At 38.7% G+C, this 243,103-nt stretch overlaps 1 protein-coding gene across 1 annotated transcript; it reads left to right on the plus strand.

Annotated features, from left to right (window-relative positions):
- Nucleotides 1-20,358: 20,358 nt before the first annotated feature.
- On the plus strand, nt 20,359-207,035 carry LOC120093668 (uncharacterized). Its single transcript, XM_087559361.1, has 3 exons — nt 20,359-20,425; nt 121,305-121,537; nt 206,287-207,035. The coding sequence occupies exons 1-3, from the start codon at nt 20,359-20,361 to the stop codon at nt 206,530-206,532; spliced, it is 546 nt and encodes a 181-aa protein (XP_087415487.1). The 3' UTR covers nt 206,533-207,035.
- The last annotated feature ends 36,068 nt before the right edge of the window (nt 207,036-243,103 follow it).

Raw genomic sequence — 243,103 nt, forward strand, 5'->3', positions numbered from 1 at the left:
TCATGCTAACATAGTAGTATTATTCATAAAATAAGATGATAACATGATGCTTTTTGTATTTTGTATTCCCCGGAGCACTGTTCAATGGAATTCTATCTTCATAAGAATTTAAAGAATGTTATCTGAGACAGCATTTTATGATTAAATAAGCATAGAGAATATCAACCAAACAAAGCCAAGTTGTATCATGGAGTACATTGCAGAATATTTGCTTTGCCAGCAGTAAAAGTTTTACTGAAAGATTATTGTATGCAAATTTACTTGTTACTCAACTATTGAACTTTTAAATGAAAACTACCATGATTGCCTGATGATGTTATTGTGTTGTTGATCATAAGTTATTTTACTAATACTAAGATGTAACACTGTGGCATTAAAGAGTTGTGAAAGAATTAAAATATAAGCAGAACATGCACTGTGCCTTAAATTCAACTTTAGACCTCAAGGCCTGTTGGTAAGAGTGGCCAATGATGTTGATTCTCAATTTCCTTATCTTCCTAACAAGGAAATGATATTTATGTTGTGTATTATTATTAGGCTATTTAGAAACAAGTAAAAAAATGTGTAGGAACTAATAGCACCAGTTCCTAGGGCTAAGTAGATTCTGGACATATGGCAAATCTCTCTACTTCCCTGGTACTGTGTACTTTTCCATTTTAGAGGAGAGTCACTTTTCATAGGCTAACTTTAAATGGGATTCAGGATTTGTGAGCATTCTGCTTCTCAGTGTCATGTGGTGAAAGGATACAGAAAAAGGTCTCCTTTAATACCAAATATATCATTGATTAGAAAGTCAAAAGGAAAAAAATACACTATAGTGTGATACTTACAACCTGAATTCTTCCATACTTACAAATCCTATCTAAACCTTCATTTTTTTTGAAGTAATAATAAGAATAAAGCTGTGGATCTCAGACTTGGGCCTGTGTTGCAGAGGAATGGAATACCAGATCAACATGTGATGAAATCTTCCTCGTCCTCTCCCTACCATAGAATGTTGCAGAGCTAGCTGATATTTAAGGGCAGCAGTACAGTAATAATTTATCTCTGTTTCTATATATAACTACTTACAACTAGATCTTGTACTTAAGAAGATAGGCAATTATGGAATACCAACAGGACATTACTTCTTTTCTGATTAAGCCAACATAAAATTAGGAACCATTCAATTGAAGGAAAAAGGACAGATTAACAAACGATAGGCCTACTGTAATTGAGTTTTTTCTCCTGTTATTTTGTTGAATTTCTGCTTCACAAATAAGAGTTAAAAATGTGTATCTAAAGAATTAGTTGGGCTGGAGAGATGACTCAACCATTAAAGGCTAGGCTCACAACCAAAAATATAAGTTAGTTTCTTTGCTTCATTCAGACTCTTTACCCTACCCATTCATTACTCAAGTTTTTTTCTCTGTCTTAAGTTGGATATGAAGTGAAAAATCCAATTTAGTTTTCTGTTTTAGGAGAAGAGCCGCCCTGTTATGTTCTTGGACGCAAGATGAGAGGTGGTCTCTGAATTGATTACCTGGGCACTGGGTCGGTGTACTTCAAAGAGAGGATGAGGATCACATGAGTTCGCACAGATCCAGACATGTCAAGCATGGGTGGACTTTCTCTCATTTTCTGTCAACAGCTTTGATGATTTGCCAAGTGTGCTGTCTGTAGCTGTTCACTACTTTGATGACATCAGACCCATCCTAACGACTTGGCATCCCCGCAGCTCTGCATTCCTCTGGACTCTCAGGTTAATCTTGAGGATCACCTGAAAAATTCTTTTTGTCTGTTTTGGGGGCTTTACAAAGAATTATTGACTAAATATTTCTCTTTTAGATGAGGACATTCACTGTATTTCAATCCTTTTTTTTATAAAGTCCTAGATCTCTAAGCTAAGGACTTATGCCAACAATGGAATTTTTTTTTACAGAGATTTTATGAGGACCCTCTGTATTTCAGTGGCTATAGATGTAAGAGGAATTGGCTCTCGGCTGGGATTATTGGAGAGTTTCAGCTTTTTAACTCACACTCTGCCACTAAGCTTCCTCATTTTGGACAGATCTCTTCTGACTTCTCATCTTCAGATACTACACTAGACAAGAATTAGAAAACGAAGTTGTAAAGCATTTCCAGGAACCCCAGCTGTTCAATTTTTTTTTCCAGTGAGGAGACAGGTTTTATGGTGTGAGCTCTTCTTGAGATGTAAAGATGTTTATTGAGAGTTTGTGACATTAGCATTCAGCCCCCATTCTGGCAGACACAGCTCCATGTTTCTTTCATTCTCCCTTGGGGTGAATGTGGCTGTGTGTACCCAATCTGTATGGTTTTTGCTTCTCACAATTCTTCTGACTTAGGGCCTGGTAGAAGGGTGGGTCACAACTGTAATGAGGCTATGCAAAAACAAAATAAAACAAACAGTGAGATGTGATTGAATTTGTTTATTTGTATTGAAAATTTTAAATGAAGCATAGAGTTTCTGCTGGGATGATTTAACCTAATGGTTAATTAGGCAAAAGCAGTGATCCAACCATGAGTACCCAAAAGGCATGGAAAATAGAAGGCTATAAAGGAAGGATCCTTAAAATAAAAGTTAGGTCCCTGTATCGAACTTAAGCTGGAGCCACGTCGCTCTGCTTTCAAAGATCCACCACTAGCAACCCATGTTCACTAGACTCCTTGTCTAGACTTTCTGTCATTTCACTAAGTTTATTAGAAATTCCAAATAGGAATTTAACTGTGAGGCTGCTCAAATAAATTATTTCATGCATAGGAAGGTAGAAAAATTGGTTTGTTAAATGTATTATGACCTGACTTCACAGTTCAATAAATCAGTAAAGATTTTTTTTATCTTTTTCTTAACCCAGTTTGACCTCTGACACAATCAATAAGTCCTCAGATCAACAACAAATTTTATACCCAGGCCTTCTGGCTCTTTTTAAAGAGAAATGATGGTACAGAGAGTCAGAGCATTGCATAGGACAGAGCAACCTTTGCACTCTTGGATTTTTCTGCAGGACATGTCAATTGATGTTAAAGGTTACGTATCAGATGAGGAATTACTGATTTTCTTAGGTATAATGTTTCTTTGTTGAATAATGACACTTCCCTTTCTTCACTTCTTCCTTCCTATTTTCCTTTCTTTCTTTACCCACTCTTCTCCCATATTTATTTTCTTCATTCTACACTTTCTTTTGAGACAGACACAAAAAGACAGAATAGTCCATATTACAATCCTAATTCACTTTCAAATAATTTAACAAAATCCATAAAACAAGACAAAACAAATGCAACAAAGTGCTGGCATCTACTGTTTAACTGAATAATGAATAATTGAACGTTCATTACAAAATTCTCTGTTTTCTTATATGTTTGAAGAACTTTGCAGTATAATTTTTATTATAATTACTGGGTTAATTCTATGTCATCCTCACTTCAGTGTAGGCATCATAAGAGCAAAGAACATGTCTGTCTGCCTTGCTTCCTGCTGCCTCCCCAGTGGCTATAGTCTGGTACCTGCTCAATAAATACATAATTAAAGGTTAGAAGGATAGGCTTTGCCAGTTGCAAAGGAGGGGGGCCAAGAGCACACAGAGATGTGGATGTTGCCAGTTCTTCTTGTTTTGCTGGCTTGGTCATTCCACTCACTTCCCAAATCTGTGCTATGCCTCTGTATTACTTTTTACCTGCATGCAGTCTCCTCTCCCTAGGGCTCATTGTACAGAACTCAGTCTCCATCAGAGCTGGTCATATGTGTTAGAGAATTGATGGCCTCTGAGAGCAGTTTTGATCGATGCTGAGAAAATGCTATAGGATGAATATTTTGTATTTTGCAAGGCTGATGGAATTCTGAGGCATGTTCCACATCAGTTCCCAGAGGTTCCAAGTGAACCTGAGGCACAGTATACACAGCAGCAAACTGATGATGAACATTTGCCTTTACAAGGGCGACTTCACTTACTCTACACATGTACCCCCACACCAAAATTTCCTGGATTACTTCTGAAGTCAATGTAGTACCCTGAAATCCTTGTCTGAAACTAAGCTTTCCTTGGCAACTTACAACAGTTTGGTGAAGAAACTTGGGTCTGGATAAAAATCATTAAAAGTTGATTTGAAGATGATATTACACAGAGAACTTTATGTGTCCACCACAAAGAATTTGCTACATTATTGCTCTGGAGTGCTTAAGAAACTGGTATTTTCCCTGCTTGGGCATATTTTATGGTCTATGACTACAAGTTTATTCTGTCGCCTTCATTGGACATTGGCAGGACTGTGTACTCCTCACCAAGCTTTGCCTTTCTTATGATACAGTTATTCAGCATTTAATTTCTAACCCCCTTTCACTTTCCTCCCTGGGGGGAATATATACTGATGTTTAAAACACCAGCCAAAAAGTATTTTTCCTCTCTGCACAGTGGCTTTGCAATACAGTAAAGACATATGCTCTTCCTTGGGAGCCAAGCCTACATTCCATCCTGGCTTCTTCAAATACACTTCGATGAAAATAGGCATTCCTTTCTCCTGTAATCTTCATGTATTCTTATTTATTAGATATGCTATATGAACTCCATTCATGGAGAAGTCATGTCTGTGAAATCTCCAAATCGCAGCCAACCTAAAATTGTCCTCCTGAAACAAAACAAAAAATAATGTTGACTTAGCTCCCCATTTAGCTACAGGATATGATAATCCGCAAGGCTGGACTATCTGAGAACCAAGAAATAGACATTTTCAGAATTAGTAGGAAGGAGCACAGAGCCTCAAACTTAATCCCTGACTTAATTTAACTACGTGGTTTTAGATCCATGTCCTGTGTTTTCTTATTGCTTCCAACAAACCACAGCTCACACAATCCACAGTAACAAAGCTCTTACTTCAAGCAAACGAGAAACATTCCAAAACAAAGCACGTTAGATGGCCATAATGAATGAATAAGCCTGCGTCCCATTTCATGCTTCCAGAGGCTCTTTATGAGTCACTAGAATAAGTCTATTCACCTGGGTATGAACATTCATTCACCATTCCCTTAGCTTTATAAATCCCCCCAAATCCTTGTGGCTGCACATTTCAATGGTTCCTAACTGATCTCCCTGTATGACATCTCCTCCACTGCTCAGTGACTTTAGTCTCACAATGTTGGCATGTGCTCATTTAAATACAGGTTTCCTGATTTTGTCTTGTGTGTGAACCTCTGGTTTTGTCTGGTGGTTTCTTGGGTGAATTCTACTGTACTTTTGTTGGAATAAACCCAGTTTTACTTCTCCATTCTATATCTGATTTTCCCAGCTCATCTTTTCAGTCCTTGGGTATTTCCTCCAATTTCCTGTCATAAGGAAAGCCTTTTCTCGAGCTGTCTCTGTTAAAGTGATTATATATTTGTACTTCAAAAACCATTCAGATTTTAATTACCAAGCAACCACGAGTAGCCATTACATGTTATATGTTATCATGTGATTTCTCCAGGGTAAAACTTACAATCTCCTAGAATGTGTTTTTCTCATGTGGTAGTCAGTACTTAGAAAGAAATGCCTGATTTATTTATTTAAATGTCACAGATTAGACCTTACTAATTGTGCCCAGCTCATATTGAGGCTACAATAAATATCCAGATATAGTAATGGGGAAAATTGGGCTTTGGCTCTTACAAATATAAAAGGAGAGAGAAAAAATAGAAAAACTTAGAAGCATCGTGGATCTCTCTTCTGAGAACCAGTAGCTACAGAAAAGCAAACCTCCCTTCTTCTAATGTGGTACCAGGTTCCAAAGCTCATTTCTCATGAATAAAATATGTCAGGTGTGATGAGATGTCACTTCCATGGCTGGTCATCCAAATTTAAAGGTTGCTCCTAGGAAATCCTATGTGGGGACTGTCTTTTGTTCATTGCTGATTAGCTGCTATATTGTGGTATAGTTTTGAAGAGCCTCACCTCCATAACAAGGCACAAAGGGAAGCTTCCAAAGAACATTTGCAAGTAACTAAATAAGGCTTCAACCCAATAGCTGGTGAGAAGATCAATCCAGCTAACACCTATTTTGTGTGACTTACACAGAAAATCCTTCCCAGCTGAGCCTTGAGATAACCACGGAGTTGTTGAGCCTCTAAGTCAGCAAAGTCACTTAATCTGTGCTCAGAACCTTGGCTCAGTGCATGGAGATAACACACACTGTTGTTTGATGCTACTGTAGTTTAGAATAACAGCAAACCCAACAATTCGATACTAGAAACATGTACTTTTGTTGACTGTTATTCTCACAGCCAAGGGACCAAGTGACATTCTTCCTTACTGTCGATGTTCAGCAGATCTCTGGATATTTCATCTCCGTCCTTTCTATTTCTGGTCTTTGAGGTCAGATTTGTGATTTCCACAAAGTATCACTTGGACTTCTCAGTGTTAGAGCCTAATTTTGTGAAATTGGAAATTTGATAGATTAGAACTTAAAATATATTTTAGGGGAAAATACATCAACCAGCATCTTATATGTTAAATCTTCTTTTCCAAAATAAAAATCAAGGTATTGCTAAGGGCTTCATACCCTGAAAATGTTGAAACTGGATGTTGTGTCTACTATGAAAGCCAAGCTCTTTTCTCCTAGTAGTGACATAGGGGTATCCAATTTTTTTTTTCAGTTTTAAATTTCCCTTATTTTTAATTTTATTTTACTTTAGATATTTTACATATTTACATTTCAAATATCCCCTTTCCTCCCTCTCCCATACCCCTTACCCTTGTCCCTGCTTCCATAAAGATGCTCCCACTCCCACCCATTCACTCCCACTTCAATGCTCTGACATTCTCCTACACTGGGGAAATGACCCTTCACAGGACCAAGGGCTTTTCCTCCTATTGATGCTGAACAATGCCATCCTCTGCTCTATATGTGGCTGGAGTCATGAGTCCCTCCATGTTTACTCATTGGTTGGTGGTTTAGTGGTATATCTTAGAAAATTCTTTTAGCATTCCCCTCATTGAACATGTTTCTTAATAACATAAATGAAATTTAAAATACAGGAACAAAGAGGAGTATCCACCCTTTTTAACCTTGTGATATAACATACAACTACAGACATTATTTGGTGGGAGCCTCACAACCCCCCCCCCACACACACACCATATCACATATCCCACAAGAGAGTATGGGTGAGAGCTATCTTAGCAGATAAGGTGTATTCTGTTCAACAATGCAAGCCTGGTAGCCAGAATTTAATGATCCCACATAAAGGTGAAAAGAGATTCTTGACTTTACACCATCATCCTATGACCTCCCTATCAGTGCTATGGCACGCTCATGCCCTCTACCACACACACACACACACACACACACACACACACACACACACACACACACACACACATACACTAATAATAACTAATAATAATAGAAGTCCCAGCATTAGGCTGTACTACATTCATAGCTATCCTGGCCTAATGCTGCCCACAGCCTGCAGTTTGGGCATGCCTGCAAGTTCTTGGCCACAGCTGCCCATTACAGTGATGTGAAGAATATCAAATAAACATCCAGAGATTCTAATTTAATCCTTTTAGCATAGTAGCCTGGACTGAGATTTTTCAAAGCTAACATAATTCTGATGTCTGGCTAAAGCTGAGACCTAAAAACCCACTATAGACTCCTAAACTGTCTTGTACCTGAACCCTAAGTTGAAACTAAGGACCAATTTCACAAAAACTCTATTGAGCATAGATTATAAGGAGGATTTTAGAAGGGGACACAGTGAAGGAAGAGACAGGAAATTGTGACCTTGATTTGCATACCTACAGAACAGAGGAGATTTTATTACAGGCCAGGAAGACAGTCAGCAGTTTGTCCACATTTCTTGTAGCTATGCGTTTTCCTCATACTTTGCTTGTCATTAAGTGACAGCCATTTTCCTCCAATAATAGTATTTTAAAACTAGAAAAGACTATAAAATTCAGTCACCATACACACAAAAATACTTTCTCCTGAAGAGGAGAAATAGTTTACTAAAGGACACCTCATAAATTAGCAGCAATGCTATGCTGCTCTCTGTAGTTTAGGTATGTAGCCTAGTCCCCTAAGTTATTTTTGTACCAACAACAGTAGAATAACTTTTTTTTGTCTGAATTCCAGGTAGATAGATATGATAGGTATTTTCCAGAAGTATATAACCGAAGAATTTCCTGCTCTTTCAAGACTGAGTTCTGCCTTCTCCTGTCTAGTGCCAGGTTTCAGGAATGTTATATTGCTGTCTCGCATACTGGAAATACTTACATTACAGAGGCTGAAGTCACAGCCATCTCCTTCATTGGATTTCAGTCTCCACTTAAGTATCTCCCCAGCACTCGCTTTTTCCTTTGGTGTGTTTTTTGTACCTTTACTAATCAATAAAAACCTGCTTAACAGTGATCTGTTTCTCTTCTCCTCACCACGCTAGGTTGCTAACAGCATAAAGAAAGGATCTTTGTCTATGTAGGTAACCCTGTGCCCACTGGCTCTAAGTAAGCCCTCAATAAACTTCAGCTAGTTAAATGCAGAATGAAACACTAGATCTTCAACGATGTACCACCCTGAGAATACATGAATTGAATATAGGAAGAAGCAAACTCAAGTGTAGATGATCAGATGATCAGTTAGGAGGGACAAAGAATGTGGTATTTAGACATCACTGGGAAGTTGGATTAATGACTTCAAAAAATCTCTTCCAAACAGAGATTCAACAATTCCAGACTTGTTTTTTTCCTAAACAGAAGACTCAAGTTGGAATTGTTATTGATTCTTTAAATGAATGTTTAATTCATTCAATATTTTCACTCACTCAATAGATGTTTAGTGAGAGTCCACTTTCTGCACGTTGGATACAGTTGTTGCATGCACAGTGCGAGCCTGAAGTGCTGACTCTTGTGAAATTTTTGATTCTTTCTCCACTTTTGATGGCTTGTCCTCTAAGCACCTCACTATTTTCCAGTGTTTGTTTATCACTTGAAAAGTCAATTTGGGCTCAATTGGTGGCTACTGGGAAACATAAAAGTATTTATGGCATAATTTAATATGTGGCTGAGATTTTCATAGGTATTCAATTTAATATATAAATCAAGTTACAGTAGATTACCATCATAGCAATAACTGTATATCTCAATTTAGAAATTTGAGGTGCCTTTTCTAGCTCTTTTTCTCAGCTGCCTTTTATGATGTATAGTGTGCAATTTTTGCCTTTTTATCAAACTAATTCAAATATTATTTAGATATTATTGTAAGCTAATCTCTTAATTTTCTTGTATTATTTACTGTTTGTACTTTCCTTTTTCTCTTTTTACAACACTTTTATTAGTCCTTTGAGAATTTCCTATAACAGGCTTTGATCGTCTTCACTCTTTTTTTTTTTTATTATTAACTTGAGTATTTCTTATATACATTTCGAGTGTTATTCCCTTTCCCAGTTTCCGGGCAAACATCCCCCTCCCCCCTCCCCTTTCTTATCGGTGTTCCCCTCCCCACCCTCCCCCCATTGTCCCCCTCCCCCCAACAGTCTAGTTCACTGGGGGTTCAGTCTTAGCAGGACCCAGGGCTTCCCCTTCCACTGGTGCTCTTACTAGAATATTCATTGCTACCTATGAGGTCAGAGTCCAGGGTCAGTTCATGTATAGTCTTTAGGTAGTGGCTTAGTCCCTGGAAGCTCTGGTTGCTTGGCATTGTTGTACATATGGGGTCTCGAGCCCCTTCAAGCTCTTCCAGTTCTTTCTCTGATTCCTTCAACGGGGGTCCTATTCTCAGTTCAGTGGTTTGCTGCTGGTATTCGCCTCTGTATTTGCTGTATTCTGGCTGTGTCTCTCAGGAGCGATCTACATCCGGCTCCTGTCGGTCTGCACTTCTTTGCTTCATCCATCTTGTCTAATTGGATGGCTGTATATGCATGGGCCACATGTGGGGCAGACTCTGAATGGGTGTTCCTTCAGTCTCTGTTTTAATCTTTGCCTCTCTCTTCCCTGCCAAGGGTATTCTTGTTCCCCTTTTAAAGAAGGAGTGAACCATTCACATTTTGATCATCTGTCTTGAGTTTCATTTGTTCTAGGCATTTAGGGTAATTCAAGCATTTGGGCTAATAGCCACTTATCAGTGAGTGCATACCATGTATGTCTTTCTGTGTTTGGGTTAGCTCACTCAGGATGATATTTTCCAGTTCCAGCCATTTGCCTACGAATTTCATAAAGTCGTTGTTTTTGATAGCTGAGTAATATTCCATTGTGTAGATGTACCACATTTTCTGTATCCATTCCTCTGTTGAAGGGCATCTGGGTTCTTTCCAGCTTCTGGCTATTATAAATAAGGCTGCAATGAACATAGTGGAGCACGTGTCTTTTTTATATGTTGGGGCATCTTTTGGGTATATGCCCAAGAGAGGTATAGCTGGATCCTCAGGCAGTTCAATGTCCAATTTTCTGAGGATCCTCCAGACTGATTTCCAGAATGGTTGTACCAGTTTGCAATCCCACCAACAATGGAGGAGTGTTCCTCTTTCTCCACATCCTCGACAGCATCTGTTGTCCCCTGAGTTTTTGATCTTAGCCATTCTCACTGGTGTGAGGTGAAATCTCAGGGTTGTTTTGATTTGCATTTCCCTTATGACTAAAGATGTTGAACATTTCTTTAGGTGTTTCTCAGCCATTCGGCATTCCTCAGCTGTGAATTCTTTGTTTAGCTCTGAACCCCATTTTTTAATAGGGTTATTTGTTTCCCTGTGGTCTAACTTCTTGAGTTCTTTGTATATTTTGGATATAAGGCCTCTATCTGTTGTAGGATTGGTAAAGATCTTTTCCCAATCTGTTGGTTGCCGTTTTGTCCTAACCACAGTGTCCTTTGCCTTACAGAAGCTTTGGAGTTTTATGAGATCCCATTTCTCAATTCTTGATCTTAGAGCGTAAGCCATTGGTGTTTTGTTCAGGAAATTTTTTCTAGTGCCCATGTGTTCCAGATGCTTCCCTAGTTTTTCTTCTATTACTTTGAGTGTGTCTGCTTTGATGTGGAGGTCCTTGATCCACTTGGACTTAAGCTTTGTACAGGGTGATAAGCATGGATTGATCTGCATTCTTCTACATGTTGCCCTCCAGTTGAACCAGCACCATTTGCTGAAAATGCTATCTTTTTTCCATTGGATGGTTTTGGCTCCTTTGTCAAAAATCAAGTGACCATAGGTGTGTGGGTTCATTTCTGGGTCTTCAATTCTATTCCATTGGTCTATCTGTCTGTCTCTGTACCAATACCATGCAGTTTTTATCACTATTGCTCTGTAATACTGCTTGAGTTCAGGGATAGTGATTCCCCCTGACGTCCTTTCATTGTTGAGGATAGCTTTAGCTATCCTGGGTTTTTTGTTATTCCAGATGAATTTGCAAATTGTTCTGTCTAACTCTTTGAAGAATTGGATTGGTATTTTGATGGGGATTGCATTGAATCTGTAGATTGCTTTTGGTAAAATGGCCATTTTTACTATATTAATCCTGCCAATCCATGAGCATGGGAGATCTTTCCATCTTCTGAGGTCTTCTTCAATTTCCTTCTTCAGTGTCTTGAAGTTCTTATTGTACAGATCTTTTACTTGCTTTGTTAAAGTCACTCCGAGGTACTTTAAATTATTTGGGTCCATTATGAAGGGTGTCGTTTCCCTAATTTCTTTCTCGGCTTGTTTCTCTTTTGTGTAGAGGAAGGCAACTGATTTATTTGAGTTAATTTTATACCCAGCCACTTTGCTGAAGTTGTTTATCAGCTTTAGTAGTTCTCTGGTGGAACTTTTGGGATCACTTAAATATACTATCATATCATCTGCAAATAGTGATATTTTGACTTCTTCTTTTCCGATCTGTATCCCCTTGACATCCTTTTGTTGTCTGATTGCTCTGGCTAGAACTTCAAGAACTATATTGAATAAGTAGGGAGAGAGTGGGCAGCCTTGTCTAGTCCCTGATTTTAGTGGGATTGCTTCAAGTTTCTCTCCATTTAGTTTAATGTTAGCAACTGGTTTGCTGTATATGGCTTTTACCATGTTCAGGTATGGGCCTTGAATTCCTATTCTTTCCAGGACTTTTATCATGAAGGGGTGTTGAATTTTGTCAAATGCTTTCTCAGCATCTAATGAAATGATCATGTGGTTTTGTTCTTTCAGTTTGTTTATATAATGGATCACGTTGATGGTTTTCCATATATTAAACCATCCCTTCATGCCTGGGATGAAGCCTACTTGATCATGGTGGATGATTGTTTTGATGTGCTCTTGGATTCGGTTTGCCAGAATTTTGTTGAGTATTTTTGCGTCGATATTCATAAGGGAAATTGGTCTGAAGTTCTCTTTCTTTGTTGTGTCTTTGTGTGGTTTAGGTATAAGAGTAATTGTGGCTTCGTAGAAGGTATTCGGTAGTGATCCATCTGTTTCAATTTTGTGGAATAGTTTGGATAATATTGGTATGAGGTCTTCTATGAAGGTTTGATAGAATTCTGCACTAAACCCATCTGGACCTGGGCTCTTTTTGGTTGGGAGACCTTTAATGACTGCTTCTATTTCCTTAGGAGTTATGGGGTTGTTTAACTGGTTTATCTGTTCCTGATTTAACTTCGGTACCTGGTACCTGTCTAGGAAATTGTCCATTTCCTGAAGATTTTCAAGTTTTGTTGAATATAGGTTTTTGTAGTAAGATCTGATGATTTTTTGAATTTCCTCTGAATCTGTAGTTATGTCTCCCTTTTCATTTCTGATTTTGTTAATTTGGATGCACTCTCTGTGTCCTCTCGTTAGTCTGGCTAAGGGTTTATCTATCTTGTTGATTTTCTCAAAGAACCAACTTTTGGTTCTGTTAATTCTTTCTATGGTCCTTTTTGTTTCTACTTGGTTGATTTCAGCTCTGAGTTTGATTATTTCCTGCCTTCTACTCCTCCTGGGTGTATTTGCTTCTTTTTGTTCTAGAGCTTTTAGGTGTGCTGTCAAGCTGCTGACATATGCTCTTTCCTGTTTCTTTCTGCAGGCACTCAGCGCTATGAGTTTTCCTCTTAGCACAGCTTTCATTGTGTCCCATAAGTTTGGGTATGTTGTACCTTCCTTTTCATTAAATTCTAAAAAGTTTTTAATTTCTTTCTTTATTTCTTCCTTGACCAGGTTATCATTGAGTAGAGCATTGTTCAATTTCCAAGTATATGTGGACATTCTTCCTTGATTGTTATTGAAGACCAGTTTTAGGCCGTGGTGGTCCGATAGCACGCATGGGATTATTTCTATCTTTCTGTACCTGTTGAGGCCCGTTTTTTGACCAATTATATGGTCAATTTTGGAGAAAGTACCATGAGGAGCTGAGAAGAAGGTATATCCTTTTGCTTTAGGATAGAATGTTCTATAAATATCCGTTAAGTCCATTTGGCTCATGACTTCTCTTAGTCTGTCTACATCTCTGTTTAATTTCTGTTTGCATGATCTGTCCATTGATGAGAGTGGGGTGTTGAAATCTCCCACTATTATTGTGTGAGGTGCAATGTGTGTTTTGAGCTTTAGTAAGGTTTCTTTTACATATGTAGGTGCCCTTGTATTTGGGGCATAGATATTTAGGATTGAGAGTTCATCTTGGTGGATTTTTCCTTTGATGAATATGAAGTGTCCTTCCTTATCTTTTTTGATGACTTTTAGTTGGAAATTGATTTTATTTGATATTAGAATGGCTACTCCAGCATGCTTCTTCTGACCATTTGCTTGGAAAGTTGTTTTCCAGCCTTTCACTCTGAGGTAGTGTCTGTCTTTGTCTCTGAGGTGTGTTTCCTGTAGGCAGCAGAATGCAGGGTCCTCATTGCGTATCCAGTTTGTTAATCTATTTCTTTTTATTGGGGAGTTGAGGCCATTGATATTGAGAGATATTAAGGAATAGTGGTTATTGCTTCCCGTTATATTCATATTTGGATGTGAGGTTATGTTTGTGTGCTTTCATTCTCTTTGTTTTGTTGCCAAGACGATCAGTTTTTTGCTTCTTCTAGGGTATAGCTTGCCTCCTTATGTTGGGCTTTACCATTTATTATCCTTTGTAGTGCTGGATTTGTAGAAAGATATTGTGTAAATTTGGTTTTGTCATGGAATATCTTGGTTTCTCCATCTATGTTAATTGAGAGTTTTGCAGGATACAGTAACCTGGGCTGGCATTTGTGTTCTCTTAGGGTCTGTGTGACCTCTGTCCAGGATCTTCTGGCCTTCATAGTTTCTGGCGAGAAGTCTGGTGTGATTCTGATAGGTCTGCCTTTATATGTTACTTGACCTTTTTCCCTTACTGCTTTTAATATTCTTTCTTTATTTTGTGCATTTGGTGTTTTGAGTATTATGTGACGGGAGGTGTTTCTTTTCTGGTCCAATCTATTTGGAGTTCTGTAGGCATCTTGTATGCCTATGGGTATCTCTTTTTTTAGGTTAGGGAAGTTTTCTTCTATGATTTTGTTGAAGATATTTACTGGTCCTTTGAGCTGGGAGTCTTCACTCTCTTCTATACCTATTATCCTTATGTTTGATCTTCTCATTGAGTCCTGGATTTCCTGTATGTTTTGGACCAGTAGCTTTTTCCGCTTTACATTATCTTTGACAGTTGAGTCAATGATTTCTATGGAATCTTCTGCTCCTGAGATTCTCTCTTCCATCTCTTGAATTCTGTTGGTGAGGCTTGTATCTACAGCTCCTTGTCTCTTCTTTTGGTTTTCTATATCCAGGGTTGTTTCCATGTGTTCTTTCTTGATTGCTTCTATTTCCATTTTTAATTCCTTCAACTGTTTGATTGTGTTTTCCTGGAATTCTTTCAGGGATTTTTGCGATTCCTCTCTGTAGGCTTCTATTTGTTTATTAATGTTTTCCTGTGTTTCCCTAAGTGTATTCATGTCTTTCTTGAAGTCCTCCAGCATCATGATCAAATATGATTTTGAAACTAGATCTTGCTTTTCTGGTGTGTTTGGATATTCCATGTTTGTTTTGGTGGGAGAATTGGGCTCCGATGATGGCATGTAGTCTTGGTTTCTGTTGCTTGGGTTCCTGCGCTTGCCTCTCGCCATCAGATTATCTCTAGTGTTACTTTGTTCTGTTATTTCTGACAGTGGCTAGACTGTCCTATAAGCCTGTGTGTCAGGAGTGCTGTAGACCTGTTTTCCTCTCTTTCAGTCAGTTATGGGGACAGAGTGTTCTGCTTTCGGGCGTGTAGTTTTTCCTCTCTACAGGTCTTCAGCTGTTCCTGTGGGCCTGTGTCTTGAGTTCACCAGGCAGCTTTCTTGCAGCAGAAAATTTGGTCTTACCTGTGGTCCCGAGGCTCAAGTTTGCTCGCGGGGTGCTGCCCAAGGGCTCTCTGCGGCGGCAGCAAACAGGAAGACCTGTGCCGCCCCTTCCGGGAGCTTCAGTGCACCAGGGTTCCAGATGGCCTTTGGTGTTTTCCTCTGGCGTCCGAGATGTATGTACAGAGAGCAGTCTCTTCTGGTTTCCCAGGCTTGTCTGCCTCTCTGAAGGTTCAGCTCTCCCTCCCACGGGATTTGGGTGCAGAGAACTGTTTATCTGGTCTGTTTCCCTCAGGTTCCGGCCGCTCCTGGGCCCTCCCCCACGGGAGCCCAGAGGCCTTATACAGTTTCCTCTTGGGCCAGGGATGTGGGCAGGGGTGGGCAGTGTTGGTGGTCTCTTCTTCTCTGCAGCCTCAGGAGTGCCCACCTGATCAGGCGGTAAGGTCTCTTTCCCACAGGGTCTGGGAGCAGAGAGCTGCTGCGGGCCTGGGATCCGCGGGCGTGGGACCTCCGGCAAACACAGGAAGTGCCCGGTCCTAGATGAACTCTGCCTCTGTGTGTCCTGATCTCACCAGGCAGCTCTCTTGCAGCAGACAAGTTGGTCTTACCTGTGGTCCCGAGGCTCAAGTTTGCTCGCAGGATGCTGCCCAAGGGTCGTCTTCAGTCTTTATCCCCCAACTCTCTGCAGATCTTGCATGTTTCTGTACTTACCCAAACTTAGGTCCAAAAATTTTTTTACCCATTTGTGTTGCCCATGTGTTCTTAGATGTACGACCTTCTTCTGGATCATGATCCATGCACCAGGGTCTGCACTCTTAGAAAAGACTGATTCCCCTTCTTCTAGCTGCAAACAATTGTCAGTAGCTCCTCTGTTAGGGGTGGGAATTTGTGCCCAACTTCCTGTTTCATGCTGAGATTTAGTTTGGCTTGGGTTTGCACAGGTCCTGGGCATGCTGTCACAGGCACTGTGAGTCCATATGTGCAGCTGTCTTGTTGTGTCCAGAAGATACTCTTTCCTCAGAGTCACTCACTTCTCCTAACATTTATACTCTTTCCACACCCTCCTCTGCAGTGATCCCTAAGCTGACTATAAGATCGATGACCTATTTAGGGGTGGTGTCCCAGTCTCTTATTCTCTACAAGGTGGCCAGTTATGGATTTCTATGTTAATCACTATCTCCTGCTCAAAAAGGCTTCTCAGGTGAAGGCTGAGAGATACACTAATGTATACAACATCACAGTTAGGGAGGCATTACTATGTACTTAGTAAAACCATAGTAGTACGTTCACTTCTAGAGCCGTGGGTTTCATCCTGTGGGTAATGACCCCTTAGAGAGTTCAAGCACCCTTTCAGCAGGGTTGTACACCATATAACTGGCATACTGAATATTTACATTATGATTCATAACAGCAAAATTACAGTTATGAAGTAGCAATCAAGATAATTTTATAACTGGGCTCACTGCAACCTGAGGAAACTGTATTAAAGGATCTCACCATCAGAATGGTAGAAAACCAAACCCCTAGAGCCTATGTCCTGTCTAGTCACAGGTTCTTTGTCTCACAATGGTATGAAGTATAGATGTTATCTTCTAGAGGATAGATAACAGTAAGTGGTTATTATTCACATGATGTTTGCATCACTATTGCACAAATAGGCATGTGGTGACAGGCTAGTCATTATTATAGCTCCTAAGGTACACATAAGTAAGACCAATGCTTATTTTTCTTCCCTGGTAACATGCATAGCACCTTCTAGCACTGTGAAAGCTAGCCACTGGGAATGAAGCTTCCAGGTGAGCCTCAGCTTGATTCCTCTGTATTCTAGGACTTTAGTATGTAGTGCCTTCAGAAATAGGGTATTGTCAAATTCTAGAGGATAACCAAAGGTGTTGGTATTAGTTTGTAATGTGTGGGGGTATATAGGACTATCAAATAACTATCAAATAACTCCAAAAGTGGTAACATTTTCCTCTCACTGAGCTTATATTTAAAATGAAAAGCATAAATAGCATTAAAAATTAGTCACATAGAAACCTACTACTATAGAAGCTTCTTAATACACACACACACACACACACACACACAAAGCAAAAGAGAGAAAAAGAAAGTGAAAGACAGAGACAGAGACACAGAAGCGCAGAGAGAGAGAGAGAGAGAGAGAGAGAGAGAGAGAGAGAGAGAGAGAGATAATGTGCGTTAAAATGAAATTACCCTATAACAGGGCAATGATGTCCCCCTTGGGCACCACACACAAATATAATTGTAACTGTCTTTCAAATGATAATTTGTAATGTAAAACATGGATCAATTCAACATCGGGTTACATAAAGTTTATTTTCAACATAATATAATTTTTTCAACATAATAATTTGAGGATTTTACATAATACACCTAGATCACACTCACTTCCCAGTCTCCCTGGTTCTCCTTCAGTCCTCCATTCATGTCCTCCCCTTGCCAAAATTAAGACAATAAGAAGGAGGAGTAAGTGGAGGAAGACAAGGAAGAAGAAAAAAGGAAGAGAAGAGAGAGGGAAAGAAAGAAACCAAACCAAACAAAACCAAAACTCAAGTCCAACTTTCATTGCTTATATACTTACTGAAGCATGGTCAAACTCCCAGGAGCAACCCCACAAGAAGCCATCAAGTGCGGAAAGTTGCACTTCAGCATCCTTCTCACAATTTTTAAAAGTTGGATTCTTGCCTTGGCTGTTACTTTGAAGGGGGTGGGGGTGTAAAGCAGGGTAGACGTCACAGAAGCCTTCTATGTCCTTTCTCAATTGTGAATCTGCAGTTATCCAGTCCACTGCAAAAGTAGCTCCCTTACCTTTTGTAGTCAGCAGGAACATAGAGCATAGACTTCTAAATGGTTTCTGGAGACAGTATGGGCCATGGACGTCTACTTAGCTTCCAGTGTCAGCATATGCCATGAACCTCAGCACAGTCTTCATGGCAATATAGACCACAGACAACAATAGAGCCCTCAGCTGCAGCATGGATGAGGGACAACCTCATGGCCTTCAGTGGCAGCATAGGCCATAGTCATCAAATTGGCCTCCAGGACAATATGGGCCAAGGACATTACCCTGTTCTCTGGTGGCAGCATGACCCACAGATCACAACATGGCTGCAGATGGGAGCACAGACCACTAACACTGGCCTGGTCTTTGGTGGTTGTATGGTCCACAGATATCAACAAGGCCCTTGGCTGCAGCAGGACCACAGAACCCAAAGTGGCTCTCAACAACAGCTCTACTACAGACATGGGAATGTAGGCCACTCACACCACATGGCTTCTGGTGGCAATGTGGCCCATGGCTTCAGGAGGCATCACAGACAATGGACATCTGCATAGCCTTCAGTAGTAACATGGGCCACAGACAATGACATGATCTCAAGTTACAGTAGGAACACAGACGTCAACATAATTTTTATAGATTATTTGGTGTTTTCCTCTATCAAATGCTATATCATCTGAAAATGGGATTATTAGAACTAATCCTTTTAAACCATTATTTACTCTTTACTGACTTGAACCTCTTCTATCGTACTTTATATTCAGAAAGTACTTAGTCTTTTCCCCCTGGACTAAATCCACACCTTTCTAGGCAGGTTTTCTACCACTGAGCTAAATATAAGTCCTTGATTCAACCATTAACTAATACCTGTGATGGCAACTGTGTGATCTTTAACTGGTTAGATCTAATCTTGGTTGTTGAGTATTTATCATGACAGGATGTTGTTACTGTAAATTGATATTTATATGTCTATGAAGATAGTCATTTATTTTTAATCTTTATTAATATGATATATTTTATTGCATAATATACTGCAACAAATCTATAGTTTTAAGATCAATCTTATTTTTGTTATGATAAATAATAATTCATATAGCATTAATTTGCCATGAAAATGCTATGGATTTTTGCATCTACTTTTATAAGAAATATAGTTTTATTGCTTTTTTTCCATATGATATTTTGTCAGGTTTGATATGTGCATACTTCTATCCTGCTAGACTTAGTTCTATAATGATTTTTCTTTATTGAAGACTAAGTGAAGAGTTGGTATTAGGTCAATTGAGATTGACCACGTAAGGGACTGAAAGAAATAAGAATGACTAATTGAGTCTGAGAATTGTGAGAGACACCATCAGTGCATGAGGGCATACAGCCCTGCTGATGATACATTTTTTCTGACAGTAATTAACAAGGGTGTACAGCAGCTATAGAAATGCTCACTTCTTTCACCTCCATTCTTATAAACCCCCTTTCATTTCCGTCAGACAATCTGCTGACTTGATATTCTTTGCCTAGCTCCCATAGGGACTGAGCTTGCTACCTCCAAAAAAGAACACTAGAGAAAAGAAAGGACATTTTATGCTGAGAAAGGAGCAGGAAGAAAAGAATAAGAAATAAGCTGTGAATTTGTGATGGACAACAATAAGGATTAGTTTGTCTGAGAAGTAGCTCTTCGTAGGGAGGTAAAGGAACATAGGTCTGGAGAGAATAATGCTATGGCTCATGGGATGATTTATAACTATAATGAATATCAGTGGTTTTGGAACCCTCATTTTTGACAGTTTGCAGAACTGCAAAGCATCTTTCTCAATTCCCATAGGTTCATGAAACAAAGAGTATGGTTACTACTCTATAAGGGCAGAGATTAAAGCTAATGGTCCCAGAGTCTACCCATAGTTGATAGAAAAACTAGACCTAGACTACCATATCTCATTTCTGATGAAGGGACAAACCAGTTGTCAAAAACAGCACATGGCTGGACCTTCATGTGACTCATCCCATGCTCTACTCATAGTTCATTGAGTAATGATCACACTTGAATGAAAGAATGATTGGGTTCTTCCAACCATACTTGGCAGATAGCACTTGTTCCCATGGGGCTCACAGTACAGAGAACCCATGGGAGGTACAAAGGCTTAAAGGAGTTTAGTTCACTTTCATCTTTCAGATGTGTGAGTCCATAATGCACGATTGTTGAGATGTTACTGTTTCAGAAGATTCCAGGATTGGGTTCATCTCAGAGCCTCTTAAAATAAGGTAACATATTTGATGCTATGATAGATAGTTTGGATGGTGAATAAGGATTGAGGGCTATGGACTGGCAGCTGACAACTGAAAACCTTATTTTATTTTCAGGTCACCCCTCAGCAGCTGGACAAGGTATGTGTAATCATTTTGTGTTTAGAAAGGTAAGTTTGTCTTTACCTTTAGAATCTCTTGGGAGGTCTTTCTGACATCTTATATCAAAATATAAGTTCCTTGTATTGGAATTTATCAATATTCTGGATAGTTAGCTATAAGGTGATATTATAAAAATTATAGAATTTTTAATTGAACAATATATTTTATTCACATAGTAATTAGAGAACATCTTTAAGTTTTGCTTGATTTGGCACAAGAAATATGCGATAAGGAAGGCATGGGCCTGAATCATACTCTTCAGAGTATGCCTTCATACCAAGAACTATAAGTGATTATGCTCACTTATTGGGCCAGGGTTATCTGATATGGCTGCCAGGAATTAAATCAGACCATTTGAAGGTACCACAGCAAGACTAAGACTGTGATCATTTTATTAAGAGCAATCAAACCTTTTATTCCTTAATCAGAAACATAATATAGGGGTAATTTCCAGGATCAATATGGTTGTAGTTGCCAGAGTATAATGATATTTGAAAACTTAACAGGGTACACAAGAGAAACATCCTATACCAATTGTCCCAACAAGCTTCTATGCTGCCTTGACTTCCAAGGGAACCTACAGGGAAGCAAAAAGCACTCTGAATGCTTTGCTGCTTGAGTATATTGGTCTCTCAAGAATTGAAAAGCCTCTAATCTGAAAATTCTATGATAGATCCCTCTCAAGGCAGCTAGGCCAGGCCCAAGAGTAATAGGTTCTTCTAATGAGATCACTGAGCATCAGAGGACTTCTCCATGAAAAATCCCTACTGCATAACTCCTAGGAACCCTCTGAGTTTGCAAATAATTTATGTGAATGTCACAATTTCTCTGAGAAACTTCCAGTCCAGTGATTGATTGTATTGCCATTGTTATTCCTCATTCCAATGGAAAAGAACCAGGTCACTTACATTTATGCATACTTTTATAGTGATCTCAAAAGGTTCCAACCAAATTAAATATTTGCTCTAATAATATTTTGTATTTTCATAACATTTTGTAATTTAAAAAAACAACATGAATCAATTTGTTTGACTTTTCTTACAGTAACTGTTAAGGAGGTCAGACAGCTGGTGGCAAGTTAAGGAAATCATTCTCATTTTACACATGAGAAAATGGCCCACAAAGAATTTCAATAATTTGTTTAAATAATGTGACTAATTAATGGTAGTGATGGTAGGGACCAGAATGTAGGTCTGTTAATATATGGGCCAGAAGATTATAGACAAGTCATGTCTAGTCTATAAATCATGGCACTAGACATAGGATCCATTTTTGAAATAAGATATATCCCTCTCCCTAGGAGTGTCAATCTACAACACCTATTAGGACATATTTCGAACAGTTTGTGTGAGGGTCAGAATTGAAGTGAGAATGTGAATTGAGGAGCCTAAACCAGAGGCCTAACAAGTCTAAATGAGAGGACTTAGGAAAGGCTCAAGAAGTAAATGAGACATGGTTTTACTCTTTAAAAATTGGTCTTTGAAGAACAAAAGACACGTTTTCACGGTAGAACAGCATGGACAAAGATTGGAAATTGGGGGAAACATCTTCATAGAGAAACCCTGAATCATGTGACGCTTTTGATTATTTTGTTTTGGGGATGATGGGAATAAACACAGTACTTCCTACATACTAGTTTACTACACTGTCACTAAGCTTAATTCCCTGATCTGGAACGTGTGTGATAAAGGTGAGTATGGCAATTGAATGGAGTTAGAAAGACAGCTGAGGTCAAATGGTTATAATTCTGGTCCTGGACTAGCTCAGTTCTTCCAGTGCTTGCCTAGCATCTCAAGTCCTTAGTTTCATCTTTAGCATGCCATAAAACACACCATGGGGGTGCATGCCTGTAATCCTAGCCTTGTAAGCACAGACTGGAGGACCAGTAGCTCTAATTCCTAGTCAGCTCCACAGTTCAAGGCCAGCTTGGGCTACATAAGATCCCATCTCTAAAAAGAGTTATGATTTGATCTTATTTGAAGAGGCTCTACTTTTATGGCTATGGAATATTTCAGAGGATTATTAAATAAGAGGTTCAGAATGCAGTTTGGAGGAATTTGCGTAGAATACAAAAATTTCAAATGCCCATTGTGAAGTAAAAACAAGCAGATGAGTAGAAAATCTAATGGGGAAAAAGCATTTTTTCTTGAGGAAAGCAAGCTACCTGATATTAAGATACCTTGGTATCTTAATGTTATGAACACCAGTGTAGAAGATGAACATATTTTCCCTTGGGGTGAGCTAAATATGTTATAGCTATTGGTGTTAATTATAAATAAAGTTGGATTATCACAGTCTGGGTAATGAGCAGAGCCCCTACACCAATTGTAGTATTAAATATTCACAACAGTTTTGTAAGGTATGTGTATTTGTTACAGGTGAGGAAACTGAGTCACAAGGCTGATCAGTTTATTGTTAATGATCTGAGAGCTGATGCATGACTGGATGAGAATTGCAAAAAAAAATCAGTCAGGTTTGTCAAGAATCAAAGATAAGACTGATTAAATGTAAGAGAAATAACAGAACCTATGAAACCCCATTTCTCTAAGACTGCGCAAGGCTAGGAGTTGCTTTGTGTCCTATACATCAAGACTAGTGACATTAAAGACACTTCAAACACACTGGTATCAAAGACTCCAGAATCCTTCCTGGAAAGTAGAAGGAAGCATAGCTTCTACCAAAGAGCAAACACTACTTTTTGTTACTTCAAAGAAATATACATTCGGATAAATGATGGGATTCTAGGCTCCCTCAGTGAGAACCCTGACCCTAGGATTTATAGCTACTAAATAGTCAAGCTATTGATTTGTTCACCAGCTTTTTGGATGTACTAATTTGGCATGGCTCGCCATAGCATATATGACTCAGGTGATTTGGCCTTTAATGAGCTTGGATCTTGTTGCCAAAATCTCAAGTATATGATTCCAAAGAAAAAGAGACTTGGTTAACGTGAAATGTTTAGGTGCAGTGACTGAGTGAATGGCAGTGTTCCCAGTTATCTTTGAATCTAGCCAGGAAGTACAGTTCAGACATCAGTGAAGGGTCAAACTTCTGCCTTTATAGGTATCTGGTTCAATGCTTCTAAACAATGTGGAGAAACCTTTGAGCAAAATTTGGAATGGAAAATCTTTGCAGCCATGGAAAAGTAACAGAAACTCATGATGCAGATTTGTCTCATGAGAGACACCATCATCTTCCCCAGTTGTTTGTTCAGCTTCAGCATTTTAACAGAAAATGAGAACTTTTAGGAACAATGGCATTCTTACTTCTTCCCGCTATTTTTTGGAGGGAGCAGTGTTCTTATCCTAAGTGATCTTTCCAACTGTGTTTCTTATTATTTTTCTCTAACCATCGCATACTGTTATAATCATTCTATCGTGTCGTCCATGTTCCATTTGTACCTATGTTTGTCTCTGCTCATTGAGTTGCCTTCACATTGCCTAGAGTAATATATCCTCATGAATAACAGGAAATGATATGAAGGTTTAAATGTTTGGATGAAGTGTTGGTAATTCTATGAAAACTCCAATCATCTTTCAATTAGAAGTCTATGTTCCTTCAAATATTTCAGTTCCTTTTCTTTACTTCTTATTATTTCTTGATGATTCATCTTGGAGCTTTTATGTCCATAAGCTGTCTATACCTCTGAGCTGTCCAAGGGTACTCAGGAGGATGCTATATAAGTATCTAAGGCAATTCTTGTTTGTGCCCTGTGAAGCAGAACAGTCACACACGTAGACATCTCGTCTCTAGAGGTTCTTTCTCATTTCAGTCTCCTCTAATCAGGGGTATTCTAAGTGTCTTTTTCAGTCTGAGAATGGGGAAAAATATATGTTTTTATGGTCCCTGATTTGCAAAGTCTAATCTTTTTAGTTGGAGTATACAAGTAAAAAAATAAATTTCTGAGTGCTGAAATGCTATGAAACATGGGCAAAGCCACTGGGACAGGATAGAACAGAGCACGTCCTTTGAGAGGATAGACAATGATACTTCAATGACTACATGAGTGAGAAGGGATGGAGGGAAGCTTCCTGGGTTCTGGAGGCTTCAAAGAAGGTGTGATAGAGTGAGTCTGGAGTTAGTATGAAGGCACTTTCATGGAGGTACCTGTTTACTCACTGAGTAAGAAGCAAAAGAAAGAATATTGGACTTTGACTTGAATACATGTGGTAAAGCAGAGCATACCAGAGATGGCATTATCAGCGTTCTTGAGATGACATGTTAGAGGTATCCTGACTAAGCCAAGGGGAACAGGGCTTTGTGCTCAAGTGTTAAGCAATCATTTGATAGGGGCTGACTTAAGAATAGGTGTATATTCAAAGATATAACTTCCTTTTATTAAGATTGCAGTCTTTCTGTGAGCCAGTGGTACTCATAGAAGCTGAAATAAAAAGTGGCTGAGTGTTTGGAAAGGTCATTAATGGCTGCATTTCTGTTTATGTGCCTTTGTCCATGTGAGTGAAGTAGAAAACAATGGCACAGCCACAGATAGAACTGTGGGCTTCTTAATGGCATCTCAATGTCCTCCAAGGAGATTAGTTTCTATCAATCATTACAGTGGGGATGAAGATGATCCCATAAGCAGTGGTTCTAGTCAGTAATGAAATGGTCCCCTATTGGTAGGCAATGCTTATAGGAACAATGCCAGACAGCCCATCAATATGTGCCACCATAAAATGACATCTACATGGTATATTACTCAGTAAATGACTGTTGAATGAATAAATGACCAACTGTAAGCCATTTTAAATTGCTTAGCAAGTTGACTACTCTGTTATATTTATGTCTTCTCACTACCTTTAAAAGCTCTTTTTGTTTTATTCCTCATTCAGTCTTAGATTCCACTCAGAATGTCAATCTTCTTGGTCTCATGCTTCGTGTATTTTGTATTTTTCATTCATCTTAGATTTGAGGGCACATTTTCTGTGCACTGAATCCTCTTTGGCATCAGACAGAACTTTACTTCTTTGTTTGTTTTGCACCTGAGGGAAGGTTTATGAATTTTTGCTTGATCATTAGCACATTTTTATTTTGTCCTAGATTGGAAGTGGCTCACTGATAGCATTACACACTCACCACCCAGATGGAGATAGGTCCTTGAGAAAGCTCAATCAGAAGACAGGGTACCTGGTTAGTTAAATCTTTTACCAACTGCCAGGATCTTACTCAAGCCCTTTGTGCTGGAATCTAAGTCTTAGGTGGTCTAGGGTTGACCTTTATAAAATTAAATACAGAATGGGAAAGCCATTGATACAAAGAGATACAAGCTCACAAAAAGTTCAAAACAGAGTGTCGTGAGTCAGAAGTTTCTCATAGCAGTAAGGGATGGATTAGAAATTAATTAACCTTTCTAACCCTTAGTTTCCTCACCTTCTAATTAGTGAGAACAGTATCTATATCACATATTATTAATATCAAAGGAAATGCTGTTATGAAATACTTAACTCATAATACCTAGCATGTAGTCACTCTTCAGTAAGGAAGCATTTGATGTTAAACATGAGCTATTATTATTACAACTCAAGGGTGGAGAATAGTAGGTATATTAAACAAAATACTTGTCTCTTAAAAGCAACCAAAATTATAATAAGAAATAGTAGTCAAATATGATGACTAAAAGTGAGATTCACATTGGCAGAACAGATATTAAATATATTTTCATAAGACTAGAGAATGGGATATACAGCAAGAGTACTGACTTCCAGGAAAAATATTTTCCACAGTATTTTGGCAAACAATCCAACTTACCAGTTATCTTTGAATCTATTCAGGAAGTACAGTCTTCAGACACAGCCCTCCCAGTTCTTATTTTAAAGAACTGTATTTGAACTGAGAATATGGGACAAACAGATTGCGATTAGCTTTATTTTTCTTCACCATTCTCATGGTCACCCATATAACCCTCAGCTTCCTTCACATTTCAATTGTGACTAGTTTTGATGGATAAACCCATCAGAGTTGATGAGTAAAAGCTTAACAATAGGTCCTTTTTGCCTTGTTTCTTTTCCTGTGACAATAAATGTGAGAGGCAATGCTTCCTCTGCCTGTTTCCATGTCCCTTCATCCCCTTCTCAACCTCATGTCATCTTCATACATAATTTACTTAATGGCACCTACTGAGTTTCATGAATTTTACCTTATGCACATGGATATAGATCAGAGTTTCAATCTCTAGCCAAGGCTATCCTTAAACTTACTTTTGCATCTCTCTTCAGGGTGCTGAGATACAAGCACATGCCACCATGATCAGACAGTATTTGTTTTAGTCACTTCACACTTTAAAATACTTTAATTATTATCATCATCATGACTGCTATTGTGTGCCATTAGTCCTTTAATTTCACCTTTGTGGGAACTCTGGGGACTGAATTCAGGTTGTAAAGTTTATACGCAAAATGTTTTTACTTGCTGAGACCTACCAATCTATATTCTTATATACGGTAGTGTAAAATAATCAATGTGCAATGCATGAAGTTCTTTTTTAAAAAGTCAACTCAGTAAAAAGGAAAGTAAAATGGGGAAATTGTAATTTAAGCTTCACTAAATCAAAGACCTTATTAAAAGAGATGAAGTTGCCTATCTGAAATGTACAATTATTTATTTTGTGTTGTGGTAGACACACTTGTGGAGGTTAGAGGAAAACTTGCTAGAGTAGGATATCTTCTTCTACATTGGAAAATTTAATCAGATACATATAATGGCAGAAATTTGACCCCCATCACTGGGAGGGTAATGTCTGAAGATTGTACTTCCTAAATAGATTCAAAGATAACTGGGAACACTGTCATTGATTCAATGTAGGCTCACTAGGTACAATTTACATTGGCAGAATTGATGTCAAGAACTTTTACCCACTGAGCCATCTCACCAGCTTAGCATGAGGTAACTAACAATAAATGGCAATTTTAAACTTTGGTTAAACAAAATGAGTGAAGTTATTTATGAACATTTACGATGAGTCTGAAGAAAGAGGATATGTATATTTCAACTAGTGACAAAATTAATCTAGGCCAGAAATTTCTATATTACCAGGAACAACTGCAATAGAGACCCACAGTTCCATTTCCAGACTGCAAGCTTGTATACATGTTAATTGTATTAAACAGTGCTACAAGCAAATATCTAAGAGCTTCAGTTCAAAAAATAAAACACTTCCATTTGGAAAGGCATATAAAAGTGATTTACAGGCCTCAAAGCCTCAACTTCCTAAAATGAATAGTGTAAATACCTGTCTTACAGGGCTATTGTGAGGCTCAATCAACAGCGATGTATGGAAAGTACCATGCATAATTGGTGCAGAGGAAGCACTAATAAAAGTTTGTTATGAACATAATTAAACACTTCAAAGCAGCACACAGCTCTCAGTAGTGCTTGACTATTTACCAGTCTGGCTGGTGAGGTTGAGTGCCTGAGATGCTGTACGTTACAGCTGTATTGATGTGGTCTTTTGTACTAAACTCCTTTCTAGTTGAAGATTGCTTGATAACATGTTTTCTTGGAACTTACCTTCCATAAAAAAGGCTTTCCCATAAAGCTAAGGACCTTACTGTAGTTCAGAAAACTGGGTGTTACCCCTGCCGCGTTCTCTCAACTCCATAGGCACATCACTCAGAAGACGCAAGTTAAGTACCTGGGCCTCCTAAGGAAAAGTGGGACGCCACTTTCTGCCATTTCTGCTCTTCTATCTCACTATGAACACAAGCTTCAACTACAGTAGGGTTTGTTTTGCTTGCTTTTATTAACAATGGATTCATTTTCTAAAGAATTACTGTCCTGTGTAAAGCGAAGACATTTTATGTGTTGTTCACAATGATTGGCAATTATTGACAAATAATTGACAGTCCTGAATGTCACACAAAGAAGACTTGAAAGCAAGAAATACTTCCTGGTATTAAGAGAGACAAAGGATACTGATAAAGGGCAACTTGCCAAGACAGTGTAATAGTTTAAAATTTCCCTCTTTCTAAATCCAAAGCAGTGAATCCCCCACATCAAAGTCTGAAAAATTAAAAACAAACAAAACAAACAAACAAACAACAAAACAGTCCATGGTCATATGCAGATGGTGCAATAACCCTGTTTGAGTGGCTGAAGTTATAATGTCAACTTGCTAGGGAAGATGCACCAACTGATGCAATAATGGTAAGCCTAATTTTTCTGGGGTGGGGCAACCAGGAGCTCTCATGTTAATATCTGAAGCTTACTCCAGATGAGAACATCTATGTCTGGTACAGAAAACATGGTGAAGAGTCACAGCTATTTCCCCTGCTATAGTCCTGAACTCCAAAATGGGAATCTATTGTAGTTGGCTAAATGATCTGGCAGTCGGACTTCCTTCTAAACCTTTATGACTTTGTCTATATATTTGTGCTGCTCTCTACCTGCTAAAGAACCTATTGAAGTGGACAGTAGTTAAGACAGAGACCTAGGACAGCTCAAAGTTCTGAGAACAAGTGATTGTGAATATTCAGGCATATGAAGGATGATCTGTATCAAGTACCCAATCCCCAAGGCTCAGTTAACATCATGTGAATATTCTTTGTGCCAAAGAATAGAAAGGAGTGTTATAAACTTTTGTCTTATCAACATAACTTGACTATTGTAACATGTACTTATATTAGCTTTCATAATCTACACAATAGCTGTGCAGTCAAAAAATTCAAGCACAGAAACAGATTGAGGAACAATTGGTGTTTGATGGCTAGCTGCTGGGTACAGAAAGTGACTTCTCTGGGGGATGATATAGACACTGGGAGGTTATCCATGCTTCAGTGGATAAGAAGGACTAACTGGACTTTGTCAGCTGAAAAGATAAATAACCAGAACTTGCAGATAGGAAGATGTATTGGTTCTGGGAAAGGTGAAAGGGGAGAAATGTATCGATAGGCTCAGGATAAACTGAATGTGTGTATGAACTTTCTAAAGAAAGGAATTGTAAAAAATAAGTTGTACCAGTAAATTAAGTTTAATAAGTAGTTCTGGAATAAATGAGTATTTATATATCACTCCTAATTAAAAAATGAACTCCATAACAAAAGCAGTCATCTAATCTGAATACGTATAAAAAGTTATACACATACATACATGCACACATACATACACACACATGCACATATACATGCACACAAACAACAACAACAATAATAAATTGATACTTTTTAAATGGCACCAAGCCAGTCTCGGTGGCACATACCTATAATTTCAGTTCTGGGGAAGCAGAGACAAGAGTATTCCTGGGTCTTCTTATTAAGCTAATCCAGCCAAATTCATATGTTCTTGGTTCCAAAAATAAGGTGAACAATGGTTAAGGGGGATGCCTGATGTGGAAATCCAGTCTCCACAGATGAGCACACACTCATATATTTGTGACCATACATATGAACACCCATTAAGAACTCCTACTATAAAAGCTTACACTCAACAAAACTGTAAGATTTGGATGAAATGGACATTTTTCTAGACAGATACCAGTTACTGAAGTTAAATTAGGATGAGATAAATCATCTAAACCGTCCCATAACCCACAAAGAAATAGAAGTCATGAAAAGTCTCCTGACAAACAAAAACAAAAACAAAAACAAAAACAAAAAAACCCAAAACAACTCAGGATCAGATGGATTTAGTGCAGAATTCTATCAGACCTTCAAAAAGGACCTAATAGCAATATTCATCAAACTATCCACAAAATAGAAACAGAAGGTATCCTACCCAATTCATTGTATGAAGCAACAATTATGATTATACCTAAACCACACAAAGATGCTACCAAGAAAGAGAACTTCAGACCAATTTCCCTCAAGAATATTAATAACAGAATACTCAATAAAATTCTCACAAACTGAATCTAAAAACACATCAAAACAGTCATCCATCATGTTCAAGTAGGCTTCATCCCCAGGATGTAGGGATGGTTCAATATAGGAAAATCCATTCACTATATAAATGCTGAGAAAAAAATTGACAAAAGTCAACACCCCTTCAGGATAAAAGTTTTGAAAAGAAAATGAATTCAGGGGCCCATTCTTAAACATAGTAAAAGCGATATACAGCAAACTAGTAGCCAACATCAAACTAAATGGAGAGAAGATTGAAGGATTTCCACTAAAATCAGGAACTAGACAAGGCTGCCCACTCTCTCCCTACCTATTCAATATAGTACTCAAAGTCCTAGCCAGAGCAATTAGACCACAAAAGGAGGTCAAAGGGATACCAATTAGAAAGAAAAAGGCCAATATATCACTATTTTCAGCTGAAATGATAGTATACTTAAGTGAGCCCAAAATTTTCACCATAGAACTCCTAAACCTGATAAACAAACTCAGCAAAGTGGGCAGATATAACATTATCTCAAACAAATCAGTAGTCTTCTTCTAGGCAAAAGATAAACAGGCTGACAAATAAGTGAGGAAAATGACACCCTTCACAATAGTCACATATAATATAAAATACCTTGGTGGGACTCTAACCAAGCAAGTGAACTATCTGTATGACAAGAACTTCAAATTTCTGATGAAATAATTAGATCTTAGAAGATGGAAAGATCTCCAATGCTCATAGATTGATAGGATTAATGTAATAAAAATGGCCATCTTGTCAAAAGCAATCTACAGATTCAATGCAATACCCATCAAAATTCCAACTCAATTCTTCACAGTCTTAGTAAGAGCAATTTGTAAATTCTTTTGTAATCACAAAAAAACTGTAATGGCAAAAACTATTCTCAACAATAAAAGAACTGGGGGAATCACTGTCCCTGACCTCCAGCTGTATTACAGAGCAATAAAACTGTACAGTATTGGTACAGAGATAGGCAGGTAGATCAGTGGAATAGAATTGAAGACCCAGAAATGAACCCACATAACTATTTGAAGATAAAGTGAGGAAGAGCCTTAAACACATGGACACAGTGGAAAATTTCCTGAACAGAACAACAATGGCTTATGCTCTAACATCAACAATAGACTAATGACACCTCATTAAATTGCAATTCTTGTGTGAGACAAAGGACACGTCATTAGAACAAAATGGCAACCGATTGGGAAAAGATCTTTACCAATCCTATACTGATAGAGGTTCAATATATACAAAAACTCAAGAAGTTAAGCTCCAGAGCATCAAACAACCCTATTACAAAATAGGGTACAGAGCTAAACAAAGAATTCTCAATTGAGGAATACTGAATGGCCGAGAAGCACCTAAAGAAATGATCATCATCCTTAGTCATCAGAGAATTGCAAATCAAAACAACCCTGAGATTCCACCTCACATCAGTCAGAATGGCTAAAATCAAAAACTCACGTGACAGCAGATGCTGGTGAGGATATGGAGAAAGAGGAACTCTTTCCATTGTTTATGGAATTGCAAGCTTGTACAACCACTCTGGAAATCAATCTGGAGGTTCTTCAAAAAACTAGACATAGTACTACCTGAGGACCCAGATATACCACTCCTGGGTATATACCCAAATGATGCTCCAACATACAACAAGGACAGATGGTCTACTATGTTCATAACAGCCTTATTTATAATAGCCAGAAGCTGGAAAGAACCCACATGTCCTTCAACAGAGAAATGGATACAGAAAATGTGGTACATTTACTCAGCTATTAACAACAATGAGTTCATGAAATTCTCAGGCAAAATGGATGGAACTAGAAAAATATCATCCTAAGTGTTGTAACCTAGTCATAAAAGAACATGCATGATATGTACTCACTGATGAATGGATATTAGAGAAAAAGCTCAGAATACCAAGATACAATTTACAGATCACATGAAGCTCAAGAAGAAGGCAAACCAAAATGTGGATGCTTCAGTCCTTCTTAGGAGGAGGAAAAAAATACTCTCAGGAGGAAATACTGATACAAAGTGTAGAACAGAGACTGAAAGAAAGGCCATCCAGAGACTAAAACACCTAGGATTCCATCCCACAAAGTCACCAAATCCAGACACTACTGCTGATGCCAAGAAGTGCATGTTGACAGGAGCCCAAGAGGCTCTGCCAGAGCCTGACAAATACAGAAGTAGATGCTTGCAACCAACCGTTGGATTGAGAATGGGGTCCCCAATGGAGGAGTTAGAGAAAAGCCTGAAGGAGCTGAAAGGGTTTGAAACCCCATAGGAAGAACAACAATAACAACCAACCAGACACCCCAGAGCTCCCAGGGACTAAACTATCAACCAAAGAGTACACATGGAGAGACCCATGGCTCCAGCTGCACACATAACAGATGATTGCCAAGTTGGGCATCAATGGGAGGAGAAGGCCTTGGTCTTGTGATAGCTTGATGCCCCAGTGTAGGGGAATGTCAGGGCGGGGAGAAGGGAGGGAATGGGTAAGTATGTGGGAGACTACCCTCATAGAAGCATGGGGAGGAGGGATTGGATGGGGGTTTCCAGAGGGGAAACTAGTAAAGGGGATAACATTTGAAATGTAAATAAAGAAAATATCCATTTTTTTAAAAAAGGAAGAAAGAAATCAGAATGGAAACTTTGTCCTGAAAATTCTTCCCTACAGTGTTATCTATAAACAGCATTAACTTTGTGTGAACTCTGAGAAGACTCTAGGCTTCCCCAATAAATGACTTCATGTCTGGACTCAGGCCAAAACATGTGTTAGTTGTGATGTCTTCTGGAAAGATGGAGTCCTGACACAATGACCCTTTATCTAAAGCCATCCAAATCCTTTTCCTGTCTTTCTCCTTCCTTAGTTATCTCTGCTCCAGATAACCAGGTGATGGCTGCTTAGAATAGAAAGACCAGACAGGGTCAACATCACTGTGCTTAGGGGCACATATCTTAAACATGTTAAAGGGAAGTTGGAGTTCTGTCATCCTATTTTCTTCTAGTGTCCCTTTGTTTTCTTCCGTTTAAGGATGTCGTTTTTAAATGTCTGCAATGTTTTTATTGATTTAAGGAAGAGAATAGCATTTCTTACGCCTGCAGACCAGGTCCTTAGATAACGAACTTTTACTATTTGTATAGGTCCGGGGTTTGTGACAGATATTGCTTTTAAAAGTCTCCAACTTTTTTTTCCTCCTACAGTTTATTCATATAGATCTTCTTAGGTGATTCTCTATACAACCTAAGGTCATTTCTTACTTATCAGTGCCATCATGGTCTTTATCTTGGTGAAGGCCCTTTATTAGAAACATGGATGAAGGGACATTCAGTAGATCACCATATCACATAGTTATTGTATAAAGATGAGACTCAAGTCAGGACTTCTGATTCTGGATTCCCTGGCCATGACCATTCCACCATGGTTCATCTCTAATCTGATAGCTGCTCTTTGTATGTGTTTGTATGTGTGTTATGTGTGTGTGCGTGTGCGTGTGTGTGCGTGTGTGTGTGTGTGTGTGTGTATAGTGCATGTGTATATAAGTGTGTATGTGTGATGTGTTTGTGGTATATATGTGTGTGGTGTTTATATGTGGTATGTATCTGTGCGGCACCTACATGTGTGTGGTCTGTTCTTGTGTGTGTGTGTGTGTGTGTGTGTGTGTGTGTGTGTGTGTGTATGTGGTGTTATATGCACACGTGTTCACACATAGAAGATAGCGGTCCATGGTGTGTCCTCTTTATCTTATTGTCATTCTTACTGAGACAGAGTCTCTTCATAAACCTGGAGCTGGCAGTTTGGGCTACACAGGATGCTAAGCAAGCAACCAGGATCTTCCTTTCTTTGCTCCATTCCCCAAGCATGGAATTACAGATACATTGAGACCAGGACAAAGTTACTAGGGATCTGAACTCAGTTTCACATCCTTGTATAGCAAGTATATTACTCATGGAGTTATCTCACCAGCTACTCTTAAGCAAATTCTTGAAGAATTAAATCATCAGAGTATACATCACGAGCTATAGGCTGTTCTTCTATCAGTCTTTTTAGAACGGTCATAGTCAACTTGTGTGTAGCAAAGTTACTTACTTCATCTCTGTTCTCTGGAGTTTAAAGGATAGCTTTTGGACAACATCAGCACATTTGCAGTCAGCATCAAGAACACAAATCAATTCCTGAAGTCCTATGGAAAGGGGATAGTTTCTGTGAAACTATTGCTGTAATATATGGAGCACATATCAAAGTCTTTATTAATAGAGATACTCTTAGGGTAACCTTTTGATATTACAATCATTATAAAATCATATAGTAATTTATAGTATCATATAGTCCATCCAGAACCATGGTATATATAATAGAGATCAAAGTCTCCAAACTGCAATTCCTCATTTTACAGTAGTTTATAGAGTAAAAGCCAATGAACAGAGAGATGAGGTCAAACCACTTCTGAGTTTATGTGGAGTCTTACAGTGCTGAGTTCTAGCAGCTAGTATGGCTCTCTTGCCATTGGGCTATACTAAGGTGCTGAAAAACACCTTTTATGGTCAGTTAACTTACACAGATTCTGCCATTTTCATTTAGCACCTACCTGTCAAAAAAGACAAAAGAAAAAAGAGAATAGATAATGTTAGAACATAAATACAGCATTTTGCCTTCACTCTGCAAGCATCTTCCAGAGTGAGAAAAGCTTGAAGAGGTAAGTTTGCTCTTGTCTTAGTTGTTCTCAAATCCTATAACTCAGTAAGTTTCTGTTCATGATCATTCTAGCCTAGTTCTACATTACTGCTTTGAAAAAGAAACGAACATCTCCCTGAAAACTGAAAAATATGCCTTTATTGAATATTGCAGAATTGATGCTTATGGGTATAAAATAAATATACAAACAACAATTTTCTTTGTTGACATGTATTTTAGAATGTGCCTCTTCCATTGATTCCTCATAAATTCCATATTTTATGAACAGTACTGTGTACTAATTTTCTAATTGCACTCCCTGCCCTTACTTCCCTATATATTCCCTACAATGTATACTTTACATGTATGCCATTTGTCTTCTTACTACAATATTGAAGGCAGAAAAATTTTTGTCACCAAGTATAAATACCTCAATCACTATTTGTGCTTCACGTGCTTCGTGTGAGTGCATACACACACATACACACACACAAACGTTTTTTCTAATAGGATTAATGCAAAGCTGCTATGACATATTCCAAGCAGCTAGGAAGGAATATTATTATGCTAATGACTATACCCTCTTCCTCAGGACACCAAAGTCTCCCTATGTATAGAGGTATATACATGTATATATCCTGATCTGAACGCATGTGCCTGTCTTTATGTCCTGATTATATAGCTTGACTTCTATATGGAGTGTCAAAAGAAAATACAAATTCCCACCCATGCTAACAAAAAATAAATAAAATGTCTCATCCATTAGCTGACTTCAGCTATTCTTTCACAAATTCTTCAACTCACTTTGCCTCAATCCATGTTTCTCTGTTGCTTAACTCTAGCTATTTTCTCCATGAGAAGAATATATTCCCTGTCTTTGAGAGTTTGGGAATTCTTTCTATTCTTCCAGATATTTTACAAATCTCTCATATCTTCCAAACTCAAAAGAAATCACCCATTGTCAATGATAGTCATATATTGCCTAGCTTTTCTCTATTCATATATCTAATATGAATCTATTTTTAATTTTCTTCCTGGTTAACCTGTGTTAGGGTTGTATATGTCTAATGGCAATATTCTGTCTGAGGAAGACTCTGGCTGCTTTGCCTTTCTTTACCTATGGCCATGCTAAGTCATGGAGGATTCTAAATGTCAACTGCCTATTGCAGTCTACTGTATAATCAGGCACTCCCATAGACTAAAGTGTTACCTCATAATGATTGCTTTTTTTTTTTAAAACCAACTTTAATAGTGAGGAGATGAATGTGTTGGAAGGAATAGAGGGAGGAGAGGTGGACATGAGGGTGGATATGATCATATTTAACTATTTATATGCATTCAATTCTCAATAAAAAGATATAAAGGATAAAACTAAAAAATTGGAAAAATAGAAAAGTAAAAGGAGAAGATATCCTAATAAAACACATTTTATGATAATGACCTATTTCTCATCTAAAACTCCACTATTCACTTAATAAAGAAAAGTACCTTCTTCCGTTTGTGTTATATTTATTCATAGACTGCATTGCTGGGGGTTGTATGAATGCTAACTATGTGCAGACAGCATATCGCACAGCCACACACATGAAGTGTGCCGCTCAAACAAAAAAGGGAAGGAAATGACAAATTCTGCCTCTTCTGAGGGCCAAATCAGACGAAATAGTCCTTTATTATAGTAAGTGAGAATTCAGCTCAAAGTAAACAGAGCCGACAGATAATAAATTGTTTAAGCATCAAATAAATAAAACCCACAAGAAATAAACTCTCTTTATTATGTCTAGAAAACTTTAGAATTTATCTATCTATCTATCCAGTGTGACTGCTTACATTATGAAGATATAGAGCCAGTTCTTATATGTCAGAATACGGTTACAATAACATAACTCTACCTAAAAGTCAAAGTTTTTGGTCTGCAGCATCAAAAAGACAAGGGAATTAACTTTCCAGAGAAAAAGTAAAATGATTCATACTGTAGGTTCCATTTCCTCTCATTATATCAAGCATTGACGAAGTTATATCTATGGGTGGAGACGAAAGTGGATGAGAAGAAAAGAAAAAGATGTAACTTGGTTACAAAGAGAGGAAGGCGGAGTATCTCTTGATTGGCATGGAATGTAGAAGACAGGCCAAGATTTCCTTCAATCTCACCCCGAACTTATGTGCCCTGATGTGTAGGGAAGCTCCCCAACTTCTCAAAGCCTCCATTTTCTTCATCTGTAGTTTCAGAATAATGCCAAATGATATAAGGGTGTTACAAATATTTTATGGCAGAGTATATTAAATTGCATAGACGGGCTAAATGGAAGTTGGTATTAAGGATGTGACCTTAAATCTCTCTTATCTCTACCAGTAAATAGGGGCTGAAGGAAGGCTTAGTGGCTAAGACTTCCTGCTGTTCTTTCAGAATACTAGCATTTGGTTCCCAGCACCCATGTTTGGCAGCTCACAAGTACCAGTAACCTCTTCTGGCTTTGTCAGACACCTGTACACACAAACACTCATACATACAGATAGATGAAAATAAAAAATCTATTCAATAAATAAATGTACCAGTAATACAATAGATGTAGCAGCCAACAGAAGCATATTTGTTCCCCCAAGAAAGTCTGGACACAGTGTTGACCCTACAGCTGGCCCTATTCACTGTTCACTTCATGGTGGGTTTTGACAAATAGAAAACATGAATGCATTTAACTTTTTAACGTCATCTGCTAATTTTTTAAACTTTTTTAAAGATTTATTTATTTATTTATTATGTATGCATTGTTCTGTCTGCATGTACCCCTTCAGGCCAGAAGAGGGCACCAGATCTCATTATAGATAGTTATGAACCACCATGTGGTTGCTGGGAATTGAACTCAGGACCTCTGGGAGAGCAGACAATGCTCTTAATCTCTGAGCCATCTTGCCTGACCCATCTTCTAATTTTATTATGGAAATCTCCCCTTATTTCATTGAACTGTTTTCCCTTGATTTTTAAATTATGATGTGAAAAACTTTTAAGGGCTGAAATGTTGAATTCTTGATTCCTAAGTATGGAAAAGAAGGGGAGATTATTACAATGATCAATGATTAATTATAACTTTATGTTCCAACCCTAAGCTAAGAAAAAATTGTTGGCTATGTTCTGAAAATAGAAATGGATGTGTGCATAGCTATAATAGGCTCTAAAAGTTTTCTCTTTTCTTTTCTTTTCTTTTCTTTTCTCTTCTTTTCTTTTCTTTTCTTTCTTTTTTTTTTTGTGGCCAGGAATTGAACCCTGGTCCTCATACTCATACATGCTAAGTAAGCACTGTCCCATTGAGTTGTGTTCCCAGCCTTACCAATATCCTTTTTATCAAATGAATGAATGACTGTCTATGAGCAAGGTACTTGGACTTTCTGAAGTCTTTAGAAAACTCCTAAATATGCAGTAGATAGTTGATACTTTCTATTGCACAGTATTTTCTGTTAAAAACAACAAAGTAATTTAATCCATTTTAAATATTCTTAAGAGTGTAGAGAAGGTGAGATTATATAAAATTTCATGAAATGATCCTGGGAGAACTTTTAAAACACACACACACACACACACACACACACACACACACACACACACACACACACACACACACGGCAGCTCCGAAGCTACTTGATTCACTGTGTTGATATTAAGATGTCTTTTACTGTCGGCTGTGTCCAAATTACTGCTCCTGTTCTTGTCTGGGTTTTGATTGCTTGTCCTATTAAACCAGAGTACTGGGCATAAGAAAGAATGGGTGTTTCCTGTGTTACCAGAAACTTGCCCTCCAAAGGAGCTGGCTGTTCAGGATTGGAGCTGCTCAGAATCTTCTTCTCTTGCATGTAAATTTCACTAAAATAGACAGAGTTTGGAAATCACTAGATTCTTCTTAAGGCACTATATTGTCAATCATGAGCATGAATCCATCTCATTTGCTGTGTAATAGTCCACCTGCTTCCAATCACTGGTCTAAAAGAAGCAGGACTAAATCCCTGTGAGATTGTGAGGGAGCTTGAGTTTTGTATCATTCTCACTGTGCCTGGTAAGTGTCACTAGTCTTTGATATGCCCTAACTTGTAAAAGCAATGGAATTATTTTTGCCTCAGGAATAGAGAGATGGATTAGTGCGTCAAAGCATCTGCTACTCTTTCAGAGGTCCTGGTTTTGAATCCTAGCACCTACATGGTGGATCACTGATATCTATCACTTCATTTCTTGGGGATTTGGTGCATTCTTCTGGATTCTATGGGTACCAAGTATGGTATGGTACCCAAATAAACAGGCAAGGGAAACACTCATGCACATAAGATTAAATAAAATAAAAGAAATCTAAAATCTCTGTATCTATTTTTTCATGACCTTTCTCTCTTTCTCTTGCTGTTTCTATGTGCCTCGAATTTCCATTTTCTTTCTCCACTCACAGAATTTAAGGAAGATGCACTTTAAAGGTGATTAATTATGGATGCAAAGACACTATTTATACATGAGGCCATATTCACAGGCATCATGAATTAAGAATTTGATATTTCTTTTTGGCAGACACAACTGAACTCATACAGCAATCTTCAGGACAGTTGAAGAGTAGTTACTGAGAGAGGCTCATTCCCACTCATTCAGGCTGGCATAGTTTATGGTCATGGGGATGCTACCCATTGTAGGTTTTACATAATTTGGACTTCTTTATCCGAATTTCACTAATGCTAACTAGCAACTGTCTACCTTAATAAGTGAGATAAGAATTTCATCTTAGGCAGCTAATAGAGAAGTAAAGTTATTAAGATAAATTCTCTTATGTTTGGTTAAAGTCTGATGTTATAAACTTTTGTCAATCATTTACAGCAGATGATTGCATGTTTCAACTAAAAATAGCTGATAAAACATTTCTGGATATGCGTATGATAATGTTTTCAGAATACCAAACCAAACTAACCAAACAAACAAACAAAAAACCCCACCACTTAAAGAACTTTTCTTTCTTCATCTATATAAATTTCTTTCAATATACCTCTTCCTCTTTCTCTCCCTCTGTCTTCTTAATTTGAGGCAATTATGTTGTGGATTGCTGCCTTTTTTTCTTCTCCCTCAAAAAAAGTGCCTGTACTCAGGTGACGTGAGGTGAAATCTTAGTCAGATAAGAGTAGTGCCTGTGATTGGACAGTGGAAGGGACAGTGGAGCTGAAAGTTTTAGAAAGAGACAGAGACAGAGAGACGGAGACAGCGAGGGGAGAGATGAGATGGAACCTGAAGGAGAGGATGATGGGGAAGAACCACATGGTCTTAGGAGCCATAAGTAACTGGGGATTTCATAGAGAGATGACTGAGTAATGTAGGGTACATTTGTCCAATCTAGGTGTGCAGCTTGTATCTATAGCAATTGAGTTTTGAGTTCTTTGTGTGGGCATTTTGGGGGGTTGAAGATTTATTGTTATAAATCTGGATGCTAAATTACAAGTCTCTGGAGTTTTCATTTTATGTGCTAGGGGATTATAGCCAGTGGGGCAGATGGCTTAGGAAGTACAAGCAGGTTCAGCAGCAGCTAACCCCGGGAACCTGGGAAGACCACCACTTGCAGCTCCTCATGTGGGTGGGGAGACCACCGTTGCTGGCACATAGCCAGACAGAGCTTGGGTTGTTTTTTATAATTATACACTATACATTTATCTGTATGTCCTTTCTTTCCTAGGACAATAAAAGCTTGAAGTTATCAGACGTACAGATATTGGGATTTCCATCAATCCTGTCCATCTATGTTCTTAGGCCTTTGACCTTGGCCCAAACTAGCTTTTCTGGTTCTTCCATTTGTAGATGGAATATCCTGAAATTTGTCAGCTTTCATCCTGGTATGAGCTAATTACTAGACTAGATCTCATTATATTTCTGCATATTTCCATATCATTTGTATTTCTCTAAAGAACTCTCATTATTATTTAAATTTCTTAAGTTTTCATTTTCTTGTAAGTATGATCAGAAGGAAAAGACTTCATATGAGAGATTATCTAAGGAAACATGTAAGAAAATCCAAAACTCCAAAGGTCTATATGGTTGCAGGGGTTTCCATCTAAGGTTCTTTTTATCATATCCAATTCCAATTTTCAGTCTTTTGTTGACTTGTCCAGATGTAAAAGGGCGTTTTTCTATTACAATCTGCGCCTGTGCTAGAACTCAGACACCTACTTCAGAGTTGGTAAGACTCTTTGACTCCCAGAGTCCTCCATTTACTATGGCTCCAGGGTGTTTACTTCTTTAGAAGCCTGCCACATGGCCAATCACAAAAATGACAATTCACCTAAGAGTCTCACACCTTGTCAATCACTGAATACCCACCCATCCTAGAGCCTGACATCTTGCCAGTTACATTCATCCTAGAGGAATGGGTGTGCTTCCTTCATCTGATGCCCAGTGAGCCCCCATCTACTTATCATGTTAATCTCTACCTGCTCCTCACCCTGCTTGTCTCTCAACTTGGTAGTGACAGCAAAGAACAGATGAACTGCCAGGGGATGAAAATGGCCAATAACTTATTTCCATGCTTCAGAGCACTGCCTACTTCTGTGCCTTTATCTCTACACACACACACACACACACACACACACACACACACACACACACACACACAATTCTATTCAAAATGTTTTCAAGGTTGAGTGTGAGATGGTATTTATATCAAAACAACACCAAAATGTCCCAGAGTAAATGTGTTTCCTAGCTTCTGAGTGATATCACACAGTCTTTTATTAAGGGTAGATGTAACATGCTTTGGGTTCCTATGGGCCTGGACTTAAACTGGACTTATTATCACTTAGAAATTCCATGGTTTGGGATAAATTAAAAATGTATCCAGAAGTGGTTCTCTTAGAACCATTCATTATAAAGTGTGAATTTAATTCTCTGAGGTTTCTTGTAGCTACTCAACTGTAGTTCCAGAATAATTGTTTGCTGAAGGAATTATCAAGTTGGAACTGAGTGAAGGATGTTACCTGGCATGGTGTGTGGCAGAGAGTATATATTCTATGAATAATGCTTCTTACTATCATCTATGTTACCTTTACGAGTCACTCTGTTGCCAAAAGTGGTAAGGGATAGAAAAATACAAGATTCAGACACAAGGAAATTCGATGTCTATTAAGGAATAGTCTGTCCTTCCAAGACAGCACCTTGCTGCTCTATGTTGCCTCTCAACACCATGTCCTCATAAAGCAGGAAGTAGAGGGCAAAAAGAATCAGATCTCATTCCAATTAACCCTTTCATAGGACTCTAAAGCAATTACCGTCTGCACTGTGGATTATGTGCTTACAGACACTTTTGTGGGAGTACAAATAGTCAAGCTAAAGCAGTATGTTTTTATGCCTGTATCCTCCAGGTCTCTTCATTGAGCTTCCTTGTCCTCTGGTTACAATTTTTTTACAGAGTGGTAAAGAGCCTAGGCCCCCAAAGCCGGGTCATCATCGGAAACTTAATCCTGGTAAAGCCAGAAGCATGGCCTTGGGTAGTCATTTCTTTCTCTCCACCTCCAATTCCTTATATGCATAATGAGGGCAATTGTATGTACTTCATCTAGTTCAGAGGACGGACGGAATGAGCTTATGCTTAAAACAATGCCTAATGGCAACTGAGTGAGTGCCGGACAGAATCTCTGCTTGTTAATTATTATGAGAGTCTGTCTACTGTGGCCCTTTGGAAGTCCAGACACATGAATGATTGCTCCAGAGGCATTCTCCCTGGCTGACACGTTAATTATTGCATTTACTCCGTCAAAATCTTGTGTTGTGGAGTTGGCATGAGATTAAATCTTTTTCGTTAATATAATGTTGTAAATCTTGTAGCACCTGAGCTCTCCTCCCATCTGCCTCTTCTCAGTTTACAGGTGAGAATAACAAGGAGTTGGAATGTCCCAACAGACTTGCGGATAGCTGAGACTTTACTCCAGATGCCTTCACGTTCTGCGTGGCACTGATTTTCACTCACTCATCAAACAGACATTTAGAAAGATAGTAGAAAGAGTGAGGATTGCAAAAAAAAAAAGAAAAAAAAAGTGTGTTCAAAATGTAAAACACTACTGATTTGACAGGGTTGGGTGCTGAAGGATAAAAATCTACTAGCATTCTACTAGGCTGTTACCTGATCAAGTTAGAGAGAGGGAGGGAGGAGAGAGGTAGGGAGAAAGAGAAGAGAGAGAGAGAGTGCCTGATGATCTGAGATAACCATCTGCTTTCATTCTTTGTCTAGTCTGGGCACAAACAGAAATGGGGCCATTGTTAAAAGGAAAATTAAAAGCTCATTGAAATGTGTCATGTTTATCTTTGCATCCTGGGCCCTGTATGGACTTTGCTGCCCTTTGTCACATCTGTTTATTGTAAATTGCTCCCCATGTTGGAGACTCAGTTTCCTCATATGTTAGAAAAAATGATTGGAATGAGTTAGGTTCTAATTCTTCTTCCCATCCCCACATTCCGGAAAGTTAGCTGAAAAAAAAAATGCTAAATTGGTAGTCTGCACAAGTGTTTCCTTTATTATGTCCATAGCCTGAAGACTCTGTGTTGCCAAAATTCTTTTCATACAATGCATCTCTCTGAGTGGCACATGGGTAACTGTTAAACATGACTGTAATGTGAGAATGTGCATTAAATTAGTGTAAAAACTGTATGCTTCACAATTTCCAGATGTCAGAATCTAGTAATGTTGTCATTTTTCTTTTTCTCTGTTCAGAGGTTCACACAAATGGAAGGCAAATGGCTACAGGAAGCCACCTTCTAAAAATGCATTCCTTTGCAATAGCTTCTACCAGCTTCTTCCTGAAGATTTAAATCTGCTGTGAGGGTTCATTGGATTGCCGTTTAGACTGTCAGAGCACAGTGACAACCCCCCCCCCTTCTGCATTGCCTAAAATATTGGCTCTTATATGACTTTGAAAACACAGACAGCCTGGTGGTAGGTATTATGTCCAAATTAACTCTATTAAACTCCGAACTGTTCAAGTTTCAAGTAATCAGTTCCAGTTGGTACACATTCAATTCCAGTCATAGGCATCTGAAGAACAAACTGACTTGGTAGCAATTGTTGCTGAAGAAGTTTAGTTCCCAATCATCATATAATGTGCCTAAGTACTAACGCTGAATATTGATCAGACATTCTTTTGTCTACTTCATATCAAATAAGATACCTAAGGGCTGTTTTATTATTGGAACAGAGGAGTAATTCAGACCATTTAAATAAGAGATTAAATATCCTTTGTTTTTATACACAAGGACATTACCAAACCATGATAGGAAAACTATAAATTACTTCACTTTTAAAATAATTGTTGCTTTACTTAATCTTTTGATTAAAGTGATAACAATTGCTTTTGTCACATTTATTTGGAAGTAACTGTGCTGTCTTTGAAATTTACTCATGGGTCTGGAATGGGGAGCACAAGAGAAAGCCATAATTCATATTGTGCTTGACCCATGCAGAAAATTATCTGGCAACCTATGGAGGTGCACAATTGGAGAGCCTTGCCCAAATCTGCTTGTGAGCATAAATGAACAGAGATGAGAATACACACAGAATGTATGTGTACATAGACATGTTATATATTCAGTCCTTATGACAGCAAAGTAATTGTAGCAGAGATAGTGAAACTGAGGCTCAAAGAGTTTAAACCATGTGCTGCATGAAGAAGGATATGCTCTTTCTGTAACCAGTCATACATGTTCGAATTTTAACCTTATAAGTTCCTTTCTCCCATTGACAGTGTGGCAAATGGCAGTCCAAGTAGAGATGTAGAGACCCAGTTTCTTCTATTGTCCTTAGGTACCAATGTCTTCTGCTGCCTCAGAGATCCAAAAATAGGTCTTTGTCTAAGGAAGACACTGATAGAGAAAAATAAGAGGCTGAAAAGTCATTTGAAGAATGCTGGGCATGACCAGACTAGAAATTACTTATAGCACTTCTTGCCCACATTCCATTGACCAAATTCAGTCACTTTTATGGACTCATCCATAGTGAAATGAATCTGGTAAAGAGTCTCTATAGGCACAGGAGGAAGAGGAAATGTGTCTATTGAACACAGGCCATTGTCTTTTTCCCTTGACAGCAGAGGTTCTAAGAAGAACAAGGTCAATCCTCTGTAGATTCAAATCCTGTGCTTTCTTTGACTGCTTTAGACAGAGTTGGAAAATCACCCTCAGAGTGACCCAGACCAACAGATGCACAAAGCCATACTTGAAGTTAAAAGAAGACATGGTAGTGCAATTTCAACGATCTTGAAATATCTGTTCTGCTTATATAGAAAGCTTTAAATATTCTGCTGAAATCTCATGATCTTGTTCATGTTTATCTCAGACATGACCTAAGAATGCCTGGAGATATTTGATCTGCCTGTATTTATGACACAATGAACAATCTTGTAAATGCTTTCCCTGACCAATTTCCCCCGTCTACAGTCTGCTTTTTGAGACTTTTAGCTATTTCCTTTGTGTCAACTACAAACACCATGAAGCTGATTTCCTCGTGTGTGTATAGTTGAATCATTTCCTACATCCTTTTCTCTGAGATGTAGGGCTGATAGCTCAGCAGCTACTGTGCATTGTCTCAGTGTCCATATGTTCTTATCATCAAGGTAAACAACACTGCAACTTATCTTTATTCTCACTGAACATGTATGTCCTTACATTTTAATTTTTATTTTATGATATCTATGCATATATATCCTCATGTTGTGCAGTATGGTATATTAGCATATATATGTATATATATATATTGACTAATATCTATCACTACATCACTTCACATATACTGAGAATATTGAAAATTTACTTTATTCACAAATTTTAATACTTAATGTTATTAAATCAAACTACATTGTTATACAACAAATCCCCTGCATATATTTATTACATACAAACCAACTTTTACAAACTTTGGCCATCTCAAACTTTACTATCCCTCCCTCAGCCCCTGGCCACCACATTCTGTTCTCTGGTTCATACTTGAATACTGAGATCGAGGAAATTGAACCATAATTTCCAATGCCAAAGACACATCCCTAGCCACCACACCTTCTCCACCATGATGGACTATATTTCATTAAACCTTTTGCCTATATATTTTGTTTCTATCAGCTATCCCATAAGAATGATAAGAAAAGAAGTATAGAAAACTAGCACAGAGAAGTAGCCATGATAAACTTGACTAGAGACATTCTAGGTAGGCTTCTGGAATTGGTTTGTGGGAGGAATATTCAAGAGGCTGCCACTGAGGTCAAGAGGAGACCTAGAATGTTGTAACTTAAGCTCAAGTGACAAAGAACCTGGCCATGTCATGAAATTTTGAAGATACAGGATGTGCCAATACCATTTAACTTAGCTTTATGTATCTTTGTTATAAGTTGGGGACAGGCAACCTAGAAGTTGTGTGGAAATGGTGCATTTTAAAGGAAAAGTCACAGGTATGTGTGAAGTAGGTAGCAGGGCTGACAAAACAGCAGTGCCTATTGAAGACTTTAGAGACCTTAAAGAGTATCCAGTTGACTGGGGCAACAGAAAGGTACCTTGTAAGCAATTCTCCACACAATGAAGCTATAGGTTCCAAAAAGTAAACATATTTAAATAATATTCATTAAAAAATACAGCCACAGAATATTAAAGAATATAGAACCCCTAGGTCACTTTACTGAAGCAAAATCATCTGGAAAACATCGTTTCAAGTCAGGAACTGAGACAGAAACCACTACAGCTTTGAGGAGGGAGTCAATCTGCTTTCAAGGTTGCAGTAGGACCCTGTCCTCTTTATGGTCCTGCATTTGAAATCATGGAGGATGTTAGAATGAGAGTGTTAATGAAAATAAACGGTAACACTCCAGAATACAAAGATCTCAGATCAGGCAACACGGAGCAGAGAGTGACCTTCAGACAGACTCCAATGCTAATATGTTGTGATGCCTACATTGGAATGCTGTCCCCAGGATATTGATGATGCTAAGACTGTGGACCATCTACTGTTGTGAGACACTGTTCTTGGAGAGAAGTGAAGAAATCTTTACTCTTCCAAGAAAGGGCCACAGTAAGGATAGCATATTGGTGAACTATTGTTTCTATAGTCTATTTATGTATAAGACTCTTGCTGAGGAATTTCTTACAGGTACAGAAATGTCTCAAGGGTAGATACATCACCGAAGACCACACCAGCAAGTTGACAGTTAATGACATCTGTACATATGGAGCACATTACACAACTTCAAGAATGTTCAACATGTTGTGCAGTGTCAGGCAGTTCATAGCTTCTTGTCTAGGTAGCTCAGCTGATCTACGCTTGTTTGAGGTGGCTTGACTGATTTCTGCTTCTTTTTGGAAGCTCTGTTAGGATTATTTTTCCAGTAAGCTTGGCTGGTCCATACCTCCTTTAGGCAGTTCAGCTTCTCTGAAAAAAGTATCTCTTAGCATCCCTTACAGCTTACTTATGCTCAGAGGGGGAGGAGCCTAGTGTATCTGATTAGTTTAGGAACTTCCTGAGGCCCTTGAGTTGTTTACTTCCTAAGCTTTATGAGACTCCAGACAGGATGGAATTTCTCACCTCCCCTAAAACATCATTTTGTTCCAACTACTTTCTGACATCCTGTGTCTTAACAAACCTTTCTCTTTAACAGAAATTTTTAATCAGAGAGGAAGTTGCTACACAGTATTTGCCAAAGAAAGGTACAGACACTGAGTAGGGCCAGCATGTGCTTAGGCAATGGGACAACTCCAACCCAGTGAAGTAGGGAAGATGCTCTTATCCCCTGGATGGTGAACATGTTTTCCCTGTTGGATTTGTTATTGCTTTAGCCCAGCCTCCCCTGGTTATGCTGCAGTTCCTTCCTACTGGAATCAAAATGTTTACTGGGCACTGATATATATTGGCATATCAAATCACAATTCATTTTATAGTGGCTCACAGTTAAAAGATTGTGTTTTAAGAAATTTTTGGGCTTTCAACATTTGAACAGTTGACACTATCAAGAGAAGGTGAAGGTTTGAAATTGGATAGGATGCAATTAGCATTTTGAGGTGCCCATTAGTATATATGAGCCTAGAGAAGAATATTTTGACTCTAATGTGAAATATCTCCCCAGGAAACAAAAGTTGCCAGGAAGAAATTGAATCTTCAACTGAACCTTCTACAGAACTAATAAACTATTTAGAATTGAAACCATTATGGAGAGATAAAATGATGCAGGCCCTGAGCCTAATTATAATATCTTAGACACCTGAAATATCCATTTTTCCCAACTCTCTGTCTACACTAATATCCTATAATCTAAAAGGTTAATTAAAAACTTTTGAGATGGCTAACTTAAGGAAACCGCAGGTTCTAAAACCAAAAGGCTAAGAGAATCTGACATGTGTAACTAAGATTTTCTGCCTTACTATAGTCTTCCTACTCAAAATTGGTTGGAACCCTTGTTCCACATTCCTGGAAAACTCTTCCTTTGATGTTGCCAGCCATCCAAATCCCAGTCTAAATTCTCAGCTCTGACCATATATGGGCACAATCCTAGCTTATAGCTGATATGTCATCACCCCTCACCTAAGGTCTATAAATTCCTTGCTTTAGCCTGGGGATGCAACTTCCTTGGTCCCACTGATTAGGACCGGTGAACCCACCTGGGAGTAGCGCCTAATAAACCTGCATTTACCTGATTTTAATTTTAATTTGATCTGGCCTATATTTGCATCACCAAGAGAAAAACACTATTAACAATTTCCACCACTTTATTGCAAAGTGTCTTGGTTTATGACTTTTTGTTCAATTATGATAAAATTTCACCTAACTCTTAAGTGGAGAAATAGAATATGGGCTAACCTAAGTCTTTGTGCCTGGGCTATGATCACTCAAATTTTGCTCCAACATGAACTGTCTCTTAGCTGCTTTGACATGTGAGTTGTATAGATTCATGCCTTTGAACTTTTGGTCTCCAGTTAGTACTGCTGTTTTGAGAGGCTGTGAAATCTTTTACAGTACAACCTAGCTTGAAGAAGTAGGTTGCTTGGAGACAGGCTTTCCAAGTAACAGCCTTGCTCTGATTTTGTCCCAAGTTCTCTGCTTCCCAATCCATGGATATGCAGCAGGCTCCTTCACAAGTTCTGGATGCTATAGATGGAGTTCCAGCTACCAAGCATCTTCCATCACCATGAGCTGAAACTTCTTTAATTGTGAGCCAAAACAATGCATTCTTTACACATATTACTTCTGACTGGAAATAATGTCACAGAACAATAAGGAAAATAATTAATGTACTACTTTGCCTATGTATATTTCCCCCCAATCTCTTTGCCCAAAAGTAAACAATTCCAGTAACAATGAGAGCCGAGAATACAGCTCAGTTGATAGAGGGCTTGTCTAGCATGAATAGTGCCCTAGGTTAAATCCTCAGCACTACAGAATGCTAAGCATGGTAGCACATCTCCATTATCCCAGCTCTTGGAGGGTAGAAACCTGAGGATCAGAAGATCAATGCCATCATAAGTAATAGGTAAGCTTGTAGCCAGCCTGAGAAACTTAAAGTCTTGTGTCAGAAAATAAAAACAACAACTTTAACAAAAGTATACACATAAGAAATCTTTATTTAAATAAAAGGCATGAGTGTTTTATGTCTAATTGATATGTATATCCCTTGACAAGCTCCTTAAGGACCTTATTCTTTAAGAAAAGAACGAATGTTGCCTTGACAACTTTCAACTTTCAACTTTTCAAGTCTGTGCTTGTTTCCTGTTAATTTGAAATTCCTTTCATTTTAGTTTTAATTAAAACTTCCTTCATAATTACAAATGCTAAACATTATTTCATATTCCCATTGACCATTTACTTTCATCTGTTAAGAAGTCTCCATTGAAATGTTGCCTGTTTTCATCAAGCAAATTTGTTTCTCTGCTATTGAATTGTTCTTTGTATAGCTTACCTATTAACTCCTCCTTTGCATGTTTTGCAATATCTCTTTCATTATTTAGTTGACTTTTATTATATTAATTGTTTCTTCTGGTTCATGTAAGCTTTCGAGTTAATGTAACCCTATTTGTTTATCTTTGGTTTTGTTGTCAGCATTTTTATAGTTATATGCAAAAAACTCTTTGCATAAACTATTAGCGGGAAACTATTCCTAATGTTTTCTCTATTACTTGTATGGTTTCAGGTCCTATATATATATATATATATATATATATATATATATATATATATATGTGTGTGTGTGTGTGTGTGTGTGTGTGTGTGTGTGTGTGTATGTGTGTGTATGTATGTGCATGTACATATATATTCTCATTCTATTAAAATGGAATAACAGCTTTATTGACATTTATATGTTAAACTATCCAACTATTCAAGACTTGATGATTTTGTGTTTGAATTCTACCATGTACTTAAAGACATAAAGTCAATTATTCCCAGATTCTTTCAAAAATAGAGGAGGGGTGCTATTTCCAAAATTGTTGCTACTGCTTTGTTATAGAAACCATGGAAAAGCATTGCAGGAAAAGGAAACCATGGGCTAGAATCCCTGAAATAATTGTCAACATCCTCCATAGATACAGAAAAGCACATGGGAAAGATCATTCACCATGGTCAAGAGAAGGTGTATTTGATAAGACAAGCCTTTATGCTGATTTACCTTCCTAATTTACTTCAGGCTTTTATGGAGCCTGAAGCATTACCAACTAATAGAAAGTAATTTAGAATTATATATGTATATAAATCTACACCAAAATAAATATTTAGAATGAGGACATCAATAAAAATAAATTAATTAAAATTTTAAACCCCTGGCAAATATCACAGCCACATTTTTCTTACTCTTTTTGTATGAAGAAAAATAAGAAATAACAGTATCTATATCATTGAATTGTCAGAATTTGAATTTTTTTGGTATTTTATTAGTGTTTCAGAAAAATGTGATATAAAAGTCCATAGCTTTCTGCTGGGCATGGGTCATTTCTAATAATGTTCTTTTTTTAAATTTTTATTTTTGATTTTTTCCATTGAAATGTCTCATCTCAAATGCTCTTTGAGTGCCAATGGCTGTTCACACCAGGAGAGTCCTTCACCGCTTGGTGATAAGAGAGGTTTTTCAAATCTAAGGTATCCTGAAGCTTAGACTTCATCAGCTTAGTACAAATCTCCCCTTATTGAACTGTGCTCACCATCCTTTTTTTTCCTAAAGTAATCAATTCTAAGAACTTTGAATACCTTCTGCATAGTGGACCCTGATCTCTATTACACTAGCTTTTAAGGGCCTTACATGTGAACCCCTATATGTTATTCTAAACATTCCACTTAAAGCCTTTGCCCATTTTTTTTATCATAGGTAGCAATGAATAGCCTAGTAAGAGCACCAGTGGAAGGGGAAGCCCTTGGTCCTGTCAAGACTGAACCCCAGTGAATGTGATTGTTGAGGGGAGGGTGGTAATGGGGGGAGGATGGGGAGGGGAAGCCCATATAGAAGGGGAGAGAGAGGGGTTGGGGGATGTTGGCCTGGAAACTGGGAAGGGGAATAACAATCGAAATGTAAATAAGAAATACCCAAATTAATAAAGATGAAAAAAGAAAAAAAGAAAAAAATTTATGTCTTCTTTTTTAGACAATTCACTTTCCAAAGAAAATATTTTACCTATACAAAACCTCCTTCCTTCCTTCCTTCCTTCCTTCCTCCCTTCCTTCCTTCCTTCCTTCCTCTTTTATTTTAATTTTGAGATAGAATATTTTTTACATGGCGCCAGCTGCCCTGTAACACACTCGGTGGAACAGTTTGGCCAGGAATCCACAAAGACCTGCCCGTTCCTACCTCCTGAGTGTTGTGAGGATTGTGTTTCACTATACATGGCTTTAGCTTATTTCAAGGCTCATTTCTATTGCTTTAAATAATGTGTGTGTCTGTGTGTGTCTATGTGTGTATGTGTGTGTGTGTTGATATTTGCACATGAATAGAGAGTTGTCAGCTATGCTTGGAACTAGAATTAAGGTGGTTGTGAGCTATGTAGGACATGCTGAGAACTAAACTAAGGTCCCGTGAAAGAACACTACGCACTTTTCACCACTGAACTGTTTCTCCAGCCTTGGTTTAAAAAAAAAACAGTTACTTATAATTAATTATCTAGGCATAGAGTCCCATAAAATATTCCACCTTTGACATTAAGATACTCAAAGATGTCACCATTGTTCTGTTTTTCATGCAGACATATTTAGGAGAGACACTTTCACAGTGGACTTTTTGGTATTATGGCTTCCTAATCTCTTTCTCCCTCCTTTGCTGCAATGTTCCCTGAGCCACAGATCCAGTAGCCTTGTTAGGGCCATATTCACTGGGCTTGTGCACCCCAGTCTGTTGATTTCTCTGCTGTATCCAGTGTGGTTTTCTGTGGTGCTTTCCATTTGCTTTAAAAAGGAGGTTTTTGAAGGAAGCTGAGTAGCTACATATGTCTGTGGGTATAAGGACAAGATTTAGGGGAGAGAGAAAATTACCTTCTTCTAGGAAAGAGGTCCCTGATTGGTTGTCCAAAGCACAGTAGTTAAGTCCTGAAATTATGCATATATATATATATATATATATATGTGTGTGTGTGTGTGTGTGTGTGTGTGTGTGTGTGTGTAATAAAAATGCAATCATCTATTTGTTTGTGTACATGTAGGTGTATATGTCCATGATGTATGTGTATGGTCATGTGCATTTTTCTATGTATGTGTGTATATGTGTATATGTATGAATACTTAAATGCATAGACATTTATGAATATGTAACAATTAATAATAATAATAATAATAATAAAGGCTATTGGCTTGTGAATAGAGGAAACATGGGAGGTGTTCAAGGGATAGTAGCTGCGAGAGAAGAAAATGGAGAGGTGATGTAATTCTATTACAAACAAAATTCAATTACAAACACAGTTTTAAAATAAAAAATTACATTTATTGTACATATGTGAGTATATGTTTATGTGTGAATGTGTTTGTGTGTACATGCTCACAACTGCATTAAAACATGTGTATGCATGAAGTCATTGCACTTGTGTAACTCAGAGGAAACTTGTGGAAGTTGGTTCTTTCCTTCTATTATATAAGATGCAAGGATGGGATCAAGTTGTCAGACTTGGAGGCAAAAACTTTTACCATCTGAGCTGTCTTCCTGGTCTTCTTACCTAATTTTTAAAGGTACTCATGATGTGGCCACAAGTCATCTTTCCAAGATATAGACTTGACATAAACAAAGTTTGCTAGTTTGTCATTTATTCCAACTTGAGTGCAAAGTTTGTAATTATATCAGAGGAAAAACATTCTCAGCAACTCACAGGCATCCTGACCTTACAGAAGGGAGAAGGAACCATACCTAGGAATTAGAGAACTAACTAGACACCTCATATTTTCCATTCATTTGATTCCATTCATGGTCCAGGCTCTGTCTCCACTCATTATAGCACCATCCCCAGGAAGTGTTTGGCCTGCTTTCAACTTTGCTGTATCTACTTTTCTTTGAATAGTGTCTGGATATAGAAATTTTCTGAAAATCCTAAATTCTTGGCTAATTTTGCCTCTAAGTTCTTGAACAAATAAGTCTCTTTCTTGACCTTGAGTTATGTCATTTGGAAAAACAGCAATTATCATAGAAACTCTTCTGAACCAAGGTCAGGAAGTTAGTAATGTAAGCCCTTCTCTTTGATACCTGGCATGAAATAATTACTCATTATCATGTGATATTTTATTTAATTAGAACCTCACACAAAGTTTCAAAAGAGTAGCAAAGTAAGGTAGTAGAAAAAATCATAGTGCATTGAATCAAAAAAGGCTGAGACGTGTCATATAACTCTGGAATAATGTGCTTTGATTTTCAGAACCTGGATAGATCTGCTGGGTGAGTATATCAATATAACAAACTTATAATGAAAAATGACTGGGAAGGTGAGGGAGTGGAAACTGTGGTTGGGATGTATTATATGAGAGATGAATCTATTTTCAATTAAAAAGCAAGCAAGAAAGAAAAGAAGTATCACATGGTACTTCTTAACATATATGATATTAACATTTATATATATGACTTTAGACATGAAAAATCAAAACAGAGCTTTATTTATACAAAGCCAATTTGAAGAAAAAGAATGAGTAGGGGTATTAAAAGTAAACTTGTGCTCCAAGTACCCTTTTAAGCATATGTGTTGGAATTGGGAAACTTTCCAGCTGCTGTAGAGTGTGTGCATTGCTCCTTATACAAGTTAGAAAGGTTGTTAAAGACATGGGCGAAACGTGCATGAGAGCACGACACATAGCCATATTTATTGTAAACTCCACAGTGATTTTATGGCCAAGAAGTAGTGAGTTGCATTTCCAATTTTGGAGTTAAAAAGAAGTCTGAAGATAATCGTTTGAGTTAATTTCACTAGACAAGGATCATATTAGAAATTTGTTTTATTTCTAGCCAACTTTGTTCACATCTAATTGTTTTGAAGGAGTGGGTGCAGAGTCTGCTTTCCTCTCTGGGAAAGGCACACGGCTGTGCCAAGAAGGTGAGTAAAGCTAGATTCACTAGAAGGAGGTCCAAGCGCCTTTGAAATGCAGCCAATGTTAGATTCAAGCTGGAGTAAGAATTTCTCAAAACTGCAATGCACAATAAAATTCAAAAATAGAAACTCTCATTGTGATGCCGAGGTGGGGAAGAGAACACGATTAGCATGTAAACAACTCTCAAAGAAGGATGAAGTGCTGAAGAAATTCTAGCAAGTGCTATATTGATTCCAATTTTATTATCAGTGTTAGTTTGCTTCAGCAGGAGTAAGTGAAGAGTCAGGACTGGACCCCTAGAAGGCGTATTATGCAAAATTTTCTTTTAGTGGAATAAACAACTATGTTATGACAGACAGAATTACAGAGCCAACAGTTAGAACATGGCATCCTTGCTCTCTTGTAGTGACAGGCTGAAAGAGACACCATTTACCAAGAGATAGCATTGCATAGGGGCTATTGGCACAGACCCTGGAGAATGACACTCTGGAACAAAATGTGACATTACCATGTCAGAGACATGCCATCCTGACCAGATATTGAGCTACTGAACCTCCACTTTGCCATGTAAAAAGACAAGCTAGTTATTCAAATATCTGACATAGCTACTGAGAAGGTCAGGGGAATATGTGATTGAAGGCATTTTGAGTACCAAGTCACTGTATTGTTACTATTTTGAATATTTTACCTGAGTCTTGACTTTGCTATTCACAACAGTTTTTAATATGCTTTTGGCATAGAAGAGACAATTAAATCTGACAACTGGCTTGTAGCATAGTTCATTGGCCAGGACCTTGCAAGGAAGTTCTTGAGTAAGCCCTTTGCCATTTTAGGGAAGTCATGGGAAATCTTTTTTTTTCTTTAAGATTTATTTATTATATACAAGTACACTGTAGCTGTCTTCAGACATACCAGACGAGAGCATGAGATCTCATAACAGATAGTTGTGAGCCCCTATGTGGTTGCTGGGATTTAAACTCAGCACCTCTCAAAGAGTAGTTAGTGCTCTTAACTGCTGAGCCATCTCTCTAGGCCCTGGGAAATCTTAAAAGCCAAAAGGGTCCACTAAAATCAGATTTGTTTTCCGGATATCATCCTCATTGAACAGCTGTGCCTTCATTCCTCTTCTCTTAGGCAACATAGGAGTTACTCGCCCTCAGACTTCCATTCCTTGTGCCCTTTCACCAATCCAAAATCACTACCATAAGTGTCTTGGCTCCTTGTCATATATGTCCTGCATCCTTAGACTAAGGGAGTAGCAGAAAATTTACATGGAGTTAACAAACACTTGCTTGGACAGACGGGTATTTAATGCTTTTATATGAACATACCATATTTTGCAAGGATCCAAGTAGAAGAGACAAGCCTTTTATAGTTTTTGTTCCTATACTACTTGGATATAAAATCATTATTTTTTTTTATTATTAACTTGAGTATTTCTTATTTACATTTCAAGTGTTATTCCCTTTCCCGGTTTCCGGGCCAACATCCCCCAATCCCTCCCCTTCCCCTTCTTTATGGGTGTTCCCCTCCCTACCCTCCCCCCATTGCTGCCCTCCCCCCAACAATCACGTCCACTGGGGTTCAGTCTTAGCAGGACCCCAGGCTTCCCCTTACACTGGTGATCTTACTAGGATATTCAAGGCTACCTATGAGGTCAGAGTCCAGGGTCAGTCCATGTATAGTCTTTAGGTAGTGGCTTAGTCCCTGGAAGCTCTGGTTGCTTGGCATTGTTGTTCATAAGGGATCTTGAGCTCCTTCAAGCTCTTCCAGTTCTTTCTCTGATTCCTTCAACGGGGGTCCTGCTCTCAGTTCAGTGGTTTGCTGCTGGCATTCGCCTCTGTATTTGCTGTATTCTGGCTGTGTCTCTCGGGAGAGATCTAAATCTGGCTCCTGTCTGCCTGCACTTCTTTGCTTTATCCATCTTGTCTAATTGGGTGGCTGTATATGTATGGGCCACATGTGGGGCAGGCTCTGAATGGGTGTTCCTTCTGTGTCTGTTTTAATCTTTGCCTCTCTATTCCCTGCCAAGGGTATTCTTGTTCCCCTTTTAAAGAAGGAGTGAAGCATTCAGATTTTGATCATCCGTCTTGAGTTTCATGTGGTTCTATGCATCTAGGGTAATTCAAGCATTTGGGCTAATAGCCACTTATAAATGAGTGCATACCATGTGTGTTTTTCTGTGATTGGGTTACCTCACTCAGGATGATATTTTCCAGTTCCATCCATTTGCCTATGAATTTCCTAAAGTCATTGTTTTTGATAGGTGAGTAATATTCTATTGTGTAGATGTACCACATTTTCTGTATCCATTCCTCTGTTGAAGGGCATCTGGGTTCTTTCCAGCTTCTGGCTATAATAAATAAGGCTGCTATGAACATAGTGGAGCATGTGTCTTTTTTATATGTTGGGGCATCTTTTGGGTATATGCCCAAGAGAGATATAGCTGGATCCTCAGGCAGTTCAATGTCCAATTTTCTGAGGAACCTCCAGACTGATTTCCAGAATGGTTGTACCAGTCTGCAATCCCACCAACAATGGAGGAGTGTTCCTCTTTCTCCACATCCTCGCCAGCATTTGCTGTCACCTGAGTTTTTGATCTTAGCCATTCTCACTGGTGTGAGGTGAAATCTCAGGGTTGTTTTGATTTGCATTTCCCTTATGACTAAAAATCATTATTATTAAGAGTTCCATGTAACACATGGAGGTGCTCAGCCCTGTCTACACTTCAATTCTGAAGACACGAGTTGAGGTATTTTCTATGTCCTCTGAGTGACAAGTCAGTAAGAGACTGCTGCATTTTGATTTTTAAATTTACCATGATTATGATTTCTTTTCTTCTCTGCAACTTTTCTTTTGTGCTCTCATTACCTCTATAGGTCAAAGTTGAGGTACCTGTCTAGACAGAGAAACTGTAGAATAATGAGCCTAGAGCTAGAGGAAGGCCTGATGTTAATTGGGTATTAAGCTTTATAGGTCTTGGGATCTTTCATTCCTATGACAATGATCATATGAATATTGAGTGCTATTTTATTTCCTTCACAGCCAAGGTTATAAAAGGGAAGAAGAATGGTATACATGTCCTCCATCATATCAGCATGCACACAAGGTCTATGAGTGCACATAATCCAAAAGGTTCCACCTTGGTGCTTTTGCCAATTTAATTCATTGTACCAGGGGTTTACTGAGCACCTCAGTACTCACCAGTATTTCTGATATTGGAGATAAATAAATGAATAAGCAGATATGATCTTTGTCAGTGTAAGTAGGCAATAGAGACGTGTGCTATAGAACACACCATAGGCAAAATTGAGATTCTTCTTTAAAGGAAGATTCAGTTCCATTCACTTGCCTAAGAATTTCATGAAATCATGGTTTTTAATAGCTGAGTAGTAATCTGTTGTGTAATTGTGCCACATTTTCTGTATCCATTCCTCTGTTGAAAGACAATTGAATTCTTTCCAGGTTCTGTCTATTATAAGTAACACTCTCCTATGACCATAGTGGAACATATGTCCTTGTTATATGTTGGAGCACCTTTTAGATAATACTTCCAGGAGTGGTATATCTGGGTCCTCAGGTAGTACTATATTCAATTTTCTAAGGAACCACCGGACTGATTTCCAGAGTGGTTGTACCAGCTTGTAATCCCACGAACAATGGAGAAGTTTTCCTATTTCTTCACATCCTTGCCAGTATCTGCTGTCACCTGAGTTTTTGATCTTAGTATGAGGTGATACCTCAGGGCTATTTTGATTTGCATTTCTTTAATGACTAAGGATGTTGAACATTTCTTTAGGTGCTTCTTTGCCATTTGATATTCCTCAGTTGTTTAGCCCTGTACCCCATTTTGCAAATAGGGTTATTTGAAGTCATGAAAAAAATGACCGAGATACAATGTATGTATATAGGTGTAAAATTTTCAAAAATTTTTCATAAAAGTCATAGATAATGAATCTTATTTTTCTGTTAAGGACTTTGAAGCATTTGAGGTATTGGCTTCTAACTTTGCCCAGATAAGATCCCTTGTTATTAGAACTGATGTCTAGTTTTGCTTTTTTTCCCCTCTGAAGAACAAAGAATTGAGGGAGAACCACCAATATTTGCCTTTGATATTGAGTGATAGCAAACACTTGGTCTCCAATAATTTTTTCTACATCCATTGTCCCACATTTCACCTGTAGGATGGATGTAATCCAGCCTTTCTGGTGATCCTGAAACTGCTGTACAAACAATGCTATAGTGTTTCTCTAAGTCCAGCCCAGAAGGGTAGTTGCAAGCAGCTGTTTCTTTACAGTTCCTTACACAAACTGAAAGTGGTTTGGAAGTATTGTATTTTGAGTTAACCATGTTTCTATTGAATCTAGTAATATAATTTGAGTTTGAATTTTGATATCTTTTCAATTTAATTTTTCCTGGTAATCCATTTTATTACCCTTTATAAAAGGCATCAAAATATGATAGACTGGATAGTAATTTTAAAAACCTGATACTTCAACTTAGAAAGCAAGAGAAGGACCCTGTTGTCAGATCGTCATAAATTGTTATTTATTGTATATAATTTCTCTATCTTATTTCTCAAATCATTTCTTTTCCCTCCGAAAATATGGTTGTGTGACCCTTGATGCTAAATTGAATAATATCTTTGACAGGACAGATTGCAATTTCCACAAAAATAAGTGAATCCCATAAATATAGTGCGCCAAGTGCTGGCACTAGGCTGGGAATCCTAGGCAGTACCACCTCTGAGAAGGAAGTGGAAGAAATGCTACAGTCAGCAAGAAGATAAGGTATTGGCATCATTAACAGTCATGGAAATCAGAAGATGGTAAGTCTCATATGATGTAAGTCTCATATCCATGATGAGGCACAGATAAATTTATAAAGAACTTTGGAAATAAAGACCCTTCAGAAGAGTAAAGAAAGGTCAATGGGATGAATCTCCTCAGAAGCAGTAGTCAGAAGAAGGGGATATGTATATACCGACATGTATGCAACAAAATTGTTGAAATATAGGCCACATACTGTAATGGAAGCAAGAATGGGTATATGAGGGGTGCAAAGGGAAGAAAGGAAGTGAAGAAGAAAAATGAAGAAGATACAGGAAGTGGGAAGGTATCTCATGTTCAGGGATTGGTAGAATCAATACCGTGCAAATGACCACATTACTAAGTGTCTAACCAACTTAAAACAGTCCCTATCAAAATTCCACTGCAGTGTTTCCATTGGCATTTTTCATTAACCAGAAAAACAATCTTAAAAATTCATATGGAAACATAAAAGACCACATGAAGTCAAAACACTTGTGGGGGAAAAAAGCAGTGCCAGAAATATCAGAGTATACAACTTCACAAGATTGTAGAGCCATAGTGAAACCAACCAACCTATCAGCTATGACAACAACAGAAACACATGCTATGCATATGAAAACAAAAGTCATATACCAGTAGAGAAAAAAATAGAAGAGTAGGAAATACAGCCACACTACTATAATCATCTGATTCTTTACAAGGGCACACATTAGAGAAAAGAGATCCTCTTTAACATATTCTGGGAGAAAAGGATATCCACATATAGAAGAATAAAATTAAATTCTTGTACAAAACAACAATGGAAAAAGATTAAAGAGCTTTTATATTTTAAACTTATGGTTTTCAGAATTTCATATATGGATACTATATTTACACTATTTTTTACCCCACTGCATTCATGAAATAGATCTTAAGTTAAAGACCTTGTCATAAGACTTTAGCCTTTACATTTGTAAGAGGGAAGGACTTCAAGATGTAGGAATAAGGAACAGCTTTTGGAAGAGTATACTAATAGACCAAAAAAATAATAGCAACAGTTGACCATCACATTGAACCCAAAGGTGTGGGAAACACTGATAACAACAATAAGTAGATAGAAACCATATAGAAAGTCTATAAAATGTGAGCACATCTCTGCTATCTTGGAGAAGAATTCTTAAAGAAAAGACTACCAACTCAAGAGTGGAAAGGGAGCAAGATGTAGGAAGTGGAAATCAAAACTGACATTTCACCTCATCTGGGCTAAGAAAACAAATAACAGAAAAGGATGGCGAGGACTGGGGCAAGTAAACAATACTGGCGTCACTACAGAAGTCAGCAGAGAGAATGCTCAGGAACAACTCAAAAAAGTGCTACAGAATAATATGAAAATGGAGCAGAAGAGAGGCCAGAGAAATAACTTGAAAGCATGGCAAGAGATAAATGAAAACAAAGGGCATTGACGTCACACATATGAAAATGTCATCATGGGATACATCTCTTCATATGCTGGCTTAAGAAACTAAGACTGGAGAACACATGCAAATAGAGATGCCATGTTACCTACCAGTATCTGAATGAAAAAATCAGTATAAAGATCCCCACACCACTGTTTGCAACGGTACTGTTCACAACAGTCAGGTTGTTACCGCAGGGACCCATCAAATGAGTGGATAAAGAAATATGCTGAACATATTGCTTGCAACATAGTATCAGTCAGCCTTAGAAAGGAATGAAGTCATGTTTGCAAGAAACTAGAATGGAGTAACAGCATATTAAGTCAAATAAAACAGTGTCACAAAGTAATATCGCACATCTTTCCTTATTTATATAATCTATAGAATAGTTGAAAGCAGTGGGAAAATAGTAAGGAAAAGGAAAGAGGTCATGATGAAGGAGACCATGTATAAGTGAGGAAGATAAATGAGACAGGAGAGATGGAAATGCATTAGATGGATAGGTGTGTGGAAATGCCTTAATGAAACTCAGTTTTATAAAATTAACATGCATCAGTGAAAAATCATTATACATTAAAAAGTATTTTTTAACAGAGTATATAATTATTTTTTCACTGTATGCTAATTTTGATATAGTACTGTAATCTCCAGAGTGAAACTGGTCCTGTGTATACAGTATCATACTGTATTGAAGTCATTGACCAAAGTAGCATGGCAGTTAGGTACTAGAAGCACTTTCCTTTCCCAGCCTTGTTGTAGGTTTCCTCTATAATACCATGCTACTTCCTTGACAACTTCTCTTGGAGGAGCAGATAGGAATTATAACAACCCAGTGCAGCCAGTGGCTACAGTTAGAACAGAAATTTGAGGCATGGATGCATAGGTTCAAGAAGTAACCTACTTCCTGCAAATGGATGTTTAAGCCCACAGTCCTTTGGATCTAGTCAGATGCAGGTAGGGCTTGTTCCATATTAACATAGTGCTGCATCTGATTGATCAACTTCCGATATGCCATATTGCTACTTACAATTAAAATGGTCTTCTGTAAAAGCAAGATGGCTGTCAGATCTGACTTGCATCCAAAAATATAAGATTGGGTCAGGTTGCTCTTTCCAGGCTCCATTTCCGAGCAGGAACAAAGCAGGAAGACACTGGGCCTGATAATATCCTTAGCATATGCTTTCCATACCACGGATCCCTGATGACCTTTAAGGCAGCCCTCACTCCCGTTTCTTGTCTCTTGCTGAACCACGTTGCCTTTAGGGATGTGTGCTGATTGAGCTCCACAGCTGCTTAACTGGGTCGAATGGTTTATGAGGTCATTTAATGTTCAAAGTCCTCTTATGAACCTCACATTGAACCCTGGAGGCTGAAACATTGAGAAGGTCCATTTGTATCCACTTCCTCTTATTCTCCTCACTATTGTTAGAAATACCATCTATATTACCCAGGGAAGCCATTCCTGCATTGTGTAGGATATCCTGTTATGTGCCTAACTGCTGTCCTAATAATTTAGCGTTAGTCAGAAATAGAAAGGAAGGAAAAGCATACCTATTAGGCACTTACTTATCATCAGACCTTCAATACATTAACTCATTTGGTCTTCACAATGGTAGCACAAGGTAGAAATGTTAATTTTCATTTTACTTGTAAGTAAATTAAAGTATAATTCATTGGTAATATCTGTCCAAGGTTATACAGCTACAAAATAGCTGGTCCAGGAATATAATCCAGTTTTTTGTTTATTTGTTTGTTTGTTTTTCTTTTCTTTTTTTCTTTTTTTTAATATTTTTCAATCTTTATTAAATTGGGTATTTCTTATTTACATTTCAAATGTTATTCCCTTTCCCGGTTTCCAGGCCAACATCCCCCTAACTCCTCCCCTTCCCCTTCTATCTGATGTTCCCCTCCCCATCCTCCCCCCATTACCGCCCTCCCCCCAACAATCCCGTTCACTGGGGGTTCAGTCTTGGCAGGACCAAGGGCTTCCCCTTCCACTGGTGCCCTTACTAGGCTATTCATATAATCCAGTTTTTAATCTGGTCGTTTTGTTCCAATATACTGTACCCTGATAATAACTCTTTTGCAGTATAAAGAAGTTGGCGTTTCACTTCATCTGATACTCATTTGTAAACATGTCAATAAGAACTTACTTGTTTGTAAACTAGGTTAGGATCTGATGATAGAGCAATGAAATCAGTTCCTTCAAGGACTTATAAAATGATATTCATATACTCAGACATCGGAATAGACAATTGTACTTTACTCAATAGCGATAGGACTGGAGAAACTTAAGGTAATAGAATGAAGAGAATGCTCACAACTCATGACTAGGAAGTGCTTCAGAAAGAACTGGTACCTTAACAGAGATCAGCTGGAAGGCTCCAAACATTGCAGAATTTTGAGGAGGTGGAACAAGGATCTACCCAGTAGGAAAGTCAAGAAAAGTACATTGCAGAGAGAGAAGATGGCATTCACAAAGAGGGGCTGTGTAAGAAGCTTCCCTGTTTATACTTGATTTCTCTTTTACTGGGCAGAAGAAGGATTCAAGAAGAATTCATAGTACACATACTAGTAGTTACAATTCCTGTCAAGAAAAGGCTCTAAATTGACTTGTTAAAAAAGAAAAGAAAGAAGCTTGAAGAAAATAAGATTTAAGAACTATGAGATTTTACGGTAAAATATCTTTTTGCTCCTACTGTTAAGTTCAAAAGACTAGCTCAAAGCCTGGTTCTTAATAGGCATTCAAATATTTATTGAGAAAATGAAAATAAAATAAAAAGATGTTTTAACCTTGATAAGGGTTGGTTTTCTTATCTGAAAAATTGCCAGAATATTATACAGTGAAGTACATATCTAAACTCAGTCTAAATTTGAATCCTGATCTAACATGTAGTATCTGTTTCCCTTTGCATGAAATATATTAAATTTAAACTTAACCCTAGACACTTATTTGGGAAGTGTAGATGTCATAAGACAGGCAAATATTGGAAAGATTTAATAGAGGATTAGGTTATATGAAATGTATAGTAAATATTAGCTAAAAGTATAATTGTTAAAGGATAGCTTTTTAAATGGCAAGAGAAAAATATTTTCATCCATGCATAAACGTGACTATGTCTTAGACTCTAACAATAAGTGATGCCAATTTACCAATGATTAGGCTGGTAAGAACTTACTACCAGCTCAGAAAAAAATCCCCAAACAAACACATACACATTTAAGAAATAAATACTCAAGTGATGGAAAATTAGTCTCTTCTACAGTGAGCAAAGAAACTTTTCACTGAATGGAACAGGTGAAGTTTCTATGTCTATAGTCAAAAATCACTTACCATCACTAACTGTAATTCACAGAGCTATGAAATAGGTTTTCTAAAGGAAGACATCAATAACTAGGAATAAAGTACTTTACATATGGTGTAGCTTTTCAGTGATGTGTTTTTCCTTCAAAATGTTTTTTAGTGCGCAAGTTGTAGAAGATAATATGATGATATATTTTTAGAACAGGATTTAAATTTATTAATGCTATTCATTGTTAAAGGAGGCAGGATCTGGAGAAATGGCTCACCTCATTTAAAGACACTGCTCTTCTAGAAATCCTGAGTTCAGTTTCCAGCACACTTGGGACACAGCTCTCATTCACCTATAACTCCAGATCCAGAGGATACATTTCTTCTAGAATTTATAAGTACCTCCATATATTTAGCAGACATTCACACAGAGACACAGAATATATATATATATGGATTTTTGAAGTTGATTGTCTTATATTGTATATTCTTTTTTGCTTATAGGAATATTATATACAGAGTATTAAAAACAATTCAGAAAGGTAGAAAAAGAATAGATTTATTAATGATGCATCATCCTAATGTTCTATTACTAACCTACTACATGCTTACGAACACATTACAGACAGTCTTTCCCATTATCTGACTTTTTCTTTATTGTTCATCATGATCATATTTTCATACTAAGAAATATTACTGCTTTTTGACAATATTTTAGGTGCCCAGGGTATTTTACAGACAATTCCTCTATGATGTATTAATCAGTGATACATTTTTGTTCTATGCTAGATCATTCTTATTTGCTTATTTTACTGAAAATATAATTCTAGGCACACAAATGAGAATTTGCATTTAACTAGATATAACGCATGTGAGTGAGAAGAACAATCATTTGCTGATAATTCCTCTTCATTTCGTTAATGGATGAAGATCTTCCCATGGTAAGAGAACAACATAAGCTCCTGAGATTTGGGTTCATGTAATGTTTGCAAACCTGAAATGCTCTTGATGTCCTGAATGAAAGTTGAGTGGTCTCTAAATGCCTGATGTTCATTAGCCCATCTTCAGACTGACCTCACCTCTGAAAGTCTAAGAGAAAGGTTATGTATGTATCAAAATAAAAACAAGCACCCACTTTTAACAGACATTGTCTCCAATAGTCTGCTCCTCTCTCCACAATGCATCTGTTTCTCGAAAAATCTTTTTCTTATACCTGAAAAGGTATCAGAGAAGTGGCACAAGACCATATTCATCTCTCTCTGTCTTCAATGTGCTGCACACATATGAGAAAATATGTACCACTGAGTGACAATAGCAAGCTAACTTCACCAAACTCAGTTTCTCAGTTGAAGAAACTTCCACTCGTTTATCTGGAAATCCATTGTTCAAATATGTCACACTGTGAATGCAGGTTGGAGAGAGCAACTTAAATTCTTCTATATTCGTGTCCACTCTGTTTTCAACTATCATTCAGCAATGACTGTTGATGGCTTAAACTATCACAGTGTTTTTTAATCCCTGCCTGCACATACATTTATGTATGTGTGTATGCAGATTCACTTGTGTTGTGCCAGGACAGGAATGTGTGCCATAAGGTGTGTGTGGAGTTTAGAGGACAATTTCTGGTGTCAGTCCTTGCCTTTCACATTATTTGAGACAGGGTCTTTTTTCTTGACATATATCACAGGATAACCTGGAAGTTTCCAGAGATTATCCTGTATTTGCCTCTGTCTCATGGAAGGGATTCTGGGATTACAAACACCCCTGCTATAACTAATTTCACATGGGTCTTGATGATGTGAAACCAAGTACTCACACTACACACAAAGTATTTTACTACTGAAACACCTCGCCATCTCTACCACATCTTTGAACTCCTTTCCTTACTCTTCCACTTTCTTCTTTCTTGTTGTTCAGATGTTCTGTGCTACTTTTCACTACCAAAGCTTCTGCTCTCAGTCCATAATTCAATGCGGAAAGAAATGCTTTTTGGAAACTCAAGCCTGAGCAGGTAGTTTCCTTGTTCCATGATTTTATAAGTAACCATTTTATGCCTAGTATTCAGTCCCCCATGTTATCAAATTTAAACCATGATCAACTTGACTGCAACTTAAAACAAGGATTTCTGAGACTCACTCTCTTTAATTCAGTCCAGGAGAGGACCTAGTAATCTGCATTTCTGACAAGAAGTTCCAAGGTCAGACTATCCTGGGAGAAAAACAAAGTTGTTTTCTCCTTATATCAACATATACTATTTCAAGTAGATTTTCAAGAATTTTTATGTCATTGTGGTGGTGGAAGGATGGAAAAAGGAAATGATTTGTGTTTGGGTACAAAGGATTTAGAGTGAATTTAGTTTTACTCCAGATCCAATGTGGTTGGAGGAAACATTTAAAACCTTGCATTTTCCCTCTGGTTTCAATATCTTACCAAAGGATTATATGATCCTTAGTTTTCAAAGTTGTCTTCAGCAACAGTTATTGTTTATGTAATTTAGTACAGGCCTGATGGGGTCAAGACTGGTACATCTAAGAAACTTGTCTAGGCTTCAATTCCCAACTCTGTTTGACCTCCTCTTTCCTAGATGGTAGGACCAACCAAAATATTGCACTCATTTCACACCCCAGATAAATCTTTCCCTTTATAGCAAACATTTTCCCCAGTACCCTTTAGATCCTTTGTCCATTCTCTGTCCATCCCCATTTTCTAGTTTATTTCTCTGATTTCCCATCCTTCCTCTTGATGAGAGAAAAATGTTTTTCCTACCAATTATTACAGCAGACAATGCTTAATTTGCTCTCTTGACTTCAACAGAGACATAGCTGTTTCTAGAGGCAACCAAAGCATACAGGACAGGATAAAGTTACTGTGTTACAACATTGAATCTTGTACCACAGGAGAAACTAGACTCCATTGAGAAAATAAATCTGTGCCTGTGGTTAGTTTGGAATGCTGGAGAAAAGAGGTTATGGTCTGCATCAATAGATATATGCTATGTATAAGAATAAATACATTCATGTCCCTAATATACTTCAAAATCTCAGACTAAAGATGTTTTTAATGGGCTCTCCCTGAATTAATATGCTATTTTTCATGCAAAGGATGCTGAGTCAGACTTTCCTCACTAGTGGGAGGTTAACCTTTATTGTCTAAGCCACTAAAGTCCTGCTTTATACCATTCATTCAGCCAAGATACATGAAAGCAATACTCAAGATTATTTTAGAATCCTCTTGTCTAAAATACACAGACAGCTGTCAATTTTTAAATTAATTAATGCTTAAAATTTTCTCTTCGGAGTAGGGAAAAGATAATCAAGTCAATACGTGACCCAAGAATATTCCAGGCGGGTGATGATGCATGGCCTCAAAGTGAAAGATATTATGGTTTTTGAAATGTCAGCTGGAGACAGAAAGAAACTGTGAGAATAAAGTCAAAGCCCATTCAAAGTGCCTTCAATTCAATAAAACTAATCTGGTTGATTGATGTGTAGTCATTGCTCCCTCACACTGCTAAATTCTTCTTTATTAAATGAGAACTTCTTTTTAATTTTGTATTTTAATTATTATTGGTGTGTGTGTGTGTGTGTGCGTGTGTGTGTGTGTGTGTGTGTGTGTGTGTGTGTGTGTGTGTACCTAATATGTAACCCCACTTCATTTCTTCCTTTCAGTTCAAACCATAAAATTTTTAAAAAAGCCAGGAGATATCCTGGTCTATTTTACAAGGTATTTATGAGTCTGAATTACATAAACTATTTTGATATTGTTATATATAATATAGGATATTCATAATCTGCAATAATCAGCTGACCCTTGAATTTGAGATCATGAAATAATTAGTCCCGAATAGGATGTACACTAGAGTGGACACACAGTTTCTAAGAAGAAATGACAACGTACACTTCTCAGACGTCAGTGATGTGTGGATAGAGAACATGACTCTAAATAAAGTCCTTAGGATTTACATTTTAAAAACGTCCTTTAACAGTACAAACAAAATGAACTATCATTAAGTCAAAAATTATGGCAAAATTCTGCTTTGCCAACCTCTAAATAATTCTGGCTGTCATCACTCTAGAAGACCAAACATCAATGATGGAAAATTGCAGCATCCTTTGTCCTCATCCTCTGTGCTGTGCCTTATCTACAGTCTACTTCAATGTGGACATCTCAGACCCATCACCATGGTTCTATTTTCAGAGAAGACAAAGTGTTCTTTGACCTCCAATAGACATGGAATTGAATGATCCTTGATTCCTTTACAAGACTCTATGCCAGATCCAGAAAACAGAACAAGAAGAAATGTCTTTTCCTGCCCAGAAACATGTTTGTGTCTGAAAATCATGTAACAGAAAACAGTAGAAGTTCTATATAGTAATGCTGGCTGGATGTAATTTGATAAACTGAGGCATTCCTCTGACTTTTCCCTATTTGTGTTCTTTTAAGTTTTCTTGGCAAATGCAAATTCTCCAAGTTGTCTTTCCATGAGAAAGTGTGTGGTGAGCACAGGAGGGAATTTTATTATCTTGGTTTAGTTTCTATTTATATTAAAGTAAATGACGAGTTTGTTATATTTGAAATTTAGAAAGTTTAGGGGCGAGAGATAATTAGCTAAATCTTTCAGTCTCTCTCTTTCCTTAAATAAGTCAAATTTTCTCATCTTAAAAGCAATTTTAATTGTCAAAACATTGGCTTTCTTCATGGTCTTTTGGATTCCAACAACCATCATGACTTGGCAAGCTAGTTTCTACCTGTACAGCAAGAAGTTATATTTAGGTTTGTGGGAACTTTCTTTTCCAGTCTCAGACATAGTCAACTGTTGTTGCCCAGTTCCAACACTCACACTTCTAAATAGAGATTCTAAAATTCTCTTGGGCCTGGTAGAGGATTTCATAAAGACTCTCACCAAATCCAGGCTACCTGACTCGAGTGGGCCCTCAGTGCTTGAAGACATACTACTGTTGTTTGGCCAAAATAAGCAAATGCACTCTTTATCATTCTATTGTTTGTCTGTCTGTCTAACTAGTGCCTCCCACAGAGCTTGCTTTGTGACATTCACAAACACTCATCTAAGGAAAGATTAAAGCAAGGGAAATAATAAAGGACGATGAGGACAGAAAGGCAGAAGTGGGAACAGTGGAAGGAAGATGAGGATTCCAATATGAGAGGCTAAGGCACCTTTTACTAAGAAGTGATACTTCAGTATGTGTCTTTAAAATCTTTAATATCTAATATAGTCCCAGCCTTAAATGATATTAAAATATTTTTATAAAACTTAAGGTCATCTTTCCTATAGATGTATTTAATCTAGAGCTACTTTTAACAGGCAAATAATACCTGTTAGATGTTTGATTGAATAGAAAGATGAATGGGAGAGAACACTGTGTTAAAGGATTTTATATATTGCTAATTAAGGCATGGGAATTGTAGGGCTCATCTGGATAGAGCTTAGCTAAGGGTTTTGTTAAAGTCTCTTGTATGTCTAGTGGGTTTCCATGAAGGGGATTGCTAACAAACACTTTTTAGGAGCTGAATTCTTACAATTCTTGTTAGCTGATTTGATACTAGTCATTGACAGCCAAATACATGGAAAGTAGGAGTTTGCTTATTGATCCAAAATTGTGAATAGACAATAAAGCCCAGAGTAAGGTATAATTAGTTCCTACTCATCTACACAAGGTCACAAGTAAGTACAGAAATCTCATACTCTAGTTTTCTTTCCTTTGATATGATAAAAAAATACCTTGAAAATAAACAGCTTAGAGGAGAAAGGAATTTATTGGCCTTGAATGCCAGGTTCCAATCAGTTACTGAGGTGAAGTCAGGGGAGGAACTTGAAGCTATCATAACCATATCACCTACATAGAGAAGAATAGCAAGAAACAAATGCATACATGCCAGCGTATTATTGATCTTAGCTTGTTCTCTCTTCTCTTGTACTGTTCATCAATGCATGCATAGGGAATGATGTCACCCAAAGTGGGCTGGGTGTTTCTTGAATACCCACTGATGATATAAATAGCTCATAGCTAAAAGAAAAGCTAATAGGGTTTGGAGTGACAAAATCAAAGTATGAAGACCTGATCTCTACTACTTACATAAAAAAGCTGAGCAGACCCACTTGAGACTGTAAACCCAAGTGCTGGGGGTGAGGGGTGATATGTTAAGTAGGAAAGGATCCCTGAGGTATGTTGGATATCCACCCTTGTAGAAAACAGCAAGATTCAGGTTCATTGAGAGACTGAAGGCACAGTGTGATAGAACAGGACACCCAACATCTTCTGTACACATGCATATGTGAGTTCAGACACATGCATATATAGTCATGTAACATAAAAATAAACATATGTACTATGCCTACTGAGATATAGATAGATAGATAAACCATAGATAGTTGATGGTAGATGGATAGATGACAGATAGTTAAATAGATAGATAGATAGATAGATAGATAGATAGATAGATAGGAAGGAAGGAAGGAAGGAGGAGGAAGGAAAGAGGGAGGAAGAGGATACTGAGCAGAAGCTAAGGAGGAGCTTGAATATCTACCTGTGGTAATGAGATAGTCAGAGGACCACATCATCAGGAACTAGAAGACCTGCATAACTTTTATATCACCCATTGGGTAGCTGTGGAAACAAAGGCTTGGATATTTTCTCTCAAAACCCCACTCTCATTCCCAAAATAGCCAGTCTTAGATCTTACCTAAGTAAGGCTTGCTGTTTTCCAAGAAGCAGGGACACTAGAGGAGAAAGGACATGATTATCCTTTCCCTACCCACACACAAGGGAGTGTCACACACTAAGGGATGGAGGAAAGAAATGATTTTGGAATTTAAATGGACTAAATCACTACAAATGAAAGCAGAAACTATCACCAAGAAAGCTGTGTGTGCGTGCGTGCGCGCGTGCGCGTGCACACCCACATGCATGCATGCATATGCACTCTTGCATTTCTCATTATTTATAATCAAAAGCATCTGTGGAATGAGCAGCTTTAGAGAACAGAGTATCTATTCCTGTTCTTTGGTTAACTAAATATGTAGAATAAAGCTGTAGGAATATTGCCTACATTAGTGACTTCTGTAGCACTATACATGTCCTCTTGGCTCCTATCTTATGCCAGAGTCTAGGTTTTCAGTCACCCTGCTTAGACTTCAGTTGAAGGGACAGCGGCTGCTTCACATAGCTTGCTTGTCCAGTACATGTCCTTTACCAGGTTTAATGTTACCCTAGAGTAGTCCAGTTGCCCCCAATACCATCTCTTCTCAGTCTCATCTTGCCATGAATGTAGCCCTCCAACCCATGCATTCTTCATTTGACCCCTTCATACTCTTGGGCTATGTTTAATAACATATTGCTAGTGGTCTGTCACAAATAGAGCTCTCTAGAGTTATTTGTGGAGGTGTTGTAAAATTAGGAATTCTCACAATCACAGTAATTTTAACATTTGGCAGACATTTTATAGAGGGATGTTGAAAGCTTTCCACAATTTGAATGGTGTTAACTTTCTTGTGTCAACTTTTCAGAGTGTGATATTTTAAATCAAAAGGTAGCAGGCTTTTTTTTTCTTAAATAGTCAAACAGTAAGTGTTTATATTTAGAGGGAGTATGGCTTTAGTCACAACCCTTGGCCTATGACACAGTGTGACCCACCCACTATGAGTGACAACATTCTCTGCCTGGGATGCTAAACTGTATGAAAGGGAGAGAGTGGACTGAGCCCCAGCTTTAACCACTCTGTTGCTTCCTGTCTGGATGCAATATGATTGTCTGAACCAAGCTCCTGCTGCCTGTGCTGTTCTTCCATGGTCGATTGCATGTTCAAGAGTCAACTAAAATAAACCCTGCTCTCCTGAAGTTGCCTAAGTCTGAAAGGAGCTTTTAGCAGCAAGGGAATAAATGAATAAACAATTCTACCCTTATTAACGCTGAGGCTCTTTGCTGTTATTTGTTATTGGAAAAAATAGCAAGAAGCACACTTATATGCTTTTCTCTATATGTTAACTTATTGCCGGGAACTAGTGTTAAACATAAAGCACTGTATAGGGTTTTAATGAACATTTAACACTCTTGGTAAACATTACCGGGTGGACCCATTGCAATCCATATAATCAGTAATGAATAATAAAGTTTATTTTGATGAATCATTAGAATCACCAGGACCTACACTTAAAAAATAAAAAGAAGTATTGTTATCTGGGAATAAATAAATAAATAAATAAATAAATAAATAAGTAAATAAATACTGCTCTATCTTTTAAACCCATTGCCAAAGCATAGATGATGCACAATTATACTTCTAGCTTATGCTTTGCTGGTCTCTGCACTAAAGGATTTGCTGATTGAAATAAACATTTCTTAGGACTTTTATCACTATTTTTAAAAGCTATGCTTTTAGGAAAGAAACTTTGCAACACAAAAGAATTTAGTGTCCTCAGATACTCACTATTAAAGTAAATCAATGTTTCCTTTTAATTTTTAATAAGTTGCTTTATATGCTATAAACTTACTGTTTAAACAATTGCATATAATTTTATGCCCGGCTTTTATCTTCTAACATAAGATTTTAATATGTTATTTAAAACGATTGTCATTGCTTTTAACAGCTATATACTGTTTCATTGGCAATTGCTCCAAGAGTAGATATAGAAGTCACTAGTCTATCTCTGTTAATTTCTGAGGTTATTTTCTGTTATTTGTTATTGGGAAAATAGCAAACAAACATTTTTTCTATACACTAGTGTTAAAAATTAAATATTTTATTACCTTGCTTTCATGAGTGCATTTAAATTCCTTGGGTTGGATTTTTCTTGGGTAGCCTCCTGTTCTTGTAGAAACCGAGGGAATAGGGGCTGTCCCTGAATCTTTTTCCTTCTTGTAGGAGACTTTTCTTCCTACCGGAGTGCCTGGTTCAGCCTTGATGTGATGTTTGGTCTTATTGTAGCTTGTTATGCTGGGTTTGGTTGACGTTCTTGGGAGACCTGCTGTTTTCTGAGGGGAGGTGTAAGTGGGATGGTGGTGTGTAGGGAGTTTGGGGTTCGACAGCACAGGACACTTGTGTGGGGAAGAGGCTGAGGGAGTGAGGGGAAATGCCTTATGGAAACTGTGGTCAGGAAGTACTACATGAGAGAATAATAAAAAAAGACAAAAAGTGAAGTAATTTAGGATTTTAGAATATTTAGTACTCTTAGCATACATTGGGGGGTGACTTACCAAAGGACCCACTGAACCTATACCATCAGTAATGAATAATCAGGGTATGCTAATAAGTCATTGGAATCACCATGATTAACCTTTAAAAGATAAAAAATATTGTTAGTCGTGTGTGTAAGTACTCACTTGCAATGTTAGACCCCCATGGGTCATAGGCAGGAGGATGACGAGTTCAAGGCCTGTTTGTGCAACATACAAAGACCCTGCCTTTAGCAAATTGTTCTGTGTTGAAATAGGAGCATGGAGCTATTGTTTTAATTTATGTTCTCTGTGGACACTTTTTCATGTTTATTATCCATTTATTAATATTTTCTCTGTGATTATATATTCATGATAACATCACTTTGATATGATTAATTGTATGTGTAAACACAATGTGGGAGATTGCCTTAATAAATTGTTACTAAATTTCTAAAAGTCAAAGCTATAGATTTAAAGATGCGTATATACATATATTTGTATATATATAAAGATTTACATATATATGTATAAATATACATATATAAAATATGTATATATATGCATCTTAATTTATTTAATCCTCTTCATGGCATTAAAGAATTTCTTGCTTAGCCTATTAATACAGGCTGATTTACCACATATACTGAGTAGCATGAAAAATTCAGAGAATGTATTGTGTTTTTATTTGCCCTGGGCATGTCTATTTCCTCTGTGTGAACACTACCCTGTGCCTATTGGATGCTTAGATGCTAGGAGTTGGGTATAATATTTTCCATGTATTATCTTAGTTAGATCTCAGAAAATCACACAATATAGGTTTTATTTTCTTTATAAAGAAGGGATCTGGTCTACTTATGTCCTAGTTAATATGTTTTGATAGAGGTATAGGTAGGTACCTGGGTATAACTGCCTCGACCCCATCAGTAAGTATGGTGGCCTCCCTTCCTTCTCTCATTGGTCCCATGATTAGATCCTTTGTTTATAACTTTTCTTATTGGTCACTTATACAGGTATTGTATTGTTTAGGAATTGTGGTAGGATCAGGCAGGCTCTGTGGAACCCTGACTGGGATTCTTGATGTTGAACTTTGAAAAAGACAAAGAAAAAGAAAATAAAAACATAGGCAATAAATCTTTCTGTTCATTTGAATCAAATAAAGTAAAACAAACAAACGTCCATACTCCCACACACAGAAAAACCAATCAAACAAATAAAACAAAGGGTGCTTTGATTGCTCTGCCCTCTGCTTTTTGTCACATGTATAACACATGTACATGCACAGGTGCACACACAGACATATACACAGAGGGTGGGAGGAGAGAGAGAGAGAGAGAGAGAGAGAGAGAGAGAGAGAGAGAGAGAGAGAGAGAGAGAGAGAGAATGTTTTCTGTGGTAGGTGAGACAAAGTTTCAAAGGGCAATCCCCTTCATGCAGGATTGGATTTTTAGTGTTCAGAGAATACTGTCACTAAAGGAGTTAAAGGCATACCTTATAACACTGCCTCCTACCAATGAACAAAATTATTCTTTTCATAGAACTTACACAAGCAATGTAGTAAACACTTGCACAACGGAATAAGATCCTCAGACCATGCAATTTTAATACAGCTAGTGTTCCAGTTTATATGTATGAGGGATGTATCTATTTTCTTATTGTGCAAATGATCCCAAACAAATGCTATTGCTAATCCTAACCTTCTTATCCCTCTCCCTCTTTCCTTCCCTTTGGCACAGGTCAGGAACAAATATTTGAATATCTTTTGTGTCTCAATTCTCTAGACTATTATTGGTTTGTACTTAGGAAATATAGTTTTGGAAAAGATACCTGTGTGAAAATGAGTCCACCTGTAAGTTCAAATGTAACATGACCTGCTTTAACCTACTCTCTTTTGAGTCTGGGCAGCTTTGAACTGACAGCTCTCTTATATCTTAAATGGGCTGCTGCTGGAGCTGAATGGCTTCATTTCCACAAGTGGTCTTGATAGATCCTGTACTTAATGCCCATCAAGGTCTAAGTTCTTACAGTTCAACCATCCTGTCTACATTTGCAGATAGAACATGGCCAGCTGCACTCTTTGTTTCCCCATGATATGATATCTAAATGTATGTACAGGGTCATCTTTAATATTACTAAAGAGGTGTCAAGATGCATCCCATATCTTAAAAACTTAGACACTAGGCATCATCACTCTTATCTCCTAGTGATAGCTGTCCCTTTGTACTTCCCATGCCTGCATTCTTTTTGGGACTCTGCCATATCTCCCACCATGTTAAATTTAATAGCAACCAACATTTCTGGTTATTTAAATGGAAAATTAAGTAAGTGTCTTTGCAAAATTTTTACAATTAGAAAAGTACTAGGCATCTTAATCTTGCTTGACACAGCTTCAACTCATGTAAATAATTCTCAAGATTGAAAATCTGCTAGGTTGTGTCTTAACCCCATCCAGAAAGAATGGTGACTTCCGAGATGTCTGCTTCAGTCAGTTTTGGGGTCCCATATCTGTCACTCTAGGCTAATTCTCCCTCAGGATTTTTGCAAATTCTATATTGAGGGATTTTTTCCCCTTTGGAAGTGCTATTCACAGGAAACCTACAGTATATCATCTTCTGATTGCATACAAGGGTCTCACCTTAGGGCAGTAAGAGTAGAAGATTCAAGTGCAGAGAGGTCACTAAAAGGCCTTTCTGGGTTTCCCTCCAACTTAGAATGAGAAGCAAAGTTCATAGATTCTAGAATGATGGCGAACATACAAACCAGTTGAGTTTGAAGCAGCTTCTAAATCACCATTTGACTTTGTTTCTCAGTTCCAAATCATTTATGTTCTTTCCACACAGGCACATGTTTTTTTCTGATGGCAGAAGACTATAGACATTTAAGTAAATTTAGAACTAAACATTTTCTTAGTCTATTTAAGCTTTCTGTCATCATTAGTGTTTAGAACTAGCATTGTTTGGGAATATGTGAGCAGTGCCAATTCTTAGTACCCCTTCTAGACTATCAAATTAGAAATTCAAGGAAGAGCCAGATATCTGTTAGTTATTTTTGTATTGCTGTGATAAATTCAGAGTCAATGCAATTTATAAAAGGAAAGAGTCAATAGGCTTATGACTATGGGTATAGAGGAATATAATTCCATTATGGTGGGGAAGCATAGCAGCAGATAGGCCTTGTAGTGCAGGACAGGAAGCTGAATGTCCACATCTTGTCCTAGTAGAAGGATGAGAATATAAACACTCAAAAGCCAGTGACAGGCTTTCTTTAGCACAGCAGTACTCCTGAGCATCCCAAACAATGCCACCAACTCGGTACCAAGTGTTCAAACATCCAAGTGTGTGAAGGACATTCTTATTTAAACCACCTCATTTTCCAAAGCTTTCCAGGTGAGCCTGTTGAATATTCAAATTAAAGTCCCACTAATCTTCACTTACTTCATTTGACTGACTCTCCTTCCAGGATGGGAAATTTAGCCCTGTAGCTTAATACCCTGTTGTCAAAGTCCAACATAAAAACTTTAGCAAATGCTCCATCTCAACTTAGTGGCCTAGGCTATGATTCTTATATGGAAGGATGCTGATTCAACTAACTTGTTTATCCAATAAATGTGTTTGAAGATTCTGAGTTAAGTTAACATTGTTGAGAAACCTAAGCCCTTCTACTTGGCCATTTTCATCAAGTCCCCATCTAAATCTTCTTTTGGTTCCTAAAGAACTCTACAAAGACATGGCATATTTGTAACTCCTGTTTTGGAGGTCATGGGATTCATGAGAAAATTCATTGTTGCATATTTTCATTGCTTATTGCCCTACTCTAAAGAACTACAAATAAATCTTCCACACTAATAAAATTAGGAATGATGAAGTTTTAGTGCCTACATCTGTGCTGCAAGGTATAAATTATGTTTAAAGTTATTAATCAGGAACATAAGAAGAGGATTGATTATTAAAGTAAGGGTGGATGGTTGCTCATCTTTTATGGCTTGGATTAAAAAATGCACCACCCATCTGTACCCTAGGTTTGAGTGTTTTTCTTCTGTTAGTGGTGATTGGCTGTGAATGAGCTACCCTTCATCAGCTGATGTTTCTGTTGATAATTTTATAGTTGAATGGGAAACATTAATAATTGGGATGTAGTTTGAAGAAAGAAGTGATTGTCACTGGGTGTTTGCTTTTGAAGAGCATATTATTTTTCCTGGTCCCTTATAGAATATTTTTTCTCTTTGGGCCTGTATAATATGCACAGGAACATGATATTTGATATATAATAAGCTGGTAACGTACTAATTGAGTGGATGAATCAGGTAGCACATTTCACAATAGTAATATAAGTATATAAGGGCATGACATTTTGAATCTCTCAAAAGATTATATTCATAGTTTAATTCAGATGGGATGAAAGACCCAGCATCTTCAAACTCAATTCAGTGCATTTCTGCTTCATTTCACAATGTATTCTGAAGTAACATTTTGTTAAGATTTTTCAATCAGAAGAAGAAAAATTATGAAGGATAGAGCAATCTATTTTTACGAGGACTATTCAAAACTAGCAATTATTCAGAATAAATTTATACTGAAAAAGTCAAGTTTGAGTTGTTGGCTAAATTAAGTCTTTTGATCACTAAATACAAAAGCTGTGATGATTGGCAGAAGACATGTGGGTATATTGTGTATTAGTTGATAGCAGTGGGAAAAACCTTCTGAGGTATTATAATCTCTGGCAAGTTGCTGAGGATTGATGGCAAATTCTTATCTCCTTTTTCAGCTAGCAGTCAATAAACATCATTTTGATGTTCTTTTTGTGCAGAGCCCTAGACTTGGTTCTTCTTAAAAATATGTGAGTTTCGGCCTTCAATAAATTAGATTTGTCACTAAATCTAACCTAATGAAGATCTGTGAGAGAGATGAACATAACCTCATGGGTCAGCTAATGTGACAATAGAGTGATAGTTAGATCGCATCTCCAGATAGAAGAAAAGGACAGAGTCTGTCATTGTCTTTGGACTTTCATACTTACACTTTGCCATCCAGATGCTCACATTTACACACACAAATGCATGTATGTGAACACATGTGTAGAACTGCACACATACCAATAATAAAGCAATAAGAATATTATGTCTTAAGGGTATCATTGAAAATCTTTTAGTTTTCTTTTTTGTACAACACTTTTATAAATGTTTCTTTTCAAATTGTTGAGGTTCCCTTTCGTTGTTCATAAAACTCATGTTTCCCACATGATTACTCTCCATTTATTGAGGCAATCACAAAAATGTTCCATCTTTACCTGTTGATAATATAAACAATATAAATTATTAACATTAAACCAACCATGATTACCTTAAGGAGAAAAACAAGTTGATCATGGTGGAGTCTTATTTTTTCCACATTACCAGATTAAATATACTGATATATTTGTTTAATATCACCCATGTTAATAAGTGATGTGGTTTGTAAATTATTGTTATTTTTAATTTTATCAATTACCTTTATCAAGAATATTCTAGAAGCTATGGAAATCATGCAGTGTGTAAGAGTACTTGCTGTGCATGTCAAAGGACCTGAGTTGAATACACAGAACTCAGGTAAAAAGAAACAGCAGTGGCATGCATCTGTAATCGTGGTGATACTCAAGCTATATGAGAGGAAGATGAGAATCCTGAGACCATCGTGGATCACTGAGCCTAATTTACACCTTGGCAACTGAACCTTTTCTCAAACAAGTGGACTAAGAGGATCAACACTGTGCTCTGACCTACATAACTACCACTTGGCAGGCATATGCCCACATTTACACATATAAATGCACGCATGTGAACAAATGTGCAAGCACATGCAAATGAACTTAAAAATTAAGAAGACTATATTGGCCTCATAATTTCACTGATACTGTAAAATTTCTGTTTTCTGGAATAGTTTAGTGCTAATTATCTGTTTCTTTCATATCTATTGAAACTCATTTAGGTAGCAGCTTAAATCAATTGTTTCTTAGTAATATGATTTTTTTAATTTTATTTTTTGGATATTTTATGTATTTATTTTTCAAATGTTATCCACTTTTTCCCCTTTCCCATACCCCCTCTTCCCTCCCCCTGTTTCAATGAAGATGCTCCCACTCCCACCCACCCATTCCCATCTCCAGGGATGGTATAGCTGGGGCCTCAAGCAGTTCTATGTCCAATTTTCTGAGGAACCTCCAGACTGATTTCCAGAGTGGTTGTACCAGCTTGCAATCCTACCAACAATGGAGGAATGATCCTATTTCTCTACGTCCTCACCAGCATCTGTCCTCACCTGAGTTTTTGATCTTAGCTATTCTGACTGGTGTGAGGTGGAATCTCAGGGTTGTTTAGATCCCTGATGACTAAGGATGCTGATTTCTTTAGGTGCTTCTCAGCCATTTGATATTCCTCAGCTGAGAATTCTTTGTTTAGCTCTGTACCCCACTTTTTAATATGATTATTTAATTCTCTGGAGTCTAACCTCTTGAGTTCTTTGTATATATTGGATATTAGCCTCTATTGGATGGAGGATTATTAAAGATCTTTTCCCAATCTGTTTTTTGCCATTTTGTCCTATTAACAATGTCCTTTGCCTTATAGAAGCTTTTCAATTTTATGAGGTTCCGTTTTTCGATTCTTGATCTTAAAGCATAAGCCATTGGTGTTCTGTTCGGGAAATTTTCCACTGTGCCTATGTTTTCAAGGATCTTCCATATTTTCTTTTCTATTAGTTTCAGTGTATCTGGTTTTATGTGGAGATCTTTGGTCCATGTGGATGTGAGCAATGAAGAAGAAGTTAATAATTGGTCAATTTGCATCCTTCTACGTTCTGACCTCCAATTGAACCAACACCATTTGTTGAACATGCTGTCTTTTTTTCCACTGCATAGTTTCAGCTTCGTTGTCAAAGATCAAGTGTCCATAGGTGTGTAGGCTCTTTTCTGGGTCTTCAATTCTATTCCATTGATCTACCTACCTGTCTCTGTACCAATAGCATACAGTTTTTTACACTATTGTTCTGTAATAGTGCTTGAGGTCAGGGATGGTGATTCCCCCAGAAGTTCTTTTATTGTTAAGGATAGTTTTTGCTCTCCTGGGTTTTTTGCTTTTCCAAATGAATTTGCAATTTTTTTCTAATTCTATGAAGATTTGAGTTAGAATTTTGATGGGGATTACATTGAATCTGCAAATTGCTTTCGGCAAGATGGCCATTTCTACTGTATTAATCCTGCCAATCCATAATCATGGGCAATCTTTCCATCTCCTGAAATATTTTTCAATTTATTTCTTCAGAGACTTGAAGTTCCTGACATATAGATCTTTCACTTGCTTGGTTAGAGTCATAACAAGGTCTTTCGTTATTATTTGTGTTCATTGTGAAGGGTCTCAAGGTCCATACCTAAACACAGTAAAAGCAATATACAGCAAACCAGTAGCCAATATCAAACTAAATGGAGAGAAACTTGAAGCAATTCCACTAAAATCAGGGACTAACTAAACAAGGCAGCCCACTCTCTCCCTACTTATTCAATATAGTACTTGAAGTCCTAGCCAAAGCAATTAGACAACAAAAAAAGAGGTCAAAGGGATACAAATTGGAAAGTAAGAAGTCAACATATCACTATTTGCAGATGGCATGATAATATATTTAAGTGACCTCAAAAATCACACCAGAGAACTCTCACAGCTGATAACTTCAGCAAAGTGCCTGAGTATAAAATTAACTCAAAACAAATCAGTAGCCTTCCTCTACTCAAAGGATAAATAGCTGAGAAAGAAAGTAGGGAAATGACATCCTTCACAATAGTAATTTGATTTTAAACTAAACATTTTTATTTCTTTAATGCTCATAGAAATTGTGAGTTATTTTGTCTCTTACTTACTAAATTTTAATAAAATTTACACAATTTTCAATTTAATATTTTTAAATAATTCCCTTCATTTTTGAGAATGCATTTTTGGTTCCTTTTCTTCATTTTATCTAAACACACCCTTCCTCTATCTCAAACTCACAGTCTCTTCTGACAACTAAGGAATAAAAAGAGCAAGAGGCACAGTCGACTCCACGGAAGCCCACATTAACTGGCATTGAATAGCACATTATCAGCCCTGAGAACACTCACACCAGAAACATCATTCAGGATGAGGCAGGTTACATATGTATTTTTATATTTTGTTTTCTATTTGTGTTTTTAAAAGGTTTTTCTATTCAGTGTTGCAAAGTTTCTTTTAATACACTTCATACAATTTAAATTCTTTAATAACCATGCTAAAGTTCATCCTTTCACTTTTAAATAAATTGTGGTAGACATGTAATGCTTTTTATTATGGTTTTCTGTTTTTTTATAAATCAACTTTTTTCTTTGTTGAGTCTTGAGACTGTATAACTGTTTCCTAATGTATCAGACATGTTTCATAGAGAGAAGCGTAGGTTTGTGTACCTGTGGAAAGGGTGGGAATGCTAAGGAGAACAGACGCCAGCTTTAAGAGAGCTCTGGAGCTATATAATCACATTGAATTCGTCATGAATTAGGTCTGCATTGATGATTTTATAGACTGTGCTTTGGTTAGTCATTTGATAGAGTTGCCCCAACAAGGAACTTGATGTTGGGCAAAGCATCCTCTCCCCTACCCTGTATTATATATGATACTGTGAAATGGTGCTGATTATAGCCTGAGGGTTGAGAACATTTACAGAAATTAGAGTGAAGGTCTTCTTTTTCTTCTCATATAAATAATTGTGTGATTCATTCTCATTTTTACTTTATTCATACATAGTAATAGAAAAATTTATCTATGTTGGACTATTTTCTGTTAAATAGAATTTGTGATTGTTCCTTGGCTCATAGCTGAAGTGATAACTCTGAAAACATAATTTCCTTGGATTTCTTCAGAGAGGAAAGTGCTCCCTATTGAGTCCAGAATAAGCTCTAAAATGCTGAAGGCATCTTCAATGCTCTTCTTGATGCAGCATTAGCTTAATTCTGCATCACTACTCCCATACTGTTTTGCTATTTTCGCTCCAAATTTTCTTTTAGTTTCTCTTCTATCCCAGCATGCTTTTACTTATCTCCCTTTTGTTAATCTTCCCATCTTTTATGTTGAGAGGTGCCTAGGATATATTTTTACTTTTAAAAATGTTCCACTGAGTATCCATAAATAGATTGGGTATTTATTTCATGTTTTTAAGGTGTTTTGTCTTTGAAAACGGAATTTAAATTCTATATTCAATAGATAGTATCTTTTACTTGCCCATGATTATGAAGGTAAAATTATGTTCCATTATCTGTTGCATTTCTAAAAGTGTCTTGTATATGTATTCAAGTTGCTCTTATCAAACAATTATGATAAATACTAACACCTTGCAAATAGAATTTATTGATTGCTAATTTGTACAGAGGTTAGTTTAGTAGGTAGAACAAATGCCATTTATATTTTCATCCTGAGTACTGAAGACTATGTTAAGTTATGGCAAGGAAGTTAATGACTAAGAAATTTAAAGTTGTTGATAATTAAGTCTGCTTACTAATCAGCTATCTCCAAGATGATTATAGCATACGCAATTTTGATGAATTAAAAAATTGTGGTATTGACAACCACATGGGTAGAAAGACTCAGCATTGTTGTTCTTTCCCAACATGATGTGTAGACTTCATTCAGCTCTAATTAAGATCACATCACCAGGGGTTGGGGATTTAGCTCAGCGGTTGAGCGCTCAAGCGCAAGGCTCTGGGTTCGGTCCCCAGCTCCAAAAAAAAAAAAAAAAAAAAAAGAAAAAAAAAAAGAAAAAAGAAAAAAAGAAAAAGAAAAAAAAGAAAAAGAAAAAGAAAAAAAACAAAATCACATCACCAGTCCCACCCTCACACACTCATTCCTTTCTCCTCTCCTACTCCACTCCTCCCCCTCCCTCTCATCCTCTGTCTCTGTCTCTCCCTCTCCCTCCCTTTTTGCTTAAAGAAGGTTGCCTCCATCACAGGTACCAACCCACCCTGGCACATCATGTCACAACAGAACTAAGTGCTTCCTCTCCGAAGAACAGACAAGACCGCCCAACTAGAGAAAAGAGATCCAAAGGCAAGTAACAAGGTCACAGACAGCCTCCCCCACACTCACTTGTATCGATAGGGGTCCCAAATGAAGACCAAACTGCATCTGCTACATATGTGTGGAGGGCCTAGGTCCAGCCCATGCATGTACTTTGATTGGTAGTTCAGTCTCAGTGATCTCCCTGGGCCCAGGTTAGATTATTCTGTAGGTCTTCTTGGCCTATACTGCCACCATACTAAGGCCCATGGCTGTGCTGACACAGAAGATCATGTGGATAGCTGTGGTATATGCTGTCACCAGAAACCATGTAGAAGTCTATGATTCATGTTACTGTTGAATGTTAAGGGCAAGAAAATGACTTTTGCCATGGTATTGATGATGACAGACTCACAATTGAGAAAGAGGAACATAGAAGGCTTCTGTAATAACCCCTAATCTATGCCACTGCCCCGCCCCACCCCTCCAAGTAACAACAGCCTAGACAGAGCCAGTGAAGAGAACTCTAGAAATAGTGATAGAAATGCTGAGGTGTAGCTCTGCACATTTGATGGCTTCTGACTGGTGTGTGGGTGGGGAAGAAGTCAGTTTTCTTTAAGGGGCTGGGCACTTGGAATTTGACTATGCTCCAGTGAATATATGGACAACACAGGTTGGATTTTTTTTTCTTTTTTTTTCCCTAGGTGGAGATGAGAAGGGTGTAGGGGCAGGGTACTCCTTGGAGGACTGGGAAGTGAATGTGATTTAGGTTCATGATGTAATTTCTCAAATAATCAGTAAAAATGTTAAGTTAAAAAAATCACACTACTAGCTTCTTTTTGGATGAACAGATTCTAAAGTTTATATGGAGGAAAACAAAACACAAAACACAAAACACAAAACAAGAGCCAGCTTTGTATTAATTTTTTTCTAGTTAGAGGAAAATCGCCCAACTTTAAGACATATTATAAAGACAACGTAATAAAGGCAATGTCACAGTGGTCAGAGACTAGAGAAATAAATAAAAAGAATGAAAAGTACACACATAGATCCACATAAGTATTGTCAAGTCATCTCTCACCAAGCACTGAAACCAGTACGAAATATCAACACCAATTGTTCAGCAAATGGAATTAGAATGACTTGATATCGCAAGCGTAAGTAAAACCAAAGAAAATCAGAATTGAGCCATATTGTAGAATTGGCATAAAATAAAATGTTATGCTTCTATGTAGAATAGAAAACTGTTCCAGACTGATTCAGTTAAAAATAAAATGAATACTAAGAAGAAAGGAAAAAACAAAAAAAAAGAAAAAAGAAAGAAAATTTTACTAAAGAGAAAAGTATTGAAGAAGAGAGGATAAGGCAGTGCAGGATAGGAAAAGGGAAGGAAGGCAAGGTAGTGTAAAAGAAAGAAAAGAGTGCAGAAGGGCAGAAGGAAGGGAACACAGGGTAAGGTAGAGAAAAAAGGTGGGATTAATTTAATGAGATAAAAGTTTACCTCTAAGTTTTTTCACAATGGAAGAAAAATACTCACAAATGAACTGACCACCGGAGAAATAAGCATAGAAATACTACCTCACAAGAGTATGACAAAACAGCTGCGCCTCGAGCATCCTTCAAAGCCAATGTGACTTTACTGGAGTAAGAGTGCTAGAACACAGTTGCTTGCGTCAGTCAGAAAGGACTGCCATTGTGCCTGTCAGTCCAAGCCAGTCCATCCCTCCTGGCACATTTATGGAGATGAACAGCAGTTGAGAAGCAGTGCTACACAGTAGATGTAGACTTTGACACTGCACACATATGGCTCTGCATCGTAACCCTGCTGCTTTGTAACATCAGTACCTTGCATAAATTCCTTAACCTGCCTCTGCAGTGGTTATGAAATAAACTGAGCTGACAGCAGGATTAGAGAAAACATAGACATAGCACCTGGCACGTAGTAGGTAGTGACTTGCGCTAAGTCCTATCATGGATCAATCTTTGAGTCATTGACTATTGTTTATTTTACTTCCCACATATTAGGGGAGGGTTCCTTGGATACCGTCTGTGTACTGCCTGTTACACAATGGTACCCTAGAGCTCAGAACAGGCTAATACCCTTCCTAACATGCCCTTTATGTGCAGAGATTAAATCCAGCTGTAGAAGATCTACAAGATGGTGAGGGGAGTGGAGGAGCAGCCTTTGGATATCTGCTGTATTCCAGAAACTGTGACTCATTTCCCTGCCAACATGCATGTATATGTAAAATGCAAAGAGAAGCAGCTACTTGCTTTTAGCTTATTCTCCATGACTCTCACCTGCTACCATAGCAGGAACTTGATTAAAAAAAAAAAAGCAAAGGCTGAATGACCTAATTCAGACCTGATGCTTCACGTGGGAAACATGTACAGACATCTATCTTATACACACACGCAGAGCCCTACAGCAATCAACTGAGATTTTGAAACAGGTCCTCATGGAAATGAATCTAGGGCCCAACATCATCACATTACATAACTTGAGGTTAAAGAAACAAAGCCCTATGAATGGGTGTGCCTGCATATGCAAGCCAGAAAGACACATAGAACATACCCCAAGCCCTGCCCTACCCTTACTAAGCAGAAACGTGAAGCCAGAAGTAATCTGTTTTTCATGAGTGATTGAATATTCTCTGAAGGTGGTCATATCAGAGAAGGAAAGAGAAGCTTAACATCTGTGAGCTCACTTCAGTGTGTTAGAGAACAGGCTGAGTGGATGTGCTGATGTTATGCCTTTCTTTGGCATAGTTTGCATGGTTTGGAACTGAGCATGATAAAGTAGCAATTCTCAAATCATGGATGAAGAAATTGAAGTTCAGAAAAGTGAAATCAAACTGCTGGTGAGAGGCAGGCGCTCACCACTGAGATCCGTGGGGTGGGGTGGAAGTTCACATTCCAGCTCAGATCTTTCTGATTCTGGGAGAGGGGTAAAAAACATAGCAAGGCTTCTCTTCTTGTTACTTGGCCCCATCCCAGGGACCTAGGGTGAAATTAGGGTCAGGTTACCATCTATTTTCCCTTGAAAGCAGTTCAGAGCCCACTTGGACCAAATTCCCTTCTCTTGTGTTTTAGGGGTAGAAATGATATGTACCATTCTTTGTAGCCAACAAAAAGGATGAGACAGTGCGTTGGACACAAATAGAAAAGTAGGAGAACATGGCAGTCTTGTTTTCAGCTTTCCATGTTTCTCAGTATGAAGGGAAAATAGACTCAGGGGTAAAATGACTGGTTTTAAGCCACTTGATTTCATGTAAACAATTAAAAAAACACATTTTAAAAATAGAAAGTTCTTAGCTGTCTATCCAGACACTATATTTTTCTTGTTAACTATCTTATGATCTGTATACATGCACATGAGTATGTATGTGTGTGTGTGTGTGTGTGTGTGTGTGCGCGTGTGCATTTATGTGTAAGAGTGCAAGTCATATGCATGTGGAGACAGGAATTCAACGTCAGAGATTTTCTTAATAACTCTCCACCTCACTTTTTATAGCTGGGTTTCTCATGAACCAGAACTCACTTATTAATTAGACTGGCTACACAAACCCTAGGGACTCTTCTGTTTCTGCCTCACTGCTGCTAGTATCACAAGAACATGCTACTTTTTTTTTGCATCTGGTGACATACAAACTCCATTTCTCATGGTTGTAGAGAAAGTGCTTTACCAATTGAAATATCTCCCTGTTCCCATTCTTTTAATGTTGACAAAGCAATGGCTGTAAATTGATAATTCAGTTAGTTCCTCTTAACCTCCAATTTGTTATTGGCCAATGAGGTCTGCCTGGATAGCCTACATTTAAAAGTAATTATTTTCCTCTTGAATGCATACATCCATTTATTTATTATCAAACAAAAATGATCATATGACCTACATTATGGTCATTGCAGTTGCTATAGAGAAACAAAGACTCATACTCGTTCTTATAAAACTAGTTTAGCAATGAGAGTAGCAAGACCTGAGCAAAGGCATGGATACAGATATAGAAGATTTCCAGGTAGGACTCAGAGAAAGGGATGCATCAGAAGCAAAGGACCAGTCATTCTATAAGCTGGAAACTGCACTAGAGTCAAGGACAAGGAGGTACCATTGTTGAAGACAAAGCTGGAGAGATCCAGGATAAAACAGTGCCTCAAGCAGGAGCCTACCAAATATCAAGGCTGAGAGACAGATAAGAACTCTAAGTTTTAGGACAAAAGCAAGTAATAAAAAATATATTTACTATGGACCTTGAAGAGGAGAGACAAGGAGATGAAGTTTTGAGATGGAAAATATTGAACAGTCAATAAGTGTGTTGTAAGAAACAGTAAAGACTTCACAGGACCACTGTTGTTTTCAGTGAATGGCATAAACTGCTCTTATGGCTCGGAATCTAGGAATATATATGTACAACATTGTTTTACCAATGATTGATCTGATCTTCGAAAATGGTTAGAAACTTTATGTGTTAAGACTTACTATATTGTATTCTGATAAAGCCATATTAAATCAACCTTTGGAAGCTTATGCAACTTTTCATGATTCTGAAGGGGCTGTGACTCATATCTTTTGATCAATCAGAAAACGTTGAATCATCTTTTAATATCTGGCTATGAACTTAGCTTAAGTACTTTCACAACTCAGAGCTTTCTTCCTGACAGTTCATTTACCAGCTTAAATCCTTTTGTATTTTTACCGACACTACAATTCAGTTTCTCCCTTTTCTGACTGCTGCCTCGTCTAAAGACATGCTTATAGCACATCAACACACCATGTAAGAAACTTGGCCACTTTAAATTGAATTTTCTGTGGAGGCCACATGGAGGGACAGTGAAAAATATCAAGAAATTCAAGATATCCTAAGCCTTCTGAGTTTTATCAGGCCAGTCACTCAACTATAAATTATTTTCATATGAGCATATCTTCAATTGCCGTCTGAGCAACCTCCTAAGAAACCCCAAGTCTGTGTAGCTCATCTTCACTGCTACCAAAATTTCGACCCTAAAAACTATATAGGTGACAGGTGATAGATACAAAAATTAATTCAAGACTTTGAGTGTGAGACTCACAGAAATCAGTGGCACAGAAGAGGAATGGTGTTTTGGGTAGGAAAGAAAACTGATACAGAGAAGTGCTTCTTGTAATGTCTTCCTTTCTATATCTTTGGCTTGGCTGCTTTTCCTTCATGCATGTGTCTACACTTGCTTATACCTGCAGGTTAAATTTAAATCCCAAGACATTAATGAATCTTTCTCAGGTCAGTCTACTATACTCTGTCTCTTTTGAAGTCAAAACCTGGAATCTGTAGACTCATGAACCTGCCTGATAAACAGAACACTTGAGGGGTTTCAACACCTCAGGCCAAGTCAAAATTTCTGAGTCAGAGTCTGTGAGGGTGGGCACTAAGTGCCTTTATTAGCCTCCTGTCAATTATTGGGCTGGTTTGGATCTGTTTTTGGAAACAGTTTGCCTGGATTGTGAATCTGAACCTGAGATTACTCATAGCATTGTAATACTCTCGTTGCAATGAATCTTTGAAAAGTAGAACCCTGCCCTTTTGTTCGTTCACCTAATGAAGATTTATTGGCCACTGGTTTTTCACAAGGCATTGTACTAGGTGCAGGCCATGCATGAGCAAGCATGAAGCTCTATCTCACAAAGATCTCTGGTACTGGCTGTAGGGCAGAAGACTGGGCAGTGACTCAGAAGACAGGTAGATATGGGAAGACACAGTATGATCAGCTGGTGCTAAAAGAGCCCTGAAGCTGCTATGCACACCAACAACCGAGCAAACAGGTAGCACACAGATGAAAAGGCTGTCTGTCATCTCTCTTTACCCTCTTCTGTTCAGAGTCTACTCCTCTTCAAGGCTTTTCTGTGTCTTCCACATAAGCTACTATTCACATAATGCCATCTTCATAGTTTACTCTTTCCTCAACTAAACATTCCTCAACCACCAAGTTAGGCCATTGGATCAGCTCCTTTATGCAATAGAGTATCTCTGGGTTTCCCATATCCTCATCTACCCTTTATTCTTACCATGCTGTAGAATTTACATTTCTATATCAAAAAAGGAAAAGAAAAGAAAGGAAAAGAAAAGAAAGGAAAAGAAAACCTTCTATGGCTTCTGTATCCTTGCCTATTTGGTGAATTAGTTGATTCTTGGAGACACCACGTTTGCCATAATCCTATAAATGCAAGATCTTCATTTATCTTTAATCTGCCTCTTCCAGATTTCATGCCATAGTCCATACTGTACCTTATCAGTTGCTGTTGGCCATGGTGTATTACTTGACCTTGCCTCATTCTCATTCATTCTAAGAACCTTCATCTACATTTTCATCAAATGTCTGGATAATCTCCCTCAAAACATGTTTATAAAGCTTGTATTTCCTTACATGTCTTAAGGAATTGCAATTACTAGAGCCAAACATGGTGGCATATGCTGTCAATCACAGCTCTACCGAAGCAAAGGCAGAGGCAGGTGGATCTATGAGTTTAAGTCCAGTATGGAATATAGTGCAAGTTTCAGGAGAACAAGGGCTACACAGAGAAGTCCTGTTTCAAGAAAAAAATAACCAAAAGATGTTATTATTATTATTATTATTATTATTATTATTATTATTATTTTATAGCTTTGAATCTTGAGACATGTTTCTTATTCTGTAGCCCAAACTGCTGTCCCTCAATTCACAATCAACTTTTTTGTTTTTGCCTCAGCCAACTGTAAGGCTAATTTTCATTTTCTATTTTTAAATCTCCATACAGTAGCTACATGCTAGGTATAAAATGAAAAGTCTCCAAATAGATGTACCCAAGCACAATTATAACATGACATATACTAGCACAAGAGAGAAACCGATTCTACTCAGCTTATAGAAGCCAATATTTTCTCTCTAAACTATTCCTGTACACAACTGGGAACTCAGAATACCAATACTTGGAGTGACCAGCTTTCTTTTAAATGCTTATAAATCTGTTTCCCAAGTCAAACAAAGAAACAAACAAAAAGATGTGTGTGAGGTGTAAGTTTACAGAACGGATACATTAAATATTTTTAAACAAAGTTTCTAACTTTGAAATTTCCAAATTTACCAACTATATGTGATGGTGGTCACAATTCTTAAATTACTTTTGGTCTCCATACACATATGCAAACCCTTCCCGTCAGAGTCAATAGGACGGTGGAAATGAAGGTAGGGACCTACAGAAGGAGGAAGAGGCCAAGAAAGTCTAGGAAGGAAGCACTTTCCAGCTAAAGGCACAGAAAATGATATGTCTCTTCCAGAATTGAGACTCCGTGCAGGTTTTGACAATAGTTCAAAGCGGCCGTGCTACTTTCGTTCCTAGATGCGTCAGCAGAGGAAGGTTTCAGTGTTCTCATCGAAACCAGAAATACTTCAGATTTATATATGATCCACACCCTTGGAATCCAGGCATTACCTTGTTCTGCTTCAGGCGCTGCAAACCTTAGCATCCCCCTTTCACAAAGGAAGAATTTCCTGTCAAACAAATGGAGCCAAGCACACCTGGACCAGGGCCAAGGTATTATGAGATCTCATGTGTGGCTCAGGCAAGGTTTAGGGAAGCAACAGTTTCTGCCTCTGAGGTTCTTTCTCTTCTGCCCTCCGCATTCCTTGCCATCAGCTGTGCCAGCTGCAGACACAGAGGAGCATTTGCAAGATATTCAGCCAAATGCTCTGCCTTTGCCTAATTCCTAACACTCGGGGACAGGCTTGACTCAGGTTGTCAAGTACCCTAGGAGTCCAGAAGATGATGGAAGATTTCCTTTTAATGCTGAGTTGATGAGTTCTTGAAGCATTTCACTATTGTTAACTAATTAAACTACATATAAACCACCACCTGCTGTGGCTAATGACCAAGTAGAAGCTAAGCTCACCAGCAGGGATTTCAATTCATTTAGTAAGGCTCAGCTTCCAAATATTATTAAAGCTGAAGTTCACTTTCATTGAGGCAAAATGGAGACAATGGTAAAGAAGAATTCAACTTTACTTTTGTATGGAAGCAATTCCTAAAGAGGGTAAGTGACTCTTTGAGGTGTCTTAACAGGTCTGCTTCCTGTGGCCAAAGGCACAGGGGCTTAAGGTATTCTGATACATGCTTTCTAAGTCTACTTTCAAAATGAAGAGTTCATTTACCAGGTTTCCTCGAGTCTTAAAAAAAAAGAGCATATGACCAAATTCTACCCCTGAAAGGCTTCTAAATTTTGCTCACTACAGTGAGAAGTTATATAAGTTTAAAATTGTACAGTTAAAATTATACTTAAAATGTAGCTCTTTCTTTAGTGTAATTCTTGTATTGCTTGCAGTGGAACAAGAAGAAAACCATGGTAAACCTCTAACTTTAGAGTAGATTTTCGTCTTACGTTTTGCTTGTTGCAGTGGAAACCTAAAGTCTGGTTGTTTAAGAACATGATAAGCTAGATTCTCAACTGACGTTGTGCTTATAAATCATCTATGTCTAGCAATTGCCAGCCGGCCTCTGCCATACAAAACGCCCCATGAGAACAGAGCAGGAGAGGTGAGCATATCTATCTCTCATGGATTGGTGGAAGTTCACATTGGCCAAGAGATGGCACAAGAAAGCTTCCCATTCAAAATACATTTGGATAATGAATAAATGTCAGAGGGTAGTCGTTTTATCAAAATACAAGCAGTGACAAGCCAAGGAAACAAGAAGATGAAAGGATTAGGCAGCAAAAATATTCTCTCACCAAGACACCGGACCGAAAAAATAAGTAGAAGTTGCAGTCAGAAGCAAGTCATACACTTGAACCTTTTCCCATGGGAATAAAAGCAACAGAGCAAGGTGACATTCAGCAGCATAAAAAAAAAAAAAAAAACATTTATTGCACAGTGTCATGTGAACCGTGCACGGGTTCCGGTGGAAAGGCCAGAGCTGGCAGTCAAATTCAGGTTCCCATTTTCATGGCATCCGTTCATGTTTACCTCTTAAAGAAGTGAGACGGCTCTAATGCCAAACCAGGAAGCCATCTCAGAACACTCTCAGGGTGCTAGCTCAGGCGGAAGGACAGGGCTGAACCCCTAGTTCTAGCCTTATGTAGCACACATGTATGGGATAACAAAAGACCTTCATCTCTTGTGTATTGGGTTTCTCAGTTGCAACACCGGGCATGTGAACCTCACTAAGTTTCTAAGGTCGTGACAAGAACCATGGGTAATAACAGACTGGTGTGCTTAACTCATACCCTGCCTAAAGTAGTTAAGTCTATCTTTTCTTGATACCCAGTTGTTACCTAGATTAAGAAAGAAAATTGAACCATAGCATTAGCCTGTATTAAATACGTACAACATGTCCAAATGTCCATGAAAATCAAATAAATCCTCATATCTTCCTCACAACCATCCAGGAAACTGATTAAAACTTAACTTCAGTGTGAATAAATTTTGCTATTTCTCACATGGAGGAGTATCAGAATCGGTTTTGTCTACTTAATAAAGAAGAAGTGGGGGCAGGAGAGTTGGCTTGACAAGTGAGAGCACTCCCTCTTCTTGCTGAGGAGCTGTTTGGCTCCCAGCATCCTATCAGGCTGGTTGAAACTCCTTGTAACTAATGGATCTGACACTCTCTCTGTAAATACAGCATACAAGTCATACATGGAAACTCACTCAGTGACATGCACATGCATGTAAATAGAAGCAAATAAATAGTTTAAAAGAAATCACAGTGGGTTATATTTTACTGAAATCATATTGGAGAATTTAGATTTAAATGAAATATTTTGTTATAATCCATTAAAATCCCATTTGCATTCATAGTACTTGGAAAACAATGGCCACTGCTCTGATGCTCCTATTCAAGGCCTGAAAGAATATTCAACTTAAATCACAATTGTCGAGAAGAAAGACTCCAGGGATTGAAACCGAAAGTTTAATGGCTCTGAACCCTTAAAGAAATCCCTTCACCATTTTGACTCTAGCTTCCTCCTTTCAGAAATAAGAAAGGAAACATAATGCTTAACAAACATGACGAGATTCCAGCCGCTTCCACTCCCTGGTAGCCACCGTCCTCTTTTAGGGCCAGTTTACCTTTCTGGCTCAAATCATTTTGTGTCACGTTCTGCATGGTCAGCCATACTTTCAAAGTGGTAAAAGTTAAAAGGAAGAGCAGTATTCATTATGCATGGTTATATTTTCTTCATCCAGTATTGATGGCTACTTTGGTTGATTTCATATCGTGGCTACTGTGACTAATGCTGCCATGGACAGAGAGCATCAAAGCCTTACATTATAAACATAAATATATATGGATTTTATTTGTCAATGAAACCTAAATGAGGCTGCGGAATGTTTTCAAATACCTGTGTTCATAATTCCACCCTTGTCTGCCCTACAATTATGTCTGGAAATGTGATCTGCTCACAGGCTACCACCTTCCTCATAACAAATCCCTAGACCTTCTGGGTCAAAATTCCCAGAAGTGAGCTCGGGACTCTGCTTTAAAAATATTATTTCAGGTGATAGTATATTTCAAGACAAAACTTGAGGGAAAAAACAAATAATATAATATACAAAAATAAATTTGAGAACCACATTACAGTTATACAAATATAAAATATACTCTTTCGCTCTGCTGCTTTCCCCACCCTTATTTTTGCTTGCCTCTCCACCTCATGTCCAGCTCTGCTCTTTCTACCTTCTATACGTGAACGATTCTCTTAGTCATCTTATCTTCCTCACAAAACTGAAAACACCTTCCTTATGCAGAGGTTATATCTGTAGAAGTCTTCAGGCTTCTGTAAAGAAGTTCAAATGACACTTACTGGACAGAAGTATGAACGAGCCAATTGCAGAGTGTTTAATGTGTCAGTTGTTTTATTCATTTTACAGACCAAGTCTTAATTCATCTACATAATATTTTTCTCCCAATGGGTCTTAAGTACTTTTGCAAGGGCAAGGTTATGGACTTTTGCTTTCTGAAGGAGGAAGAGGCAGAAAATCCATCCTCTCCCAGAAACCTCTATAAATACTGAAATTGAGCAGGAAGGACTTTTGTGCTTCTATACACATGTGAAAGAGGGTGAGTGAGAATAAGGCCTCAACCCTGACCCTCAACCCCTGTCTCTGACTCCCTGATCCTGTGCTGACCCCAGGAATTTGGATTTAGGAGAAATGTGAGATGAAATCTTGCAAGTTTCATAGTTAAGTCAAGGACAGGTAGCCAACCTCTACTGGCTTGTGGTTTGACGTAAATTGGAGGCCATTTATACAATGCCTGCAGCATAGGACGTACTTGGTAAATATCAAATCTCGTTCATCATCTTCTTTTGGACTGATTCTTGCAAGCATTATTAGCAACATGTACCTGGCTGTCCTTACCAGAAATATCTAGATTGAGGAGAAAAGAAGAGGCCTGCTCTTTGATCTACACTCAGTTGACATATGGGCTCATAGGTGTGTCCAAGATGAAATTGAGGATTGGATTAGGTGGAGTCTTTTCAGTAAGTATTCCTCAGACAACCTGAATCAGAATTCTGGTTGTTGTTAAAAATGCAGATACCATAGGAAGATCAGCAGCCTCCACTAAGCTGGACAGCTCCCCCCTCCCCCCAAGAGATCTATCAGCCACTGAGACACCAAACGGGCAGCATACACTGGCTGACATGAGGCCCCTATACATATGTAACAGAAGACTGTCTTGTCTGCCTCAGTGAGCGAAGAGGCACCTAACCCTCTAGAGACCCCGGGGAGTGTGGAGGTCTGGTGGGTGGGGTGGGAGGGTTGGAGATATCCTCTTGGAGACAAGGGAGGAGGAATGGGATGAGGAACAGTTGTAGGGCAGACTGGGAAGAAGGTCATGTTAAAAATGATTAAAGAATAATAAGTAAAAATAGATAAATGAATGAATGAATGAATAAATGAAGGAATCAATGAATCAATCAATAAAATGAGATTACTGATTCTTACCTCTCAAACTACTCAGATGCCCCTAGCGATGGGACCTAGGAGAACCTGTTTCTAGTACACATTTCAAATAGACTCTATATTCTCTTGTCTGAAAATTGTATTTGTAAGATGTCCACTATATATGAAAAAGAGTAAGAAAAGCCTTTAAAAATGTGGAAGCCTCCAGACCCATGACTCTGGATGCATATGTAGCTGCAGAAGAAGGGTACCAATGGGAGAATCCCTTGGTCCTGTCAAGGCTGGAGTCCCCCAGTGCTGGGGAATGTCAGAGGGGATGTGAAGGGGGATGGTTGGGGAGGGGGAACACTCTCATAGAAAAGGGGAGGGTGATGGGATAGGGGGTTTATAGCCAGGAAACTGGGAAAGGGAATAACATTTGAAGTGTAAAAAAAAATCCAATAAAAAATAAAGATATTATAACCAACCAAAAAAATGTGGAAGCCTAAGCTAATTTCTGAAAAATTAAAAATTAAATAAGAATATCAAAGGTAGGTGGTAAGCAGATGAGGGTTAGGATGAATGGGAGACAAGAAGAGAATATCTACCAATAATACATATTTTCTCTTTAATATATCCATTACATTTAAATTTAGTGAGTATTAAGGAAAGAAAGAAAGCTAAAGTAATAAACTACAAAGATTTATAATTAAGTTTCTTTTTTAAACCAATAGCATATGACATGAAGTTTCTTTAAGACTTTAAATGATTAACCTGTCTCTCTCTCTCTCTCTCTCTCTCTCTCTCTCTCTCTCTCTCTCTCTCTCTCTTTCCTACTGTCTCTCCCTCCCTCCATGCCCCAGCCTCTTTTTTTTCTATGCTGAGTTCTTGGAAACTGAAACCCGAATGTACTAGATGGTACATTTCTTTTTTAAGGGGCCATGTAATACGTCACTGTTTTCATATGAACAATGGACATTGTTATGCCAATGAGCCACAACTAGGCATTAAACAGTCTGCATTTTTAATTACTATACTAATATTTTGTCAACTGTCAAATGCTTGGAAATAATTTAATATCTTCCCATCTCAGTGAACCACATTTATTGATATTCATGAGCTGAGCTTCTCCAACACTGTCTAGACTGAATGTCAATAGGGCCTGTCGAGGGAGATGCTTTTCTCAGAGGAAGGATACTAATAATGGAATTGAGAAATTATTTTTAATTTGGTTTAATAAAGGATTAGATAGGACACGACCACTGTGGCCTCTCTGTGGTGTGATGCATAAAGAAATGAAACCCGATTCAACCATACTGAATACCAAAACCAAGACAGGATTGCCTTAAAATGTTTCATTTTTAGCTGACATTATTTTCATAATTCTACTGGTATAGATCTGGTCTTTTATGTTATTCTAGACAGTTACTGTCTGTGTTCTAAGAAAAAGGAGCAGAGCATCCTTAGAAATAGCCTTCCCATTTCTGGAAACCTGAATTGTACAAAAGTTTACAAAATGAATTTTAAAGAATGTCATTAAATTTTTTCTATTAAAATATTTTTTGTACTAAGGAAGACAGAAAAAGAGAAAAAGATTCTTAAGTATAATTACAGAACTGTTGGTTGCAACTGACATGTGAGTGTCACTTATTGTACCTTTATGCAAATCTTGCTGTGCTGATAATTATCATGGTTCATAGGGGTTGGGAAGAAGTTTTTAACTGCTTTTCTCCCTTCGCACCTTACATGGCACTTTCTGTAACTATGGAAGCTACACTGCAGGAAAGAGGCTGTCAGATCAGAACCTGCTCAGCTCATCTGAATCCTTTGTCCTATGTATGCAGTGTCTGTAACAATAGGGACCCACCTTCAACCCTTGATAGGCAAACAAGGGCTGGAGTGATGATCTAATATTGTGCTGGGAGTCACTTGAACTTCCCAAACCAACCGTTCAGAAGGAAGGTTTCTCAGGCCTCATATGGGGTTTGTATTAGTCTATGCATCTTAAGGTTCTTACCAGCCCAATTTCCTGGCTCAATTCCAACATATATATTTTATATTACATATTACAAGTACATATTACATATACATATATTGTGCATAATGAGTTCATGTAAATCTAAAATAATATGACTGATTGAGGCTTTATTGAAAAACCCATCTGAAAAAAAAAATAAAAAAAAAAAGAAAAAAGAAAAACCCATCTGTTTGGTTTTGTTTTATTTTTGCCTCTCATCCTTCCTCCTTCTGTGTTGACTTTAAAGACCACTCCACTGAGGGAAATCCCACCTGATACTAGAAATCTAGCCAACTCCTATAATAATAAAGTCATGGACTTCAGAAAATAATTTACTACTGACCCTTGGTTAGATCAACATAATTCTTAATTATATGTTAAATTTTACCATTGTACCCACAAGTAAGTATAGCTACCACCCTTCATCAAAGAAGCTTGTTGTTATAAGTGAAGACTATCAGAGAGAAAGCAGACCACAAATGCAGATAACGCAGAGATCAACAGCCCTAAGCCCAGTCCCAGAGGATACAACTGCAGCACTGGTCCTGAATCTATGGCTCAGGGAACATGTCAGAAAGGGAACAGGAAGATTATGAGAGTCAGGGTACCAGGAAGTCCACTGTGGATCAGTCTCTACTACAAACAGCTTTATAGGCAGGACTGGTGTGATTGCAAGATTAATGGACATTTAAAAGGGACAGGAATGGACTTTATGAGGTCCCACCTATCGATAATGAACTGCAAACAACTAAAGACTACAGTGAGAAGGAAAATTAGCCTCTCACAGGGATAAGCTATTGTTGGTTAAACAATGCAGAGTAGTGACACCTGAAACCATATACATAGGAACACCAAAAATGGACCCAGCAAGTTGGGTATTTGTGCGCGTATGCATACATACATACATACATACATACATACATACATATGCACACGATAATTTCAATAAAAAGAGGCTATCAACTTAAGAGGTAGCAGATGGGAGGAGTTTGAGGGAAGGCAGCTTGAAGAGCTTGGAGAGAAGAAATGGAAGGGGGAAATAATGTCATTTTATTTCAATAAAAAATTTAATTTAAAAAACGTAAAGCAACAACAATAGCCATTAAAAAGGCTTTGGCAATGTTTCTCAAAAATAAATTCAAGAGAAAGAAAGGCAGAAACAGTTAATACATTAATTAATAAACCCATATTTTTAGTGTGTTTAAGTACACTTCCTGTCTAAAAGTCTGGTTGTGGAAGCAGACTTATGGGTTATGGGTTAGAGGCCAGCTTGGTCTCTATAACATAGCCCTGTCACAGGCAAACAATTAGAATGCTTACCTAGTAGACGGCAGGTATTGGACTCAATTCTCAGCTGCACAGGAATAAAAGGAAAAATGCAGGCTTGGGCTAAGGATTTGGCAAACCTACCAGCCTCACCTCAGTTTGACACTGATAATCCAATCGCAATCTGAAGCATGCTTACGTCTCAGCCCTATTTTTATTGTCTGATTGGTTAGGCTTCTGACACACTTCTTAAGAGACAACCTTTTTTTCATTACTATTCCATTCAAGACCCCTCATTTGATGAGTTAACCTGTTCCTTTTTACCCCCAATCGCCCCTTCAGTTCCCGAAAAGGGGCATCTCGCCCTGTGTGTCCTTTGGTTGTGCTATTAAGAACCACAGGTCACTTCTGACAGAGAGAGAGAGAGAGAGAGAGAGAGAGAGAGAGAGAGAGAGAGAGAGAGAGAGAGAGAGAGAGAGAGAGAGACTTTTTCCTTCTGCACTCACATCTGTGTTTAAGAGCCACTGATGTTTCTCTTGGTATCTTGGACACATGGTTTATGTCTAGGAACTGAATTTCACAGGTGAAAACCTAATGCCTAGGAAATTTAAGTTAACTCCGGAGCAAAGCACTGTATAGATGCTGAGTTGCAAGCTGATCCCCAGGGTACATTGTTCCAAAGTTAGTATATCTGACTGTGATACTGTATTGCTTCCCTTTCAGAACATAACATACATTTGTTTTTACAATGGCCATATGATATTTGGGGAGGTTAAGGTCACTCTGTGGTTTTTCTTTGTTTTGTTTGCTTATTTAATGGGTCAGGTTAGAGTAGGAAGGTTTGCCTTCAATTTTTATTAAATGTGTTAATTTATTCTTCTTTCATGTATTACAATAAAACCACAGTTTTTCTTCCTTTCCTCTCAGTTCTCCCAACCACCACTTCTCCTCCATTTCCCTTCAGAAATGAGCAGACCTCTCAGGGACATCAATGGAACATGGCATAACAAGTTATAATAAGATTAGCTACAAACCCTCATATCAAGGCTAGATAAGGCAACCCAGTAGGAGGAAAAGGGTCCCAAGAACAGGCGAGAGAGTCAGTGACACCCACCCCACACCGATTCCTCCTATTAGGAGTCCCATAAGAATATCAAAGTACACAACCATAACATTTCAGAGGACCTAGGTCAGACCCATACAGTCTCCTTGGTTGTCAGTTCAGTCTCTGTGAGACCTTTGAGCCATAGTTGAATCTGTAGCCTGTGCTCTTGTGGTGTCCTTGATTTCTCTGGTTCCTGCAATTCTTCATTCCTCCTCCTCTTCCATGGGATTCCCAAAGCTCTGTGTAATGTTTGGCTGTGGGTATCTGTATCTGCTCCTATTAGGTGCTGGATGAAGACTCTCTGGTGATGATTATTTTAGGCAGCCCTGGCATGGACCTTAAGTTGGACCAGTCATTGTTTGGCCATCCCTATAAGTTCTGCACCTCATTTATCCCAGCACATTTGGTAGACAGGACAAACTGTAGGTTGAAGGTGTTGTGAGTGGGCTGGTATTCCAATCCCTCCACTGGCAGCCTTGCCTGGTCACAGAAGATGGCCAGTTCAGGTTCCATAACCCCCATTATCAACAGTCTTCAATAAGGTCACCCTTGTAGATTGCAGGGTGTTTTCATTGCACTCCATTTCTCTCTTACCCATGAAATTCCCCTCATGTATTCCAGTCATTTCTCCCAGTACTCTCTCCCTGCATCACTTAATCCTTCCTGTCCACAACCCCACCTGCTACCAGTTCACCCGTAAAGTCTATTTTATTTCCCCTTCCCAGGGAGATTCGTGTTCCCTCAAACTCTTTGGGCCTTTCTTGTTACTTAGGCTCTTTGGTCTGTGAATTATAGCCTGATTACAGTGTACTTTACAGCTGATATCCACATGTAGGTGAATACATACTATGCATGTCTTTCTGGATTTCAGTATCTACATTTGGGATGATTTTTCCCCCTAGTTTCATCCATTTGCCTGTAGCTTTTTCAATAGCTGAGTAATACTCCATTGTATAAATGTATCACATTTTCTTTATTCATTCTTCAGCTATGGGACATCTGTGTTGTTTCCGGTTTTTGGTTATTATAAATAAAGCTGCTGTGAATATAGTTGAGCAAGTATCTTTGTGGTATCATGGAGCATCCTTTGGTGTCTTAGGTCTTGAGGTAGACCAATTTCTAGTTTTCTGAGTAACTACCACATTGATTTCCAAAATGGCTGTATAAGTTTGTGTGGGAATTTCTTCTTTAATAAATAAAAGATCAGGAGTCTTAGGGAAAGCCTTTTTGTGTTGTATCAGTTCCAGTCTCTCTATGGGCAGTGACCTGGATTTTAGTCCTATCTGAACTTTGGGTAACCAGAAAGGCTGTGTGGGCATCTCTCTCCCTTACAGTGAATTTCTGCCGAAGTCTCCTGCTGGAAGGAGGACAGCACTGTTGCGTTCCCTTTCCACTGCTAGCATGATGCAATAGATCTGGTGACAGGAGGCTTTCCTTTCTCCAGTTGTCCTTGGACATAGCCATGCCTCCTGGGGTTATATAAAACTTCTTGTATTCCTTGGCAGGCAGCCCTGGGAACTTGAATGCATGATTCTTGGGTTAAACATTCAGGCTGAGGAAAATGAAGAGCTGATTCTTCTGAAAAACTCTGAGTTTTCAGGTCTCTACACTTAGAACAGTCTTCTGGAGCAAGCCTTTTAGACCTCCATTAAATTAAAGCTACAGAAAATGTTTGTGTATGGTCTTTAAAAAATTTATTTAATCTCTTTTGCATCAAGAAGCCATTCTGGACAAGGAATATTTTGACATCAAACAAAGTAGGGAGGAGGAAAAGGTACTGAAGTTTTAGACGTATCAAGTGGCGTTTTCATATTCTAACATAAACACAAGGCATTGTCTTAGTTGTAAAAAGTGAAACAAACTTTTGATTAAAGTGAAGTACAAGTGTTACGCTCACTTCTCCCGGTGTGACCTTGGCAATTCACTTAACCTCAACTTCTTTCTTCAAGCCCGAGCTGAGGACAATGGTAATCATTTCAAAATAACCTTATGAAGCAATATGAGAAAAATTCATACGAAGTTCTTTGTTCACTGTGAGCTAATCATTGAATGGTGGGTCACCACCAGAAAGAGGAAATTGGCCCATATTTTATTACCTCAGCTATTTTAAAGATCTTTCTAGTTGAAGTAAAATTATACTTGTTTCTTTTTTTTCCCCCTTTGCCCTTTCAATTCATTTGGAAGAGAGCAACTTAGCTGGGCCTTGAAGTATTTGGAAGGTCATCCTGTGCATGAATTTGTTTTGGCATTTATTTCTGCCTTCTTTATTTTATTTTATGCACTGCCAAGGGGGGATTTTGATTGGCACAGGTGCCAAGTGAAACCATGCGCTTACTCCAAGGGACATGTATGCCTCAGCTCTATGAGAATCACCTTCTGTCTGTCTGATGAAGTCTGACTTTCTTCCCCACTGCTGTGTCTTTGGGAAATTTGTGCTGTTTCCCTGACCCTGTCAGTTTCACTCCTTATCTGTCTCACTCACCAACACCACAAGGCTCTATCAGCTCAGCCCCAGAAACATGATGCCAATGTCACAGAATCCATTTAGACAGGGTAACATCCGGGCTAAGATTTACAAGGGGCTATGATTAAATTTATTTCAAACCCTAAATGGAGAAAAAGGTTACTCTGCCTGTCTGGCACTTGAGTTCATTATTCTTTCTCTTTGCTCGTAATGGGAGATTTGTTCACTATCCCTTGAAAGATCCCAATCACCTGAGCTCACCTGTGCCCATTAGCCATACCTTTGATCAGTAGCTCCAAAATGAATCATATAAAAATTTCTACTGCATTGAGCTGAGTTTCTTTCAAGCAGCCCGAGGATAAAATTCATTATTCAGTATGTTCTGTACCCTCCAATGCCTGAAGAAATTTGGGATATGCCGTGGCTCTGATTCAGGGGAGATTTGGAGAAGAAGCATATGTGGCATTTTGCACGGAAGAGCCCCGGGGAAGAAAATGTATAACAAACAGCAAGGAAAGTCAAAATGCAGAGTCTGAACTCTCACTCCTGAAGGCCTGCCTCCTGCATGCATGATACCTTAGCAGCAAACCTCACGCCTGCAGAGCTTACTGCCGACGTCCCATTGTCCACGCTCCCAAGGTTATGCTGATTTTTGTTCATGGAGTTCAGAGATCATGGGTCTAGAGACAGCTCCTCTAATGACCGTATGAGATGTCTTTGCTAAAATGTATGCAGTTTAAATTAAGTGAAAAACAAAGACCCATATGATGGACGTTGTACATATAGGCCTTGCTCATCTTGCTTTGTTAGCAGCTGTATTCGGGTGTGACTCATGTAGTATGTGGCCTCCCTCTTCCAAGCGTATTGACCTGTGGAGTTTCCTGGGTCCCCAGAGCTGAGCAGCCATCCACACAATAAACTGTACAACACTTTCATAGCAAAGAAAGAAACTCTAACTTCTAGCAGTCCTGCTAATTCCCCTCTCATGTCTTCCTACATCACTTTCTCTCTTCACCTATTGGGCTTGGTTGTTTGCAGACTTTTTAAAAATCTAAATACTTGCCTAGCTCTCCCCACTCCACCTGGAATTATTGCCAACTAATGGGAACCATGAGTGCCATTTCCAAAATATTTATTCCTTCCTTCTAAAAAAGAGACCCAAAAAGTTAAAGTCTTCAGGCCCCTTGGAGTAGGTGAGAGGTGAGGACATACAGACCTATCCTGTGCTATATGTATAGTTGTGTCTGACAGCAACCTAGAAACTAGATATCAATGCAAGAAATAAGCAAGAAGCTCTCATAAACCCACATGGGGAAAGCAGAGTTTACAAGAAGGAAAATTTTACTATTACTTGGGGATTTCTTCTTATTGATGGAGAATTAATCCTAACTTGATTTTCAGAGAGTAGCTTGCTTTGAACTTTGGCAAGAAATTATTCTTGCCATCATTAAATGAAAAGTATAATTAAAGGCTATGTAAAAGAGCTCAGTCTACTTTATTACTCAGTCAAGGAAACATGGATTGACCTTGTTTCAGAGAGGTAGCCATACAATGTTTATGAATGCATTTCTAGTGTCATCCAAAACAGGATAATAACTTCCTATAAGTTTCCATTAAGGTTTGTGAGAGACACTTACAGGGGTGAAAACATGAACTTCTTGCATCTTAGTAAATCTGATGTGCTAAAATGCGAAATTAGAATCTCTTACTTGAAGACAGAGGGCAACTGTATCAGACACTTAGTGTCACATTTTCAGAAATGACTTCAACAGCTAAAGTCATCTGTTTCTGCAAGAAGCTGGCAGTGTAGTTAAGGAAGGAGATGTACTATGGGGCATACGATACAATAGGGGTAGAGGAGGGCAGAACATGAATTGCATGTGGGTATGGCTTCATGATTATATTTAATTCAAGTCTCAAATGACAAGTAGATACCAGGCAGATTAGAAAAAAAAAGAGACAAAATTTTGAATAAAGGCTGAAGATCCACTCCATGTTGGAGGGTTGACTAGCTATAGAAGTTGAATGCTATAGAATGGGCAGGAAGTAGGTAAAAGCTGGGAGCGTACCAGTTAGTCAAATTAAATGGCAATGCTTATATTTAGCAATGTTTGTATTTAGCAATGTTATATAGGAAAGTTGGCTGGGATTCATAATTTTCAAGAACATAATCAAACAAACGTTTGAGAGTGAGATGTGGATTAAACCTCTGAGGATAGGGGGCACATTTAGTATATGCTGTAATTTTCTCTGTGGGAAACAATGGGGACTAGAGCAGTGGGGCCAGTAGGGATACAGATAAGGATGTGGCTTTAAGAGCTAAGTCTGATAGAATCTAGCAGATTTAATGCATGTTAAATGGGAAACACATAAAAAGACAGTGGTTAAAATTTCTAATTTCAGCAAATAAATGGACAACGTTGACATAATTAAAAATGTGAGCACAGGTCTGGGGAAAAGAGAAATCAAATCAAAACTGAAATATCTTGGGATAAGTATAATTCAGTGTACATTGTTTGCATAATTAATAGATATTTTAGTAAAGGTTGCTATTGCTCTGACAAAATACTATGAACAAAAAGCAAGTTGGGGTAGAAAGGGTTGTTTCTGCTTGCACTTACACATAGCTGTTCATCACCAAAGGAAGTCATGACAGGAACTCAAGCAGAGCAGGAACCTGGCGGTAGGGGCTGGTGCAGAAGCCATAGAGGATGCTGCTTACTGGATTGCTTCACATGGCTTGCTCGACCTGCTTTCTTGTGGAATCCAGGAAAACCGGCCTAGGGATGCAATCACCCCAATGGGTCGAGCCCTCTTCTATTGATCACTAATTGAAAAACATACCTTACAGCTGGGTCTCATGGAGGCAATTTCACAGCTGAGTCTCCTTCCTCTGCGATGACTCTAGCTTATGTTAAGTTGATACATAAAGCCAACCTAAAAGAATGCAGTAAAATAGCCCAAAGTTAAAAGTCACAGGAATAAAGTGAATCTTTGCAATCAGAACTTTCCAGTGGCATACACCTACTTGTTCCTTCTTAAACCATCATTCCATTCACAATCCTCCTCATTTTATAGTTTAGCCTTTCGTGGAAAGTATCTTGTAAAAATTACTTCAAAGTTCGCTGATTTATATAGCATTTCATGGCAGAAAACTTTCTTTTTATTATTATTATTATTAACTTGAGTATTTCTTATATACATTTCGAATGTTATTCCCTTTCCCGGTTTCCGGGCAAACATCCCCCTAATCCCTCCCCCTCCCCTTCTTTATGGGTGTTCCCCCTCGCTATCCTCCCCCCATTGCCACCCTCCCCCCAACAATCTAGTTCACTGGGGGTTCAGTCTTAGCAGGACCCAGGGCTTCCCCTTCCACTGGTGCTCTTACTAGGATATTCATTGCTACCTATGAGGTCAGAGTCCAGGGTCAGTCCATTATAGTCTTTAGGTAGTGGCTTAGTCCCTGGAAGCTCTGGTTGCTTGGTATTGTTGTACATATGGGGTCTTGAGCCCCTTCAAGCTCTTCCAGTTCTTTCTCTGATTCCTTCAACGGGGGTCCTATTCTCAGTTCAGTGGTTTGCTGCTGGCATTCGCCTCTGTATTTGCTGTATTCTGGCTGTGTCTCTCAGGAGTGATCTACATCCGGCTCCTGTCGGCCTGCACTTCTTTGCTTCATCTATCTTGTCTAATTGAATGGCTGTATATATGTGGGCCACATGTGGGGCAGGCTCTGAATGGGTGTTCCTTCTGTCTCTGTTTTAATCTTTGCCTCTCTATTCCCTGCCTCGGGTATTCTTATTCCTCTTTTAAAGAAGAAGTGAAGCATTCACATTTTGATCATCCATCTTGAGTTTCATTTGTTCTAGGCCTTTAGGGTAATTCAAGCATTTGGGCTAATAGCCACTTATCAGTGAGTGCATACCATGTGTGTTTTTCTGTGATTGGGTTACCTCACTTAGGATGATATTTTCCAGTTTCAACCATTTGCCTACGAATTTCATAAAGTCATTGTTTTTGATAGCTGAGTAATATTCCATTGTATAGATGTACCACATTTTCTGTATCCATTCCTCTGTTGAAGGGCATCTGGGTTCTTTCCAGCTTCTGGCTATTATAAATAAGGCTGTGATGAACATAGTGGAGCACATGTCTTTTTTATATGTTGGGGCATCTTTTGGGTATATGCCCAAGAGAGGTATAGCTGGATCCTCAGGCAGTTCAATGTCCAATTTTCTGAGGAACCTCCAGATTGATTTCCAGAATGGTTGTAGCAGTCTGCAATCCCACCAACAATGGAGGAATGTTCCTCTTTCTCCGCATCCTCGCCAGCATCTGCTGTCATCTGAGTTTTTGATCTTAGCCATTCTCACTGGTGTGAGGTGAAATCTCAGGGTTGTTTTGATTTGCATTTCCATTATGACTAAAGATGTTGAAGATTTCTTTAGGTGTTTCTCAGCCATTTGGCATTCCTCAGCTGTGAATTCTTTGTTTAGCTCTGAACCCCATTTTTTAATAGGGTTATTTGTCTCCCTGCGGTGTAACTTCTTGAGTTCTTTGTATATTTTGGATATAAGGCCTCTATCTGTTGTAGGATTGGTAAAGATCTTTTCCAAATCTGTTGGTTGCCGTTTTGTCCTAACCACAGTGTCCTTGGCCTTACAGAAGCTTTGCAGTTTTATGAGATCCCATTTGTCGATTCTTGATCTTAGAGCATAAGCCATTGGTGTTTTGTTCAGGAAATTTTTTTCAGTGCCCATGTGTTCCAGATGCTTCCCTAGTTTTTCTTCTATTAGTTTGAGTGTGTCTGGTTTGATGTGGAGGTCCTTGATCCACTTGGACTTAAGCTTTGTACAGGGATCGATCTGCATTCTTCTACATGTTGACCTCCAGTTGAACCAGCACCATTTGCTGAAAATGCTATCTTTTTTCCATTGGATGGTTTTGGCTCCTTTGTCAAAAATCAAGTGACCATAGGTGTGTGGATTCATTTCTGGGTTTTCAATTCTATTCCATTGGTCTATCTGTCTGTCTCTGTACCAATACCATGCAGTTTTTATCACTATTGCTCTGTAATACTGCTTGAGTTCAGGGATAGTGATTCCCCCTGAAGTCCTTTTATTGTTGAGGATAGTTTTAGCTATCCTGGGTTTTTTGTTATTCCAGATGAATTTGCAAATTGTTCTGTCTAACTCTTTGAAGAATTGGATTGGTATTTTGATGGGGATTGCATTGAATCTGTAGATCGCTTTTGGTAAAATGGCCATTTTTACTATATTAATCCTGCCAATCCATGAGCATGGGAGATCTTTCGATCTTCTGAGGTCTTCTTTAATTTCTTTCTTCAGTGTCTTGAAGTTCTTATTGTACAAATCTTTCACTTGCTTGGTTAAAGTCACACCGAGGTACTTTATATTATTTGGGTCTATTATGAAGGGTGTCGTTTCCCTAATTTCTTTCTCGGCTTGTTTCTCTTTTGTGTAGAGGAAGGCTACTGATTTATTTGAGTTAATTTTATACCCAGCCACTTTGCTGAAGTTGTTTATCAGCTTTAGTAGTTCTCTGGTGGAACTTTTGGGATCACTTAAATATACTATCATGTCATCTGCAAATAGTGATATTTTGACCTCTTCTTTTCCGATCTGTATCCCTTTGATCTCCTTTTGTTGTCTGATTGCTCTGGCTAGAACTTCAAGAACTATATTGAATAAGTAGGGAGAGAGTGGGCAGCCTTGTCTAGTCCCTGATTTTAGTGGGATTGCTTCAAGTTTCTCTCCATTTAGTTTAACGTTAGCAACTGGTTTGCTGTATATGGCTTTTACTATGTTTAAGTATGGGCCTTGAATTCCAATTCTTTCTAGGACTTTTATCATGAAGGGGTGCTGAATTTTGTCAAATGCTTTCTCAGCAGCCAAGGAAATGATCATGTGGTTTTGTTCTTTCAGTTTGTTTATATAATGGATCACACTGATGGTTTTCCTTATATTAAACCATCCCTGCATGCCTGGGATGAAGCCTATTTGATCATGGTGGATGATTGTTTTGATGTGCTCTTGGATTCGGTTTGCCAGAATTCTATTGAGTATTTTTGCGTCGATATTCATAAGGGAAATTGGTCTGAAGTTCTCTTTCTTTGTTGGGTCTTTGTGTGGTTTAGGTATAAGAGTAATTGTGGCTTCGTAGAAGGTATTCGGTAGTGCTCCATCTGTTTCAATTTTGTAGAATAGTTTTTATAATACTGGTATGAGGTCTTCTATGAAGTTCTGATAGAATTCTGCACTAAACCCGTCTGGACCTGGGCTCTTTTTGGTTGGGAGACCTTTAATGACTGCTTCTATTTCCTTAGGAGTTATAGGGTTGTTTAATTTGCTTATCTGTTCCTGATTTAACTTCGGAACCTGTTATCTGTCTAGGAAATTGTCAATTTACTGCAGATTTTCAAGTTTTGTTGCATATAGGCTTTTATAGTAAGATCTGATGATTTTTTGAATTTCCTCTGTATCTGTAGTTATGTCTCCCTTTTCATTTCTAATTTTGTTAATTTGGACACACTCTCTGTGTCCTCTCGTTAGTCTGGCTAAGGGTTTATCTATCTTGTTGATTTTCTCAAAGAACCAACTTTTGGTTCTGTTGATTCTTTCTATGGTCCTTTTTGTTTCTACTTGGTTGATTTCAGCTCTGAGTTTGATTATTTCCTGCCTTCTACTCCTCCTGGGTGTATTTGCTTCTTTGTGTTCTAGAGCTTTTAGGTGTGCTGTCAAGCTGCTGACATATGCTCTTTCCTGTTTCTTTCTGCAGGCACTCAGTGCTATGAGTTTCCTTCTTAGCACAGCTTTCATTGTGTCCCATAAGTTTGGGTATGTTGTACCTTCATTTTCATTAAATTCTAAAAAGTCCTTAATTTCTTTCTTTATTTCTTCCTTGACCAATTTCCTTGTTCAATTTCCATGTATATGTGGGCATTCTTCCCTTATTGTTATTGAAGACCAGTTTTAGGCCGTGGTGGTCTGATAGCATGCATGGGATTATTTCTATCTTTCTGTACCTGTTGAAGCCCGTTTTTTGACCAATTATATGGTCAATTTTGGAGAAAGTACCATGAGGAGCTGAGAAGAAGGTATATCCTTTTGCTTTAGGATAGAATGTTCTATAAATATCTGTTAAGTCCATTTGGCTCATAACTTCTCTTAGTCTGTCTATGTCTCTGTTTAATTTCTGTTTCCATGATCTGTCCATTGATGAGAGTGGGGTGTTGAAATCTCCTACTATTATTGTGTGAGGTGCAATGTGTGTTTTGAGCTTTAGTAAGGTTTCTTTTACGTATGTAGGTGCCCTTGTATTTGGGGCGTAGATATTTAGGATTGAGAGTTCATCTTGGTGGATTTTTCCTTTGATGAATATGAAGTGTCCTTCCTTATCTTTTTTGATGACTTTTAGGTGAAAATTGATTTTATTTGATATTAGAATGGCTACTCCAGCTTGCTTCTTCCGACCATTTGCTTGGAAATTTGTTTTCCAGCCTTTCAATCTGAGGTATTGTCTGTCTTTGTCTCTGAGGTGTGTTTCCTGTAGACAGCAGAATGTCGGGTCCTCGTTGCGTATCCAGTTTGTTAATCTATGTCTTTTTATTGGGGAGTTGAGGCCATTGATGTTGAGAGATATTAAGGAATAGTGATTATTGCTTCCTGGTATATTCATATTTGGATATGAGGTTATGTTTGTGTGCTTTTTTTCTCTTTGTTTTGTTGCCAAGACGATTAGTTTCTTGCTTCTTCTAGGGTATAGCTTGCCTCCTTATGTTGGGCTTTGCCATTTATTATCCTTTGTAGTGCTGGATTTGTAGAAAGATATTGTGTAAATTTGGTTTTCTCATGGAATATCTTGGTTTCTCCATCTATGTTAATTGAGAGTTTTGCAGGATACAGTAACCTGGATTGGCACTTGTGTTCTCTTAGGGTCTGTATGACATCTATCCAGGATCTTCTGGCCTTCATAGTTTCTGGCGAAAAGTCTGGTGTGATTCTGATAGGTCTGCCTTTATATGTTACTTGACCTTTTTCCCTTACTGCTTTTAATATTCTTTCTTTATTTTATGCCTTTGGTGTTTTGACTATTATGTGACAGGAGGTGTTTCTTTTCTGGTCCAATCTATTTGGAGTTCTGTAGGCTTCTTGTATGCCTATGGGTATCTCTTTTTTTAGGTAAGGGAAGTTTTCTTCTATGATTTTCTTGAACATATTTACTGGTCCTTTGAGCTGGGAGTCTTCACTCTCTTCTATACCTATTATCCTTAGGTTTGATCTTCTCATTGAGTCGTGGATTTCCTGTATGTTTTGGACCAGTAGCTTTTTCCGCTTTACATTATCTTTGACAGTTGAGTCAATGATTTCTATGGAATCTTCTGCTCCTTAGATTCTCTCTTCCATCTCTTGTATTCTGTTGGTGAAGCTCGTATCTACAGCTCCTTATCTCTTCTTTTGGTTTTCTATATCCAGGGTTGTTTCCATGTGTTCTTTCTTGATTGCTTCTATTTCCATTTTTTATTCCTTCAACTGTTTTATTGTGTTTTCCTGAAATTCTTTCAGGGATTTTTGTGACTCCTCTCTATGGGCTTCTACTTGTTTATTTATGTTTTCCTGGAATTCTTTCAGGGATTTTTGTGACTCCTCTCTATGGGCTTCTACTTGTTTATTTATGTTTTCCTGGAATTCTTTCAGGGATTTTTGCGATTCCTCTCTGTAGGCTTCTACTTGTTCTCTAAGGGAGTTCTTCACGTCTTTCTTGAAGTCCTCCAGCATCATGATTAAATATGATTTTGAAACTAAATCTTGCTTTTCTAGTGTGTTTGGATATTCCGTGTTTGCTTTGGTGGGAGAATTGGGCTCTGATGATGCCATGTAGTCTTGGTTTCTGTTGCTTGGGTTCCTGCGCTTGCCTCTCCCCATCAGATTATCTCTAGCGTTACTTTGTTCTGCTATTTCTGACAGTGGCTAGACTGTCCTATACGCCTGTGTGTCAGGAGTGCTGTAGACCTGTTTTCCTGTTTTCTTTCAGCCAGTTATGGCGACAGAGTGTTCTGCTTTCGGGCGTGTAGTTTTTCCTATCTGCAGGTCTTCAGCTGTTCCTGTGGGCCTATGTCCTGAGTTTACCAGGCAGGTCTCTTCCAGCAGAATAGTTGGTTTTACCTGTGGTCCCGAGGCTCAAGTTTGCTCATGGGGTGCTGCCTACGATCTCTCCATGGTGGCAGCAACCAGGAAGATCTGGGCTTCCCTTTCCAGGAGCTTCCGTGCACCTGGGTTCCAGATGGCATTTGGTGTTTTCCTCTGGCGTCAGAGATGTGTGCAGAGTGCAGTCTCTTCTGGTTTCCCAGGCGTGTCTGCCTCTCTGAAGGTTTAGCTCTCCGGCAGAAAACTTTCATTCAGTATTATTTGAGATATATTCAAGTTGATCTGTATTGCTGTAATTTACTTATTTTCTCTACTGTCTAAGGAGTACTATGACTGGTGATATTATGATTTATGCCTGCTCTTATTGGTACACTAGGATTATTTGTTGGTTTTAAAGCATCTATAAGCAATGTTTTTCTTGTTTTTCATCATGTTGCCTTTGAATAGCTTGGCCTGTAGTTGTAAAGTTCAAAAGAAATACTGATCCTAGAGATCTAGAGCTGGAAATCTGTAATGGAGAAGTGCCTTTTAAAGGCCACTGGGTCGATTGCGATAATTCAATGTGTGCATGTAGAGGAGGATCAGATCGGATATCAAAATTCTCTCAATCACTAAGTGGTGAGAGAAGAGGCAATGTGCATTAGAGAAGCTTTTGGAGAGGTAAAGGGAGAATCAGAAGAAAACATCAAAGAACCACTACCACAGAGCTTTATAAAGCCCAAATTTGTCCTTTCAAAAGCAGGGGATGAGACTGGAGAGATGGCTCAGTAGTTAAGAGAACTAACTGATCTCCTTGAGGTCCTGAGCTCAATTCCCAGTAGCGAAATGGTGGCTCACAACCTCATGTAATGGAATCTGATGCCCTCTTCTGGTGTGTCTGAAGACATCTACAGTGTACTCACACATTAAAAAACAAACAAACAAAAGACACCACAATCAAAAGCAGGAGATATTAGGATGCATTTGTACTATAAGTAAAATCATCAATACCTTATTGAAACACAGTCCATCCAAGAGAACAGTACAAAATAAAATAATAATGTAATACAGAGTAACCACACAAGAGCATTTTAGTATTAAAGGAAGATTCCTTGTTTTAGGGAGGCCAGAGAGGTAAAGTTGTTCATTAAAGTTTATGCCAACTCAACAATAGATTTCAGAGATATAAATACTTTGTACTAAAGGGAATCACTTATAATTTAATAATCAGAGGTAATAATCAGAGGAGAAATGGGTGTTAAAAATCAGTATAGCTGTCCCCTAAGAACAGCCAATAATACCAACACCAGAGAGCATTAATTGGTTACTCTGCACACATGCTCTCCTAAAGGTTTTGTATTTCAACTTTACAACAGTTATAGAGAGAAATTATTTTATTGCTTTTCTTTTTTTAATCAAATAAGCTGGTTTGTTTGGCATAGATTGTTGGGGAACTCGCTACACAAAGAGAGGTCAGTTAGGTGACCATGAGCTGAATGAGAGGAAGATTGAGAAGAAGATGAACTTTGGATGGCTTTTGACAACAGATATGATATGGTTTTGGTAGACCAATCAGTGAATTGGGAGAAATAGACAACTCCAGAGGTCTTACACAAAGAACTGGAAAAATGAAGTTGAAATTTACCATGATGAAGACCTGGGAAAGCAGGTGCTGTGGAGGGAATGGGTTTGTATATGCTAGATTGTGATGTCTGTTAACACCAAATAGTGATGGGAAGTAAATTGAGGGAAGTATTAATAGGAGATTTCGGTGATAACCTTAGACGAAAGATTTGAATGTAGATGCCATCGATGTGCAGATGAAGAGATGTAATCACAGAGGGAGTTATCTTAGATAGAGAAGAGATGATGTGTGAAATTGGAGCTGTAAAATAGAGCAGACGAGGAAGAGACAGAAATAAGAGGCTGAGAAAGAGAGACCACCCAGGTGAGACAGGAGCAAAGAGAAGTGCTCCTTGATGAAAGAGGTCAAAACATTTTGAGGACGGCAGACAAATCAGCTCTGTATCTCATAGGGTCCCATTTGCTACAGTGAATCTGCATGACAGGACTGAAACTGAAGCATGCAATCTTATAAAAGGTCATACTTGTAAAAGGAACAGGAAAGAATGTGCCCAGTTAACGAGAAGCCCCTTTGTTCTCACAAGAGCCAGAACTTGCAGCTGGTTCATCAATGATTACTCTTTGATCATCTTTTGGTGTGGGTTTTGGTGTAAACCTACAGGAACAACTTGTCAGAAAGTAAATATTTGAATTTCAGTTTCTGTAAATAGTAGAACTTACAGACATCTACATCTCAGTTCAGAATAAGGGTAGATTTGAATAGCCCTATTCAAATCTTCTGAAGCATTTCTCCCCACACTTATATCTATTTTCCTCTTTCCTTTTGTTATTTAAAGTTGGATTGTCCTCATACAATACATCCCAACCACATTTCCCCCTCCACCCCTTCTAACTCAAACCACTACTTCTATACTCCAGAGTCTCTCTCTCTCTCTCTCTCTCTCTCTCTCTCTCTCTCTCTCTCTCTCTATCTCTATCTCTATCTCTATCTCTATCTCTATCTCTATCTCTATCTATCTATCTCCTCTTCAGAAAAAGAGCAAGCCTCTAAGAGAAGGCAGTCAAATAGGACACAAAAAGATACAATCAGACAAGGTAAAATCCTTCAGATTGAGGCTGCACAGAGCAACCCAGATAGGAGAAAAAGAATCTCAAGAGCAGGCAAAAAGACCAGATACATCAGCTACCACTGTTAGGATCCTATAAAAACAACAAACTAACAGCCATAACATATATGCAAAGTTCCTGGTGCAGAGATGTGCAGGTACCATGGTTTCTCTTTTGGTCTTTGTGAGCTCATGTGAGCCCCTGCTTAGTTGATTTGGGACCAAACTTATTTCAGTAGAACAATAAAAGTAAAAGACAATTCATCTTTATTTGGTCTTCCAAAAATGTACACCTTGTTGCCCATAGAAACACCTATTTTTACTTCTACATCATTGATTTATAAAATAGGCACAACATGAACATGTTGCTTTAAGATAAACACAATTCTCTCTTAGTGAGAGTAATAGGAGAAAAATATAGATGACTAACTTCCTCTTGTGTATTTTATGGGTATCTGTCAGATAATTTCATAAGAGAACAAGAGCATAAGAGAAGAAAAATGCAACCCATTCAAGAGATAAAATGCAAAGTACATTTATTCACAGAATAATGTCTTTATCAAAAATCATTTGTTGATTCTGGCCTTAAAACTAGATTACTGCTGATTTTCTTAATTTAAAATGTTTACGATATACATTTACTATTAAATATTTTTGCTCAATAACAAAAAGAAAAAATGACTGATAGTATATCATTAATTGCACAGATGTTATATTGAGTAAAAGAAGATGCACACAGAAGCCTATCCCATGAAGTCCTGCAACAAACAAAGTGTATCTAATGTCTTTGATGAGAAAATGATCAAAAGTTTTCAAAAGATAACTGTTGCTTTGTAGATTCAGGGGAGGATTGGAAAGGGCCAGCAGAAACTTCCTAAAGTTGAAAAAATGTTTTATATAGTGACCTGTATGCAGTTCATATTATGTGTGCATTCCTTGGAATCTATTAAACTGAATTCATAAAGGAGAAACATCTAAATGAAGAAATAATTTTTAAATAAGCAAGGTCATTTACAGTACTGAGCTCATACACCAGTTTCCTATCCTCAAGTGTTCTTATGCCTAAAGCCGAAGGACTCAAAACTCTTAGACTGGCCCAGCTCCTGACTCTAGGCAATTTCATCACTGTGGTAACCAGATTAATCATCTCTTTTGAGATGTGTTTATTACAGCTATAGCTAAATGACATGTCTTTCTTTGGTAAAGTGAGTGTCCTTCTAGAAACAGGGCCTTTACTGAGTATTGATGTGGTTTACAAGACAAGAGAAAAATTTTAAGCTCTGAATAATATGAGAAAGTTTCTGTTGTCCGAATAGTTCTCATAATCTAGAATGAGGAAAAGAACCAAGAGTTCTGAAAATCAGCCTGCAAAGCTTATCAGAATATAAAGTAAGTCCAATGACTCTTTTGACAATGGCATCCACATGATTGATGATGCTGGGTGGATAGTAGAAGGCAATGCCCTTAGAGGAATGGCATTTTGGCAAAACACAGTATCTTCTGACTAACAGTTCATTTTTTACAAAGTTCTATTCATAGGCTGCATACTTACACAAACTCATTAGTCTGGTGTTTATCATATCTGAGTCTATCTGTAGTTTCTAATTATAAAGGCTTGGATTTATATGCACAGAAGTGGAACAATACACATTTATAGCATTGTGGTTTACAAAGCATTGGGAACCCAAATGTGAGACTATCAGGGAAAGTGAAGTGTCCGTTCTTCATGTTATCCTTCTTGTCAGAATGGGAAGAATCTATCTCAAATGAGAGGCAAGCATCAAGGGCATGGGAGAAGCAGGGGCTGATTTGGGTGGTGATAAGTTACTGAATATTTGAAGTACCACATCTTCTGATTTTCAAATTTGTGTAAAAAAGTAAATGGTTTATGAAAATATTACATATACCCCTCTAGAATACATTGAAGAGCAGCACTGGCAAAGATAAGAGTATCCTAGAAGATATGAGATAGCATCTTACTGTGTCTTGGGACATTCGCCTTATTCGCCTTGCTCAAAATATTCCTGCTGACTTTAATAATAGGATGAAGAGAATATCAATCAAGGGAAGTAACTGTTAGAGATATCTGTTACTTTAGAGAATTGACTGGACAAAAGCAAGAATGGAGAATGTATTGTTTCGGATTTTCAAAACAGCATGCATGGTAATTCATTTTGCTTCCCTGTACTCAATTGCTAAGGGTGCTATAACAAAGAACTCAAACCCTAGTGACTTCAATAACAAAGATGTACTGTTATGGTTCTAGAGGTCAGAAGTCAAGATGCGGGCAACACATAATAGGAAATAGGCATCTACTGGCTGATTCATTCCAACTTCAAATTAGGAGACAAGTACTTATATTTATTACCCAGCTTCTCTAGCATAAAGAAATGGAACATGTTCATACATGAAAAGCATCAACACGGCAGCCAATAAATGTTAATGGTCACCAGAAAGCTGCTCACATGACCACTGAAATGAATGATAGGAACTGAAGTGTTGCAGTACAGTCAGCATAAGAAAAGCCTAGAGGAGGATGGAAGGATGAGCCGTGTGTGCTTTGCAAACTGTACTGGCCCCAAGCAGAGCCATCCTTAGTTGTTCACTAAACTTTGTACTAAGAATAGTTATTCTAGGAGCCAATCCAATAATTTACTGTGAATTGCATTGATATTTTGATTACATTTCCGAATCTAATAATATTGCAGTGTCATTGTGAAATATATCCCACAGGCTTATCCATCTGACTGGTATCACCGGTTTGGAAGATTACGGACATTCAGGAAGCTGAAACGTTGCTAGCACAAGTGGGACCCTGGCTTTGATGATTGATAGCACAATCTTAATTTTGGTGTGTTTTCTGAATTGCAGGTACAAAGCCTCATAATCTATAGCTTCCCTACCACAAGAGTTTATACTTTCCTTCCTACGGGCCAGAATAAATTATTCTTCCTGGAAGTTGCTTCTTGTCAGGTTGGTCACAACAAGGAGAAAATAAGTTAGACAAATATCATTGCACATTGTTATTTATTCTGGAAATTAACTGTACTGCTTCATGTTTGGGATCTACCAAAAGTGATGAAATCATTCCTTGCCTGTGGGTTATATATTTCTATAGTTATTTCAAGAACCTATCACTAAGATACTAAGACCAGATTTGGAGTCAATACCAGAGGTGCATTGATGTGTACTTTCTGGAATATTGGGTCTGTCTTTAGTACATAGAGAAAGAACATTTAGGATACTCAGTATATTTCATTCTGAATCCAAATTTGCTATTGAACAATGCAACATTCTGATGATTTCTTGTTTTTAGTGTTGAGTGGACTTCTTTTGATTGAGAAATACTGGGTAAAGTTGAATGCGAAAAACAGAGGAGCAGTGAGGGCTTTGTTGAAAATTGAAAAATAGCACCAGAGTGTTCTGGAAACAAGAAGTTCAGACAGTGGGAATCACTCTAGAGATAAAGAATAAAAATACAAGAATAAAACCCTAGGCTCCCAAACTTTAGCTTCATTAGCTTCACAGTAAAGTTGTTCCTGTAGCCAAGGTCTGTGATCACATCTAAGCAATTCGTTTACTGCACCACAAGAGTAGACACGAGGACCACAAAGCAACTCCTAACCAAAACTACTATCTTTCATTTGACACAGTATGGTCACTTCTCTGGTATCTAATTGGAAGAGTGAACAGCCCAAAAGTGCCATTTCTATCTCAAGAGAAGTTCCTCCCATATTTGCAAATGCAGCATATCTCTTCTAGTCTCATTGAAAGTGTTGAATGTCCTCTTCACACGCTGTGCATCATTTAGGAATAGAAGTGCATTGTTGCAGAATATATGAGATGGGAGTAGTGTTCTCATTTACTTATTGTCCAATTAAAAATCTGTTGTAAATATGAAAGGAGCCCTCCCTCCATTAGGAAAGGCTGAAAATGGTGGGATTTTGATGTAAAACATTATAGAAAAGCAAGTATTTGCTAATCAAAAAGGCTACTGTTTGCCAAAATTTTGGGGGGAAGGCAGCTTAATAGACCACAGAAAAACTACAGGGCACTGAAACTCTTCGGTGATCCTATAGTGGTCAGAATATATCATTATGCATTTGTCAAAACACAGATGTCTCTGTCCAGTCAGTCTTCTGGAACAAAGTATTGTAGACCAGGCAGTGTGTGTCCAACAGAAATGTAATTTCTTATGATTCCGAAGGACAGGAAGCCACAGATCAAGGTGCTGGCAGATTTGCCAATATGTATTTAAGACAGTGCTCTAATCTGGGCAAAACAGTGAAGCAGCTCTCTGAAGCTTGCTACAAGAACTAATCTCATTCCTGAGGGCTTTATTTTCAGAGTATTGTCACCTCCAAAATGTTTCATCCATTAATACCATTGCATTTAGATTGGGCTTTGTGAAGCATAAATTTTGTAAGAATACAAATGCCTGGACCAAAATCTCTGGAAGTGAATTAGGATGGGAATAAATACAACAACTAGAGCACAGCACTAGAAGTAAAAACATACGTAATGTATTGATTTTGAATGATACTGGAGGGAAATGTTTTTCTTCCCTAGTATCCTGAATCAATTACATAAGCCATTATGAAATAGAAGAACAAGAGAATGATCATTAAGCAAAGCATGCGACTGTGCTGGATAGTTATTTTGTCACCTTGACACAAGCTTGTTGTCTGAAAGGAGGGAGCCTAATAAAGAAAATGCTTCCATAAGATTGGGCTGCAGGCAAGTCTGTAGGCATTTTCATAATTAGTGATTGGTGGGAAAGGGCCCACCTCATTGTTGAGTGGTGCTGTTCCTGGGCTTGTAATCCCGGGATCTATAAGAAAGCAGGCTGAAGAGTCATGATGAGCAAGTCAGAAATTAATGCCCCTCCATGGCCTCTGCATCAGTTCCTGGTTCCAAGTTCCTGCCCTGCTTGAGTTCCTGTCCTGACTTTCTTTGATGATGACTTGTGGTATGGAAGAGGAAGCTGAATGAACCCCTTCCTCCCCAACGTCCTTGGGTCACAATGTTTCATCACAGAAATAGTAACCATAATGGGACAGCTTTCAGTCATATTAAAATACACAGACATTCACAGTAATGCAAAAGCACAGAAAGCTCAAGCGATTAGATTTGTGGAGGTAATTCAATATCAATTTGACAACAGAAGTTACTTAGGATTCAGGAGAAGAAAAATCATGAGTGATGACTAGGAAATACATGGGGGAATAATGATTAGTAAGGCTGTTTTATTAAGGCCTATCTCCATCTTCTACTCAAATCTGTCCTTTCACCAAAGTGTCAGATCATTCCTTGTCTCTTTACAAGGCAATTATGTGTCTAAATAACTTATTTATTGCCACAAATGTAATACTGTAGTGCAGGGTTTTGATAGAGTTAGGGACTTAGGGAGTCCTTCCTCTTTCATGGTCACCTTTGAGATCTCCAAATATATGTGTGTATGTGTGTGTGTGTGTGTGTGTGTGTGTGTGTGTGTGTGTGGGTGTATGTATATGTATGTATGTGTGTATGTGTATGTATATGTGTATATATATATATATGCTTCTCTTTAGACTTCCTAGTTTAAAAACAAAACAAAACAAAATTACAGCAATAAAAATAAAATATGGAATGATTTTGGCCCTGGAGAAAGACATGACATTCTAATCTGCCCCAAATATCAGAATTATACATAACTTACTTCTCTTTTAACTTTCTCTTTCTTCTCTGTTTTACCTTAGTTTGTCAATCCCCTGACCAGGAGTCTTTTATCAATAATTAATTCACCTGACAGTGTGCTGAAGATTGGAAGGAATAATTGTCCCATTAATGAGTTAATGTTCACCACCTTAAATGCAATAGTTTGCAGATTTTCACTGTTCAACCTTCCTGAATTGTAAACACAAAAGTAAAACTTTTCCTTCTCTTTCTTTTTACCAAAAACCTAATCATGACTTCCTGTCTACAGTTATTTTTCCAGGTATTCTGTGTTTCCTCAGTCTTGTTTGAAGTCCATACTCCCATCCTCAATTTGATTGATGACCTCCATTGCTGTCCACATCCTTTCAGAGGAGGGCAGGACAGAGGCTCGAAGACAAAGTTGAAAAAGCTGGGGTCTTGACTTACTTCACTCTGCACCAATAATGCTTCACTCCAAAAAAGAACAGATATGAAAGAAATGATAAAACACCAGGCCATAAAAATGAATCCTTTGGCCTCTCCCTTTTCCAATGCCAATGAAAGTGCAGGCATCCAAGCAGATCCTGGAGAGAAGCTTGGTGGGGAAACCATTGTGTATATTAAGATTCTAGTGTTCTTTATCCAAAAATAATTCATGTAAAGTAAATATTAGCTATTAAAGAGAACAAAAATGGAAAAGCTGGGTCCTACTAAGAGTAGATGGCATATATTTTAAAATTACTTCCATACAAGCTGTGAGGAAACGTGAGGTGGTGGCTACATAAATGTAACATGAGTACTCAAGTACGGGAAGAGGACAGAAAGGGAAGCTTAATTGTAACATTATTATGACTAAGCAGGTGATAGATCCAATTTTAATGTTACAATATACAGCCATAGTTTAGAAATATGGAATGTGTTAGTTGTCAGGGAAATGCAAATCAAAACGACCCTGAGATTCCATCTCATACCAGTCAGAACAGCTAAGATCAAAAACCCAGGTGACAGCAGAAGCTGGTGAAGATATGGAGAAAGAACACTCCTCTATTGCTGGTGGGATTGCAAGCTGGTACAATCACTTTGTAAATCAATCTGTCAGTTTTTCAGAAAATTGGAAAGAGGTCTACCTGAAGACCTCGCTATACTATTCCTGATCATATATCCAGAAATTCTCCAATATGTAACAAGGACACATGCTCTACTATGTACATACCAGCATTATTTATAATAGCATAAGCTGGAAACAACTCAGATGTCCCTCAATGGAAGAATGAATACAGAAAATGTGGTACATCTACACAATGGAATACTACTTGGCTATTAAAAATGGCAACTTCATGAACTTTGTAGGCAAATGGATGGAACTAGAAAATATCATCCCAAGTGAGGTAACCCACACTCAAAAGGACATACATGGCATGTACCCACTCACATTAGCCCAAAAGCTCAGAATACCCATGATACAACCCACAGACCATAGGTAAACTTAACAAGAAGGAAGGCCAAGGTGTGGAACTTCAAACCCAATTAGAAGGGGAAACAAAATAATCACGGGAGGCAGAGAGAGGGAGGAACTGGGTAGGAGAGGAGAGGGGGAGGAAAAAAGTGAGTTGGGGGCTAGGAGCAGGAATAGGAAGAGACGGGAGAGAAGTGCAGAGGCCAGGAGCATGAACGGAAACCAGTGGCTGTGGAGTGTGGTGGGAAACTTGAGGAACCACTAGAAGTCTTAGGCACCAGGGACCCATTGGAGATGACATTAGCCAAAATACCCAATAGCAGGGAGATAGGATCTGAAGAGACCACCTACAGTAGATAGGTATGGCCCCCATGGAGAGTCTAAATGGATTTTTGTTTGTTTGTGTTTTAGGCTTGTCATGCCAGTCAGATGTGGTCCAGGCCCATCCTGCTCGGTACTACTACTGGGCCTTCCTGTCCAAATGTCTAATGGAGTGCACCGTGAAGAGGAAGAGGTGGAGAGCTTTGCCTTTCGGGCAGAAATTGCTCACTTCACATCCCTTGTTATCAATACTTTTATTCAAACAAGGAGATTTTCCTCTGGGAGTTGATCTCTACTGCTTCTGCTGCCATGGACAAAATTTGGTATGAGAGACATCTAAACATTTTTAACCCAGAATTGTCCCTGTCTAGAGGAAATGCAAGAACAAAAAAGGAACCTAGGCTGAAAGAAAGACCATCCAGAGATTGCACCCCACTGTGCAATTCACGCCATCTGCAGACACCAACCCTGACACTCTTACTAATGCCAAGATGTGCTTCCAGACAGGAGCCTGGTATAGCCGGTCTCTGAGAGGCTCTGCCAAAACCTGACTACAACCGATGCAGATACTCATAGCCACCAATCGGACTGAGCCTGGGGACCCCAATGGAATTGTTAGGGGAAGGGCTAAAGGAGCTGAAGAGGGTTGCAACCCCATAGGTAAAACAAAAGTATCAGTTAACTGGTACTAAACCATCAACCAAAAAGCATATATGTGCTGGTTCATGCCTCCTAATACATATGATGACTGCCTCATCTGGCATCTGTGATAGGGGAGGCGCTTGGTCCTGTGGAGGCTTGATGCCCCAGACAAAGTGGATGCTAGAGAGGCGAGGTGAGAATGGAAGGGTGGGTGGAGGAGCACCCACTTAGGGGCAAATGGGAGGGGTAAGTGGTGGGGGGTTCATGGAGGGGAGACTAAGAAGGGCTATAATATTTGAAATGTAAACAAATAAAATAATTAATAAATTTTCAAAAAGAAACGTGGGATGTTTTGAAGAATGACTAAGAAATCATACCCAGAATTCCATAATGGCATTAAACCATTTTATATACACTTCTAAACGTAAGCACATTTTCTCAGAGTGTGTGAATTAATAACACAGTGTAAGGCTTTAAAGCTTCTTGCTAACTGTGTTTAACATAGACATTATAGAAGATTGTGTGAGGACAGAAGAATGGGAGAGAGCACATACTTCTTGGGTGTATCTTTTCTGTTATTTTGGGATGTTGTTGTTGTTGTTGTTGTTGTTGTTGTTTTTCCTCCTGAGCCTGCCTGTTGCTTGACTGTTACATTTACATGATGGAATATTTTATCAGTATGTAGAGTTCTGATTCTCTCGTATCCTGAATATTTGTGTCATCACCAAGTTAGACTGCTTTTACTGAAGGCCATAGACTCTGTGGCTTAAGCAATGAAGTTTTTTCTCCCTGGAAATCCAAGATCAAGAGGCTGATAGATTTGTTGCATTTCCACAACCTTCTCCTGGGTGTTCATAGGGTTTTTCCTTAAGGCATGTTCTCAAGAAAATTAATAATAGCTCTTCGTCTCTCTGTTTATAAACTTACTTGCTCCATCACAGCTTTCTCCTCACTCTACTGAAACCTTACCACCCTGAATTTCCACCTTTTCGTAGCCCACTGTGTGCTCCATACCTTTAGTCTATAAATGTCATGCAGTAAGACAGAAGTAAATACATTTAGCCTTTATGAGTCTGTTTTATATAAAGTGTAGACAAATCTTTTTATATTCACTAAAAATGTTAGTATAGCAAAGAGCCATCTTTAAAATAAAATTTTAAGATCTTGGCTTGACAGTTGTTGATAGCAATGCTACAAAACGTAGACACTAAATGTTTGCAGTTCTGTGAGTCACACATCCTCTGGTACACCTTCTTAACTCTTTTTTTTTTTTTTTTATTAACTTGAGTATTTCTTATATACATTTCGAGTGTTATTCCCTTTCCCAGTTTCCGGGCAAACATCCCCCTCCCCCCTCCCCTTCCTTATGGGTGTTCCCCTCCCAACCCTCCCCCCATTGCCGCCCTCCCCCCATAGACTAGTTCACTGTGGGTTCAGTCTTAGCAGGACCCAGGGCTTCCCCTTCCACTGGTGCTCTTACTAGGATATTCATTGCTACCTATGGGGTCAGAGTCCAGGGTCAGTCCATGTATAGTCTTTAGGTAGTGGCTTAGTCCCTGGAAGCTCTGGTTGCTTGGCATTGTTGTACTTTTGGGGTCTCGAGCCCCTTCAAGCTCTTCCAGTTCTTTCTCTGATTCCTTCAATAGGGGACCTATTCTCAGTTCAGTGGTTTGCTGCTGGCATTCGCCTCTATATTTGCTGTATTCTGGCTGTGTCTCTCAGGAGCGATCTACATCCGGCTCCTGTCGGTCTGCACTTCTTTGCTTCATCCATCTTGTCTAATTGGGTGGCTGTATATGTATGGGCCACATGTGGGGCAGGCTCTGAATGGGTGTTCCTTCAGTCTCTGTTTTAATCTTTGCCTCTCCCTTCCCTGCCAAGGGTATTCTTTTTCCTCATTTAAAGAAGGAGTGAAGCATTCACATTTTGATCATCCGTCTTGAGTTTCGTTTGTTCTAGGGATCTAGGGTAATTCAAGCATTTGGGCTAATAGCCACTTATCAATGAGTGCATACCATGTATGTCTTTCTGTGATTGGGTTAGCTCACTCAGGATGATATTTTCCAGTTCCAACCATTTGCCTACGAATTTCATAAACTCGTTGTTTTTGATAGCTGAGTAATATTCCATTGTGTAGATGTACCACATTTTCTGTATCCATTCCTCTGTTGAAGGGCATCTGGGTTCTTTCCAGCTTCTGGCTATTATAAATAAGGCTGCAATGAACATAGTGGAGCACGTGTCTCTTTTATATGTTGAGGCATCTTTTGGGTATATGCCCAAGAGAGGTATAGCTGGATCCTCAGGCAGTTCAATGTCCAATTTTCTGAGGAACCTCCAGACTGATTTCCAGAATGGTTTTACCAGTCTGCAATCCCACCAACAATGGAGGAGTGTTCCTCTTTCTCCACATCCTCGCCAGCATCTGCTGTCACCTGAGTTTTTGATCTTAGCCAATCGCACTGGTGTGAGGTGAAATCTCAGGGTTGTTTTGATTTGCATTTCCCTTATGACTAAAGATGTTGAACATTTCTTTAGGTGTTTCTCAGCCATTCGGCATTCCTCAGCTGTGAATTCTTTGTTTAGCTCTGAACCCCATTTTTTAATAGGGTTATTTGTTTCCCTGCGGTCTAACTTCTTGAGTTCTTTGTATATTTTGGAAATAAGGCCTCTATCTGTTGTAGGATTGGTAAAGATCTTTTCCCAATCTGTTGGTTGCCGTTTTGTCCTAACCACAGTGTCCTTTGCCTTACAGAAGCTTTGCAGTTTTATGAGATCCCATTTGTCGATTCTTGATCTTAGAGCATAAGCCATTGGTGTTTTGTTCAGGAAATTTTTTCCAGTGCCCATGTGTTCCAGATGCTTCCCTAGTTTTTCTTCTATTAGTTTGAGTGTGTCTGGTTTGATGTGGAGGTCCTTGATCCACTTGGACTTAAGCTTTGTACAGGGTGATAAGGATGGATCGATCTGCATTCTTCTACATGTTGCCCTCCAGTTGAACCAGCACCATTTGCTGAAAATGCTATCTTTTTTCCATTGGATGGTTTTGGCTCCTTTGTCAAAAATCAAGTGACCATAGGTGTGTGGGTTCATTTCTGGGTCTTCAATTCTATTCCATTGGTCTATCTGTCTGTCTCTGTACCAATACCATGCAGTTTTTATCACTATTGCTCTGTAATACTGCTTGAGTTCAGGGATAGTGATTCCCCCTGAAGTCCTTTTATTGTTGAGGATAGCTTTAGCTATCCTGGGTTTTTTGTTATTCCAGATGAATTTGCAAATTGTTCTGTCTAACTCTTTGAAGAATTGGATTGGTATTTTGATGGGGATTGCATTGAATCTGTAGATTGCTTTTGGTAAAATGGCCATTTTTACCATATTAATCCTGCCAATCCATGAGCATGGGAGATCTTTCCATCTTCTGAGGTCTTCTTCAATTTCTTTCCTCAGTGTCTTGAAGTTCTTATTGTACAGATCTTTTACTTGCTTGGTTAAAGTCACACCGAGGTATTTTATATTATTTGGGTCTATTATGAAGGGTGTCGTTTCCCTAATTTCTTTCTCGGCTTGTTTCTCTTTTGTATAGAGGAAGGCAACTGATTTATTTGAGTTAATTTTATACCCAGCCACTTTGCTGAAGTTGTTTATCAGCTTTAGTAGTTCTCTGGTGGAACTTTTGGGATCACTTAAATATACTATCATGTCATCTGCAAATAGTGATATTTTGACCTCTTCTTTTCCGATCTGTATCCCTTTGATCTCCTTTTGTTGTCTGATTGCTCTGGCTAGAACTTCAAGAACTATATTGAATAAGTAGGGAGAGAGTGGGCAGCCTTGTCTAGTCCCTGATTTTAGTGGGATTGCTTCAAGTTTCTCTCCATTTAGTTTAATGTTAGCAACTGGTTTGCTGTATATGGCTTTTACTATGTTTAGGTATGGGCCTTGAATTCCTATTCTTTCCAGGACTTTTATCATGAAGGGGTGTTGAATTTTGTCAAATGCTTTCTCAGCATCTAATGAAATGATCATGTGGTTCTGTTCTTTCAGTTTGTTTATATAATGGATCACGTTGATGGTTTTCCGTATATTAAACCATCCCTGCATGCCTGGGATGAAGCCTACTTGATCATGGTGGATGATTGTTTTGATGTGCTCTTGAATTCGGTTTGCCAGAATTTTATTGAGTATTTTTGCGTCGATATTCATAAGGGAAATTGGTCTGAAGTTCTCTTTCTTTGTTGTGTCTTTGTGTGGTTTAGGTATAAGAGTAATTGTGGCTTCGTAGAAGGAATTCGGTAGGGCTCCATCTGTTTCAATTTTGTGGAATAGTTTGGATAATATTGGTATGAGGTCTTCTATGAAGGTTTGATAGAATTCTGCACTAAACCCGTCTGGACCTGGGCTCTTTTTGGTTGGGAGACCTTTAATGACTGCTTCTATTTCCTTAGGAGTTATGGGGTTGTTTAACTGGTTTATCTGTTCCTGATTTAACTTCGATACCTGGTATCTGTCTAGGAAATTGTCCATTTCCTGAAGATTTTCAAATTTTGTTGAATATAGGTTTTTATAGTAAGATCTGATGATTTTTTGAATTTCCTCCGAATCTGTAGTTATGTCTCCCTTTTCATTTCTGATTTTGTTAATTTGGACACACTCTCTGTGTCCTCTCGTTAGTCTGGCTAAGGGTTTATCTATCTTGTTGATTTTCTCAAAGAACCAACTTTTGGTTCTGTTGATTCTTTCTATGGTCCTTTTTGTTTCTACTTGGTTGATTTCAGCTCTGAGTTTGATTATTTCCTGCCTTCTACTCCTCCTGGGTGTATTTGCTTCTTTTTGTTCTAGAGCTTTTAGGTGTGCTGTCAAGCTGCTGACATATGCTCTTTCCTGTTTCTTTCTGCAGGCACTCAGCGCTATGAGTTTTCCTCTTAGCACAGCTTTCATTGTGTCCCATAAGTTTGAGTATGTTGTATCTTCATTTTCATTAAATTCTAAAAAGTTTTTAATTTCTTTCTTTATTTCTTCCTTGACCAGGTTATCATTGAGTAGAGCATTGTTCAATTTCCACGTATATGTGGGCATTCTTCCCTTATTGTTATTGAAGACCAGTTTTAGGCCGTGGTGGTCCGATAGCACGCATGGGATTATTTCTATCTTTCTGTACCTGTTGAGGCCCGTTTTTTGACCAATTATATGGTCAATTTTGGAGAAAGTACCATGAGGAGCTGAGAAGAAGGTATATCCTTTTGCTTTAGGATAGAATGTTCTATAAATATCCGTTAAGTCCATTTGGCTCATGACTTCTCTTAGTCTGTCTACATCACTGTTTAATTTCTGTTTCCATGATCTGTCCATTGATGAGAGTGGGGTGTTGAAATCTCCCACTATTATTGTGTGAGGTGCAATGTGTGTTTTGAGCTTTAGTAAGGTTTCTTTTACATATGTAGGTGCCCTTGTATTTGGGGCATAGATATTTAGGATTGAGAGTTCATCTTGGTTGATTTTTCCTTTGATGAATATGAAGTGTCCTTCCTTATCTTTTTTGATGACTTTTAGTTGGAAATTGATTTTATTTGATATTAGAATGGCTACTCCAGCTTGCTTCTTCTGACCATTTGCTTGGAAAGTTGTTTTCCAGCCTTTCACTCTGAGGTAGTGTCTGTCTTTGTCTCTGAGGTGTGTTTCCTGTAGGCAGCAGAATGCAGGGTCCTCGTTGCGTATCCAGTTTGTTAATCTATGTCTTTTTATTGGGGAGTTGAGGCCATTGATATTGAGAGATATTAAGGAATAGTGATTATTGCTTCCCGTTATATTCATATTTGATGTGAGGTTATGTTTGTGTGCTTTCATTCTCTTTGTTTTGTTGCCAAGACGATTAGTTTCTTGCTTCTTCTAGGGTATAGCTTGCCTCCTTATGTTGGGCTTTACCCTTTATTATCCTTTGTAGTGCTGGATTTGTAGAAAGATATTGTGTAAATTTGGTTTTGTCGTGGAATATCTTGGTTTCTCCATCAATGTTAATTGAGAGTTTTGCTGGATACAGTAATCTGGGCTGGCATTTGTGTTCTCTTAGGGTCTGTATAACATCAGTCCAGGATCTTCTGGCCTTCATAGTTTCTGGCGAGAAGTCTGGTGTGATTCTGATAGGTCTCCCTTTATATGTTACTTGACCTTTTTCCCTTACTGCTTTTAATATTCTTTCTTTATTTTGTGCGTTTGGTGTTTTGACAATTATGTGACGGGAGGTGTTTCTTTTCTGGTCCAATCTATTTGGAGTTCTGTAGGTTTCCTGTATGTCTATGGGTATCTCTTTTTTTAGGTTAGGGAAGTTTTCTTCTATGATTTTGTTGAAGATATTTACTGGTCCTTTGAGCTGGGAGTCTTCACTCTCTTCTATACCTATTATCCTTAGGTTTGATCTTCTCATTGAGTCCTGGATTTCCTGTATGTTTTGGACCAGTAGCTTTTTCCGCTTTACATTATCTTTGACAGTTGAGTCAATGATTTCTATGGAATCTTCTGCTCCTGAGATTCTCTCTTCCATCTCTTGTATTCTGTTGGTGAAGCTTGTATCTACAGCTCCTTGTCTCTTCTTTTGGTTTTCTATATCCAGGGTTGTTTCCATGTGTTCTTTCTTGATTGCTTCTATTTCCATTTTTAATTCCTTCCACTGTTTGATTGTGTTTTCCTGGAATTCTTTCAGGGATTTTTGCGATTCCTCTCTGTAGGCTTTTACTTGTTTATTAATGTTTTCCTGTGCTTCCCTAAGTGTGTTCAGGTCTTTCCTGAAGTCCTCCAGCATCATGATCAAATATGATTTTGAAACTAGATCTTGCTTTTCTGGTGTGTTTGGATATTCCATGTTTGTTTTGGTGGGAGAATTGGGCTCCGATGATGGCATGTAGTCTTGGTTTCTGTTGCTTGGGTTCCTGCGCTTGCCTCTCGCCATCAGATTATCTCTAGTGTTACTTTGTTCTGCTATTTCTGACAGTGGCTAGACTGTCCTATAAGCCTGTGTGTCAGGAGTGCTGTAGGCCTGTTTTCCTCTCTTTCAGTCAGTTATGGGGACAGAGTGTTCTGCTTTCGGGCGTGTAGTTTTTCCTCTCTACAGGTCTTCAGCTGTTCCTGTGGGCCTGTGTCTTGAGTTCACCAGGCAGCTTTCTTGCAGCAGAAAATTTGGTCTTACCTGTGGTCCCGAGGCTCAGGTTTGCTCGTGGGGTGCTGTCCAGGGGCTCTCTGCAGCGGCAGCAACCAGGAAGACCTATGCCGCCCCTTCCGGGAGCTTCAGTGCACCAGGGTACCAGATGGTCTTTGGCTTTTTCCTCTGGCGTCCGAGATGTGTGTGCAGGGAGCAGTCTCTTCTGGTTTCCCAGGCCTGTCTGCCTCTCTGAAGGTTTAGCTCTCCCTCCCACGGGATTTGGGTGCAGAGAACTGTTTATCTGGTCTGTTTCCTTCAGGGTCCGGCGGTGTCTGTGGCAGGGGTCCTGCCGCTCCTGGGCCCTCCCCCACGGGAGCCCAGAGGCCTTATACAGTTTCCTCTTGGGCCAGGGATGTGGGCAGGGGTGAGCAGTGTTGGTGGTCTCTTCCGCTCTGCAGCCTCAGGAGTGCCCACCTGACCAGGCGGTTGGGTCTCTCTCTCACCGGGTCTGGGAGCAGAGAGCTGCTGCGGGCCGGGATCCGCGGGTGTGGGACTTCCGGTAAACACAGAACGTGCCCGGTTCTAGAGAAATTCTGCTTCCGTGTGTCCCAAGCTCACCAGGCAGCTTTCTTGCAGCAGAAAATTTGGTCTTACCTGTGGTCCCGAGGCTCAGGTTTGCTGGTGGGGTGCTGTCCAGGGGCTCTCTGCAGCGGCAGCAACCAGGAAGACCTGTGCCGCCCCTTCCGGGAGCTTCAGTGCACCAGGGTTCCAGATGGTCTTTGGCTTTTTCCTCTGGCGTCCGAGATGTGTGTGCAGGGAGCAGTCTCTTCTGGTTTCCCAGGCCTGTCTGCCTCTCTGAAGGTTTAGCTCTCCCTCCCACGGGATTTGGGTGCAGAGAACTGTTTATCCGGTCTGTTTCCTTCAGGGTCCGGCGGTGTCTCCGGCAGGGGTCCTGCCGCTCCTGGGCCCTCCCCCACGGGAGCCCAGAGGCCTTATACAGTTTCCTCTTGGGCCAGGGATGTGGGCAGGGGTGAGCAGTGTTGGTGGTCTCTTCCGCTCTGCAGCCTCAGGAGTGCCCACCTGACCAGGCGGTTGGGTCTCTCTCTCACCGGGTCTGGGAGCAGAGAGCTGCTGCGGGCCGGGATCCGCGGGTGTGGGACTTCCGGTAAACACAGAACGTGCCCGGTTCTAGAGAAATTCTGCTTCCGTGTGTCCCAAGCTCACCAGGCAGCTTTCTTGCAGCAGAAAATTTGGTCTTACCTGTGGTCCCGAGGCTCAGGTTTGCTGGTGGGGTGCTGTCCAGGGGCTCTCTGCAGCGGCAGCAACCAGGAAGACCTGTGCCGCCCCTTCCGGGAGCTTCAGTGCACCAGGGTTCCAGATGGTCTTTGGCTTTTTCCTCTGGCGTCCGAGATGTGTGTGCAGGGAGCAGTCTCTTCTGGTTTCCCAGGCCTGTCTGCCTCTCTGAAGGTTTAGCTCTCCCTCCCACGGGATTTGGGTGCAGAGAACTGTTTATCCGGTCTGTTTCCTTCAGGGTCCGGCGGTGTCTCCGGCAGGGGTCCTGCCGCTCCTGGGCCCTCCCCCACGGGAGCCCAGAGGCCTTATACAGTTTCCTCTTGGGCCAGGGATGTGGGCAGGGGTGAGCAGTGTTGGTGGTCTCTTCCGCTCTGCAGCCTCAGGAGTGCCCACCTGACCAGGCGGTTGGGTCTCTCTCTCACCGGGTCTGGGAGCAGAGAGCTGCTGCGGGCCGGGATCCGCAGGTGTGGGACTTCCGGTAAACACAGAACGTGCCCGGTTCTAGAGAAATTCTGCTTCCGTGTGTCCCAAGCTCACCAGGCAGCTTTCTTGCAGCAGAAAATTTGGTCTTACCTGTGGTCCCGAGGCTCAAGTTCGCTCGTGGGGTGCTGCCCAGGGGCTCTCTGCAGCGGCAGCAACCAGGAAGACCTTAACTCTTCAACTATATCATGAAAGCAGTAAAAAAGATATAATGGATGAGCATGACTGTGTCTCAATATAACTCTTGACTAACATAAACATAGGCCAGGTTTATTCCATTGGCAATCAGTTGCTGACTTGTGATTTGAGCGATAGCTCTGGGATCCACATTTGTGTCGAAAGTGAAAAAGAAAGGGACCTGATTTATAGAGGAGACTTGTAGCTTGTGAGAACTCAACATTTCTTTGAAGACAAAAGCAAGGACTGAATGAGCGATGGCATGAGAGGTGTGTACTGGATATTACTGTAAATGAATCCTCCAGTGTTTAGGGACTCCACTGTTGTGAATTTATGAATGACAGGAACGAAAGCATTGGGCTTAGGACAGTGTGTGAAGTGGGGTGAAAATAAGATTTACTTAAGTGGGGAGGTCTTGGAACAAAGGGCTAACATTTGGACCCTTGCTTCTTACATCTAAGGTTTTCCTTTCAGTGGAATTGTCTCTCTTGAAATTTGAATTTTTCTTTTGAAAAGTAGAATAAAGTAGTAGCCAGAGAGTTCAGTTTTGAAACAAGCTAGATGGGTGTGAACAAGCTGTGCACATCATAGCTGAGTGTTCATGCCTGAGCTTCCACATCTTTAAAATAGGGATGTTGAGAGTTACCTCCCAAACAGCTGGTAAGATGAGTTGCTAGAACTACGCTTGTCTCCCAGTAAGACCAATTTGTGCTGCTTATAAGTTTTTGGACATGTGGCTTTCCACGGGAGCATGGTCAAATCATCAGGGACAATACTCTTAACAAAATAAGTCACAGAGTATCTATCAACAGTCTTTCCTTTTCTGGTGATGAGACTTTGAGGCCACCCCTTTCTGCATGTTGGGATTTTGTCTTGCTTGGTTTGCATAGGTCTTATGCATACTGTGAGTGCATATGTGTAAATAGCCTATAATTCCAGAAGCTACTATTTCTTTGTAGTCAGCTACCTTTTCAATCTTTCTAATCCCTCTCTGGACAGACCCCTGATCTTTGGGAGGTGAGACTATGAAAAGGACACCTTATTTAGGTTGAGTATTCCACATGAAAAAGAGGACACGAAATCATGGGGGTAGTGAAGCAGAAGTGGATATGGAAGGAGGCAGGGCTGTGACAATATGCTTAAAGCAGAAAATTCTTAAAAGAACTAGGAAAATATTTTTAGCAAGTACTTTTCAAGTTGTAAATATTGGTGAAAGATTTCATTCAATAAGATCACACTGAAACCTGGTCTGTAACCATTAGATTGTTATTCCTGTTAAACACAGCAGGGAGGTGTGAAGGCTGGCCTTGAGAAGGGACTTGGATCTGCAGTCAGGTTCATGCCTTTGAGGTTGCAAAGATTGTAGATCGGCACGTGGAGCTGCTTTCGCTTTGTCCAGAAAGATTTCCATGAGTAGCATTTGACTTTCCTCACAGATCATGATATGGAGCAGAAACCCTAGGAAAGCTGAGACTCTGAAGTGGGATTTTGGCCACTTGGTTCTTCTTTTCAACTTTGCACAATAAGGCTAAACTATTTAAGGCCTGGGCACCTGTAGCATTTGGTGGTCTAGGTTTTTGAGATGAACCCTTCACTTTTGTCAAGGAGAAGTCCGCTTCTGGGTCTCAAACATCCCTGCCTCTTGCACGCTCACACATCAAGTCACTGTGGGACTAAGTGTGTCCTCTCCCTCTGAGGCCCCACAAGACTGTCCATCTAGGGGCCTGGGATCTGCAGGCAAGCAGGCAAAGGCTCAGGAACAAACCCTGCTCCAGTTATTGAAGAACCACATGAAGATCAAGCTGCTGAACTACTACGTATGTGAAGAGGGCTGGCTCCAACCCTTGCTTGCTCTTTGGTTGGTGATTCAGTCTCTGGGAAACCCCAAGGGTCCAGGTTACTTGGCTCTATTGGTCTGCTTGAGGAGTTCCTGTTCTCTTCAGGTCCCTCAATCTTTCTCCCAACTTTTCTGTAAGTCTCCCTAAACTCCATCTACTGTTTAGGTGTAGGCCTTTCATATCTTTTTTTTTTGGCTGCTAAGTGGACAGTTATGCTAGGCTCCTGTCTGTAAGGATAACTGAATATCATAAGTAGTCAGATGATTCCTTCCTTTGAAGCCCTTTTCTAATATTACTCTTGTTTCTCTATCTCTATGAGAATGGGTTGAATGTCCTCTTCCTACCAGCTCTATCCTACCCAGCACACCCCTGCATGATGTCACTTTCAATATACTTACAGACAGGAGTTCTTCTCTCCCATAGGAATGTATGTGTGTGTGTGTGTGTGTCTGTGTGTGTGTGTTCCATGAAGGCCTGGTTACTACACTTTCAACTTTGAATCAGAAAGCTGACAAAAAACAGCTGACATTTTAGTACACAGAAGCATTGAATGAATGAATGAATGAAAGAAAGAATGAATAAATGAGTGGTGGCTAAATAAATGTTCTTTTTTATTTTTGTATATATGGCTTTATCTCACCCCTAGCCCTTTATTTTCACATCATTTCCCTGTGATTATCCTCATGCACATGTCTCCAAACATTTTTCAATTCACCTTTTTCCTGCACACATACCTCACCTTTGAGACCATCTGTGTTATTGTTAAGTTACTCTATTTTTAGAAAAATCGTCAAGCAAAAACTTCACTCCAAGCATCACCTAGCTTCTGGGATTAATTCTGCCATCTGGAATAAAAGAAATCTATTCTTTCCTTTATAAGAAAAAGTATTTCCCATGACAAATGGTAGCAGTATATATATTCATGGGGTATATTGTGCTGGCATGAATATGTCCACGTTGTGGAATGATTAACAGAGGCTGATGAATACATCTGTCATCTCACAGGCTAATCCTCACTGTATTGTGAAAACATTCAAAATACAGTCTTAGCAATATTGAAATACACAGTACATTGTCATTAGCTAGCTGCACTAAACAATCAGCACTGAAATTCATTTATCTACTTGACCCTTGATCAACATCTAATCGTTCTCCAAATATCCCTCATCCAGGCTCAGAAAGTGATGATGCCAGTCTCCATTTTTATGCATTTGACTTATTAAAGTTTCTTTTATTAAGTGAGCTGATTTGGTGTTTCTCTTTGTGTGCCTGCGATATAAAATAACTCTTTGGAGTTACCAATGGCAGGATTTCCTTCTTTTTAAAGGCAGGGTACTATTCCATTGTGTATATATATAACACATATTAGTTACTCCGCATCTCCTGGTGCAGACTTAGATCATTTCCATATCTTGGTTATTGTGAATAGTGGAGTTGCAGCGCACGAGGAGTGTGGATATTTTACTGACATATTAATTTCATACCCTTCACATATACACTTAGAAGGAGAATAAATGGATACGTTGTGTTCTCTTTTAGTCACTGAAAGAACTTCAGTCTTGTTTTCCCCATGATTGATGCAGTGATACCTGTTTCCCAAACCAATGTACAACAATGTGCAAACAGTATTCAACATAAAAGCTACGATTCTCGGTCTCCTATTCTTACATGTAGAATTTGATAAGGCAAGCACATTTAGAATGGGGTGAGAAATCCGGGGTGATGAATGAATACAGGGTGGAAAACAGGAAATTCCATCTTAAACAAAAGACCTGTAGGGTAAATCTAGTCCCCAAAATGAGCAGGAGTGTTTCAGGGAGACTGTAGGCTTCGTTATCAGGACAATGTAAGGGAACATGGGAGACGAAACAGGCTATATTCGAGAACAGTAGCACAGCTCAACAGCTGGAAGAATTGTGATAGGCTAGGGCATGGAGCACCCTAATGTCCACGGTGTGGAAGCATCTGGCAGCATATTGAGGAGCTGAGACTCTGACCCAACTGCAGGGACTTTCACCAAGTGTGTAAAGAAAGACGGGACAGTCATGATATTTCCATTGTCCAATAATAAAATGTGGTCTCAAATGTCAGGGCCCTTCTGTCTTTTCATCTTATGATGTCTCTGTTCTGGGCCTGTCAAATCCATATTTTCCAAATACGGTGGCAGTGTCTGATAGAGAACTCAAACTAAGAATAGGTGTGGAGACTGAGTCAGAGTGCTCTGTTTGGCAATTCCGGAGTACTATTCTAATGGTGTGCTTTCTGACATGGTGGCAACTATCTCAGACTCTCACTCAGGGCCTGGAAAAGAAGGCACCTGTTTAAGGAATGTCCTGCCCCATCAGACGTGGCAGCTGGCTCTCTAAACTGATTGGCATGACACTACAAGCTGACATTAGGAAGATAGACCGAAAAGGCTGCTGAGAATATTTGGTTAACTTCTCTAACTATTTCCACCAGTTTTATTTCTGCCCTGTTCTTTGCTGACAGATGGGGCACACAGTCACTTTGTCATTCTTTGTCCTTATAAGGTATATTCACACACACACACACACACACACACACACACACACACACACACACACACACACCCAGGGCTGTAGACACAAGAAAATAAAATATCAAATGTGAACTTCATAAACAAAATTATTTTCTTCAGACACCAAAGCCTTCTGCTAACTCAGAGTACAAGTGTGCTGAAAGGGTGGGTGCTCAGACAACTCTGATATTACACTCCTGGAGAGGTAGTGCTATTCGTGGCCAAGAGATGAGTGGACAGTGACTTGCAGAAGCCCATTCCTTAACTGGACCAGGTCCAGAAGTCACCCTTCTCCGAGATGATCAATCTTAATTCCCTGTTTTTGCTTTCTCCTTTATTGTCTGCTTTTCTGTTTGTTTGTTTGTTTGTTTGTTTGTTTGTGGTCGTTTCAATTTTTCTTTTGGTTGTTTCAAATTTTAAAAACTGTTTATTTTCTAAAATTTTTCTTAGATTTATTTATTTATTTATTTATTTATTTATTTATTTATTTATTTATTTGTGTGTCTGTGTGTGTGTGTGAGAGAGAGAGAGAGAGAGAGAGAGAGAGAGAGAGAGAGAGAGAGAGAGAGAGAGAGAGACTGCACATCTAAAACATTACTGCTTTGCTTGCTACCTGTGAATATAAGGCAAGGACACCTGTTCTTCTGGAATTGAAGTTAGCAATAATTGTAACCCACTAAGTGGATGCTGAGAACTGAACCTGCATATTCTACAAGAATAATATGTTCTCTTAACCACTAAGCCAATCTCTCCAGCTCCAAGATGTATGTTATTTTTAATTGTGTGTGTGTGTGTGTGTGTGTGTGTGTGTGTGTGTGTGTGTTTGCCAATAGATGCCTAGTAGCTAAAGTTACAGAGGGTGGTGAGCTGTCCTGTGTGGGTGCTAGGAACCATATCAAGGTCCTCTGCAGGAGAGGCACCTCCATTTATCCACTGAGTCCTCCCACTATCCCTACTGTTTGCTCTTTTTGTAAAAGGATGTCACTGTAGATCCCAACCCAGTGATACATTTGTCAGAGTTTTAACTATTGAACACCAGAATTATAGCATGCTCTGCATGTACAATGTTTTGTCCTTTCTTGACTGCACTACATTGGTCCTGCCCCTAAATTCTAGCCACTCTTGGCTACCTGCTTTTTCTACCATATCCATAATCACTCTGGCTTCTAGGTCATTGGATCATTGTCTCTTCTCAAATTACCTCCCAATTTGAGTAGAAATATCACACATTAGTAGAAAACTATTGCTTAAGGCATATCCATCAAGACTATATGATTGTAAACCTTCATTATCTTTGAGTCATTGTAAATTTCTGTAAACTAATGTTAATGCAAAAAATTCTTTCTCCAGTAGAGGTTCACTGACTTTTCTCCCTCATCTCTAAGGGATAACTGCCAATTCAGGTATTTCTATCCATAAATCCATGGTTTTTTTTTCCTTGAATTCATTGTAACATTTTACCAGTTTACTGAGCTATGAATTCCACTAAAACTTTAATACACATTCCTTTGTGTCACTATGAGAATACATGGTTACCATTCTAAACCTTATTTTACTACATGCCAAAACAAACAAACAAACAAGCAACAATGGCAGCTAAAACAAAGAAGTCCTGTGATGGACAGGCCTGGCTATCATGGCTTGGATGCCATAGCATAGGATGGTTCTTCTCCTGACTTGTGACATTGTTTAGATCATTATAACTTGTGACATTGTTTAGATCATTATAACTTTAGATCCATGGTCTTCATTAGGACTACTGAATCAGACTCTCTAGAATAAAGGTCAGAAATTTTCATTTTAATAAATCAATGCCCAAAGAGTCATGACAAGCAATAAAACATAGACAAAAGAACTTACTGATAACTTAAATGCTATTTGAAGAAAGAAAGTAGAGAACTAAAACTGTTGATGGCATGCTGGTATAAACTAAAGAGAAGCCAACGCACACCTCAAAATGATTATGAGCATCTGTGTACTCCCACCTGAGATATCTTACCTATTTAAGGATTAAAAAATTTAAATATTCCTTTAATTTGTCTTTTCTAGAGTTTGTTTTAAATTAGCCCGTCAAAGTGAGATTAGGCCACAAGAGCTTCATTGTCAGTGAGTCTATAAAATGACAGATCTCTTACTTGGCATTATGCTCTGGGCCTCCTCTCTTCCTCAGAAAAGGGTGGTTCTGTCTCTCTGGAAGATGGACTAACCAACAGCGTAATATTTGGGAGCAGTGAGCAACCTTTAGTAGACATCTGGACCTTTCAGCACTTTGATAAACTTTCTAGCCTTCAGAACTCTGAGAAAAAAAAAATTCAAGATTGCCGGGTATGTATCATAGCAGCTTGAACATGCTAAGACAATAGGCATGGCCAAGTTACAATCATCAATAAAATTAGCATAGGCTTGTGTTTCAGAGAAAATAAACAAATAATCTTTCTATACCGATTAAATAAATAGTGATTTTGCATCTGCACTGGGGAAGTGATATTGAAAATGTTTCCTTCTCTTAATAGTTGTATTGCTTTTTAAAGAGGAACAAATAAATTTGGAGCAAAATAGAAGCATAAGACATATTATAAATAATACATTGGGAATTCCATAGAAGCTATACTAATTTTATCATTTGACAATATTTATCCTCCCCCAAATACTGTGTCACTCATCCATATACATGAGTTGTAGGATCTGTTATTTTACAGGATACAATATCATAGCCCCACGATAGGAAAAAAATATATAAATGAAAGCATTTGCTAGTGGGAGTCATGTATAGCAAGTAGTGCCATTGAAGTTCTGGCAGCTATCCAACACTGCCTGATGAGTGCCTACATTTAAGTGTAGCAACCACACTGGAAGGCTTTATTCAAGAAGTCATCAGAGGTGTAAGGCCAGAACAATACTGAGTCACCTGCTGGAGCATGTTTCATGAAAACCGAAGCTCAGCATCCTTCTGCTGTCACCTGTGTGCATGCCAGATTCCAGATGCAGATTGTTGACAGGCGACTGATGTCCTACTGTTAGATTGCTCATCCTCAGGTAGCTGGGTGGAAGTGAAAAATGTTTCACCTCAAAACCAGATGTTCACAAACATCTGCATGCGCAGTGTTTTAGAGCCCAAACAGCTGTTTTGATAAAGCTGTCTTTTCTTTCCACCTGCCTGTCAGTTTTCAGCCCTGTCACTAATTCTGGAAGCTCCTAGGTCCATGGAGAAGAGAAATGTACACATAGGCTTGTCTGTAGCCAGGAGGGGGCTGGAAACTCCACTGGGCATCATAGCTATATTTAACTGGAAGTGTTCTGGATTTGGGGAATTATTGTGGATTAAAGCTGCCAGGCAGAAGTGCCTCATTTGGAATGTTGCAGTCCCTCCCAGTGGACACTTTTATCAAATTTCTCTCTTATGCATGTAAGTGTTTTTAAACTTGACAGCTTCTGCATAGTTGCTAAGGGAAAACCAGTCCATCCTACTATCATGACGTGTACCGCTGGTAGATTGTACCCCATAAATGTTAATTGTCATTATTTTAAACACTAATAGTGCTAAAAATAGATGATTGTAGTACTTCAGATATTCCCCAGCTTGTACATTTGAGAGTTACTGAATTTATCAAAGCTATCTTTATTTCATCATAGTTTCCATTCTTGCTCTTCATACTTGGTCTCTAGACTCCCAAATGCAGGCACAATTCTAATACCAGTCTCCAAGTCATTCTGGATCATAAACAGGATTTAACCTCTGTTGCTCCTATATTTGAGCATCACAGAGCCTCAAGCACTTTCTGCACATCCATGCATGCTCTGCTACGATGTGATGTGAGGTAGTGAAACAGGCGCCAAGGTAGAAGAGACAGATGGAGTCTAAGGAATTCATGGGTTTGCTAGAGAAAAAGGAATTTCAACCTAAAATTAGCACTCCATTTATTTTACAAATTATTTGTAAGTACTGATTGTGTATCAAACATTGTACTGACTTCTGGGTTATTAAACTTTATATGTAAATATTGAATTTATAAACTCTCAAACCTATATAATGTTTAATATGGGTTGATTCTGAAATGTCTCCATTAGTCTCGTGACTGAGCTAAATGGTCTTTAGTTTGTGGTCCTGTTTTATGAGCTATGGAACTCTTAAGATGTAGAGGCAGATGGGGGAATTGAATCACTAGGAGTGGGACATTGAAGGCTACTGACAGCTTTGGTCCCCACCTCCTATCTTGGCTTCCTGGTCTGCCATGTTGAATTAGCCTCTGTCATGCTTTATTGCCCCCATGTCATACTTACAACAATTCCATGAAGTTGTTCTAAAACCATGAACTAAAACAATTTTTTCTTCTCCTACATCATCTCCATCCAGTATGTTATTCAAGTGATGATAAAAGTAAATAAAACAATTTTTAGATATTTTAATAATCACAAGAAATATCCTCAAAAGGCAATGGGAAATTGGACATGAAGCTTGAATGTGAATTAGATATTAAAAGAAAAGACTATCTTTTGGGCTGTAAAATCTAATTATTCAAATAAATAGCTCCATAGATTAATTACAAAATGAATATGACCAAAACAAACACATAGAAAGTTCCTGTTTCTCTGGGAAAGCTCAGCTGTGTTCTCAAGGACTTCCAACAGAGTAAGGCTCACCCACATTATATAAAGCAATGTCCCCACTTACAATGTGCTAATGAACTGTAATGTCTATAAAATGCATTCACTGCAACCTCTACACTGGTGTTTGATTAATATTTGAGAAGCTCTATATAAAACAACCATATTGATTAATTAAACTGACCTTTACCATGGTCAGGAAATGTGTGCTGAAATAACAGATACATTGATGATTTAATGAAAGAGGATGGGGTTTCAGTGTATTGAAATGACAATTCATAAAGTAACTTAGATAGGTTATCTAACACAGAGCATCACTCTCGGTAGCCACACAACAAGTGTGGATCTCCTTCTGATTTTTCTTCTTATTCTTTAATTTGACTGCTTTATTCATTTACTTTATATCCCAAAGTTTCTTCTCCATTCGCTTCTCTCAGTCCTTCATTCTTCCATCCCTCCTTCCATTTACTCCTCATCTCTTTCTCTTCAGGAAATGGGAAGGCCTCTCATGGATATCAGTGATCCTTGGTATGTCAAGTTGTGGTAGGACTAGCTACATCGTCTCCTATTGAAACTAGACAAGGCAGCCCAGTTAGATGAGAGTCCCAAGGGCAAGCCACAGAGTCAGAGACAGTCCCTGCCCATCTCCCCGACTCTGCTGTTAGGATTCCCACAAGCTACACAGCTGTTGTAAAGAAGGCCAAGTCAAGTCTCAAGCATATTCTCCGATTGGTGGTTCAGCCTCTGTGAACCACTATGGGCCCAGGTGAGTTGATTCTGCAGGTTTTCTTGTGGTGTCCTTGATCCATCTGGCTCCTACAATCCTTCTTCCCTCTCTTCTGCAGGACTCCCCAAATTCTGCCTCCTGGTTAGCTGCAGGTCTCTGCATCTGTTTCCCTTTTGATTGCTTCCTGGATTGCCATCCCTTTGCACCTTGAGACTGTTTAGAAATCACTTCTGTGGCTCTCAGCTTCAGGTCACCTATTGACCATGTCATTATCCAGGTCATGGAAGACTACATTCCAGCAATGGGCAGCTATACTCCTTATTATAATATTTTCTGTCAGCAAGGTGTCAGTCTTGGCTTCACGGTGTCGGTTCAAAGAAAACTAACTCATCTTCGATTTAGAAATAACAATCTTTTCTTGTGCTGTGGGCTAGTTTTAGATCACATCTCACGATCACATTTTCTCCTGATGTCACATCTGTACTAAAACTCCTTAACCCAGGTATGAACCTACTTTTCTCTGTCTTCTTAAGCTCCACTTCAATCAAGAATTCTTTTTTTTCTCCTTTCATTAAAAGTGGATTTTTTTCTTCCATATCTATGCTGATTGCTCTACACCCACTGGTGTATATTCCTCTACCCTTCCCAGTTCCTGCCTACCTCCTTTTCCATCTGGATCCACTCTCGTTCTATTTCCCATTAGAAAACAAGCAGGCCTTTAATGCATAATAAGAAAACACAGTAAGATAGGGGCTGGGGATTTAGCTCAGTGGTAGAGCGCTTGCTTAGCAAGCGCAAGGCCCTGGGTTCCGTCCCCAGCTCCGGAAAAAAAAAAAAAAACCACAATAAGAAAAAACAAAAGCTAACACTTCAGGCGAAGGAAAAGAGCCCAAGAAAAGTCACAAAGAACTCAGAGATGCAGAGACACACTCATTCACATATTTAAGAATCCCAAAGGAACACTATTTTGCAAAGCCATAATGTATATCCAAAGGACTTTTAGGGTTAAAAAGAGAAAAAAAAATATGAATTAAAAAACTCCCACACAACATAACATTTTTTAAAAAGCCTGAGTTAATTATCTTCTATCCATCTAATGCTAAGAAGTAGAAAAAAATAGTATTTCTCTGGATCCAGTTTTACTAAACACAGATTTAGTTTGCTTCAATTCAATGCCTCAGTGTGGAAGTAGTTTCATGAAGCTTTTATAGTTTTAGAGAACAATGAAAGTCATAAATCAAGGGATGTTTAAAATGCATTGGTGGCCATCAGAGAGACAGGTTCAGTAAGATGGGAGATGATTTTTTATAGGCCCAAAATGCAGTCTGATCTCATTCTTGAGGATTGGTAGAAACTAATAGTCTGGTAAGCTTATAGATTCCAAAATGCTCTCATTAGTTACCAGATGTTAGTTCTGACACTGTCCTTAAAACAAAACAGAACAAAAATATTAAAATAGGACAAGAGAAGTAGTTACTTTGGTGGAACTAGCTACTAGTTGGGTTAGATCCCAAGCATCATGTGAGTAGGACATAGTAGCATATGCCTATAATCCCAACCCTCAAGAAGTGGAAGCTGGAGGAACAGATGCTTGTTCAAGTCACCCTCAACCACATTGAGTTTAAAGTCAGTCTGGGATGCATGAGATCTAAAGCTAAAAATGAAACAACGGCAAGAATATCAGAAAGGAAAACAAATCCATCATCATCACCTCCTGTAAACAGTACACAGTAATGACTCTCAGTGTTCCTCAAATATTTCTTTCTGGTTCCTGCTTACTTGCTTGCTTGCTTGCTCGCTCGCTTGCTTGCTCGTTCACTTGCTTGCTCGATCGCTCGCTTGCTTGCTCGCTCACTTGCTTGCTCGATCGCTCGCTCGCTCGCTCGCTTGCTTGCTCGCTGGCTGGCTTGCTTGCTTGCTCGCTTGCTCGCTCGCTTGCTTGCTTGCTGTCTGGCTCGCTTGCTTGCTTGCTCGCTCGCTCGCTCGCTTGCTTGCTCGCTCGCTCGCTCGCTTGCTTACTCGCTCGCTTGCTTGCTCGCTTGCTTGCTCGCTCGCTTGCTTGCTTGCTTTCTAAGATTTATTGTATGTACAGTGTTCTGCCTGCAGGCCAAAAGAAGGCACCAGGTCTCATTATAGATGTGGTTGCTGGAAATTAAACTCAAGATCTCTGGAACAGCAGCCAGTGTTCTTAACTTCCGAGCCATCTCTCCAGTAAACACCCCCCACCCCAGATGCTTTCCTGATCATTTCTAAACCTCCTTTTTTTTGTATTTCACTCTGAGCAGCAACTTCATAAATGCTTCCTCCATTCTAACCTTTTTTGCTGCTGATGGCAACATCTCTACTTCTGCTTCCCGTTTTCAGGACTTTCTCTATTTCTTTTTCCACACAGACAATTCTCTCCCAAAACAATTTTGTTTCAATCTTTTCTCACCTGTTTCCCCATAGCTACCTCCAAGTCTATTCTCTTCCGGTTTTGTTACAACTTTTGACACCACGGCTCTTAATTCAAATTTGTTTTCTTCTGCTTTCTACCTACATTTAACAGACTTGATGAATTATAATTCATTAATATCTTGATAATGATGGAATAAGAAGCACATATATGGGAAACTATTTGGCTACTCTTACAAATACTTGAATAATGGAGAACATGGCTATCAGTGTAATATCTACAAGGTTTAGCGAGTAGACTTGCAAATATAGATTTAAGCAAAATATATTGAATGAAATATACTGAATGATTAAATTAACTAAAGTAGGAATTTGATTAATACCATTTTTTCACTCAAATCTAGGTTTCTTTAATGACTCACAAGATATCTGAATTCTAACTAAGTCTTGGACTTGTGAATATTAATTTGTGTGACCAATAAAATTTAAAATTTGAGGGAAGCTGGAAAGAGTGCCAGGATTATTCAAGTGTAATGTTATAAAGAGGAGACATTATAACTGAAAGTGAGGCTAGGTGTTATGATGGATTTCTGTAATGTTAGCACTTAAGGGGCAGAGCTAGGAAGATGGCCCTACATTCAAGGCTGTCTTTGTATTGCATTCTAGGTCAGTTAGGGTTATGAAGTGAAAACCTCTAAAATCTTGACTCTAAGGAAATAGAAGAGAAAGGCAGTCACGTTAGTAGTAAAATGAAGATTGGAATGATGTGGGCTTGGCAGATGACAGAGGGTCATTAGCCAAACAATCAAGGGATTCAGGCAGCTTTAAAAAATTTAATAAATACTGAACTAACAACTATATCACGATAAAAGAATTGTGTAAATAAGACAATGTCATTGAAGACAATGATGAATTTTAACTGAGAAATACCAAATCTATCATTATTCAACGACCTGCCCCATAACTTCTACAACCTTCAAAGCCAGGCACAAAAGGTAAGGAAGGATGGGTGGAAGGGGAACGCCCTTATAGAAGAAGGGGAGGTGGACGGGATAGGGAGCTTATGTCCAGGTAACCAGGAAAGGGAATATTTGAAATGTAAATAACAAATATCCAATAAAAGAAAAAAATAATCTAAAATTAGATTCCATTTTTTTCTCATCCTCATAATCTTTCTCAAAGCTTTCAACAAAATTCTTCTGCTTACATTTGTCTGATAGAATCTCTGTTCCTTACACAGGCTGCCTCTTTGCCTAGTTAGGTATTACTGACATCTCAAAACGTGAGTTTACCAAATTTCCACTCTTGCCAAATGCATGCATTTGTAATTTGCATATAAGCAAATTTGCATTAGAAAATATCCCAGTGGTGTGATGCTCTCCACTCTGGGCACCATGGTTCCCTCCCTCTACATTCTTGTCAGATCAGACTGTGTGCCTCCCATGCTGTGTGGGCCCTTTACAGGGAACTTAAGAAGTTTAACTAAAAAACCTCACAGAAAGTACATCAGTGGCTAAAACTCTACCCGAAAGAAACTACAAAGCACCCATAATTCAGTGAACAGAGAGAGTACTAGAAATGGGGAAGCAATTGCCTGAAGTATTATATTGAGGTTTTGTTTTGTGTTGTTCTGTTTGGATCTGAATTACTAGAGAAAAACTGGGCTGATCTGATGAAACCTGAAAGGAAGCTAGTTCCAGACACTGGGATGCTCACGAGTTCCATTTGAGTATTTGTGGGCACTCACTGACATTAGCAATGGGACTCAAGTTAAAGCATCTGATCCTCGGGACATTCTTTAGGAGCTGGACAAGCTGCTGCAGTCAGAAAGACCATGGGAGAGGCTGAAGGACACAGGTGGGACAGGCCTTATCACTCTTTTCTCAGGAATGTTTAAAATTGGGCATTATCCACTCTAAAGCCTCATATTTTAATAAGCTTAATGATTGTTTAAAGGCTTATGTTTAAGTTTTATAACCCACAACAACTTAAAAGGCATGTACTACTAGGTACAGTTCATGTACAAAAAAAGAAAAAAAGGTTAATAATGTGGGTTGAGAACAAGGCAATGAGCCACAATGTACTTACTTTGTCACATGGTCAGCATTGCTAAAACCTTAGAAAAAAATAAAACTCCAATAACTACTTAGAGTAAAGTATGTTCTATGGTTGAAGAGGCATCCATGTTTCTAACACTTATCCGTTTCAGAAATTTTTAGAATTTCATTTGAGTTTAGATTCTATGACAGCGCAATTCAGGGCATGAACCTTTAAACCATCCACCAGTAAACAGTGGCTACTTTAATAAAAACAGCACATTGTGGAATAAAAAAGTAATTATAAGAAGTGTGGCAGATTCTTCCATTAGAATTAAAGAAAAAACTTGGGCCAGATTTACAGTGTCAGACTTGGGAGTTATTTATTGCTATTGTACCAGAGTCGAAATTGAAATCATTCAAAATGCTTCATAGAGTGTGATTAATGTAGCTGTATATAAAAAAAGGAAGAATATGTAAAAATGTCTACAGTATTTTCCATGAGATGGGAAATGGTCATAGAAATCTTTTTATACTGTAGTTTATGCCCATGATATCATAGTAAAAGTTTTAAGGACTTCATAACAATAAAGAGAAACATTATAATTCTTCTCTTTTTTCTCTTTCCTTTCTTTTTTGATGGAGGAGGTTCTATTATTCGCTATTATTGAAAATTGATTTTTTCACACAATATATTCAAATTAGACTTTCCCTGACTCTACCTAGAGGTTCTCCACTTCCTGCCTCATTTGCCCCAATCCACAGCTTTTCTTTCGTTCTCTTATTAGAATACAAACAGGTATCTAAAACAATAATAACTAAAAATAAATAAGAGAAAACAAAACACCACAGAACAGAACAGCAACAACAAACCATATGCATTATGGTTTCTGATTTTGTTCTTATGGATTGTCCTTTTGTGCGAAAGTGTGTATCTCATATTTCTTTCCTATACAAAGATTGGTGTTCCAAATTTGCTGACCTTCTCTACAAATGTGAAGTGACTGTTAGTAGCCAACAGATATTGTTGTAAAAATAAACACACTTGATCTGTGCCTTCAAGGTAAAAGTGGCATTTTCACAGTGAGGAGTCAACCAATTTCAAGGGAAAATCAGACTACGAAGACAGTGTTTTGAACATATTTATTTAGAAATATTTATCTTTCAAGGCATGTTTATATATTTTGTCAAAAAGCCCAATTGAAGTAGCTCCAATTTATCCCTCAAAATCCATAACAAGCATTTATATTTTTATTTTCCCCAAATTTAATTATTTCCTCAATTTTTTTTTATTAACTTGAGTATTTCTTATATACATTTCAAGTGTTATTCCCTTTCCCGGTTTCCGGGCAAACATCCCCCTCCCCCCTCCCCTTCCTTATGGGTGTCCCCCTCCCAACCCTCCCCCCATTGCCGCCCTCCCCCCATAGTCTAGTTCACTGGGGGTTCAGTCTTAGCAGGACCCAGGGCTTCCCCTTCCACTGGTGCTCTTACTAGGATATTCATTGCTACCTATGGGGTCAGAGTCCAGGGTCAGTCCATGTATAGTATTTAGGTAGTGGCTTAGTCCCTGGAAGCTCTGGTTGCTTGACATTGTTGTACTTTTGGGGTCTCGAGCCCCTTCAAGCTCTTCCAGTTCTTTCTCTGATTCCTTCAACGGGGGACCTATTCTCAGTTCAGTGGTTTGCTGCTGGCATTCGCCTCTGTATTTGCTGTATTCTGGCTGTGTCTCTCAGGAGCGATCTACATCCGGCTCCTGTCGGTCTGCACTTCTTTGCTTCATCCATCTTGTCTAATTGGGTGGCTGTATATGTATGGGCCACATGTGGGGCAGGCTCTGAATGGGTGTTCCTTCAGTCTCTGTTTTAATCTTTGCCTCTCCCTTCCCTGCATACATAACTGTCTGCATACATGAAAGAGTACTTGTGTATGTGTTTATAAGTGTACTTTCCACAATATAATGTGAATTAATTAAGTCAGGAACAAAGCAATTGTCTGACCAGGATGCGAACAGTATTGGCAAGAGGTGTTCTATAAATGCCCAGCCAAAGGTTTAAATGACAGTGAGCCAACATATGAAGTAATTAACAAAAATAATAATAATTATTATAAATAGTAACAATAAAGAAAATCACACCGTAGTTAATGCTTGAACAACAGCAAAAACAATGTGTTCATTCCACAGCAGATAATGATCAAAATAGTCTGGACAGTTTCATATTTAATTTATACAATAATATTATAAGAAAGGTGATTATTATCTCCAAGTCATAGCGGAGAGTAAAACAACTCATCCCAGATCATATAGCTAGATGTCTGAGATGTAATCCACTTCATTTGTTCACAGAAGCCAAGTTCTACAAGGTGTGTGTGGGGGTGGGGAGAAAGAAATGTTAGTATCCAGTTCCAAAAAGATAATTACATGCCTATCGAATAAATAGAGCTGGTCATTTCCACTTCATTAGCATAACTACATATAACAATTGCTTTATTGATAAAAGACAAATTATTCTACTATTTGCATATGGGAATTTGTGTTCCATAGGATCATAGATTACTTTTTCACAGTTTGTATTCCCAATGGCATATAGTGTTGCCTCATTAAGGTTTTTACAGGTTAATCTTGGTTATTACAAAATAAAGGAATGCATGATAAATGCTAAGCCTTAGTAATTCTACGTAGCTTTTTATTTCACTTCATATTCACCAAAATCTACTAGCTGCAACTTTTTCCTCAGGAGGTCTAACCTTGTTTTCCCTTGTGCCACACAGCAGGTGAGTGACATAGTCCCTTCCTACTGCAAACCCCCACAGTCCATCTGTCCATCGAGACTCACTCCGTTCTGTGTCTGCCTAACCGGAAAGCACACAGAACAGTGTGGCTTGAGAGATGAGCAGCTGAACTAGCACTCATATAACAAACAGCCAATGACACAGACAGCACAGGGCCAGAGGAAAAAGGTCACCCCCTTCAAATAATGTGGCAGCAAAGGGGAACTTATTCACTAGCAATAATGTAGCTGTAGAGGAGACTTAATCCCAGAAGGCTTGAAGTGAATATGAATCAGAGGTGGGTTTCAGTCAGATGGGCCAAAGAATGTTCTACTCTTGTAAATGATAAGTGTTATTCTGAAGGGAACAATAACATCCAATGTTCACTCTGTGACATGCAAACAACGAGTTGTTGAGAAGTTGCAGAGTCTCCATGTGGGCGGTATGATTGAATGGATCTACTTTCTGGCACGTTGACTTTAATTAACATCTTGGAGGTGGAGGAGGAAGGGTGTTTTCTCCCCCACGTGATGGTATCAAATAATATATAATCAGTGCTGATCACTCATTGCATAATTCCTAGTAATAAATTGGTGCTATTTATAACTCTTTAATGTTTATTACTCTTTAATCCCAATGAGCAGTGTCTATGCTGTTCTGCAACCATACAATGATGGTAATAACAGTATTTTTCTCATGAGATATTTAAGAGCCTGCTGAGTTAATCTCTATGAAGTGCCGAGAATCATGTACTATAAAGAAAATAACCACCATGTCATTTTAACCATAACTGTGTCACCACTAATGCACACAGACTACTTACTGAGCCTTTGCTATATGTTACTCATGCAGTATTTCATTTAGGCCTCATTACATCCCTGATGTAGCTATTAGAACCTTTACAACTGTGGGAATCGTTCTGACTTTTTTCATCTATCTGTACCTCCAAACAAACCAACTTGATAATTTGTTGTATTCATTACTTATTTACTGTTAAAAATACTCAACAAAATCAATTTAAGGAAGGGACCGTTTGTTTTGGCTCGTATTTAGAGGGAGGGTATAGTCTATTATGGTGCGGAAGTTACGATGCAGGAGCTTGAGGCTGTTGGTCTCACTGATTTTACAGTCAAGGTAAGAGACAAACGCTGCTGTGCAGCCTGCTTCCTCCTGTTCATCCTCAGACCCCAGTCCTTGAAATGATCCCTTCCGTATTCAGGATGGATATTCCCACCTCAGTTAACACAGAAAGCCTTTCACCCACCCGTAATCCTGGAGCCACCCAAATGCAGATAAGAGTTCAAAGGGCCACGTGGAACTGTCTTCCTCCTTCTGACATGCAGGCTACTGTGGGTTGCAGAAACCGTCATGGAACAAAGGTCCTGGGGAGACCCTACCAAGTGTTTGGTGAGGCTTTCTAAAGAGAATGGAAGTAAGAAATGGGCCAAAGCTCCGTAAGACAGAGACACAAAAGTCTGCTTCCAAATTCCAATTCTGCCACTTAGACAAGTGCTTTAATTCCTCTTGTTTACAGGCTGGAAGAGGGCTAACTCTCACCTGCCAAGAACGCAAAGTGACGGAGTGACGTAAGAGGCAATCAAGCACCTGTTGTGTCTGTAAGAAACCCTGATAACGTCACGTTTCTTCCTGTTGATTTTGTTCTTTATGGTTTTCTACCATTACACCTTCCGTCAAAATTTCCTATACTTCTCTCCAGCCCACTTTCAACCCCACTCCCCCAAAAATGATTTTGGAGTTCACGTTTCAGACCTCGGCTCAAATCAAGTACTTTCCAGTGTTATGGAAAATTATCAGAAAGCCGTGGGCTTGAGGGAGATCACAAGACAGTGAATAATGAGCCGGGGCCAGGTAACAAAAATGGAGCCAGGCCGGAATCATAGGAAACCACAACAAGCTTATGCCGGAGACTAGCACCCCAGTTCTGTGCTTTCACTTGAAAGTGGGGATTACTGTCAAAAGATAACATTCACGCCAAACCATGCAGGAGTTTGTTGAAGGGCTGAATAATGTCTTGAAGATTTGGGAATCTGAGATTCAGGTTACTAGGACTGAAAAATCCAAAGCACTAAGGGCACCTAAGAATTGTGCTCCACCTGGGTAGAACTTCGATTCTGCTACTGTAACACACGAGAAGCCTTGGAAAACAGATGTCAAAAGACTCTCATTAAACTGCCAAACACTTTTCCCGTATTTCCTCTCCCATCAAAGCTGATTATCAAGATATATAGACCCATGCTCACGCACATAAATATCTTGATAAGTTACTAGAAAAAGCAGAAAAATGTCTGACAGCTTAATGAGATTTGGGTGAAAGAAATTTCTGTATTTTAATGTTCTCCAGGCAATAGAAATAACTCATCAACATTTCTAAAGCTCATTCAGCTTGGCTACATTTGGTAAAATATTTCCATAAATTCTGAAGAACAAATACCTTTATTGGGCATTAAAGGGATTGAAGTCTAATACATTGGCCACTTTACCTCCTCCCATTCTGCTCAGTGTCATGTGTCTGACTCCAAATGACAGTTCTGCAGGGGCTCTCGTGGTGTGTTTTACAGCTCACTTTACTCCATATATATAATGCTTACTTCATACAGAGGACTGACCTCATGGTCTATTAAGATGACAGGTGGTGACCAGAGCGATAGCTCAGCAATTAAGAGAACTTACTTCTCTTACAGAGGGTGTGTACATGTGTGTATTACATATGCAAGAAAATGCTCATATGCATATACACAAATCTCTACAATTTTTAAGGTGGCATCAGGTAGCCAGAAAGTTGTCCTTTGAGGATAGCCTATGCAAAGTGTCTGATGACATGTGGATCCTTTGATGGCATGTGATCAGTTCATGAATGAGTAACAGAACAAAATGATTTCTTTTCAAGGGTGGTACGAAAAATAGAAAGAGTTTTCATGAGAGACCGGGAAAATCAATTAGAAGAATTCTGTTCAAGAAATCCATTTGACATGAGGATGATTAGATAGAAAACTACTATAGTAGTGGTATTCTAAACACAAATACTTTGGGCATTAAAGAGAAAGAAAGATGTTCTGGGAGGCTTTTCAGAGTGACACAATTGGCATTGAGTTTAAGAAGTTTAAGGACAAAAAGCAGATAGTGATATGAATATGGTGCGTGCTTATGGTAAACCTCTTCATATACTTGGGGAGTTGTTGCAATTACTAGAACAAGGCAGGCACTGAAATATTCTGTGATGAGTTCATGGTAAAGGAGGCTTTCAGATTACTGCTGCTGAGCTTCTGAGGTGTGGCCTCTCAGTGGATTCCACTAAATCCCCTGACCTTCTGGAGCAATCTTGATGGTAGTACATCCTGGCAACTGGACATACTGAGAGTGTGTATGGCATCCTCAACTCCACAATGAGATTTATCAGTGGAATAATGATGGTGACATTGAAAAAATGGGAAATACAAGAGATAACTTGTTTAGTTTGTTACTCACTAACATTACAAGTTATCTTTGAGGGTGACAGTTTCCATAAAGAAAATCAATCAAAAGCAGTTATGGGAAATAATAAACAATGGTTAGTACTTGCCAGACCAGGACCCTGTACCATCTGAGTATTCAATAAGATAAGTATAAGAAGTTGACACTAATACAGAAACCGAACCTCGCAGAAGTTAAACAACAAATCCACACACACAGCTAATCATTGAATGAGTGAAGACTTTAATGGTTCCAAAGCCCACACTTTTGGCCTTTACAGGATGACTGAAGCAGAATTTGGAGTGCATGCTTGGCTCTGCTCAAACATCAGGGCGTCTTGTGATATTTGTGTTATCTTGGGCAGTCAATGGAACATATCTTGAAAAATGTGAGGCTTGAATGAATTAGTTACTGAATTCCTTTCAGGGACTGAGATGACCTTGCTTAGTTCATTTTCCCATATAAAAATGATGTGGAATATGGGAGAAACTATAGCTACCACTGTTAAAATTTATTACATACGTCATATTCCACTAAATCTCATTGTTTCAGCCCTTGGACTACAGGCCCTTCAGTTCAATGCAATTCTGTGCATTTTGTTCAGCTTTAAATTCACCCTGACTGCACAAAATATACTTCCGTTCAATGGAATGAAGCTATCAGTAAAGACACAGTGAAAGCTGTCAACACAGGTGAGGTTAGAGACCTGGTCAGGGCCAAAGCACATAGGGACAATGCCTAGTTTACTCATTTAACTCAGCCAGAAATATGGGTAACAGCATTCCTAGGGATGTTTGCTCAAGACAATGCCTTGAAGCATTAGCTACACGAATATGTAAAAGTAGCTTACATGGAGAGTTGGAATGTAGCAGAGTAGTGTAGATGGAAGCTTCCTGAAAGCATTGTGGGAAACATCCTTTGGGTATGATACTTATATGAAGAGATGATTTATTAGTCGTGGAAGAGTGTATGGGAGAAAGGAAGTAAGAGGTTATGAGAGAGTGACCCTCCTACTATGGTGGGTGGGAGAGTTCCTGCAAATGTATGTTAGCTTTGCCTTTTAGTGAAAGGCTTGGGATTTCCCAGGTCTGAGCTGTGCGACATGGTAGCCACTTGTATGCCCATCAAGTGCTGAAAATATTAATCTGGTTTATGAATTCTCTAAGTATAAAATACAAACTCTATTTCAAAGACAATGTAAAGCAAAGAATATAAATCATCTCAATGACTTCTATACAATTATATATCAGATTGCCATCAACAATCATATGCTGAATTAAATGTAAAGTTGTAAATATTAATTTTTATTTGTGTAATTGAAGTTTTGCTTTTAGGTAAAAATATAAATTTGCTGACTAGAAAATGTAAGATTCATCAATGGCTTATGTGTATATTTCTGTTATAGTTTTATTGAGTTTGGCCCTCATGAATGATTAGGACACATCCCAGTAGAGAAAGTGGTTACTATGGCTTGGTGTGGAGGTGGATGAAACTAGAATTTAGATGAGGAGGCTCACTGGGTCTCAAGGCACATACATACCTCAGCCATGCTCTCCATCTCTGGAAAACCCCTTCAGAAGGTAGGGAAGTCAGCTGGAAGGCAATGGTCTAAACAGGAGTCTGGGAGCAGCATTCTTTGAGACATAAGTTGATAATTAAGTCTAGGAAGGAGACAAATGATAATTTGAGCACTGAGAGGCTTACATTTTGTATATAGCAAACCACTCCTTGAAAGTAGATCAAATTGATCTCTGCTTAAGCTTGTTGTCTTCAATCTCTTATGCTTCCCTCATTAAAGATTTCTTTTTAACTTAATTGCACCGCTTGTTTATCCTGAGAACACAAAGAAATTTCACACAGGTTTCAGCCAGGCTTTGAAAGGCAACATGGCAGAAATCCAAAACACAAAAATGCTGAAAGCTCACTGACATCCAGGGCTAACTCTGCCTTTAGTTTTCTAAGCATCTTGCACCAAGCACAGTACCTAAAATATGATGAGGATACAATATCGATTTGAAGAATCACTTAGTGTCCCAAAGAGCAAGTTCTGTCAGTTGATCATCAGAGGACTTTCCTTTTAAAGACCTTGGCTGAGACACTGCAATGGACACTTGGTCTTTCACATCCAGTGGAGGACACCCCCTAATGCAACCATAAATAGAGCTCCCATCAGTGGGAGGCCCTGCAGGTCCAGGGCTAAAGAGTTACATGAAGCATATCTTTGCACATACAAAGAGTTAACTGTGGTAACCCATGTAAAATCAAGTCTCATTTTACAGATGAAGAAAGTGTGTCAAGAGGCCAAAGAATCCACTGAAATATGGACAGTTGGCAAGCGTTAAAACTGCAAACTGAACTTAGACTGTCTGTCTCCAGAGACTCTTCTCCAAGTCCTTAGGCCATAATTATATTTCAAACAGTGATATCTTTAAATTGAAATATATTACCCAATGCCTCCTGTAAGTCTTTCCTAGTTTTATGATCAAGTTTATATATATGCATATTATTTTCTCCTTGTTGTGATGAAATGCGTTAGTGAAGGTAGGTTAAGGGCGGGAGGATTTACCTGTCTTACAGTTTGAGAGACTGCAGTCTTGATGGAGAAGGCATAAGGGCAGAAGGGTACAACTGCTTTTTAAAACTTACACATATATGAAACAGGGAGAAATGAGTGACAGTGCTCAAGTCACTGTCTTCTTTTCCCCATAAGTCCCCACCCCCATGGAATCTTGCCACTTCTTTCTGCACAACACTACATTGCCCAGGTAAACCTCTCCAGACAACCCTTATGAATATATCCAGATGTATAGTTCTCTAAATTATAATTAACATGTGACTAGATAAATCTGTATTATGAAAACAGAAAGCATATCTTTCTCCTTTATGATCTATTTGTAATAAGGTCTCTATATTGCATAGGATCAGAGTTTTAGACATTGTAATTTAATGATAAGGCTGGAGATCATGCAGTGGACCTGTTTCATTCCCAGCAACTATACAGAGAATCAAAACTGTCTGTAACGCCAGTCCTAGAGGATCCAATGCCTCCTTCTGTCCAATGCACTTGGTACATAGACATACATACAGGAGAACTAAAATACATATAAAATAAATAAGAATTTTTAAAATTAAAAAACTAATCAAATTATCCAGTTTCTTTAATTATATTTAAAATATTCAAGATATTCAAATATGTAATGGTGAATGAAGTTGATATTTTGGACTATATTCTTGACTGCTGGGACCCTGCTACATACCAATATACACATGTATAATATTTCTTTAAAAATTGTTAGGCATAATCAATATAAAAGTACTTATCTTTGATTTTACTTTTACTATAATTTTTTGTTATATACAAATGAATTTCTTGCAACACTATGTATATATAAATATGTATCTCCTATATAAATATATGTATTTATATATACAATATATATTCACATATATAACTACACATAATTCTATATGTGATGAATGCATATGCATACTACATGTCATAACTTAAACATCAAACAAGAGGAATATTGAAACAAATCACAATAATGCCAGATCATGGCACATTATCAACTATGACATGTACATGCATAAAGAAGTTTCTGTTGAGGACAAAAAGCCAGAATAAAACTCTGAAGGAATAGTACAAAATGACTATGCTTGAATTATCTCCTATGTATAGTGTAAGTGCAGAGGTAGGATATGAATAAAAATAGTAAATATCTATCTGCAAACAATATTAGAAGCCTGTTCTCAATAATTTCATGCTTTACAAGGGCTGAAGAGGTTAGCAACCCCATAAGAGCAACAATACCAACCAACCAGAGCTCCCAGGGACTAAACCATCATCCGAAGAGTATACATGGTCAGAACCATGGCTCTAGTTGCACATGTAGCAAAAGATGGCCTTGTCAGGCACCAATGGGAGGAGAAACCCTAGGTCCTGCCAAAGCTCTACCCTCCAGTGTAGGGGAATGTCAGGGCAGGAAGGTGGGAAGAAGTTGGTAGATGGGTGGGCCACCCTCATAGAAGAAGGGTGGATGAGATAGAGGGTTTGTGAATGGAAAACAGAGAATGGGGATAACATTTGAAATATAAATAAATTAAAAATACAATAAAAAAGGGGAAAAAGTTTCTACACTACATACATATGTGCTTATTTATAACTAAATTCAACAACCCAGCAAAAAAGAGAATTTCAAATCAATTTCAATGCAAAATTACTCAATAAAATAACTGCAAACCAAATCCAAGAAGAAATTAAAAATATATGTCACCATGATCAAGCAGGCTTCAACCCAGGGATGCAGGGATGGTTCAATATATGAAAATAAATCAATCCAATCCACTTTATAAACAAACTCAAAGAAAATAACCACATGATCATCTCATTGGATGCTGAGAAAGCATTTGACAAAATTCAACACCCCTTCATCTTAAAAATCTTGAAAAGATCAGGAATTCAAGGCCCATACCTAAACATAGTAAAATCAATATACAGTAAACCAGTAGCCAACATCAAACTAAATGGAGCAGAACTTGAAGCAATCCCACTAATATCAGGGACTAGACAAAGCTACCCCCTCTTTCCCTACCTATTTAATATAGTACTCGAAGTCCTAGACAGAGCAAACAGAAAACAAAAAGAGATCAAAAGGATACAAATTGGAAAGAAAGAAGTCCAAATATCACTACTTGTAGATGACATGATAGTATACTTAAGTGACCCCAAAAATTCCACCAGAGAACTCCTAAACCTGATAAACAACTTTAGCAAAGTGGCTGGTTATAAAACTAACTCAACTCAGATCAGTAGCTTTCCTTTCTACACATGACAAATAGGCTGAGAAAGAAATTAGGGAAACAACACCCTTCAGGATATCCACAAACTATAAACGATCTTGGTGCAACTCTAAATAAGCAGGTGAAAGATCTGTATAACAAGAATGTTGAGTCCCTGAAGAAAGAAATTGAAGATCTCAGAAGATGGAAAAATCTCCCATGCTCATGAATTGGTAGGAGTAACATAGTGAAAATATACAAAAAAAAAAAATCTACAGATTCAATGCAATCTCCATCAAAATAATAACATGATTCCTCACAGTCATGCAAAGAGTAATTCTCAACTTTATAGGGGAAAACAAAAAACCCAGAGCAGCCAAAACAATTATTAACAAATAAAAGAACTTCTGGGGAATCACCAGCCCTGACCTCAAGCTCTACTACACAGAAATATTGATAAAAACCTCATCTCATGGTGTTGCTTCAGGGACAGATAGGTCAATTAAATGGAATTAAATAGAAGACCCAGAAATAAACCCACATAGCTATAGACACTTGATCTTTGACAAAGAAGCCAAAACCATATAGTAAAATAAAGAAAGCATCTTCAACAAATGGTGCTGTCCAAATGGCAGTCAGCATGTAGAAGAATGCATTTTGACCCATATTTATTACCTTGCACAAAGCTCAAGTCCAGGTGGATCAAGAACCTCACCATAGGTTCCTGTGGGGGAGGGCACAGGAGCGGCAGGACTCCTGCGCCTGAGACACCTCCAGAACCTGAAGGAACAGACTGGATAAACAGTTCTCTGCACCCAAATCCCGTGGGAGAGAGAGCTAAAACTTCAGAGAGGCAGACACGCCTGGGAAACCAGAAGAGACTGCACTCTGCACACATCTCAGACGCCAGAGGAAAACACCAAACGCCATCTGGAACCCTGGTGCACTGAAGCTCCCGGAAGGAGCGGCGCATATCTTCCTGGTTGCAGCGGCCGAGGAGAGCTCCTGGGCAGCACCCCGTGAACGAACTTGAGCCTCGGGACCACAGGTAAGACCAACTTTTCTGCTGCAAGTGACCTGCCTGGTGAACTCAAGACACAGGCCCACAGGAACAGCTGAAGACCTGTAGATAGGAAAAACTACACGCCTGAAAGCAGAACACTCTGTCTCCATAACTGGCTGAAAGAAAACAGGAAAACAGGTCTACAGCACTCCTGACACACAGGCTTATAGGACAGTCTAGCCACTGTCAGAAATAGCAGAACAAAGTAACACTAGAGATAATCTGATGGGGAGAGGCAAGCGCAGGAACCCAAGCAACATAAACCAAGACTACAGGGCACCATCGGAGCCCAATTCTCCCATCAAAACAAACATGGAATATCCAAACACACCAGAAAAGCAAGATCTAGTTTCAAAATCATATTTAATCATGATGCTGGAGGACTTCAAGAAAGACGTGAAGAACTCCCTTAGAGAAACACAGGGAAACATTAATAAACAAGTAGAAGCCTACAGAGAGGAATCGCAAAAATGCCTGAAAGAATTCCAGGAAAACATAAATAAACAAGTAGAAGCCCATAGAGATGAGACACAAAAATCCCTGAAGGAATTCCAGGAAAACACAATCAAACAGTTGAAGGAATTAAAAATGGAAATAGAAGCAATCAAGAAAGAACACATGGAAACAACCTTGGATATAGAAAACCAAAAGAAGAGACAAGGAGCTGTAGATACAGGCTTCACCAACAGAATACAAGAGATGGAAGAGAGAATCTCAGGAGCAGAAGATTCCATAGAAACCATTGACTCAACTGTCAAAGATAATGTAAAGCAGAAAAAGCTACTGGTCCAAAACATACAGGAAATCCAGGACTCAATGAGAACCTAAGGATAATAGGTATAGAAGAGAGTGAAGACTCCCAGCTCAAAGGACCAGTAAATATCTTCAACAAAATCATAGAAGAAAACTTCCCTAACCTAAAAGAAGAGATACCCATAGGCATACAAGAAGCCTACAGAACTCCAAATAGATTGGACCAGAAAAGAAACACCTCCCGTCACATAATAGTCAAAACACCAAACGCACAAAATAAAGAAAGAATATTAAAAGAAGTAAGGGAAAAAGGTCAAGTAACATATAAAGGCAGACCTATCAGAATCACACCAGACTTTTCGCCAGAAACTATGGAGGCCAGAAGATCCTGGACAGATGTCATACAGACCCTAAGAGAACACAAATGCCAGCCCAGGTTACTGTATCCTGCAAAACTCTCAATTAACATAGATGGAGAAACCAAGATATTCCATGACAAAACCAAATTTACACAATATCTTTCTACAAATCCAGCACTACAAAGGATAATAAATGGTAAAGCCCAACATAAGGAGGCAAGCTATACCCTAGAAGAAGCAAGAAACTAATCGTCTTGGCAACAAAACAAAGAGAAGAAAAGCACACAAACATAACCTCACATCCAAATATGAATGTAACAGGAAGCAATAATCACTATTCCTTAATATCTCTCAACATCAATGGTCTCAACTTCCCAATAAAAAGACATAGATTAACAAACTGGATACGCAACGAGGACCCTGCATTCTGCTGCCTACAGGAAACACACCTCAGAGACAAAGACAGACACTACCTCAGAGTGAAAGGCTGGAAAACAACTTTCCAAGTAAATGGTCGGAAGAAGCAAGCTGGAGTAGCCATTCTAATATCAAATAAAATCAATTTTCAACTAAAATTCATCAAAAAAGATAAGGAAGGACACTTCATATTCATCAAAAGAAAAATCCACCAAGATGAACTCTCAATCCTAAATATCTATGCCCCAAATACAAGGGCACCTACATACGTAAAAGAAACCTTACTAAAGCTCAAAACACACATTGCACCTCACACAATAATAGTAGGAGACTTCAACACCCCACTCTCATCAATGGACAGATCATGGAAACAGAAATTAAACAGAGACGTAGACAGACTAAGAGAAGTCATGAGCCAAATGGACTTAATGGATATTTATAGAACATTCTATCCTAAAGCAAAAGGATATACCTTCCTCTCAGGTCCTCATGGTACTTTCTCCAAAATTGACCATATAATTGGTCAAAAAACGGGCCTCAACAGGTACAGAAAGATAGAAATAATCCCATGCGTGCTATCAGACCACCACGGCCTAAAACTGGTCTTCAATAACAATAAGGGAAGAATGCCCACATGTACGTGAAAATTGAACAATGCTCTACTCAATGATAACCTGGTCAAGTAAGAAATAAAGAAAGGAATTAAAAACTTTTTAGAATTTAATGAAAATGAAGGTACAACATACCCAAACTTATGGGACACAATGAAAGCTGTGCTAAGAGGAAAACTCATAGCGCTGAGTGCCTGCAGAAAGAAACAGGAAAGAGCATATGTCAGCAGCTTGACAGCACACCTAAAATCTCTAGAACAAAAAGAAGCAAATATACCCAGGAGGAGTAGAAGGCAGGAAATAATCAAACTCAGAGCTGAAATCAACCAAGTAGAAACAAAAAGGACCATAGAAAGAATCAACAGAACCAAAAGTTGGTTCTTTGAGAAAATCAACAAGATAGATAAACCCTTAGCCAGACTAACGAGAGGACACAGAGAGTGTTTCCAAATTAACAAAATCAGAAATGAAAAGGGAGATATAACTACAGATTCAGAGGAAATTCAAAAAATCATCAGATCTTACTATAAAAGCCTATATTCAACAAAACTTGAAAATCTACAGGAAATGGACAATTTCCTAGACAGATACCAGGTACCGAAGTTAAATCAGGAACAGATAAACCAGTTAAACAACCCCATAACTCCCAAGGAAATAGAAGCAGTCATTAAAGGTCTCCCAACCAAAAAGAGCCCAGGTACAGACGGGTTTAGTGCAGAATTCTATCAGACCTTCATAGAAGACCTCATACCAATATTATCCAAACTATTCCACAAAATTGAAACAGATGGAACACTACTGAATTCCTTCTATGAAGCCACAATTACTCTTATACCTAAACCACACAAAGACCCAACAAAGAAAGAGAACTTCAGACTAATTTCCCTTATGCATATCGACGCAAAAATACTCAATAGAATTCTGGCAAACCGAATCCAAGAGCACATCAAAACAATCATCTACCATGATCAAGTAGGCTTCATCCCAGGCATGCAGGGATGGTTTAATATATGGAAAACCATCAACGTGATCCATTATATAAACAAACTGAAAGAACAAAACCACATGATCATTTCCTTAGATGCTGAGAATGCATTTGACAAAATTCAACACCCCTTCATGATAAAAGTCGGGAAAGAATAGGAATTCAAGGCCCATACCTAACATAGTAAAAGCCATATACAGCAAACCAGTTGCTAACATTAAACTAAATGGAGAGAAACTTGAAGCAATCCCACTAAAATCAGGGACTAGACAAGGCTGCCCACTCTCTCCCTACTTATTCAATATAGTTCTTGAAGTTCTAGCCAGAGCATTCAGACAACAAAAGGAGGTCAAGGGGATACAGATCGGAAAAGAAGAAGTCAAAATATCACTATTTGCAGATGATATGATAGTATATTTAAGTGATCCCAAAAGTTCCACCAGAGAACTACTAAAGCTGATAAACAACTTCAGCAAAGTGGCTGGGTATAAAATTAACTCAAATAAATCAGTTGCCTTCCTCTACACAAAAGAGAAACAAGCTGAGAAAGAAATTAGGGAAACGACACCCTTCATAAGAGACCCAAATAATATAAAGTACCTCAGTGTGACTTTAACCAAGCAAGTAAAAGATTTGTACAATAAGAACTTAAAGTTCTTATTGTACAATAAGACACTGAAGAAAGAAATTGAAGAAGACCTCAGAAGATGGAAAGATCTCCCATGCTCATGGATTGGCAGGATTAATATAGTAAAAATGGCCATTTTACCAAAAGCAATCTACAGATTCAATGCAATCCCCATCAAAATACCAATCCAATTCTTCAAAGAGTTAGACAGAACAATTTGCAAATTCATCTGGAATAACAAAAAACTCAGTATAGCTAAAACTATCCTCAACAATAAAAGGACTTCAGGGGGAATCACTATCCCTGAACTCAAGCATTATTACAGAGCAATAGTGATAAAAACTGCATGGTATTGGTACAGAGACAGACAGATAGACCAATGGAATAGAATTGAAGACCCAGAAATGAACCCACACACCTATGGTCTCTTGATTTTTGACAAAGGAGCCAAAACCATCCAATGGAAAAAAGATAGCATTTTCAGCAAATGGTGCAGGTTCAACTGGAGGTCAACATGTAGAAGATGCAGATCGAAACATGCTTATCACCCTGTACAAAGCTTAAGTCCAAGTGGATCAAGAACCTTCACATCAAACCAGATACACTCAAACTAATAGAAGAAAAACTAGGGAAGCATCTGGAACACATGGGCACTGGAAAAAATTTCCTGAACAAAACACCAATGGCTTACGCTCTAAGATCAAGAATTGACAAATGGGATCTCATAAAACTGCAAAGCTTCTGTAAGGCAAAGGACACTGTGGTTAGGAGAAAATGGCAACCAACAGATTGGGAAAAGATCTTTACCATTCCTACAACAGATAGAGGCCTATATCCAAAATACACAAAGAACTCAAGAAGTTAGACCGCAGGGAAACAAATAACCCTATTAAAAATGGGGTTCAGAGCTAAACAAAGAATCACAGAAAGACATACATGGTATGCACTCATGATAAGTGACTATTAGCCCAAATGCTTGAATTACCCTAGATGCCTAGAACAAATGAAACTGAAGACGGATGATCAAAATGTGAATGCTTCACTCCTTCTTTAAAAGGGGAACAAGAATACCCTTGGCAGGGAAGAGAGAGGCAAAGATTAAAACAGAGACTGAAGGAACACCCATTCAGAGCCTGCCCCACATGTGGCCCATACATATACAGCCACCCAATTAGACAAGATGGATGAAGCAAAGAAGTGCAGACCGACAGGAGCCGGATGTAGATCGCTCCTGAGAGACATAGCCAGAATACAGCAAATACAGAGGTGAATGCCAGCAGCAAACCTCTGAACTGAGAATAGGACCCCCGTTGAAGGAATCAGAGAAAGAACTGGAAGAGCTTGAAGGGGCTCGAGACCCCATATGTACAACAATGCCAAGCAACCAGAGCTTCCAGGGACTAAGCCACTACCTAAAGACTATACATGGACTGATCCTGGACTCTGACCTCATAGGTAGCAATGAATATCCTAGTAAGAGCACCAGTGGAAGGGGAAGCCCTGGGTCCTGCTAAGACTGAACCCCCAGTGAACTAGTCTATGGGGGGAGGGCGGCAATGGGGGGAGGGTTGGGAGGGGAACACCCATAACGAAGGGGAGGGGGGAGGGGGATGTTTGCCTGGAAACCGGGAAAGGGAATAACACTCGAAATGTATATAAGAAATACTCAAGGTAATAAAAAAAAAATAAAGAACCTCACCATAAAACCAGGTACGCTGAATCTAAAGAAGAGAAAATGGGAAATAGCCTCCAACACACTGGCACATGAGAAAATTTCCTGGATATAATACCAATGTCTCAGCTCTAAGATCAATAATTGATAAATGGAACCTCATGAAACTGCAAAACTTGTAAGGCAAAGGCACTGTTAATAGGACAAAATGGCAACCTACAGACTGGTAAAATTCATTGGAGGGCTAATATCTAAAATATAAAAAGAACTTATGAAGTTAGACTCCAAAACAAAAACTAAGCAAAAACCAAAACAAATAGAGCAAGTTAAAAGTAGGGTAAAGAGCTAAGCTGAGAATTCTGAACAGAGGAATCTCAAATGGAGGGGAAACACCTAAAAACAACTAACTTCCTTAGTCATTAAGGAAATGCAGCTCAAAATGACCCTGAGATTCCACCTTACACCAATCAGAATGGCAAAGATCAAAAACTCAAGCTACAGCACATGCTGGCAAAGATGAGAAGAAAGAGGAATATTCTCCCATTGCTGGTGGGATTGCAAATCTGTGCAACCACTCCGGAAATCAATATGGCAGTTTCTCAAGAAATTGAAAATTCAGGTTCTACCCAGCTATACCGCTCCTGGGTATATACCCAAAAGATGCTCCACCAAACCACAAGGATACCTCCTCTACTGCTATGCGCATAGCAGCAGTAATTATAATAGTCTGAAACTGGAAGTCACCCAGATGTCCCTCAACCAAAGAATGGATGCAAAAATGTGGTTCATTTACACAATGGAATAATACTCAGCTATTAAGAAGGATAACTTCATGAGTTTTTTAGGCAAATTGATAGAACTAGAAAATATCATCCTGAGTGAGGTAACCTAGCCTACAAAAGACATGCATGTTATGTAGTCACAGATAAATAAACATTAGCCAAAATATACAGAATACCCATGACACAACGCACAGGCTGTAACAAGTTCAACAAAAAGGAAGGCCCAAGTGAAGATGTTTCAATCCCTCTTAGAAGGGAGAACAAAATAATCATGGGAAGCAGAGGGAAGGAGGGACCTAAATAGGAGAGGGGAGGGGAATGGGAAAGGGGGCAGGATTAGGTATGAGGGGAGATATGAGAGAATCCCTGAGGTCCAAGAGGATGAATAAAAATATGCAGCTGTCTGGGATGACAGGTAGGGAAACTTCTAGAAAGTCCTAGAGACCTGGGATGTGAGAGGATCTCAGGACTCAGTAGTAGTGACCTTATCCAAACTGCCCAACGGTGAAGAGATGGAACTTGAAGAGACAAACTCCAGTGGATAGAAAGGGGCCTGGGTGGAGGAATGAGGTCACCAAATGACTTTCAAAAATTTTGACCTAGAATTGTTCCTGTCTAAAAGAAATGCAGGGACAAAAATAGAGCAGAGACTGAAGGAAAAGTTGTCCAGTGACCAGCCTGATTGGGATTACTGATGCTATGCTGTGTTTGTAGACAGGAGCCTAGCATGGCTGCCTTCAGGTAGGCTCTACCAGCAGCTGACTGAGACAGATGCACATACAGCCAGTCATTGGACTGAGGTCAGAGACCCCTATAGAAGAGTTAGGGGAAGGATTGAAGGAGCTAAAGGGGATGACAATCCTATAGGCAGACCATCAGTGTCAAGTAAAGGGGACCCAGGGAAATCCCAGAGACTAAGGCACCCACCACAGTCTGTTAAAAGGTCCCCAGCACATATGTAGGAGAGGATTGCCTTGTCTGACATCAGTAGGAGAGGATGAGATAAAAGGATCAGGGAACACCCTTTCAGAAGCAAAGGACATGGGGGGTTGCAGATGGGGATGGGGTGAAAAACTCTCAGAGGGGGTTTTGGGAGGGTGACAACATTTGGGATATAAATAAACAAAGCAATTAATTAAAAGGACATGTATAGTGTGTATTTACTAATAAGTGGATACTAGCCAAAATAAAGTACAGAATACCCAGGATACAATCCGCAGAACTCAACACATTTAACAAGCCAAAGGACCCAATTGAGGATGCTCCAATCCCACTTGGGAGGGAGAAAAAAAGCAATCATGGAGGGGGGATTGATGAGGGAGGAAGGGCGCTGCATAGGAGGGAGGAGGGGGAAAGAAAGGAAAACATGATCAGGTATTGGTGGGGGTGGGGGCAGGGAGGTGGGATGGGAAGAGCAGGAGTGAAGCCCTGAGGGCCAACAGAAAGAATGGTAGGAGGTAGGGGTACCCTCTAGGATGTGAGATACCTGGGAGGTGAGAGAAGCTCAGGACTCAAAGCCAGGGACCTTAGATAAAATACCCTACAGTGGGGAGAAACAACTTATAGAGTCCATCTCTATTAAAAAGACAGGGCATCAAGTGCGGGATGGGGTTGCCATGCCATAGTCCAAAACTCTGACACAGAATTGTTCCTGTCTAAAAGACCCGCAAGGACAAAACCTGGAGAAAAGACTGAGGAAAAGGATGGTCACTGGTCATTCCAAATTGGGATCCAGCTTAAGGGGAGGCTCCAAGGCCAGACACTATTACTAATGCTATGGTATGCTTAGAGACAGGAGCCTAGTATGGCTGCCTCTGAGAGGCCCAACAGGCAGCTGAAAGAATCAGATGTAGATATCTATACCCAACCAATGGACAGAAGCAGGACACCCCTGTGGTTAAATTGGAAGAAACTGAGGAGGAAGGCGACCCCATAGGAAGACCAGCAGTCTCAACTAACCTGAACTCCTGGGATCTCAGGCTCTAAGCCACCAACCAGGCAGCATACATGAACTGTTCTAAGGCTCATATATATAGCAGTGGACTACTTGGTCTGGTCTCAGTGAGAGAAGATGCACTTAACCCTCCAGAGACTTGAGGCCTCAGGGATTGGGGAGGTCTGGTGGAGTGGGGACATCCTCTTGGAGACAGGGGACGAGGTGTGAGATAAGGAACAGTCAGAGGGCAGACCAGCAGGGGGACAATGACTAAACTGTAAAAAAGATTAAATAAGAATTATTATAATGAGAATTATTATTATTATTATTATTATTATTTAAAAATGTTTAAAAAGATGTGACCACTGCTGGACATTGTGGCATACATCTTTGATCCCAGTACTTGTTAGTTAGAAGCTGGCAGATCTCTGTGAATTCCATGCCAGACCATTCTACACAATGAGTTCCATGTCAGCATGGACTACACAGTGATACCTTGTCTCAAAATAAAATAAAATAAAAATTGAATTTTTCCATAAAACATTTTATAAAAAGGGAAAAAGTCCAAGTCATCAAAAGTACGTCCCCAGTGCAGGAGAAACAGTACACCTAAAGGCTTTGTTAAGCAAAAATCAGAATATTCTAGTGTCTGACAGATAATCAAGTGAGTAAGATGTAGAAACTGAGGGTCAAGAGGTGACATGACAAGAGAAGGAGCTAGGGAGAAGTCAGACCATGTAAGAGTCAGAAATGACATGAATCAATGAGGCCCCTTTGGTTAACATTATTTCTGGTATTCTTATTTATCAGACTTACTTGAAACACTAAACAGTAACTTGTCTATGGCTATTCTCAACCTTCCTCTGAGAAGTCTAGACACTTCTATGGTGGATGTACTATCTAAAATAGATGTAGTGATACACTTTTGACATATTCTAACACCAATTACATCTATGGACCATCTCAATAGGATAAGAGAGGGAAAACTGGAAAAACCTTGCTAATGGCATACCAAAGAGTAGCCCTACTTCCCTCTTTAATTTTTTCTACCTCCTCCATTCCTGCTTTCCTTCTTCTTTCCATCTGTTCTATCACAAGAATGTGGCTATGAATTTTGATTGGCAGACATCCCATTGTGTAGTGTGGGTTTCTCTGGAAATACACAGGTCGATGCTTATGCTGGGCTCCAGAGCATCGTATTAAGAGATCCAAACCTGAAATAAAGTAACAATGCATCTTGCCCCATACACCCATGCAAGACATGTAATATAAATATAAGAGTGCAGATTAAAAATGTCGATCAGGATGAAGCCGGAAGGGAGGAGAGCAGAACTCTGCATGCGAACAGTTATTATTGATCTCTGGGCCACCTGCAAGGAAAGTTGACAACCTAGCCCTGAAGGAGCAAACTATGCAGAGTCCAAAAGAACAGCCAGAGAGGACAAAGGGAATGGGCTCCAGGATCCCAAGTCCATATCACAGAACAGGAAAATCAGAGCAGGTTAACATGGGGAATTGATTCATAATAGATGTCTAGAGATGAGGTTTGGGTGTCAAGATAATTCATCTTACTTCCATGCACATCAGCAAATGGTCACCATAATGTGGCCCTTAATGAGAAGCTGGAAAGTAGGGCCTACCGGGCAAAGCAATGTCTGCTATGGTATTGCCAAAGAAATCTCACTACAGGGGAAGTCCTTGGTCCTCCCAAGGTTGGATCCCCGAGTGCAGGGGAATATGGGAGGGCAGTAAGGGGGATGTATGGGGGAACACCCGTATGGGGGAGAAGGAGGGGGAGGGGAGGGGATTGGAGCTTATGGACAGGAAACCAGGAAGGGGAATAATTGAAATCTAAGTAAAGAAATATATTTAATAGAACTTTAAAAAAAAGAAATGTCACTACAGTCTAGCCATTTGCTTGTCTTCATATGTGAGATTTTACATGCCCTTCTCTCCACTCCCTCCATTTAGAGAGTGATATGCTTTTCTGGCAATAGCTCTGAAAGAGCCTCAGGACTCAGGGGCAAGCACTATATTTGGTTCGTCTTCTTTGCCTTTGGCTCTGGGGTACTTCCATTAAGAATTTAAGGGCTGGGGATTTAGCTCAGTGGTAGAGCGCTTACCTAGGAAGCGCAAGGCCCTGGGTTCGGTCCCCAGCTCCGGAAAAAAAAAAAAAAAAAAAAAGAAGAGATTTCAATGGCTCAGCGGTTAAGAGCACTGACTGCTCTTCCAGAGGTCCTGAGTTCAATTCCCAGCAACCACATGGTGGCTCACAACCATCTGTAATGAGATCTGATGCCCTCTTCTGGTGTGTCTGAAGACAGCTACAGTGTACTTATATATAATAAATGAATAAATCTTTTTTAAAAAGTTTTATGAAAAAAAAAAAGAATTTAGAGATACGTGAAGAGGACCTGTCTGACTCGGTCAGTGGTTTACACGGCTAATGGAGGAATAGGAGTATCAAGAGTTCCAAAAAGCAGATGATAGCCCTGGACTCAGGACTCTCACTTCAGTGAGAGGCAGACTCAGTGATGCACTTATGATCTACAAGGTTCACTGGAAGGAAGGGAACCAAAATAAAGCTTCCTTCCCTTGTGTGCTTAAGGTCCTCCCCCACCCACACAGGCAACATAACGGTTCTGGACTCTTCATTTTTATGTCAGATGTAAGTGACAAATAAATTGTCAGATGGTACCTCATCATCATGCTCTTCCATTTTCTTAAAAATATAAATTGCTTGAGGGGGTAGTGTTATAATTTTAGAACAGAAAATACATGCCAGATGTCTCTTATATGAAGCTGTCCCACCTAAAAATATATGCCCTAGTCATTAGGATGTGCTCTAAATATTACTGCCAAGCCATAGGAATGATGGGTCTGAACCCTCACTTATACTTAACTCCTGATGTGTCGCATTGTCTTGGTGTCTTATACGCCTATCCCATTGATGTAGAGGAAGCACCAATTAGATAACACTCCATTATTAGAGAACAAGGCGCAAGTCAGAGGAAGCAGGGTCTGCCTTCTTGCCCAGAAACAATATGAAGTCTGTCTGCTGAGGGTTGCTAGGCCTCCCTCATGCTTTGCTTTTGACGTTTGCCAGCTCACCCTATAAACACGTCTAAGGCTGCTGTGTTCAGTCTGCTTATTTAGATGATATTGTCCAGGGTAGGGAAAAGGAAAATTGAACTGGACCCTCCAAATGACTACAAGAGAAAGAAAAGTAGAAAAAAAAGTAAAACAGAGAAAACAGGAAACAGGCTAGCAAGAAGAGCCAGGGCGCTAAAAGGCAGGAAGCAGATCTGAGTGTTCCAAAGCCCTGTGTGCAGCTGGGGTGCTGGCAGTAAGGCGGAGCCACTGCCAGTCCCTACCTTCTGAGAGTTTGTGTAAACTGGACACATGTCCTCTTTTGAAAGAAATAAGTGATCTTTACTCCTGTCCCTCTGCATGACTGGCCTCTCTACATACTTACAATCTCAATGTCCTTTCTTACTCTTTGGTTGGCCAAGCTGAAGGGACACATGTCCAAACTGCCATCAAGCTCTGCTTTCATTCCTACCGTAGACCTTATCTGTCGTTATAATTTCATTTTTATCACTGTTATTTTTTTTCTTGTACTTATGCCCCCTCCCCTAATACCATAGTCTGTGAGTACTATGAAAGTGTAACTCACTGCCTTTATTCCTGCTGAGCTTATACACACAGGTCCTATGATAGATGCCCAACACCTGTTAATTAACCCTGTCAATAATTGAAACATTCAGTAAAGCCTGCCTGATGCCACAGATGCCTGGAAAAGAAAAGCATATGGAAAAAAGCTTTTGTTTGAATATTAATCCATTGAGAATGGAGATTTTTGAAAAATGTTGAATATGAAATTAATGTAATGGCAACTAATAAATACTAGATGAGGTGCATAGATATCACAAATGTTATCTCTATTACAATGGGTCATTGGAAATGCTTTTAATATCACACATTTTTGATATCAAGATATTAGAAGCTTATGACTATTACAGACAATAATCTTAACACAGTCACAAAATGGGGGCATTCCATATGATAAATTAAGGGAACTTTTGCAATTCCTGTATAGGTTGACCCAGGATTTCTTCCCATTCTTGTCTAAATATAAAATTAACAGAGCTATCCTTGTGGAATAACATTTCTTCTCATTTCTCAGTGAGGATAAGGGTTGTTTGCAAGCATTACAGAAGAGGAAGTCATGCCTGAGCCAAGAGGAAATTTCAGGAGGAAATGTGATTGGGACATTATTATGAAGGGTGAGATGGAGGAGGAAAGAGACAGAGGGGGAAAATTTAGAAATTGGAAATGAAGTCACTTCAGTCTCTTGCTTTCCAGAGGAAGCAGGCCATGACAGGATTGTATGCACTGATGAATGATATGTGAACAGGGCCTCCCAGCAAGGAGGGGCTCGTGGTGCTCAGCTCTGGGGCCTTCTGCTTCCACTCCTCATCTGGAAAATGAGAGCACCAAGGGAACTCGTTCTCAAATGACAATTGGGAGAGGAAATGATGTACAGATTCTCTCTCTCCCTCTCTCTCTCCCTCCCTCCCCCCCTCTCTCTCCCTCCCTCCCTCCCCCCTCTCTCCCTCTCTCTCTACCCCCCTCTCTTTCTCCTGCCCCTAAGACTACCAGTCATAAAAGGAATCAGGAAATGATTCCACTTATGTACAGAAACCGAGAACACCTTAGGATTTTGAACACTAGGTTTGGCATTTGAAATCCCTTAATCTCTCCATATACCATTCCCTGAAACTATGAGTTTTCTTTTAGAATGAATGATTCTAGTTCCTAAGTGCCATAAACCCACTGTGGAGTCCAGCTAACTTTCTCCTGAATAATTGCAGACCTTGGAAATAAATAGGAGCTCTGGAGATGTTCCTGAAAGAAGGAGGCTAGGGGAGTCAAGGTCATTGACTTTAAATATTTCACAAACCATTGAGAAAAAGAAGGATTAGCTTTATGTAGCAAAAAGGTACAAACACAGGAGAAATGTCATGGAGATCAGCATGGCCGAAAAGCTTTGGTGGTGTAAGATCTAGAATTAAGCAGTAGCCCTTCTCTCTGACTCACTGCCTCTGCTCTGCTCAGAGGTGACATAAGCAGCAGCCGTGAGAAGATTGTCAGACTTGACCTGACTTAAACATCACCCAACCTACTTGAGTATTAGTGACTACATGCGAACCCAGTAACATGGAGACATTTCTGTTCTCATATATTGGTCCAAAATGCTGAAATGATAACAATAGCAAAAAATTCAGAGACACACTGTTGGGAATCTAACATTCCAGGAAGACTTCCTATCTGGCAAGAGTTTTCACTAATCAATCACTGGATTGATGTGTTGGAAGACCCTTCATCTTTCGAAAATGCAAATCCTTGTAGCTGCTATTTTCTGCCACTAAGGCAGAGTTTGTATCTTTTCGTTGCATAAAGCTAATCCTTCTTTAGCATGAGAGCTAAAAGGACCAGCTGATATTTCCCTAGACGTAGAACACCAGTGGAGAGGTCTCAGTTTGAATGCACAATTTCTGTGGGGTCTGAAGAAATGAAGGTCTTCTGTATGAAGAATCCACAGGGGCACTAACATGCTGGAACACATCCTGAATTCCTAAGCACTGCAAACAGAAGTTACACCTTATCCTACCCAGCTTGAGGAAAGCCCACCCTCCGTGCAGGGGTTAGGACAGCCGCCCAAATGGAGAAATGGCAGCCAACAAGCCCCCTACCCATGAAGTGTTTGTGGGCACAGGCATGCATTTTGACCATGCAATTACTTGGTAAGAGAACAAAGTGAATAAAGGCAGCAGATTTCCTGTCCTAGGTGACATCATCCAGAGCCACATGCTTGCAACACTTATTCAAGAGAGACCAGTTGTACTTGGTGAAGACAGTACAGGAAAGCGAAATGACCCAAGGGTTTAGTGCAGCCAGCTGTTTCCACTTTGGAAAATAAAAATAACAGAATGTAAAGTGATACAAAGTTCAAGGTTTTAAAACCATGTCTAAAACCTCATGCCATGAGTAGGCTCTAGCGTGGGTCTTTGTGGTGGAAAGAATGTTCTTGGAGGCCCATCAGCATTACTTGTATAGGGCAAACACTAGTTATAGATATTGTAATGTGGTAAGAAGTGAGCCAGACGTGGAAAAGTGAAGGTCTGGGTTGTAGTACCAAGTCTGCCCTTCACTGCTTGTTTGAACTTGTACCATTCACTCAAGCACTCTGAATATGATGGAAAGTGATGAAACAGGGTTCATACCATACACTTTCAGAGACAGGCAGCTACTACTATAAGAGACCAATTTTGGTATATGATGATGCCATATATCCCTCAGCAGAAAGAGTTATGTTAAAAGTAACAAGGTAGATCATGAAAATTTACAAATATAGAAACCAAGGAGTATAAAATGTTTTAGTATAAATGAGAAGATAGTGATTAAAGCTTGAGCTAAACAATTTATTTTATGATAGGTAGAAAGTCAAGATGGCCACGAAGGAAGAAGACAGAAAGGGAATCTGGGCATGAAGAAATGGAATAGTAGAAAATGAATATTTAGTTCCTGTTGTCCTTCGATTCACATGTCCCTCACTCTCTAGGCTTTTTCTGGCTTAACCCTGCCCATCATGAAAGACTTATAGCTCACATCTTACTAGATATGAAGTCATGGCTAACTCTTCTGGCATTTCATGTAGTGTTTAATTGAACAGAAATAGAACCATCACATATTACAACTGCCTTCCCTTGTGAACTCTCAGTTCCTCAGTGGTGCGTGTCACATTTGTACTTGTCTTATGTCACCTAAGGGGTATCATAAATGCTTTTGTATGGAGGAATGGCCTTATAGAATCTCTAGAAAGGCAAATTGGAGAGGCAAGCAGGGCTAGAAAATGCAAGTAGTGAACAATGCTGGTATTCAGGCACAAAGGTTGGTGCAAGGGGGAACGCTGGATACTCTGTATTCCTTCAGCTTCCGTTTTTCATTTGGAGAACACCACAACCTCTGTTCCCATTCCCAAATGCCAGGCTGCTTTACCTATTCCAGGATAGATGGTAAGAGTCACTTCAATATGTGTTGAAAGTTTAGTGCTGGTGACTTCCCCAGAAGTGGTAGGAGCTTTCCAGATCTTCTTTACACTAATGGTATCTTTCATGTCTGTTTCCTCCAGAGAAGGTGGCCTTTCTCAGTCATCTTCATCCAATTCATTGCCCACCCCTGTCATCATTGTCTCCCCAATATTTCTTGTAGTTATCATCTTTTGTCCTTTTCTGCTAGCGGTATAATCACAGGGAACCCTGTTCAAGAATCCATATTCGACAGTGTGATTCTTCTATACTCACCTTCCCTGATGCAGAGCACTACTTGAAAAATGGGAATTTGTATTGAGTATTCACTTCTTGGAGAAATATTTTAATTGGTCTCCATAGCACATAAAATAAACATGGCACTCAGCCCAAGACCCTGACTCAAGAGTTTGATTATTCTGTACTTTCTCTGAGGCAGAGTAGTTTTTGGAAGACAGGAATACACTCAGAATCTTGATGAAACATTTTAAGCTGTTCCCATAGCATACAGAGTGAGGATAGACATCTAAGCTTTTTAATGTGGCCTAAAATTCTCCTTGACTGATTACTGGCATCTCTGTAGATTCCCATCCCTGTGCTCTGACTACCCAGGTTTGCCTTTGTCCTCCAAAGTTTACTTTTAGCTTCTGACTTCAGGGACTTGAAGACATTGCTCTCCCTTCAGCAATTTTCTCCCTCCTGTTACCTGTAGTGACCAACGTGGCCTCTCTTCATCTTTTGTTACTCGTCTGGGGCAAGGTCAGACTCTGCCTCTCATAATCGTCCTGTCCATTTTCTCTTGACCTTTAAGATCCCAAACTATTTGAACATAGATTTCCCTTCAGTATTTTAGCCCTACCAATGCAATCAATGTCTTCACAAATACTGGATATTCAGTATATGAATTTTTCATAAATAGGAGAACAATGTAGAGAATCTTACATTGAGTTCAACAATCTCAGCTTTTAGAACTCTTAATGATATGATACAAATTTGGGGAACTCTACAAGTTTCTTCAAATCTGTGAACTCATTGTTCCAGGAACATGTTTACTCCTACATGGGTCATGTGTACATATACTTTCATGAGTGCCTCCATACAAACATACAAACAAACAAACAAACAAACGCACCACCACCGCCACCACCACCACAACAACAAAACTATCTTTAAAATCTAGAAGGGTCTCCGGTTCTCAGAACAGGAGAAGGGAGTAATGTGATCCCTAACATACACTGCAGGTTTCCATGTTCTTTCAGACTGGCTTATTCCACCTTATATACTGTGTCTGGCCATATTAGACTTGGGACTAAGTCTGAGGCCAGCCTTTGAGGAGAATCTGATGTGTAAAGGCAGCTGTACATGAAACTTTGATAGTGTACAGGATGAATCTTGATAAATACCTGGGATCACACAGTCACCAGATGGAGGGAGCAGGTGAACTGAACTGGCTTCTAGGAACAAGTGTAACTTAAGCTAGGGGTGTAAGCTTGAGTAAGAGTTCATGAGAGGCCATCTACTGAAGTAAAGAAAGGCGTTTCCCAAAGAGGAACGTGAGGAGCCTGGGAAGAGTTCTGAGTATTTGGAGAGAAACCAGTAGCCATGTATCAACAGGAGTACACATGAAGGAGCAAAACACTGTTACAGTTGGAGAAGCCCTAGTGATCACAAGGCATTTGACATCTTTTCAAACGCATGCTTTTCCAGCAGCTCCCCTCATTCTTAATTCAAAATCACCCTTTACATTTGTTAGCCCTGGCACTGGCACTTTCTCTTGTCTCTTTAATTGGTGAACCTAAGATCCTTAAGGAACCCATTATGCTGAGATTTTCACCAACAAATTTACTTCCAGAGGAACAGTTGCATGAATTTGTCTAATGGAATGGACGATCAACCGTTGGTAAACAGATTATGAAAACCTTAAGAGCACTGTAGCAGTGTGGCTGCTAATGAAACACAGTTGACTGCCCCCACCATTTGGCACCCACAGACCCAACACTGTCATCATCACAATATGATATTTGTTCCCAATTATTTCATGGCAACAACTGTAATACAATATGGTATTAATCATATTTATTATAAGTATCAATTTGAGAAATTTTTGACGTGCCAGAAGATGAATCGGCTTATTATGAATAGGAATTCTGCTCAGTGCATGCCAACGGCTGCTGTATAATAAATAACCTCTGTAGATGGTTTTTTTTTAAAGTAACATATGAGAAATAGCACTGAAAACAAAAGCAAAGCATCCAGGTCCTTCTGTTGCCTTCTGCACTCCTGGATACAGTACCACTAGGACCTTGTGTGTTTAGCGTTTCATCAGACTAACAAGCAGCTGGAAGGATAGTCTAGCTTCTCAGAAAAGAGAGCAAGGGCAGCTTTGTGACTGAGCCCTGAAGAGAAGGGGACCCTGGAGGCACAGAATACTTTCTGAAACTGCAAATATCCTCCAACTGCAACTCCAGCACTGCCCTGGCATGCTCTGCTGAAGCTCAGATTCCAATAGTCTTTCAGGGAAATTATTGCCCTGGATATAGTGCAAGGCCTATTCTTCAACTTCGTTTGGGTGTCCATTCAAGAGTCTCCCCATCAGGAAGTTCTTACTGATGACGTTATTAAAAAAACCCCTATTTTTATTATTTTTACACATGAACATATTATGAATGCATGTGTATTTATGCAGATATGCAAATGTGTACATATATGTTTAGGCAATCACACAACCATGGGTTCCTCACACTCCTTTTTTTTTTTTCATTTTTTAATCCTTTTTACAATCCAGTCTTTCTCCCTATCTAGGTCCATCCTCTGAATGTTCTACATCCCACACACCCACATCTCCAAAAGGATGTCCCTACCCATCCCCAACCCCCTACCCTCCCCACTCCCTGGGACCTCAAGTCTTTCGAGGGTTAGATGCGTCTTCTCTGGCTGAGTCCAGAACAGGCAGTCCTCTGTTGTACATATGTCAGGGGCCTGAGACAAGCTAGTGTATGCTGCCTGGATGGTGGCTTAGTGTCTGAGAGGTCCTGTGGTCCACATTAGTTGAGACTGCTGGTCTTCTTATAGGGTCGCCCACCTCCTCAGCTTCTTCCAGCTTTTCCCTAACTCAACCACAAGGGTCATCAGCTTCTGTCCATTTTTTTTAAAACAAATTTTAGGTTTTGATCAAGCTAGACTACTGGGTAAGTGAGCACTAGGGTCTCACCTTTCTCCATCACTCTTGTGCTGGGATCAAGAGCTCTCTCTCTCTCTCTCTCTCTCTCTCTCTCTCTCTCTCTCTCTCTCACACACACACACACACACACACACACACACACACACACACACACACTTATTTTACAGTGGTTCTGGGATTGATGTTAAGTCCTCATGCTTGTTCAACAAGTGCTGTATCAACTTAGCCAACTCCTGAACCCTATGCTAATACCTCTGAGACTAGCAATGCTGCAAATACGAGCTGAACAGTCATTTCGCCACAGTCCTTCACATACAGGGCTGGCACACAAGCAATGAAAATCATTAAATGGAAAAATAGGACTAGCAAATGTATGAATAAATGAATCCATTGATCAATGCACTTAACACTTATTCTTTCTATATGAAATTTCAAGAATTTCTCCACTTTAAAATAACTTTAGTCTTCTGCTTATTCTTGATATTCCCATAATCCTGACCCAATTTTTATGCTTCACACTAGGACTTTTTCCACTGTGGCTCTTTTGGAGCCTCTTCAATCAATCATATCATTGTCACCATCGTCAATGTAAGGGGAAAATAACTATCATGTTTTACTTGTCTTATCATGTTTTTGGTTGAAATTAGCATTTTTCTGTTGCTGAAGGGGAAGCCTAATATGCCAGGGTGTTCTACACAACCTGGTCTGCTTCCTGTCTGCCTCCCAGTTTCACTGACTGAATTCACCCTTCACAGTTCTGTTTATGCTCAGTTCCCTGTGCTGCTCATTTATGCGAACATGCCTGTCTTGTCTACTGCCAATATGAAATTTGTAACTATAGCATCAAGTTGTCACCTTTCTCTTCCATTTATGTCACATAAATTCTTCCTCTACTCTTCTCTCTGTTTCCTTCATCATAATTCTTGGTCTTTAGATGCATCAAACTCAATTTTCTTACGGAAATGGAAGGAAAAGAGAAAGAGAAGTATGGAGTTCACAGAAGGCTGCGACTGCACTCAGGCTTGTGCAGGATTTACAATAGAAGGATAGAATGAATTAAATCAGGTAGGTAAACAAGTGATCTACTTGCATCAGGACCCAGTGAGACAAATTAGACAAATAATGAAGGTGTGTGTAAGAATTTCAAACAAAGAACAATCAAAACACAACTGTAATTCTGGAGGTTATCATGTGTAGAAAGATGATTTCGCTATTTTTCTGTTTTTGTGCATTTCTCTGCTTTTTGGTTTGTTTTGTTTATCCCCCCCCCACAATGATTGTGTGTGTGTGTGTGTGTGTGTGTGTGTGTGTGTGTGTGTGTGTGTGCGCTTCACTAAAGGTCTCCTGCCTGAGTAGAAGTAGCAACATTGGAATGTATTTGAAATCTGAGATAGTAGGTGGAGGAGAGAAATCATATTCTTGCAAGCAGGATCTATCAGAGAGCACAGCTCACCATATAGAAGAGTTCTAATTATTCTTCTGCTTAGCTGTAAGATTTAAATCAAGTGCCACTTCTCCATGCAAGGTCCTCTCTGTCAGGGTCCCTATCTTTGATAGCTAACTGTATTTTATTAAAGTGTGTATCTCAATTGGTGACATTCCTTTATTGACAGAGCAGAAGTTTCTACCTCACTCATCCTCTAGTTGAAAACAGCAAACCATTGACCTGTATTACATATTTCAAAGATAGAAAATGTTTGATTAGCAAGGAGAGAGAGAGAGAGAGAGAGAGAGAGAGAGAGAGAGAGAGAGAGAGAGAGAAGACTTGTCCATTTACATGAAAGTCTTAGGCTTTGAACCCACTGATGAATAAGATGAACACTTTGACTGCTGTGGTGTAAATGAATGTGCTCCATTAGGTCGTGTTATTATCCCAATCCTCAAAGAGATGGGATTAGAAAATGAGGCCTTAGGGGAAGGACAAAGGTATGAAAGTGGAACCTTTACACATAGGTTTGTGAGTTCAAAAAAAGAGATTGCAGAGAGCTAGCCATAACTTGCTCTCATATGAGAGCACAGGAAGATGTCATTTTGTGAATCAAGAAATATACTTTCACATAGAATTTGATGGTACCCTGACCTCAGATTTTCTAGGTTCCAGAACTGAAAGAAACCAACTTATATTGCTTGTACTCAGTCATGGTTAGGGTGCTTTACCAGAACCAGCTAAAAGGACATAGACATCAATGAAACCCGTGTAAGGATGGGGAAATGACTTCCTATGAGTCAAGTGCTGGGACCAGCACTGTTGCTCATGGAACCAAATGTGGTGGTACAGTGTCCAACATAGATGTAATCAGCACGATTTCTATAAGGAATTTCTGTAAGGCACTTGCCATTTTTGTGTGTTAGCAAAGCAGACCTTTTTAAAAGACTACAAGGTGACAATTTACAATCAATTTATACTTTGTGGGGGGATCTGGGATATAGCTCAGTGGTGGAGTGATTGCCGTGCATGTACAGGGCCCTAGGTTTGATTTTCAACATGATGAGAAAATAAAATAAAAATAATAAAATAATTTATCTATTGTAAGTTCTAATAACCAGGCCCCTAGTATTTTCTGTGGTTGTGTAGAAGGATGATTTCCTCTAGTAATATCCACCTCTAATTTTATTACAATAGTTGTACCAATTATGACTCCAATTCGGAAAAATTCTGAAGAAAGTAATAGGTTTATATAATTTGATTCATTGGACAAAAATTATTTTACATGGATGGAGAACTGTGTATATGTGTCTGTCTCTCTGCCTGTGTATCTGTTCCTGTATCTTTCCCGAGACTCAACACTGACATTTCATGTGCTAAGTAAACACTTTACCACTGAGCCACATCCACAGCTCTAAGAACACTTTGTAAGAATAGCTTTTGTTACATGGAATTTTCACAACCTGATTTTCTGCTGATACAAATTATATTTAATCCTTAAAAGGGCAAAGCTATATTTCTTTTCAACTATTTTGTTCACTAAAGGATATGTGGTAGTAATAGTGAATGAACAGTATTTTACTCCCAGAACTTAAAACTTGGGAGGACCAAAGAACAGATGCTGTAATTTATTGAGTAAGTTTTTTTTCCTACTCCAGACAGTTGATATGAAAATAAAGGAGGCTGGGGAAAATTCTTAAAGTGGAAATAACAAAAATTGACAACCAACAGATGCACCAGGGTTGGGGGGTGGGGGAAGGAACTGCCTTCTCACAGGCTTTTTGAAGGGGGGGGGAGTATGAAGAAAAGAACTCTGTGAGGGGTTTGGGAAAGCAACATTTGGAATGTAAATAAATGAATAAATATATCATTTTTTTTAAAAATACCTCCCACCAACAAAACGAAGAAAAGACTGGAGAATGGTAACTCCACAGTTAATTCTAGAACTTTTCAGGATCTAAGCAAAGGTTATCTTAGGGAATTGGGATAGAGCTTAGTGGAGATAGTTTTCTTATTGTTCTTAAAGCCAGAATTGCATCCACAACACTAAATCAACTCAATATGAAGTATCCTTATATGAAAGAGTCACAGAGCATAAATCTGGCCCTTCTGATTCTGTGTAAAGTTTTACAGGCAGATTCATCCATCTGTATTTTATCCATGGCTGCTTTCACACAGCAGTCACAGATCTCAGAAGGTGCAACACAGATCTAAAGTATCACAAAGCCCAGAATAAGCATTTTATCATTCTCTACAGGAAAAGCTCATTAACTGCCCCAAGAGAACTACCACAGGAGACAATTGTCTGAACATTCGATATCAGAGATTCTACATGACTATACAGGCATTTGTCCCAATCTAGAACATAGCTCATTAATCAGTAGGCAAAACTGCTTATGTCCATTTTCAAATAACAATTCTGCTTTCCTGAAAATGCAACAGGTTTACAAGAGTCTTGTCATTGTCTTGTTTGGTATAAAGAAGGATATAGAGGAGATGGTGGAAGAGGAGAAGGAGGTGGAAGAGGAGAAGGAGGAGGAGGAGGAGGAGGAGGAGGAGGAGGAGGAGGGGAGTTGCAGTTATTTTCACTTTTATTATGAAATCACTGAGGCTTTTCTGGACTAGAAGAGGATGAAGTAGAATATGTTTCCAGGACCAATAGATTCAACTTCTCAGTATATGAGTAATTGGAGTAGTGCTGTAGAATATCAGGCAGGTTGCTTGGCTGAGTACAATTCTGGCAAATCAACTGGCTGCATCTCAAAAGACACAGAAAATCATGGGTTTGATCTGAGAAGCTTCTGCTTTCACATGCAGTCATTCACTTTTGTTTGCTATCTAAATTCTTCCCTGTGATCTGAGGAAGATTGGAAACAATGAGGAGAGAGGCGGGTAATGAGATCAGATAGCACTGGCTTACAGAAACCAGTATAAACCAGGATAATATTTCATTTGAATAAGTGACACCTTCTCCTACAGAGGCCTTAGTCTATACATAGAGAGGTTGACTGAAAAAGTTTCCCTCAGCCTAGGAGGTAGTTGTCAACTAAACCTGTTTGTCAGAAACACTGTGAAGCCTAGGCCCAAGATCTACTGACCATTGGCTCTGATGGATCCCAAGAAGTTTCTTCCATAAGCATATCTTTAGGGAATTTCCTGTTTGACTAGACTGGGAAGCACCTATGGAATCCAACCTCTCATGGAATTGAAGTGACACCATGTCTATCTCCAACTCATCTTCCTATGAAAACAAAACAAGTTATCCCAGGGCCTTCTAGGAATCACTTATAATGTGTACTGTCACCTCTCTGACCTAATCTAACTTCCTTCCTGTGAACAGTAGTTCTGAAGCCTCAAACCATTCACACAGTACACAGAGCACACTCGTTCATTAGGCACTGTTATTTTTCATCTATTACCTGGTTTGGTCCTTTCCAAAACTAACATGAATCACATACCCACTCCATTTCAGTTTCCATTTGGAAGCTATCACCACAGAGCCATCAACTCTGCCCATTCTTTCTTCTTCTTTTTTTTTTTTTTTCCGGACCTGGGGACCGAATCCAGGGCCTTACGCTTGCTAGGCAAGCGCTCTACCACTGAGCTAAATCCCCAACCCCCCCCTTCTTCCTTCTTGGTGCTGACCATCCCCTATCATTCTATGCAAACATGTGTTTCTCTGTTTCTGTTTCCTATTTATTCTAAGCATTGTCTCAGACCTGAAAGGCTGTATTTTCTTAGTACTTTGTCCCCAACATTGGCCTTTGTCACACAGTTGATTCTTAATAAATATTTATAAGTAGATGAATGAATCATTCTTCTAAATATAATCTTCTGGTCTGTCAGACTGATCTACTACCCATGAAACAACTTAGACATCAACCAGCCTGGCTTGATCTTTACATGTATGATATTAAGTAAGTTATTGATTCTTTCAGAGCTTCAAGTCCCTGTGTGTCAAATGGAGTATCAACACTGGAGAACAACTGTAAGCACTACAGGGAGCAAGCCAATAAGAATTCCTTAGGGAAACAAAGTTGATGTGGGCCTTAGGTCCAGTTACATCCCCCTTGGAATTCCAAGGGTGCAGGGGATTTATTGGATTCCCCAGTTGGGCTATAGAGGAGCCGGAAGTTTCCTTTAGTTTCTCAATTTTTAAGGAGTGGAAGGTTGTGAAACAGTCATTGGTGCCCTTGTGGACAAAATTTCATTAAGACATTGTGAAACAGAGAGCAACAGGGAGCTTTCTCTGGCCAACATGCATCAGGGCTTCATGTTCAACGGAGTGTGTCAGAGGAGAAAGGGAATCCCTAATTGTTTTGTAGAGTCTCCTTCACATCTATCCCCTTATGGCCCCAGTTGGGAAGAGGCAAATCAGTCCCATTGGCCAAATCACAAACAGTCCCTTGTGTACATACAGAACAGTCATGTTCTTAGACCAATATCTCCAAGATAAGATTTAAGGATTTTAGTTTGTAGAAAAAGGGAAGGAAAGAAAAGAAAATAGGGCTGACAATCAAATTGAAAGTCTAGGTTCTAGGCAATATGCTATTCACTTTGCCAGAGCAACTATGAACTTATTCAACCCTGTTAGGCTATTAATAGGAAGAATGTCCTCTTTTTCCAGATGGGGAAACAAGGATTGGCAAGGTGTTGTATCTCACAGTTGTTTTCCATATAAACTTTTGGGACCTTACCCTACCCTAAGACTTTGGATTTTGTCCTTCACTGAGTCTGGGAGCTCAGAATCTGTGACTCATACTGTTTATTTGATTCTAATTGTAACAAGTGGTACTAATTATATCATCTATGCCAGGACCTATATTGACATGAAATGAGCCATTGAAGGTTAAATAATCAGTTTGAGGACTTCCCTCTTAGCATGTATTTGGTAAACAATTATTGTCATTGTTAATAATATTAACAAATATTAATAAAATCATACTGCCAAGATCATAACTTGAGCTAAGTTGGCTCCAAGAAAATTCTCTTTTACTATGTCATATTGGCTACAGGGTGAATGGCCAAGGCACAGAATGTGGGAGATTCACATTTATAAAGAGTTTGCACAGCATGGCTCCATACCTAACATTTGAAAATGGCAGTGGAGGATTTGACCAGCCCATTTTAAGAGGCCTGTAGGAAAAAAAAGTCTGGAATCTTCCCTGGAAACATATCCCTTGTGGCACCTCCCTTTTCAGCAGGATGCTAAAATCTGCTGGCCTCCGTGGACTTCATCCTCCCATACAATTGATTCTTCACACAATTAGGTTCTGGCACAATCATCAAAGTGATCTCCCTCCTAGGATGTGGAATGAGATGAAAAACAAATTTTGCATTGTGAACTCAAAGTGTGATCTGGGCAGGCACTGAAAAGAGAAAGGTTATGTTACAAGGATCCAGAGTCAGCAATGAAAGACAGCCTGCTGACTGCCTACCCCAGGTGATTTGTGTAGATGTGCATGTGCCCTTTTATGCCCCAAATATACCTGTGACACTTTTAAGGGACAGAGACTCTGAGTAACTCACCTAAAATTAGATTCATTTTTGTCCAAGTTAGATCAGTGAAATGGACTGACTCCTTATATATAGAAAGTATTAGATTTATCTCCTAAAACCATTAAGGCATTTGGGGCTTTGCCTTATGGATCAAGACAAAGAGCCAAAAGACACAGCATCTCTCTTCTGATGAATATTCAACTTCAAAGAAGAAAAGGACTTGGGGTACTGAGGTGAAGTCAGAGCCTCTGAATACCTTTGAAGCTAGAGGAAAAGATGTAAATTAAGTGCGGGAGAGCAAAGTATGAAAATAAAATCCTTGAAGAAAAACAAGTGGGCGTGAAAGTAAAGGAAGTCAGCCAAGTGTAGGGGATAAACAGGATTGCGTGATGTAACCAACCACTTTCCAAACAGGCAGAACATGAGAAGCATAAGGAAATACATGGAAGTTGTAAACTATTTTATCTGCAGACTTGCAAGAATCAAAGTGAAATCAATGTCAATTTTCTCAATATTCAGCTCATTATAAACTCTCATGGGGGATGGGAAGCATGCGTTTATTTGCTGTTTCTGTAATAGTGTTATTTGGTAGATGACAGGGCCATAGGGTTCTATAATCATGTTTAGGGCAACATGCCAAATGTCATGCTAACATCTTTGGAGTTGTCTTTCTTCCCTTTGTATCTCCTATTCATTCATTCATTTCTTTGTTTACTCAGTAAAATTATTTTGTTCTTGCAATGTTCCAATCTTACTAGATACTGTAAATGAAAGTGAAAGCAGCATGGCCCCGCCCTTAGTTAACACAAGTCCTCTATAAAATTTCATTGGTAGTTTTTATAAAAATTAAAATAAAATAAAATTTGGTAGCAAAAGAGTGGGTAATTGGTTCCTCATAGAAGGAAACAAATAGATTCATGAGCAGACGATGAATTATAGCCCTCTTAAAATTTGTTTTTGTAACTTTGCAATGAAAATGTATATGGACAGAGTCCGAACCTCAGGATGTGTATGCACTTATACAGGGTCCAAATCTCAGAACATAGATGTATTTGGTCATAACGTCTCTACAGCTGCAGTTCGTTAAGAAAGGTTGTCATCAAGAAAACAAATGACAACAAATGCTGACAAGCATGTAGGGACAAGGAATCCTTAGTCACTGTTGGTGCAAATAAAAGCGAGTGTATCTGCAATGGAAATATGTGGTGAGTTCTCAGAAGGCTAGGAACAGAAGTACCACGTCACTTAGCTTTGCCACTCTTGAGTATAAAACCTCAGGACCATACATTCTACCACAAAGATATTGGACTCCCATGCTTATTGCTACTCAATTTATAACAGCTAGGGGAAGGAATCTGCCTGAATCCCCATCAGCAGATAATGGATAATGATTATCAAGATGAAATTCTAAATTTCCAGGAAAACACATGGGGTTCAAAAATATTAAATTAACAAAGGTGACCCAGGCTCAAAATGAAAAAAAAATTGTATGTTCTCTTTCATGTGTGGGTCCAAGTTTCTAAGTTATGTATATATGTATATGTACATGTGTATGTGTGTATGAGTATGTGTATATGTCTATGCATATAAATATACATATTTATTAAATAATGTGGGGAAGGCAGGGGTCACAAAACCAGAAAGGAACCATGAGAGTTGAAAAGGGAACACCAAGGAATTTATGTAGGAAGTGTAAACGAACATGTGACAGAGAGTGCAAAGAGAAATAAGGAGGTGAGGAGTGGTACAAATTGGGGGAGGGAGGTAAATGAAGGAGATGAGTGAGAAGGAAGGACTAACCAAGTGATGTATAAAATACCATAAGGAGAGTTGCTGTTCTGTATGCTAATGTAAAAGAAGAAGTCGCAATGAGTTGGAATGTGTACTGAAACCTTCTCATAAGGAGATGTTGACACAAGAGAGCATGCAAAGGCATGGACAGAGAAGAAACTTAGGGAAAGATGGATGCAATCTGGAAAGATATAAGTAGCAGCCATGAGATCCAACAGCTGCCAGCAGCAACCACAGTCTAGGAAAAGACAAGACTTTTTTTTTATTCCTTGAGATTTTTGGAAGAAACAACATGTTTATTTCAAATGTCTAATGTTCAGGACTGTAAAGAATAAATTTCTATTATTTTAAACCATTCAGCTTGTGATCTTTTGCTTTAGAAATCAATGTCCAGGATGAAAGGACTAAAACTAAACTAAAGAAATAAGATTCTCTAAAATGTTTTTTAATGTCATGTGCTTTTCAGTATGACATCTGCTTGAGAGAATTATTCATTGTCAGTCATAATACCTTTTCCAGTTTGAAAGAAAGTGACCCACATCCAAATTGAACTCTCCAGAGTTTCCCTGCCACAGTTTGGATCTCTCTGCTACTCACACCTCCACAAAGGAACTTCCTGGTTTGATTTCTCAGTTCTATCAGCTTGCTATTTGTGCCTTCTGCAATTCCAGTTCACTGACTTCTTCATATGCCTAACATAACCAAATGTGGCAGGGTTGTTTGGAACCAAGAATACGTTTTTGTAATATAATATTTTATTAGAGGATTTAATAGATGCAAACTATACATTGTCATCATGCTTACATCAACTTCTCCTCTCCCATCCTCCAAAATCTTCTCCTCCACCCACTTTACACTTTGGGTCATTTTTTACTAACCCACAAAGTATTATTTGTGCTGTGTCACATACTCATGGATATGAGACTATCCATTGGATTGTGATCAACCGCCCAGGCCCCAAACGATTAAAAATACTATCCCCTACCTCTGCCTTGAAACCATTAACTGCTAATTGCTCCATGGTAAAGGGATGAAGGCTGTGATCTTTCCCCAACATCCATAGTAGGGTATTTGCTAGATTGATCTTAAGTAGGTCTTATGCAGCATCTATGAGTTCATTGAGTGCATTGGTTGTGTTATATGCAGAAAATATTGTTTCACCCAAGCCCTTCCTGATTCCAGCTCCTAAAATATTTCTGTCCTTTCTTCTCCAATGGTCCCTGAGCCTTATGCATTGATATGTTATCACTGTCCTACTTGTGGCTCATGACTCCACAGACACAAATATTCTGGACTTTGGAAATTTGTGGGTTTCTGCATTAAGTGCCATCTACTGTACCAAGAATCTTCTAGTTGAGGACTAACTGATATACTTACCAATAACTGTAGAAATTCTGATTTAGATGGAAGTCTTTTAGTAAACATGAATTTCAACAGGGGCAAAATCCAGGATAGACTTTCCTATTTTGTTGTCTACAATGGTCTTCTTCTTTGTGTAGCTATTCATGTTGCTTTATGTTTATTCCTTTGAAATACAGTTCTTGGAATAGTAATATGATTTCTGACAGTGATGGAAATGTCTATTATATATTTTTATGAACAATGTGATACCTGAATTTGTTCTGGTCTTTCTATCTGGAATCTCCTATTTTTCAAGTAACTTCATATATCAAACAACACTTATTTTTTGCCTCTAGAAATAGGGTAGAAAATGAACAGAAGGAATAACAGTCATTGCAATTTAGTGATTTAATTGACCCATCATCTATTGTAAGATCACATTTGAAGGAAATCCCTTACAGCCTAACCAGGTATATCTACCCTTGGATTACTCTGGTAGCAGCAGGTTGCTATATATTAAACACCAAGGACCAAACATGATCTATATCTCTGTATTTCTACCCAATATATTTAATATATAAATGTATCATAAATATAAATGTATACATTATATATATATATATATATATATATATATATATATATATATATAATTTTTCTCCTCTATGCCAGTCCTTGGTCATTCAGGTGTCATGTTAACCACTTTCTCAGAACCTGTAATTCTTCTTTCTTATCCTGAATGTTGAGAATAACAAATGAATAAATGAGAACAGAACTATTCTCTGTCTCTTCCTCTTTTGTTTTTGGGATATTGGGCTGATGGAACCTTTCTCTCAACCTCAAAAACCCAGGAGAAATTTTTTTCACTCCTTGTATTGTAATGATTGATCAGTCTTGAATTACATTTTGATTTTTGAAGCTCACAGGTCCATTTACTTTCTTGAGAATGTTTAAATTTGTTTAGTGAGGAAAACAGCTCTACTTGTTGTGTGAATATCTATGTGTTTCTACATGTGCACAAACATATTTGCTTGACTATCTCAAAATCTACAAGAAATCTATAAGAAAGCCTAAGAAATCTACAAGAAAGCCTAAGTCAGAAATCACTTTGATTGCAGCCCACACAGTCTTCCAGCAGTCTGGTCAGTATCTAGACCTATTTCATCTTGAAAATCAATTGAAACTATTTCCTCTCCAAAGGCACCCACTATTGATTGTGTATCTTCCTTAATTATATAGAAGAAAAACTGACTCCTCCTGGACACAACTAGATTTCCCATTTGGCATCTTTATTTCCACTCCAGTGTAACTTAGTTATCGATGCTTGCTTGGATTGGGTTGTTCAAACACTCACCAAGGGCACAGAAAATATGGCTCAGTGGGTAAAAGAATCTGCTTCCAAGCCCGAATACTGGAATTCAATCTCCAAGACCCACATTGGGGAAAGAAATGGCAGACTCTAACAAGTTGTCCTCTGGCCTCCACTTATGCACTGGGACATGCTCCTCCACACAATCATGCATTAACCAAAAAAATGCAATATGTATATAATCATATTTAAATCTGAAATGATGATTACCTCATTTTCATTTGGAAAATTCTAGAAATATGTCAACTATAATGTGAGCTTATTATCAGCTGGGTTAAGAGCTAATATTCTTCCAAACTCACATTATACTCTATACGGTCTCTATTTATCTCACAATTACATCATACCATGACAAGCATGGCTATTTAATTTTTATTATTTAAACTGGGTTCTTTCTATAGTGACATGCACAATTAATGATCAAAAATAAGCCAATAGAAATAAAGTGAGATTACATCAACAGAAAAACATAGCATATTGATTTTGATCATTAGTTCAACTATCTGTCTCCTCCTCTAGTCAATAAATCCCTGCCATATTTATCTGATACTATACTCTAGCTACAGCACCTAACACAGTACTTGGAATATGGAAAGATCACATCAATTATTGTCATTTACCATGGCAAAAGCATAGATGAAATGATCCTATTCAACTTTCCATTCCTTTCATTGTAAATGCTAATATAGCATTTGTATTCTAGGATTATAACATGCAGTCATGTCTAACCATATCTTCTTGCCTGGTTGTTTATCCTCCAAGGTATCTGAATCCAATTGTACTTGGAACATTTTTTGTATCCTTGTAGCATTCTGTCCATTTATTTTTGTGTTAATTATAATACCAGAATTATAATTTCTGTTATTTTTAAGGTATTGACCCTGGAGACGAATGAGTTCTTCTGAGCTTCCTTCAAACTGTTACAGATATGAAAACAGTAAATTCTAGGTACATAAATGGATAACAGGATTTATTAATGGAAAATAATATTGAATGAAAAATAATTTTCAGATTGAAAATAATGAAATTCCTTTTAATAACAGTGCTTTGGCTTGGTAGATAGTAAGTATTTATATGCTTGGTAGTTAGTATCTGTAGTGTCTTTATGGACTCACAGATTAATATAAAGTTAGAGACAATTCACCTATTAAGGAAGTGGAAAGTTGCCTTGGATGTTATCAAAGACTAATTCTGATGCAAGACTCACCAATGGCATGATGTATAAAAAGGTGAACACAGAAAAGGTGTTCCAGTAAAAGTCAACCTATAATAGATGTGGCGATTTTATTCAATATCATAGAAGAAGAAAGTGTGATTAAGAGCCCAGAAAATAGAATTTACCAGAAAAGGTTAGGGCAATAGGAAATTTTTAGCTCAGTGACAAAATTATATGTAGCTATTCAGTGAGACCTCATTATCCAATATCAATTCACTCGAACATGGGCATAATTTAAACTGACAATAATTTAAACTCCCAATGAATAAATGACCCACCACTCTTTAACAAAGAAAAATAATAATAATTGGGAGCCATTACACTCAAGTTGTTTCTTTTCATTCTTATTTGTCATACTTTAGGTCGTCTTAGATTTGCTTTATATGAACATTTTTGTGTAACATTCTTTAAGGTAGTGGAGGAAGAAATTATTAGATACGATCAAAGTGAGGGATACCATACCTAAACTCTTTCTTCTTCTAATCTCCTATTTTCTAAGATGAGGTCATGTGGCATTCATTCCATTGGTATTTTCCTTCAGGAAGTACTACGTGCCAGACTGTGAGTGATAAGCACCAGAAATATAAAACTTATGAAAGACAAGATATTTGCCTTATTGTGAGATTGTAACTCCCTTTCCTATCAACCTTAAAGTTGTCTGGAAATGCAGGAAAAAGTGATAACCTCAGGATGTTATCCTCATAGTTCATACATATAGTCATCTTCTCAATGTTTTTTCAGTTTATAAACTTGGTTTAAGAAAAAATAATTTACTGATCAAATTAACTTTTAAATATTAAATAACTGGAAGTATTAGCCCACTCTTGTAATCCAAGAGCTCTAGAATTTGAAGGAAGAAGATTGTGAGTTCAAGCACAACCTGTCCTACACAGCAAGACCATCTCTCAAAAATACACGCAAATATACATTTACATATAAATAAAATTAAAGTGTATAAACTAAAAATCCCTAAACCTTTTTAAAAATTATTTATTTTGCATTCATAGCTTGCCCTTCCTCCTTGCCTCCCTGTCATGCCCTCTCACCTCAGCTCTATGCCATCTTTGCTTTGGCTCAGAAAAGACTCAGAAGAAAGGAAAGCCTTCCATGAATATCAACCAGCCTTGGCACATCAAGGTGCAGTAGGACTAGGTGCATCTTCCTCTATTGTGGCTATGCAGGGCAGTCCAGTTAGGGTTTGAAAGGTATCCCAATGTGGGCAACAGAGTCCGAGACAGTCCCTGTTGCTGGTATTAGGACTCCCAGATGAAGACCCAGCTGCACAACTATTACATTCATGCAGAGGGCCCAGGTCCATCCCATGTATGCTCGCTGATGACTCAGTCTCTATGTGCCTCTCTGGTCCCAGGTAAATTAATTATGGTGTCCTTGACATGTCTGGCTTCTTCATTCCCTTGTCCCCGTATTCCTTAGAATTCCCCAAGCTCTGCCTAATGTGTGGCTTTGGGTCTCTGAATCTGTTTCCATCACCTGCTGGATAAAACTTTTCAGATGAAGGTTATTTTATGCTAGACTCCTGTCTGTAAGTATAGCAGAATGTCATTAATAGTGACAGGGGTTTCAGGATGGGCCAGTCATTGGTGAGTCATTATTGATAGGAGAACTAGTGGGTCTAAAGTTTTATGGCTGGGTTGGTGTTCTTGGTTCTTTATTGAAAGTCTGTTCTGGTTACAGGTGACCATCATTTCTTGCTCCATATTTCTCCATTGCTAGAAATCTTAGCTCTGTTCGACCTCATGGATTCCTTGGAGTTTCCATTTTCCTAGGTTTCTAGCTCATCATCAGATATGCACCCCACACACCAATTCAATTCTCTCTATATACTCTCTCCCTCTGTCCTCCCTTGATCCCTCCTGCTTCCCTCCCTAACCTTATCCCTGACCCAGTTATGTCCCTCCACCCATCCCTGACAAGACTCCTACACTTTCAAAGGTAGGAAATTCATAGCATATAGCAGAGAAATATGTCAATGTGTACAAACTAGCACAGTAAGTTAATGGCAAACTCAAGATTATATTTCTTCTCTTTGAGGAGCTTCCTCTTTATCTATATTAGAAACTATATTCTAATGCTAACAGTAAGTATGTGTGCACAGTTTGTATTAACAGAACCAAATATGTTGCCATTAACACATGAAGGTATATCTAAATACATGAAATCCTGTGGTAGGTAAATCATAGTTGCTAGAGTAGTGCCAGTATCATTAGAGAGCCAGAATCCTGGCAATCTGGTCTCTCCTTTTGCTATTCAGCTCTAGTTTCAGGAAGACTTCTAGAGCCCTGGCTATTGTGCAAACTTTAAGAAACCACGTTTTCAGCTCAATATTGCAATTTTGTTATTAAGTCGAAGAAAATGAATATTAGCCAGACAAATTGTAATCTATGCTATCAGAAGACAATGTTACCAGGACTCCTCATTTTCATATACCTTGGAAACTAGGGTATGGTTCCTCTTTGTTCTGGACTGGCTTTCCAATGTTTGTACAGAAATTTATCTTTTAAAGCCATAGATAGTAGTCCTATTCTGAGAAAGGCAAAATTGACCCACTGTGGTTTACATCTCTCTGTCCATTGTGAAAGATTAGGTTTTTGCTAAATCCAGGATGTGTTTACTGTGATACTTCTCATAATATACCTGGTCTTATTCATGTCATACTCTAGGAACTGAGGCTGTGGGAATCCACTTGAGAAAATGATGCTTCTCTAATCACTGTATATAGTGTAAACAATCATCCAGGGTTTGTTTCTCCACTTAAAAGTCCATTACCTTCAGCAATTGCTTGTGAAACAGCAACAGACTAATTTGTTACCCCACCATTAGAACAAAAGCTCAGAACCTTTACAGTTCTTTACTATCATGTATAACTTGCCTTGGAGAATAAGATATATAATCTACCTAACTCCAAGCCATCTGGAGTCCAGCAAGTGAAAATATAATTTTTAATAAATAAAATTTACTGTGGAATTATATATAATAACATATTGTATTCAAATATGATTAAGTAATTACTCCTTCAAATAATTGTTATTTAAGCATAGCAAAATAACATGTATCTTCTTTAATCAATTTAAATGGACTGCTGTTGCTGAGACAAGATCTTATTCTATTGTTCACACAGGTCTTGAGCTCTTGAGATTACGTGAAACTTCTTGCCTCCTGAGTGGCTATGACTGAAGCTATGCATTCCTCTATATGCTTTCCTTAAATACATAAATGAAGTCAGTAAACTAAAGTCCAAAGAAGAATTTTATTGAGTTGGGCTGCTTGAAATACAGTCAAAGTTAAACCACTGTGGAGCCTTGCAACCTTTAAGAGCATCGCTCACCCTCTCTCTAGCCAGCTCCTTGAAACTCAGTAGTTGCCTCCTCTCTCTCCCCTTGCTCAACTTTCTTTTACCCTCCAACCCACTGCTCTCTGGCTATGGGCCTCATCATTCCTTGGGGATGGCTCTTTCAGAGTCCCTAATGACCCACTAACTGGCAGAGCAATTGATCCTTTTCCCTCCTTATCTTCCTCCCCACGGCTCTGATGACTTTTAACTCTCAAAAAGGATGTTTTCCCCTTGCCTTAGTAAAGCATTCTCTTCTAGTTTTTCTTACATACACTAAGAAGTCATCCACTGGCTGCTTCCTTTCTTTACCCCTAAATGGTTGCATCCCAGACATTGCTGCTTTCTCTGCAAAATAAAGTCTGCACTTTAAAAATAGCATACTCCATATACTGGTGGCTTCTGAATCTATGCATCCATCCTCAATTCCCTAATTCCCTCTCAAAGCCTAGAATCCCTATCATTGTAGGTGGCTTACCATGCACACTTCTATTTCAATTTCTAAACCTTATGCCTCTACAGTAATTGGTATCTGACCACACTTCCTTCCAGTTTTCTCACTGACACCTCTCAGCATGCTTTTCTCCTCTCCGTTGAATTCACCTTAATCTAATCTAAGTCCCTAATTTTTCATGTTCCTGCCTGACTTTCTAACAGTATGCCCAGAATCATCTCCGTTATATCGTAAATCCTCAAACTCAGCAGAATGATCGCCTAGAACAAAATTATCTCATAGTGCCATTTGATTAATATGAACTCATTGTCTGTTGGCTATCACAGCCCTGATTCAAATCATTTGTTGGTACTCCTGTCAGAAGGACAAGAGATACTGCAAAACCTTCAACAGAGAGCAAAGAACTCTCCTCAGCCCCTCTGCTACTTATCTCTTCAGTTCCAATCCTATTCTTTCTGTCTCCCAGCCTACTGCCCAACCATAAGAAATTTCTCAATTTCCAGAAAGTACCCTGCTAATATAGAACACATTATTTCCAGATAGACCTATTTTACTGCCTCTTACTCAACCTGACCTTATAATGTGCTCTAAGGCTTTTTGTTTGTTTACTTGGATTTTTTTTTGTTTTCTTTTGAGAGTTTGAGTTTCACAGAGTGTGTTTTGGGTGGCACCATTGTACAGCCAATAACATACAGCTAGATAGATGTGTCACTAAATGCACATGGTTTTTAAGAATTTATCATTAAATCTATAGGCCATTTCATCTCATGCCACTCCTCTAAGAAGCTTCTATTTGCAGTAAATGATGACGCACATAGAGACCTGATGCAAAGAATACAAAACTGTAGATTTCTAAGTCCCACAGGTAACATTTTGCATATATATCTCACCATCAAAGCTTATAGATCATAACAGAAAAGGGGTAAAATGTGTACAGGAGCCAGACATGTTGGATAACTCCAAGACAATATCTTCTAAACACCACAAAGTAGCTATAATTTTAGCATACAGAGGTTTTGACAGCATACACAAAACTTGTATAAATCCAAACTAGAAAAAATTCCACCATTTAGACGGGAATTGAGCACACAGTGTTTTTGTTTATTCTTCAAAAGCTAGCTTTACCTTTTCTGTTTTTTCAAAAATAGTTAAAAATTCTCTCATCCTTGCTGTCAACATAGGCTGATTACTTCTCTTAACTGATGGCTTATATTCTCCAATTCAATGGATTTCAATGTACCATGCTATGCTTATATGTTTATATGACTGTATCTGCAAAAGGTAAACATCTTACTTGTTTTTATATGTCCAGTATATAGCACAAGCCAAAGTGTACATTAGAGTTTCAATAAAAATACTTGAAATATGAAAAATTAGAAACAATAAGTGATATTAATTAAAAGGCAGTTATTGAGAGAGAAGAATCAGGGTGGGGGAGATACCTTCTTTGAGGTTTGCCTCAAATAACCCCTGTTCTTAAGCAATGCTCGCCCTCCTTGGCCCCAAGGGGAGAAATTACAGCCACCAAGGGTTAGTGAATTGGCAATGACAAGTACAAGAGCAGTGTCCTTCACCTCCCAGGAACCACTAGATAAGCCTGTGGGGAAAGGGGCAGCTGCAAGGCAGTGCTTCCCCTTCAGCAACCCCATGAAGAACACATTGTGACCATTGAGAAACATTCTAGTTTAAAGACACATGGTCTGCCTTGGACTGAGCTGCATCAAAGAGTATGAGAAAGAACACTGGGCAGGGGAGAACTGAAAAAAGTGTGTCCAACCCAGTGTTGCTGGATCCTGAGGAAAGCTTTCTTCCTACCTTCATGGCTTAGGATCCATAAAAGGAATTTAAAGTTCCCAGGACAGAGATAGTGCTCAGCAATGCAAAGTCGTTTTTACGAAATAGGAAGTTTCAAGGAGACTATTTTCTCTAAACATTATGAGCTTTCATTTATCAACAGGCACTGGCTTTTCTCCTTAAGTTACCTGAAGTCAGTAAAGAACAACCCAAAATAACTTCCTAATTTTAAAGCATTGTCCAATTAAATGGTTACCTTATTCCTGATACAGTGGGAAGGTAAGGGTCAGGTTTCAAAAGGTGCAGCATGCCTTTGTAGGAATCATTCTGAACAACGGGGCTCCTTTTTTGCATGGGAGGAGGCTGAAAAAAACCACACTGTATATGGAGTGGCACTGTGCATACTTAAGAATAGTGTACTGGTTTTATAGGGTTTTTATTAATTTATTCGATTACTTACAACTATTTCAATAAGATAGATCTTTTTGGAGTGAGGGAGATGCTTCAGTGATTAAAAGCATGTATTTCCCTTCCAGAAGAACTCAGTTTGATTTCTAGCACCTATGCCATGTGGCCCATCTGTAACCTAGATCAAGGGGATCCCACATCTAACTTTTCAGGCCTCTACACACATGGGCCATGCATGTGTACCACTATGTGTTCTGATTTATCTCTTTGCCCATCATATGGCAGAGGACATCTTTAAAAAATTGAAGCATAAATTAATAACTAATAAGTGCTAGAATCTCAGAGCTTAATATAGTTTTATATACCTACATACATAAAAATATGTGTGATACATAAATACGTACATTTGAATATTGTGTGCACAATTTTATATTATATATAAGAGGATATTTTACTAATGTTAGCCATTGTATGCAGACATTAGTACTCAGCTGCTATGTGTTCACATTTGACTAAAGTTGTCACAATTGAAGCTTTGGGAGACTGTACACATCATATAAATGAGGAACATGAAAACATGGACAAATTGTGTTCCGTAGACTATTAACCCCAGAAATGGCTTCCAACCCTCCGTTTATACCATTGTAATAACATAACTTGTAGTTCTGTGTGAATATCCGAGAGGTTAAGTAAATTCACCATTACTGGTAGGCAGTTGTCAGGAATGAGACATCTGCTGTAGGGAAGCACATGTGTCTGATGGGCACTCAGCTGCTGAAACACATTGGTAAATCCCACAAAGGCTAGAATGGAGTTGTGTTTATTTTATCTACTGTCACTCATAATCATAGCAAAGGAGCTTCTCAGTACATGTGTATGAAGTAAAGCGATACTGTCCCATCAGCTGCCAGCTTACCTTCTTCTTAATTACACAGATAAGATGAGACTGGAATGGTTGCAAAAATATATTGTAGTGTATTACTTTTTAAAATAAAGGAAAAACATTTCTAGATTTGTATAGAACGCTGATTTTCCTACAGGCTCTATATTCTGAGCATTTTAGTGCTCAACCCTATATTTTAAAGGGTGGGAAATTATGCTTTCTTGGGTAGAATGGTACCTCTCCACTAACTAGAACACTGGCTCTATCCTGTCTTGAGTAGTAGAAAATATCTTCTTCACATTCTACACCTTCCTGAAGATGAAAGAAAAGCGATTCTTCCATTTCTACTTCAATGAAATCAGTAGATTGGGGAAATATCAAGTTTTTTTTCTCATAGAACACAGAGCTCTTTATGCCCAAGACAGCATCACAGATCTTTTAATCTGGCACTACTGTTTTTAAAATGGAGTTTCATATTTTGTAGCTGGTACTAATATGACTCTATTTCTCATACCCATTCTAAACAATTTCTATAGGTTACAAAGAAATTTCTGGAAAGATGAAATAAATTTGTAAAGATCATACAGGATATTGAGAGCAGAACTAAACCCAGCATCAAGGCTCTTGGAATTCAGGATCTTCTTTTTATTTCTACCACTAGGAAATGGAACACATAACACTGGGGGAAAAGTTCCAGAAACAACTGTATGAATAGGTAAATGTTATATGTGTCTATTCCAAAGGCATATTTTGAGTCTCTCAGTTTGACTGAGGACAAACTTTGGGTTGTAGGAAGGGGTTTTATTTTGAATTTATAGGATGCTTGCTTATTTTAATATGGAACCAATATGTTCTTGTCACCAGAAGAAAAGTACATTCTAATTCCAGCCTCAGTTACAGCCCCTAAGCTCTGTATAACCTCACTATCACATGCCTAAAACGCTCTTTTCAAAGATGATATTTACTTCATTTAAGAAACATTCATGAGAAAGGAAGCTACTGTGTTTATTTGGTGTGGCTGTGGTTATTTTCAGTGATGTGGACATCGTTACAGTTTTCACTTGACAATGGAGATTAATTTCTGGGAACAAAACAGGCACTAAATATTACTTTACATTGCCAGTCTTACAAAGCCATTGGTCACTGCTAAATGTAGGACTATCTCAGCCATGAGGCCCATTTTTCACTACAATTATTGGATAGGGAGGTGAGAGATGCATCACCCTGGTATTTCCTGTATCCATCTTGAAAGATCACTCTAGGAAATAGCTCTTTGGTAGGTAGACTTCTTTGGTTGGACAGCAAGACTATGTCCTCCTCCCCAGTACTAGGATTCCAAGAACATTGGTCACAGTCAACTTATTTTATGTGGGTTCTGGGTTTTCTTGTTTTCAAGGCAAGACTTTACTTACTGCTCTTTTCCCAGGTCATGTTTCTAAGGATCATCCTCAAGTGATTTGCATTCTTCCCTCTCTACTGTCTTACATAAAATGTAGACATTTAACACTATACTACTTGTATCAAAGGTAGAGTTTGTTTCTTAGAACCAGAAACACTGCTGTCCTCTCCCCCACCTTGAGTTCTTGTTCAGCATTTGCCCAGTCTGTGGCTACAGTGACCCAATCACTTTCTCTGCAGAGGAGTTTTGTTTAGTGTTTTTCTAATGTAGTTTTCATCAAACAAGCAAACTCATGATCTCCCTGGGTAGCAGTCTTCCATGGCCCCAATATCTACTGCTTTCTACAACTAAAGCAAAAGAAGTCTAAAAGGTCTTTGATGTCAAGGCCCTGTGTTGATCAGTTGGACTCCTTCCTAGAGACTTTAAGCTATATGTGATTACTGTTGGAACTATGAAATTCTGCATATCTGGGCTTGTGGGTTATCTTGCATGAGCAGCTATAGTATCCATCAGTATCTTTCTGCCATACAGAGGACTTGGGGCAAGACCAAGACAGATAGCCCATTTCAAATCCCATAGCATTTCACAAGAATTTCTAAAATATAAAAGTAGCCTCAAGAAGTCTATACAACTTCTTTCTCAGTTTAACAAAGAGGGAAGGAGAGCGCCAACATTTTGTGTGCCTAGGCTGAATTGATTATTAATCCAATGTTGCATATAAAGAAACGGAGCCTTGGGAAGTTTATTAATATGCTCAGTGTCACACAAGGAGGGTGGTGGAGCCATATGTCCTTTTCTAAGCTTATTTTTTAAGCTTCATTATGATTATTCCAGGGGGAGCTTCCTTAACTTCAAGGTGTAATCAATCTTTCTGCCATCCACAACATGATCCTTGACTGTTCAAAACGGTCCTGATGCTGCCTGCCAAGGACTCAGCCAGTCTTCCAGCTACGTGTGAGGTTGGCTTACTTTGCAGCCCAGGGTTCCCACATCACTCTTCTTTCCACAAAGATGTGTCTCCTCCGGCTTCATGCAAACCTTATTCCCTCTGAAGATAGAATGTTCTTTGTGGATTTCAATAAGGCACCATGACAACTCCTAGGATTCACCTTTCTGATGTTTTCCTCTACAAATTTGACTACCTATATTTCCCCAGAAACACAGAAACACAGCATGCTGACCAGAGCTCTACCTTGACCTAACCAATCATATTGCCTCTAGGCACAAAGTCAGAATGAGGGTTTGGGCATTAGCTCATTTGTTTACTTCCTCTAGGAGAAGCAAAGTCCTTACTTCCTGTTGTCCTATGTTGTAAAAGGACTACATATATACATATATATATGTATATATATATATATATATTCTTCTTATTCTCTTCTTATGTCTAGTAGATAATTTTTATAGCACAGAATAGTATTCATGCTGTCTTAAGGGAACAAAGGCACATTTCAATGCAATATTATAGTTTGCTCCAATTGTGGAAAAACAAATTATGGGAAAATCTGAAAATATACATATAAAATTTTAACCATTTTTCTAGTGGCTACTATAACTATTTTGGCTTGTCTTCATTTTATGTATGGTTAGAATTAAGTGTCATTTAAGTAACCTGAAAAGAAAGTCTTTCTACAAAATTATGTATTAAAATACACATTAAAAGGGCTATTAACTCTAAAATAGACTTCATGCCTTTATATGCATCATTGGAGATGGTGCCAGTGAGAACAAGGGATCTTGCATGACAGATTTCATGGAACTATTTAGGAACCAGTGATCAGTTATGGCTATTTTTTGAAAATATTATTTTTTCCTAAAATTGATTTTTTCCTTTGTTTTTACCTTAAGATTTTCTCAATGGCTTTTTCAAATTCAAGCAATGCTTCTACCTCACAAAGGGGTCTGGCCATATTTGTTCTAGAACTATTTCTCTATATAAACTAAACCATTAATCATTTCCTGCAGTTTTCTTTAATGCCCACATTCTCAGCTTGGGATAGTTCTAAGGAGAAGAAAATATGCTCAATATTTTCAATATAAACCAAGAGATTTGTGTTTCCATATTTTTATCTCATTTGACCTGCAAAATAACGCTTACCAAATCTCATACCAAATTTATACTAAAACTTATGAGGTAGAAGAATTTACACTAAAGTGTGATTTTAGTACATACTGCTAGGTTCAGGACTAAACATGATATTCCAGAAAATTTTCCAATGTATTGCAGGATTGTATAAGGCATAGGTAGATAAAATTCCATATTCTTTTACTTTTCCTCCCCAGTCTTACTAAACTTATATAATATACTTTTAACCTCTTAAACATACAAAGAGTTCTAGGTTCTTTAAACCTTATATCTGAGTGTTTCTCCATGGTTTCTATAACAGTTTTGAGTTGTGATCTTGGTTTCTGAGCATGTATTCTTATTTTATTTTCATAACTTAAGGATTTCATATGTGAATATTTAAACTGTTTACATCACACCCATCTTCTCTACCCACCTTCTCTCATGTTCCCCTCACTTCTCCTGCTTGATTTCATAATTTCTTCTTTATCCTCCTCCATCCTCCCCCCTTCGCCCTCTCATGTGTGTGTGTATGTGTGTGTGTGTGTGTGTGAGTGTGTGTGTGTATGTTTGCAACTTTTCTAGTCCAGTTAGTGCTGCTTTTATTTGCATATGTTTAGGGTTGACCCTTAGGATTGGAGTTTCACGGTTCAAAAAGAAAGAAAAGAAAAAAGAAAGAAAGAGAGAGGGAGAGAGAGAGAGAGAGAGAGAGAGAGAGAGAGAGAGAGAGAGGGAAAACAAAACACCAAAATATGTTTCCTATGTTTCCTTTCTTCCTCAGTAACCACTGACTATCTGTAAGCCTTTATCTATGTATGCCAGTCAATTGGTGTGGTCTTTTCAGATCTTAGTGAACAACTATACTATTGAGAGTTCACTTGGGGGCAACATCTTGTTCCATTCATAAGAAACAATCATTAAGCAATAGTCCCAATATTCTGGCTTTTAAAATCTTTCCACCCTCTCTACTGTGATGCTCCTTGATCCTTAATTGTAGCAGTTTTCTTTCAAATGTCTACTGGGACCCGTAGTCATTTCTTTCTATATTTTGATCAATTGTGAGTCTCTCTAAGAGTATGCTGCAAAGAGAAACTTCTTTGATTAAACGTGAGTGATTGACTTATTTTGGGGTACAAAGATGAGTATTTAGAAGGAATTAGAGACTATATTAATTTAGTAATATCGAAATAATTGGTCCCTTTCTCAAATCATGTGTCCTCACACAGTTTTACAGTACCAGGCACACATGCTCTTCAATGATCAAACTTTAGGTTCAAATAGACAACTCTTGCTTGCCCCCACAGTGGGACCAATGGATATACCTTGCTGGAATCACCTTGTGTGGTTCTCAATCTTTACAACTACTTAGATCTATTGATAAATGTAATCATTTGTCACCCTACATACTATCTTATATTACCTTCCAACAGTTTGGTAGTTAAGCCTGAGGAGGGAATCTTCCAGATCAATACTAGCTTGATTTCTTGAAGTCCTGTGACTAAAGCATATGGTAAGTATCTTTAGCCATATGATCTTACCTTCATGCTCTGGCATTTAACCAAGAACAATTGAGGTATCCTATATTGTTTTGGGTATCTGTTGGGTTCATCTGCCCAACAGCTTGAAGGTAATTATTGACTATTTGGCACCGGGGCATTTGTTAGTTAGTCTGTGGATTCTTGTGTGTGGCGGTGTTATCCCACTCTTGTGGGCAACACAATAAGTTTACTCATAGCTTTTCCCAGCACCCTTACTATTATCTATTTGACTCTCTCACTCTGAATTACCTTTCTTAATTAAGCCCCTGCCCCATTTTTACCTCCCTCCTTTAGCACCTGTGTCCTGCTGTCTCCCTTTCTAGTGCCCCTCCTTTTAAAGTGGTCCCTTTGGATTTTGTTGTCTTATGCAGTTATTCCAGGTTATACACTCAAACCTGAAGACTCGAAGCTAGGTTCCACAGATTGGAAAGAACATGTGACATTTGTCTTTTTGAGGTCTGGGTTGCTCACTCAGTATAATATTTCCAGCTTCTATCCATTGCATATAATTTTAATTTTATTTTTTACTTGAATGTAATTCCATTTTTATATGTAACACATTTTCATTGTTCATCTATTGGTTGATTGACCTCTAGGCTGCTTTCATTCCTATCTCTGTAAATAAAGTGGCTGTGAGTATGGTTGAGGAAGTATCTTTGTAGTAGAATATCGAGTCCTTTGATATAACAAGGAGGGGTATGTGTAGGTCATATAGTATATATGTTTAGCATTTGGGGGACTCTCGACATTAAGTTTTAGCATGATCACTCCTGTTTGCAGTACTATAAACAGAGGATAAAGGTTCCTTTTCCACACATCAACTTCTCCATTTGTTGTCAGTTATGTTTTTAATCTTGGGCATTGTGACTGGGATAAGGTGAAAACTGTAAAGTTAATTTCACTTGTCTTACTTCCTCTGCTTATATTTTCACAGCTCACTCATTTACATATATTAGTTCATTAAAAACATATTTGTTGCAAATGTTTGTCTAGAGCCCCTGGATAGGCTACTCAGTAATCCTTAGTTCCTACTTTTAAAGGGCTCAGAGTCAAAAGTGACAATTCTTGAAAACACTGGAGAGTCAGAACCTTGTTAGAAGCAGCCACTGAGTTCTCTGAAAAGGAGGACAGAGGTAGCTTCATTGCATGTATAATAAGCAAGGGACAAGGAAATGAGATTTTTTTAAAAAAGATTAATGTTTACAAATACTATCCAAAACTGTCTGTAAACATGAAAAAAGAAGAGTAAGTCTGAAAACCCATGCACATCCAAATCGGACTCTCATAAGGAAGACTACAATGGTGTGATTGTGAGTAGAACAGCACATCCAGGCTTCCTCGAGAGGATGCACACAGTAGTGAAAAGTTTGAATCCCAAACTAAAGATGGAGTTTTCCTTAGGCTTTCAGGAAACAAATGGCAAGAAATTCCAGGATTGTAGAAGGAGGAATGAGAGCTTCATATCTCTTTCAGAGGGACAAATTCACTTGAAACCCTCGTGGGTTTATTACAAAGACAATAACTCATCAAAAGAGAGAAGGTTGCTATGTTCAGCCCAAAATAAAACATCTATGTTACATCCCTCTTCCTGAGGTCCAGGGACCATTGGATGGGCAGAGGTGGTAAACCGTAAGTGATACAGCTGGTGGATGAGGGAACAGTGAGTAAAGTGTTTTCTGGCTACAGCAGAGTAGATGACCATATAAAACACACAGTAGCTATGATAGCACATGCAAGATCTACACAAGCACATGTCCGACAAAATCACAGTATGGAGAGGGGAGGTAAGCACGGAGTCCTCCCTACCTAAAGAGTTCTCGGTGACTGAAAGCTACTGGGAGAGGAAAAGTCACGTTTTTAAGGGTATAACTACAGTGGAAGGCCACATATCCAAGAGTACATGAGCAGCACAGTGTATATACTTTGGTTTTTCAAAAGACAGATACAACGTTGGGTGGGTAAGGAGTGGAAAGTAGATCTGAGAAGAGTTTGTAGTACAGACATGACAATGATCAAAATCTATTGCACAAAATTCCCAGAGCACTATCAAAAATGAGAAATAGTCAGGTAACATTTAAAGAATATCATGTGGGAAAAGCCTATTTTGTTCAGAAAAAAAAGTCATTAGGACTAACACTTCAACGCAGTTAAGTTATGCCGAGATACCAAGAACATAATGGCATAGGCTCTTCTTGATCAGTAGCGTTCTAATGAAAACCATCAAGGCAAGACAACACATCATGTCTTAAAAGGGTGATAGAAAAGTTTCAAAAGAAGATGACAAATAGCCTAAATTTCAAATCAGCAATGGACTATCGAAAAGGACAGAGACAGTGAAATATGTAACCGCGTTAGGGAGATTCAGCATGGTTTAAGAGCAAAGGCAGTGCACCGAAGAAGTTAGGCAGGTAAGTGTCCGGAGCTCAAAAGCAGGCACAATTTGCCTCCTGACTTTCATCTTCCTGTACTATCCCCGTCCTTTCTCAGCTTCTTTTCATTAGCGTTTGATGCAGAAAACTGTGTATGACAGGCAGGAAACTCTGACTTGGTCTCTAGCACTGCATAAAATGGATCTGGAGGTACACGCCTAAAATCTCAGAACTTTGGGAGTAGAAGTAAGATCAGAATTTCAAGGATATGGAGAAAATTTAATGCCAGCCTGATCTACATGAGACTCTGACTATAAACTATAAAACTAAATTAATAACTAAAGGGGGAGGCTAAGAGAAGAGAAAACCATGGAGTGTAGCTTCCAGTCACTATGATCGCTTGGGGCAGCACACACCACAGTGCAGATCAGCCAACGGATGTGCAAGGTCAGAACATAACCTTCTGTCAACACGCTTCCCTACTCAGGGTCCCCAGCCCCCACAACATTAACAAGAAAATAAGAACGCCTGCCCAGCTGTCTTGCTGGCTGTCACTGGGTAAATTATCTTTTATTAAGGATCTGTAATTGTTCTCCACTGAGCTGTGACCTAAATTTAGTAGTTCTGAGGAGTGAGACCCAGCCAACAGGATTTCCCTGAGAACACGATGAAGTTCCTGTATCAATTCAATTCATTAGCTAGAAAAAGAACAAGCAGCCAGTTTTTTTTTTTCTTTCCCATTCTTCAGTGAGCCGTTTGTTTGTTTAGTTTGACCACATCTTTTTTTTTTCCTTCTTGGATCCAGTCTGAGCCTCTCTGTAAGGACAGCCCAGCTCATTCAAACACTTCCTGTCACATTAACTCCCAAGGCAGAAACCATGTAACACTATGTAAATCTTGCTGTTAAGACCCTACATTTACTTATTGGGAATTTTCAGCATAAAGGGAAGAAATGTCCTCATGTGGTCAGGATGACTTAGGCTGAGGGGAAGAAGAATAAACTCAGCTTACATGAATCATTAAAGGGGCAGAAGAATGGAGAGAGAAAGAGGGAGAAAGGCGGTATTGGTTTAAACCGCTCATAAAAACTTTTGAGTAGGAGAGGTCATGAGAGGCGCAGCTTCTACTAGAGACATTACCTCCAAAACCTGTTCTCATCCTTATAATACAATGAAGACCAGAAAAGTAAACTCACCCTTTTCAGATACAGTTTCTAAAGACCTGTTCAACTTTAGGGCCACATCTTCCTCCTCCAAACTCAGGGTTCCTTTATCTCATCGTTAATTTTTTGCCATGACAGTCTGGACTTCTAACTTGTTATTTTTTTATTTTTTTTATTAACTTGAGTATTTCTTACATACATTTCGAGTGTCTAACTTGTTATTGATATGCAGTCCATGAAATTTCATGCATGGATACCCATATGAAAAAAGATGATTCAATTTTAACAACAGTCTTAATTTGTTTTTCCCAGCAATTCTTTAACACAACCAATTCCCTTTTTCTGTTACCCTATGTGAAACTTCCTGGTGATCAATATGGCCTGGTAAAAATAGTTTATACACCTCTGCATGAATAGAGAAAAACATCCCAACACTTACTTAGAAAATGTAATCTTGCTAGATATGTAACATGTATGAAACCCTGGGTCCCTACCTAACAGCACATAAAAACAGACATGCTGGTATGTACCCATAATCTCAGCCCTCGGGAAGTGGAGATGGTAAAGATTAGAAGTAGAGGTCAACCTCACCTCTGGAATAAGTTTGAAGCCAGCCTGAAATACATAAGAACTTTTCATTTAAGCAGGAAGGAGGTTTAGTATTTAAATAAGAGGCTAAGATACCCATACCCTAACATTAACTTAGTGACATTATGGTATCTATGATTTCTCAGTTGTTTCATAGCAACCTAGTGAAGTGGGTTTAGCAGGTAACTTTACCTCTATTGTAGGAGTAAAGGAGTTGAGGCTTTTAGCTAGAGTCAATGGCAGAAGATAGTATAAGGGCCAGAGCCTGCGGTTCACTGCCTAGAGCATTTCTGAGTCCACTGCAATGATGTTCAAGTTTCCTTCTGAGACTCTGAAAACCCAATGTCAAATGATGACTCAATAGAGAACTTTGGCATCTACAGCTGAAACAACTTAGAACAAAACATCACAATGATTTGGAAGAAAAGACTGCCCAAGGTGATTCAGATTTAGAGTCTCATAGTAAGTCAGAAGTTACATGATTGGGTAACAGTAGATAAATTATTAAATTTGATATAAGTTTCCAATTTTATAGAAAGCAGTGGTCCATGCATACATCTAATACTGTGTACCATCATTGACAGCTTTTCTGAGCAGTTAGTAAGGCATTAGAGGTAAATGCAACTTTGAAACATAAAGTGCTTTACAAACTATCATCATTTGATTGTCAAGAGATCATGGTGGTCTTTTGCTTTCAAGATCACCAATCAACTTTCCTTAACATGGCTATCAACAGCCATAGACAGACAGGAGAGGGAGAAGCATTCATTCTACCCAGTACATAGACAAATTAGCTACAATATTAGTCCTTTTATTTGTGGTGTGTTTGCATGCATGCATGCTCATGCACGCACACGCGTACACACGCGCGTGTATGTGTGTGTGTGTGTGAGTGTGTGTGTGTGTGTGTGTGTGTTCCTATGGACATACACAAAGGCTAGAGAAGGATGGTGAATGTCCCATTGTAGAATCGCTTTTTGCCTTGTACCCATGAGGCAGGTGTGTCTTTGAACTCTGAGCTGAAACACATTATTTTTTTAGCTAGAATGACTGGCCAGTGAACTCCAGCAATCCCATCCTTGTCCTATTCTCAGCTCTGGGCTTCAAGAAATTTGTGGCCATTATTGGCTAGTGTGTGAACCTAGCACCTGAACTCAGGCCTTGAACTCTTACCCTCTTACCATGGAGCCATCACCCCACAACACCTACTCTTGACTATTTTTTAAAAAAGGATTACTGAGCTTTGACACATTTAGGAGTTTCTGCTCAAACATAATATAGTACAGCTTCACTATAGACTGAAAGCTGCGTCGTCTAACTACAGAACAAGCCTCACAAACTCACAACCTTTCTATAGCTTATCAGATGATGAGGTTAGTGAATTAGATAAGGAGGAACACGAAGCCAACTGATTCAGTTGGGGAGGGAACCGAGTGGGGTGAAACCCGATGCCAAGTAAGGCAGCAAGGTTCAGTCATAAGAATGTAGTTTTGACTCGCCTTCATCCAATTATTGCTTTCTAATATCAAGTATAGACTTTCCCAAACCTCCTTAAAAATAAATGAAAATAGGATGTACTTTTATGCAAATTGCTCCAATTTTAAAATGCTAGTAATTCAAATTTTCTTCTGTTTTCTTTGGATCCCCACTATATTCATACTCCTGTTTGGCCGAAGTTTACTTCCTGCTTGCCCATTCGAGCTGAATTATAGTTATTTGCATATCCACGTCCTGATGGACAAGAGTAGATCAGCCATAAAGTGAGTGAAGGACATTTGTCACAACCAAAGGAAGCAAGTTTGGATTCTAGTGCTGACAGTGACTGATTCAATAACCTTGAGCTACTGGGTTGGTCTTTTATACCTTAGCTCTACTATCTTTGAAATGGGAGTTCTTTTGGGGCCATGAGTGTGAAAATGGGTGGACTCATGAATACTTACAGAGGCTCCTGAAAATAACATTTCCACAAGTACTTGTGTTTACTATCATGATTATCCTTCCACCCAGGTAGCAACTCACTCACCCTGACTCTCCTCTTAATGTTCCTGTTTATCTCAGGTCTTCTGCTTGGAGTACCCTGGGATTATTTTGTTCATCCTGACCTTGGGAAAGACAAAGCAGCTGGAAATATTATCTCCTGGGACCTACACTCTTAACCAGGAATGCTCATCACTCAACTTCCTCCAGACTGGAGCCAGCACCACTATTCACAGATGTGCTGAAGAACTTCCTTCCTGGCTTGTGTCTCCGAAAAGGGGAAACTACTGCAAGGTCTCTAAAAGGAAGGAAAGGGGACCTTTTTAATTAGCTTTCTCCTTTGAATGACGCCATCACAGATCTGATTCATTTCCACGAATTGAAAAAAAAGAAGCAGGGTAGGTGGTACACACTCCACAACAAATGAATGAGAGCTATCAGGACAGAAAACAGGTTAGAGGAAGGCTAAAGCTAGAGAAAAGGCACTCAGTGCTGGCTATTCATTACAACCATGGCCCAGTTGGAAGATGATGTGGACATCTGAATTGAAATCAGAGAAAGGAAAGGGGTTGCTTATAAGTCTGACAACCAGGGTTGGGGATTTAGCTCAGTGGTAGAGCGCTTGCTAGCGGAAGGCCCTGGGTTCGGTCCCCAGCTCCGAAAAAAAAAGAAAAAAGAAAAAAAATAAGTCTGACAACCAGCGAAAGATGACATGTAATTCCTATCTTCAGTCATTTGGAATGTTCTGATTGGCATTTCTGGACACTTTTTATGAGTAGGTCTTCCCACCTTCTCATAGTTCCGTTTTAATTTGGGATTTATATGGAGAGAGAGAGAGAAAGAGAGAGAGAGAGAGAGAGAGGAGAGAGAGAGAGAGAGAGGAGAGAGAGAGAGAGAGAGAGAGTAGAGAGAGAGAGAGAGAGAGAGAGAGAGAGAGAGAGAGAGAGAACTGAAGTGGCCCAAAGTGTCAGTCTTGGATGCCTGATTTTCTTTCCTCTTAATCCTAAGTGTTCAGTTTAAAAGTATGTACAACCATGCCCGTGCAATTCTCAAAGTTATTTCTGGCTCAGACAATATATAGAAAGATGTATGGGTGTCTGGCATGAAAGTTGGAAGCATGCTACATTTGTGAGTGCCCATTGAAGACAGAAGATGCTACTAGGTCCTTGGGAGCTAGAATTACAAGTGATTGTGAACCACTAGGCATGGGTGATGGGAATGAAACTTGGGTCCTCTACAAAAGGAGAAAGGGCTGCTAACTGCTAATACAATTGTGCAACCTCATTTCTGGTATCTTAAAAGCTTCTGCCCTTTCTCTGTCCCATGCTTCTTCCAAAATAATTCTATGATTGACAAGTAATTTTGGTTTTATAGCTCCAGATAAAAACTTGCCAAATGGTTTCTTATCTACCAAATAGCCAGGGTGTTTTCTCTCTTAAGTATACTTGTCCTTGGTCATTTTTTAGATGAAAGCTCACTTATCATAGACCTTGAATTTGCTCTCTAGTATAGAAGTCTAGTCCTCCTCCCTCCACCACTGGAGGAGGAACTGGAAGTGCTGGAACTTCAAGCTCATACCACCGTGCCCCAGTCTGTGTAGTTCTGGAGAACAGGACCCACAGATTCATACACACTAGACAAGCACTCTAGTCAAAGAAGTATAACCTCAGCCCAAGTTTCCTCCTGAATACTTAATTGTTAAAAGACAAAAATCTCAATAGATGTCCCATTGCTCATACTATAAACAACATTCCTTAGAAACATACTTCTGGATATGTTACCAACTTTCCATCTCTGTAAGTTCATTTACTAAACCCAGAATGCAGTTAGACACAAAGATATGTAAGACCATCTACTGTTCTCCAAAATAGTCACTTTGTTGAGTTTATAAAAGTCTACTGGAATTTTTCCTCTGACCTTTCAAGAACTAATTCAAAACTTAGTGAGAATTTCACTCACCTACTACTGTCTCTACCAATTCTCTGGGCCAAAAGCATCTTACCTTCTCCCATGATCCCCTAGCAAACTCTTGTGGATTAGTTGAATCAGTGAACAGGGTAAATAACTTACAGAAATGATTCTCTGAACATTGATGGACTTTTCCATGTGCAGGCTACATTTTACTCACACTAGTGAGTAATACCCAGTCCACTGCCTATGTTAACGAATCACGTGCACACACACACACACACACACACACACACACACACACACACACACACATATGCTTGCGCTCAAGAAGGAAAGATGGTGAGAATAGAAGAAAAGAAAGGAGGCAGCTTTCCATGATGATCCTATTTTTATAAGTAAAAGAAAATTTAATAAGAATCATTTCCTTGAAGTGATTCACAGGATTTTGATCTGCAAACTTGGCTCTGAGTCCAGGCTCAGTCACTGGATGATCTGGATGATACCTCATAAAAATCATTGCTATAACATAAGCCTCAGTTTCCCTAAACTTATCAGTCTCTTGTTAGTTTCTAAGTGTTGATTAAATATTCTGCAGACCTTTGCATTCATTGATTCTGCTGACATTGATTTTATTCCAGCTAAAGTTAACAAGTCTGGCAGCAGGGAAACCAGTTCACATGGGAGTAGATTGTTTTCCCATGTATTATTTGCTTTGATGTCTGCTTGTGTCTTGCTGTTTTTAATCCTAACACCTTCCTTCCTTCCTTCACTTGGAAGATGACTGTGCTTTCTGAGTCAATAGGTGTCACTGTTGAGCAATACAAATATGTCCCCATCACCCTATATTTTTGCTACTAAAATCCTGGTTGGTCATAGGAACAGTCACTGGTCAGTCTTGATATCGTCAACTAAGTTAACTCTATAATAACTATACTACTTGCCTTAAATTCTTCCAAGATATTACTCTTTCTGTCTCTGTTGTCTCTGGTTCTCTCTCTGTCTCTCTATCTCTGTCTCTATCTCTGTCTCTCTCTCTGTCTCTCTGTCTCTCTCTGTCTCTCTCTCTGTCTCTCTCTGTCTCTGTCTCTCTCTCTCTCTCACACACACACACACACACACACACACACACACACACACACACACACATCTTTTCTCTAAGCTTTTAAATATGAGACATGAGACATAACCAGAATCCAGATGGTATACAAAAAGGAAGTAGATAGGAGGAAGAAATGATCACCTTTTCCATTTGCAGGAAACGTCTGGCAAAGTTGCAGGAAGCCATTATTCAGAGAGGGGAAGATCATAGTTTGAATAAGAAAATGTAAGTCATGCACTGCACACTCACCAACCAGCTGCTCCTATTATAACTGACTCAAGATAGAGGTGTCACCATAACAAATTGGAAAAGAAATAAAAGATTTTGTGGACAACCAAAAAGATCTCATTTCTAGCTTAGGCCAGAGATTTTTGAGAACTCCCTAGTTAAGAAGAATTGAATATGGGAATGTAATATATTATTTATATTTTCTAATTTCGATGTCAATATGGTCTAGAAGACATGAATTACACAGGATAGAACAGGAAAGATGGAATGAGATTAGATAGGATGGGCTGGGATGCATGGGTTGGGATGAGGTAGAGCAGGATGGGACGGGATGGGATGGATGGGGATGGGATGGGATGGGATGGATGGGATGGGATGGATAGGGATGGATGGGATGGGATGGGATGGATGGGATGGATGGGGATGGGATGGATGGGGATGGGATGGGATGGATGGGATGGGATGGATGGGGATGGGATGGGATGGATGGGGATGGGATGGGATGGATGGGGATGGGATGGGATGGGATGGGATGGGGATGGGATGGGATGGATGGGGATGGGATGGGATGGGATGGGATGGGTTGGATGGGATGGGATGGGATGAATGGGATGGGATGGGATGGATAGGGATGGGATGGGATGCATGGGGATGGGATGGGATGGATAGGGATGGGATGGATGGGATGCATGGGGATGGGATGGATGGGATGGATGGGATGGGATGGATAGGGATGGGATGGATGGGGATGGGATGGGATGGGATGGGATGGATAGGGATGGGATGGATAGGGATGGGATTGGATGGATGGGATGGGATGGGATGGGATGGATAGGGTTGGGGTGGGATGGGATGGGATGGGATGGATAGGGATGGGATGGATAGGGTTGGGGTGGGATGGGATGGGATGGGATGGGATGGATGGGGATGGGATTGGATGGATGGGATGGGATGGGATGGATAGGGATGGGATGGGATGGGATGGGATGGATAGGGATGGGATGGGATGGATGGGGATGGGATTGGATGGATGGGATGGGATGGGATGGGATGGGATGAATGGGGATGGGATGGGATGGATGGGATGGGATGGATAGGGATGGATGGGATGGGATGGGATGGGATGGATGGGGATGGGATGGATGGGATGGGATGGATAGGGTTGGGGTGGGATGGGATGGGATGGATGGATGGGGATTGGATGGGATGGGGATGGGATGGATGGATGGGATGGGATGGCCTTGGGTGGAGCAAGACATGGTATGGAGTATACTACAGGACACAGAGTGAATTAAATGGAGTTTACTTCAAGACACAGATTGTTTTGTAAAAATGTGAAATTGAATATAAGATTCAATAGAATCAAAAGAATTTTTTATTAAGTGTTTCTAGCTATAGAGAGCTCGTATGTTAAATTGGAATGAAAGTTATCAGTGGACTTGGGAAATTGTCAGCTTATTTACAGCTTGAAAGTATCATTTCATTCAACTTCCACATATACTGAATGTTGTGGTATCCTGACACCCATTTTATATACATGAAAACGGAAGCAGTAAGGATAACGTCGTTGTCCAAGGTCATAATAGGAACTGGAGATTAATGGTCAAAATATGAAGTTTAGCTTCAGTTTCTACTACCACACATAGTGCTTCTTACCATGCCAAGTGCTCCTAACCCATTACATTTCAAGATGAAATATTAGGGTTCTGTTAATCAACAACCCTGTAAACAGACCCTGGTATGAAGTAGATGTAACAAAATGTAGCAAGGTTTCCGAGGTTGCCAGCTCTTCGGTCCTACTAAACATAAAACCATTCATCCTTTCCAGCCAAAACTAGATCTCATTGCCTGAACCCATTAGCCCCTCCTCAAGTCAAATGTTCATTTGCATAACAGGTATTGCTTAGAGGACTTCAGAAAGTGTAGAGAATCCCATCATTCAAATTTTTTCTTTTTTAAAAATTCTTTAATCTTTTTTTAAAGTCCAGTCATTATCTCCCTCTCTCAGTCCACCCTCTAACTGTTCCTCATCCCATACCTCCCCACCATATCCAAAAGAATGTCTCCACACACCCCTAGCCCTACCGACCAGACCTTCCACTCCCTGGGACCTCAAGTCTCTTGAGGGTTAGGTGCATCTTCTCTCGCTGAGGCCAGAACAGGGAGTTCTCTGCTGTATATGTGTTGGGGGTGGGGGGACTCATATATCATTCAAAATTTTTAAGCATGCATTTTACTTGTCTCAGGTTTCTAAGTGAATAGATTTAGTTACTCCCAACAGACTGTCAGCAACTGAGGGAAGAAGACAATTCAAGAAGGGACGTCTAATATTGAATAGGCAACTAGAAACACCTCTCTTACTGAAGTCCTGCTGTATCCTTTGCTGAGAACATCCAGTGAGAATACTGTGGTTTACCCTTGTGAGAGATGACTACTTAAGAGACAGTCTAATTGAGAGGAAGTACTGTGCTCAAATCCTGACTGTCATTCAATAGATTTGTCACCTTGTAGGAACTACTATTGTTCTTTGAACCTTAATTTACTCATTGACTAAATAGAGGTAAAAGGATTGTCTAAACATATTAGTATGTATGAAACACTTAGAACCCAGCTTGATATAGACTATGAATTTAATACCAGCTATTATTTTTATATTAGGTATGTATAATGTGTTCATTCAATGCTGTCTTTACATAGTATACTATGTACTCTTTTTCAAAATGGACTGTCAACTTTAGAACATTTTAAAATTAGAGAAAACTTTATATTTTTCTCTAATACATGCCCTAAAATTGTCCATTATCAACATCCCTTACCTAAGCAATATATTTGTTAAAAGTGATAAAGTTATATTGACATGACATCCTGAATAGTTTTCATTGTATTTCACTCCTAGTATTGTGCCTTCTACAGGTTTGAACAAATCTATGACACATATCCACATTAATGGTATCGAAATACTACGTATGCTAAAATGCCTCTGCCCTCAGTCTATTCATGCCAACCTTATTATCAGCTCCCCATCCCTTGAAAAATATTAATCTCTTCACTATCTTCATAGTTTGACCATAAGTACTATAGTTGGAAGCATGTGGAATATAACCTTTTAGATTGTCCCCTTTCACTTAGCAATAGGAAGAAGTTTTCCATGCAAATAGACTTGTACCTTATTCCTTTTTCAACACTGAGTAGAATTCTAATGTCTCACACACGATAGTTATGTCACTATTTGCCTAGCAAAGAATACCTTGTTTGCTTCCAAGTTTTGGCATTTATGGCTTAGGCTGGTTTGCACACCTGTGAGCAGATGCTTGCAATTGCAAATTTCATCTTCTTTGAATAAACATCAAGAATCACATATGTTGAGAGTATATTTGTAAGAGATTACTACGAGCCTTTTAAAGAAGCTGCATCATTTTGCAACCACACTCACTAGCTGAGAATGAGGTTTCCAGTCATTCCATATCCCTACCACCATCTGGTATTCGGATTGCAGATTTGGGCCAATATAATAGGTTTATGATCTATCTAAATATAGTTATTTGTATTTTTGTGGTATGTGGTATAATCACCTCATTTGCTGCCATAGGTATCTTCTTTGAGAACAGGAGGTTCTGCTATGGACTTCAGTGGATTTAAAATCCAGCTCTCAGTCTTCTCACCCCTGAGTTGTTTAGCTTTTTGGTTAATTATCTCTTTGCAGGTATGTCTTTTGTAAACATTTTCTTCCAGTGTATGTTTGTTTTTCTCATTTTCCTGCCATTGCCTTTTCTACAGATGCTCTTAGAGTTAAGATATTGCTGCTTATTATCTGCTTCTTTCATAACTGTATTTCATAACTGTATTTTGGTATTGTGTTTCAAAAAACTACGCTCATACCTAACATCATGTAAGCTTCCCTGTGTGATCATCTCGCTGCTTTATTGCTTTGTATTTCAATTGTCTAATTTAAGTCTAAGATGGACTTAAGACTTAAAATTTGGTGGAAGACTTATAGTATGTGTCTTGGTTATTTTATACGTGTCTGCATGTGACTGTCCAACCATTCTGTCCTTTGTTGAGAACATAATCTTCGCTCTGTTGGATTATTTTCCCTCATCAGCCATCTGTTGTCTGTCTGGTTGTGGACTTCCATCCTCTTCTATTGACTTAGGTGTCTTTTAATACATACTCTCTTGATTTATTATCCTTTTAAGTTAAATTTTGAAGTTGAATATGTCTGACTTCCAACTTTATGATCTTCAATATTGATTTTAATCTATTGTATCTTTGCTACTCTATGTATGTGGTCACAAAAAGCATTAAAGCTGTTAGTTGATATCCACAAAGTGGCTGGTATTTTACTATAATTGGGTTGAATACGTGAGGTTAAAAAGACACCTTGACAACAATACCGTTCAATCCATGAACAAGATATTGCTTCTCTCTTCCTTCCTTCCTACCTCCATCCCTTTTCACCCTTCTTTTCTTCTTTCTTTTCCTAGTGCAGTCAATTGACTTAGAGTTTCATACATTCTAAAAAGGCACATTACAATTGAGTTATATTCCCAGCCTCCCTTATTCTTCTTTAGGCAGGGTCTCACTACGTTCCTCACTAACTTGTTTGAACTCAATCTTCAGTGCAGTCATACAAACTTGACTTTGTTTTCTTTTTCTCTTAGCCTCCTGACTAGCTAGAACATAGGCTAGCACAACTGAGGTCAGCTTCTATTCATCAAAAAAAGGAAGGAATCTTGATTTCTTTCATTGTAGTTTTGTGGTTGTCCTCGTATAGATAGTATACATATTTTATAACTTCTATGCATATGTATTAATTTCCCTGAATACTAATGTAAAAGGGATTGGTTTTAATTTTAATGTCTATTTTTTTTATCATGGGTATATAACAAAGTACTTGACATTTGCATACTAACCATGAATCATAAAGGCTTATTATAATCATGTATTGGTCCAAGGTTCTTTTATTTATTGTTCATACTACATAGTTTTCATAGACAATCATAACATTTGCAAAGAGGCTTTGATCCTTTCCCTCCGAGTCAATACATGTTTTACTGTTGTTGTTTTTTTCCTGTGCTAGCTAGGACATTTAGGAGAGCTTAACACTTGTCTTATCATTGCTAGTATTCAGTAGTTCAAGAAGACTAAAGTGGTCTGGGGTCAATATTTTTTTATCTTTTCATTTGTTTTTCCCCAAGTGAGTTACATTTTAATAAAGTCTATCAAGCTGAGCTCTGGTTAAACATTTCCTCCTAGGTGCAGACCCTTTTTTCAGAACAAATGGTCTGTAATTAAAAAGCATTCTTGTCTCCTCCCTTACTAGATGCATAGGGAAAACTTCCTCTGACCTTCCCTATCAGATCTTGTTACAGCTAAAGGAAACAACTCACAGACTACATGTCTCACTTGTTTTAAGGCATTTCCCTCAGACACTTCTGTCACTTTGTCAGTTCTAAATTCAGCTTCTCCTATGCTGGCACTGGTTTCCATGGATGTTGAAGCTCAGGGGTCTCTGTTTCTGCCATTTGTGTCTTTCCACCAGTTGTCTCCAGCGTGAGAGACCATAATCCTAGTATGGCCTTTTCTTGTGGATTTAAAAGTATGTAACAATATTATTTTGTTCATATTCAGTGTAGGTGGATTGCAGGGATAACCTCTAAGTTTTGTACATATAACCAGAAACTACAAGTTCCCCAATGTTGCCTTCAAAAGCCTAATAAATGTCTATGAAGCAAATGCAACTGTCACAGGTATGAAAACTGGGATTCCAAGAAATGTAGCGATAGCCACATTGTCTACAGTTCAAGTCAGTCTAAATTAAGGCACTGCTCTTGAACATTAGGAAAACTGACCCTCTTTTCACACTTTAGAAGTCTAGAAGATTTTTCTAGAAGGAAGGCTATAGAAAGGAATACTTAGAGAGAAGACTGTGAACTTCATAAAGAAAAGGTTAAAAACCACCACCCAGACATCAAAAAGATGTATCACCTCTTCCTGGAAATAGCTCATCATCTTCTGCGGGCCCCACCCTAAAGACCACATTTAACTTCCTCCTGTAAAAGCTTCTATACACGCAATTTGACACTTCTCATTCTCCTGTAGGCCATGATGGGGTTCTTGGGGGGCCTAATAACTGTAAGCAAGTAGGTTACTTCTTTGACCCTGAGAATCCATTGCTTCCAAAATGCTTTGCCACGTCAGGCTTATTCCATTTTCATGTCACTGTGGTCTGAGCCACCACTTTCTCACTCTTGATATCGGCAGACATTTCTAAGGGTGTTTTGCTCCATTAATTCGAGTCCTTTCCCAATCCATACTCCATCCTATGGCCAGAGAGGAGCTTTGCAAACTGAATCTGCTTGACTCTTTTCATTATATAATATCCTAGTTCTATTACTTTTATTGAAAATCCATATATTTAAAAAGAAGAACCTTTAATGTCTGTGTGATAAGAGAGAGTATGACGAGTTACAAAGCATGAAATTATAAATAGGGGAAACCAGCAGAGGATTGAGAGTTGACAGGACCTATGTATGTTTGTCTGTGTGTGTGTGTGTGTGTGTGTGTGTGTGTGTGTGTGTGTGTGTATGCATGTATGTAAGTCGAATGACTAACACTATTTGACTATATAGTGACCCATGTTGGTAAATGTGAGTTCTACTCATTCTCTTCATGTTCTACAGATGTTCTACCCATGATTCCTACTGAAACTCATGGAGTCATCTAAGAACTGTAACCAACTTTGACTTGACCTTCTAAGCATTGACTTTTTGATCTTCCAAATAGATTACTCAATATTACTGCCAGAAGCCTAACCAAATGTATCTTCTTACTTAAAAAAAGCATCATAGAGAACTACTCAATATTGCTTCTCTCTCATAGCCTTTGTTTCTTAGATTCTGGTCCCCATAAGGTTGTCAGAGTGAATTTATCTGAACTCACCTTTTCTTTTCACTCCAGCAAATTGACTTCCTTTTGGCTTCTTAAACAGTTAAACATACTCTGACCTTCAGGTCTTCATCAATGTGATTCTTTCTTAGAATGCTCTTTTCCAAATACCCACATATTTATAGCTTTATAGCTTCATTTAGGCCTTGGCTCAAATGCCAAGCACCCCTAATCATGCTATCAAATGGTTTAGCTATGCATTATTCTTTTTATAATTCTTTTTCTTTATTTTTCCCTTATATATCCTTCCATTTGACACAAAGGATACTTAAGAAATATGTGCTACTTGTGAGTAAATGTCTATCAACTCTTAGAAAGCTATAGATTCAGATATAAGTGTTGTTCAACATTGCGTTCACTCTGAATACTGGAATCTAGTTTATAAAAGATAGTTTAAGATACTAAAGAAACATTTTAAATTAAAGAATTACTGGAAGAATGAATAAATGCAGGACTGGGTAGCACACTGACCACTAGATAGAAGTGTTTAAAGGCATGGTGAAAAAATCTGTAAATATGAGGCAAGGTTATTTGCTACACAGGCCGGTCATTTTGGAAGAAGAAGTTAACACTCCGGTTTTCGGTAGCCTAAGAGTGGATTTGGTAGGAATATCTGAAAGGGTAGAGAGACCTTTCCTGAGTTTAAAAGAGAGCTGCAGATAGAGCTTTAAGACAGGTCAGGTATAATTCATTCCAGAATGTTTGAGCTTCTGATTTTTACCCTCCCTCTGTTAAGAGTCAGCTTTATACAGCCTTCAGTGCAGTCACGCAGCTCCGCGTACTGGAGCGCTCTTGTCCAGAAACAGCCATGCCCATTAGCTATATCGATGTTTCCAAGTTGGGCTTTGTTTTATCAGAAGATTTGACTGAAGTAGTCAAGGTTTCTGTTGGTGCATGGGGGAGCTGCATGAATCTATTACAGGGTGTTTGTGTACCTCAGGAGAGTTTAGTATGTCTTTGGTTCAACTGTCATGTCACATTTTGCTGATCTGACTGAAATGCAAAATGGAACAACTGCTTGCCTCTGGATGCTGCCTCAACTCCATCTCTGCAAGAAGCCGATCCGTAGTGATGTGAGTTAAGCCATTAGGTTCCAAGAGATTGAATCTCAGATAGATTGATATTAAGCTGAAAAATAAATGGAGGATGGATAGGATATCATTCAAATGTCGGAGAACATAAAAAATGGTGTTCTGCTATATATGCAAGAAGAGAAGATGAAAAGTGGGGAAAAGGCCCTGTGGTTCCAACCCAAGATCCAGCACTGATAGACTGTGGCATTTTTGAGAAGTCACTTAAGACTTCTGAGCCTTTTTTTGCTCAAATTGTTTTATTATTTTCTATATTCTTCTTAAAATTCAACAAAAAGTTTAACAACAGAAACATCTGTACTAGTATTTCAGAAAGTACATTGCCTACATATTTGTTAATCCAGCCTTCTCATTAATTCTATGGAAAGCAAGATATTATTCTGATTTGGTAAAGGAGGGAAACAGAAACTCTTATGTGCAGGAGCCTCTTCAGTTCACACACCTGAGGAAGTGTCTGTGGTATTGTGGTGACCTAGCAACGCTCCTCTTTAGAGAGTTCTCTTACACAAGGGGCCATGCTCCAGGGAGCATAATCTGTATGGAAAATAAGTCAACATTCTATAAATATCCAAAGGCACCAAAATATCTTTCAACGTGGGACTCTAGTAAGAAATGCAGATGGCAGGACTGACTCCTACTACAGCTATGTGGCTCCGTATGAACATGCAGCAATAATTAAAGAAAAAAAGCAGTGTCTATATTTTCTTGAACTGTATTGCTGCTATTAAATGAGTAAAGAAGGTGAGGTCACAGGGCCTACCTAATAGACTGGAGGACCTCATCAATCCTCTTCCCAAATTTTACCATCAAACCACAGAAGGTAAATGGAAAGAGTGGAGGAGATATTTACACACAAATACAAAAACACACTTCTGCATGGATATAGATGTTTACCAAGAAATAATAAGGACTAGAGGAAAAAGACGTGGATTATCCCCTCTAATGCTCAGCCTAAATACTCAACTCGGCAGGACCAAGCAAGGTAAGGGTCACTATGGTAAAGAAGTCATAGAATCATGGATTCTCAGGCCAATGTAAAGACAGGGTGAATTATCATTGCTGGGAAACTTCAACTCACGAGGCACACTCTTTTCCTCATTCTGGGAACTTAGTCCCTGTCCTAAAGTCAAACAAATTAGGTTGGCAAGTTCTTTCTCTTATAGATCCAGGCAGGTGAGGAGTGGAGACCTGCATCTCTCTCTAGTCCAAGTGATGAATCTGCCTGTTATCTACTATGAACCATTTCTTTGTACTCAGGCTTCTCAAACTTTTCTATGTATGTCGGAATGATCTTGGGATCTTGTCAAATCACATCCTGATACAGTAGTCCAGAGACAGCCCTATGATTCAGAATTTCTAACATGCTCCGTGATGGGTTGGGGATTTAGCTCAGTGGTAGAGCACTTGCCTAGCAAGTGCAAGGCCCTGGGTTCAGTCACCAGCTCCAAAAAAAAAAAAAAAAAGAAAAAAGAAAAAAAAGAAAACAAAACAAAAAAACATGCTCCGTTATGCTATTGATGTGTGCTGATCCATTTATCACAATGAACAGTGGGGCCTAGAAATAGTGGTCCTCATGTCCAAATGATATGGCATAGTAATGAACTCAGATCTGCACTCCATTGAGCACATCTTAAGGACAAGAAAATTTTTCATAGAGTGTAAAATCTGTAGATGTCTTTGGAAATACAAACACAAAATCCTAAAGAAGAAAAACAATCACAGTCCTGTGGGTTTTGATAGAAATATTGAGGGGATCTAAGCCTCCAGAGCCCAAGGTAATATTTTATTACAAAAAAGTTTCATTCCAACTTATTTTCCTTCTATCCCCAACCATGCTACCCTTCAAGAGATCATTATAATGTCATAGTGGACTCAAAAGCAATTCCAATATTTGAGGAAACTCTGCTATGCATGCATCTCCTTTGCTTGTGTATGTATGAGTTTCACTGAGTAACATACAAAATGAAAGTTGTGTAGACATGTATGTATATAACATGTTTTAATGAATTTAATCTTGATTTTAGTTTGTTCTGGAATGTAAATTAAAAACACAAATATTTATTATCTGATGACTGTGCTAATGCTAGCTTAATGTTTAAATGCAAATGTTATTTATCAATAAGAGCAGGATCACATAAGAAATAGGTTTCTAGTTCTGTTTGTGCAGGCTGCTGAAGTTTCCTGAAAAGTTTCTCACCTTTGCTCCACAAGTGTTTTACCTTCATGTTCCTCTCATGATTTTTTTCCATGTAGTTTTCTTTCTGTTAATGTGATAAAACATTCCTGATTGAAGTCAGCTTGGGGAAGGAAAGGGTACATTTACACTTACACATCATGCTTCATCACTGAAGAAAGTCAGGACAAGAACTCAAGCAGAAATCACGAAGAAATGCTGCTTGCTAACTCACTCAACAGGTTCCTTCTTAGCTAGCTTTTGACCCAAGTCTATCTGCCTAGGGAATATCGCTGTCCATAGTGGGCTGGGTTCTCCTACATTAATTAACAAACATGACAATCCTTCAATGAAATTCCCACAGGTCAATCTTTTGGAGTAATCTCTCAAGTGAGACCACTTTCTCAGGAAACTTGACATTGTATAAAAATGACAGTTAAAGCTAATTAGTGGGTGAGGTTAGTGATGTGTATTCATAGGCAATCACTAACAGAAAGGTTGGTCAGAATTCTAATGAATCTCTGTAGAGACTGGGACTATGTCTCATGGACTTCAGACATGGAGCTTTGTCCCCCACTTCCAAAAACACACTTATAGTCTGATGTATGTCTATACAATGTCTCCTGTCATCAGTGATATTAACTGAAGATGGCAGAAATTTACTGAGATTCCTGTTCTCAACACAGTGTCTACATACAGAACAGATGGAGGTGCATTACCAATTCTTTGTGTAAAGAACATGTTTTGAAAAGAATTCTTGAGGTTTTTGTTTGGTTGGTTGACTATTGGGTTTTTTGTTTGTTTGTTTTTGTTTTTGTATTTGTTTTTGTTTTTTGTAGTAAAGTCATTGTGTCAAAGATTTAGGTGATATTGAGTTCAAACTTATTTTGGTAGAAGATGATTTTATACAACAGTCATGCCACACCTAGCTAATCATCTTACATTTAGCCCTTGAACAAGTTTCTGTCTTCTAACCTGCCTCAGTTGGTCAGGAGGAATCATTATGGAAAGAAGTTATTTATGGAAGAGTGAAAAAATGACTTATACTCAATTAGAGTATCATTGACCAAAATTAAACCATTAGTGGGATGAATATTATCAAGTCTTTAACAGCTAGAATGTTTGTTGATCTTTCTGAATAAAATTTTTATAATATATTGGTCTAACTTTCCATAGTAGTCCCTAATGGTATTAATAGTAAAAACTGACTATAAAAGAATATGAGAGACAATTCTTGATTAGACTGTGTCCAGTAATTATTTGGAGATAATAAGATATTAATTTTATCTTCACCTTAATTTCCTTTAACTCTTATTTATGATGAAGTGAAGAATTTCACACACATGTATGACATTTGTGTATAACTAAATTTAGAAGTTTTATAATTATTAAAATACGAAAGTTCAGTTGTAAAATTAAAATTTACATTTTAGAATTCAAAGTTTAAAAGCTACATATGTTGACATTCACAGATATCCATGATGTGTGTGTGTGACTGCTCAAATTGTCATCCACTGGTGTTAAGTACAAGTGGTGCCCTTATTGCCACCTGGTGGCAGTGTACCCTAATTGAAGATTTAGGATTTGAGTGACACAAAGAAACCTACAGTTATAAAAAATAACAGAGGGGGATGTTTGCCCGGATACCGGGAAAGGGAATAACACTCGAAATGTATATAAGAAATACTCAAGTTAATAAAAAAAAATAACAGAAACCACATTGGGGAATATACAACAGGAGATAGTAAATGGTCTCAAACCTCTGAGATTTGAAGAAAACATTTGGATTTTTTTCACTACCCCAGTCAAAGAAAAAAGAGAAGTACAACCTTGTGCTTCACCATGAAGCATAGTTTGGTTCACAACTTACTTCCTACAGGATAGATCTAAAGGTACCAAGTTAGTTAGCCATAGAGGCATTTTGCTTCTAAGGTAGTAGGACCATATCCAATTAGGAAATGGACTGAAAAGGTGAGAAAAGGTTCTGTGTTGTATCCTTTCTGTGCATATAGTGTAGCAGGAGCAATGATCACTTCTGATGTACACCAGCAATATTGTCTCCCCAAATTCTCTTAGCTCAATTGATTCATGAAGTATTTCATGAAGTTTATCTCATCAGCAGAACTCCAATTCAGGCTAAATTCATTAGAATCTCTGAGGACAGAAATATCATTGATATTTTTGTTCCAAGTTTCCCAGGGTCTACAGTGTGCAGCCAATATTAAAAATCACTGAACTGGAGCAAAGAGAAAGTTAAAGCTTATGCAATGAAAAGAAAAATGCTTTTCCCATTTAAAATCGGTCAAATCCACAGTAGATTGATATAAAAATTTCAATCATCCTGAATATATGGAATAAAAAGATGAAGATGGTATCATTAAATTCTTCACAATTTCCAAAGAAATGCAGTACCTGTAACTTATTCCTTCCTGGACACATTTTATTAAACCTACACTCATGTGCTAAATGACTCTATTGTCTTTATACTACTTACACTTTTAGACACTTAGCCAAAAAAAAAAGATTATTCTTTAACACCATATGAATTGTAAGCAGCAGAGCATGATTTAAACCAAAGTATGTCTGACTTCCAAACCTATGTATGTTTCTTTGACACAGCTTGAAACTCAAGTTTCAAAATAGAACAACTATCAGACTTTCAGGGGTCTTTTAAAATTCATCAAGAACTGTGTTTGAGCCTTAAGAAACATCTGGCTGAAGACTTGTGTCCTCACCAGGTTCCATGCCTGTGGATAGAAATGATTCGGTAACAAGAATGCTTTTCCTAGGCATTTACAGTATTCCAGATGAAAGACAGTTCAAAGATACATCTGCCATTGCCTGTGTCTGCCTCCTCACTTGCCAGCGAGCCTATTCAAGGAACTCTACTTCAAGAGCCAAGACACCAGAAGCTGTCAGCTGATTTACAATTAAATGTGTCAAAGACAGATTTTTCAATGGAAAAATTTGGTAGGAAGAATGAGTTTTTCAACTATAAATAGACTCCGTCAAAAGTTTCAGACTGAAGTGTGCTGTGCTTATTGGGTCCCCTGCAACCTCTGCTTTTGGACTTCATGCCTATACCTTGGCTGATTTGCTTTCTTTGGGATAATCTTGATGATCTGATCAAAGAAAACTGTAAAACAGAATTTGCTGATTTTCTGTCATGTGTGTGTAAATTCTCACATTGCATTGTATTGCATGCAAAACAAAAAGCATCTATGCATACAGAAAAGTTAAGCCAAGTCACTTTCCAGCCTAGTTTTCCTACAATGTCTCTAATTTTTCAGATTAGAAATTAGAGGCCTTAAATCTCACCTGCTTCAGGGCTGTCTCCCTTAACCATTACACCTCATTATCTTCCTTACGTTCTTTTATTCTAATGAGTTCCTCATTGTCAGTCTTAGCTCCTATATATCCCTTGACCTATCAACAAATACTTTTTATGTAATAGGTCACTAGTAGACTCTTTCCATGAGAGTACTCATTATGTCCAGATTCTGTGGTCAGCAGTATCAGTTATAATCATCTAAGTGGGTGTTTTGTTATCATTTGTGGTCACTTTCATAGTGCCAGGGATCTGACTTCTGGACTGGATATACCAAAGTGACAATGGGCCTGCTCTTCATTGGTATGATCTCTCAACTGGTGGGACTCAGAGGAACATCTAGAATTGCCCTTTCAAGAGCATTGATCTCTCATCTGCTGGGAAGCATTGACTAGACTTCTTTGCCTGAAAGTAAAACATTCTTTGAGTAATACAGAAGCCTTTCCTGCTCCTGCATTCTATACTGGACTCAAAGAGGGCCAAACTCAATGAGTGGAGAAACTGACTTCTTTCTTACTGTTTCAACTGGTGGTGCTTTATCTTCTGTACCTAGCTGACCGATAATCCCATTCCTAATGTTGGTTCTCATGCTGTCTTCTTACCACAACATTTGATCAGTTTTTGCAGAACTGATCCTGTTTTATAAGCAAGTGTTTGTTCATGTTGGTATGTCATTGAACATGGCTTTCAGAGGATATGGTGGTTCATATCTCTAGTCCCATACCAGGAAGGTTAAAGTGAAAGGATTTCAAGTTCAAGACTTTTCTGGGCTATACAGTGAAACTATAACAAGGGGCTAAGGGGGTGTCTTTCTTTCTGAACTATGAGTTCCAGGAAGCATGGACCTAGTCTATAACTTTCTGTATTTGGTGATTGTTATACAGCTTGACCAAGAGCACCATTCAATATACTGGGCACAAGAAAATGACAGCAAAAGAATGGTTTACAAATTGGACCTTCCAGATCACTTTCTTGCTCTGAGACAGACATCAAGCTATATCATCGCTTTCCCTACATCAAATTTCCACAATAGAAAACTGGTTGTACATATATTATAGATGACAATAAACGTTCTCCAAAGCAATATATATTTATACTACATACATTTCTTCCTCATACTTTTTAGTGTGGAGGAAAAATAATCACAAGAATGTAAAAAGATTGAAGAAACTCTGGCAAGCTTGAGCATATAGCAAGCATGGCTCTGGCACACCTACCCGCCTACCCCTCACTCCCTCTGTGTCATGGTTTGTATATGCTTGTTACAGGGAGTAGCAATATTCAAAGTTGTGGCCTTGTTGAGTAAGTGTGTCCCTGTGGGTGTGGGCTTTAAGACCCTCATCCTAGTTGCCTGGAAGCTACTCTTCCACTAGCAGCCTTCAGATGAAGATGTAAAACTCTCAGCTCTGCCTGCACCATGCCTGGCTAGATGTTGTCCTGCTCCCACCTTGATGATAATGGACTGAACCTCTGAACCTGTAAGCCAGCATGAATTAAATGTTGTCTTTTATAAGACTTGTCTTGGTCATGGTGTCTGTTCACAGCTAAAGCCTAAGTAAGATACACTGCCTTACTGAATACTGTAAGATTTTATTCCTAAAGCTAGTCACCAAGGCCTATTCATGTATTTGGCCACTTCTTCTTCCTGAGGCTGATAACATGGTTCATCTATCAAAGTATTGAGGTCTAGCAATCAAAAACCCCCTTTGGTTTTATTGCCTGCTGTTATATCCCCTTCCTCTAGTTGGACTGCCTAGTTGGGCCTCAGTGGGAGGGGCCTGATGGTATCCAAGTGGATGCTTCAGCAGGGCAGGATGGTATCCAAGTGGAGCTTCCCTTTCTCAAAGAATAAGGTGGGGAAGTAATAGAGAAGGGAATTTGTGTGGGTAGTAGTGGGAGAAGAGGAGGGAGGGGAGCTGACACCAGGATGTAAAATGAACAGATAAATAAATAAATAAATAAATAAATAAATAAATAAATAAATAAATGACAAAAATCTCTTTTGGCTACTCTAATTAACATATCAACTAAATGCCTCATCCTAACATAGCATTTTCCTTTGTACTTTTATAAATATGTTTTCCTGTGTGCCAAATCTGTCTCCTCTCTATCCACAGGCAGTTCATTTTCCTCCTAGACAAATGTCCTGTCCCTTTGCTGCTCTTCCCATCCTCTTCTTTTTACCCTATCTTCTGTCTATGTCTTATTCCCTGTCCTTTGTCCCTCTGGGATAAATAAGTCTCCTTTGTGCTGAGAATTTGGTCTAGGGGGTTTCTTTTTTTTTTTTTTATTTTTTTTATTAACTTGAGTATTTCTTATATACATTTCGAGTGTTATTCCCTTTCCCGGTTTCCGGGCAAACATCCCCCTCCCCCCTCCCCTTCCTTATGGGTGTTCCCCTCCCAACCCTCCCCCCATTGCCGCCCTCCCCCCATAGACTAGTTCACTGTGGGTTCAGTCTTAGCAGGACCCAGGGCTTCCCCTTCCACTGGTGCTCTTACTAGGATATTCATTGGTTTCTGAGCCAGTAATTTTCCTTTCAAAGGAAACTCCGTGTTGATTAACATGAATACATTTAAAAACACTTCTATAATCTTATATCATCTACATTTGAATAAGAAGATGAGACCAGAAGAACCACTGGCAAACTCTTCAATAAAAATGATCTTTTTTTTTTTTTACATCAAGTGGAGAATTTCCCAAGACTAACTTTCTGTCTCTTCAAAGACACTCATGATTTATCAGTTAAGTCCCAGACATTTTTAGTACTGGAAAAAAATCTGTCAAAATGACCTTTTGGTCAATATGACTATAAGGGGCTCATGTTTTCTAGACTATAAGAAACCAAACCATTGGGGTAAACTGATACAAAACAAAGCATTGTCTAACCCTTTTTTGGTCAACGTCTCTGTTAAAAAAAGAATCAAACTTGTTTCTTGCGATCTTCTGGGGCCCTCTTTACTTTGTACTCTTTGGGAGTCAAAAATATACCTACCCATTTCCTGCTGTTGTGTTTGACATACAATTTTTTACATATGTGAGTTACTCATCAGGCTAACCTCATAAGCAGAGTTTGCCTTCATAAATGCAAAATGCTAGAAGTTTATAAATTCAGTGTACTGTTAAATATAATTGAAGATCATGTATTCCCAATAGGAAAGACACGAAAATCCTGAGATAATAACCACCTTTTTTCCTCTTATGTTTTCTCTCTCTCTCCTCTCTCTCTCTCTCTCTCTCTCTCTCTCTCTCTCTCTCTTCCTCTCTCTCTCTCTCCCTCCTCTCTCTCTCTCTCTCTCTCTCTCTCTCTCTCTCTCTCTCTCTCTCTCTCTCCTGATCTCTCCCCTTTCATAATTACTTCATGCCAAGGTATGGCCAAAAGAACTTCTCAAAATACCCTGTATGGCCAAAAAATGCTTCAAAGATTATGAGTGTTATATCAAAGAGAATATTACACAATAAAGGTTTTATAATAGCTCTGGTATAAATATTCTTAATTTCAGCATGATTAGAAATAAACTACACTCCAATTTATAAATAGTCAACACAAAAGTTTCATTGTTTCACTATGCATTATCCCAAGGAGACTGACAATAATGTTTGTGTTGGACTGGGTGGAGGGGTGCTGTATAGGAACTATGGGGTCTGAGCTGATAATGGTGGCATCATCTGAAACAAGTAGTTTCTGTACCATGTTGGAAATGGCATCAGTCCCATAGAAGGGAGAATGATGTAGAGAAGTCCATGTGGGAGTGGCTCAGCACAACCATAATAGCCTTTGGTCCAGTCTCATGGCCACAGTTAATAGGAAGGAGATCTGGAACATGCCATGTCTGTAAGAAAGGAAGAAGATAAAGATGAAAAGAAATGAAGAAGTTCTAAAGCCAGGAGAGCATAGATTTCAATAAGAGAGCATCATTCTTCCAGATTATAGTCTATCATCTGTAATGTAGGTTTCACTTTCCTTCTAAGACCATCACTGTCTTCTGCTCTTTCTGACTCTACTCTCTTCCATATGTCTCATATTTGGTTGTGTGATGGCCAGAACAATTCTGCTGACATTCTTGAATCACTATGTTAATCCTCCAGTAAAGCAGCATGACAGCCAATGTATAAACTCCTTCCAATCCTCATGCTCTATGAAGTAGATCTTAGGTAGCTCTACAATCAGAGAGCCTGGGTTGGAACTTTTGTTTTTGTTTTTCAGTTACTGATCATCTAAATGGAGAAAGAATTAAATACCTTTCAATTTTTCTCTTATTTATACAATGATAATACTAATATCTATTTCATTAAGATGTGAAATTTAGGGTAGTCTGTACATTTAAAGCACTTAGAAAACACTCATCTGGAGTGTTGTGTTTCTGAAAACTTATCATCTATGACTCTACAAGATGCATCTTTGTTCAGCTCCATAGTGCCAAAAACAGTAGAAGCATCCACAAGGTAAACAGCCATGTAAAAAGCAAGTCTTATGTGCCAGAACCTGTATGTATTACCTTAAGCCATTTAAGTTGTTACAGAGAGTGGGGGGAGGGAGAGGGAGAGGGAGAGAAAGAAGGAGAGGGAGAGAGGGAGAGAGGGAGAGAGAAAGAGAGAGACAGAGAGACACAGAGAGAGACAGAGAGAGATGCAAGACTTGGGGAAGCTCATGTCTTAATTAACTTCTGTACTTTCTTAGAATTCTTATTTATAAAATACTGATAATTACCACTGGACAAAATTGTTACAAGGATTACATTAAAGTATCACCTTAAACTAAATCATATGCTACAAGAGATAGAAAATATTTGATGCCATGTCTGGTATACAGATGGTATTCAGTAAAACATTCACATAGTCATTTCTACAGAGTAGATCATTTTAGGTCTTTCCTCACTACCAGCTTGGATTTCTAGCAGTCAAATCACTACTTTTTATGAATGGTTACACATAACTATCAAATCCTCTAAAGCCAGTAACTGAAAAATGTGGGGATGGGGAGGTGATTTTGTAGACTAATGCTCAACATGCCTGAAGAAATGAAGGAGGAAGCTTGTCTTATATCACCTATCACACCTTGAATTTTAATGTCACTTATCTAAGAAACCATTCCAAACTGCAGCCAATGCAGAAGGATTTGGTACATTAGTGACAAAGGGGATGTGACTCAAATATGCAAACTCAGGAAAAATGCAAATTTAAGACAATAAAGGATTTGAGATTGTCCTGAGATGTTCCACAGCATACCCACGGGCGGCAATTTAAGAAGGTATGCACAAGATGGTATTCTGTGTAGGTTTCTCAGGACTACTCTTTCTGTAGCTGGAAGGGAGATGCTAATAGCCAATGATGCAATAATTTCTACTTTAAAACTTCAATAATAAACATTGCCAGTACTCCACCAATTCATAATTGCCTTCATGACTGGAATTATTGGGATTTGCTAATTTGGAAGGTATGGATCTAATTGAGAAGTGAGAAGAATAAAATATAAATGGTAGAAGTGAAACACAGAGAATGAAGTGCTTTGACCAAAATGAGAAATAAAGCAGTTGGGATTGTGAAGACTTTAACTCAGAATTCTGATCTAGGCCCAGCCTCATCATCCAAAATGACATATATATATATATATATATATATATATATATATATATATATATATATATATATATATGAGCAGCCTGAAGGAAACGTAAAAGTGCAAACACTGAAAGCTCTTACAGTAGATGCTGTTTCTTTCACATGCACTGTCTCCCCTTTGAATGAAGCTGAATCACTCCTTCATTGTTGAAGAAACAGATGATGATAGCCCAAACATCTTGACTAACATCAATCCATGAGTGTGAGACTCAGGAGTCATGCCTGTTCCTTTAGCGGGTGGCTTCTGGATGTGTGTGGGGGGTGGGGGATGAGGTTGCTTCACCTACTAAACCTTTCAAGGCCCATATCTTCATCTACAAAACATTGAACCTAAAAGGATTATATAGACCATCAAATGAAATTAGTGCATAAACATTTACCCGTTTGTAGTTCTAACAAACACTTATCATTACAAAATGTGTGTCTGTGTGCATACACGCATGTGTGTCCCTCCAATTAAAGTGGTGATTTTTCTGTTTTTCCATTATTGGAAAGAAATCATGAATAATTCTTGAGCTAAAAGCATATTACATACTCACATATGGTGAGAAAATGGTTCTAGCCCACTTTCTTCAGACGTAGGCCCATACAAAGTCTATAATATTAGACTTTGCTAGACTTTGACGAAAGGATGAAAGAAAGCCTCAGTTCAAACAGGAAACTGGGGAAGTTGAAAAGTAAAGTTTCACTTCATAAGCACTTTTCTTCTTCCTCAGAGGTAAGTGCCAAGTGATTTGTGTCTGTGCTCACATTTGTCTGTGCAGCACTGAAAATTAAAATTCTTAGAAGGAATCATTGAAAAGCAATCACTCAAAAAGCTTTAAAAACTACACCTTGAAGAGCTCCTCCAAGCTAATTCATCAAAGGCTCTGCTGTGATTCTTCATTCAGATTTATTTCCCTCTCAACATTAAGTGCCACAAAGTTTTGCAGTACAGCAATGAGCAGAGAAGACAAGGTAAGCAAGTAGGAGAGTCCTCAGACGAAGCACACAGATTTCTTTTTTATTTCTCCTTCCTTCCTTATATTTATTATTTATTTATTTATTAATTTATTTATTCCCCTCTTATACAATATATTCCTACCACAACCTTCTCTTTTTCCACTCCTCCCAACCTCCCCATTCCCTCTCCCCCATTCCCTCTCCCCCAGATCCACTGCTCCTCCATCGCCTTTCAGAAGGGAACAGGCATTCTAGGAACATCAACCAAATACAGCATAAGAAGATGCAGTAAAACTAGGCACAAACCCTCCGATCAAGGCTGGATGAGGCTACCCAATAGGAGGAAAAGGGACTGCAGAGCAGGCAAAAAGTTGGAGATCATTTTTACTCCCACCATCAGGAGTCTCTTGAAAACTCAAGATAAACAAGCACAACATATATGCAGAGGACATCATAAATACCCAGGCTCCATGAGTGCCACTTCTGTCTCTGGGAGTCCGTATGAGCCCTGCTTAGCTGATTCTGTGGGTTGTATCCTCCTCCTGTCCTGCAAACCTCTGGATCCTACAATCTTTGCTCCTCTTCCCCAGGACTCCCTGAGGTCCACCTAATGTTTGGCTGTGGATCTCTGCATCTCTTCACATTAGCTGCTGGAGGAAAACTCTCAGATTATGGTTGGGTTTGTGGACTAACTGATGCCGTTGCTCCACTACTATTGTATATATGTGGTACTCAACCTCAGAGATTGACTGAAAATAAGAAGCAGTGCCATCTTCCTTCTACACCTTTAACATCTCCAATTCTTAAATAGACATTAGTACATAAAGTGCATTTAACGTTAATTACAAAAATGTTAAATAAGAGATAATGCAAAAAGATTAATTATAGCTTACCAATAGAGAAATTAATGTCCACATATGAAGTCTAAAGATTTATGGCTAGGCTCATCTATTTATAAAACAAAATGTCTGATCAAAAATATATATTGGGCACATTCTGAAACCAGACATTAAGCCAGAATTAGATGTGAAATATAAAGCCTTGCCTCTAATTATAGGGATAAAAAAATATAATAATGTTAAAGTGGTGAATATGAATCTAATGATAAAATAATAGTATATGGAAATTAGTCATGACTAATTTAGTTCAACATTTTCTAACATTTCAGCTACTTTCTTAGTACTTCTGGGTGTGTGGCTACTTTATCTGTACAAGTTGGAAGAAGAGTGCTCTGTGGTAGGAAGGAATTCTATACAGAGAGCACCATCCCTTGTTCAGAAGCCACACCATATAATACTTCATCCCAAGTCTAAAATTATTGCAAAACCCCCAAATTTTATAGTTTTGAGGATCTGGTCTCTTTCATAGTTCATCATGGAAGTTTGTAAAGAATATCCTGACATTGAATGGTACACACCAATAGTCCCTGCAATTTAGAACAGGGCAAGAGCAGGAGAATGGTAAATTTAAGGCCAGCCTAAGTTACAGAGTCTCAGGAAACACAAAAACCATAAAAAATAAAAACCAGAAGGCATTTTGTGTTTAAGAGTTAAGTAAGGTCTTAGTAAAGAGTTGTTCTCAAACTTGAAGAAAAATAAACATCAGCGAAAGTTGCTAAAATACAAATTGTTTGAGCTCCATCTCAGAAAGTGATTCAGAATATCTTAGATACAATCTAAAACCTTTTAGTTTAAACAAACCACCAGCATATCTGATGATTCAGGTTTAAAAATTGTATTTGAATAGTATCTCAAAAAATTTTAAATGTTCTTCTAGAACTCTAGCTTTTTTATATTTATGGATGCTTGGAAGTTGTTTCACAATTACATATATATATATTTAAATTGATTCAGATAACGAGAAAGAAAATACACTCTAAAAGAAAAAGAAAATAGAGGGAAAGTATACTTTCAGAGACATCATTGGAGACATGCTTCTCCATCTATTTGAGTAGCAAAAATGTCTATTTGTGTGACCCTGAGCATGTATCAAAAGGCCTTTCAAAGATGGCAAATATCTGGAAGAACTCCTAAGAAATATGTGCATGGAACAAGGTTTTATCATCATTATCATGATCATCATCATCACCAACACTACCATCACCATCATCATCCTCATTATTTTTCTAAAGATGAGGAGAGAAAAGAGTGTAGGTAGGGATGCTGTTTGCTTAAAGCAACAAGAAGTAGGACAAACACAATGATAAAGGAGCTAAACTTAACTTTCCTAAAATGCCCAGAGGCATGGAATAGTTCTGATTAGGCTTGAACTAGTGGCCTTAGCACCTCCATTGCAAGAGCTCCAAGTAGACATAGCAATGTTCATTTGTTAATCCTGTTCTCTTGATGCTTAACACCTGCATACATTTGGGTGTGCCAGAATTAAATCCATATAAAACGTAGATGATCTTCAAGGTACTTTGTAACTGGTTCCCTTTGGGTTTCCAGTTCATTACTCTGACTTTTCTCAGGGGTATAGAATGACTGTTATTAGTTTTGTTTAACTAAACATTTTCTTTCTCACATCTGTGAGACTAGCTATCTTTTCACTTTTGGATTTCTCAATGGCGCTGAGAAAATCTGTATTTCCAGTCTCTTATGATTAGGTAGCTGTGCACTGCATTATAGCTTGTAGATATGCACATTAGAGATATCCTACATACCTGGCACATGAGGGCTTTCACATATTCCCTATGCTTTTCCCTTGAACTTCTTGATACCAGTGAATGCAGCATTCTTGGTAGCTAATGCTTCCTCTTAGCAGAAGTTCTGCGTTTGCGTAACTGGGAATGTTGTGGTTTTGTTGGGTTTGTTGCCATTGTTTCTACTGAAGTGGCAACTTACTTTATCCTATCTACTAAAAAGATAGCAGTAGAAATTCAGAAATCAGAGGGAAACTTACATATTAGAAATGTTGTACCAAATTAATGCATAGCAGGCTTTGGGATTTGGTTCTTTTAAACTAGCATAGTTCATTCTAGAAAATGGGGAAATCAATTGTACCTTCTGGCTTCCCTTATTTGTCAAAGGTGAAGAGAATATGTTAAAAGGTGAAGACTTCCCTTCAGTCTCACTATATATATATATATATGCTTCTTTTGTGTTCAAAATTAAACCCTAGAGTTTATTGTAGTAAAAGAAGAACGTGCTATAAAATCTATGCCGCACTTGGTGTTCTGCTTCCCTACAACCACACAGGTAACCATGGAGACACCAAGCACTGTTGTCATGAAAGAGAAAAATAGGTCTTAGAATGGCAACTGCAGACGTCCACATCATTGGCAAGCTCTGAGTCAGAAAGAACATTGTATCAAGGAATTTGGATGATATTTTACAGGCAAATTGAAGGTTGTTGGCATATTTTAAACAAGAGAGTAACTCTGTCATACTTTTTTCAACTACAAAATGTTTGCACATAGAGAAAGTTAAAGAGAATAGTAAAATAACAGACATGTACTCCCTACCATGCTTAATCTAATGTCATGCACAATTCAAATTTTTTTCAAAGTAAGAAAATTATATAGATATGAATGAAATACCCTGTGCGTTCCCATGTTTCACATACTCTACTCTTTCCAAATGTGGCCTCTTTCTCACATTGTACAATTATCCTTCCCATTCATTCATGTTTTAATACTATTTCTGAATTTAAGTAAATGTTAGTAATGTTCACGTTTTTAACCTTACATTAAATGATATCAAATAACTCTTTTTCTGAAGCTTGCTTTTTTCAAATCAGTATTCAAGTTTTTTTTATAATATTTGTATTACTCATTTTGTTTGGAACATTGTTTTGCCTTTAATGAGCATGACATCATACATTTGAGTGACACTACAGATGAATTTTTGTGTTGCTTTTATGTTTTTGCTGTTACTAATACCACTAATTCTGAAATTCCTGTGTGTGAATCATTGTGTGCCTCTAACATGTTCCAAGTTATATTGCCAGAACTAATGCCATGCAATTCGTTAACTACCTGTATATATCAAGTTAGATATGTATGACCAGTATGAGTGTCTGCATCAACATGTCTGATATAGAATCACTTTCTTATGGAAAATAGAGTGTTATGAGTTGAGTTGACTGATAAGTTATTCCCAAAGACCTTACAAAAGATGATAATGGTCACAGATACATAGACAAAAAGGAAATTTATAAGAGGAAGGGCTCCCACACATTTGATTAAAAAAAGTCATAGGGCAAGAAAATTGAGCACAGAGGAATAAGCAAATATAGAATACAAAATGACCCTAAATTTTCATTTGGAACACAGGAAAAGCCAGTGTATATGTAATATATAAGAAGTACATGAGAGGAACAGAAGGCACTGAGGCATTTGAATATTTTGGTCTGAGAGTGGAGATAAAGATAGAACAAGAAATATAAACCACACAGTCTCTACATAGGCAAAATGTGAAGGATTGAACCAGGAAATATACATATAATCATAGGAGATATGAGTTGGAATGATATTTCTATGAGATTTTAATAGTTAAAGAAATATAAGAGGAATAGAAGATTGTGTGGGAAGACATGGAATAAAAGGAAAGCCAAAATATATACTATTCCGGCGTACTGGAGACTAAAGTTTCCAAGCAGCAACAATTCAGTATTACTGTAGCACGAAGCTATGGGATGAATAAAAACAAATTAAGCATTGGTGTTCCATTATGAAACTATACTAAGGATATATTCAATGGAAGGTACCATAATGAATTAAGAAACACAGAGAAATCACACATGCAGATATGTATTCTTGTGTAGTTGCAATTTCTGAGAAAGGGTGCTGAGATGTACCGTGCTAATGTATTTCACAGAAATCAACATGTGGAAGCAAGGAAAATGAATGCAGAAAAGTTGGCTCTAGAGTGTACAAATGTGTACACTAATGTCTTGCCTCTCTAACCTTAGGAGGAAAATGAACATTTCACTCTGGGTCACTAGAGTTGAATTGGCCAAGTCCAATTTATGATACTCTCCTCAGTTTATTGTGGCAACGTTCATAAGGAAACTGAATTGTTAAGAAAATAAAGAACAAACAGAAAAGTTTGAAGAAACTTGTGCCTGCACGTGAAGCCATGACAGTGAACCCCTGTAAGATGCATGGTGCATCTATGAACTTTATTGGAAGGACCGAGATGAGAGCTGACTTGAGCCACAGAGCTTCCTCATGATGTATATCATAATTTTCATGGGATTGTCATTATGATTGCACCAAATTCCATTTCACTGAAGTCTTTGGCAAAGCTTCTGGCCCACAGCAGCGTGCATTATTGTAGTTCTGTGTTTCCTTGCCTATCACAGATGTAGCGAGAGGAACAAGGGCACAAGTAGATGACTGAATGTTTCCCTGAGTGAATAGGAAGGAATGTGGGAAAGATGTGTCCTAAAAGAATCTGTGCTGAACTTTTTGTCAGCTCTCTGAGTTTTATAATTGAAAGCTGAAGTCAAGTATCATGGACTATGGCAGTTGCTAACTGGGCCCCTTAGGAGGAAGTTAACTATCTCCCACCACATCTTAACAACACCTCCTGCTTAGAGCTCCCCCTGACCTACTGCTCACAGCCCTCCCCCTAACAGTTCCACTCTTGGCTCTTACATGTTCTAACTGAAAGCGGATGAATGGGCAACAACAGGAAATTGTTTCCTGTTCTTTCCCAAGGATGAAATCATTGGATATATTATACAATGTCACACACTGGTTGCCTTGAATGTATTGTGCAATGATGTTATTCCCAATAGGCAGATGGGGACACCAGGCCTTAAGACTTACTCAACAATTAATGTTTAGTAAGCCAGAAGCCATAAATCAAAACTATATCAGCTTGAGTCTACATCCCTGATCTTTTGTAAGTAAATAATATGGATGGTAGAAAGTTGGTTCTTGGACTATCCATCATGGCTCTCTCCTTTATATGCAGAGTTTTTTTTTTTTTTTTTTTTTTTTTTTTTTTTTTGGTTTGGTTGGTTTTTTTTTGTTCTAGTTCATTTTTGGTTTCTTTAGAAATTTAAAGCCTATGAGCAGAATTGACAATTCAACGAAATGTTTCTTATTACAGATGGTAAAGAGAAAATCGTAGTGATACATGAATGATTGTGAAGAAGCAAGAACAAGGGTTATTAAAACTCAACAAGAGGACCAATTGAAACTCTATGGACATCTTTGAGTTAGAAGTATAAGAAATGTACAGCATAAAGAAAAGTAGGACAGTATGTCATAGAAAAGAGAAAGTGTGAAAAAATGGCAAAGCAGAACAAGAGTAAGCTAGAATCATAGGAAAACTAGAGTTGGTAAAATTATTGAATAATAAAACATTAGATGGAGAGTACAGAAGTGAAACCAATGAAGTATATAGGATTGGCTTACACAGAGTCCCAAATAAACTGATTTCAAACAGCATATTAAAAATATATGGGGGGCAGTAAAAGGGGGGTATGGGGGGAATACCTGTATGGGGGAGGGGGAGGGGAGGGGACGGGGGCTTACGGACAAGAAACCGGGAAGGGGAATAACATTTGAAATGTAAGTAAAGAAATATATCTAATGAAAATTTAAAAAAAAACAAAAACAAAAAAATAGGTAAGAAAATAGAAAATCTTTTACTTTCTAGACTTTGCTCAACTCTGAAAACACTTGATGAAGTTCCTGCATTTGTAAGCAGTATCTGATATCATATTGACCTTAATAAAATAATAACTAAGTCAAATGAATCAATCAAATTGATACATTTATATAATATATTTATTGAGTAACTACTATGTCCTCTTTCTTAGATGTCAGGTATCTATCATTAAACAAAGTACCCCACTTTGGATATTAATGAAGAAAATAGGTGAATTATATTTTAGCTCAGCATGCTGTACCATGTAGCAATATACCAGAGCAGAGGCATTTGAAGTGATTGAGACATTCATTGTATATTCCCAAAGATTTCGTTTAGAGTATAATGCTTAAATAGACTTTTGAAGGAGAGATGGGAGTTGGTTCAACAGAAAAGCATTCCAGACTCGGGGACCAGTCTGTGCAAATCAGAGGAGTGAGGCATATTTAAGAGAGTCCAGAAGGACAGTGCAGCTGGACAAGAATCATCATCCAAGAAAAGAATGATAGGAATTAAGTTTAGGGAATAGTAAGGTATGGGTGAATTTTAGGTCAGTGGGCACTTGGAGTTTCCCTGAAAGAGACAGAAGCCACTGGAAGGATCTGAGCAAATGTGTGACACTACTCAAAGTGTAAATGGACTCTTTCATGCAAATAGTAAATCAAGAACCTAGTAGAGAGATGAGGAATTATCTTGACAACTGAACAGTAAGTAGTAGTTTAGTGTCTTGGACATAAAAGTAATTGGTATTGTCTAGAAAGGTGATTATTCTCAACACCCAAGGAATGGTGAATAAGGGAAAATGATGTCAATTCCCCCCACATATTCTTATGAAGGAACCTTTATTATATTTTCACACAACAGTTAAGGATTGAGATCTCCTTGATACTCCACATTGGAGACCTCTCATTAGCACTTGTCGATTTTTAGTTCTTCAATGTCCCTTTCCATTTTAAACAGTAAGTCTATTGTTCAGGTCACAGTCAGACTTCTCAAACTGTCCTAGCCCTCGTCACCATTAATACAGTTATTGATGCATGACACTGTCCAACCTGTCTTTACTGAATCCATGGGTTTAAGGGTTTAAAAATCAAACTGAAACCAAGACCATACATTTTCAACTAATATAGCTTGAGTTCTAAAACTCACACCAATCATTTAATTTAATATTTATAACCCTGGAAAAAAGGCAATGTTATGCCTACACATGGTGAGGAGGAAACTGGAGCACAGAAATGCTGAGACGGGTGGCCTCTGATCACTCTGCTCTGTCACAAGTCAGTTAAGCTTTGAAACCAGAAGGAGAATGCTCTCCTATGCATTATTGTACTATCTTTGTGAAACCTAGTAACTTGAGAAATACCCAAAATATTTGCAGATTTTAGGTAGTACTTGGCCCACCTCAGTTTCTGTAGAACACCACTGTCATCAAGGAGGGGTCAGGAAGAATAAATAATTTTAAGTCAAATAAAACTATATCAAAACTGTCCTGCTTAAAAGGCTGAATGAAGGTAAGACACCTCTACTGTTTTGTTTTGCCTTGTGTTTTCTATCACCTTGGGAGTGTAGAAGAAAGTGATGTGTGAGGTATCTGGGAGTTCTTTGGAGCTTATCATCATATAGCTCAGTTTATCGTCTTTGTTTCCTTAATTTCTACTGGCCAGAGAAGGCTGTAAGAGGCTGCAGATGGAGAAACAATGGATTGTCCTGATGTCTAACAGGAAGTACAAGTGAGTGAAATGCATATTAACACATGTCAATATTTTTCTCTAAATTTGCTGGCAAAAACTGTGTGCCCAGGACATAAAAGCAATAAGTAAAACATTTTGGAGTGTTTTCAAATGAACATGTGATACAAAATCAAAGAACAAGAGGAGAAAGTCCTAGGGACAGGACAGAAATCTCAGAAAGATTTCTTCTAGTCTCTGAAGCTTAAGATCACACAGTAGTGAATGAAACATTATAAGCCTAGTGCCTGGTCAAATCCTCAGCCTGCTTGGGGACTCCATTGTGTTTCCTCCCTGAAATACGAGTCAGGAAAACCCATTTCCAATTCTAATTTGATCATCTGAATGTCACTGATGTGTATCAGTGACACATATTTCTCTGAGTTTCAGCAACTGCATCCCTTGATACAGGAGGCTTCAACACTGAAGCCTTAGCTGCTTCCTCTACTCCTTTGCATCATAGGCTTTTGGTGTATAAATCATTTACTCTGTTCTAAGGAAACAAATTATCTTGTACTTATGTTGAACTGCTTGTAACAGTCTGGGTTGCTTTACTTTACATCATCTACCAGCTGTATCAAGAAGGTTCTGGCAATTGGCCACTGTCTTCCACTATCAGATGCACTGGGCATCTGAAGCCAAGGACCCCTTCGTTATACTATGTCAATTGCAGTTAGGTCTGGATAAAGTATAACTTTAATGATCTGGTACCAAAGGAAGAAACATATTAAAAATGACGACTTCATAAACTGGGAAGGCAAATGGATGGAACTAGAAAATATCATCCTGAGTGAAGAAACCCACACCCAAAAGAACATACATGGTATGTCCTCACAGATAAGTGGCTATTAGCCCAAAAGCTCAGAATACCCATAGTACAACTCAAAGATCATATGAGGCTTAACAAGAAGGAAAGCCAAAGTGTGGCAAAGTGTGAATGCTTCAAACCAACTTAGAAGGGGAAACAAAATAATACCAGGGATCACAAAGAGGGAGGGCCCTGAGTGGGAGAAGGGAAGGAGAGGAAAAAAGTGTGTGGCCACAGGACCAGGTATGGGAAGAGACAAGAGAGAAGTCCAGAGGTCCAGGAGAACAAATAGAAATAAGTAGCAGTGTTGGGTAGGGAACATAGGGATCTACCAAAAAGTCCCAGATCCTCGGGATGCAAGAGGCTCTCAGGACCCAATGGGGATGACATTAGCCAAAACCCCAACAGTGGGGAGAAAGAACCTGAAGAGACCACCTTCCATCGATAGATATGGCCCCGAGTGGAGGGATGGAGCCACGCACCCATTTAAAACTTTTTAACCCAGAATTATCCCTGTCTAAAGGAAATGCAGGGACAAAAATGGAGTAGAGGCTGAAGGAAAGGCCATCTAGAGTCTGCCCCACCCTGAAATCTATTCCATCCACAGACATCAAACCCTAATATTATGACTGGTGCCAAGGTATACTTGCAGTCAGGAGGCTGGTATGGCTGTTCTCTGAGAGACTCTGCCAGCACCTTACTGAGACAGATACAGACACTTATAACCAACCATTGGATTGAACCTGGGGTCCCCAATGCATGAGTTAGGGGAAGGACTGGAGGAGCTGAAGGGAATTGTAACCCCATAGGAAGACTAACACTATCAATTAACCACCAACCGAAGAATATGTATGGCTCGGTCCACCGCTACATATGTAACAGAGGACCGGCTCATCTGCCATCTGTGGGAGAGGAGGTGCTTGTTCCTATGGAGGTTTGATGCCCCAGAGAAAGGGGATGGAAGAGGGGTGAGGTGGGAGTGGGTGAGGGGTTGGGGAAGCACCCTCTGAGAGACAAAGTGGAGTGGGAAGGGTGTAGCAGTTCATGGAAGCGAGATGGGAAAGAGGGATGACATTTGAAATGTAAATAAATAAAGTTATTTTTAAAAAATCATTAGTTTTTGTTCAATTTGGCTTGAGTTCTAGTCTGAACTTAGTCACATACTGTTTGTATAGCACTGCCAACCCCAGGCCTTTCTCAGTGATGCCTTTCAGGCCTCCCAGACCACTAAGTTTTCATTCACAATAACACTAATTATGAATCAGTACATGATAGATAACATGTACATTGAAAGTGAATATTAAACAACAGATGTTTGCCTATGAAATCACATACATATTTTAAAATTCTCAATCCCAGATATCCAAGTGGACAAAGAGATAGGATAAAGTAATTATGTCAAAAAAGGGAAAATGATGTCAAAGCACTCTTAAAATAACCAGACACCATTGCTATGTTAGCATGGCTACAATCTGAAATGATTTCTACATTTCTAGCCCATAGAAGGCCATTTCCGACTTTGGAAACTGGTGTTAGAAGTGGGAAGGGGAAAGGTCTAAAGCTGCCTGAGTATCTGAGGTAATCCAGTATCTAAGAGCGAAGGAATGAAACATGTTAATGAATATCTGATTAGAAGCCCGAATTTCCACATGAGGGAAACAAGGTCCCGAGAAGAGCAAGGTTTATTTATTCTAACTTTTCACATGTGCTTTGTTCTTTTATCTCCTGTACTGGAACTTTGGGGTCACTACTGTGAGACAGGGAAAGTTACTGATGCGTATAAATACTCAGAACTAGAAGATGCCCTCTTCCGCTCCAAGGCTGACTTCAGTGCTGTTGAAGTACTATCAGCAGACGACACCCACACAGTTTAGAAGATGAACCAGCAGATTGCCATACACAGATACACATCTAGGGGAGGTGGCAAATATTGCTAATGTGGGTCTCTTAGGGAGGCACTACTCCTTTGCAGAATAGCCATGTTTTCCTTAGGAGTAAGTGCTATAGAGCATTGCTAAGGGACAGTCTAAAAGAATAGTTAGGTTCTTCAGACAGTACCTAGAATCAGGTAGATCCTGATGTGTCTTCAGACCAATTGCTTGCTCTTTAAGGTTCAGTGTTCTTGTGTACCAAAAGGTCACCATGTGTCACCTATCTGTTACATTCATTGAACAGCTGACAACAGATACCGGCCAAATAGATCATGGGCTACTCAAGACATGAGAATATGAGAACAGAAAAAGATTGCTATGAAGTCATACCATCAAATAATAGTTTTGTGAAAGAGAAAATTGTGTGCATGATTAATAAATTTAGTAAAACATAAAAAATACATGTAAGTTAATATATATGTATATATATATATATACATGCACATATATTTGGAACATGCGGAGTGACATCAGAGAAAACGTGATAAGCTCTGTGTCCTTGGGAGGAGGTGGAAATATTAAAGTGGAATTTAAATTTGTGGTGGAATTTATCACATAAGATAGGCATAAGGGTGTATTCCAGACAGATAGAATTTTCTAGGACAGAGAGTCAGACAACTGGATGGTGCAATTCTTGTCACGAATTGGTAGAGAAAGTATTCAGGGGAATCTCAAGGAATGATTTCTATATTAAAAGAGGTGGATAGAATGCTACTGTGCTTACATTCTAAAATATGCTTTGAGGGAGGGGACTTACAGTGTTTGTAAGCACAGCAAGGGTGTTAAGATGAGCAGCAGTCAATATCCTGAGGGTGATTGACAAGAAAGATAGAAAAACAGGTCTTCAGTGATGTTTTCTGCTGCCAATTCATAATAAATATCTACAAACTCCTACTTAAATAAGAAACATATACACTTTAAAAATTATGTATATATGTATATGTAAGAGTGTGTATATATGGGTATGTACAGAGGAGTGCAGGTTCCCTCAAAGCCCAGAGGCCCCTGATTCCTCTAGAGATGCAGGTACAGGAGGTTGTGAACCACTGGATCTGAGTGCTACAGAATGAACCCTGGTCCTCTGGAAGACTCTCATACATGGTCTATTTAGTAAGGGAACCATAGCTGATGGAATTGCGTTATTTGCAGAAAAGTATCAGAAAAAGATATCTGATGGTCTGACCATGAATTCTAGGGCACTGGGAAAAACCTTGACAGAATAACTCACTCAGCCCCAGGTTAATGGAGACGTGTTAATGCAACCACAGAATCTGAAAACAAAGCAAATGTCTTTCCCAGAGAAAGATCCCTTTCTCTTTAGCTCAATTATAAAATCAGAAAGTGAGTTTAATCCCTTCACTTTTTAGATTTTGAATTCCACTTACCTTTCATATAAGCTCTATTTTTTCCTCATCATCATTTGTCAAGAATTTTATACAAATTCTGCTAATGCAGTAAGATAAGCAAAATAAAAGTCAGGTAGTTTTAAAGTGGTAAAATTCCCTTATTCAGCTATTATATTATCATATTTTAAAAAACCAAAGAATTTATAATGTATCAGAAAACATGAGTAAATTTAGCAAACTCATTGCATATAAGTTTTTATTAAAAAGTAATGACTAATATAATCATTAATACAGTGTAAACATATTGGTAGAAGAATAAACAATCTGAGAGGACAATGTCATTTTATTTACTACAATAAGACCAAAGTAATTCATAAGGGGATATTAATCTTCTTCTTGCTTACTGAAATTGGTTAGCTGAATGAGAAAAATAACCCTCAACTTTATTTCATACACTATATAAAAATAAGCACAGGTGAAAATATAGAAAGTGTGTGTGGTTAAAAAAAATAGCTTCTAGGGAAAATAAAGATGCGATTTCCATACATTGAGATATGATGCTCCTTTTCTTTTTGTTTAAAATTAATTTTTGTTCTGATAATATATATGTATGTGAGAGAGAGTCTGATAATGTAAGTGGAGGTCTCAGTAGAGGCCAGAAGTGAGAGATTCCCCCTGTGTTTGCAAGCAATTATGAGCTACCTGTTCTGTGTGCTCAGAATCAGCTCTGGTCTTTTCTAAGAGTAATCCATGCACTCAACTGCTGAGCTGTCTGTCCTGCCTGAAGATACAAGGTATTTCCTAAACAAGAAACAAACAATAAAAAGGCAAGTCATAGCTCTAGAGGAGGCTTTTGCAATCCTGCATGCACTTGTTGGATAAAAGATTCATACCAAGAATGCATTAATAACTCTTACAAATTAATATCAAAAGGATAAACAACCACTTTAAATATGGCAACAAAAGTTGACATTATATGTACATCTCTGCTCCTGAAAATGGGTTATAAAACTATAGTGATTGCTGGTGTGGTAGCTACTCCTATAATCCCAGCACTCAGGAGGCTCAAGCTTTAAGATTGCTTTGAGGTAAAGGCCAGCCAAGATTTCAGAGTGAAGTCTCGCCTCAAAAACTAAATCAAA

This window comes from Rattus norvegicus, chromosome 7 (genome assembly GCF_021556685.1).
Source record: "Rattus norvegicus strain SHRSP/BbbUtx chromosome 7, alternate assembly SHRSP_T2T, whole genome shotgun sequence".
Taxonomy (NCBI): domain Eukaryota; kingdom Metazoa; phylum Chordata; class Mammalia; order Rodentia; family Muridae; genus Rattus; species Rattus norvegicus.

What these genes read in the sequence shown, in the direction of transcription:
- LOC120093668 (XM_087559361.1), top strand. Translation starts at nt 20,359, where the DNA reads ATGGACTGGCAGCTGACAACTGAAAACCTTATTTTATTTTCAGGTCAC. An exon ending in CCCCTCAGCAGCTGGACAAG is followed by an intron (nt 20,426 to 121,304) that starts GTATGTGTAATC and finishes TTTGTGTTTTAG; the next exon opens with GCTTGTCATGCCAGTCAGAT. An exon ending in GCTGCCATGGACAAAATTTG is followed by an intron (nt 121,538 to 206,286) that starts GTATGAGAGACA and finishes TGTTTATCTCAG; the next exon opens with GTCTTCTGCTTGGAGTACCC.